General features: G+C 40.4%; 1 protein-coding gene across 1 annotated transcript; it reads right to left on the reverse strand.

The window, feature by feature from the left end:
- Positions 1-932: 932 nt before the first annotated feature.
- TSPAN4 (tetraspanin 4) lies at positions 933-204,049 on the reverse strand. The gene is given in 10 exon segments (XM_032690410.1): positions 933-942; positions 12,612-15,571; positions 17,847-17,930; positions 20,226-20,335; positions 20,338-20,356; positions 28,478-28,579; positions 65,468-65,542; positions 82,562-82,753; positions 203,099-203,674; positions 203,769-204,049. Coding segments are annotated over 8 exon segments (984 nt in total). The 5' UTR covers positions 203,432-203,674; positions 203,769-204,049; the 3' UTR covers positions 933-942; positions 12,612-15,502.
- Between the last annotated feature and the right edge of the window lie 39,277 nt (positions 204,050-243,326).

A 243,326-nucleotide genomic window follows, 5' to 3' on the forward strand; every position in this document is an offset into this window, starting at 1 on the left:
TCAGTGAGGAGGAATCAAAAGAAGTAGTAATGCCTTTCCCCTGTCCTGCAGAAAGTTTAAAACCATTATTTGGAAGGACAGAGTAGATGGTGGTTCTTCACAATGAAAAAGAGAACACTTCTGAGAACAGAGCTATGCTATAAAGTTGTATGGCTCAGCCAGTTTTTTTTGATAATGCTACATTTGTAATAAAGAAAGGTTTTAAGGTTATTTCCACAGGCAGCATTAAATGGCTTTCCTGGAAGTAAATGGTTGCATCTGAAAGAATTTACTTCTAATTTCAGAGCAACCCCAAAATAATGAAAGCTTTGCTTAGTGAGAAGCATTATACAGTGCAGGTGTCAGGCACTTAAATTTGGGCAGTTTCTTCATGGTGATGGGGAGATGTTTCTCAGACTGACTTCAGCTGCTAACAAAGCAGGAGGATAACGGCTTGACTCACTGCACGTGAAAATGTTTTTGAATTTCTGGTTGTATTGGAATGCTCTGGAAATGCAGTGCTTAAAATGAGTCCTTGGAGTTCTGTAACGGTATCTCTCTCTGCAATGCTTTTCTTTAACTGTAAAACTTTGCATTCTACCTGACAGTGAAACCTGTGATGCTCAGCTGAAAGGATTTCATGAGTAGCTCATCAAATGTGCATCACTCTGAGGAATAATGTTTGATTTAGTTTAAAAATTACCTATATCTTGATAAATGTCTCCTCCCTGGGAGGAATCCTTCTATTCCTCCTATGGGAATAGAATTTATGGCAAGGCAAACTTCTGTTACTAAGGAAAAGATTATAAAAGAATTTATTTAGAAAAAACATGAAACATTTTTATTTAATGAATCATGGATTTTTCTGCACATTATCAGAATAATTATTTCCTGTGCTTATATATCACATTATTTTTCTTCAAACTATTTTGCACCTCAAGTGTTTTGTCAATGAAAATGATTCTGTGTTTTGGTTTTGTTACTTTTGTGTAACGAAGCATTTGTAAGCATGTATAGTTAGTACTTCTAAAGACTGTTCTTATAAAATAGGTGTTCAAATATGGAATAAAACATGAATAAACAAAACCAGTTGGCACAAAAGGAACTGATAAATGGAAGAATATTTCATTACCAAATCTGCAACTGTTTCAAGGATTGGCCTGTATGTCTTATATGTCTTATAAAACAGTTTGAATATTATTTACTTGTTTTAAACTTCATCACTTTGCAGACCTTATCATTTCCCTGGTCCTATGAGCCAAGGAGGACAAAAATTCATAGAGTTCTGGGTAAATGTTGAATGCACATTTCTCTGGGCTCTTGTGAAGGGCTGTGCTCTAATCTTTAGAAATTTAGATTTAAGTTACTGACATTCTTATGGGTACAAAGCTTGGGGAGGGGGCATGGGACACAGAACAAGGAAAAGTGCCTTGCAGGAGCATATCACTGAATTCAGTTTTGCATATATAGGATTTAATACATGGGTTATGTGTGTGTGCAAATGATACCAAATGCTGTGATTGTTGTAATCCCCTTTTAATAAAGGGATTGACTTGTAGTACAAAATTGCTTACATAATTCTGCAGCTGCATTATCCATTCCAAGGGTTTTGAAGACGTATGTGTTTTCTAGCTATCAGTACCTCCTAACTGCAGTAACTGCAGAACTTGTTTTTATGAAATGTTATTCGTGGTCATCAAACAGGAATTGAAAGTACTTTGTCCCAGACTGATGGGCCTGTGGATGACATGGGTCAGGGACACATGAAGCTGAGTTTCAGCTAAACCTCTAGCCAAATGCATCCAAATGGTAACTCTGCATTTTGACATACGACACAATAATGGAAAATTTTTGTGAGTATATTGCTTTTGCAACGACTCTTTTGGGTCCATATATAAATACTGTAATGGAAATGACAGTGCCCATGTGCAACCCTTGTCAGAGTGGTGTCTGCTGGCACAGAGCAGGGCAGGGTCTCCACTGGCTGATGCTGAGGTCCCTGTCATAGTTATGCTGAAAGAGCCTCAGGCAGCTGCTTGGTGTTTTGGTTCATTGTGTTTTACCTCAGCACTAATTCCAGTATTCTAGTTTTGATTAATTTCTAGGTTTGCATGTCTATATACAGTCACTAAGCTCCTTATTTCTTTCATCTTTCTGTCAAGATCCAAGTTTTGCACCTGTGGTGTAATGCCTATCTGATCATTGTTTGATACCTGACTTGTCTAAAGTCTAGAAGGGGAAATTCAAGTTTATATTTCTGTTTGTGGAGGAGCTGATGTGCCTCTGATTCCTGACAGAGAGGTTTCAGTGTGCCAGTCCTCAGGGCAATGGTGATGCTGTGAAGAGAGGAGCAGATCTGGTTCCAGTAGAAAACCTAGGTTGAAGAGAAGGGCACAGAGAAAGACAAAATAATTCTGTAATCTAGGAAGGTCTGTCCATCTTCAGAAATGGGGGTTATGTTTCCCCTTTTCCAGTCAGTGGGAACAGTGTAACAAGCCACACGCCCTGTGATCTCACAGGGCTGCTTCAGCAGGACTATTTGCACTACAGATCTTTCGTCTAAGAGTCAAGTGGGTTTCAGCACCCTTATGGGTACTCCCTGGCCCCTTTCAAGAAGAGAAATCCCAAAATAGGACCCTCATTTGCTGCTGACAGTTTTCCCAGTCACCATCTGTCTTACTGTTGGGTCCAGTGGAAAGCCTTAATAGTATGAAAAGCTAAAAATCTTAACTGAAAGCTTTCCTGGTTTTTCCCAACCCACTCTGAGTTGTGCTAGATCTGAAACAATCCCCCTGAAATACAAGAGGAAAGTAATCCATCTGACTAGATTACCTCCTTCCCCGTTAGGTAGAAAATGATTTTTCAGAAAATCTTGTATTGGATACATATCCAGTTTATGCTCTTTAGTTACTCTAATTTTTAAGCAAAAGCTATCTTGGCTGAATGCTTTTTAAAATAATGTAATGGAAAGTCAGAGAGATCAAATACCAGACATGCTGCTGGTCCTGCTACCTTTACCCAACTCTTAATCTGTCTGTCTCTTTACCTGTAGTGTAGCATTATTAGAGTAGTGTGAACCTGCTGTGAACCTCCTTCTAATTGCTAAGCTGGAATTTCAAGGCAGGAGAGAGGTGAGCTTTTCTCCTTCAAAGGTAAGCCTGTGAAACCTGGGTCTAGACAACTGGAGTAGAACGTGACTGCAGGCATACATGGGCTGCTTTAAAATGAATGGATTTATTACACAATTCTCCTGCTAGTTTGGAGACATTTGCCTTTATCTAATGCCACTATACATGTGTGTGTATATATAGAGATAGATATATATATATAAATGGGAAAATGTTTATCTTCTGTGTGCTGTTTAGAAATTCTCAGTCAAACAGAAGTACTTAAGATTAAGACCTTAATATTTAATAAGCTCTCAATTGTTAGAGAGCAGTGAGCCTGCCAGTGTGAGATTGGGCTGGCAGCTCAGCGGATTAATGGAAACATAGAGCTCAATTTAAAAGCCCTGAATGATAATCTTTAAATATGCTTAGGCATTGTGGTTGTGCAGTTTCCCTGGGGAATCATCATATTCTCTGCTTCAAAAATTTCACTGAAGACTTAACTGAAACTACAGCTCAACTTTGCCTATTGGGAAATCTACTTTCATTCCCGAGGCTTAAATTCCTTCTGTGTGCATCTGTACACCCGGAGTGTGATTCCTTGTGGGTTTTCATTTATTATGTTTTTGCCACAGGAACAATTTTACACAGACTTGAAAAACAAAAATTGCAGAGTTGAGCAACTTTTCTACCTGAACAGAGATCTTGCTTAGGCTTTCAAACAAGCAAATGTTGCTATTTGAAAATACTGAAGTGAAAATTCTGTTGATGCTTGTGATATGTGATCTCAATAAGGTAGGCAGAGAAAATATGGGTTTTTTTAAAACTCCTGTATGTGAAATTCTGTGGTGCTTTGGGTTCATGTAACCCATTTCAATAGTACTTCATTCTCTGATAGAGATCTGAGAAGTCCCACTGCAATGATAGTGTAGACACAATGTGATGCATTCTGGGATGTCTTCAGACAAATTGAAAGGCTTGAGAATTATAGGAGATTGCTTTTTCTTATTTATATAAGAACTTGCCAGTCTGAAAGGTGCCTAGATTTGGAGTTACTTTAGTTGTGTATACATTTCTGGGGATTATCTCAATTTCAATTTAATTTGCCATTTCACTTCATGCTATAAAGCTCTCAGGGAATCTTTAATTTCAGTGAAAGCTCACTAAATTAAAATGAAAATGAAATAAGCTTGCATCATCAGCACTGAGAATGGCAGTGTTATCCTGAATTTCTATTAATACTTCACCAGAGCTACTTGTGCACATAAGGCACCAGGGTACTCAAGTTGTGTTCAGAAGTGATTGTGTAGCTGAACACCCTTGCCTTCCGTGTAATTGCACTGATGTCAAGAAAGTTTTTTCACTTGCAGGAAACTGTGCTCCATGTGGCCAGTGACAGATCAGATGTGGATGCTGAGTTCTTTTAAATCATAGAATCAGAATGGTTTGGATTGGAAAGGACCTTGAAGATTATCCAATTCCAACCCCACCAGCCCTGGGCCAAGGACACCTTCTACTAGACCAGGTAGCTCAAAGACCCATCCAACCTGGCCTTGAAGACTTCCAGGGTTGGGGCATCCATAACTTCTCTGGACAACATGTTCCAGTGCCTCACCATCCTCACAGTAAAGAATTTCTTTCTATACCTATTTCTTCTCTGGGCTGAACAAGTCCAACTCTCTCAGCCCGTCCTCATAGGAGAAGTGTTACAGCCTTCTGAGCATCTTTGTGGCCCTCCTATGGACCTGCTCCGGCAGGTCCACATCCTTCTTATGTCCCAGAAGTCCCAGAGCTGGAAGTAGTAAGGCAGGTGGGATCTCACTAGAGTGGAGTAGAGGGAGAGAATCACCTCCCTTGATTTGCTGCTTTTCTTTCTGGGCTGCAAGCACACATTGCCAGGTCCTGTTGAACTTCTCCTCAACCAAACTGAAGTCCTTATCCTCAGGGCTGCTCTCGGTCCTGTATTTGTATTTGCCCAGCCCATATTTGTGCTTGGGATCTCCCTGACTCAGGTGCAGGATGTTGCACTTCACCTTGTTGAACTTCATGAGGTTTGCATAGGCCCACCTCTCAAGCCTGTCCAGGTCCCTCAGGATGACATCCCTTCCCTCCAGCGTGTCGAGTGCACCACACAGCTTGGTGTCATTGGCAAACTTCCTGAGGGTGCACTTGATCCCACTGTCCAAGTCAGTGACACAGATGTTAAACAGTGCTGGTCCTAACAGTCCCCCTGGACCCCCAAGGAACACCACTCATCACTGATCTCCTCTTGGACTCTCTGCTGTTTGACCACAATTCTTTGAGAGTGACCATCCAGCCAATTCCTTATCCACTTCCATTAAACCAGTGTCTCTCCAGTTTAGAGACAAAGGTTGTTATGCAGGACAGTGTCAAATGCTTTGTACAAGTCCAGATAGATGATGTTGGTTACTCTTCCCTTATCTACCCCTGTAACCCCATCATAAAAGGCCACCAGATTTTTTAGGCATGGTTTGCCCTTAGTGAAGCCATGTCCCAAATCACCTCCTTATTTTCCGTGTGCCTTAGCATATTTTCCAGGAGGATCTGCTCCATGATTTTGCCAAGCACTGAGGTGAGACTGACTGGCCTGGAGTTCTCCAGGTCTTCCATTTTCTGTTTATAAAAATAGGGGTTATGTTTCCCCTTTTCCAGTCAGCAGGAGCTTCACTGCACTGCCATGACTTCTCAAATATGACAGACAGTGGCTCAGCCACTTCACCTGCCAGTTCCCTCAGGACCCACGAATATACCTCATCATGTCACGGACCTCAGCATTTTTCAGTAATGTTTAAATTACATATAAATTCAGTGCCCCTGCTCCCTGGACTGATCTCCTGCAAGGCTGGAAAAACTGAAGTTGAAGGATGTAAGAGAAATCAGTGTCTGTACCCCTTGTAAGTGTTCATCCTCTGCATATTCCAGTGTCCTTCAGTACCTTAGTGACCCTGCTGCACCTAGGAGGGGAATAGGTGGTGTTGCAATCTGAAGAGCACAGGAAAGCAGGCCATATGAAGGCAGGGTCAAGGAGAAAAAGCTAAACAAAATGGCACTGAACATTTCTCTTTGACCTTGTGTATGCTAGATGCGGTTGGTGACTTTCACCTTCTCCTGGTGACAGTGTCAGCTTCAGTAACTCTCCTAGAAAGTTGCCTATGTGAGTGCTGGGGGTGGTAAGATGAAAACTTTATAAAAGGGGTAGACTGAGTGGCCCCAGCAGCAGTACCAGTGGGGCATATTGTTTTTGTCATACAGATGTGAATCACAGCGTGCTACAGAGAAGGACTGCTTTAGTCCAGCAACTGAGAGAACCACTATCTACACAAGACTCAACCCCCCAAATCTACTAAACCACAAGGACTCAGCAGAATAGTTTGAAGAGAGACTTTGAACATGCTGCAGCCCTCATTCTGTTCTGGGAGGGCTTTTCTGAAAGAACAGTGTCTGTTCTGAATAAGCTGACCACAATATTTCATAGGATACTGCTGTATTTTTGTACCTTATAGTGGGGAAAAACAGTCTGCTCAGGTCTCCTGTCCATTTTCAACCTTCTCCCTTAATTTTCATTTAAGTTTTTTCATACCTGTCATTTTTATTTTACCTTTTCTTCCTCACCTTTCCTGGTGCAGACGTTTGGATAAACTGGAGTCCTGTGTGATCCATAGCAAAGATTGCTTGGAGTATTCTAGTTCTGAGAAGAACATACACAGATTTTTTCAATGTACATTAACTTGTGATTGCATCAGGAACAAGGGAGTGTGATTTGCAGCAAGCTTTTATTTGTGCCAGTTTTTCATGTGATAATTCTTCTTTTAAACCTGTGAGCACTTATTTCAAAGGACCTTTTGATAATGAAGATTGTTTTGTGTCAGGGTAACCAGCTGTGGTGCACAGATAGGAATAAGAAGGTGTTTAATAGGGAAGAACTTCAATGCACGGACTTCACAGGGAGATTTAAAACTTCAATTTTTATTAGCACCAAATACCAAGCAAGTTCCATGACAACAAGCTGTACTTCCAAGCTGGTGAGTTATTTTGTTTAGGGAAAGGGAGTTAGTAATTATATGACACATCAATTCAGTCTATGTACTCTCTTGTGGTTGCATATGCAAATCCATAATTCCTTCAGTTGTGCACAGGTCTGAGTTCACAATTTCTGTCTTTCCCCCAAAAGTAGGAGTGTTTTCAATCATGAGGTTTTGAGGCAACTCTGTTCTTGAGAGACCAAGTAGTATAACTTAGCTGCTCAGCAGGAGAATAGTCAAAGCACCTCTGGCTTCTAGGAGGAAATAGTACTGTTTCTGTAATACTTGTGTGTCCAGTTCCTGCAGCTGAGCTTACAGCGTGAAGAATTTACCCAAACAGCTTCCCTTGTACCTCCATGCAACCTCTCTATTCAACTAATGCCAACATGACTTTCAAATGAAATTAATACAGGTGCAAAGACAGTGGCCATTGGTGGGGAGAGAGGACGGTTGGTGTGGTGCTCTGAGGATTATAAAGAAGCTTTTGGTGACTTTGACTGTGACAAGAGCTCTGGCATAGGCTTATAGTGAGAGGTGGGGTTCCAAAAAAGCACTAGAATCAGCACCATGGAGAAGTGCTCTTTTCCTGGAGTACTTGTAAATGCTTCATTCTAATTGCGTTTGTAAACAGATTTAACTCCCTTGGGGGAAGGATGGTTCTGTTCCTTGAGAAATGAGAGTCTGAAAATGAGAGAACTGAGAACACCTCCCCCACACCCCCTTTTTTTTTCTTTCTTTTTTTTTCTTTTGTAGAATTTACCTTGGATAGTTGGGCTGCCACAGTACAAACTGTGGGGATGCATATGCTGCTCCACTCACTTCAACAGCGTATGGATGCAGGTGAACATTTCAAAAGAACAGCAAAGACATAATTTCGAACATGAGGTATTTTTTAACTCGATATTCTGGATGCTTATTATTCAAACTGAGATATCAGAATCTGTTAATTGCATCCGTGGATGATACAGTAACACTGAACAAGTTTCCAAAGTAAACTGGGTTAAAAGAAAGAAACAAAAAGGAAAAAAAGCATCCCTGCAGCATTAGTTTCTCTGGAGAATGCTAAGGAGCTAGTGACAGTTCTGCTTGATAACAGTGCTCATCTAGCCACTTGCAGGCTTGCATCAAGGAACTGAGGATATTAAAAGCAATTCAGATTCAGTCACTACTTAGTCTATAAGTAGGCTGCATGAATTACTTGGTTACAGTGCTTATTTTACTCTGTTGTGAAAGGATTATGGTCTCCTAAGTCAATATCAAACCCGAACTTCATAAAGCCATGTAAGATGTCTATCATTGGACACTAAAATTTATACAATACAAATAATTGAATCCTCTCCACATTTGAAAGACTGGGACCTTGACTGATCAGGTATTGTAGAAGTGGAAGGGCTGAAGCAGCAATGGCCTTAAGCTTTAGGGCCAAGGAAAGGTATTTGTGGAAGAGGGAGATGATGAGGTGCATCTGAACAGACTTTTAAGAAATCAGGTCCTGAAATCCCTTTATTTCTACAGTAATTTTTAGTTAATCTTTAGGATGAATGCTTTACACCTGAAACTCTTATGCTGTCCATATTGGACATAAGCACATTAGCAGTTGTTTTTTTATGCTGTAGTTTTCTATAGATTTTTGTTTTCTATAGATTTAATTATTTACAATTATGTTTTATTTTGTTGGCTGTGATTTGAACTATATTCTGTAATAGTAGAATTATATTCTATAAGAGGAATATAGGGGGAAGTCTATAGTGCATAATTATCCCATCCTTTCAAATTATTCTTTTAACCACAACTAGAGGAAGTCGCTGTTAAGCAATTCTAAAGTAACAAAATGTTCTGCATAAACTATTTCTGCATAAAAGATACCAGTGAGTTGTTTGAGAAACCCATTTAACTGATCAGCCATTTCTTCATTAAAAACCATGCAATACAAGATAACTTATAGGCCATCTATTTAGTTGTCTAACACACACTGGTGTAGATTTGGTAAATGCTTTCTAGCTGTTGGAGGGAAGAATATAAACTAGGCTGTTCTTGCAGGACAACAAACCCCAGGATTTCTAGTGCATATACAGTATTTCCATGGGGAAACAGTTTATTGTGGGGGTAGGAGGGAAGCAAGGCCTAGGGTAAAATGACCTATGCAGGCAACTGATGGGATTTCAGAAAAACAGTCTTTCAAATGGCATTTGCTAGGTGAGTTAGTAATGACCAATTCCTTATTTGTTTGGGCTTTAACATATGGCAGGTAAGAAACATAGGGCTCTGCATTTTGAACTTTTGATGTGTCAAGACAGAACTCTGGATGAGATTTCATAGGCTGTCCTTAAGTTTCTTTGAAAATTATCACCATGCAGAGAGAAACTACTTTGTATTACACAGCCAGTCTAATCAGCTAAGCCTGATATTCCCAGGTTATGTTAAGTGTACTTGAGGAAAAATAGCAGGATGTCAGGTGAAATACTAGTCTAGTTGTTGATTAAAGTAGAAACAGCCTTGTCTATGCCAACATGTATTTCAAAAGCAAAGACAACTAGGATAGCTACTGGGGGAAGGTACATTGGGCTTAGTTGTTTGAAACAATGGGATCTTGAAAATCAATAGCATACTCAATTACCTAGGGTTAAGCTTTAGTGGAAAGACAAATTAGGCTGTAAAGGTAATACAGCTGCTCTGTGCCCATACAGTTCTGTAAGCATCATTATGTTAGCTGAAGTATTCCTGAAGTATAGAACCAATGGTGAATAAATGAAATTAAAAGGCAACATTTTAAAATCTATATAAGAAGGGTTCTTTTAAATGTATGCAGCATGATGAAATTGTGAAATTCTCTGCTACAATGCAAGACTTAAGGGTAAAGTTTCATAAAGTCAGAAACGGATTAAAGATAGGTGTGGTTAATGAGACCATCAGTGGTACACTGAACAGGACAAAAAAAATTCAAGTACTGTAAACATGTCTACTGAACTGAGGGAGCTGTAAGAAACTTCCACCAAAGGTTTGGGTTATCCCATATGAAGTTTCCTGCAATAACTTCTAAAATGTCTGGGTCTCTACTTCTACAGTTACAATTTCAATAGCACACCGTTTTGTTGTTCAGAATGCACAGTTTGGAGGCAATTTCGCTTGCAAACCTGTTTGACCTGTAGGGTGCAATAAATTGTATTGAAAAAGGCAGTGTTAGACATGACTTCAGATAAGATACCTGGCTAACCAGACATTTTTCTAATCTGACACAGTACGAGTTCCTAGTTGTTCCATTTTAACACAGTCTAGCATTAATTTTCTAAGTTTTTCTATATAATTTCTGAATCCAAGCAACTACCTCAGAAAAAGAGAAGTCCAGTCCTTTTGTTTCAAAATTATCAGTAACAGACAAGTTGTAAACACAAAATAATTGATTTCAGCTCTGAGTATTTTGTTAACACTATAAATCTGATGTCCCAGTAGTTTCTGAATTGTTATCGACTACTGCATAATTTCAGGTTGCCCTTAAGAGGATAAAGAAAGGGATGTATCTTTACCTGGGAACGGGTAAATAGCTTAAATAATAATAATAAAAACAAATATGTAAGGAAGGATAGGACAAATCAAAGATGGGTAATGAGAAGTGACAAAGAATTAGTATGCTGTGGAGGGTTTTTTAATTGCATACAGTGTGTGTGCACTTGCACACATTTGCACAAACACATATCTATGGGTCCGTATATACTCACTGTATAGCTTGTAGTGCAGTTGATTATAAAGAATACAAAAGACATTCTGTTGTAAACTTTAAAGAATATTTAATAACTTTTAAAAAATAAAATGTATATTTTAAATTTTGTTCTTTATATGAATGCACAAAAATGTATCACTGTAATTGCAGCAACAAAATCCAAAGAACTGAGAAGACTTGCCCACTGTGTTAAGATACCAGTGACAAGTTAGGAAAATTCACAATGGAATCCAAACAAATTTCCCATGGCAGGTCCCGACTTGTTTTCTAGCTGTGAATTGTCTACCTCAGTATCTATGAAGATCATTCACACTTAGCAAATTCTTGCTGACTAAGCAAATAAAGAGTCTAGTTTTAAAATAATCACCACAATCAACACCTGATTTCTCTTGCTTACCTTTGGTGCCACATTCATAGCACAACAATGAAGCAAAGGGGTAAGTGAAAGGCTGCAACTTTGAGGGCACGTGGCTCTGGGCTGCCTCTTACCACACTCACAGGGTAGGACAGGAGGTTGTTGGCATGGACAAAGTGTAACCAGTTTGTGAGAAGAGAGGGGTGTTGAAGTGGATTTGCAAAGCAACCCTACTGCTGCTGAAAGACAAAATATTTTACAGATTCTGTGCAGTTCCTTCCTCTCGATATTATAATCTTACAATGCTACAGTTAAATGCTAATTATTCAATGAAAGAATAAACCTTTATGAGTTTTTATGATCTGAGAGAAAGAACCAAAGAAGTATTCACAGAACAGAAACGGGACTGAATTTCAGTGATTGTGCATTATATGATGTGGAGCTAAGTAATTCTGTTGTATAAGTAATAAGATTTGGCTGCTAGTGGCAGTACAGGAAAATAAACCATATTCTACTAAATATATATATATATTTGTATATATTTCATTACAATTGTGCTGATGAAAAGCCAAAAGTATATTGGACTGAATCTAAAAAGCTAAATCCTGATGCTGCTGAATTCAGTAGGTGCAGCCATATGTCCTATGCCTTCACATCTTGTTATTAAGCAGAAAGAGCAATGAAAATAAATTAGAAGTGCTCCTTTATTGCCTTTGGTTCTGTCTTTAATGTAACTGTATTGAATCCTCCTTTATGTTTAAAGATAAGAAGTCAAAATTATAGAAAAGTCTTTACTAAAAGTGACAAGATACTAATAGAAGCAATTGGAATGACTTCTGTGTTGCTCTGCATACATACAATATCAGCAGCCTTTTAAATGGATATGATATACTATAGGTTACTTATTTATAATCAACCAGTTTAACTCGAAGTTTTATGTGTAATATGGAACTTTTTTTTTTTTTAAAAAGATTGTTGCTGTTACATATCACAAAAATTTTCTGACTTCGTCAGCAGAGAAAGGATACAATGCTCTTCAAAAGAAAATATGGTAAGTCTGAGGCTTGTAATATGTAGTATGTTCAGAGGTTTGAAATTGGATTGTGCTGGTAATGCTGTAAGCACCGTAACATCTGTTTGGCCCGTGTGAAGAGAGTTAATAACATCAAATATAGAAAACAGTCCAGTCAGAATTATAAACCAGTTGCAATAGCATCTCAGTTGGTAGTGTAAGGACAGTATTTAAAAAAGAATTATTAGCAGCAATATGTGACCTGGGTTTTTTTTTTGTTTGGTTGGGGCTATTTTGTTCATTTGTTTTTCCCCTAACTATATGTTTTTGTTGCAGCAACTGGGATTTACAAAAAGAGTGTTACTTAAACTCCCTATAGATACTTATTTTCAAAAACCAAGGCAGAACCACAAAATGTGACTTGTCTTCAGTCTCTATTTCTCATATTTTCTTTCCACTGTAGGATTAGCTGAAGTCTAACAGTGTTCTCTAAGAGCTCAGCACGTATTACTGGGAGACTCACAGGACAAGGGTCTGTGATCTCTCTTTTGCCTACACCACCATCAAGCAAATTGATGAGGAGCTAGCTCTCTGTGGGAGTTCTGCTGCACAATGGTTTGCTCTTATCAACTGAACCATCATCAGCCTGCTGTCTCTGTGTTAATTTTTAATGGCAGGGATTACTACAAATAGACTTCTCTACCTTTTATCTATCTTTAAAAAAAATCAATGTTTTATTAATGTATTCACCACTCTGTTATGCTGCTTTTCAGTGGTGGAAACTCTGAGCTGTCAGCAGGGGCACCTCTGTGTACAAACTATAAACCACGGCAAGAACTAATGGTACATCTAACCTGGAATTATATCTGTGCAAGTAAGAAAGGAAAAGAGTGGAGAGAGGGAAGGAACGAAGAGCAGGACCGTTTGCAGGTGAGCCTGACGAGGAAGCAGAGAGCATTGACACTGTGGTGATTGTAACATCAAGAGTAAGCTGCTTGCTTGGAATACAGGGCACCTCTGTGTGGGCTGCTCACTCAGCTTGGAGCAAGGTATGTTAACATTTGTCAAGGCTTGTTAGCCTGACAGTAAAATCCATTAGTGGTGGTGAGGTTGCTGTGATAGAGAGTGATCGAGAAGCCACATAAAATGCACACAAGTAATACATTACTTTCAACTTAGCCTGCACAGCTGAACATCCCCTGGGGGTAAGATTTTGGAAGATACTTGCTCTTTTACACATCAGACTGTCCTAACCATTTCCTGGGAAACCATGGAGTATTTCAGTAGTTTTTGCCTGAGAGTAAGAAGGCTACAGGAAACCAGCAAAGAGACCAAAAAAACCCAAGAGCTAAGGAGTGAGGGCGAATCTGTCAATGGTGCAGGTTCAGAAAAGGATTAGTTATGTGTGTAAAGGATATTGTTCAATAGGCCGTGGGTTGGCAAGTCCAGCTTTATGCTGGAAATTGCCTTTAAATCAAAGCACGCAAAATGTCACTCGTAGCTGAGACCTGCTGTTGTAAGCAGGCTAACTTTTTGTGTGAGCTTGATGCATGCTTCCAGTCTGTCACAGTAAGGATGGCTGCATTGAGCTTTCTGGGAAAACGGCTTCATGGCTGTCTCTCTCATCTAACTGTCAGTGGCTGAGAGATCCTCCAAGGCTGGCTGCAGTTAGCAGGCCATCTGCATTGCTCTGTTTGCCTGTTCCCTGCTGTGTCCTTTCCCAGCTTCTCCCTGTCACATATGCATTATCTGGGGCTACTTGCTGGTGGGGAATTATTTGTTTGAACAATACAATACATCTGATTCTTAACCTCATTGCTAGAAGGTGTGCACAGGAGGGTACTACAGAAATTACTTTAGTTATCAATGAGTGGGGAAATCGGACAGTAAGTGGCTGTTCCCTGGCTAAAGAAAGTTATGGTTTTGATTCCTGCGTTTCCTGCGATACTGTGATATTTCAGAAAGTGTGGGGTATATTCTAGCCAACAGCTAGGCAAAGGAAGATGCATGTGAAAAGGAGTACTGAGGGGTGACTCCAGTTCTAAGAGAGACTGATGTGTCTTGGCTGTTGTCAGCGTGCAGCTGGGAGAAAAAAAAAGCTGAGCATAAAAGCATCTGAAGTCTTAATAACTCTCAGACAAATGGGCAATGCGCAAAAGATTTTTCCTCAGCAAGGCAAACTCTATCGTACCTGCAGATGATCATATCCCAAAGTAAATTAATGAAATGGTGACATTCAGGGAAGGAACAGCTGACAGCTTTGTACACATCTTCAAGTGCAGAAATGAGTGATATTTTTTGGCAGACTAACTTGAAACAGGAATGATAAAAAATAAAGCCATAGTAGACTGACAGAGAGAGCCCACTCACAAGTTGTTTACTGAAATGAAGATACAGCTGAAAGTAATTACTTGTTTCCCAGAGGTATAAGTGATAGTGCCTTGTACAAGAAATAATACTTGGTTATTTCAGTTGGAATGTAAAATAGGATAGAAGGTTTCCTCTTTCTGAGGTTAGATGCTGGGTATTTTCACTTCCTTCAGAAAAGTATGTGTTAATGAATGTAATATACGTAACATATGCAGTCAACCATCTATTGCCACTGGCAATTAGTAAGTGAGGCAACGTCCAATATTGTTTTCCATTAACAGCCAGATCTCACTGTACAGATTCTGATTAAAAGCCTGACTTTGCGGCGCATAAGATTAAAAATACTCCTTTAAAACAACATATTTCTGAAGATGATCCTTCCCGGCTACAAAATCATTTTGAGACACTTGGAGGCAGGGCTGCTTGATCTTGACATTTTAGCTGTGGGCAAACTGTAGTAAAATTACAATTGCATTCAGTGCTAGCTACTCTGTACCTTCTTGCTGAAGAATATGCATTTTCTACTTCCTCTCTTCCGGACTGTGAAATACGGGAAGGAAACCTGGCAGGTTTCTCAGAAGTTGCCTCAGTGCAATCTTTTCCTAACACTGGTTTGCAGATCAGCCTCTTGTAAGCAACCTCCTTTGTCTTGCCATAGGCCATGGAAAAGGAAACATTGCTCTTTGGAGGTTTTCCTCTGTTTAAAGACAAGGCTGCTTCTTACCTGTGCCAGTTCAAGTACTGACTTTTTCTTTTCTTCCTCCTTCAGTGAAGTGGGGTGATTCACAAAATCTTCATAAAGATAGCATTATACACAGTTTATAGTACAAAGAGGGGGAGAAAGGTCAGATGAATGAGCATGAAGGAGATTTCTCCTGTGTCCTTTGGAGGAGGAGCAGAAAGACTGGGAAATGGTATCTATGCACAGTAGGTATCTGCCTTGACTACCTGACAATACATGGTCATTGCAAAGGTGAGTCCGAGAATCTAAGAGAAAAAAAAACAAAACCCAATCATTTTCAGTAAGTAAAAAACCCTATTTATTGAAACAACAAGAAAAAGCATGGCACTAGTTTTGCTTAAACACAGGAAGACACGTCACATACTGCTTTTCCTGCCCATTCATTGTTCTGTTCCTAATGTTTGTCTGCCTTTTGTGCTTATCTGTGTTACTGTTTCACAGAATAAACAATGAGAGCAGGGGAGAGTTGGTTTCTCTACGAAGAGCAGCCAGGAAGAGGTATATTTGAAAAAAAAAAGTTTGGATATCTTTTGCTTGAAAATATTTTATAGTAGCAACCCACAGCTCTGGGGCTCTGTGAGTACCTCTGGAGCTGTTGCTTTGAAAGACATCAGGTTCATCCCTGACCCTAAGGATGCTGTGGTTTACTTTACTGCACTTTACCTTTCCAGGTCTATGTGTGGACAGGTCCCTGTGGGGAATCACTGGAGACTGAAAATGCATTAATCATGGCCATCAATGCCTCATCAACAATGTATGTGTCTTTCTACTCATCCTATTCAAGAGAAGCAGCAGGGAGGTGGTGGTTCTTCTCCAGGCAACTACTGACCTGCTGGTGCTGCCTCTGTAGATTACTTCATCAGAAAAGGGGACGGGGAAGAGAGTCTTATCTTCCTTCTAGTTGAAGTACTTATATGAATGTATTAAGTGCTTGTTATTTTCCCTTTGCAACACCACTGAAAGAACTGTCATTGAAATGAAGGTCTGCCGAGTAGAAATTTTTAGGGTATGGATTCTATTTTAAGCACTTAATATGACCACTTCAAATTTAGTGTTTACATCAGTAGTAGTTTCTGTTAATGAGTACTATGTATATGAATACACACACTATTCTATTTATGAAGAAAAAAATGGTTATAAAGTTGTTAATCTTCTTCAAATCTCAGTCTTCCACAGTGCAATAAGACTGTTAGGTTTTAGGGTGCTGTTTTACAGTAAGCACTTGCCTTTTGGAAGTATCCCCTGAACACTGCCTTCTGCTTCCTAGCAAAGGAATACCTCTGGGGACAGCTGCATAATAAAACTGTGGTGGCTGAACTTGTTTTGTAATTTGGAGGAGGCATGATGAAGAAGATTCTTCTGTCACATGGGCTATATGTCCTTCAAGTTGTGCCACCGTATGATTCTAACTATAAAATTCTTAACATGAAAAACAAAAGCTGTTGCACACTTAGGGCCAGAACAACATTGAAAAAGAAACAACAGGGGGAGCCCAAATCATTTTAGGTGACAGTGCATCAAAACTTTCATCATCAGTTAGATTCAATCACATAGCACAGCTGGAAGACAGACTGAAAATCTTTCGTGTTCTGAGGGGTTTTCTCTGCATTGCACAGCATTCCTAGGAATATGAATTTGCATTTTTAAATTGTCTGAAGTGTTTTCTTCCACGCAAACTAGTAATGTCTTTCTGTCAGAAAGATAGCATTGTCTTAGAACTTGATTATATTTAGGGTATTTATGAGAAGGACTCTGACATGGATTGGTGGGGTTATTTTAGTGTATCTTTTAAAGACCCCCTAAATGCTGCACAGATGCTCAAAAGCTGGGTGTTTTTTTGGTTTTGTTTTTTTTTAAGTATGGTAATATATTAACAACAGTCTTAAATTGTCTGTCTGCCATATGATCTGGTTGAGCATTTTTCCTAAGCATATCTGCTCACAACAGTGGAATAAAAACCAAAATTCTACTGAATTTGGGCCTGTGAGGCATCAGGCATTTGCATTAATAAGTTGCAGCCAATACATGACATATGAGAGAGTAAGATGCATGCCATTCTGCCTAATCTGACATTAGTGGGAATGTGAGTAGAATTCTGATCCCAGGCTCTCTCTTGCTGCTGCTAGTGGCATACCAGGCAAAATTAAAAAAAAAAACAAAACAAAACAAAAACAAAACAAAAACCCAAACAACCACAGGTTAATCTGCAGTTATGTGGTGTTAATTAGCTCAGCAATGCCATCCTTTCTGCTTATATCTTGAGGGTGAGAGAGAGGGGGAGCTGGAAACTGAGATTTTCACTGCATTTAGGAATGGGACTTTGGCCATGAATGGAGGACTGACATACAGCTGAATCTTGTAATTATTTTAAATAAATTAAAACACAAAGGACTTAAATCTTGCAGAATTTTACTCTACCATTGTGCAAAATTATTAAAACAAGCATGAGCAGAGTATATCTGGATCTATGATTACTTAGTTACAATTAGTTAGGATTTGAAAATTGATATTAAAGTGTACCTGCACCATAGCTGTGCACAATCCAAAGATTCCCACTGCTAATAAGTTTTCCTGGAGCCATATTTTCACAGTTTCATAGCAAGGCTAGAAAAAAAATCCACATAATATTGTATTAGCCATAAACATACAGCTCTATTCCCCTGGGAATATAGAGGCAGAGAAGAATCAGATCTAAGGTGCTATGTAGCCTGGATTATAATTTCAGCACTGGAGTAAGTACGGTGTATTTTTGGGTTGAAGCTTGAACATGGAGTACTAATTCTAGTGACAAAAAAATGTGCACTTTCAAAATGCTGCATGAGCACTGGCCCATATAACCTTTTAACAGTAGTTTTAACTACTGTGCTGGTTTTGGCTGGGGTAGACTTAATTTTCTTCACAGTGGTTATGGGGCTGTGTTTTGGATTTGTGCTGAACACAAGGTAGATAATATAGAGATATCTCTGTTATTGCTGAGCAGGGCTTACCCAGAGCCAAGGCCTTTTCTGTTTCTTGTACTCTCACACTGGCAAGGAAGTTGGGGCTACATGGGAGGTTTGGAGGGGACACAGCTGGGCCAGGTGACCCAAAGGGACCAAAGGATTTCATATCATGCCACATCTTGCTTAGCATATAAAGAGGGGGGAAAAGAGGACGAAGAGGAGGATGTTTGGAATGATGGCATTTGCCTTCCCAAGGCAAGGTTACGTGTGGATGGAGCCCTGCTCTCTTGGGGATGGCTGGACACCTGCCTGCCCATGGGAAGTGGTGAATGAATTCCTTGTTTTGCTTTGTTTGAACAGGTGGCTTTTGCTGTCCCCATTGAATTGTTCTTATCTCAACCCACTCTTTTCTCACTTTTACTCTTCTGATTCTCCCCTTGATCCCACTGCTGGAGGAGTGAGTGAGCAGCTGTGTGGTGCTTAGTACAAGGCTGGGGTTAAACCATGACAAATAAACAAGCAGTGGATTTGTGTCCTCTTTGCCCTCTAAAACCCAACCAGAAGCAGTTAGAACTTTAGAATGAGGCTTTCATTTTTCTCTATGTTTCAGGGAAACAAATACTTCTATAATACCTACATATATATGAAACCCAAAAGTCCCAGTGAGAGTGGCTCAGGAGCCACTCCTGCTGCACATGGACCAATTTCATAACATTTTCCATCATTTCAATTTGCAGTATGGGCACTCCTCCACTATTTTTTTCCTGCTTTAAATTCTGCAGTAGCTCTAACTCCATGTTGCTGATCTAGTTTTGGGTGGAATTGGCCCAAGTGAAACCTCTCTTTAAATAAACAGTGTCTGTAAGACAACCTTGTGCAAAAACAGTGCCCGCTGTCTTGTAAATGTTCAGGCCAAGAATCATTCAGCTTTCAGTTTGTGGCTTTCACATATGTATAAAGGAAAAACTATTAATGCCCACCAGAAGACACAGTGTTAACCTGCACTGATCTGCTTGGGACCACAAATAAAATAGAAGAAGAATATTTAAGCCCTTAAATTAAAAAACCGAATTGGGGCTACTTGAGAAGTATAAGGAAGCCTTGTTTGATGTGAACTCAGCCTCTGCCAATCGACGTGTATGAAATTTTGCTAGAAAGTGGCCAAGAGAGCTTTAGTCATTGTCTTCACAAACCATTAGAAGCAGCAAAACTTACTTATAATTCCACTTCATAAGATGGCCTTACTCCACACTCCTCCTGCATAATTGCAATACCTGTAATTAGCACAAAGAATTGCGGAGCTAATTTCAGAGAAGAAGTTAGGCTCTGATGATCTGTTCCAGAAAGATCTTGCTGAGGCCATTGTAGGGAAATTATCCCACGGAGTTTGAATTTGATTACAGGCAAGTGCAAAAACTCACTGAAAAAAATGCTGCCGGCAATTCAGCAGAACAGTTCCCACTTTCCTACTGTGCAGTGGAAGCCCCTGAGCTAGAGCTCCTGGTTGGAGCAGAGCACTCTATGCTCACAGTCCTCCGGCCTCAGGACTGCCTGGGCTATGATAAGCTATGGCTGCTGCTCCAGGGCCTGTGTGTATATGAGCCATTTGCTTTTATTGCTACCTGACTCCAGTAGGTGGGACATTAAAAAGGACATTCCTGTCATTTCCTAGCTAGTTGTAGCTAGACCATGCTGCGTATCAGTGTTGGAATGTACTTGTCTGCTATGTGAAATAACAGCTTAGAGCTTACTGAAAGGAAACCCTTCAGCTCCCAAAAATAATTAAATAGGAAGTTTCACTGGAGGTCAAAGGCCACAGCTCAACATGAGCCTTGTGGAACCACCTGATTAAAGATCAGCATACCTTATCATCTGTATAGCCCTGCAGATGACTACCTGCCCGCCCTTCACCTGGGCTGCAAGACAGCTGCTGAGATGGTGCTGGAGAGCTACTCACCGCTTTCCACCAGGTCCCTGGGGAATGAAGTCCACAATTCTCACTGAATTCTAAGCAGCAGGAGTCTGGCACCCGGGTTGTGTTGTACACTTCAAACCAGTCAGTGTAGTGGAGACTCCACAGCACCTGAACTGGAAAAAGATGAACCAAGGCGATATCGTAAGTACGACCTGTCACTGACTTCTGCTTGTTCTGACTTCTGCCTTCTGGAGCTGGACACTCAGTGCATCTTGATTATACCAGCAGGGGGCTTGAAGTTTTAAGAAATGCAGTACTTCCTCAGTGTTACCCAAATGGACCCTTTTCTCCACTCTTATAATATGTTTAAATATGGTCTTGTATACTGATGCTGATGCAAGAAGCAAAGGCACCCATCTGCAGCGGGAGGACACTGCAGGAGCCGAAATCAGACAACCTTAGCTGAGTACTGAGATTAAGGATATGTGACTGAGCAGAATTATAACAAGTTGTTTACAGCTTCTTGTCTGTAAAAAAGATACAGATACAGCACCCAAGAGATGAAGATAGTGGGATCTCTGTGGCACACTACTCCTAGAATCATGATTGAAGTTAACAAGGCAAATTTCTCGCTAAGCTCTTAATTACTAATCACCTTTGAAAGTCTTTGCCAGTCAGTAAAAGATGTATTTCCTCCTCGTCTCTCTATGGTGCAGTTTCTTAATGTCATCATCTGATGCTGCTAAATAGTGGTGCTTTAAGTGTCTGCATACGAGGACACAAAGATTACAATAGTGCTAAATCGGAAGGTTTGTCCTACTTTGGTAGTGGGAAGAAAGGTATAGGAAACATACATAATGGTACAGGGAATGACTGTAATCATCTTCCCTCTCTGGGAACTGGGATATTCCTGTGATACAAAATAAGCTAAGACTCATTACCATATAGATGTATACACCATCTGTTGCCTCTATGCTAACTCGAAGTATGAAATTGTTGGTATTTAGACACTTTAGCACTAATGAGTAAAAAAAGACATACTACTGGGCTGCAGAACCACTCTCTGCTATTGGCAATACCTCACACTTTTTCAGGGCTAAGCCTGAAAATGACTTGCTGAGATCTTATTCTTTAAATGTGATCCTATATAAGCCTGTACAGTATCTTTTGCATCCCTACAGAGACCACTCCTCTTGTTTGTGATAGACCCATAATCATGCAGACATCTGCACCACCAGGACCAAGGACCTAATTCAGATCCTGATGTTTACACTGGCCTGAGAGAGAGTTTTCCCTTGCTATGTAACAGTTGTGGAGTTCAGGCTGTAGGTAGAGTTGTAGTGTTCAGGTCTTGTTGCACACACAAAATCTGCCATTCAAGACCTATAGAGGGCAGAGGTGTCATGTGCTGCCTCATGCATCATATGATGCTTCAAGTACTCACAAAAAGTACTCCTTGACAGAGACGTTTCAGTGCTCATAGCAGGGTTTTTCTTCTGCCAAGAAAAAGTCAGAAAACTTTTCCTGGACTAACATCTATTCCCACAAGGTTCTGCTCCGAATTTTGATTTGGTCTGTGATAGGAATCAATCCTTAGCTGCAACTGTTTGATTTGTGAGTTTACAGGCTTCATTTTCTATAAACTGACGTGAAAGTAAAAAGTTTGTAGCTTTCTTTTTCCCCTCTATGTTCCTGCACAGAAAACAGGAGGTCCATGAGTAACAGGTCCCAAAAACCGAACAGGAGCAGCATGGAACACATGGTATGCATTTGAGGAAAGCTGGTTTATTTGGAAATCTAACAAGAAGAAGGTCTTGCAGGCTGTCATCATTAGAGTCAGGAGGCAGTTCTTTGACAGACAGTGAGAAGTGACAGCTTGTAAACAGCAAGCCTTAAAAATGTGGCTCATCTGTGATGCAGAGAGCGCAGTGGTAAGGGCTGAGACATTGAGTGATGTTCTGGCCAAACACAAGTGACACAAGTTTGCATAATCAGGACTAGACCCCTTCTCCCTGTAATATTGCATGGCTAAGGGTGTCAAAGTCTGACAGGCTAAGGAGATGGAGATGAAGCATGGGTTTTGTAGTTAAGTGCTCACTAACAGGTTGAGGAAGCTGATCCTATGGAGCCTGTGAAGCAGGAGGTGCCTAGGCCATCAGATAGGGTTGGGGCTCCAAGAGTAAAAATTCCTGGTAACCAGAAGGTGAAAATAGGAGGGGATGCAGTTGCAAAGACAAGCTGCAGCTGGACACAAATTGCCTGCCCGCACAGATTCTCCGTGTACTGTACAAGAGCAGAGCAGACACGGCAGACCCAGCAATAGGAGAAAGGGCTAACGGAAAGACTGAGGACATAGCAGAGGATCAACAGTCTTAGGACTGGAAAAAAATAGTCTGGAACTGTAACGGGAAGAAATATCTTTGGAAGACAAAGGAATTATAAGCATTAAGCAGTGGATGATCCACAGTCCTAAAGGAGAGGAGGTGACAATCACAGAAGAGAACTAACACCACAGAGACCAGAAAGCACCAGCAAGTGAGCCAGCACTGCTCAATGAAGGCCAAGTCCAGTGACTGGCACTTCTAGGAGGCAGAGGCACGGATCCACGGCAGTAGGTCAATGACACAAGAACAAGGAAACGAGCCACAGTGGGATTGAATGGACACCAGTACAGATTCAGCAAAGGGTCCAGCTAGAAGCCAAAAGACAGATAAGCTGAGAGCTCAGTAAATCAGAGACTCATTAAGGATGTCCAAGGAGAAAAGAGATAGTATGGGAGTGATTTTGGATGATTTGACAGGTGACCTGATTTATCCCAGGTTCACAAAGCTGAACAGTGAGTAGCCAACGTTGAGGGAGATGACGGACTATGAAAAGAAAGCGGATACTGAGGACAAAGAAGTAAAATATGGGACTTCTTAGCGTCGTTAGATTGAGAGCAATGTTCTCTTTTGAAAATTACAAGGTTTTCTGAGCAAGGACAGTTGGAGACGGTCCTACACTTGGAGGATGGAGAAAGCTCAGGTCACATGAAGGATAATTTCTGTCACCAGCAGTTCGTTGTAACCAGTTTTACCAGACTTTGTGTTCATCACAAAGGCTGATGTTCGGCCAGTGCCAGACTGATTGTCATGAAGCAATTGAAGACTTGATTCTTTCTACAACTACATTTATTTTTGATCACATTTACAGTCCTGTCTTGTTCCCTTTACTAGTTAAGTGATAAAAATTAGACAGGGTTGCCTAATTGAATTAGTTCTCTTCCTAGTTTCACCAGGGAGACAATACACTCATGTTTTTTAGAAACAATTAGAAACTACTTGTACTTATTTTGGGGTACCCAGACAATACACTTTAAAAGAGGTAATACATTAAAAATGTTAACTGTTGTCTCAAATAACATAACTTTAGGACACCTTGACTTGGATACCCCAGGTCACTCAATTCTAGGGCTCACAGCTGTGAAAGACCATGCAGTGTGAGAGGCAATTGTGCCGCTCCATGAACAAATGTAGATACTTATGGCATAAGCTGACAACGAGGTAGTAGTTCTGAGGATGTTCATACAGTGTTTGGCAGGGTTGCTCAAACAAGCCAAAGCTTGTCAAATGCCTTTGAGTATCTGAGCTCCACCTGCTGAACAGCGTTTCTAGGAATAATGACAATATGCTGCAGTTTGTTTTGGATGTTTCATGTGGGAGGCTCGCTCTCTCTTGAGATGTCAAACCAGATCTTTTCTCCCCCTTTGTTGTACAGACATAAATCACTCCCTTACTGATAATCTGTGGGGTTCTGAAGTGGCTCATAGGTTTCCAAAAGCTGAGGACATGCAGGAGATGCTCAACACAATGATGCAGTCGAAGGTCATGGTGCTGAGGTGCTTTTCCCAGCCAAGCAGCACCAAACAGCACTGAGTCTCCGTGTTGTACCTATGGGATGCAAAGCTGCTTGCAAATAGCTTATTTTTTATTTTAACAAGTAACTGCTGCTCTAGCATGGGGTAGCTTATTTTTTATTTTAACAACTGCTATTTTATTTAACTGCTGCTCTAGCATGGGGTATCTAGGGCTGGTAATTAATGTTAAACAGAAAGTTTCTATCTTAGTGCAACAGAAATGTTAAGGAGTTGGACACTTGTACATATTTTACAGGTAATCCAAATAGTGAAGGCTAAGTAGGACTTATCTTTGGCAAATTCCTGCAAAATCAGTCAGGCTGGGTTCACGAAAATAAACAGACATTCGATCCTTGTTGCAGACAGTTTGTTATCAATGCCTGGTTTTTCTGGTTTTGTGAATGTGACAAAGAGCTAGAGACAGGGCAGGGTGCCTTTTATATGCTTTTTCATCCATCACTTAAATAGTGGTGAATAACACAGTTTTGTTCTAAAAATCATGTTTAATGGGTGGTTTGGATTGCTTCAGCAGTAATTCTGAAGTATAGCTTGATCTAACAATCAATGGCTGGACAGAGGGAGATGGGTCAAATTTTCTTCTCAGTTACAGTGGTCTAAATAGACATGAAAGGACATTACACAGCAGCAAAAGTGAGCTGAATTTGGCTCACTTTAGTGAAGCTAATAGGTTTTCTGCATGCCTCTCAAATTACTGCCTGGTTAGTTAAAAGGAGAAGTGTTCAAATATTGATCACAAAGATGTTGGGGATGAAGCAACGTTTTAAAAATTAATGCCTGTTTCTCATTTCCTAATGATCTCCACCTGTAACTCTAACCAGGTGGTGGGTAAGGAGTGTAGTGCAGTTCAGGGTAACACCTAAACTGTTAGAATTTTAGTCATGTTTAAAAACTACTTTGTAAGCTTTTCTAGTCTTCAGTCACAACATGCAGAAGTCATCTGCTCGTGTTTCTGATCCTTTTAAAGTTTGAAGCGCTATTGAGAAAGGCTGTGAGTTTCGTTAGCTGGAGGTATTAAAAGAAATCAATAGAATGTTCTAATTTGAAACAGCTCCCTGACCTAGAGGCTTAATGTGACTGCAGAATGAGCCCACTGCTTTTCCTCTCACATGTTTTGCAGGTGTGCAGCTCAACCCAACTCCTTTATTGGCAATATGAACAGATCAGTCATGGGCCAAAACTGCAACTTCCTCTTTAAAGACAGACCAGACAGGCCCTGTTTTTCCTTGTTTCCATTTACTTAGGAATTGTATGCTTCTTTTAAAAAGAGGAAAACCATTTCTCAAGGCACAAAGCCTTCAGAGAATAAAGCCTTACTCAAAAGGTGCTCTGGCCTTTCATGCTTGACAAAAAAATAGAGTAATCACCTCTCACAAGTCACTGTGTGAGCACTGGGTATCCACACTCCCAGTCAAAACTCCCCTCTGTTTTGTGACTGGGCAGTCCCACAGAAATCAAAGGCCATCTAAATGTGGCTCTGTTCCTGGAAAACACTGTTTCCTCCTTCTTTAAGCAAAAGCTGCCATACACAGTCGTACCTAGTAAACTCAGGTGGGTGTGGTCTCTATCTGAGAAAACCACAGGAGAAATGAAGAGTTCCAATGCCAGAGCTCCAGTCCCTCATGTCTGGGCTACTACTTTAACCACTGCTCAAGCTCTGAAAAATACTTTTGCAAAGGAAGGAGTGCAAATGCAGAGGGGACAAGGGAGAAGGTCTCATTATGATTTCTGTTACTGTCATGTTTTTCCCACGGCATGCTTTTTTCCCGAGGCTGCTGTTTTCCATTCACGTACAGACACAGCCCATAGCTCAACCAATGCCTGATGTCTACTGGTCCCATGAGGAAAGTCAGTTCTGAGACACTGTCCTAATATGCACACATGGTTAGCTCTACTGTGGGGTTTTTTGAGAGCCTTAGGAGACAAAATGCAAACAGCAAGCCTGGGCTGGGACTTTCCTTTCAGAAAATCCCCTGTATTGCCCTAATCCTCCTATCAGTGATTACACCTTACTGATTAGGAAGGTAAGAGATAATGATTATTACACAAAAAAAATCCCCTTGCATTTAGATAGCACTATTCAACTGCAAAGTGTTTTACATAATTAACCATGCTGGAATTGTCTTTGCTGCACCACTGCAATAGTCTATTCCTAAATAGTTTTGAAAGATACATATGAAAACCAATTATGTAGAGCAGTAAAAATGGATCTATGGGAGCTCTTTGCTTTCCTCCTCAGTGCCCAGCACGGGGAGCACAGCACTCACACTGTGGTACTGTCAATGGTGCATGGTAATTTCCTAGGGCCCTGAGAGCGTGATGCCCCATGGCTGTACACACCTTGTGAGATAGCACTTTGTTATCTTATGAGCTCCTAGGAGTTAGATAACATCAAACCCAAGCTTGTCACTGAACATGACCATTTCTTTAAGCAAAAAAACCCTGTCTTCCTCTTTAAGAAATCTACTGTCCTGCTGTACAATGGCATCCTACCACCCGATATGTCTATCTTGAGTTTTTAGCTCTTGGATCAATTACAGAGCCCTTTTCTTTCAAAACCCTTTTCCCTTCCTGCTCTCTTTTAATGGATTGCAATCACATCACTACTTTATCTTTTGCTGGTTATATAAATGGTTAAAATTTCTCACCATACTTTCCAAAATTCTCATTATTCTTTTACCTCTTTTCTGAATTCAATCCAACTTGTGAACATCTTGAAAAAATGTGACTAGGTGAACTAGACATAGCATATACTGTTCAACCTATTTTACAGAAAGGGGAGCAGAAGTATGGTGTTTATATCCCATGAGTCCTCCAAATAATGCTTCTTCCCCCACCTTTGCTATATGCTTTTAACAATTCTTGGGGTGTCACTGAAACCTGATTAATATTTACTGCAAACATTTTAACATTAGTAATTTTTACTACATTTTTACTAAGCATAGTTAAGTTACTGTAGAAGAGTAAGACTTCTAATACTCTTTGATATAAGCAACGGTATTTAAAATTTTATCTATATTTCACATGGCTTACTCTTGGGCTAACACCACAAAATGCATTTCTCTTGTCAGTAATTGATGCCTTCTCATAATTGATGTACTGGAAAGAGGAAATAGTATTGAAGGAGGAAAATATTAACAATATTGCAAGGTGCTGAGGCCTTTAAAGGTAACTGAAAGAACCTATTGTGTGCAGTTGTTAGAATGCAGGACTGGAACTGGCTTGTTTGCTGGACCTGAGGTGCTTGTCTTTCACGCAGGTTGCAGGCAACCTACTGCACTCAACACAGACAGCTCCTGCAGACCCAAAGATGCACATGGAGTTTGGCCAACCAGTTCTTTTGTTCTGTAGTAACCCCAAATTTTAATTTCTCAGACCATTTCTTAGCAGCCTGTTGCTCCTGTTATCTTGTATCATACAGAAGAGTATTCCTGGGAGAAGTTACCGTCTTTGATCAATTCAAGGCATCAGAGGCAAGACTAAACCCTCCTGTCTGTACCACACTAACACCTCTTGGGGAGAAATTGAGAAAGCTATGAAAGATTTTTTTGAGTGAAACCAGGGCAGTGCAAGTGCTTCTGCCTAAAGCAGAAAAAAAACTTGGAGCCCTTTTCCTCATTCAAGAAGCAGAGAAAATGAAATCAGAAAGATCAACCCCAGGAGAACTGACTGAACTGAATATGCAACGAGAAGTACAGAGCTAATAAACCCAAACTGTCAGTGATGGTGTTCTCAGCAAGCCAGACAAGGACAAAGGAGGAAGCCAGCTACAGTGTTCACCAGTCCTTATGAAACAAACACTGGCAGAGGGCTGTCAGAGAATCAGGACAATCAGAACAGCAGTAGCAAGAAGCATTCCCAGCCCACCTGTGATGGAGGATGATTGAATTCTGCTGGGGAAAATGTACTGACTGTAGAATGAGGTTGTAAACACGGTGTTCTGTTTCCATCTTCACTACACTAGTGGAAACAACAATAGCAGTGAAAGGAGACAGGACAGAAATGAAAAGGGGCTGAGGTTGTTCTTTGCTATTATGCCATTGCTCTTAATCACAACATAAGCCACCCCTCTGACTTCAAAGAGAAGGTACTGTTTGTTTCCTGTCTGACCAGCTCCTTCACTCTCCACACAGCACAGAACTATATGATATTTAGGCATCAACATAAACTTTTAAAAGAAAGAAGCTATTCCTGGTCAAAGGAGAAATAAAAATTACTGTTTGTTACAAAAAGCAGAGAGTTTAGGTTGCTAATATGCTGACTGGGTGGGAGAAAGAGATTGGCTTGGGATTTGGAGGTTTAATTAGGTTCACACCCAGAACATGCTGTTAAAGAACTCAGAGGGTAAAGAAGAAGAGAAAAAAAGAGAACTCAGACTTACATCTGTTTGAATGATGCTCCATGCATTAGTGAGGCCAATATTTCCATCTGTCCCATACAAATGAAGTCCTTTCTTCAGATCCCGCTGAGCATACTTGTCAATCTAAAACCAACAACAAAAGGACACAAACCTTAGAATTTGCTGAGTACCACATTTCAGAATTAAAGTGCAGGGGGGTGTTGGACAACAGTCCTGTACTGAATAAGAAGGGAACCAACACTTCCTAACACCTTTCTCCAGTAGACCCAGGACTTATTAGAGGTACCTGCATTTTGTAAAGAACATGAGGAGTTCCTATTCTGAGTTTATGTTCATGTTTTCCATCACAGAGACCTTCCAACATTTTTCCCTTCTCACTTAACCACCAAAGTACTATAGGGAGACTGGACACAGTTTAATCACTCGTTTTTGCAAATGAGGCCTATATATGAAAATGTTCACCCACACACAGCACTTCCTTTTAGCTTAATGCCTTTAACTGTGACCAAGTACCCCTCAGCATCTTCCTTATGCTTCCTGGGAGAACAACACTGGCATTAACATTGTGCTGATGCTCTGACTTGCGTTTATTCCATCAGCCAGAGTACCCCACTTCTTACAGCAGGATGAACCTAATGATACTGAAGCAGCAGGTAATGAGCTATCTAAAATTCAGGACAGAGAGGATTTAAGAATTTAGTTACTAAACGGAACTGCTCTCTAATAAATGCGTTTTTCTTGATTTAATCAAAGTACGAAGTTCTGCTTTTGAGGGTTTTGTAATTGAAGATGGTGCTTTCTTGTTGAGAGTCCCTGCTGGTAAAGCAGGCTATTGTTGGATTCACTGGTCATCAACAGGTAGTATCCAAAATGATTGCAAGTGCTTCTCTCCTAGTCTAACCATACATACACATTTCTACAGAATCAAGCAAACATAAGCAAGGAATAAATAATTAATGGATATTCACGGTTTAACCTGATTTTTCTGTTGTAAATGAAAAACACTGACTAGTGCTGCTCAATACATTCTCCCTCCCCTGGGTGCCTGTCATGTTAGTGGTCTGTTAGACATCCAAGGTTTAGCAAGAAGGGTGAGCAGACCTGTCCCATTTCTTCTCCATCAATCTGCTATAAATCTGACCTGCAAAATACAGTGCCATCCTGAGATCATCCTGCTGCGACAGCAAAAAGAAAACTGTAATTAAAGTCACAACTTGTTTCATGGGGACAGTCTGTTTTAATACATACTCTCTCCCATATTGTAAAACAGACTGATGTGTTGTATTCTCTAGTCATTGCCCCTCTGACACTTGTCATTCCACTGGGGGGAGGAGAGTGGGGGGTGTCTAAAATGAAGTAACCACTGCTGATTTTGAGTTAACACAGGGAACAAAGGTATTCTTTAACACAGGGAACAAAGGTATTCTTCTGCCATACACTTGGACTTCCCTTCTGTTTTGTGCAGTCAGAATTGTCTTCAAAAGCACCTGGAAAAAAGGTGGATGCAAAGCATCTGCACAGAGTAAAAGAGGAATTTCACCCCACTACATCATAATTATTATCAGGTAAATTAAAATCACTCAAAAGTACGACTCCACAAAAAATTATGACCTCAAAAGTTCATCATGTTCATCTCTGCTGTATGTGCAAAAGATTTTGCTTGATCTCTCCATTTCTTTTGTTTCCTTCCCAAAAGTTTCCACCATCATGCTGAGCCACTAATAAAATAGCTTTGAGGCAGTACAAGAAAGATGTACAACTTAATCTCAGTGCCTTAACTATCACACAAGGACTTTCTTATTGGTGTCTCCCTTAAACAGTAGGTGCTGTGATCCCACTGTAATTATCATGTAAGCTGCTTTTGGCTTTACACAGAGATTATACATAGTCACTGGTACATTAATTAGAAGAGAAAACCAAAGCTGAGAGCTGTCATTAAATTTGAAATTAGTTGAGAAAATTACAGGCAACAATGATAAACTTACATCTATTGGGAATTCCTAGCATTCATTAAGAATTAGACTGAACTGGGTTTCAGCTCTTCATTTACCCCTCAGCTCCATGTGTCTCAACTGGATCTGCTGTGGTCTCCAGCAGGAGACATCAGTTAGGACTGAAGGGTGTGGTTGTTGATGCTAGTGTCAGAGAGGCTTTGAAATTTAGTTAATGTCCTATAGAGGTAGTGAAGTGAATTAATTGCTGAAAAACTAATTCTTATTCAGAAACAACAGAGGTGAAGAGGAACAGTATAGCTGAGGGCAGGTGGGGACAGAAACCCAGCTAGGAGATCTGTTGTCTTGAAAGAGAAAGGTCTATTTTGAATATTAATTAATCACACCTTGAGAATATCTGCCCTGTAGAATGAGAGCTGTGCACCAGCCTTAGGTTCATATCATAATAATAACTTACTTATTCCACATGTGCTTTAATGTGGTCTCTAGAGGTGTCCCCATCAAGCATTCCTGATCTTCCTTTCACCGGAAAAGCCTCACTAGCAAGCATTTTTGCTGAGGCAACATAAAAGCAAGTTCTCTCTTACTCATAAAATTAACCACTTTTCCCTGCACAAACAGTGCAAGATCTTCACACTGGGAACACAACTGGCAACAGATTTCCATATTTCACAAACTGAGTAAGCAGCAGAGCATTACTCAAGAAACAGGTACTATGTGACCAGTTCTCCTGCTGCTATTTCAAAAAGCCTCAATGTCAAGTCCTGTACATTGTACGATCCATCAGTATTTGCTATTTTAAAAAGAAAGTGCCTGCTTGAATCTTGTTTGGAAGAGGACATAAGCTTTTTAGAATCCACACCCCTGTGTATCTCATTTCCTTCTCTCTCTCACCTCTACGTAGGTTGCAACTTTGAAAGAGGCAAAGGCATATTTGAAACAGTATCTCCAGATTGTTTTACGTTTTTATTTCATGTCCACTGTCATGGGAAGGTATGTGGAAATATCACACAGCTTTACACATATACACATAGAGAGAACTTTATATTTATTTGATTGATTGTAAAGGTAGGATTTTTCATAGTTCTCCTTTACTAAAGTTTCTAACTTACCTTCTGATCAGGTATGCTGTGCATGCACCAGAGTGTGCTATTCTCTGAAGAGCAGCTGATTTAAAATTTCTTTTTCACAGAGCTACTCCTTAAAGCATTCCCACTCTTTTGTTGCTTACACTAGGGTCAGAAAGCTCTTCATCATCCCCTAGGAATAACCTTGTACAGAACAACTGAGGCTGTGGGTGGCCCTTTGGCTCCAGGAAAAAGGGGAAGCAGGCATTGGCCCTTGGTCTCCTGGCCCTTGTGTCTGCAGCTGAGGTACTGGCATGAAGCCCCCACTGTCTGTCTCCTCTGTTCCAGCCAGTTCTGTAGAGCCTTTTTTATTAATGTGTTACCTTGCATGAATTAATCAGTCCTGATGCACACGTAGCCTTGGACTTCCTAAGAGCTCAGACGATACCAAACCAGAGCCCTTCTCTCACTCACACTGTGAGGAGTGTAGTCTCTACGTGCAGTCCTATTAAAAGCACATTGACCTCTGCTTGAATAACCTCTCTACAAGGTTGTAAGATGGATATTTTTCCCCTAATTGAAGCACTGCTTGAAGCTCTAGACATATGATTCCAACTAGCTTTGGACTAGAGAGAGGTAAGTAAAACAATGCCTATTTGTGGAGCACAGCTGGCAAGTGCTCCTCCAGGTCATCCTGATTCCTTCCAATCTCAATTTTATTTTTTTCTCAAAATATTTTTAGGACAGCAAAAACTTTTCAATATGCCTTTATTCTAATTGTATGTTTGATTTTAAATGAAAACTCACAAAACACCCCTAGCTGCCTCTTCTGCCTTTAATTTGACTTTTCAGGAAATGATCTTTCTGAAAATGAAATGCTGTACCACAGTGATTTCATCACATCTCCTGACAAATAATCCCACCTAACATTCACCAATCTGCCAGCTTCTCTGTTTGTCTCTGTACTACCAGTCCTCAGCCAGGCAAAATGTCTATCTCAAAACAGAGACCTATAATTTAATATTCTGCAGTTTGAATCTGCTGTATTCTTCCAAAAACAGCCAGGCCCTTCACAAAGCACAACCTCTACTGAGGGAGTGCAATGAAGTGTAATAAAAATTCTCAGCAGGCAAACTGTTACTTTAAGTGAGGTACCTATTTTTAGACATGTGGAATACCAGAGATTTCCTAGACAAACAAGTTTCTGAAAGGTTTGGCAGCAAGAACCTTTTATCAATCTGTTAGTGAAGAAGAGAAAAATTCTCTTCCTCCTTGGATTCATTGGTCAACAGATCAGATGTGAAGCTTCAAGCTGACACCCCCACCCATGCAAATTCTTATGACTTCTGGGTTCAGACATATCAGAGCCTTGTTCATTGCTTATCAGCCCCACCAGATTTTAGACAATGTGTCCCAGTGTGAATCCACTACCACCATGCCTTCAAGAGAACCACTTCTTATAGAGCATATTACTAGCACTTTATCCAAGGTAAAATCCTGTTCCCACTGCAAAGAGCACCACTACTTTCTCATTGACTTCCATTAGGCCCTAAAAGTGCTCTCAAATCTCTCACTGTCCTGTTACAAAGACTTTCTAAAAACCATATAGTGCTCTAAGGTGGACAAGTCACGTGCAGAGAGTTTCAGGCAATGAAGGAAACCCAGTATTTGAACTAGAGGAAGAGAAAGCCACAAGAGATGTGGCAGAACTGGAAAGAACCTGCCTCAGAGGTCAGGAAAAGTGGCTGGAAGCAGCTGATGCAGTGATGGAGAATGGGCAGGGATCTGTCTGAGCCTCATCTAAACTACAGCTGTGACAAAACATCCCTTAAAAAATCTTATATAAAGCCCGTATATAAATCCAGGCCAAATTAAAAAGTGTTTCCTTCTTAATCTGTAGTCCCTTGAGACAGCTACTTAAAGTGTAGCAATTTACATGTAAGGCTTGTTTTACTGTCAGCTTTGTCCCCTTGTTGCTTCAGAAATCTGAAGCCTCCAAGCAGAACTGTGGTTGGCTGGCTGACAAGCCCAGCTGGAGAAGCCAGCATACTTCAAGAGGATCAAGAGCTGTCAGACTCCACCTTGCCCCCTTGAATAAGACAACTCAGGAATAATTGAGACTGAGATAAATACTGCGTAACAGCAGCAACAACAAAACCCTGCTTGGCACAGACATGCTGAAAGCACTACATAAACATTCTGCACTGAAAAACCCAGGCTCATCATTATTTCCATCTCTGTAATACAGGTGAATGGAGGACTGTAGGAGCTTCTCAGTTCCTGGGAGTAGTTTCACAGACCTCTCCTCTCACTCTCTGTCTAAATGGAAGGCTTTGGAGTTTATGTACTTACTGTTAAGGCATGAAACAGAAGACAAATACTGTTCCCTGCGAAGCCCAGTCCTGTTATTTTACTGCTGATAAGGAGGAGGAAGTGCTTTGGAGCCAAACGCCTTGGGCAAACAAGGAAATTGTGTCTGTGCAGAACACGGGTATTATCAATATTTACAGCTAATATGATGCAAGACTTCGATCAAACTGAAGCTCTACCAATACTGAAGAGACAAAGTCCTTCCACTGCCCCAGCACACTGAGAGGGAAGGTGGCTTTGCTGTAATCTTCTCTGGAATAAAGGTCAAAAGAAGACTTTGGGGAGACCCTTATTAACTTCTTTTCAACTTTTTGAAAGCGTGAGGTGTCACTTAGATTCTGGCATGGCCTTTAGGAAAAGGCCAGAGGATGCCAGCACAACCCCAGCTTTCTAACCTCCAGGCAACTGGAGACTTTTAATTTCAAGCCTCAGTGCTTTCCTACCATATCCTGAACAAAAATTCTACCCAAAAAGTCTCCTAAACTGGACAAAGCCTCTCAGCAGTGTTTCAATACAGATAAGCAAATATTCTTGACCTTTCTGGTGATTGCTTCCCCTGCCTCTCTGCCTCTCCACCAGAACAGGAGAGGCTCTAAGGAAATGACAAAATATCCAATAGTTTCCCACTGGGCAAAACTTTTAATTTAATGCCTTGATAATCATTCTCTACAAATAGCAGGGAGTGGGAAATCGAATGTAAACAGAAAGTGCCTAATCTATAAGGTCATTTGTTAGAGCCCTTGCCTGCTAAAAAGAGATGAGATTGATTGTACCAACAGGTAAGACTTGTTTTAAATGAGATGTCCTCAGACCTGTCTATAAGAAGCTGAGAGCCCTCCTCACCACTGAAATCTTCCTTATACCACCTGCCTATAAATAGAAATCTTGTAAGATTTTAGTAAGTAAAAGATATTCCATTATTTTTACTGATGTTTGGCAGTTAAGCAACAACATACCAATTTCTTGCCAGTGTCATCAGTGTTACACGACATCTCCAGGATGTTTTGCTCGGCTCTGTGGGATTCTCTCTTCCTCACTTTATCCCCAAATGTGAAACAACTTCACAACTTAACTTTTTTTTTTTAGTTGCTTCCTTAAACACAGAAAACCTCTTGCTTAGTGAATTCTCTTTTCCTAGTTTGACTGCAAAAGCCAGTGTCAGAAGTCAAACACTTTACAGATCTTCCACACTTCCATAATTTAATTGAAATACTTATTGCTCTAGCTTTGCTTGATACCAAGAGAGGTGCATTGGTACTGGCTATGTAACTTCAGAAGAAGAGTGAAGAACACAGTAGTGAAGATCAGAGGAAAAGGGCTGGCAGCAGGAAGAAGAACAAATGTTTCTGAGAGGTACAGCTGAGGTAAGACCTTTCGGCTGTGCCATAGGATTCCTACATAGTCTTGAAAAGTCGCTGTTTCTCTGGTATTTCAGCTCTCCATTTGTAAAACAGGAATAATCTGACTCTAGTCATGCCATGAAGTTAATAACATAATTTGGAGTAGGTATTTGAATACCAAACCTAACCTGGGAGATGAAACCCTGTACAGAATCTGAGACAAGGACTGGAGTTTCTGATCTGAGAGAGTCAGTAACCTTCTTGGCACTGAGAAGGTGAAACTGAGGATCATCAGGAAGCAAAAGGAAGGAGAAGTACATCTTGCATTGGCCTGGAGCAGGCAACTGGTGAAATTATAAGAGAAAGAACCTCCCACCATGTGCTCTGACAAGAACCAAGAAGTTGCAATAGCTTTTATAACAAAAAGCTAATAAGAAAGTCAAAGAACTTGAGTTTTTCAAACCAATGTTTCCTGGGTTCATGGTTTGTGCATACAATTAATTGCAGTTTCAGTCACTGTCTTCTGCCCACAGGCACCTGCTTGTGCTCAAATGCAGACATCAGCAAACAGCTGAGGCTGCAGGAAAGCAGCCACAGAAACATCCCTGTACTATTCATACTATTAAAATGCCAATGAATCCCACAGCAGCTTTAGTGCTTCTTTGTTTTAAGCAAGAGATCACAAATATGGCAAGTCACCAGGCTCTGCAACTCAAATTTTTTCATGCAAGAGCAAATTCAAATGTTTTCAACAAACTGTACCTGATTTTGTCCAAATGATTCCTTAAAAGACCAAGGGAGAGACAGGCATTTTATCATTGTTCCATATAAAATGAATGTTTAGCATTCTGTTACTGCTGGTGTAAGGGGAAAGTACATTATTCTGGAGCCGGAGAGGCCACTGCCATATAATCTGTTCTTATACACAGCAACAGCTGAATAACTTGTGCATCAAGCCCCCATGTTTGTTTAAATAAAGTACATCATAACTAGCTCAGAGATACAGCTCAAAATGTTAAGCTGCAGCTATGCTGTTTCTTGGCTTATCTAAGTAGAGCCAACTGCTTATTTAAGCTCTCTGTCTTGTATGGCACCTGAGCATGGGCACTTCCCAACAAGACAGTCCTAGACCACCCTAAAAAGCCCCAAATCTTGTTCATTTTTAGTGAACCTAGGAATAAAAATTTTAAGTATGAATTCTTGGCTGGCTTCTTCTTGTTTTAAAGGAATTTGAATGTGGCAAACATGGGGAAAGGGCTGGGTAAAACTAGGCAGGTAAATAAAATCAATTGCATACTCAAAAGTCTGACACTGCAAAGTAATTATCACATTATTAAGTCAATTCTTCTTAAGCATTATGCATTTTGAGTGACAAAAGCCTCACCAGCAGCATGCTGGAGGAATTTCAGGTGAGTGAACAATGAAGTGCATGTTTTTTGTGACATACCTAATTATACAGCATTCAGGATAAATTTAATGCTGCTTCCACAGAAGGAACTTTTTGTTTACATATAAATAGGCTCTTCTTCAGATTATTAAGATGGTTGGGAAAAAATGATACTAACACCTCAACAGCAGGGACACCAGCAAAGCCGGTGCCATCGTGATCTAACAGTGCCCACTTCTTTTCCAAAATGAAATTCCCTTTGTAGCAGATTTTCTTCATATACTTGCTCCAAAGATGACTGACACAAAAGAGCTTCTGTTCCTTTTCTCCAGTTACATATCCCACCAACTGTTGCTCTCAGCAATGCTCTTCTGTCTTCACACATCAGCCTTGTGTCCCACAGATCCCACAGCCTTTCCTCAAAGCCCTTGTCCCTTTCCTGTGCCACCCCTCCTACTCACTTGAATTGTCTTTTCCCAGACATAGTCCTGTAAGAGTCATTCCTTTCCTGCATGTCCCAGTAAATGGTAATTCTGCCTCAATCTCTAGAGGCTACAGGACCACACCTGTGCCAGGGTGTAAAGAATCTGCTGAGCTATGCTCATGTATTGAAATCCCATGTACATTGGATTCAGACCAGCAAGGGAAATGCTCCCTCTTTCAAAACCTATGCTTACATTGAGGATATTCCCAGGATATCTGTATTCAGCCTCCCTACCGTTTTTTTTGTTTTTTTAAATTTTAAAATAGATAATCACTTTCATTTGTCCTCAACAGCCATCAGTATAACCACAGATAAGTAAATCGAGAAGGATGCTAATTAACATGATACAGGCTGTTGAGCCTTTGTTTGTCAAGAGACATGAAAAGTGGGTTGCATTTGTGTTTCCAGTGCTAACAACCTGTTATCTCCAACTACACAGACCCAAAAAAAGAGTGCCAAAACCTCCCCAGCCACCTAGGGATGCGCATGTCAATAGAGCTTGAGATCCAATTAGCTGCCAACAAAGGCTTCAGGACTGCAGAGGCAAATCAAAGCAGGGAGACAATCCACTTCCCTTGTAGGAACTAATGACCACTGTGTGATTATATATTAGGTGGAACAGTAACACTGGATACAGACCCCTTCAGATGCTGTGAACTGGGAAAGGGAAAGACAGCAGTTTGTACTCAAAGAGGTGGACTTGGCCATATGCCCACTAAGCCATTTGCTGCAGCCATCCCATGGGATCAAACCTTCCTTCAATTATTTACAATACTCGTTCATTTGGCTTAAAGGTGAATGAGAGAGTGTGCAAATAAGAGAGAGCACTATTAAAATATCAGAGGAGGAGGGATAACCAAGGCAAACTATGCCCTATGCTCCCACTGTGGTAAGAGAAGATGAACGAGTCCCACACACCATGTAAGTGTGGGCTATCTGCAAATCCATTTATCCATGTAGCTTAAGTTAATTTCCTCTTAAATTTATGACTTTGGTAGGAAAATATAGGCTAAAATACAGATTTGTCCACTGCTGTAAGGTAAATACATCTGTGCAAAAGTCAAAACAATTACACCCTCTCTCTATCAGGCCTTTGGTGTCACCTGAGCCTTGCTGGGGCCATGAGAAAGGCTCGCAAGCAGCCATGGTTAACCACAGGCATCAGCACTGCCCCCTCTTGGTGTCAGAGCTGCTCTGCTAAACACAAGGATTAGCTCCACCAGCAACCAGTGACAACCTGGTAAGCTGTAAAGCCAGTCAGAGAGAGGACTGGCTAAATCATGTCCTCAGGGATACAAATTTTCCTGATTCCTTAGAACAAGGGGAACAAATTTTGTGCTGATAAGCCACCTTTCTCTGGGCTGGAAATAAAAGACCCATTAAAAACCAAACCAAACCCCCTGAAGGGTTAAAATTTGTTACTCTGCCTGAAGAAACTTGTCTGAAAAGAGTGATTCTGTGGAAACATTGAAAGAGCTTTGTCTTCCTAGATCCAGGGAATGTTAATCCTTAGGGGAAAGTGAGGCTTGCACACAGCCTGCTTTATTATTCTTAAGATAAGCTTTCTCTGAAATTAACTCATTTTAAATAAATAATGCTGTGAGAAGTACCATCATGCTTGGAGGGAACAGAGCAGCAGGCCTGAAAGTGGGAGAAGTGCAGAATGCACCCTCGAGAGAGAGAGGGCAGCGCAAATCCTAGATCCAGGGAAGAGACAGAGGGCTTTGGAGGAACACCCAGCTACTCTGCAGAAGCAGCAAGACCACTAGAAGAGCTGCCTGGCCAAACACCAGAGAAGGTGATGATCTCCTCACCTATCTTTTCTTCCTTGAAAATACATTATTTTCTTCCAATCACACAGACAGGTGTACTTGCAAGAATCAAAGGATATGCTAAATGCCAGCTCCCCAGCTAGTACAAATCTGCCTGACTCCACTAAAATCAATGGAGTTGCTCACATTTCTAGAAACTTCGCATTGTCACGTGGTGTCTCCAGTGGCTCAAACCCATGTTTCTATTAGGTGGTACACACAAGCTTGTAAACTATTCCCTCTCCGAAACAACATCTCTGACACCATGGGAGTTCTGACCTTCAGCAACTGGAATTACTGGTTTTAACCCTCAGGTAAGCTTTTCAGTGATGGTATTACAAAATTGGTAAACAAAATGTCTTGGAAAGCTAGTAAATAGCAACAGCAACAGAAGTGAATAACTGCTATTAAATGCCTCCCTTGTTTTAATGAAACAAACAATTGCAGCTCTTCCATGCACTTCATTGAAAACAGATTTTATCATGAATGGAATGATTTGGGACTCAGTCACTGCAAATGAATAAACTACATGGAGATTGCTTTCCGTAATAACAGAAAACAAGCAAATAAACAAGCTGCCAGTCACAATTATAGGGCATGAAGTGCAAGTTTCCAACATACTCTCTACTTCTAATATTGTCAGAACAAAGCCACATTTCTCACTGGAAGTCACATGGGTTGAATGGAGAAGGAAATGTCGTTGTTACCCCATATGTTAAACAGAGATAAGTGACAGTACCTTCACTGAGTGAGATGCTGGAGGACTGCAATATTTCCATACAGAACAAATATATGCTGGTTTTCCCCACAAAAAGTGGCATTTATCAAAGGAACAGCAGACACACTGTGAAAGGGCAGCAAAGGTGAATGAAAGGAGAAACTGAAAATCTCGAAGAAAGGTTCACCTCAAACTGCTGCTACCATATCCCGAGGTGTGGCACATGCACATACTGGCTGCCTAATCCAGCTGCAAACTGGGGAGAGGTTTGGCTCCCCTCCACCCTATTGGGGTGAGCAGGGGAGGACAGCACCAGAATCGCTGCTGTGTGGCAGACCCAGTGTTTCGAACCACCCAGGGCACATGCCAACTTCATTTCTATTGCACTGTCATATCAACATGACACACAGACTGTGTATCCAGATATTAGTGGAGTCAGAAGAAACTGAGTCAACTTAGTTCCTCAACTACCTTACCGGTCCTTAATGAAAGGAAGGGACACTGAGGACTGTCAACTGTAAGTCAACAAAAGCCATTATATACTTTTCATTTGAGCAGCCAAAGGACATATTTGAGATTATGATTTGAGCCACCCTCACACAACCCTATAAAAACCAACATACTAGTAAGCATTTGAGGATCTGACCTTGACAGGTGGGGCTGCGTGAAATTCATGAAGCTCTACAAGGACAAGTTGAAAGTTTCCTGCTCTTGGGCCAGGGCAATCCCAAGCACAAACCTAGGCTGGGTGGAGAATGGATTGAGAGTGACCCTGAGGAGAAGAACTTGGGGCTGTTGATGGAAGAAGATGGACACGACCAGTAAGCCCAGAAAGCACCATATCCTGGCCTGCATCAAGAGAGTGTGGCCAGCAGGTGAGGGAGGTGATTCTTCCCCTGTACTCTGCTCTGGTGAGACCTCACCTGGAGTGCTGCATCCAGCTCTGAGGCCCGAGCACATGAAAAACATTGACATGTTGGAGCAAGTCCAGAGAAGGGCCACGAAGATGACCAGGGAGATAGAGCATGAGAGGAAGCTGAAAGAGTTGGGGTTGTTCAGCTTGGAGAAGTCTCCAGGGAGACCTTTCAGCACCTTCCAGTACTAAAGGGGCATACAAGAAAGCTGGAGAGGGACTTTTTACAAAGGCCTGTAGAGACAGGACAAGGGAAATGGCTTCAAACTGAAAGAGGGCAGGTTTAGATTACATATTAGGATGAAAGTCTTTACTGTGAGGGTGGTGAGGCACTGGCACAGGTTGCCCAGAGAAGCTTGGCTGCATCATCCCTGGAAGAGTGCAAGGACAGGTTGGATGGAGCTTTGAGCAACCTCGTCTAGTGGAAGGTGACCCTACCCATGGCAGGGGGTTTGGAACTAGATGATCTTTAGGGTCCCTTATAACCTAAACCAATCTATGATTATTTGATCACATACCACATGTAGCTGGACTAGAGGTAAGAAGTGACTCCCCAGTGAAGGGATGTCTATGTCATGACAGAGATGAGTCCTACTCCAAATCCAAATGAGCCACCATGTAGGAAAAAGGAAGGAAATCTGCAAAATTGGTCTGTCTCAGCCCGCCTCCCTTACAAGAACTGAAGGTCACATCTAAAAGTATAGAGAGTTGTCTGCAATAATCAAGACTCAATCAAATAAATGCTGGCAATCACTTTTAATCAGTTTTAAGCACAAGCTGCATCTCAATCAGGACCCTTAAAAGGCTTAAATCCATTGGGTAATTTTACCTTGTCTTAATTGACTGCCAGTCACCCAGAGGTCACTGACACATTTGTAAAGGTCAGTTTGGACAATCTCCACACACCTCTAGTTTGCCTCTGAGATCAAACTACATTAATATTAGCTAGGCTCAAGTGTGTAGCTGGTGTCCAGAACTGCCTTTAGAAATGTGAAAATCTTATTATAGATAATTAAATAATACAATATATATAATTTTATAATTATATAATTTATATTATAAAGCTTATTGCCAATCAACTACAGCTCAACCCACCCCCCACAGTTAATACAGGCCTAGGGGGGGCTGTATCCCTTTACCAACTTACTGCGCTAATCCACTTTCTTTCTCTTCCACAAAATATTGTTTTAAAAGCTTCTGTCAGGAACAAAAACATTATTCTTTTTTTTTAATTTTGGTTGTAGCTTACACCTACTCTGCTGTCATATAATCGACTTCACCCAAAACACAAGCCTTCTAGAAGAGGTGCTGTGTTTCCAAATATGTTGTGTTTGAGCCAAGGACCTGAAACAAGTTTCTGCCATATGCAAGCGCCCCTTCTAGAAATGGCATTGAGGTCCTGGAAGTAATCCAGGCAGACTGAGCAACTGTCAATGATGACCTAGTTTGTTCAGAAACAGTCTCTGTCAGAAGGGTGGGTTATCCCTCAGAGAGGAACAAAAACCAAAGTGAAAGGTTAAATCTACCATATGTGACAATGGTCTCAAGAACACCTCTGAGGATGTTCCTCAGCTGCCTCTGGTTTGTTTTGAATTTATTGTTCATGCTTCTACCTTTCAAAATGAGCCCCTCTTTCCTAATTAAAACACTGACTTTTTGCCAAAGAGCAGCATTGATCCCAAGTCTCTTTTTAAAGCTGGAAACTGTCTGCTCTCTCTTATTCCCCTTGGATTCTCTGGTGTTCAATAATACTGGCTGTGATAGCTATACGACATTTTTCTCCATGGGACATTCATTTGGGTCTCTCCACCTATCTAAATTTACTGGTTCTGACGCCTCTAAAGAGCTCAAATGTGACTGAAATTTGGTGTCAGTGTCAAGGCTTATGGGGACATAAGAGAAAAAAGTCACTGTAGCTACACTGAATGTATTTTCAAAAGTAAAATTTACAAATAAGAAACGTTATTAAAAATAGGGGATTCATCAGTGGAGGTTTTAGTGGGCTCTTGACCCAAAGATATTTTGTATTTTTGTAATGCTAAGGAAGGAAGTATAAAAATCTCTGCTAATGGGATTTTGTAGATAACGCTCCTGTAACTTGCTGTGCATTAAATAATCTGCTGATGTCACCTGGTCTGCTTGGTTACAGAGCCTCACGGCTTATGCAGCCAAATACCAGAAAAGACATCTAAGAACAAAGATGTCAGGTCACACTACAAGACTGGAAACTATATTCTGGAAAGCAGAAAATCTGTGGAAGGACTGAGGAAATGGAGATGGACATGCTCTTGGGGGAACACTTCCAACTCACAGAGGAAACAGAGTCATGGGTTTATTCAACATAAATAAAGGTATAAAGGTTGAGTTGTACCACTCTACACCGCAGAACTGATATTCACGTTTTCAAAAATCTACTGAAAATTCGAAAAGATTTTTAAGAAGACCTACAAGAAAAAGCCACCAGGAGAAGCGTGTTTTACATGACTAACATTCTTGGAAAAGTTAAATGGAGTGACAAAGTTAAAAAGGAGCTTAATTGCAGTCTTCAGGTACCTACATGGAGAAGCAATTCTCAACAGTAGACAGCACTTTAATCTATCATGAAAAGGCATAATGAGAGTTAATGGTTAGAACTTTAAGCTAGACAAATATAAGATAGAAACAAGGCATAATTTAACCATGAAGAAAAAAAAATCCTTGGAACAAATTATTGAGGAATGAGACACAGTCAGTGATGTCAATGATGTCTTTAAATCAAGGTCCAAGAATTTTGCAAAATTATAACTCAGATGTAATTAGTTTGATGACAAGAATACTGACTGAAACACTACAAACCACAGATGACTGTAACCGTTTCATCTGGTCTTAACATTTACAAATCTTTCCAGAAGGCTGCAAGTTTTCCAGGGATAGGGACTTGGGTTATTCATACCAGATTATGTCACCTATGCCCTGCATTTTGAACTTTACTTCAAATCCATCCTAAGGAACAGTTGACATAAAACACATCAGTCTAGCTAACACATCCCATCCTGAGGACTCTGGCACTGCTCCTTTTAAACTGACCCTTGTGATTTGGGGGCACAGATGCTCCCAGTTAACAACCTGAGTTCTCTGAATGATCTCCCTGTCTGCCAAATCCACATCTCCTTGCCCATGTCAACACTCAAAAGTGCTGCTGACTGTGTGACCAAGCAGGGGTCCTCTGGGAACCATGTCATCCAAGTTACAGAGGCCAGCTGCTCCACAGCCACCATCCGCACGCAGGCTCATTTGCCCTGAAGCGCATTCATGGCATTCATCTCAGAGGCTGCCTTTATGTGGCCTCCCCTGGTTACAGTGTGAGAGCCTGCACGCCATCACCAGCCAGTACTGTGGCTGCACAGGAGAGGCCAAGCCAAAGGAGTCACAGGTGAGCAGCTCTAAGATGTGTTGCCTTAACTCCCCTGGGACAGGCAAGCACATTTTAGTCTTTCTGACACAAAGTCAGGACTCCCAGACAAACACCAAAAAGTGCCTTCGATTTAACTTTCAGCAATCAACGCCCCACGATTATTTTGTCAGTCCAAAGAGTTGAGTTCTTTGAATTTCATAGGAACACTCTGTCCCTTGTCTGTCCTTTGTCTCTTACCTGTCTTGCCAGACACTTCCCTGAGATATCACAGCACTGGCTTGTCAGGGTGCAGCATCACCAAGACCATCTCCAGTCCATACCCAAGTAATGCTCATAAAGTCAGGGCACCTGGTTTGAATCCCATGGATAAGGAATACATGGACAAGGCTGTGCTGAATACAGTGCAGCGGCAAAGGCCACTGACAGCCACAGCCACAGCACTGTTTGGTGCTTTAGTTTTGCAGTATCTTTCTTCTAGATAAGGACCTCATGTGCAGCCCTGCTATTCAGAATCCCATTAACTTTTTATTTTAAAAACTTCCACCATCTGAACTGTAACCACTTCAGAAAACATTGCCCTGTGATTACCTGCGGTGACACTACCTGCCATTTGTGACCCAAAGCACAGTAAAAGCACATGTTCACTCAGATGTGACTGTGACATGCTTTCATACTAATATGAAACCTTAATACAGATAGACCTGGATCAATAGCAATAAATCTCCTATGGGAATCAAAGATGCTTGGAGCTGGGATCACAATTTTCCTTACACGATTCTATTGGCCTGAAAACAACAGCAGAGGCCCCCAGGTGTTGCTGTAAGTGAGGACAAAATGTATACACACCAAAGTGCAAAGTGCAGGTTTTTTGTGCCACGTGAATTTTTTTTTAGGTACTGGAAGACTGGAAACCAAACTAACCCAGCAGTATGAAAGAAACTGCAGGCTGGGATTAGCCTGCACATGAGTCACTTAATCCCAAGGAGCAGCTTTGTACTTTCACCAGTATTACCAGCTTTTGGGATACTTAGAGAAGTCACATCGTACTTGCATGGGAGTCTGTAAGATACTCCAGATACTGAATCCAGCAGCCATAGTTGAAAATTAAAAAAAAGGTTTATTATAAAATGTTGAAGCCTCATGGTTTATGCTAAAAGTTTTAAAATATTAAAAAGCAAAAGGCAATCCCCCTTCACCCTAGATTAGTAAGATGATAGAGTGATATTTGTCATTCTGCCTCACTGCCAATGAAATCATCTTGCATGATTTCATCTGGTGAAGGTTGGCAGCTTCTCAGCTCTGCTAAAGCTCTGGCATAGCTCCACAGGATGATGATATGACCATTTAACAGATGTCATTGCTATTTAGACTATTTATACTAGTTCAGAATCTAACAAAATAACAAGTACTGGATATACATTGCCTTCACCTGCGCATAGAAATGCACTTAAATAATTACTAAAGACCATTTCCTTCTTATGATACACCTGTGGTTGTTTGGTGTTTTTAAATTGTTTTGTTTTTTTTCTCAATCAGATTCTATTTAAATCTCATTTTTCTACAAAGCATGGCCGCTTTTACAAGAGGTAGCAACCACATCCCCTCAGCTGTGTACCTCAGTGACCAGCAGAAGCTCTCAAGTGGTCATACAAGAACTGCTTGACTACACAACAATCTGACAACAGCTGGGGAAGTCTTTGCTATGCCAACTTTCACCTTCCTTGGGTTTGACTACTGGAAAATGCAATAATCAAAAAACTGTTAGAATCTATTTATGATAGGTTTTCCAAAACAGAAAAGAAAGTTACAGGATCAGATTTTTTTCCCTTCTACTAAACTTCTTTAATAAGCAAAGGTTTATTAAAAAGGCCCACAACAGCACAGAAAATCTTGAGACAGGGACTGGATTCCAATTGTTCTTGAAACTGCAAAGCCACATCCCCATGTGCTTTCACTGAGCACTAATGATTTCCTTGCTAACCTCACATTAGTGGTACAACTGGCCTTACAGCCAAATCCACACAGAAGTCTGCAAAAGAAACATTCAGTCAGAGCACAAGTGCTGTAAACTGGAGGCCTGAGCTACAAAGAACAGGATCCATCTTGCCAAAGGGAATGTCCCATCATGTAGACAAACAATTTGTTGATAGACAAATGTGCCAAAGACAATCTAATCTTGGAAAGAGAGTTGAAACCATGCAAATCAAAAGTAATGGATATTCAGGTTCTGCATAAAGCAGCTTTGCCGATGAAAAATGACACCCAGCATACATGGAGTAAATGAGAGGACTGAAACAAGTTTCAATTACTAAACCTGTTGTGCTCACCATTCTCTCCACAACATAAACAGGACAACAGAAATGCTTAGATTATTCAGCCAGGGCTGAATTTTCTCCCACCAAGACACTATATACAGATGCATGGGAAGAAAAAATAAAATAATTTAACAAATTAGGAAATAAAAGTGGAAAACTGTGAAAGCTTGGGTATTCAATGGATAACTGTTTCACCACAAATACGTGAGGGAGCAAAACCCTCCACAATTTCTGAAAACTACCACTGTAAATGTCAATAATGAAAAAGATGCAACAAAAGTTTGATTGTTTATCAGCTGCATTAGAGAGATTTTTAGTTTCAGTCTTAAGACTGTAGCTCCCATCACCAAATCAGAGACTGACTAGCTTCAGAAACATACTGACTACCACTGTGTTACCATGCTGCTCACAGAGAGCTACCAAATCTAAATAAAGCCTATAGACAAGATTATTCAAGCATTAGAAGTACTCTCCACCCAGCGTTCCTTTTTTGGGGAGGGCTTAAATACTTTTAACTACTCTTATCTCCTTGGATTGGAGGGAAAAGAAAGGATAGAATCAATAGGATAACTATGGTTCTTCTGGCTATTTTAGACAGATTTACAACCGTTTGCAAATTGCATTAAATATCCTAAATTTAGGACAGGAAACTTTTAATTTTCTTTCACAAATCTAATTAACTAAAGGAATATGCTCCAAACAAAAGCAATCCCCATGTGTATTTTTGAGAAAAGTGATTCTCTTTCTCATGAAACTGCAAACCAGCCCAGGCATCCTCTCCTACACAGGCAAAGTGGGGCCAAAAGGCCTTTTAAGTCTTCAAAAAGACACTTGGGAGTTATAAAATATAACCCCATTTAGAAATACAATAGCTGTGACCTTCAGGGTAGCATTTTCATCCACGGCAGACAAGCAGTCTGAGCAGTTGGTAATGAGGACACAAGATTGGGAAGTGGGATTAGAAACCATCACTCAAATCAATGTTAAAAACAGACCAGAAGCAGACTGGCACTAACAACGGCTTGTTGCAGCAAAGATTATTTTTTTCTGCAGGAGTATGTCAACCCACCTCGCTACACCCAGTAAGAGAAAGCTCTGGCAGCAGGAGACAAATTGCTATTTGCTTTAAAAGAAACATCATAATACCTCAGAACCACCTCTGTCCTTGTCCTGATACATAATTTATAGATGGGGGAAAAAATGCCACCCTTGAAATTACTTTGGCCCTGTAGTTTTTAACTGTCAGAGATTATTTCTTTGGATCTAATTCATGATTGCAGGCTTCATTAAGTTTTCGGAAGTAATTTTAAACTTAAATCACCATGGCAAATCCATCATTTATTGATAGAAACATTAGGACTCTAATGTAGTGGGACTTGTGATGAACAAGATAGAAAGGGATGAGGGTGAAAATTCCTTTTTGCCATAAAAGACCATTTTGTCAGGCAAAAAAATTCAGACAGGGAAAAAAATTAGTTTTTGTCTCCCCTGCCACACTGGGCAGTCTAAGAAGAGTTTCTTAAAATCATCTTCTAAAACTTGGATAAGGGGATACAAGCTGAACTCAAGAACAAACGTAAGTACTAAGTTTTCTGTTTTCTTCTTTACAGAGATACTATAAGGGTGGACTGCAGTAGAACTCTATCCTCTGAAAGGCATGGGAATAAACAAAAGCATGCCAAAGCAAGTAAAACACAACAGAGAAGCCCAGATATCTGTTATCAATTTAATCCTCACCAAGCCAAATCCCAGGATTTTGTCTGAGGACGTGTTGAAACAGTAGAAAGAATGATGATTGCATTTTGATTGATATTTACGGATTTAGTATACAGTTAGCCCAACTTACCAAGTAGATGTTTCCAAACAAACAGCATTCAAGTACACTTTTCAGAGGCCTGTTTTATATACAGAGGTCTGTATCTATCTGAACCTACCAAAAAAAATCTCCTTCATGCTTTGTGGCCATCTCTTTCAGTGCAACTTGCCACACAGACAGGAATATATTTCTTTTTATATTCCAGATAGCAGTTTTGTTCACTGCATTTCATCATACCATTGTTCCCCTGGTCCAGAAATTATGATTTCTGGCCACCCACTTTAAAGAGATGTGATAATAATTGCATTTCTTTATGAAGTGACATCAGTGCAACATCCCAAAGAAAACACAACTCCTAATGAAGTGCAAAGCACTACTGTCATGGAAAGCTGGCTGATGCACAAGCAGAAATCCCTGCATCTTCTTACCTGTGGCAGAGTGAGGCTGTGCCACAGCAAGGGTTAACAATGTTAAGTCTGTAAGTAAACGGCAAAGAAAGCTGCACTGCAATCAGATGTGAGCACACTGAAACCAGCAAGTTCATGGACTCTGCCCACAGAAGGAATACGAAAAAGAGGGATGAAAAAGAGCCAGAGCAACCTGCAGTGCTAGTACTATGCAACAGCATGAAAAATTAGAAGTATTTGGTACAACTCAAAAAGAGAGCATAATGGAGTTACTCTGTCTGGGAGATGCTCTCTGACTTCAGTGAGGTTATTTCACTCAAACAGAGATCATGAAATGACTGGCTGGTTGCTAAGCCAGATTTTACCCCTTCTAGAACAACTACCCTCATCACTTTGAGCTGTTTGAGTATTTCTGTGACTTTCTCATCAATTTTTTATATATAAAAAATGAATAAGAATGTATGGGAATATTAAATAAGCTGACTGTAATGCATTTAAATATACCTGCTACTTCTTTTTTTAGATCTAAATTAAATGCAAAGTAAGCACCTCTCAAATAGTTGTGGCTAAATTTACCACTGGGAGCTTAATGGGTGTGCTGATGAAACATTTACATGCATCTGCTTTGGCCATAAAGAGAGAAAATTTGCACATCCAATACATTCAGCTTTACATCCAGCTTCTATGATTGCCTGCTAAATATGTACAAATGGAAGATTAAATGGGAAAAAGTGGCAAGCTTCAAAGTCCGGACCTTTAAAAAAACCAAACATTTCAGACAGTGTTTTGGCCACCACATACAAAGTGAGATTTATAAAGTTCTGCCATTCACATTTCAATTCTGTTCCAATAAATGCCATTATAAAGTTTTCAGACTAGTAATAAAAAAGCTATTATTGTGTTTCCTCCACGTTAATCAATTCAATATGGGGATTTCAATGTTAATACTACTCTACATTACTGCCTTCATCATTTCTCATTCTTACAATATATAAAATAAACAAAGGGGTTTTGGATTCCTTATTGATTCATTTTTATCTCAAAGTGAAAGCTGTGCAAGATTTGTGGCTTCAGACTCATAGCTGGTGATAAGCTTCTCCTTCCTTCCTCTTTGCAAACTAAATATATAAAGAGACTTTAACAAAATTAATTGCAGCATTCAGTGTTCATGAATTTCTATGCTTTTGTAACTCATTTCCTTGTAGATAGCGAAGCAAAAGGGGATTCTCTTGCTGCCAAGGTTAAGGATTCATGAGCAAGCCTGCTCGGACTAATGGGGAATAAGTAAAGAATCTCCCTCATCACTCCTTTCACGGGGGGCGAGCTTTAGTTGCGTTAAATTACTTGGGCCATTGGACTGCATTCATTAGGATAGAGGGACAGAGAGAACAAATGCTGCTAGGAAAATCCTGAACAGCCATTTCTGCCACAATATGTGTATGTTTGGCAATAAACATTACTCCAAGCTTGGGGACTAATCATATTTATGCTCATCTCTAGCAAGTGTATAGCCCTCACTCAATTCCTCCAGTCTTTGATCCAGCATGGTGCAGGAAAGGCAAAGCAGTCTGTGCTCCCTGAGAAAAAGGCAGTAGCATAAAACCTTCACGTTCCCCAACCTAATCCTACTGCCCATAGTTGCTGACTGCACAGGTCAGAAAAGGGAACTCATCCCTGGTAAGGACTATAAACAAAGCCCCTGTGGGTGAGGTGAAGCCACAGAGCTCTGCAGGGTCAATCTGTGTGTTTCTTCTCTTGTTGCAAACCAGTAAAATTCACTTTCATGTGCCAAGTATACTTCTTGTAAGAAATAGCTTTATTTGCAGGAGAAGGCCTTTACAGACACCCTTCCCAAATCCTAAAGTCCTTCCTGTACGTTCTAAGATAGTACAGGCATGGGGAGGGATATTGGTACATCCAGAAAGCAAGGAACATTCCTGAGCTTTCCTGGATTTTTGAATTAGAGAGTGGAAGACAATTTAATTTCCTACTTCATAGAACAACAATTCATCTTTCATTCCCCACACACTTTTATAAAAATCTGCTGAGATAAAAGATTTGTTTAATTTATTCTTCCATTTCAGCTTGAAATTGAGGGCCAGTTAAGCTTCTAGTTCCTGATAAAACAAAGGAAGTGATCCAAACCTATATGCTTATTAATATGAATGCATCCTTACCCTCCATGCAAAACTCTATTCCTAAGGGAATATGAGAGACTCTGCACTGTGGTCACAGGACACAAAAAAGAGAATGTTAAGATTCATTCTTATCCAAAGAATTCTTCCCCTGTGAAGTGAGTTGCTGTGGTAGGCAGTGACTGAACCATGTCTCACCACTGTACTGCTGTTCAGGGTCACTCTACCTCAGAGATGATTTGCAGACATAAGAGGGATTTGGGGCTCTCCACATCCCTGCAGATCTCATCTTCATGAACTCTCAACATTCAAGCCCCTCTAAATTATCTCCAAGTGGGTCACATGGGAGAAACACCCAAATTACACTCATCTTAAAAACACATTTCAATTATGTAGGATGTACTTAGCTGGCCTCAAATATAATTTTCCTTTAGCATTAATTTTTGTCTTTATCAGATTCCAATGCCACCACTTAAAAGAGCACCTAGAAGTTGCTTAAGAACAAACTCTGTAACAAGTGTCAAATTCTTGCCTACTTAACTCCACTTAACTGTTCAATCAGAATAAAAGCTGTCAGCACGCAACCTAAAATTTCCACTGGGTAATTGTTTCAAGGACTGAAGGTGAAGTGATCAGCAAGTCAGAATTGACATGGGGACCTCTCAATGTCCTCTTCTCTTGGAAGGTTAGAGTAAGCAGGGTATTGCAAGCTTTCAGAGGTCAAAAACTTGATCCTCCTAATTCATGCTATTTAAATTGTGGATTCACGATGTTAAGCTGATCAAGGCAAACAGTCTTTGAGGAGAAAGAGGATAATTGTGTGACTGAAGAAACACGCTTCAAGTAGTGCATTTGCCCTCTTATCAGCTCTGTTCCTCAATCCCCAAATGTGCAACTTTACACAAAAAAATCTATATAGAACAGGACTCCTTAACTCTTATCTGATAAGATCATCTCCTCTAGAAAAGTTCATATGGAAAAATCTTGAGAAAGAGTAATATTGGAATCCTTGCATTTAATATGCTATTAAAAAAAAAATCAATGAGATAATTAACTCTACACATAAAAACTGTGGAATAGATAAGGACTTTCAGAGTGACCCTTACAGGCTATACCACTGCATGGCATCTTACTAAGGCCAGAAAAAACCCCACATACAGTCTGTGTAATAGTGATTGAAAATATGTTGCTCATTTGCATTGAAATTGTTTCATAAGGGCACATGGAAAAGGTTCATTTGTCTACCTCTAAATCTGGCTGTTTGCATCTACATGATAAACAAGACATAGCAGGGACCACACACAGGCAAATTCACACCCAGAGGTGCCATGAGCGTCTTTAAAGTGTCACTGCAGCCTCACAGGGAAGACTAAAGCTCTCCCAGGCACACAGCAAACAGGTCTATTCCAAATGGCCAATGAAACATTGCTCAAAACAAGCCTGGAATGGGTGGAAAAAGGCCTTTGGATCAGAAAAGTATCTACTATATTTCTAGATCAAGCAGGAAAGTATAGTTTAGCATCTTAGAGCCTGATCAAAATGCTCAAACAGCTACACAGTAATGCTGACAGTTTTGTGGTGTGCTAACGGGACAGAGTCCTCTCTTGTCTTGTATGGTATTGGCATTTTCTTGTCCAGAAATTCCAACCATGGCAAAACAACAGCCCACGTGCCTGACTGCCAAGGCACTATATGTTCAGGAGCAGATGAAATATGTACCTGGTGCACTCCCATTTCAGCCTTTTTGTCTCATTCTAGGTACTAATTTTAAGTATCTGATGCAACTAGTCATCACTTTTCACAAAGATTATGGATATCGAGTGCAGCTGAAATCTGTGTGTCTACCAACCAATTGACTTCTTTTTTTTTTTTGGCTTTACAGTTATTTGTTGAAAGCATATAATGCTTTCCAATGACAAAATGCTCCCACTGGTGCATACAATAGGTTTGCAGTGATTAAACAAAAGGAGAATATTGGAGTTAAAAGTGAACATGCAACTTAAAGCTTTTTCTCAGTGATATTTAATGAAATGAGTGCTTTTCCAATGAGGCTTTGACTGTAATTTACTTAAAGTTACTTTTTTAAAATACTTTGAATTCCTGGAATGTGCTTGACATCAAACTGCTAAGAGGGCAGCAGGGAGAGGCTTCATTCCACATTGCACTGCACTTCTTGAGGGTTTAACACGACCCTTTTCCACATGCTTGTTCATTAGATTTTGTGATTGGTTATGGTTATATTTTTGTATTCATACCATAAGGATCAGCTAGTGCTATTTATGATAAAATGGAGAATTTGGCTTTTTGTTTTCACCTAATTGGTAGGGCCATGCAGATTCCATAGGAGTCGGATTCTGGATTCCTCAGGCTCCTTGCTCCTGATTCAAGGGCAGCTCCTAGCCAGAAATGCACTCTTGAAGCAAAGAAGGACAGAGTGAGGGTGGTCAAATACTGCAACAGGTTGCCCAGAGAGATTGTGGGGTCTCCATCTGTGGAGATAGTTAAAACCCAACTGGACACAGCCCTGGGCAGTCTGCTCTAGCTATTGCTGTTTGAAGAGAGGGTTGGGCTACCATAACTCAAGAAATCCCTCCTAAACTAAACAATTCTGCAATTCTGTACCCTAGCAAGGGTGCTGCACAGTCATTAAGAACATGGATTGCAAAGCCAAGTTACCAAAGCAGAGATTAAGAAATGAATACCCATAGGCATCTAGATTTCATTAATTACATTTCTTTTGGAAATGTGTGATCTTTCTGCAGCCAAGATTCAACCAATTTCTGAGCAGGCAGCAGCACCCCACACATTCTGCATCACAAGATGAAGACATTATGCTCAAGAACAAAACTCTCTGATTATTGCAGCTGCCATGCAGTGAAATCTCCTATAGCACTGGAATACATAATTTCACACACTCAAGGGAGCATTATTTGGATCACTATGTTGGGAAGTGGGCAAGAGATTTAAAAATCCTAAAATTAAGGATAATAGCTTCATGGAAGACAATAGGCAGCTCCCACTGACTTCAGTAAGGTCAGGATTTTACCATACAGAAAGTGGTAACTTGTGTATTCATTCAGTGCTGACACCTGATAACTGTATCATGTAGCTAAACTCCTAAATGGCTTGAAATGGATATGGAAAAACTGTGATATCCAGCAGCAATTCCAGTGTCCTAGTCTTACTCATCAAATCACTTCTTAGTGATGCTCTTACGTGAAAATCCCTACATGAACAGAGTGGAAACAGGGAAAACTTACAGCAGTCAATCAGAGAAGCAATCCTCATTGCTCAGTGCTCTTCGGTGATAACAGTCAGAATGAAAGAGCTGCCTCTGCCATTTGTACATAAATCAGTGTCAAAGCCACACAAACCAGGTTCCATTGAGAACACCCAGCTATGGAAGCCACACCTGGCTGCTGAAGGGTCACCTGTGGTGGTGGCAGCAGCAAGGGCACTCTGCTGACATTTACTTAAATATCAGTCCCATTTCAACACACTTCAGGGTATGCAGCATATTCTCCTCTTGCTTTCTTCACAGTCCTCAAAAGATTTTTTTTTCCTCCAAGCTGCCTGACCTTGAAAAAATAATTTCTTCTCTTTGTTTGCATGGATTCAGCTGCTTTTGTCCCAACTACAATGCATTTCCTATTCATGGAGAAAAAGGTGGACCCGAAAGAAATCTGCAGGACATTTCCTTGTGTGTGCATGTTGTATAGAGAGTAATGTTGATTCTCTTCACAGCTTTTAAATATCCCTTCGACCATTTTGATTAATTCAAATCTTACCGCAATTCCTTTGGTCCTGAATTTTTAAAAGAAAAACTAAATGTCTTGTGTGATAAATCTAACAAACATCTGGTTTTGAATCAAAATCTTACATGCTTTGTGACTTTCTGCTTTTGTTATTCTATAGAGAAAGATTTGTAGTTGTTTTCTTAAATAGCTTCAATGATCTTTTGAATCTTTTCCATCTTGCTTCATTTACATAATTTACCAATTTTTAACATGTGATTCAGTTTGCACTTCAATATGCCCTTCAAGGTGACCTCTGAAAAGGTTTCCTAAATGCTGAGGTTAGGACTTTGTCAACAGAGGCAACATCAGCACTGCTGAAGATGATGACATGTACTGCTCTGCTTTCCTATGGTTCAAGTGGCAAGGTGCAGATGGCAAAAACGTCTGGCAGAGCAACATCATCTTTGACTTATGGCAGTAAAGTGCAAAAGGGAGCTAGCAGGAAAATCAAAACATATATTGTTGTATGATAATTCAATCATCTATCATAGAAAATCTCGTTAAGAAATTGTATGAAAGACAATTAATAGCGGGGGGGGGGGGGTGTTAATGGTGAAAGTGAACCTCTCCCAGAATTTGCTGTTCTCTGGGATGCCTTCCCTGCAACTTAAAGGCACAGAAGAGGGTACACAAAATAACTGCAATACAACAAAGTGAATTAAGATTGTGCCATGGTTAAAACAATTTTTGCACACAGTTCATTCACTGCTAATGCCAGGACACTGTACCAAAATTGTTTTATGTTGCCATCACCCAAATTACCAGAGGCACTGAACGTGTCAAGTAGGAAATGTGTGCATACAGAAATTGTAAAATAAAGCTCTCGCTCAGCTTCCTGTTAAGACATGTATCTTTACATAAAATTTACTCCCTTTCTTCCAGCTCAGTCATTTCCTACTGTTAAGTCAATCACTGATTTTTTGCACATAGATTCAGGGAGTCCAAGATTCCAAATAATTAAAATTATTAATCCATTTTAAAGATGATTAAGATATAAATTGTATCAGGTATATCAAAAAGCAGGTACCAGTGACCACTGATTGATAATCACCATTGACTGTGCTGGTTTTGTAAGTCGGGGGAATATATTTCAAAAGGTAAACTTCTGGTGTCTAGAACACTTGCTAAACCTCCTCCCTACACCTGAACTTCACAGCCAGAATTCAACCCACAAAATTATCAACTGAGAGGACAACACCGTCTTGCAGTGCAGCAATATTTCCAATGAGAAGCTTTGTTCATATCACAGAGTTTGGGTTATATATAAAGTACCTGAGCAGTGTTGTCAACACGCTCCATGCTAAGAGAACCCAGAGCTAGTAATGGTTTAGAGCTGCTGATCAACAGATTTGCCTGTCCTCGTTTCAACTAGTTTTGAGTATACAATTGCTGAGTTAAATAAAAGGAAGGAGCTGAAAAAACCTCAGCTGCAAATTATACCTAATAAAGTGGTCAACCCACCTCATCATTCTTTAACTGCAGCTGACAAATCCAAGACAAGGACTATATGCTATTGGCCTGCTTACAGTCTGATAATGCAAAAAGTCATCTTCCCTTCTCTTTTTTTAATATGTAAAAAGTGTTAAGCATTTAGTTTACTGTCATTTTCTAATGTTGCCTGAAATACATTGTGACACATCAAAAATGTTCACAGAATGAATAAAAAATGTGCTGTCTGTTTCAATACACCACCTCAGTCATTCCTCAGTATATGATGTTGCCTGTACTTTAATGTCTAAAGCCGCCTTAATTATTTATTATATTGCTTTTCTAAAGCATTTTTTTCTCTTTCTGCTATTTTTTCCTCTGTCAAATAAAACTGTATAATAGAGTGACTGGGGATCAATCACCAGCTAAAACCAATGTTGATCAGGTGTATGTAAACCAGTGCCCTTCCCTTTACTTCCATTGGCACTGAATACTGGCATGCATTCAATTCCAGATCCACCTAGATGCTGAAATGGCTTCTTATGTGATCATGGATGAGTCACGTAAACACTTGTCTTCTGGAACAGTAAGATCCCATTCTCTTCATTCACACATGAGAGCACTAAGTATTTCCCAGGATACACTGCACCTTCAGGATTTCACCTTCAACAGCACTTCCCAAGTCAGCAAAAGCAGAGCTGAACTACTTACGCCTGTAACATGCTTCAAGATGATGGACAAAAAAAAGCATGCAGATGTGCAAAGTATTTAATAACCACCACTATTGCATCCTAGTTTTCCTTTGGTGAGGCTGGTTGAAGACATGCACCACTTATATTTTGTTTACTTCAAAACCTGAAACTTGAGACATGGGCATGGGAAACAGATCATTGTAGAAGTGCTGCCACTACAAAAATATAATTTGACATGAGGCTGAGGTTGAGTTAACCTGTAATCAGAGATTGCAAACTAGCAAGAAGGAAGCTCAGATACATCTCTTTCTGCTGCAGACTAATTTATGTTACCAAATATTTACCAGGAAACCCCTAGATGAACTCAGTGATGTCAGGAAATAAAAGACAGATCTGGCTGGCCTTAAGCCAGGCATAATGGCAGCAACAGCTGTGTTCGGTTCATCTATACGGATCTGGGAATTAATATCCCAGTTAGCCAGGTTGGAGGTCAGAACTGGATTTCTCCTGAGACAAAAGCACTATTCCAAACCATGCATCAGGACACTATGAAAAATATGGTACTCGTTGCGATATGAGCAAAAATCCATACCACCTAGGATAAGACACCTACCTCTGTCTTCACTTCTGAATTCAGGCAAAGTAGGAAGATATGCGGCATAAAGAGCTGTCAGGCTGCTGCATTATCTAATCTTTACAAAGAGTATTTAGGTATGGAGCTTAATTTAGGAAAGTTTGATTTTCCTTTCCCTGCACCCATTCCCCTGCTAACATTTTATTCAAGGAATCAATTAGGCTTTGATCAACCATTGATCAAGAGTTCCCAGTGGGGAGCCCTAATGCATTTTATCTGCAGTTATTGTTCCTAAATAACACCTATTTCTGAGCATGCACTTAATTCTTTTCATCCATACTGTGCTATCCTTCAACAAGCCTGTTAATAACATTTTGAAAGTGCACTTTCAATGAAATCCTCCTTTGACAAATGAATTAGTGAAACTACCGGGATTTCCTTTGGCGTGTTTGCTTCTTTCAGTCACACAGGCAAATGGATTACATCCCCCTTACCTCCTCCTGACTAAAAAAAGGTTTAGAGTGATGTGTTAGAGTTCAAGATACTAAATGGAAAGCTGTTCAGAACAAATGGAAAAAGATAACCAATAATGCTTTATAGCAAACATTCATTATTTTTCAATAAATTCTCCACAGAACGAATGATGTGATACATCTTTACCCTTTCAATAATTTTTCACTGTCATTAGCATTTTCCTAGTAATATTTCTTCAAAAGACACAGAAGGTGCAGATCAACTTTGACAAGACTTGAGAATATGATTAAGTCAGTCACATGGGCTTAAGCACGCTCTTAAGTTATGTACTGAACAGGGAGAGATTTAAACCTATGCCTGAATGCTTTACTGAAAAGAAGCCAAAATTAATTGGTTATAATTAAATTCTTTTGATGAAATTTCTGCAACTCCCTATTGTGTGACACCAGTACTGAAATGCTAATAAACTAACTAAAATTAAGCTTATTACCAAGTAAAATAAACCATGTAGACACTTCTGTCTTTTCTTATATCACCATTTATGTAATATTTTGCATTAGAGAAATAGAATACTTGACCAAAGCAAACACATCAGCCTCAGGGAGCAATAACTGCAGTGCATCGCCATCCAGGAGGCAATCCATAGATTCCTCCACATGTGCCTGCAAGTTCTACTCTCGATGATCTTGAGAAATAGCTTTTAGCTACCTCAGCACTTAGGCAAAACCCCAACTCCAGAACACTGCCGAGAGATGGTACAAGCCAGGAACTGCTTGACAGTTGGACTCCATAATATTAAAGGTCTCTTAAAAACAGAAACAAATGGAACCTTAACTGGAAAATAAAGCATTAGCATACAGGCTGCTCAGAAACCATTTCATACATATATCAGGACTTGCATTCTCTGAAGCTTGTTACGTTAATACAGCACATGCCCACAGTAATACCAGAGAGAGTTAAAATTGGTCTTGTCCTCTTGAGAGCCTTCTCTGCACGCCAACAAGTGCAGACACTGCCCACGCAGACACTGTTCTGAAATTATCCCTGCCCTGAACAGCAGCAAGAACAGCCGTGTTCACTGGGGCAAAGCAGGATACACAGATCCAATAACCTCTACCACCACTCAGGAGTTTCAGCAGTGAGAAATTTTAAAACAAGGGGAGGGTGTAGGCAAGGTCAAATGGATGATGGAGAAACACTGGAAGAAAAGGCAGGCCATCTGACTGAAGAGTGGTGCAGTGACCAACTACTCTGCCAGTTTTGCACGATTTTCCACAGCCTGTTGTTTTCCAGTAACTTAAGACCATCTCTAAACTGCATACGATTTGGATGGTCTCGTCCCTTCACTTTAGCCTCCATTTCTCCATTTTCAAAAACATTAACATCTCCTGTGTGTGTGCTGTGGACAACCCTGCAGGCTATGCTGACTAGGAACATGAGGCATTTCGTTACCTGAGGAGATGCCTTGCTTTGCTGAAGCACTGTCAAAGGCAAACTTGGAAAACTTTTAAGCTCTCTTGACAGAAGCTCAATGCCGACAGTTTTCGGCAGTGGACTTGAACTAAACTTTCTATGTGAATAATTTCTTCAGTTTTTTGTGAATCCCTTCCTCATACCAGCGAGCAGCTCTGCAGAATTGGATCATTTCAGTGAGCAACTGCACATGAGTGCAGCAGGTGGAAGTGTTTTTGGACTTTTAAAGCCCAATGTGAAAGTGGTTGTGAGGACTGAGCTATACTTGAAATCATATTCACTACATTCCAATCTGCTGTCTCTGTATGGGATGAGGCAAAATATCAATCAGGAATTACAATAATTTTCAAAATTTTTTTGAGAAACAAAGCAAGAAATGCATCAATCTACAGACTATATATTTTTACAAGCTAGCAGTAAAAGCTATAGAGGAGCTCATTACAATTTACCGCAACATGGAAAACAAGAACGTTTTCACACATCTCATGAGAAACAGAAGTAGCCATTATTTTTCAATCCTCTGTGGGCCATTCTATGGGCCATTTTCAACACAGCTAAGAAGGCATGGAATTTAGGCTGTAATTTTCACAGGGATTCCAAGTGAGTTAATGGCTTAATCTTTATTGAAAATTCTCATCCTAACTTTGAGTTGCCAACAGCAGTAACTGCTGCCATAATCAAATACCATAGTCAGTGATCCTTCAGTGCTTTTGTTCCTTCCTGTCTTATGTTACTCAGTTTGACATTTAAAAAGAAAAAAATAACACAACCTCCCTCCCCCATTACTTAGTTATGTTTTTCCATTTGTGGGTATTAAATAGCTCTGCCAGTAAATCATATAAAATGCAGACATCTGAATAAACCTACTTCAAAAAAAAACAAATATAGACTTTTTTTTTCCCTGTGCCTCCAGGAGAATCATCACAGTAAAAATAAATAGAGATTCTAAAACTAGAAGGATTATACAAGTTATAACTGGTACAAGACTGTGTATTTTATTAACATAATTTATATTCTAGCAGGATCCAATCTGGTGTTGAGAAATACGAGTATCCAGCCTCTGACAGGATAGGGCTCTGCTGCTTTCTCTTTATCACAATGAAATTAAGGTTAACCCTATCAGTATTTTGTGTATCTCTTATAAATACATAGATAGCCTCATACAGAAATTATAAACTTATAAAAATGTCAAATGCTGCTCTGTATTAATGGAATCAAAATAAAACATACTAAGAGAATATTCCAGCTATAGATGTCTAGCCATTCACATAACCATGACTGTAACAATGTCACTGGTGTTTGGACTGTTTCAAATGGGGCATAAATGTAGCCTGAAAAAATACTGCCCTCGAGAGTAATAACAACCTGCCTTAGTTCTCATAAGCACACGAACTCCATTCAATACTCACATCCCTTGGACTGATACTTCTGACCTCAAAAAAATAAAAACTACACTTTGGGAACTTGCATATGAACAAACACCAATAGGAGCTTCCCAGTCTCTTGGGTGCTACTTTTTGCTGAAGACAACCCATTGTGGTGGGGGAAAAAAAGTTTCCCCCCTGGAGTTAAAAAATGGTAACTCCTGAGGGGGTGGTGTCACTTGATGTGGACCCAATGACTGCTCCTGAAAAATATAAAACATATCACAAGCAGACCGGAAAAGAAGGGTGATGTTGTAGTTGTTGGAGAAGAGTGGCCATGTTCTAAAGCCACGAGGAGAAGGGGCAGGAGCCCCTCTGGGGGGTCACAGCCCCCCAGCCCCTAGCTGATGGTTGCAGAAACTCAGAAACAGTGTTAAACTGGACTGAGGTCTGTAACTGAGAAGCTGGGAGTTTTCTCCACCGTGAGTGGGCAGAAGGAGCAGCGGCAGAAACAGCACTGACTAGAGAACAGTGGCAGAGAGCCAGAAGAGATAAGATGCAGCAGAGACGGCCTGCAGCCAAGCAGGAAGACACAGAGATCTCTGACGAAGACAGAGCAGGACTAAGCTCTACAGAGAGAGAGAGTTTGGGGTAAGAACTGAAACAAACTCCCCAAACCCCTCTGAGTCTCCTAGAGAGGAGGAGGAGATGGACTCCTATTTGAGAGGAGTCTTGGAGTGAAGCATGCACCAGAGAGAGAGGAGCTAAGAAGCTCAGACGTCCCAGTGCTGGACCAGGACAGCCAGATGGAATGTGGAGGGGGTGACCTTGTCCCCCCCCGCTGCTGCTGCCAAGCTGGCAGCAGCTGAGACAGAGCACAGGAGCTCTGGTAGAACTCCTGAGGCAAAGACTTTCAACTGAAAGCTGCCCGAGACATTCTGACTCAAGGGAGCTTGAATCCCCTGAGGAAGGGACCTTCATGGGGGTCTATTACAACCCATGACGTGACACGGTGAAATGACTTCTGTCCCTGCTACGCAGCCCATGGAAGAGAGAGTCAAAGAGCCAAGAGGGGTAGAGGAGACCCCCCTTGTGTGTAATGGAAGAGATCCAGCTACAATAACCCAGTTACAGCTGCTGCATGGAAAAAGAGAGGCTGCTGCCCTGAGAGTGGAAAGGATCTTTCCTTTTCCCTTCTGGACTTTTATTGGAGGGAGAAGAGATTGATCCATTGTAAATACTGATTTATCATAGGAGAGATAGTTAAGATTATGTATATGGTGTATTGTAATATTTATTTGTACAGTGATTGTAATATAATTCCCTTCCCCCCATATTGAGTCTTGTGTTGTGTCTGGAAAACCAATCTCACACTGGGGTGAGATGTGGGAGGGGGGTTTGGCCTCGGGAATTGGATTTTAGGGGTCTCAAACCAGGACACCCATGAACCTGTCACTCTGCTGCTTTGGAAGCAGTCAGGACAAAATAAAAGGCCTATATGTTTTCCTGACAACCTTCCCACAAGAATGCATTTCATCACAACCCACATTCACTTCTGCAGAAGTCAAGAGACTTGTATTTTCCAACCTGACTAGTCAGGATAGTTGAAGGAATAGTGAACAAGGTGTAAACTCAGGCCCTGCCAAAGAGATCCACAGTGCAGCTTCAAGAAGCAAGGCATTACAGCTTTTCCTTCCTACACTGTGGATTCCTGAGCTTTCTCCAAGTCCCTCTCTTTACAATATCAGACTGCATAGCTAGTTCAGAGAAAGAGTTGTAGACTTCAGGGTGCCATTTATCTCATGAGATCAAGATAAACATTTGTCCATCGAGGAAAGTCATTCTAGGCATGAGAGCAAGTTGGCTGCTTCAAAGCTCAGAGAAGCTGCTATCAAGTCACTAGAATGAGAGGCAGAGGTAATTTTTTTTTGTTTCTCCCAGGTTGATGAATGAGAACAGATGAGTCCCAGGAGCCTGTCCTGTTCACCTCTACAGCTGCACATCCTTCGACAGTAAAAGAACAAAAGTGCTGTGCCAAAAACCTATTCATGAATGGCTGTAAAGAACTTTTGTCATTATTTGTAATAACCAACACACTACTAAAGCAACAGTCCCAGCAGTGGATACAGACACTGTTTCACAGCTCAGGAGCCCATGCAGTGCCACATTCACACGGATGCACACCCACCCCGCAGCTGATATTGCCATGGGAGCACCAGCCTGTGGCTGTGCCCATTCTACAGCAGAAGGAACAAAAGGGACACCATTCACCAGACAAGTGCTACCGAGCCACCTGCAATACCCAGCCCTGCCATGGCACAGCTCAGCCTCTCCAATCCCTCAGCAGCAGCCAAAACATGAACAGCTCTAAATTTAGAATCAGCTTCCTGCAGAGTCTCAGGAAACTCTCTCAGCACCTGCCCCTACACCTAAATAGGGCCATAGCACTGCCTACTCCAAGGAAGAGAAGAGCATTGATTAAACTTTGTAGCAGCAAGGAACAAAGTATCCACTCTAAAGTTCCTCCACTTGATAAAGCAGGAGTAAATAAAAACTGCAAGGGAATCCATTATTCAATCTCTTCTCAACCAGAAACAGAAAATAACAATTGGCCCCCATTTTATCCTGGGAAGAATTTTACATGTACATACACTCTTGACTAACAGAAAGCGACAAGGTACTTGAAAACACTGACAACAAATACATATCTGTATCTATCTACATCTAAAATGACGGATACAGAGGCCCTCAAAGTCATAATCTGCAGAGTCCTTTTCTCCATTTGCACACAAAATTAACATTACTGTCTTCTGATGGGCAAGTGTAAGTGTAAATTGTTCCTTCACTGATTTTCCAAGGAACCACATTAACTGAATTACTGTGGTGGACTTGTTTGAGTTAGGTACTTCCCCATACACATGGCAATACCATTCCTCACATCAGGAAAGCCAGCATACAAATTCTAAACATGCTGTATGAAAATATTAGTTTTAGGCTGCTGCTGTTTTATTTATTCTGTAGGCAGGACTGTAAGTGTAACACAAGCTATTGATTTCTTCAGTAGAAGATTTAAATCATACAGGAACATTAACATCTTCAAATTTGATCATCTGCAATAAATACACAGACTACAGCAATTTGTTAACTCGGTAAAACTGCAGCTATATGGAGCCCATATTTTAGACTCTGTTTTGATCTTAAGGACAATTGCAGTGTACCTCCTGCATCAACCTACAGTACGTGACTCAGAGGAAAGTTAATTTCCTGATCTCTTTATTAAAAAACAAAAAAACCCACTGCAAACCACCAGGCTGAAGGAGGGAGGGAATCCCTCCTGATACTTTTTCACTGTTTTTTATCTCTGAAGAGTGAGGACGAACATTCCCTGTGACACACTTGTCAAGCTGACAGAACTGACTGCTTTATGAATAAAAATACTTCATTGCTTTTTTTTCTTTCCTCCATACCCACACATTTATTGAACTATCAGCCTCAACGCCGGCCAAAACCAGGGAACTCTACAAGATGATGATGTGGAGCACAACACATATTTATCTTATAAACCTAATCCTTAATATTTATATATATTTATTCTGTGTTCAGATCAGGTCTTTATTTTAGGTCTGTCATTATTTTACACACTACTAGAATTTCTCTTCTTAAGATCTTCTAAGCAGAAGATCTCTTTCCCAGACTAAATCTAGGTCGTCTCCATAATCCCTCTTCATGACTTCTCTCTTCCAACCTTTCTAGCACTTCTAATAGTTTCCGTAACCAAAACTCAATATTACATTCACAGTGAGGCAAGTCCATCAATTTATACAATGACATGATAATATTTTCTGACTGATTCCCTCTCTAAATATAACCAAGTGTTGTGTTTGGGTTTTGGAGGCTCACTGCATATCAAGTAGATGCCTTTATTCATGTATGACATGTAGATCTTTCTTCATGAGGTGACAAGTAATTAAGAATCCAATGATGCATACAAGTAATTTTATGTTGTCCCTTCTACTGTAATTACCTTGCAAGTTAATTCCACGTTCCAGCTACAGGATGTTGTCCAGCAACCTAGCTCTCTTCAGTCCTTCAGAAGTTCACCTGACAATCACTCACAGTGCTCATTAATAAATCTGGAACCTTTCTAGAAAGTAATGTTGACAGCTTATCCACTCCTAATTCAGGTTATTGCTAAACATATAACTAGGTCTACTGTTAACCTTTATTTTATTTTGATATTTTGTGAAGGGTTTTTGTTTGTCTGTTTTTTGTTTTTTTATTTTTTTTTTAAATTTGCTATATTGCCTTTCCATTCCAGAAGGCATTTATTGGTCATACACCTGATGGTTGTTAATTAATGGCAAAATTTTGCCACCTACTCAGTGATTTTCAAGCTCCCTTAGTATTTGACAATTTTGACTGAATAGGCAGGTTGCACAGAATTATGCCCTTGTTTTGGATTTATTAATGTAAAATATTTTAAAGAAAAATTATTTTAAGGATACAGATAATTCAGATAGCCAATACTGCCCTTACAACAGAAGGAACAGTCAAACATAAGTAAAATTTGAAACCACAGACAAAAGCTTTGTTTATTGAACTTTTATATATTTACCTTGGCTTTCCATTAGATTCTAAGTACACATGTGCTGTAAGAAACAATGTGGAAAGATAACGAATTTTGTGCATTTGGCTGTGCTAAGGACACCTCCTTTGTAACAACATCAATGTGGCTTTTCAATTGTACACATTTTTAAAAAATCCTATTCATTCTGATGGGTGCCTCTTCCTACATGCTCTTAGTGAGGCTCATTCACTTCTTTTACTTTTTGTGGGGATTTTGGTGTTTGTTTTGTTTTTTGTTAATGACAGATGCACTTGGCAGTCGCTGTGACCTTGAGTTGTACACATGAGCAAGCAAGACAGCCCAGTCCTGCAAGGCTGTTTATGCATTCTGAGAGAGCCCCTTCTGAGAGGAGTGTCTCAAGGAAGACAGAAGCATGATGTGCATACCAAGCCAAGTGCTTCATGATTTATTTATAGGGAAAAGGGGCATATAAATTTGCTGAAGGGGAAAGAAAAATGAAGAATTTGACTTACCTTGTCGGTGTAGACGAAGAACAGAATCACAACAGTGAGCTCCAACAGAAATATAATTAACAGCATGATAAAAAACTGTCAAGAGAAGAAGGGACAGGGGATAAAACAAAAGCAAAAGCCATCAACATCTATTTCAGCTCTTTCTGGATGCACAGTAAGTACATTCAGTAGATCATGCAGACTGGGGAGTGGGAGTCATATAGGCAGCAAGATACAAATCCGCTGCAACATACAGCAACTGAGAAAGCAGGTAAAATAGTAGTCAGGAAACATGATGGTATCTGTGCATACATATGGCTCATTTATACCACTGGTTTCAGTGGAACAGCCTAAAACCCCATAAAGAGCAAGCCAGTGCTGTGTTTGACAGCAACACTTGAGGACTCTTCCCACACTAGGTTTTCTTTTTTTTTTTTCCCCACTGGATATCGTCAGTGCTACCAGTGAGATATCCAATGATATCCAGTGATATCCAATGCTACCAGTGAAATCCACAGCTTCAACTTTCCATTGCAAGAGAAGGTAGCCTGGGCCATAACCCATGAAGTCATAGCTCCTTCCAATGGGAATCATGGGAGAAGCGAAAAGTATACCAAGTAGCCTTACAAGCAGTTTCAGGTAGCTACACAAATCACCCATGAGTTTCAGTTGAAAGGGGCTGATTTGTACTGAAGACATCAAAGCAAAGTCAGTCCACCACCTTTTCTTATTAGCCATGGAACTGTCTAAAACCCAGTAGTCAAAAGCTCAAAGGAGTGGATAAAAAACTTTTAACGTAGGGATTTCAGGTAGATTCTCTAAAGCCCTCAGCTTTGATCGACTTCAGTGAGAGAAACTGTTGGCAATGCCAAACACTTCTGAAAAACCATATCCTCTGCATTTTGTTTAGATGCTGGATGGGTCTGCAGCACAGGTCTGCAGCAGCATCAACACAGCAGTTGCACAGGACTTTAGAATGAATGCTATCAGAGCACTAAATGAATCTGAGTTTTGCAAAGATAGGTAAAGGAAAGAGTAATTTTGGAAATTTTTTAGACTCAGGCAAAGGTCCTGCTCCCTATAACACAAACTCCACACACTTAGCAGCTGTAAGAAGGCTGGAATTCTAATACTGAGCAACACTGACAATTAGAATCTCATCCCCAAGAGAAAAAAAACAGCTACTGTCTCTTTAGCTTCAACCAAAAGGCTGCAAACTTATGAAAGTTTAATAGCTACTAAGCCTTTATCAGAATTTCTGCACTGCCTGGTAAGTCAAAACCAAACCTTTGAACCTATGGATTTCTGTGACTGAATGGAGGGCAAAAGGTCAAGAAGGGGAAAATACTCTTCTCCTCTCGTAGAATTACTGTGTCTACAGAAATCATTGCATTTTGCCCTGTGAATCTTAAATTATTTATTTTCAAATCTTCATCACCAGGATTTTCACACCTGCCTGACCCTAATACTGGATCCAATTACTGCCCAGTTTTGAATCACAGAACCCATTTATGCTCATGATCCAAGCTGATTTCCATGTCATTACCAACCAACACTGACCTTCTGTATAGCTTTGCAAACCAATCTTGGTGCAGTTTGCTTACTTTTTACAATTTTAGCCTTCTGCATAGCATTAAATGAAACAGGACAAAGCACATCACCCTCTGCAAACATGCACAGACACTTTGCTCTATTCATTTGGCTGCAGACCACTTTTTTGCTCATCTGTAAAGTATTGCTTTTCCAAAATGTGCATGTGAACACCACTCTCTCCCTGTGAAATTCCCAGGCATAGCTAGGATTGCATTAGACAATTTCTAGAACAAAGGAAGGGCTGATACCAATTATTAACAGTGATCAGTGTTTCCTACCACAGGATCTCAATTTCATCAGCTTATCATTTTGCAAAACTGTAATTGTCTGTGTTTATATATTCTGCACTTGTTTCTGCCTAAAGGATAAAAGCTTTTGAAAGAATATAAAAAATAGAACTTCAATTACTTTAAAGAATGAAGCAGGGCAAAGTATGTTATTCTGCCCAGGTTAAATTTCTGGTGATTTAATTTGCAATCCTGTCATACTGCACTGTTTAGAGCAGAGACCCAAAACAGTGTGGTTCCATTTCAGGCACATGCCTTTTGTCTTACCCAACTATGAGTGCATTTTTGTGGGAAAGTTATTACCCTTCAAAAAACTGCATTTCACACATCCAGTAGAGATGAGAGGGCTCAGCAGCTAAAACCTGCAAAGTGTACAACCACATGCTCACGTATGACCACACAACCCACAAACCATCCCACAGAGACTCTTTTCTGCTCCTGTGGTGCCCATGCTCACCTGTGATGCCTTTCTGCCATCTCCCCAGAGCCAAAAGCCTCCAGTGCCGCTTCACAGGACATGACCTGAAACACTGGGTATGTCCAGGAACTGGAATAAAATTCAGGGACCTTTTTTCCTTTGCTCTCAAGAAAGCTTTTCCTCCCTCCTCTGCACTCAGCAGCATGGGGAAAGTACAGATGAAGCCAGGGAATGACTTTGCAGGAGAAAGGGGAGCTTAAGGAAGAACATTTTTAACAGCAGATGAAGAATGGTTTGTTTTAGGATATGATCCTGGCAACCAGTTTTAGAGAAACTGTACCTACAGGCAGCAGCCAATTGAGGCAGGAGACACCAGAGACAGTGGCAAGGCAGGGGCAGAGGACATCTGCACACATGGATGCCCAGGAGGGGCAAGGCCTTTGAGAGGATGATGGCATGGGGAGGACCCTATGCTGGAGCCAAGGGGAAAAAAAGCAAGAAACAAGGAGTGGCAGAAAAAGGAAAGCCCCCTGCACTGACTCTCATGACTGAGGACATGACATGTACAGCAAGTGAACTGGAGACTGGCAAGGGGATGTGTCATTATTTCTCAATACCAGGAACACCAATTAAAAGTTTATCCTAATTCACAATAAAGTAAGTGAAGTTTCACAACTCAAGAGTGTTTTCCCCTGCAACAATAACTCTGCTAAAACTGTCCCATCTTCAGACTGGAGCAGGCAGCTGCTGTTGCCAGCCATGCCGGTGTATTCACCAGCAAAAGGAGGGTGCACCTTCTGGCAAAACCATGATGGTGCTCCTGCCTTAGTTCATATGAGAGAAATAGGTATGACATTGTCATCATAGAAGGTGCTAAAATTGCAGAGTCGGGCACTCAAAATTTAGGAAATATGAGAATAAAACTCCTCTCAGTGATGGTTATGTATCATGTCTAAGTCTTTTCCTCAGAGGTTCCTCCAAGCTGGCAATTTGGTTTCGTGCACTGCAGATTTTGGAAGTCATACAGTGAACCAAAACTAATGTACACTGTTCAGAAAGTCAAAACCTAGATAAGTAGGATTATCCTTTATCTCCATAAAAAAAATTTTGGTTTTATATAAAACATCTAGTTTTATCTTTCTTACCATTTGCATTCATTGACAAAGGCCATGCAGTTATATCACAGATAACTAATATGTATTAGCAATCCCCCTGTGTGCAGACAGTAGAGACCTGCACTGTATCTTTTATTACAAAGGTAAATTATGTGAGGTCAACGTTAAGCTGTAGGGTTCAAATTTATCGTCTGGTAAAAGCCACAAGCACCTACATGTCAGCACATGTGTCTTCCCCCTCTAAAGAAGAACCACACCTGAACTCAAACCAACTCATTGCCAAGTAGAAATCAAGGCTTCAGACTGAGCTGGCTGCAAAGCACAGCCTGCACACTTCAGCACATTTTCTGACTCACCATACTAAAGTGCATGCATGGTCATATGCACAACCTGTTCCTCTATTCCCACAGCACCTTCCAACAACAGTTCATTTTCAGTTCAATCCTTAGCGTCATTCCAAAGGGAATGATGCACAATCTGGGGCCAGAACCAGCTTGGCACATACCATTCAAATTTAAAAGGAAGGAACATAAACCCACTGAAGGCTCACAGCACCCAAACCCCCACCACACTTGCTGGAAACTCTCACAGCTCCTTTTCAATTGAGTTCTCTCACTGTAGTGATAAACACAGAGGAGAATAAAAATTAGGTTTTTTCGGTTCACTGGGGCTGTAGGCTGTTGGTATAATAAAGATTTATGCATGGAGAAACAATTCCAAAGCAAAGCATTCATGTGAAACTCCATAAAAAAAGATTAATCTGACCTTGTACAGAGAAATGCTTTACCACACTACTTGTCAAACAGTGGGATGCAACCTATAGAGGTTCAGTGGAGGGGTACCTACTCCTCAGCTTTTCATAAATTACACCTGAAATAACCTCACAGAAGTTTTGATGAGAAGGGAGGTAAGGTGATGCCTTTCTGTCTACCACTGCTGACTCTGAACCCTTAAGAAAAGCACAGCCAGTTTCTCAGCAGCTACCTTTATATTTCTACCAAGCCTATGACTTTCTCACAGGTTCTCATTAAAGGAATAGGGAAAAGGCAGTATGCAAATGCTATCAAGCCTACCCCATAGATATGCACCCCCCCTCCTGATGTCAGAGAGAAAAATCTGCTAGAGAAGAAGAGGTCTCAGCTTTCAACTCCATCCCCATTGGAGCTGTACCAGGCTTTTGACCCCCTACTTCCACTTTCCTTCATCCAGCCTCATAACATCAGTGGAAGAATTAAGAACTGTACCCTAAGTACATCATTTAAAGTATGTTTCCATCACAGCTCACAAAGGCACAGAACCAGTTAACTTTATTTCCTTCCCAAAGAAACAAGATTCCCTGGTTTCTCAGATGTTACAGACACTTGCCTCTCTGCATGGTGACTGAGCACCACACCCTAATACACAGGATTGGGTCTTCTGCTTCCCCACTGCCTCTCCTTCCTCAATAGTTGTATCATGTTGCTCAGATTGCCCATCTCTACATGTCAGGAGCAGCTGATCATCTCACAGTCTCCCAATCACAAAAGTGACCCAGTACAATGAAAACCAATGTCTGATTATGTTTTTAGCCTCCTAACATTTTGCTATGAGACTAAATGTGGTATAACTGATGGCAGAATCAAGACTGTTATGTTTAGACTGATTGCTGAAGTAATGAGTTAGTTTGATGGGGGTCTGTCTCAGAAGAAGACAGCAAGATCTAAGTGTGCCAGACTCTCTTCTCAACTTAGCTAATGACAAGAGACAGAAGTTTCTTGCAAAGTATTATTCAAATTCTCTTCAACAAACAACATGAAAGTAGTAGGAAGATCCAAAAGCCAACAGTCTCTTTGGAATAGTGATACATTCCAAAATGATTCTAAAGTTCATGGCTTAGCAAATAAATTGTTTAGACTACACTGCATTCAAATTAGCATAACCTACCTAAGAGTTTGAACAAATAACTTCAACAGTCAGCATGTGCTGTTTTCCCTCTCACAGTGCCTACACTGCTAAACTGTCTGCAAGGTGGACAGTCAGCTTCTTTTCTGACAGAGACAGCATGAAGTACAACACATGAGCAGGTAGGTTGCATCTGTGAAAATGCTCCAGCAAGACAACTGCTCTTCACCTGCAGCAGCTCCCAGGATGCAGAGAAAAAAAATAGAAGATTTACAGGAAGTGTTTCCTCTGTAACATCAACTGCAAGTTTGATACAGTCAAGGATTTTGCCTTTAAGTGAGGCTGGGTTACCAAGTCCCCACCGATAAGCTTTAATTTCAGTATTACATTTCACTTCCTAATTAATATGCACCTCAGGTAGAAGAAATTACATGAATTTATTGGGCTAAGATAGTTGGTCTTCATAGCCTGGGAGGGTTTTTAATTTGTCTGCCTGGTCCTAATGTACACATATATAACTTTGATATTCAAGAATAGACCAACTCTGACTGCTAGAAGACAGAGTGCCCTATAATCACAGAAACATACAGGTTGTGTAATGACCTCTGAGAACTGCCAACCCCTTTCCAAACGGCACAGTCAACTAGATGAAGCTGTGCAGAGCTATGCCCAGTCATCTTATGAGCATCTCCAAGGATGAAGATGGACAGTCATCCACAGCCTCACTGGATACCTTTTTCCAATACTTGGCTATATTCACGATAACAAAAATATTCCGTATCTCTAATTGGAATTTCCTTTGTTTTAACATGTGTCTGTTACCTCTTGTATGATCTCTGTGAATCCTTTCAAAAGCTGTATTTTCTTTAGACTCTACTGTAAGGTAGTTGAAGACATGAATAAAATATCTTTCCTGCTTTAATTTCTTAAGAAGAACAAACCCTGCTCTCTCAGTCTGTCCTTGCACATCATGTGCCCCATAATCATCACAGTGGTCCTCCACTGGATTCCTTCCCCTCTGGTAAGCACACATCTCTTCTACTGGGGAGCTTCAAATCAGGCTAAGCACTTTGGACGTAGCCTTATCTTATTCTGGAAGAAGGTGTTATTGTTTTTCCATGTCAAGAAATGTAAAGGAATGTGGGGCTTGGTATGGTCCACAACTACCCAGTTATTACATTTATCTTTTTATTCTGATTTGAGACAAAGGCAGATAAATTAAAATGGAGGCTCTCCACACATTTTAAACATCTCTGCTTGATTTTTAGATTACGATTTGATATGAACAGAAATACTATCAAAGATAAGTTCGATATTACAAACTCACATCCTGCACAAATCCTTCGCTTCAGGGATAGTGTCCTATCTAAAGATAGGACTGAATAACACTGAAGGTGTAATTTTTTTTAATAAATTACATCAAACTTTTGCCTACTGTCATGGTAGGAAAATGAGTTCTATCCCAGCTGAAACTAGGAGACATAGAAATTCATAGAGTTCCATTAAAGTCAAAAGAACTTAATGGATTTTATAGCAGGCACACTTTACTGAGTTGCCTGAAAATGAAGAACTTTCCCTAAATTTGTTTTGTAATTTTTCTGTTATTTTATCATAGGTTATATTATTTATATTTAAATAATATTTACTGGACTGAGAGGAGATGCCTCATTACTATGGTTGGCATTGTCCAAATCTTCCACCTTCTCTGCAGAAGTGCAGCATTCCCATGTCCAACCAAATTACAACACATGTATCAACAAACTTAGATGCATAAACTCGAGCACCAAAAGGGGTAACACTATCAGAGATTCTGAATGCTATAAACTATTGCCAAATTTACTGCATATTCCACACGTTAGAAAAAATCAAGCCACCTAAGAAAACTCTGAATCAATGCAAGAATTCCCACTGAGATACTGCAAAAACTGGAGAACCACCCACTCTTTATAAGGGTCCTGTATTATTGCCAATATTGGATCTGGTTTTGTAAGCACAGCAATATGAAGATCATCCTGAAGCACTTTAAAAGGCTTCCCAGAACAGCTTTTTTCTAACATACTGGTACATGACTTCCACAGAATAAAAACTGATATGGTACAGTTTTTATCATCATTCAGGAAAAAACCCAAAAAAACCCCAAAGAAGCTTTCTTCCACTTTTGAAAGCAAAAGTGTTTCATGTATCACTAGTTCTTACGAGAAGTTTGATTTGACATAATTCCCCATAGGCATTTTGATCTGATATATTAATAGGAAGTGGGAACACTATGAAAGGTTCGCTTATTTTCCTTAAATTTTCTTTGATTTTCTTTTCCAGGGTATTGAGCAAGGAGAAGAGAACAGAAGAAAAAGTGCAATGGGAATTGTACTTGGAAGTGACTTCCTCTGCAGCCTGGAAGACTTGTACAGAAAGAGATAGAGTAGAGAATCAGAAATGACAGGACAGTGTCCAGACTGTAAAAATAACCGGAATGACAGTCAATAAAATCCCAGTGTATTAATCTACTACATGAACTTCAGAGCAAAAGGGAAAGGGCAGTTTGTTTCTATCAATTTCCCTCACAGTGGATTCAGATTCTACATCTCAGTGCCAAAGTTTTTGCTGACACTAGGTTTGAATGCTCCTTTCGTTAGTTCCATACGATTGTTTCTACTTACCACCCTCTGTAGCATAATGCATGCTACCTTCCTGCCCACAGCATTTAGATTCCTTGAATATTTGTAGAAATGTGCCCCAACTGAGCCTTCTCTCTGCCATGCTGTGCATATTTAGCTCTTTTATGCTTCCCTGGAAGTAAATCTCTTTAGCCTCACAATCATCTTTGTTTTCAGCATAAAAATGATAAGTTTCCTCATAAACTGTAAAAAGGCAGTAATATATATGAGCAAACTTATGAACAGAAACTCCATTATGAAAATGGCATGTATCTAAATTTGGTTCATCAACTATTATTCTCTAAAAGCCTCAACAGTTAATTCATTCTAATTGTGACAAAGTCTTGCATGCTTTATGCCTGCTGGATATATAGTACATCTTTGTTTATGTTTGGACTATATTTTTTATGAATGTGCAAGAACTCCTGCTGATCAATAAAGCTCAAAGAAATCTGCAGTAATTATTTCTGGGAATATATACAACATATGCCATCTTAACACATTAACAGTGTTTCATTTTAGTCTCATTACTGCTTTCAGTTGGAATCATTCAGTCTTTCTGCATTAGAGAGTGAGAGCTGAGAGACTTGATATTCCCATACTATGCTTCAAAGGCTTTTAACTGGCATTTTATGGTATTTTCAGTAATTTTTCATATTCTCCAGCAACTGACTCAAAATCAATGAGGTGTAATCAAATATTAGTCAGGTCTCACTCTAATATCACAACAGTAGGTGGGTTATAGGCCCACTTAACAGATCACAGATTCCTTAGCACAAATTGAGGACTCACTGGCCTCTTAAGGGTTGGTTCATCTCTTCTGCAAGCATAATGCAAAGGTGTGACATGACACGGTGTCAATCTTTACACTAGTTCAGAGAAAAACTCATCCTGCTCATGAAGTACGAGTGGCTGTAGAAGAAATAAAACATCGGACTAGTTCTTACACGTCCCTGAGCCACTCCACTAATGACAAAGCAGCTGTTTTGAGTCCACCTAACACAGGTAATGGATATAGTCAATACAAATAAAAGGCTCTGCCTTGGGTTTAATACAGTATTCTCCATCTATGGTGATGACATGCAACATTCCTTAGTGTCTAAACTTACACCTTTTACTCACACTTTAACATCACCTGTGTATTCAGTAAATGAAGCTTCTTCCCCGGGATATTTCTTGTCATCTGGAGAGCCAGCATGAAACAGGATTGAACAGCTCAGTGCCCCGAGAGGAGGAGGAGAGCAGCAGCGAGTGGTCCCCACACCTTCCGTGAGGAACGAGTGTGTTGACAGGGCTGGCTTCACACTCATGTTCACACTGAACATCTGGCTGACCTCAAGTGCTGGGCAAACTGACAGAAGTTCCCTCAAGATGATAAGGGCAAATGACACGACCATGCTGCTCAGCTGACTTATGATGAGCTGAAGGGGAAAAAAATTACTGTGAAATTCTGCAGTCCTCCCTTTACACCTACTTACAAACCCTGAGCTAAGCTTGCAGTGGGACCTCACCTGCCAATTACAAAAATAAAAGATTTATCTTATTTCTAGGAGTCTCAAAACAGTGCCTAGAAACTGTGATGTATGTGTCCATGAAGGAGATGGTGAGAAGATGGTCAAGGAGAGAATAAAAGACAAGGTAGAGTATTTTGTCTGTATTTAAATTCTATTGCTGGTTTTATGCCCTGTTTGCTGTTCTCAAATGTGGCACACAGAAGCTGCTGCATCACATGCACATGGGACGGTCTTTTAGTAGCTTAAAAAATGAACAAGTAGTCCGTTTGGCTTACCTAATTCTGCCTTTAAGGTGGTACTATTCTCCTACTGGAGATATGAAATGTTTATAGCACCAAATCAGCTCTGGCTACACCTCGTGTAGGCATCACTGATTTACACACACTAGCCTCCATTTCTTTACCTCCAGATTTGCATTTTTCTGAGGTGCAGGTAATTCTAATCCTTACAGGAAAAGAAGTCAATGTTGCTCTTCAATTTAGGATGCACTACTAAGGTGGTTAAAAATGACGAAAGAATGACTGGGAATATAAGCACACAAGCTGCTTTGGTAAGTCAATTGCTTTCTACCCGAGGAGAGAATTTTATTATCAGAAAAAAAATTATCAAATGTTATGCTCAAAAGTGACATGAATGTCTGCACAGGCAAGGAACACATAGGTTACCTGTCCTTTACTTTCAAATTGGGAGAAATTCTGTTGCCTTTCAGATCTTGCAGGTGGTCCTAGGTCTAGAGCAAAAGTCTGTCCAAAGCAGCAGAGGACAGTCTTATAGATCAGACAATAAACATATCTGTCCAAAACCTGCAAGCTCTGGCAGAAAACAGGCTTTCTTGAAAGCCAGATTCCTGGCAATTTGATGTGCAGTGACCCACCTCAAATCCTTACAGACAGTAGAAGGGCAAGATGAGGCTTAGTTTCTGGGTCCACTCTGGAAATGCCTCACAGACAGGCTTTTTTTCCAAGAAACCTCTGGCACATGAGAGTTGGTTGAACGCTGACGTAAAAGACGGAATGAGGGAGGCTTTTCAAGTGCTGGAGGAACTTAAGCCTGCACAGGTCAGAGAAGCTGATGTTGCAAATACACTGCTAACAACTACCAGTTAACAGATTAATCAACACGGAGTTAGGAACTCAGAAACACTGACAGTCATTTAGACAAACAGATTAAACCTTCAACTGATATAAATTAGTATAGCTCTAGTGACTCCTGCACATGGTGCTGCCACACTGTTGGACTGCCATAAAACAGGATCTTGGTACTACAAAAAGGAATGGGGACATTAGGAAAAGGTTCTTCACTGAGACAGTGGCTAGTCACCAAAACAGGCTCCTCAGGGAAGTTGGGCACCAAGTCTGTCAGAGCTCAAGGAGTATCTAGACTACACTCTTAGTTACATGGTTTAGTTTAGTTAGGCAGTCCTGTGGGGAGAAGGTAGTAGGACTACATGATTCTTACAGGTCCCTTCTAACTCAAGATATTGTATGATTCTACATCTCAAAGCACATCAGGCACTAGTGGCATTGCATCAGTCTGTATTAGAAAACTAACCCTATGAGGTAAGCCCTTCCTACACACTGAGCCTAGGGTTGAGTCTAAAAAGAGGAGGGAAAGAAAACAGCTTTATTTTTTTCTCTCCTCTGTTCCCAGATCCTTTGATTAACCGCTACCAGAGTTGAAGAAAAGAAGGTACGAAGGGGAGAACTCGAATAGGTTCCATCCCCTCCTGAGTTGCAGTACCAACCAAGCAAAAGGAGCTAAAAACTGAAAGGCAAGGAAGAGTCGATTCTTCCTAATAGAGACAACCACACTAGGGGAGATTGGTGCTCAGTACTTACAGTCCAAACAGGGCTTTCATATGCAACACAGCAGTACACAGAGAAGTGTTATACAAGATGTATAATGCCCTCAGGCTGTATATATGGCATCTGCCTGGACTTTGCACTGCTTGCTGCAGTGGCTGCAGCTACCATCTCCCTGATTTTGCTAGTTTGATTGCTACAACACCAGCTCATGTGCTAAACTGGAATGAGAATCTACTGTTTGATCTGTAGTATTTACTTACTGAGACGAAGTAATTCACGGGCTGTTTTTTTCCCATTTAGTTGCTTTGAAATAAATTCCCTGTCACCAATGAAGTTTAAATTATCAGCTCTCTGGGTTTTTTAGTCTCTTTTTCTTTCTACTCATTAAGTTTTTCTTCATTTTCCTTATTGCTATTTCACTTACAGATGAGCTGGCTGAAGTTCAGAAAACTCTCAACAGCACAGTACAAAACATCATGGGCACTCATTTTCCCCTTGGACTATTCCGTAAATGAGACTCTTTTGATGTCTGGATAGTCACACAGATATGTATATAGCATCAGCACATTCCACAGCTGGTCCTGACCTACTATCAAGGTTTAATTTTGTTCTTATTCATTCCAGCAACTGTGATGAACTACTCGCTATTAACAAGAGGTCCTCATTTAAATTAAACTGAACACACAGATCTGTTATTTTCCTTCTCCTTCTCATTAACCATTGTTTCAACTTTTCTACTATAAAAATCAGGGTTGTACACAAATCAGCAAGAAGAGGAAAGAGGGTGCATCTAAGACATTTTGTTATTTATCTAATCTGTGATGTGATGGAACATACCCAACACCGGTGCTTTATAAGAAGGCAGCTGGCTTTGGGTAATCAGAGAGGAATGAGCATTTTGTCTGTTTCAAGCCCTTTCCCCTTTCTAGTTTATTCTTGTGTAGGCAACGTGTGGCAAAGAATCCCCTCATCCTCTACCTTTTTTGACTGGATTATTGACCATGCTGCATCTGCATCCCAATCAGGAGCAGAAGAATGTGTTCTTTGTATCAAATCACTAGGGAAAAAAAAATGTGTCGCAAAATCTGAGGGTGAAATAAAGAACTGCCTAAGGATCTTATTTCCTTCTAGGACCTGGGTTATTATTTAAGTTTCAACTGTAAAAAACATCTATACATGTATGCTGTAACAACCAAATAAATATTAAACTCCTTCCTTCACAAAGGAAGGAGTTTTTTACCAGTATTACTGTGATTTTCTGGACCAAAAGTAAGTTTTTATTTGCAAAAAACATATGCACTAGACCATGTTCATTGACCCTTTCCGGCAGCTTCTCTAAATGTTCTGTTTCACATTTAACTGAAGGCAATGTTGCAATTAGGCTGATCAGCTCAGCTGGGACAGCCTTTGAGTGGAGCCCATGGAAAACAGCTAAGTCTGCCAATTAGGCACTTTCAACAAAATAAAAATTCAGAAATAATTTTGCTTTGGGATGTTTTTATTTATCATTTGGACACAGTCCATATGATAAAAGAAATCAAAATTTGTATTCCTATTATGGAAACATGGATTAAATACTTCTCAAAGGTCATTGAAGCACACAGGATGGTGAGAGGTTTTGCTGTAATCACGGAAAGATGATAAGGGCACTGAGATTTAGACAATTTGGGTTTGCTTTGCAGCTCTCCCACAATTTCCCAGTGCAACTTACCCAGGGCACTTAGTTTCACTTTGCTGCAGCTCCCCATCTGTCTAATGAGGATAATAATATTTTCCATTTGTCTTATCTAATTAGATGATAAACTCTACTGGCCAGGTATCTCTGCTTACTAGGAGTTTTATACAGAATGAGAATCCCCATGGGCTGCCTGCAGGGCATACTGTAATACAGATAATAAATTACATAATCCATCACGATTTAGTGTCTAGAGCTAAGACTTTTAACCTGGACTATCCATGGAATAATGAAAGACCTTTTTCAGTGCAAGCATACAAATACAGATCTCTGCTAAACATGTACAAAAGGCAGAGAATTCAGGCAATTTAGCTCCTCAAACATAGATCTTAAGTAATTAACCTAAAAGACAATGTTTATACAGACACTGAAGGATCAGGTAGGTCAACGCTTGAGCATGAAAGTACTTAATCAGGCATACATTTCTTTAGCACAGAGAAATGGTCTGTTCACATGGTCTGTATGCTGTGTGCATACAGCACCTGCCTGAAGTCAGTGCTATGATCGAGCCACCATAACTGATTGTGCTGGAGTGGTACAGCAAGGTGGTGCCCCAACTCCTGCAAGGACCCGTCCTCAGCAGGACAGCACGTGCATTGCAATGGGTAAAGAGCACACAAGCCAAACATTTTGTTAAAATTCACAAAGATGATGGGCATGGCTAACAGCTGTGATGGATGATACAACTACATCCCATTTGCAAAGGGAAAATGAACAAAGGCAGATTAGTAATTTTGTGTCAAGATAGCCTATAGAGATTTGCAGCACAGCTAGATGATCCCCCAATGCAGGACCAAACACCTATGAAAAAAATCAGTGCAAGTCCATAAACTTTCTCAAGTCAGACTCAGCTTATTACCTCTGTCACCAGCTGCAGACATTGACCCAACCCATCAGAACAATGATGCCATTTTCTAATTACAGCTGAGCTTGTAGCAAAGGGACCCCTGTCATACAATCTTGAGCAACAAGACTACCAGAAATGTCAAACAAATCTTTCTGAAGCAAGAAATATTCACCTGCTTCATTCACCAGTTTGCATCTACATTCAGATGTAAGATTACCTACACCAGGTTGTATACTTATCTCAGGAATGCCTGTTGCTTTGATTTCCCTAGGGAAATCTAATAATGCAAAACTCTATCTTCTTTCACATTGTAGCTAGAACAAATAAGAATCGGTGCTATTCTGTGTTCACAGAGATCTTAGAATGACAGCTACAAAACTCATCCCATCTATGTACTTGTGCAGAACTCATAGGATGGTTGAGGTTTCCTGTTTCCTTTTTTTATTTTCTTTACATTCGATTTTACATTTTCATACTATTTTATTCCTCTGCATGCACAGAAATAGGAATGGGCCTGTTTCTTAAAAGATTAATGAATCACTTTCCTGACCATACATTGGCACTGAGTAAAGAATATCTGCCAGCTCCTTAGTTCATGGACACCAAGTCAGTCCTTTCAAGTCAGTAATCCATGAAGCTTTAGACTATCTAAACTCTCTAATCAGAGAGTTAATGTGGATCATTCCTGACTATGGTACACAGCTATGCAAAAATCTCATTTACAAATTAAACTTTACATCTGCTTTCGACTTCCTTTCTCCACCTGTCCTCTGCTACTTAAAACACTTGGTCTGTCCTCCTTTCTTTCAAAAGTCATTGGCAAATGCCAGAGGTAAGCAACACTAACATTCATACCTAGCATCACAGCAGCCTAATACCAAAGAGCTTACACGTGTGCTGACAACCCAAAACAAATGTCATGTGGAGAACACAAAGACACAGGATCAGAGTCTCATCTGCTCTGCAACCTAGTGCATGAAATGAAAATAGATTGAAATGTCTCTTTGATATTGCTCATTTTTCATTCACTCAAGCAAACTCCTTAGGAAATCTCATCCTTTATCAACCATCAAACAATAGCACTACTCCTAAGGCAAGACCATACACAAACATCCTTTGTCTAACACATCTAACACCACACAAACTTCTGCTTCTCCAATGCAGGTGGGTTGAGCTACTAGTTCTTCCCGTCCTGCTCCCTCACAGTTCATTTTAGGATCCCAGTAGTGCTCCATGACTCCTGCAATATCTCCAATGTCTTCCTCCAAACCATTCACCCCAGTAACAGCAGCACATCCTCCCAACTAGTAACTACCACTTTCCTTTCCTTTCCTCTTTTTTCTGATTTTAGAATGCAGAATAAGAGGTGCCCCTGTTGTATAGAAATTTGTGTTTCCAGTCCTTGCAGGTCAGACTACCAGCAACCTATCGCTGGGATGAGGTGCACTATGGGAGATATGAGCAAGTGCAGATCCGAATTGTTCTTGATTAAACCAGGCATGACCATGTAAAATCAACAACCTAGCTTTTACTTCTTCCTTTCCTTTTAGTACTCCATCAATAACTCTTCAATGGTTTTAAGACCACCAGAAACCTGCTTCAACTGCCTGCAGACTCTGTCTATCTCCTGTCCCCTCTGTTCCCTAAGTCTGTTCAGTGCTTGTTTCTTTACTGGTTTAGAATCTCATGAAGTTCAACAAGGCTGAACAAGGCCAACAAACATTTCCATCTCCTTAAAAGAATGACCAGGTAGGACTGGCTGAGTACATTGACCCAGCTGCAGCAATGACAGCTGATGAAGGCAGGCTTTGCCCTTGCCAAAGGGAGACATGAGTGCCAAAGAACCACGTGAAATAAAAGGCTGAAACTCTTCCAGTACCAAGGACTGATTGCCAGATTCTGACCTGATCCTGACACACAAGAAGACACTGCTCACTGCTGGTCACACCTGAGCTAGGCCTTCAAAAAAGCACAAAGTAGGTGATAAATTTTGCACATACAAGCTATACTTTTAGACTCAGCACCCTGTGGGCTCCTGTTGCATTTGCATTGAAGTTGTGATCCATTACATGTGGCTGGTCAGATACTTCCTCCACAAAGTGGGTATTTATAAGACTGTTGAGAATGTCAAGGACTTTCAGCCTTCCCAGTTTAAATTTCCACTCATAGAACTGCCTTAATTTCGATTTATATTGTTCATTTTAGTTTCAAACCACATACCTGCCATAGAAATAGCCAGACTGACTAGTCCTGACTGGTTAAAAATCGGCAGAAACAACTGACTAGGAGAGAGGTCTCACAAGAGTCCTCTGTTGAAGGCTTGGAATCTCACAGTCACTTAGGAGATTTGAGGGGCTGTCTGCCTGAACTCATTCTGTAGTTCCCAGGGGAACAAAATGAATATATGAAGCACAGTAAGGAACATCCTTTTACAAAGGCATCACCAGATCACTAAACTGAATCCCAGCTTCACTTCACTGGGAGGTTTGGCAAAACCTCCAGTGGGAGGTCCTAGACTGGAGCAGTAAGATCACCTCACTTCGGGGTCCTAAGCTGAACAGGATGCAAAATATACAGTAATGCCAACTACAGCAGGTATTCACTACTCCTAAAGTTCAGCTTTGAGTGGCATCAAATTACACTTTGATAAAATACCCCAGGGATGTGGCTCAAGCCTCTGTGAAATCATGGACAGCTGGCACTTCATTAATCTTTGATTTCACAGCAGTATCCTTGTGCTGGTACTGTTGCTTCCTGACATCTCAACCATTTGAGAGTAAATGATTGGCAAAACCACCAATGTCAAATCTGAAGGTCTTGTTTTTCAATTTAAACGAAAATCAACCTCTTTACAGTGTTTCCTGCCTACACTGATCTTTCTGTCCAGGACTTCAGATCGTCCATCCCAACAGGGCAAACATTTGGAACAGATCTCTACCAAAGCTGAGTAAAAAATAATTCAAGGATATATTGCAAAAGATGTCCTCACAAAACTCTTATTTCCCTGAAAAGTTCAAGGAATCCTACATCACCTCTAACAATTCCCTTCTTGCAGGTCTCATCCTCCATGTTAAGATTAAAAGCCTGGTCAGGGATGATCGAGCAGCTCCTTAAAGTGATCGAAGCCTGATTCAAACATGACTCCCATCTCATCTGTGTCAAGTGAGCAACTTGTGTTGAAATCCCTGTCACTGTTACATGCACTGGAATAGTAAAAGCACCATAAGACAGCAAATACCACAGCAACATAGTGGTTTAATACTCACACTCAGCAGGAGGCACTTGTTTTCTTTGATGGCACCTATGCAGCCCACGAAGCCAATGATCATGACAAATGTCCCTGTGACGATCAGTAGGTTGGCAGCAGACAGGGACGGGAAAGAAGAGGAGAGAGTGGCAAAGTTCCCTTGGGTAACAGCCAGCCAGATGCCTACACCAAGGATTCCACAGCCCCCCAGCTGGGAAAACAAAGAGAAACAGAGAAACTCAGTTATTGTATCCAATCAACTCCAGATATTAATCCATGTCAATATGGCAGTGGTAGAATGGCTCTGCTGAGGTAACCCAGCAGTCACACCTAATAAGAAATGATTTCTCCCTACGGCATTTTCAGTAGGGCAAACAAAGGAGAAAGAAAAGAATTATAGGGATCTCATCAGTAAGATGTATCACTCAAGAAAAATACACATATTTCCTAAATTCAAGACATGACTTTAGATACCAGGTCTCTTCCTCTCTAGTGAAAAAGCAGACATTGAGTAAAGGAGAGGTTCCCAAAGGTTCAGTTCTCCTTTGGGAGAACTGAAAAAATTCAATGGGATTGAAAAAATCCATGTCCTATTTAGGTACCTTTGAGAGCTGCCCAGAATGGCTGAAGCCCTTTTGATACCCTGTTCTTCTCATCCTAATATACACTGTCTCTCATCCCTGACACATACCATAAACAAATCTTGCCAGAGCATTTGCCTGGCAGAACACCCCATTATTCTCCTTATTAGTTCCTGTCCAAGGTCTAGCCTCTCTTGGAAGTAAGAGAGCAGTTAAAGTGTAAGGGGACCAGAGAAGGAGGAAGAATCCTCCCATAACATTAAAACCCCCCAAATATGTTTACTCCTAATGTGACACTTCATTGGTAACTCAATCCTCAGAAGAGGACTTGGCTGGTTTAGGAAAAATTTGAGGAAGAGCAGTAATACAGGCTTCCTAGGCACAGGAACAAGGAAAAGGGAGGATGCCAGTGCAGGCAGCAGCCACCACAAAAGTATAAAATTTACAATTATTATATACACAAGGAACTTTTAAAAACTGCAAACATTTATAATCATGCTGCTTATAACTGAGAAAACCTGCAGAATTGTAACAATCTAAGTAAAGCTGAGCAATTAAACAGAATTAAATTGAAGGGGGTTTTGCATTATTATATAGTCACAATGCATCTCATTACTTAGGTTTCTTTCTTTCCTGCTCTGCCTTTAAAATAACCAATTTTTATTGAGTTCTATAATTGCACTTTATTAACCAAATCAATTAAAGGCTAGAAAGAAATTGTGTTCCTAAGAGTATTAAGCCAGACACAGGAGCATATCCATTAAATACCTGCATAAAGTGGATGAACATAAGGCAGCTCATGAACCAGGGAAGGAAAAAGATAGAGCTAATCCTGGGGCAGAGCTAAACCTCAGAAATGGAACACAGAAGAGAAACACATAAGCCGAAGTAATTTCTTACACTAATTACTAAGGTTGTCTCTGAATGCCACTGAATTCCCCCCCAGTAAAGGACAATAAAGGCAACTGTGTTTTAAGGAAACACTCCTCACCTCAGCAGCAAACCAGTCTATTTTGTTCAGAACTAAGGGACTAAACTATACCTCATTGCAATGCATCTCGGAAAACTCCTGGACACAGGGGCTCAAATCACCTCATTCAGTAGCCTTTTCATATTACAAGCATCCCATATCACCATATTCACCCTTTCTCAAGTACCCTCTACAAGAACCATGGAGGGATAGTCCATGCCATGATCATATATCCTGGAAATACCTTCCCTCTATGTCTACTTACAGACCATGGTCTTTAACATGGTCCAAAATGATTAAAAAATAACCAAGGGAGAGGAGGGGGAAGAATACTTAAAGAAGGCAACCCATAGAAAATCATTTAGGATAACTGAGGTAATATAAACAAAAGCTATCATCATGGCCCAAGGAAAAAGAATTGAATCAAATTAGGAATAAATTCCCTAAAATAGGAATAAAACTCTGAATGTCTATCGCACTACAGAACAGCATCAAAGGAGAGGTGACAGACACCAAAGCTAAAACCAAAATGGTCAGAATGTTGAAATACAGTCAGGAATAGGACTAAACTGGCCAGGGAATGGGACAGAAAGCACAACTGTGCTTCTGTGTCTTCAGCCTGACTGAGGTTCTGCCTCAAAAATCAGCCTTGGAGCTGCAGGCACAGTGAGGCCGCACCAACAGACCAATTAAGCCTAACGAAGGTGGATGCCCAGCAGCAGCAGAGGTATGACCTTGCAATATGTTTAGCTATTTTTTGTTCCTTTGTTCTGAAGCAATTCAACAGCACCAGTAAGAGGCAGCTTTTTTCATCAGCTTTCATGCTCCCAGTGTTGCTACACTGCTCTGAGTGATACCAACACCTACAACTATCGTCAGTATTAAAGGAGGATGGTGTAAAGGCAAGACCTGCTTGCCTGCTCCTCCATCACCCACTAAATTCTTTATGACACTCAATGCATAATACTTGAGACATCGTTGCCTGGACATTTGAATCCAGTCTCTTCTGACTCCAAAGTCATTCTTGCTTGCAGAAACTGGAAAATAACCAGTAGCACAAAACATCACAAAAGTAGGACACAGTTTATGCAAAATGCCACGACTGTGGCTGTACCCATTTAGATCAAGGATGAATATTTCAGGTCAGTTGGTCAGCAGAAGTATCTCACTACACTGCCCTTGATTCAGAGATACTCTCCATCTTCCTGTTTTTGAAGAGATAATGCACAGCTCTTCCTTAGGTTGATTAACCAAACTCTGAAATGCGCAAAGGGATCTCTCGAACATTAAAACATCTGGCTCAAGCCGGATTTCCTAATGTCAGCACACACTATTGAAGACTGCTTCACCCTAGTTCAGCCCTCTTCCTTTTCCCACATCAGAACACCTCCTTTATTTGGTCCCCGAATAAATTTCCTAAGTTGTCACACCAGGCCATGGGAAACAGGCTGCCCTTAATTTGAGTCTAAATGGCTCTTTAAAGCCCCCTTTTCTCCACAGAGCGAAGCACATCTGCAAGTCTCCCTTCACTGGCCGTTTTAACACTCAAGCACCTGGTTAAGGAAATGCTTAAGGGAACCAAGACCCACCAAGACAGCCACAGGAGCCTTTCCAACAATAGCCAAATGTTTTCTTTTCTGAAACATTCAAAAAGCTTGCTCCCTGCCTGCCCTGCCCCACTCCCCATTCTGAACTGAACAGCAGCGTAAGTTCCAGTCTAAAATCCAGGGATTAGGGGGATCACATTTCTTTATTCTGGATCAGAGCCAAGAGAAAACTGTTGTAGTTGGTTCTATGCTGCTTGTCTGGTTTTACTACTTCCTCTTGGTATTTAAGGCCCTTTTAGTTACAGATAATTTTACGCAGTTATTTATGATGTTCCCTTTCCTCCACTTTTTTTCTCCTTACCCCATCCCCACTCCTCAGTCCTTTATTTTGCATCAAACAGTCAGAAGCAGAGTGAAGAGACGATAAGTTTTGACAGTTTTCAGGGCTTGTCGAGACATGAAATTAAACAAAACCAAAACCATTAAAGAGGCTATTCTTGATAATTTGGGGATTTCCATGCAAACAGTGATGCTGTTGAGGTTAAAAGAGAAAACACTAAACCAAAAAGATTAGTGAGAAGTCTACAGTTTAAACCTGATCTATTGGTAGTCAAATGAGAGTCTGTATCAACTCCATTTAGTGAGTGCAGAGTCAACTTTTAAAAAATCCCCTTGAAAGTTGTCAGGCTGATAACAATATTTTTTTTCATTCTCTTGTGAAATGTTTAACACATTATTTGTCTAAATGTTCATGATAATCCACTCTCTTGCAAGCAGGGCAGCTCATGGCAAAACCTGAAATGAAATGATGCTTCTTCTAACATTTTTTTCCCGAATAAATGTCGCACATTATTTTGCAAAATCTTTTATTCTAAAGTCAAAACAGTCGGACACGAGAAGGAATACTGTCATAGCCCTGTGACTTACGAAATTTGAGTCAAGTGTCTGTTCCAGGACAGATGTCAGTATAAATCTCAAATAGGCTATTTAGTACGTCTGTGTCTGAGCTGCAAAACTGTGAGTAAACGGACACGAGCAGTGGGTTCTTCGCAGGCCCTGGACTTTGCAATTGGCTCTGGAAGGAGCAGATTATTCTGTTCAAGACAAATTGCTCATAGGCATTTATACAGCAGTCAAGCAGTAAAGCAGATGCCTTCCTCTAAAAGCATAGACTGAGTCTCTCTTCTTCCCCAAGAGATACACAGACGTGCACTTGCTCTCTTGGCAAAAAAAGCTGCCTATGGAATTAGATCCTCCACATTGTTCTAATGGGCTAGAAAATAAATTATTCAGGCTTCAGTGCATACATTTAGAATTGATCTTACAGTATGATAATCAAAGTAATCCCAAACAGCCCTGGATATATGCATGTTGGTGGAGAAAATTATTCTGAAGTTACAGCTACACACTTAAAATACTGCAGGAGAAATTGCCTCATTGTTCATGATAATGGTGCTGGTGTCTTTAAGTGGGTTTTTTATTGGTTTTATTACATGGAAAATGCACCTAATTGAGGCTTTTCATATTGTATATGATTAGGATCCACTCATCATACTTCCTCTTTTAGCTAAAAAAATTTCCTTGTGTATTAAGAAATATGCTGATAACAGAATCCAAGTGGATCCTGAAAAAACAGTTGTTTTGCAGTTAAATTAACTCCCCTGGAGGATTTTTCTCCCCTAGTCTCTACATATTTAAAATAAAAGGGCTTTCTTAATCCCGCTTGTATGAATATGCTTCCCCCTCTAAGTATGTAGTTAAAGCATACAGTGAAAAAATCAACATCTAAGCATCAAGAGCAGCGATGTGAATGTTATCCAGCAAACGTTCTTGTAATATTAGGCATATTTAAATTACTGCCCCTTTCTGCTAAACACATGGAGGAGGTGGAAATGGAATACATATATACACAGACAGGATCAAATGAATCAAGAATCTTACATGGAAAAAGCAGAAGCATGTGTGCAAATGCAGAGGCCGTGGTGCTCTATATAAACGTGTGCAAACAACCTGTTCATGTAGCTGTTGCCTATCTAGGAGGAAGGAGGAGTCACTTCTGGAAAACAACTTCAAACACACTGGCCACTTCTGGAAAACACCTTCAAGCAGGTAAGTTCATGGTCATCATACTACTGAAGACCTCGTAGACATCCATCTGCACCACACCACCAGGACCCACTGCCAGAATGCAGGATAACTGAATTTGCAGTTGGTGTCCACTTTGGCAGAGCTCATGTGACATAAAGTATCACCTCAGAGTAGCACAAGCTGCATTTCTTTCACTAGTCAGAAGTCTGAAATTTAACAAATATGGGATAATAGACAGAAATTTAACAAAGGATGGTACAAAATTTGATCCCTTTGTGCCTCTGATTTTAGACAGTTAAATGGAGTAGTAAATGTGGAACGAAGCACATTTCTACCCTTGAGAGTATCAAGGCTAAAACTAAAGAATATGTGTAAACCTCATCCAAAATGGCCGTGATCTGAGCTGTGTCCTTTTAGCAAGAATTTTAAAAGAACTAGGAAAAAAATGTTTGAAAAAAGATCAGTTAGTGGGGACCAGAATCCTGGGAAGAGACTGGAACAGTAGCAGTAAACAGTAGCAGTAAATAAACACCAACATGGAATGGGAAAGGTGACTAGAGGATCATTATTCATTTTTCTTAAGATTAAAAAAGATAGAGGTTATTTGGTCTGCAGGTTGAAAACCAATAAAGTAAGTACTTTTTCACAAGACATTTAATTAAATTCTGGAATTCCTTGCCACAGAATTTTGTGGACGTCAAAATATATGCAGGTTCAAAAAGGAATTACACAAATCAAATGAGGACAAGGTATCGTAGCATTTCTTAAAAACAATATTTCACTTGCAGCTTTTGCTTCACTAACTGGAGCAGGAGGTAAAAATGTCCTGTCTTGTCCCTACTTTTTTCTTATATTCTCTCTAAGCATTTCTGAGCAACCCTGACCAAAAACAGGGTACTCGTCTAGATGAAACCCTTTCAATGTCATGGCCATTTGTATGTTCTCCTTACTTCACCCTCTTCCCCTCCCTAGTTTAAATGTTCACTTAAAGTTTGAATTGATTTTTTTTTTCCACTTTCTTGCTTGACTTGACTTGGCTTCAGCCTATTTTCAGAGACAGGGCTTTAGATATAGACAACAATCAAAGAGTTAAATCCCTGTTTCTCCTTACCTACACATCACATTGGTGTTTTATCAATGAATACATAGCTTATTTCAACCAAAAATTAAAAAATTTGTTCAGTCATCAAATTTATCAAATTTAGAAACAAATTCAAATTCTCTTTATCTCCCTCAGATCCAATGGACCTATAAATGCTGTATTTCTTTTCTTGTCAGCATGCAGATCCTATTGAGCCTCTTCTCTCTCAGACTTAGCAAATCTGGAGTAAGACCTGCTAACCTCTACACACTCAGTCCACTCGATCTTTTTGCAGATTAGTTGCAGGGAAATCCTAGAATTTATTCCCAGGCATAACAGACTCTGGTGTTAGTAAAATCAATAGGTAAACTAGAAACAGCACGGTGCTTATGCCCACATTTTCAGTATGGCTTATGGAATTTGGGCAGCCATCAGCAAATTCTCAGCTGTCATCACTTCAGAGCACTTGAGCTGTCTCATAACTTGCATCAAAAAAGTCAATGAGAACAGGGCTTAGAGATCCTTTAGATCATTCAAAACATCTCTCTGATTTCCCATCCTAGGGAGTAAGCAGCCTTTTAAAACCTTGGCTGAATGCAAGCATGTTCCTTCCATCCCATGCTCCACCCCCACACCTTTAGCACCTTGATTGTCAGGCTGGCTGATTAAGCACAGCCCCCTGAAGAAGTTTTTTCAGAGGAGAATAAACAAGAGTAAAAAAGCCTCTAATCTACTGAGTCTTGGGATAGACCTCAAAAGTCTGTTGAGGCTTGGGATTTCAACAGTTAAGCACTTCATGAGGTTTGCACAGAAGGAGAGAAGGGGAGGGGAGGAACAGAAAAAGAAAGGGAGGGAAAAAAAACCTAAAAAAACTAAGCCTGTGGTCTGTAAAGCCCCTTGGTAAAAGGAAACAACCCAGAAAAGCCTCTCTTCATGTAATTCAGATGGGCTCTCTGTTGTGTTGCTTCTCAGACAGACATGTCCATTCTCTACTCCTAACGAGTGCTAGCTCCACCCAGTAGACAGATATTATTCCAACTAATTACACATCACAAACAGATGCTGCTCTACTCCCAGAATCAATGTTTTTTTTCTAGAACATCTCATTGCAGTATGTTCTTTCAAGCCAAAATCTGGTGTCATTTAATTCCGCTTTCGAACTCTTTCACTAATATCTCCATGACTTACAGGAAGATGTTTTAAAAGAGCACAAATGTGTAAGGCACAAAGCATTTGAAATGCCAAGCTCTTCAGCTCTGCATATAAGCAGCAAAAATTTAAAAGCTCTATGAAACTGCCCATATTATTTTCATTTTTCCTTGAAAATTACTTTTGAATACAAAAATCCCATCTTGCAATATGGACCATTATGTACATGAGCAGCAGAGAAACGCCTCCAAGAGTTGGAGGCTTACATTCCCAGCTGGTGTCAACCAGTATGACCGACTGGTCACCACCCTGACCAACAACTGCCAAGAATCCAGTCTGGATGTCACATTTTCTCCTCAATTAACATCCTGTCTCCCTCTCCTTCAGAAGCCAGTGTCTTGCCAGTGGTGCAACACAATGTGCAGCATTCAACATAATTTCAAAGTAGATATGATGTACCATCTTCCACGAGCCTTAACTTGATATCCTGCATGACAGGGAAACAACTGTCATATGAACACAGGTAGCTGAGTGCTGTAATCCTAACCTGTGTTCTGCCTGTCAGCATGACATCCTGGGATTCATACCCTCGCTGCCCTCTAACTCCACTGTAGTCCTGTCAAAGGTTAAAAGAAACACATGCCAATAGCTCATGTTGTTGTTTTTCTTCCTTTTACATCCGACAAACAGGCTTTGTTTTAGAGTATTCTACCCAGTGCATGAGCCTGACAAATGCCAAGTGATTTTACCAAGCCTAGAAAGACCTCTGAAGTCCCTCTGTGTGGGCAAAGAAACATCACAAGAAGGGCATTTATTTTCATAGTGTCAATAATGAAAACATGAAATGCTGCTTTTCCAGTTATCCTGGTGAGGATTGAGTCTCAGGAACTTAAGCCCTAAGAAATTCATTATTCTTTCTCAGTTGAGTTTAACCACTAAATTGCAGTCTCATACAACTAAAGTAAATTTGGAGACAATTGAAGACGTCAAAAGACAGAATATCATGCTGACACCCCGCTAACGGAGAAGTGAATAAAGAGTCATTCAGTTAATCCCTGCTGTTTTATGAGTAGTATTCTCCTACACACTTTCTCCTCCAAATTGTAGTTATCTATCAACTACAGTTACAGAAGAACAGAACTACAACATTTATGAGTTAATACACTCAATCTAAATAGCGATGGCTTCCTTTCATGGGCTCAAAATTCACTGAAACACTTAAATATGTGCTCAATCGCATCCTTATTCAGCAAAGCAATAAAAGCATGTGCTTAACTGCCACTGGCTTTAATTAGCCATGTCTGTACTACACTTAATTGACCCATGCTGCAAAGCTCTATCATTGAGGATGCAAAAACTTGCAGAAATAGAAAGGTGAGAATGATCTATTAGGGCAGCATTGCTGACAAAAGATTAAACACGATCAAAGAATATTAAAAAATGGTGATTGTCAGTGCCACAAGCATCTAATTTGGCAATTTGCCTAACCTCTAATTCAAATTAAGGATTATTAGGAACACATTGAGTTAATGACAACACACTGAAACAGAGCAAATGCATGAGTTAGAAAAGGAAAAGGGATGAATTCACTACAACTACTCTTTTCAGGTTCTAGCTTTAGCTCCTGCCGAACTGAAAGTGTTAAAGCTTTTTCATCTGCTCCTCAAATATAATTTCTAAATCCACCTGGGATTACTGTAATGAAATGGATACAGTTGTAATGAGGAATATACGCATGAGGTCTGGAATCAGAATCCATCAGATGAAGTTAAATCTTTTAACAGAGAAGCAGAGGTGGAAGAAAACTGGGTGTGACCAGGAGTCCCTGTTCTGTTTCATCCCTATAGCAATAAATAACTTTTAAAATTACTTTGTAGCATAAACTGAGAAAATACTAGATCTGGAGCTCTAGATGCAATTTTAGTCACCTGTTGTCACACATGTAGCACTAAATACTGAAAGCAATAGAAGTAAATAAAATTGTAAAGTTTGGTCTTTTATACAACATAAAATGTGATTTCTGTAAAGGACATTGCTGATGGATAATTTTACCTGAACCATTTGGTGAGATGCTGAGAGAAACTAAGGATAATGAGCCTCCAATAATGACTCCAGAGGCCACAGCTCAGTTCATTGGTTTACCACAGATTTCTTGCATTAGATAAAGTCCAGATTATTTGGTATCTTTAGAGCTTTTCTCTCCCCTAGAGGTACTGGATGAGTTTAGAGTAAATGGTAGTGAAATATTAGGATGATACCGGTCATATAAAAAACAAAGATAAACAAACAGGTTTCTTAGAAAAATACAAAGATGACAGAGATGGTCAATCTATTTCATACTACTCAAAAAGTTTTTAAAGCATGTTGCAACAGGTACGATCTGCAGAAAAATAAAATGAAAACCAACTTTATATTCCATATTTAATCCATACAAAGGTATGTAGATAGCACAAGGCTGGTTGCTATAGAAACATCCACAGTGAACACAGATACTACAGTTAAAATGCAAAATTAGTCATGTATCTAAAGAAAATTGCTGATACTGTCAAAAAAAATTATGACAGCTAAAGCTGATACCCTCTCTCACAAAAGCTTTCAAAAAATAAGAGTCTTGATTGTATAAACCAATACTTGTTCAGAATATCTATCAAATAATCTCCCGCAGTGCACAGTGGCAGAAGCTGAACTTAGTTCTGGAAGTTGAGTCAGATCACAAGAGTCTCTGGTTTCAGAATTTGAGGGCAGGTGGCCTTTACTAACATGTTTGGTTTTTTACGCCTCCAGGCTGATTTTAGGAGCCTCCTTTCTCAGGTCCCAAACTGTGCTGATGTGTTCCACTGTGATTATGCCTAATTTTCCTGATGAACATGTCTTGCAAGAGGAATTGTTCTTCTTTGCAAACTTACAGTCTACACAATAGAACATCGTCTTCAATTCCTCCAGCAGCAATGCAGCTACGCCACATTCTCTGCTGCCATTCAGCTTCCTGAAGTTTACTCAGTAGCCAGGGACAGTGTCAGCAAGAATATATACAGGGTCACCATCTAACACTGTTCACAAACCTACCAGCTTACAGCAGAGGGCTGGAGGTGAGAGTCAGTGGGAACACCAGCAACACAGCACCCCCTGCCTCGGTCCCACCACAGATACCTACTCTCTGCCCAGGTGCTGGAAACAACTGAGGACAGACAAATCTTCTGTATCACAGGATGTCCCTTCCCATTATTCTCCAAGTCCATCTCCAAAAACCACAGGACTCTCGGGCTGATTCCTGGAACACCCAACTTTCTTCTTGAGGAGCCCTCCTCAGGAACTGAGCCCATCAAGAGAAGGGATAGAAAGGTTTTGGGAAGCAGTAGAACTTTAACATAGGATCTCATTTCCTGAAGTTAAGCTTTTCACAGGGACGGGGAGAATGACCAAACTTGTACACCACAACTGGCTTTTAATGAGAAGTCTTTTTTTAAACAGTCCCATCAATTAGTGGCTCACGTGGTCATAGGAAGGGTTTCTGCCACATTCAGTATTGATCCCCTGATCAATAACAGACTTGTGAGCAACAATCACACCCTAAAGCCTCACATCACAAAGCTCATCTTATTTCACTGAACACCATCAGAAAGCTGAGCAAAACACATTCGGAATCTTTTATAGATTCTTTTTAATGGATTCTTAATAATATTTGTATAAGCAAACAAAGTATTTACTTCCATCGCAATTGCCTAACAATTCCATGTAAGCAGTCCCTTGTAACAAAACCAGCGTTACGTCTGGAATAGCATCTCTCACTTCAATAGTTCAAATGCCTTGTCAAGAAAACTATTCTAATTGGGTAGGAGTACAAGAGAAAGCAAAGATTATTCCCTTGTTTTATGTTAGCAATTTTTAATGATTGTTTATTTATATTAGACTTTGCTATGCAATAGCACATCTGAGGCTGTTTATACACAATTGTTCGTATCCCAAGCCACTTCCAAGCATGGGCAGTGTGCCATCAGTAATGAATGGTACCTCAAATAATCTCTTTTTCTGTTCTAGCTATCCCCAAAGGAAACATTACAGTCCTCTCTTATCACCAACCAAATATCTGCTATGGAAGCATTTCACATGCTTTGGAATAAACACATTTAGTTAAACAGATCTGTGATCAGCAGCTTCACTGCAATGTACAGACAGGAGAGCCCACAGAATCCCCTGCTTTCACATTTTATTTTGCTTTTTCTCTTTCGTGGATCTGTGGAAATGAGCCCAAAGATTATGATGTAAAAGTGAGTGCAAATATTCCCTCTGGGACCATCCAATCAACGAGCTTACACTAGGGGCTCCCTCAAAATAGTCTTCTGGTTATATAAGTACTGTTGACACTTCTGAACTTCATCTTTTTTCGTCAAATGCTAGTTGATACAACACAGAAAGACTGCAAATATTTCTTCTGATTTCAGTTCTATACCACCAACATTTAGGCATCTAGAGTGGGATTCAGGTCACCTAACTTTTGATGTCAATGCTATTACTGGTGCCTAGAAATCAATGTGGCTAATCATAGTGTGAGCCTGACTTTGGTCAGCTGAAGTGCTCCCTAGACACCACTAATGGCATTGACCAGAACTGCCCTGACTGCAGCGGTAGCCCGGATGCCTTGAGTTAGGGCAACTCGAACCCCAGCTCAAATCCATCTGCCCAGACTCTCCTTCATCTGTCATTGGAAGGAAACAGGCATCTTCAAAGTTCACTCCAGCCTGTTCTAGAATATGCATCCACGACAAATGACCCTTTGGGAAACCTACTGTATGCAGTGACTGAAGGGTAGCTGGAGCAAACAGCACAGACAACATAAAATCCCTCCTTCACCCTGATACCTAAAAGATAGAAAAGATGATTCTCTCTCCAAAGGTCAGGTTGTGAAGCTTCACAATACTCCCTGAGGTAATTTGGAAATTAACTCATCTATTCTTATTAATTAAAATTACATTTTCTTTTATTCCTTGTGATAAAATCATGCTATCCCATAGATATTAAATCCCCATGTGTGTGCAAATACATACAGAGAGCAAGAAGAATTAAATTATCTCAGATTAGCAAGTCCCTTCTAGTCAATACTCATGGAAAGCATTCAGATACATTCAGATACATTCTTGCAGTGCCCGTTACGTGTATTACTTAGTAGCTCTTAATAAAGAGGCATGACTGACACGAATTTATCTCTTTATTACTTTGCCCCTCAGGTTATAAATTCATGAAACGGTTGTAGTTTATTGCATTTTTATGTTTGTCAGTTTTATTTACACACTCTTTCTTGCCATTAGATGGGAAAAAGCTTTTGGTTTTCTGCAGATCCTCAATCATTCTGTGCTGGGGCCTGAAATGAGATGGAAACAAAAACTTCTGGCTCATCTAAAAATAAACGGTCATCTCAAACACTTTCTCAGCACATCCTTCCATCATAAAGTACTGCTACATAAATATGACTTCATAAATTATATATCTTAAGTCTTTGTGTGCTCACAGCAGTTTATCAATAAATGTTCTGCAATATCTGCTTAAAAAAAACTAGACATAAAATCATTGCCAATGATGATAAATGACTACAGCTTAATAACAGTCAAGCTGACAAAGCTGAAATGTCCACAGGGTGCACTGCAATTCAAATGCCACAGGTGAAAAAATAAAAAGCTTTCAAATATAAATGTTCCCGACTTCAGCAAAGAGAGGAAATCTAGAGAATGGCCTTGTGACACCAGGCTGTGTACTAACGCTAGGATGCCCCCCAAAACAAAACACTGGAATTTCATATAAATTTAGTAGGCAAGAAAATATATGAACTTCAGAGCAGAGATGGTTGCAATGTCTCTGTGCTTGCTGGGACAGGTCTGACTAGAGTATAGAATCAGAGAGAGACATGGGAGCGGGACAGAAAAGGAAGTCAAACATTGAGAAGCATAACTTCATCCAAACAAGAACAAGAAGACATTTTGGACAGTGAACCATATTCTTGGGTTAACTACAAATTTAGCTTCTCTGAATAGGAAAGTGAAAGGCAGCAATGGGACTTTCAGTATGAAATCTTTCTGTTAAGTTCAAGCTAAAACTTGTGGTTGTGAATCAAGGGGAAAAGTCTTATTATTTAATAACTCATCATGAGACCACTTGGACTCTGGAGCTGTACTATAGAGAACCTGCTTTTAATTAATAACCTGTAGTCATTTAAAATAAATGACTGATTTCAAATTGTAAACAAGCAGTTCTGTATAAAGAAAAACATCTCAAGATTATTTCAGCCATCTTCATTCCCATTCCATTAACCATTTACCAGGCAAAACATAATCCAAGGGGCAGAAAGCTCTCATCTTCAGCCAATGAAGTGAATCCCCAAGAGGCATTTACTTCAATTATTCTTGGTCTTTCTCACTCTCCCAAGGGTGAGCTTTACCTAGCAAGCAAGAGCAGGACAAGTTTGCCAGGACAAAAACAACAAGAAAAAAGAATCCAATTTTCAGTCCACCTCCTCTCTTTTCCATATCTCTCTAAAGGTGTGACTGGTCATTAAGAAAATGCTCTCTCAACAACAGGCAGGTATCAAAAGTACACAGCTGAAAAATGAGGAAAGGATAGCAGGATGAATGAGTATCCTCTAATGGAAGCAGAGAGATAAAGCCAAAAAACATGAAGGAAAATATTTTGAGTAAATAGCCTATAGTACTTAACTAGTTCCCTCTAGACTCTGATCTGGATGAATGTTCCCTCTCCATTCTTGACCTTCATCTTGAGATATGCTATCTCAGCGACTTTTGTTATCCTACAGGAGCTCTGCATACATCCATAATTTGAAAACTTTCTGTGTTCACTGTACTAAATCTCCTTTATGCTCAGTGACTGTGGTCTCTGATTCGCTTATGGAGGGGAAAGAAAGAATTGATGGGAGAAGGGAATATCAAAAGGATTGCGGTGCTTAAGCCAAAGGCTGGCATGACACAGCTAGAGAGTGACAATCCCAGAGGGAACGCTAGGGATTGGAAAAACTTTCCTAGAGGAAAGCTCTGAAGGAAAAGGCAGAATTCTCAGACCTAGTGTCTGCCTTCCCTTCACTGCAGCAGCACAGGGAGAGCTGATGAAAATATGTCATTGTACTCCTTTATTTTAAGGGGAAAAGTTACTATTGGCAAGCTGCTGTCTGGGTAATTGCTTTCGTTTTGGTCTGATGAATCTGAGATTTGTTGTCAGCCTTCCAGGGGCAGTGAAAAGCTCATCTATTTTCTCCATTTTATCTGGATAAAATGGCCATGGGATTTGCTCAGCTGGGCAGCATTAGTGTGAATGATTATGAGGAAGTGCTAAAGCGCCACCAAGACATGCATGGCACTACTAGAGCTGTTTATTAGTCCTCTCTAATGAAAACTAGTTCTTATAAAGAATAATTATCCTCAGTTGTAATCTTTAATAGCTATGGCTGGTGCAAGCAGCTAGGTTCTGAAATACTTAAATAAATACTCCTGTCAGGAGCTCCAAGGAGTCATGACCAAAGTATGCCACCGTTCTCAGTGAGCTCAATGCTGCATCAAAGTCAGCTCTCTTCAGGCTTTTTGTGTAAAATATCATCCTGCTCTGCCAAGCCCAAGGAAAGCACAGTCCATCTTACCCCAACAGCTTTGTAAGTACAATTAGGCACGTTCTATATGCTTACACAAACTCACCCATTAGAAGAGGCAGAGTAGAAGAGATTTTAAAGACAAGCAGAAACAGCTCGCCCTGCAGTGAGACCCTCTTCTTCAAAAGTGCCTTCCCAGCCACTGCTGCTATTGAAAGAAGTTCTCATTTGGGAGAGGCCTGAGTCTGTCACACTTGCTTTCACTCAATACAGAAGCTCAGCAGATGCTTCCAGGCAATATAACATTTTTCAGACTGAAGAGGAAAACCCTGGCTCAGGTAGGAATCCTACTGCTTTAATATAATGCTAAATAGATTCAAAGTCGAGTTCTTTCTCTTTAAACCTGAACTAACCAGGGTCAAGCATGAAGTGAGCCTGAAACAGCTATAAGCAGCTAGAGCAACCCCAAAACTCCAGTGATATCGGTGGCACAACAATATCACAATGGTACTTAATATATTGACACTCTTTGGGGCTTTTCCCTAAAAGCACTTCCGACAAGTAAAACTTTTGGCTTCCCACACTATTAAATTTAAAAAAACGAGCATATCCTTGCCTTAAAGCCAGTTAGAAATAGGAAAATAACTCTGACAAAGGGGATAAGAGGCTCACAGCGAAACTTTCATGTCTCCTACCCAAGAGCAGCTCCTGGAAAGCCAGGTTTATTACAGACACAATCTACTCACAATAAAACTTTGCTACAGGGCAAGAAAGCCAATGGCTGAGAAATAATTTCTCTCTGCAAAGCATCTGCTTGCTGACTTTATTGCTGTTGCCATCTTGAACTGCAAAATTAAATAGTGGTAACATTTGTATGAAAAGGAGAAATGCTCAGCATCACCAATGAGAAATGGTTCTCCTCTCTTTACATCACCCTCCAACTGCTTTCCTTTTTAAAACGGACCCTCAAAGGTTCTAGCAGGAAAAGAGAGTCCAACATTTCTCCAGCTGCCTCTCAATGTATCAACATATTCAACAGCTCTTCACAGAAGCTGAGGCAGAAGCATTTGGATGTAGGGTTTAAAGGGTGCCAAACCCTTTTGCCAGTCCAAGGTATCACCTTTTGCAAAGCAACAGCCATAGGGAAGTGGAAGGCTGTTCCAGCTCTGCAGCTGGAGTGCTGACCAAAGAGCGCTTGTTGCCTGTCCCCAGGTCTTAAGGTTATTATCCCTGAGCTGCCCTGGGACATTATAAGGATTGTTTCACTGCATCCTGTGCAATATCCAGCCCCTACCATTAAACTATACCTCCATAAAAGCTCACTTCAGTCTGTTTCTGATGGTAGTGGCTTACAGGAAGGCTCACACTTGGGGGCCTCAATGGCTTACCACCACCTGTCCCACAGCAAACAGATTGATGCAAGGGCAGCCAAAGCTCTTCTAGCATAAACTGGGAGAAAAATATCAGCCAAGCAGGAGATAGAGTCTGCAGCAATTCCAGCCTCAACAGGCCCATCTGAGACACTTCAACATGTTCAGCTCTGAGGACATGATTTTTATGTGATGCCAGATGGGTACAGAAAGAGGGAAGAACCACTTACCCATAATGCTCTGTACCAAGACATGCCATCCACCTTTCTGATGTCAGAGCATTTTTTACAAGTGTGCCATTCACAGCTAAATTCCACACAGGTGCTGCTCATGCCCTCCACCCCCATGGTGTCTTCTGTGGACCAACCAGACAAGGAGTTTGTGAAAGCGTTTTTGCATTCACAAACACTGTTCTCTGCTTAGATTTAGTGAAAAGCTGCCAATGTGGCAGGACTAATATAGATACAAAATGCAAGGTTTAGAGCTCACTAGATAGACTTTGGTCAATGAAATGTCTCTTGCCTGGGTCTGCAGCTGCTCTATAATGGGTATGTGATAGGATTTGAACATGCACTGGAAAGTTTATCCAATTCTAATCTGCTACTGATGATCTCTGCTGTCTGTGTAATAATGGGGTAAACATACAGCCAGGCAGAGCAGATGAGTGAAAAAGAAATAAACTAGTTTAAGCGTGTCTGGTCTGCAGAACACATCAGATAAAGCCACTTGTGATACAACAGGAGTTAAGGGAAAGGAAAAAGAAGCTAAAGAAAAAGGAACAAAACCAAAAACGAAAAAGCTGTGTGCCCTCAAACACACATGCACACGATATGTAACGTATAACTCTAACAGAGTATTCACTGTCCAAATCTCTGATGTAATTTATAATATTTCAATTGCCAAGAGGCATGAATCACATGACATAGCCAAACCCAGTGTCTACAAAACAGCACTGACTTCTAAGCAGCTATGCAAACATGCAGAACCTTTTTCTATATGGTTTATCTCTCCTTTCCACCCAATGCGTAGGGGATATAGCATGCAGTAATGTAGAAAAGCAAAATAGAGACCCCTTAACTGTCTTCAGCTAAAAGAACTATTGGCAATTCCACACAACTCACTAACTTTCCGAACATAAGCCAGAAACAAGTCAGCAGAGCATTTGCAGCAAGATCAATGGTTTGGAAAATTTGGTCAACTCATACAATCGCACTCTGTAAATGAGAAGAGCCTGAAACAGCAAGAGAATCTGTCCAGGGGGAGGAGCAGCAGAAACATGAAGTGCAATGAAGCTAAAATAATCGAATCCTTTTTGTTTGTTTGTTTTCACATTCCACTTTTTGAGTTTGTTTGTGAAGAATATCAATCCAAAACAGAGACCCAATTCATAATGCAGAGTGTAAAAGCAACAGCGTGGCTGGCTATTGATACAAGTTTTGTCTTTTGAAAGACTCCTGTGTGGATTAGCCCGAGCATTTGTACAAAAAGAAAGAATAAGGCAATTCTCTCTCCTTTCTCACAGTATCTTCCCCTGCCGTTCCAAAGCAGGTGTGAAAAACTGACACACATAAATAGCATATCTGAGCCAGCCAGGGAGAGCAAGTACAAATGAACCTTTTCGGGACTTTTCTCCAATTGTGCCTCTACCTGAATTTACTGAATTACAACGAGAGGAAGGGAGGAAAAGGTCACATTGCCACTTTCGGGTTTTTGTAGCAGAGGCCTTGGTTTTGACTTGCACGGCAACAGTGACACGTTTAAAGAAATTTTTACCGTAAAATTTTATTACTGAGTTTAAACATATGGTTTTTAAAGAGGGATGCTAAGAACATACCTTTTTGTACATGTGTGTGTCCCTCTTACCCAATGCCATACTTCTGCCCTCTTTACGAGCTATTCCCAAACTTCCTCTGATTTCAAGAGTTCTGGTTCAGGTTCCCACTTAACCTTAGCAAGTGCTTTATGGTCCTAACAACACTATGTAGTATTTTCAAAGCATCCTTTTTAAAAATAAAAGGGTAACACTGAAGACAAATTTCTTAGTTCTGAAGAAAACTGGTAGAAGGCCTTTCTTCCTTCCCCATGCCATCACAGACATTTTCAGCTGGTAGGGCTGTTTTTCAGATGTAGAAATATTTCCAGATAAGTGAACTGAGACAGGCTCCTCTGAAGTTTTTTATGATGAGTACTCCCACCATCACACAAATTCTTGTCATTTTTGAATACAGAACCTACTTGCACATAAATACGCTGTGTTCAAGCGCCTTATGACTATTTACCACCTGCTATAAAAAAGGACAAGCCCAGAAGGCCACTGTGCTTCCCCCCACAGCAGGGCAGAGTCTATTCAGCCTCAGTCTACCTTCTCTTTTTGTTGAGGGAGAGAGAAAAAAGGAAATAACTATGTGGTTTTATTCCTATCTCATTTTTTCACTATTGTTGATTCTACTTTGTATTGTGTTTCCCTTCCGGAAAAAGTACAATTCAGTAAAGAAGGGCACAAGGGTTCTTTACTTTATTGCCACAACAGTGGTATTTAAAAAATAATTAAAAACCCACAACAAAACTGTCAGCTTGCAGAACATTACATGAAAATACAACAGCAACAGACTTCACCAAAATTAGAGCTGAAGCGCAGCTTTTCTCTGCATGCATAAGTTTTGCCACCTCATGTTTCCAAAGACAGACACCAGTGTCACTGAGCTGTGAACTCCAAAGACTGTGGCTTTACATGAAGAAAGGTATAACAGCTGCGTGAGTCAGAGGTCCTTTCAGAGACTTGGAAAAGCTCTCTGCCATTCAGTAAATGCCAGGCTCTCAAAAAACTCTCTGATGGTAGATTATGGAAACAACTAAGCATGAAATAACTGTGATATTCTTCAACACTTAACATATAAATATAGGGAAAAAAATCCAACTGAAGTGGGACAACAAGTAAGAGAAAATATGTAGGACATCAAAAACACAAACCTGAAATTTATGTGTATGCATATAGGCAAAAAAAAAAAGATATACTAAACAGGCAAGATATTCCACAGTATGAATCATGCAGCTCCATGGACTTAATCAAATTTAGGTCTGGCACTGTTGTTTATGAGCTTTCCTCCACTACAGGTTTCTATTCCAGGATGATACCTTTTCCCTTGTCCGACTAGTCAGCAGTTCCCAGCTGCACAAATGAGCCTTCCTTGTCACCTCCTTGGCTGTTTCCCTACCCTCTGCAAATACAACTGTCACCTCTTGGCTGTTCTGCATCCTGTCTGGTTCTTTCATCCCACCTGCATCTTCCTTACAGCATTGCTCACCTCCCCCTTATCTGTTAGGAAAGGAAAAAAAAAAAAAAAAAAGGAGGGAGAGGAATGCAAAAAAACACCAAATCTTTGCATTATATTTAATGCCTTACCTAAAATCATATTCATCCCTCCTCATTCTGGACAACAGCAATTCTTAAAAATCTGATTACACCCTTCACCTGAATCATCTTCTCAAAGGATTTGTAATAATGGTCTACCAAAGATGGATGTTTACTTGTTGCTATACTTCTTAAAATCCCTTTGTCCCAGCATGTGACAGTCTTCACCAAGTAATCCTCTGTGTCATACATTTAGGGAACACTGTCTGTCAAAATTACAAAGGAACCCAATTGAAGCTGACAGCATATATTGTCCTAAAAATCTCCAACATTTGTTATCAATCAACTTGTAAAGCCAAAAGGTTGTCAAGCAAATCCAAAAGATGAAACTCCTGCTCTTCATAGCAATCACATATGATGTAAGGGACTGCTATCCCTGAAATACTCATTTCTGGGAATTCAGAGCAATCAGCCCACTGTAACTGTTCAATGCTATATTGTGATAAAGCACTTCTCTAGACTCTCTTGCCCAAAAGACCATCTGCAGATAGACACATAACTCAAGAGATCACAGCAGAGATGTTCTACCAACAGTCTGGTCATTCTTACACAACTTGCTGTTTTGGCATTTGATGGGTGAGGCTGCTCATGACGAAAATCTCCACATCCCTCTTTTCGTGCTCTTCAAGTTTCTCTACTTCTAATGGTTTCATCTGTCTGAATTTGTCTGGAAGAAAACTGTTCAGCAGGAAGATCAGAAGAGCAAAGAGGCAAATCAATCTAAGCTTGAAGGATCAACACATTCTCACCTTTCTATGTGCTGTGCCCTTCTTGATCCATGCTGTAACTCCAGCTTTTATAACAGAAAACAGATTACTTTACTTCTACAAAAATTCCTTTTCTATTAATTATTCATCTGCCTGAATCAGAAGTTACTCTGCTCATACAGTAAAAAATCATATGTGTTATAACACCATCTCCCTGCCAAACTAATGGCTCACTAATAAAGTGGGCATCTGCCATTTGATTATAAGATACTTGATTACTTGGGGTAAGCCCAGGAGGTCAAAAAATACTGGCTACGGGTACTTGTCTGTTCTGAAGTTTATGTTTCAGGTTCTTTAATAATTTCCACTACCTGACATAATTACAGTAGATGCAAAGGTTAACCCCATGCCTGCCTAATGACTTCAGTATCCCAAGATGTTAGATCTCCAGGAAATGACGATTCTGATTGTGCTATTTGAGTGCCAGGACTAAAGCAACTGCAGTGTGTGATGGGACAATGGAGCAATGAACATGTGTCATCAGACTGTTGGCACAATACAATAATAACTAGACAAGTAAAGGGATAGAGAATGCTGCAGGATTAGAAACAATTTCCCTTATCAGCTTTTTCTAGTAGTATTCACTCAGGGACTCACACAAATTAAAAACTGTGATTGTGTTTTCTGAGGTAAGCACACAGGTATCCTGCTGACATTTTCTACATGCAACCTATTGCCTTTTGGAAGGGTTCAGCCCTGGATCCTTTCTTCAAACAAGCAGCTAATAGCACTGGATCTCTCAGTACGGGTTTCAGAGCATAAACAGGAAACACAGATTTGCAAACAATAGGATTATAGCAGAGAAGGAAGCCCAAATGGATTTTGATGCTAAATGGAAGGATAGCAGGAAAGGAAAGTCTCAGACCCAGTGCTCCAATAATATTTCTACTACAGTCCACAAAGAGCCCTCCAAGTAATTTTGTGAAAATGAAATACCACTGCTGTCTTGTGGTTTTGCGGGGGTTTGTTGTTGTTTAAACCGAATGTTTATGAAATGTTTTTGAATTGTTATTGCTCTTTGTGGGATGTTTACATTTTCCTGCAGAGCAGTATGAGATATGCTTATTCATAGATGTACAGGGTACATATATTGCTATGCAGTAAAATACCACATTAATTACCAACCCCAGCTCCTCGTCTCTATGCTACAGACACTGGTGGTAACTTTAGCTGAGGGCCATGAAGCCTGATGTAGGGCAACCAATGAATATGTAAGCATACCACAGTACAGAAATACATCTCACTCCTCAATCTTTCTACAGGTAAGCAAAAGAAACATGAATTTTAATGTTTTGAACCTATTTCAAGCCTGCAACTCTTATGGAGGCAATGCTGCTTCTGCAATCATGGTCAGTACTGCATCAAAACCACTGCAGTAGAAGAATTCCTTTAACAGTACAAGAAAACTAAGGGAAGAAATGTATCTTCCACAGAAATCACTTCCTTATTAACCAGAAGGAATCCATGTGTAGCTCTGATGTTTCAAAGGCACCTGCTAAATAATTAGATGAAGATTTGTGTGAGGACAGGTTTCTTCAGGAGACCAGCCTCACCACTGTAAGAGCAGCCCCACGTTTACATCAAAGCACACCAATACAAGCGGGTATGGATGCAGAATATCACCAACATGACAGAACTACTCCAAATATCCAGTGACTACAACCTCCAGTATTTTTTTATTACCTTTGTAATCGCTAACTCCAAAAAAACTTCCCAAGAACAAATGAATTAAAATAAGCCACATGCACCACATGCAAGGTTTGTATTATTGCAGCCGTGTGGCGGAGGGAAAAGATAGAAAGATAAAGTAGAAATGGTAGAAATGAACACTCAGCTCTCTTGAATCCTACTCTGATATCTTGTCTACAAGGCTTTTCTGCTCTCAAAGAGCTGTAGCTACAGGCTTTCACAGCATGAAACAGGCTGTCTCCATCACACCCTGGGCTGGGTAAAGATCTGCACAATACAACTTTAAAGGAGTAAAATCAACCGCTAAAATCCTTTTGCCAATGAAGATTGTGTAAGCCCAAGATAACGTTATGTTGCAGGGTTTTGCCAGCTATTAACTAGTTGAAAGATGAATGGGAAGGAAGCTAGTTAAACTGACACATATGATGCTGAACATTGATTTTTTCACTAAATTGTTGTCCACACAAACCCCAGTATGGACATTCCTGAATTGGTTCAAAATTGACTTATAATGATTTAGGGTATGTTTACTCTCTATTGACTCAGGTTGTGGCCACAGCAGGGAAAAAAAAAAGTATTTGTGAACAGAACCAGCAACATGTCCTGTGAAACATCTTAAGAAGAACAAGGTTGTCTAATATATACTTCTTAAAAACATCAAGGTTTGAAGATTTGTCAAAGACAACGTAGAGCCATGGGAATGCTCATGTAATTGCAAAGAATTCAGAGATTTTATTTAACAGAAAATAAGCTATTTCATCTGGAAGTTACTTCTCCTCAGCTAAGGCAGGGAAGCCAAATACATGCAAGCTGTTTGCTTCTGTCCATTTTATTCTGCATTTACTGGATAATCAGTGTTCGTGCTGGCAGCTAACACAGATGAAGGACAAGGCTTTGTAAAATACCCTATTCTGACTATGCCAAGCGCTGACCCACCAGGATACACTAACACTGACTTAATGGTCTTTGAACAGCAGTCACTGCGCAATGCATGGAAGTCCAGTTGTATCATAACACAACACCAAAGACAACTTTACAACTCACTTCCAAAGTGAGGACAGTCACCAGAAAAGACCTTTTGGCTCACATCAGACTACACAGCAACCTCGGTGCCAGCACTAGACTCCAAACAAGAGTCCAGCTTGGGAATGGCACCTTGACTACTCACTAGTGGAAGGTGGTTCAAGACCCACAGGTCTAATGTCAAGTCCTATAGCAACATAAACCATTTTCATAATGGTTGTGGAGCATCAGAAGAGGGTTGCACATAAGGTGACTTAAGCAGAACCCCATCTTTACTAGAATCAGAGCTGGAATATCTGGATTTCTGGAGGGAAGTTTTAAAGGGAGGTGAACATAAGGAAGAAACTCTTTACTGTGTGGGTGACTGTGCCCTGGAAGAGATTGCTCAGAGAGAGTGTGGAGTCTCCCTTGCTGGAGATATTCAAGAAGCATCTGGATGTAATCCTGTGCAATGTGCTCTAGGATGTCCCTGCTTGAGCAGGGAGGTTGGACCAGATGATCCACTGTGGTTCCTTCCAACCTGACACATTCTGTGATTCTGTGATTGTAGATCAATGTGAGTTTATCAACTGATAGACATGCTCTATGCTGAAAATTATACTGAAAGGAAAAAAAAAAGGCACTTTCCTTTAAAAGGTGGTAAAACCATTACAAACCTAGGTCTTGACACAGGCCCAGTCATTCAAGTTTGCTCATTTCTTTTTGACTTTGAAGTATCCTCCATACAGATGTATTTGCCTTCACAATTGCAGATGCGAAATTAAAATCTTCTTCCCCTTCCCTGGACAACCATTCTTTTCTGCTACACACAGTTTATGGGAGCTCACTCTTTGGTATTTTTCTAATAACTTGTGTTGTGTCTGGCACTTTGGGGAGTGCCTGTGACAGAAAGCATTTTATTACTTCTCTGTTTGAGTTCACTGCAGAGAGCTCACCAGGCCCTATCACTGAAAGGACATATCTAGGTAGAAATTTAATCAAGCAGTGATTGAAAAATTAAAGGTGGTGGTGATTAATATGGATTTAAGACTTCTTTTGTTTGAATGGGTTTTAGCTAGAGAACATGGCAGTTGGGCTTTTTTTATTTTTTTTCCGCACTGAAATAGAGAGAAGGATGAGAAGGGGAACACAAAGGAAACCTCTTTAGGCAGACCATTTCCCTCCTTTTAGCATTCAAATAAAAGTCAAGGGAAGAGGTTACACACAATGCATATTATTATCCTTAGGTAAATAACCAAGTGTAATTTCAGCAATCACAAGCACACCTCTGTGTGTTAGCAAAGATCCAGCCACAGAAATTCAGTTTGGACCAGCACCAGAAGGGAAAATTTCTGCCCAAGGCACAAACAAATTTTGATATTGAATCATTTGCCTGGCTTATGAAGAAATAGATACCATTTAGTAAGCATGAGTATACTCTAAACATACATGCAGTAGGAGTGTTTTACATTTAAAACAGATGAACTAAGATCTTTGAAAGCTGTTAAAAACCTGCTAGACAGTCACACAAAATTAATCTGAAGCAACAGAAGCAGTGTCCATACCTCTGGTTAGAGAAGGAGGGATTTCTACAGATACAGATATATAGATATATAGATATATATATCTTGTGGAAATCTGCATATGCATTCTCATGCCTTGCACATTATGCACCATTTACAACATTAAAGGAAATGGAATATACTACCATGGTTTGAATCAGATTTCAGAACAAGTCTTTGCGTGGTAAAACATCTGCATCAGTCAACTTAGCTGAGGTTATAGAGACGCCAGAACTTTGATCAAACTGTTTTGTATCGCCCCTGTTTACAGTAGTAACTGTAAATCTATAGAGTCAATTCATATTGGCTCAAAGTTATTATGTTTGATCGTAAACAACTGTGTGTATGCACTTCAATTTAAAGTTTATAGCCGTTTAGATCATCTGAGAAATAGGGACAAGTCCGGATAAGAATGGCCATGCAAAATTTGCTTCTGCTTAAACACGAATATTTAAAAAAAAAATCTTAGCCAAACTGACATAAGTTGCATATGATACTGGCCTTAATTTCTTCCCCGCAACAAGTGACTGCTGCCTAAGCATCTTTGCAAAAACATCAGACATGCCTCATCTTCCATAAAGTGTTGAAAAAAATTAAAAACAAAACTCAAAAAGCATAGGCAAACAAAGAAGATTATTTGTGGAATATTAACCTTGTTATAATAAAAGCCTTTTCTGAAAAAGGATTACCAGAGCTTGCACTTCAAGTAATAGACTTATTTTTCCCAAAAGATATATTTTTCCTTTTTCTTTTTTCCATGCTTGGTCAGAGTAGGTGATTCACATTTTCCCCATATGTCTCTTGTCCCCATACACAAAAGAACATCTTCATAAGTTGCTTGAGAAGAACTCTAAAACCCATACTCAAAGCACTTAGATTAACTGGAAAAAAAAAATACCTACAAAATGGCTCTGCAGAGAAATATGTTTGCATGTGACTTCAGATGATTTTTGCTAACTAACACTTACATAATGGTATGGTTCCCAAAGGATTCATATAATTTAAGTATAGGGTGTCTGAAAGAAAGTGAGTGCTGGAAGGCGGATACCCGATAATCCAATCCCACATACCCCTGGGCACAAGCATAATTGTATTATAAAGTAGCTCTGCCAAAAGTGAAAACAATTAAAGCACAATACATTTTTTATTGCTTACAGTTAAGAAGGTGGTTTCATTTTTCGTTCATATCCACAAAATGTAAAATAAAACAACTCAATGAATGCTGCTTGGAAACACAGTAATGAGATACTGCCATGTCATGTGTGCACTGGAGGCATTATACAGTCAGAATCAAAGTTTTGACAATTCATTGGTAAGAGAACTCCAATTTGATCAGTGTTCTTTAACCATGTTGTTAAAACTGTTAAATCAACCCTTTTAACATTGAGGATAGCTGTGATTGAAATTCTGGAGGAACAAGATAAGGGTAAAGAGCTCTCTCTAAGAGTGCTGGGGTTTCTTGTCTCTTCCACACCCAAGTGTCCAAAGAGAGGCTGAAGTAAAACAAAATCTGTGTTCTCATGGTTAAGGTTAGTCAGAAAAACAACTCCAAAATGCAAGACTCAAACACAACTTCATCACATAAAGGATTCTGACACAGACTGAGAAGGCAGGGCGAAGGCAGAGTCACTGTCTAAAGAATTAAAAGTATAAAGAAAATCTACAGTAGAGCAGCAGAGAAGTAGTAATCACAGCAATGTTCAGGATTCCTATTGAGCTCTTTAGTTCAAGGAAGTCTCCCAGGCCAATATTTTTCAGAGTAGCCTCAGGTTCATACAGAATCGATGCTTTCCAGCTTCATAAATGCCAAACACTTTAGCTGATGTTCAGAGAGGCTCCACATGATCAGCATCTCTGAAAGCTTGGAAAATGTATGCCTCCTAATACAGGACACTTTTGAAAATGCTGGACTGTACTTCTCTGCATGTCAGTCTCTCCACATGCAAATTGAGCATGAAAGTATTCTCCCACCATGAAGGAGTAGCAAACAGCTTTCTCGATGTTTGTAAAGTTCCTTTGAAAGGGGAGAATACCCAACACTATAAAAAAGAAAAATCACCATCTCTGGTGTACAGATGCCTCATAGCCATCCAGCCCACTTTCAACATCTATAGGGACTGGCTCTTCCTAATAAATGGTTCAAAATCATGAATGGTCAAAAAAAGAAACCTAAAGAGAACAATGGAAGATGCAGATCTGGTTGAGAGAGAACCACAAACAATTACAAGGAAACCCAAGTTCCTAGAATTGCCACTTCAAAGATGTAGCTGCCTTACAAATATGCAGTGGCAACTTGCCAGGGAGAGTAGAAATCTCTTTTTGCTGCTGAATCACAAAGGTTTGGAGAACTTCTAGGGCACTTAATTTTCCGGCAAATCGCTTGAACCAGTTACCTACAGAGCACTACCTCTGCAGCTTCTGACATGCAGCAACTCCACAAGTCTGCTGTCACACATAGCAACAGACCTCACATGAAAGCACTGCAGAGTATTATCCCTTCATTTTTCTGCAGTCAACCTTTACCTTTAACGAGTTTTTTTAACCACTGCTTCCTCTTCTCTTGCCACCTTTGGTTCACAGGACAGCAAGCCCAGGCAGCATGGATTGCCTGATACGATGCTTTTGGTGTCTGTCTTACTGTCCCATTACAAGGCAGAGTTTACTGTGCACACGCTGGGTCTGTCAACCCGGCAGCAACTCCACCATTCTTCAGCACAGCCCTGCCAAGCAGCCTGCAGAGCTGATGTGTCCTCCCTGCCTTCTCTTGCCTTTCCTCCGTGCTTTGCTCAAAACAATTCTATTACTCCCTGCTGCCAAACAACCTTTCCCAGCCCCCAGGGGCTCAAAGGAGGAGCCATGTTGTTCACACCCAGCCCAGCAGCCCCCATTACTGCTCTAGTATGAAAAGTTACAGCTAGTGTACGGTGTAAATTGTTACTATCACTCCCTTTCTCTCATAAACCAGGTATTGCCAATATCAGACTGCTGTGCTTCATGTATCATTCATCAGTTCCTTAATGTGCAAAGCTCTCCGCTGCAGCTCTTTTCTCTGCATTAAAGTTATCTGTAGGGGAAAAAAGTCTCCATGCAACCTCTGTTTGAAATATTAAGAGTACACTTGAATTTCGAAGTGTCTGTTGGCTTCTTTAATTTACCATAAAAACAAAAGCATCAGTAGCGTCCCCATGACCGCAAGTTCCAGGACGGGACAGAGCCACAGCAGGTCACAGGGGTATTAAGCCAAGCTCTTCCGTAGGAAAGCTGTGGGTATACTGCCTGCCTCTTAATTCTGCTAAAAAAACAAAATCCTTCATAAAAACCCTAAGCCACACAGTCTTTGCTGTCAAGATACACAGGGCAAAGGAGAGAGCAAAGCTCTCCCGTCAGCATGCTCTGTGTTTTTCCAAAGGCTCCAATGAAACAATGTTATCATGCGGAGTTACTGCATGACAGTACTGCACACATAACCTTTTAACACACATAACCTTTTAACTATTTTTAGCCTTTCATATAGTCTCAGGTTGCTTTTGGACACTTGTTAACTGCTTTCTTCGGCTTGCCTGTTCCTCCCCAGCCAAACAGCACATGATCTTCATGTCTGCCCTCACAGAAGAGTTATGAAGCACTGAAACAGGCTGCTCAGGAGAGCAGCTGAGCCATCATCATTGGAGGGATTTATAAGACCTGTTGATGTGGTGCTTAGGGACATGGTTTAGTGGTGGATTTGGCAATGCTGGGTTATTGCTTGGACTCAATGATCTTAAGGGTCTTTTCCAACCCAAATGATTCTATGAAAGTCATATACACTTGCATGAGGTACAGCAATATTTGAGAGGCTGGCCCTACTGCACAGAGCTGTTCAGGCATGGGAATGGGCAGATGGGACAAGTTTGACCCTTTGGACCCACAGAATAACTGATTTCTTTTGCTGCCAACCATCCTGAACCTGAAATATGGAGATGCCACCCAGAAAGGTCTGCAGGAAAGAAAAAGTATATTGTTTTACAGGCAGATGGACTAATCCTGGGACTGGGTCTAGGATGAGCATATTGTCCCCATAACATATGTAAGAACCATCTACTGCCTAGAGGGGGGAAGATAACTTAATCCAGAATACGAATACTGCAATGCCACTGAGTGATTTTGTGGAGGTAGAGTTCATTTTAGGCAATTATCTCATAGGCTCCCTACAACTGCTCTCCTCAGTGATGATGGGCTGCAGTCCATAATAATCAAGACACTGAAAGTGATCTGGACACTGGAACAATTCCAGGAATAAATTCCCACCTCCCCAAAGGCTGGAACAATCTAGCAAAGAAGGGTATCACACAGCACATATGGCATGCCAGGAGGGGAGAGCTGGAGTCAATCTATTTCCATCACCTATAAAGGAAAAAAAAAAGAAAGGGGCAAGAAGAAGTAACAGCTTGTAAGAAATATGCAAAGCAACATTTCACATTATTTAGAATAATCTATTGGGCAGTGCAGGTATGATGCAAGCAGTGTCTTTGTGTCTCCTGTTTCCCCTAAAAAAACTATCAATTTTACACAGTAAGAAAAGTTACCAATTCCTTCAAGCATAGACTGAAATAGAGATATTAGCCTGATTCTTAGGAGGGGTTGTGCTTCTATTGCTAATGGATGCTAAGTTACACACATTGCTTCTCTATTCAAATCAGAATTCTTAAGGTCCAGCAGGGTCCCAGATCTCTACAGTTCTTTTAGCCTCTAGCAGGCTTTAAGGAAGTTACACCACCACGAACTATGCAGGCCTTTGGCTCTGCCTGAGCATATATGAGCAAGTGAAAATAAGAGGAGATGATACATTTGAACCTAGTAAATGTATGACAAAAGATGCATCAACTGGCTTTGCGGCAAATTGGCTAATTTCCTTTCCCACCATGTCTGAACATCGTAATGCCAAGAGAGCAGCAAGAGCACACAGAGATGATACCAGGCTTAGATGCAGGAGGAAATCAATATCCATGCTCTGCCCTGGCCAGCCATGGGGAGCCGCGAGAGGCGATGTGGCAGTCAGCGGGCGAGTGTCCGCAGGGCTCCGGAATCAGAGCTCACCTTGGACCGCAGCTCACTTTCACCAGCTGCTATGCAATCATGGGATCTTGCTCAGATCTGCTTTCCTGAACTATTCTGTGCCAGTCTTCAGAATTTAATCCTCACCATCACTCTCTTCTACTTATACATATAACTCCCATTTCTACAGCCCTCCCATCATGTGGGAAACAAGGCTTTGGATCTAAGTTTTATGTCAATTTAACCTGTTCTGAAAAGGGGCCTTAACAAGTGCTACAGCTTTGTTTCACTGATTTCCCTTTGCATTTCCAGGTTTACATAAAGGTGCCTCAGTGGAAACTGTAATCAAGATATTTTTAAGTCCTGACATATAAAATTCAGTTCTTCATAATTCACATGGCTTTTTCCCAAATCCCCCTGTTGCCATGTTTTCCTTTAAAAAGAAACCTGTCATGGAAAAGGAATACATTTAGCTGGATTGTGCCCAGTTCTGTGAGTTTGGTACTAAGTCCTAAGGGAGAATAGCTTGTTCATTTTTTTGCTGAGTGTAAGTTACATTAAATATGCTGGACCTGTGGAGGTTTCTGCTAAGATGCCTCTGTAAAACTGAAATTCAATTGTCTTTTGAATGGCTGGAAACATTCATGAAGTGTAAATCATTTCCCTTCCTCACTCACTCCACAAACTTCATATATTATATAAACATATGGATATTAAAATTATATGTAACTTTTAAAGTAAGTGGTATCTGCCTTTGAGACACTGGGCAGGTAAATTACAGACTCATAGACCAAGGAAAAGATCTGGGGACCATTAGATATATAGTGCAATGAAATCAAAAGCAGAATAAATTAAAACTGAGGTAATTTTAAAAGTTGGATACTGTCCAATTTCTCTAGAAGAAAGTCGAATGGAACAAGGACACTGGAACAGACTGTCCCAGTGGGAACTGAAAGCAGAAGAGGCTTGGACACAGAATCTGCATTTAGTTTATTATTTTGTTGGTACTTAGACTGTCAATCTAACTTGGCTTTCTGCTTCCTCATATTAAAACAGCACAACTTTACAACCTTAGTGCTTTGCCCTGTCTCTAGGGATCTCTTGCAAATATTTACACCCTCCTGAGATCTAAGAGAACACAGAAGCTTAGGGCATGCAGCTTTTTAAGGTGACAAAGGTAACAGAAAAGGACAATGCAATGCTTTGGTAATAATGATCTTGTCTTTTGTTAAACTCTTAACATTTCCAAGCAAATGCAGAAACTAATTGAATGGATTTAACATGTAATGTATTTGCAGTTGTATATACATCCATATGCAATCTTGTGCATACTCCATGCTGTGTGTAGGGTTCTGACTTCCATGAAGCAAATGAGATGGCATTTAAATCAGGGCACCCCGCCCAGCAGGCTGCACTCCTGTGATGCCCACTCCAGTCAATGGCTGAGCAGCAGCACTTCCAGCAGCACTGGAGCTGCTGGGACTTAACTGGTCCTTGAGTACTGAACTCCATTTTTAATTTCTCTGTCCTCACAGGATTTGCTTAACACTTAACCCTGTGCACTCCTGTTACTTTTGTTTATTTTTGTGTTTTGATTTGCAGTCAGGGAGATACTGAACATAAGGTCAAAGCTGTTACACATTTTTCAGTATAAGGAGCTTTATCCCTTTCCACCTTGCCCTTTAGTACTTCCACATTGCAGAAGGCAGGGATGGAGACAAGGATTAACTTTATTTAATGTGATATTTAATGTGTGAAAAGATCCAAACTCTTCTCTTTATAGACAGTTCTGCAAAACAGACCAAAGTACTTCTAAAAATAAAAAAAGTCAGGCTTTGTAAAAGCATAAAATAGTTAACATTTAAACTAAAGAAAAAAAATAACAAAAAAGAATACTACAGAGAGAAGAGAAATACAAATTAATTAAAAACTATACTCCCTTCACCTACAGTCTCCCTGCAAGTAAGTCCTTGTCCTCAAGCTTTATTCCTGCCATCAGTCACTTTGTAATAAGTCCATAAGGAATATGGTCCTTAAGAAGTTTTCTCTGTCCCCCTGAGCCGCTGCTATCAGCTCCATACAATGGCTTTCCTGTCTCCCACACTGAGTGTCTCTGAAAGTCCCTTCCCTTTCTCCTTCTCAGCAGGTATCCAAGGAAGGTGTGACTTCTCGCCATGCCATTTACAGAAACACAAGCAAAATTGTTGAGACTGAACAGGTCAGATACAAAGCCTGTCACAAAGCATGATCACCAGTCTGTTATCCTGAGAAATCAATGGAAAGTCTTGACTGCTTCTTTCAAACAACTATCAAAAGTCTACTGTGGAGCAGACAGCATTCAGAGAATGTTGTCATCTGATGTTTTCATTTTTAATGATGTGGTATAGCCTAGGACAACTCTATTCCCCAATGAGCACTGCTTGGGCCACACCACCATGACCTTCTCCTTTATTTTAACAGCTCTGCAATTTATGGCAGTGATAGATTGTGCTGCTGGCAACCAACATGGAAACTTAGCAGCCCAGTGTTAAGCCCTGCTACCAGATATCCTGCACCAGGGTTGCTGATGGACTTTGCTGACTAGCTATGTCCAGCACACAGAGGTCACAGATCACGATGGTCACAGCCAGCAGCCAGGTACAACTTCATGGGACTTAAAATGCCACCTCACGCTGAAATATTTCTCTTCTCACAAGGCCAAGGAGGAGAGGAACAAACTGCCTTTGCTGTGAGTCTCACCATGCAAGAAGCATTAAATGAGGCAATAAAAAAAGCTGAGAAGCCTTTTCTGTGAAAATTATGCCATTGCTGCAATGTTATTGGGTTTACGAGCTACACAGCACCTTTCATTCAAGAAAGCATTTAACCAGGGACAAGGGTCTGAACGGAAGTGGTAAGAAAAACAGGTGAGAATGCTTAAATCACGTCAGTATCTTAATTCTGAATTACCAGGGGAGGAAAAGGAGGACTGTCAAGCACAGTGCTAGGCTCAGTGATACAAGGGAAATCCTACTGTCTGACCAGGTGAGAAAATCTGTTTACTTTAGGTATGATATTTTCTCCGTGTTCAACTAGTATGTAATACTCTGGGTAGGTTAGCATATATAATCCAAAACCACTTTTCTCCTCATCTGCAGATTCAGTGAAGCTTGTAAAGGATTCCATAAAAGCAATTTTAAATATTCATGCAGTGTGTCCCAGTAAACCTACAAGGACAACTTTAAGCTTTCTAGGCAACTCCTCTTCAAAAATAGTACTCTTGCATGCAAACATTTGCCTGTGTGCTGCAATGACAGCATATGCCACTGCTTGCAACATTAAACATTATTCAAAGGAATAATCTTTATGCTATTAACACAACAACAAACACTGTGAATGCCTTATCCCCTCTCCTAGAGCCAAATGGAAAACAGACCTCTGTTATCCTCTTCCCTGAAGCATTTTGTCAAACAGTATCATTCTAACACCATCTCCCCTTTTGCACATCACATCCAAAGAATACCCTGTAAAGACATTTCCCTGACTCCTAACTAGACTTATTTTGTCAAGTCTTCATCTTCTACTGAGAGCTGGAGATGTCAACACTGTCCTGCATTTTATCTCTAGTGCCTTACTGTAGACGGAAAAGCATTTCCCTTGTGGACAGAATTACATATTCTCAGCCTGACAGTAACAGATATCACTGTGCTGCATTGAGTAAATTACATCAACTTGAACTAGACAAGCGATGTATCTTGAAATACGAAAAAAGGCAGTCACATCTTTAGGTTTTGTTCAAAAATCGTTTCCCCTTCATCACAGTGGGAACACACAGAAAGGAGACAGAAAATAACTGCAACAGGGCATTAGCTAGGAACTGTGATTTGGATCTCCTGCTTTGCATTGGACTGCTACTAGATAGTAGCCATACAAAAACTATTTCATCCCAAAGATTCACAGTCTTATATGTCTAGGTTTTTTAATTTTAATCTTATTTTGACATGTTTTTACAATTTCGTTGCTCATTTCCATGAAGTCTGGTCATTTTCTATGGCTGGATCTGAAGCCCATTGAAATCTGCCTCATGGTATTTGAAGACTTTGCTACTCAATGAGATGCAGCGGGGAGGAAACAGCCCATGCAATGTAATACATGGAAACATTTTATTGAACTGTCTGTCCACAAAATACAAACCAAAAAATCTAGCAGCCTGTTTCATATACTGTGAAACTGTATGAAACCTCTTCAACCATAAAGTCAATTCTTCTCAACATCTGTTGTTAATATCAGATAATTCTTGTTATTTATAAAGATTAGATAATAAACCCAGTAACTTATTAGAAAAAATAAGCATTTAGAAAAAGAAACATTTAAAATTGAGAGACTGCTACGAGCAAGAAGATTTCAGAAACGGCTGACTACCTTTTTGCTCCCTGATTCTGTTTTTCTGCTTTACCCTCCTCAGTCTTGTATAATGAGATTTAAAGGTGTATTTGGTATTAAATGCTCTTTGAGGTCTTATCTGTAGATGAAAATCTGCTCTTGAGAAAGATATTACCAATGTTTAATTCACTGTTGAAGAAAAGGATCCATACGTTTTGTAACTCTTCAAAAGTATGTGGATAATGCCTCTCATTTCCAACAGCTCAAGTTAAAACCAGTAACAGTGTACAGTTTTCTCTGCATCTACAAAAATATTTGTCTTGTACAAGAACAAAAAATAATGCCCTTCCTCTCCTTACTAGCCCTGTTCCACAAGAAGAACAGAGAAAAACTATAAAAATGAGTGTTTACACATTTAATCAAAATTAATAAGCAGGCTCCATATGATAAAGAACATTAATGTCAAGGGCCATTTTTTCTAAATATTCTGTTTCTAATAGAATCACACTTGATTTAATAAGCATTGTTTCAAAACAAGGGACTCCCAAGAGTCAGCCAAGCACAATCCTGAGTAAAGTATAAATGGTCTGGATAAATGAGATTAAAGTTTACTCTAAAAGCAAGAAAAAGAAATAAGACACCAGCACTGTCCAACTTGATTCAATCTTTCATCAAGTACAAAGAACTTCATCTCAGGCACAAGACATTTTTGAGTACTTCAAGATGTTTTTCAATTATTTAAGAAAATGTTACTTCAGGTTTTCAGTCTGATTATAATAGCAGTTGTTCCAATGGCCAAAAACTTCAGTTAATCTGTTTTGTTAATAGTCTCATTCCTTTTCAGTGTAACATATTGGGTCTAGTACTCATCCATACTACATCACTGAAATTCATGTGGCAAAAAAAGCAAGGGGAGTAATTAAAATTTATGTAAAATAATGGAGGAAGGAAAAACCCACATGCTTCACTTTTGTTATTCCTCCCCAAAAACCGAATTTGAAATTCGCCTGATTGCTTTGTTTTACACCCTCATCACTGATGACTCTGGGCCTCGTAGATCTGGCAATAATGCTAATGATTTTGCCATCTATGCCCACACCAAACTGGAGCTGAGAGGGGGCGTGCAGAGATGTAAAATAAAGCTGTTCTGGGATATTTTCAATAATACAGTATTGTGATAGCAAGGAAAAGTTCTGTGAAATGATGACCACTATCACTGACTTACCAAGGAAGTATTTTTTGAGAAAAATTGTAATACTCCCTTTTGAAAACTCCAGCCACTGCCAATCCAAGTCTCTAGGATCTGTGATGAGTTGTTTGTGCTTGTGGCTATGTGAAATGTTCCCAAACTATGGTACACAAACAGAAATCAAGATGACCATCTTTTTCTCTCGAGAAGACTGGATATTGCCTGAACAACCAACCATCTGCCTCTGTACATGGCCTGATATGGAGTCAAAAGCTATTTGCAGTCACTACTGCTGTCACTGCCACATGGTAGCCTGTAATATCTGCTTTTTGTATCTCAGCAGGCTCAGTATGCAAAAACCCCAGGCTATACTGTTAGTACAGTGAGATGCAATACAAGGATATAAAAGATTATGAAAGAATATATCAGCAGCAGCACCTGACCCTTGAAAGGCAGAAATAGATATGAGGAGAAGGTTGGTTATGTTGACTGGGATGACAGCAAAATGGAGACAGCTACTGCAATGCTGAAGTAGCTGCCCGGGCAAAAAGAAGCCTTGTGATACAGAAAAATGAGTGTACTGTGATGGGGCACAGACATGGTCTGAGTAGGCAAAATTCCAGAATTTACAGATAAACCAGCTGATTCCTGTGCCGCTCTGCAAGGACTCTTTGTTCCTTCTCCAGCATAAGGAGGAGAAATCCGTACCTGTATAAAACAGAATGTCAGTGTTCTCTGGAAGTTCACTTGCCCAGATCCTTACTCATTTACAATTAACCAGTTTAGCAGTAGCAAGCCAATGTCTATACTTTGCAGCAACAGGTTTACAAGACAACTGATCCCGAGTTGTCATTCAATGGTATTAAGCAGACCTAACCCAATCCAGTACCTTCTTTAAGAAAGTGGGGCTTTTATACTCTCTTAGTTTTGCCAACAAGGACATTGCACCAAGACCAATAGCAAAAACTGCCCTCTTTGCAACACAAACCAATTCTGGTCCTTGGCCCCAGAATTTGCAATTCCTTTCCCACAAACGCAATCAAACCCAAGAATATACAGTCTTGATATTTGGAAAAGCACTTTTTGTAGTAGTTCCATTGTGTAAATTTTGTATCTACAGGAAAAAAAAACCAACCAAAATGAAACAAAAATACCCCACACTCTGTCCCATCAGGACGGCTATGGAAAGATGTCCAAGAGCAGGTACTTACAATACAAGTGAATGTATAATGTCAGGTAATGACCTCTCCAGTTGTGTGTTATTTATATGTAAAGTTCTCACAGTAAAGCACGACATTAGTTCTGCTCTATTTCAGTGTTCAGTAGCTAATACAGAGGTGACAGCATCAGAACAAATACCTGAAAAGAACAGGATTGATGGAAGCCAAGTTCATATCAAGCCCCGGTGCTTTCAGAAAAGCCCTTGCCTCAGCCAAAACACAAGTGAACCAGGGCTAAATTACAACACTGTGTAGAAGTCCTTTGAAATTAAATAGTTCTGGCAGAAATATTTGCTTGGTCAGATGATTTCAGGCTTTGAAGAGATGTTGGTACATAAGAACATAACAGCCCGTTGATTTTAGGAAAAGGAGAGGTATTATAGGACAAAACAGAAAGAATAATACAAACCCTGTGGGCTGAAAGTTTTCAGAGAACACTCCCTTACAACTTAGTCATATTCATGTCCTTCGGAAACATACCATTCAACCTGGAAACCTCTCTAAGCAGTACTTATTACCACTGATAAAGGGGAATGTATTCACTATCCTTTAAATAAAAAAGGCCATTGGTTTTACCCTTCTTAATTGCTTTTCCTCTGTTGTCATTCCAGTGAGAAAGCACAACAGCTTTCCTACTGCAAAGCTGCTCACTACTGTCTGTATCTTTTCAAGGGAAGAGAGAACTGATACAAAAAACAGAAGTACACAGTAAATTTCACCTCAAGCTCCTACAGAGCTATTAGGCACACACTAGTATGAGATAACCCTAAATAGGAGTGCTTTATAAAAGGTGATGTAATAGACGCAGACTAAGTACAGGAATTGCTCATTATAAAATCCGCCTTTTTTCCCCTCCTATTAAAGAAATACTGCATTGTCTCAAAAGACAGCTCTTCCAAACTGAAACTGCCACCACAGAATGCTCCTTTTTAAAAGGATTTTTTCTCAGCAAGCTTTTCTGATGGGCGTCCTTGAAATTTTGCAGAGGCAAACAACTGCAGCACTAAAATGATCATTTGGCAGCTTGCTGATGTTTGCTGAATCTCTCTCTGAGCCAGCTCCTCCTTTGTTTTCTTCTCTCTCTTGCAGTGATCTCATATAGCATGGATATCTCAGAGACTGACGTGGAACTGCAGTTCCAAGTTGGTTTTTTTTCCCCTCAAGACAAAGACAGGTATTTGCTTGAGATAAACTGAAATACTCCATCCAGCTTAACTCCACTGCAGCTCAGGTGTGAAAGCAAGTGCACCTGCATATCAGAGGGTTAGGAATCTATCTTCTTCTCACACTAGAGCAAAGTCTAGGATCCAAATGCTCCAGAAATCTGAATGTGATGTTCTCCTCTTTTACTTAAATTGCACAAGCTCTGGTAGAGTAAAGTGAGAGGGCCAAATCACTTGTATTCCTTAAATGAAATAAGCACAAAAGCTTCTGCTTCATTTCCTCTACAGTAGCTAAGGTTAGGCCTTATACAAAGTTGATGTACCCTTACTGCTTAAAGGTATTTATCAGGAAATGATTTTGTCCTTTAAAAAATTATTATCTGCTTCTGCTATTTATTTGCTCACTGAATTTACACTGAGCTTTGAAAAAAAAAATCTCTTTGACTCTTTGCAATTCAACTGTAAGCAATAACTGACCAAGCCAAAACGTTGCTGAAAAATCTGTCTATCAAGTATCATAATTTGTGTCTTTTCTACCTGCCTAGTTTCACCCTCCTACTGGATAACAGAAAATACAATTTCACTTTTCAGAAACCAGCCAGACACATCTTCAGTGTTCAACCTCACCCTTACATGGCATACACTAGTCCTTACCATTTACTTTTGAGACCTTCAAGGTACACAGGTTGCAAAGAGAATGGGGAACCCACACCAGTGTCTGACTCTGGTTTTCACCAGCGGAGCTTTCAGGATCATCAGATCCATTACTTTGTTTTTCCACTGCTGAAGAGGCCTCACAGATCTAAAACAGAAATGCTGGTTCTGAGGCAGGTTCTGAATGCATGATAGTGTATGTGGCATAACACAGAAATTTTACTGGCCCTTGTTAAGGATGACATACATAACTTGGTGTGCATGTAAAACTTCACCCACTAAAACTTGTGGCCATAAACTTTTGCTAATAAAAACCTTCTATACTAAATCATCAAATATTTTCTCTTTCTCTAATTATATAGAAATACAGTAATATGATGAAAAGGTAGATCCAGACGTTAGGCCAGGATGAGATTCTTCTAACTGTGTTACATCACAAGATATAAATCTGTTCAAATCTGATCGGCAGTAATTTAGGAAGGCTTAAAATTTACCACGGCCAACAGATCTCTGATTATCAGGGAGGAGTTATTGCCTCCTGCGTAATTAGTTTGTTCTCACCGAGCTAGCCCATGGCTTACAGGCGTTTTGAAATGTTGTAAAACACCCTAGAGAAGGATGACTACTGCTGATGGAAAACCACTCTCCATTGCAGCATACAGGCCAGGAGAGCTCCATTAGCTCTCTGTGCAGGGACTAATGCCTTCAGAGCTGAAGAACCTGGTTTACATCCTGCTGCCTCTACTTGGTGTTTCATGTGCACAGCTGGCTAATGACCGTGTTGTATTATGTATAAAACCATTTACTGTGATATGCTCATGTTGTTAATATGCTGTAGAGTATTTTTGCTCTGCTTAAGGGGCAACTTTGGGAAACATTAATGTTGGCTGGTATGAAAACAAGGGTAATTCCAGTCCAGAAGGCAAGAAGAAATCCACAAAGTGGCCAAACATTTCCATCTGCTCAGTGAACAAAGAGACTTTTAAGCCTCAATTTATGCCTTCTGCTGTCAGCTGCCATCACAGTGAGTAAGGAATCCTCCTTGCATTCATAGAAGCCATGTTGATGAATGCTGCTAGCAGTGCTTCGGTGGTCTCCATGCTCCTTGTCCCTCAATCTGTGCATGAAGCTTTTAGGCTGTTTTGACTAGTTCTACTCCCCTTGTAGCCTTCCCCAGAGAAGATGCTGAATACAAGGAGCTCTTTGTTACACCAAAAGAAACCAGTGGTCTGATGGTATGAAGGTTTTGAGAGTTTGGTGCTGACACTTGCACTCTTTTCTCAAACCAGCAACTTATCACACACTTCTTGAAAGTGTAAAACAGAAAAAAACCTCTTTGCTTCAGCCTGTCCTGTACAGTTAATCTCTGGAATCTCCACATCCTAAGAGGCCCTTGTCTGCTCAGTATAAAAGCAATGATGTGCAGAAAGTAATGTAGGCCTGCTACCTTCTCACTACAACTTGTAATTACAAGCCAACTTTTCTCCCCCTTATTTTACTGGTTTTCTACTTTCACTGATGCATCTCTAGAGTGGCTTGAAGAGCACCACAAAGGCACCTTAGAGAAAGCCCCAAGTGACCTTACTCCTTAAGAGTAAAAAAAAATATGGTTGGTACCTAAGAGTGTGGATCTGCCAGCACACACATCCAATGAATGCAGAGTTTTGTTGCTCACAGTTAAATCTGAGCAGGAGTTCCAGGTCATTATCCTATTAGTATCAAGCAGCATAGAATTAACTGCACTTGGTAAAATTTCCCAGCTATTTCCTTGCCTTCCCCTCTTCCATCTTCTTTCTCAGCAGGATTGTTTTCCAGAATAACAGGAATGATGAAGGAGCTCTAGCTCCCTGGAGTGGCAAATCTGCTACATCACTAACAGTAGAAAGATACTCAGCCCACCTCACTTTTCTCTACATCAAGAGAGAATTCCAACAGTGTTTCTAAACTTTGCCTCTGCTGGTGCTGAGGGATACTGGAACTTGCACCCCAATACAGAAATGCACTAGGTGATGTTAGTCACCTAGTTAGTCACATCAAGGTTTAGTTTATGTGAAATGCTTAAGCCTCTTACATTGTAATGAACAATGTTTCCTAAGATGCCAGATACTCCCTACCAGCCTCGGCACCCCTTGCTATCCTGCATACTCAATGCTGTTTGCAGAATTCACAAGGTGACTGCAATAATCACAGAATCATAGAATTTTAAGGGTTGGAAGGGACGGACCTTAAAGATCATCTAGTCCAAACCCTCTTTGCTATGGGCACGGACACCTCCTGGTAGATCAGGTTGCTCAAGACCTTATCCAAGATGGCCTTGAACAGTTGGGGCATGCACAACTTCTCCAGGTAACCTGTTCTAGTCTCATCACTCTCATAGTAAAGAATTTTTTTCCTAATATCTAGCCTAAATTTCCCTTCTTTCAATTTGTACCCATTACTCCTTGTCCTATCACTGCAGTTCCTGACAAAGAGTCCCTCTCTGGCTTCCCTGTAGGCCCGCTTCAGATACTGGAAGGTTACTATGAGGTCTCCACACAACCTTCTCTTCTCCAGGCAGAACAGCCCCAGCTTTCCCAGCCCGAGCATTGCAAGTGCTGCCCATGATGGCCATTCAACAATTGCAGCTCATTCAGAGGGAAGCCAGCTGTGAATGTTTCTGCACAGACTCCAATATACCTTTAGGTCCCTGGATCTGCACTGCCTTCCAGATAACTACGCTCTGCTTGGATTAATTTGTTTAATAATTTTTCTGTTGGCTTGGGCTGCTGATAGATCCACTCCCTTCTTGAAAATTATAAAGACGATTCTCCTCTGCTATAGTTCTGCAGAAGCACGAATGGCTTTACAGGCTAGACTCCCAGATAATGCAGTGGGGGACACGGCACACTGCAGTCTGAATCACTGTTATACCGGTCTGCCACAAAGACGACTTTCTCAGGCAGCTACAATCAGAGAAAGAATGCCTGGCCTGTGTTAATCCTTATCAGGGGAAGACAGGCTTAAATGTGTTTGTTTATAACAGTGCTAAAGTTTGCTAAAATATTTTAATAAGTAGGTAAAAAGAAGAGGCTCTCAAAAAATCTAGTTTTCCTCTGATGCAGGAAGGCAGAGAGAATCTAAATTAAGATAGGTATTTTTTCATACATAGAAAATAACACAGTGTGAAGAGTTGTGACATTATTCTCTGAATAAGATCCATAGAAGCAGGCTACTTTATAATGTTACTCTGCCTCTGAGGGTAGGGGAAACTTATTATCATTTTTTGTGGTGGTGTGAGGACTTTTTCTATGGAGTTTTCTCACTCACTGATCCTAACCAATGCAAGAATCACTCTGAGGTTGCACTATAATCACGACACAAACAGCATTAATGGACAAAATAAGTTAACAAACAGCTAAAATCCAGAGGGTGGATACAGTATTTGTTTTTGATGTATGTTTTGTATCTCCCATTACACCTATACACACAGCATGCTTACATAAACTTTAAGGCTGCAACAATTCATCCCTAAGGAAATGAATATCAGTGCCACAGTTAAAATCCATTTCTCAGGAGAGTCTAAAGCCATTGTTCCTTGTTACATTTTATTTATGGAAGTATTCTGGTGATGCAGATTGATTTTCTTGCCTCCATATTTTACTATCTCACCTATCTGAAAGTAGACACTGCTAGTACATTGATTAATGAATTGAAAGTTTCCATACTTACACTGCTGTTTCAGTAAGCACTTCTCTTTATTCCCTACTGATGATCCTCAAAGGTCTCCTCAATAAATCACAAACAACATTGCTACACTGAGGTTGCACTCACTGGACTATTTTCTCTCTATTCCACCAGGGATTAAGAAATGCCAATTGTAAAGTCTACATGGGAGCTACAATCCAGGCTAGGTCCGACTTCTGCAGGACACCAGACTGAAGCAAAAGCTTGTCTAGAAACAAGATTGAGGATCTACCAAGGGCTAGAATAAGTAACTCAGAAATGACACAACTATTGATTCCAGTATTTTGAGCTTTTCCCTTCATGTTAAATTGTAACATAAAGACAATAACCATAATATTTATTAGGGCAGTTACCAGTCATTTCATTTTCTATGTACATATTGTGGATTCAGAATGGTTTTGACAGCAATGGCTGTTTCTGCTTGAGAGACACCATAAGTACCAGCATTATGACACTCTGTAATGCCCGATGCCGATTATTGCACAAGTGAGACAGCTTTTCTACCACACATGAAATATTTCATATTGCCACAGCTGGAAAACTTACTTTATGTTCTGCTATAAATATGAAGAAAATATCACTTGGAGAATCTTCTAAGGTAGGGATGCATAAGCTGAAGCAACCATTTTGAAAAATCCATCTGTAAATAGAGGTTGTAACTAACTTGGCTGGCACATGAACACCTGAACTTCCAGGAAGCTATTGCAAGAGCAGATAAGAACAGAACTAAAGGAAGGACAGACAGTGGATAAAATGCATCAATGTTATGGTAGACACTGTCCTATGAGTCCCTTGAAGACAGTATCATCTCATACGAGCTACATTATTTTATTGTACCTGACATGATACTGTGCTGAAGAGTTTTCTAAAGTAAAGAATATTTGTAATTTAGGATTCTCCGTAAGTAGAACTTCATGCAAACAACAAAGTAGGTCAGGTCATCAGATTCAGACTGAATGACATACTTAATGCACTGTTTGTCCCATTCTTTTCAAATTAAATATTTATTTAACTGAAGGATGATAGGGATTTGCTCTGCTTTGATGTTATTTGGAACATAGTGAATGCATACAGTGAAGACACAATGATGGGATGCCAGAGTAAATTACTATATCCTCAAACATTAAAACATGCCCTTAAAATTCCATTTTTCCAAGGCAACTAGATCTTACCCTCTCCCTCTGCACATGTTATTTACATAGGACAGCTAGTATTTATTTTCAGCAAAACACTCTGTGCTAACATCAATTTAGTTGCAGTATAATGTGTGCATACATATATATGTATTTGCAGTACAGCTACACTCTGGAAAAATTCAGTCATGCTGAGATCCACCGCAGCAGGCACACAAGCCAACTAATAAAAAGCCTGATCAGGTACCTACATTGTTTCTGTAATGTAAAAACAATCTCAGCACAACAGGTATATGTTCAAAGTTAACTCTTGAATCAGAGTCCTGAGTAGGTGATGAGCTAGTGTTATGGTGGGTTTTTTTCCAGTGCATCATTTCACTGAATTCAATATGGCTGTGGGCAACTACTTCAACACAGATGAATCGAAATGACTGAGGTTCATTTAATGTTTGACTCTGCTATACTGAGAACCAAGAATGTGAACCAGCAGATACCAAGTTAAATTTACAACAGTTTCAGCGGGGACTGGAAAAAAAAAGTTTGGGATAGGAAGTTCAGGTATGTCACAAGAATTCTGATCTGAATAAGTCTCTTCTCCTTTGACCCATGCCCTATTTACGTACTGTAGGCAGCTCTCCTTTTCCATCAGTTGACCCAGAAAATTAGAAAAACAGGTCACACATACAGAAATGCTGGAGGAACTAATAGTTTAGAAAAGAGATGACTCACGGGGAAGATGATCACAATCTATAAATATCTTCAAGGCAGTAACATAAATGTACAAATGAAAAATGGGAATTATTCTGCCTCAGAAGTTGGTAGGTAAGTTGGCAGTGTGAGTTAAGGAAAAGAATAACTGGTAAGTGAATAGCGTCTCCAGGGATGTTGGCCAGGAACCATTATCATAAATATTCAAGAACAAGTAAAATCGATACTAGTGGGAAAGATGCACTGAGAGACCTGCGAGACCCCTGGAGCCAGACTAGATGTTGCTAAGGCATAATTTCTGGTGCTATTTTTGCTATCCACGACATTAGGGTAAGCCCCAGACAGATAAAAGATTGCGTTCGCCAAAGTAAATGTGGCTGCTTAATTTACAATTATGTGTAAGCAGGTGTTTCATTGACTCAGCACCTGCCATCTACTTCCTAGCAGTGATAGCTTTTATGACATGCTAATGGAGAAGATACTACACACCACTGATACAAATTCATAGTTGCTAATTATACTATTAATAACGTTGAACCTATCTGCTGCTAATCTTATTGATATAAATAGTATTATTAATTCCATCAGGCGTCAGCAGTGATGTTGAATGACACTGTGTACAGCAATCTCCCTGAATGACTCATTAGGCTCACAGAGAAGGATGACCTTCTTACACAGCCGCACCTGGCCTGCCTGAGGCATTAATGGCTCAGATGTCTTCACTTCCCATCAAACAAATAGCTGGTAAAGTGCAGTGACGTATTTTTATTAAATTTAAAAAACAATCCAGAAAAACCTGGTTTGCCAGACAATAACAGGTTGCCTGTTGCACTTCAGGATTCTCTGCAGTGCATAAGCGCTGGGATGCACTGCCAAAAAACATGTTTCCATAGGAATTGTACTCATTTAGTGACTCTAGTTACTTGGTACTTCTTCTCAACCTCCACATTCACACTGGACTACATCTTATTTCTGTACACCCATGAACCCTAAACAGCTGCATCACACTTCCAGGCTTTTATTTGTTACACTAGCTAGTATCAGAAATTTTTCTTATTTTGCCTTAATATTCCTAAAACATTTGGCATTATTACAATCTTTTTTTTGGCAGATTTGAGACTAAAGCTAGCCATGAGTAAAGCCAAAGCAGCTAAAGCTCTACATTTAAGGAAGAAACTTGAGACCCTCAGAATGTGATTTTTCCAATGTACTTATCATTTTTATTGCACACCACACATGCAGAGCACAGATCCAAGCAGTCATGCTTGCAGCTGGGAATGCTCAGCATTTATGCAAATCTGGCCTAACATATATCCTACCAAGTACCCGCATAATTAGGAATGTGCAAACTGCAGCCCAGAGTGTTTTGGCATTGCACAGGCTTATCCACTGCCTGCCAGCAATCCCTGGCCTCATTCACTGCATAGTTTCCAGACAAGATAAGGGGTCTACCAAGATCAGACTCAATCCCTGCACAATCTTGCAACTTTCCAGTATTGATCCCTGTGGGTCCCTTCCGACTCTGTGGAACGAAACAGTATTGTGAGCACCTAATTAAAGACTATGTCACAGTGTGTGAGCACACAGAGGGTGAGTTAACACTGCAAAGACAATAAACCAGAATTCCTGTGTCCTTCACCTATCAACTTCTTATATGATTGCCACTTCTGAAAAAAGCAAAGTAAGCATATTTTCCTAGGTAATAACGTAAGAAACATCCTCACTAGACTTACGAAAGCACTATCCTGCAGTTTCCTACAATTCTTTAGAAATCCACAGACAATGAATGGCAGGGTAAACACAGGAGGATGTGGGGGTTTGGCAAAACCCATACAGTGCCTCCTGTTCCCTATTTAAAAATTCACAGATGAGTATGAACTAGCTCAGCTATCCAGTGCTTTACTCCAGACCTGTGACTGTTCTATCCTACTATCACATAATGAAGGGATCAAAAACTTCTTAGCACAGAAATTTTTTGCTCAGTGCTTGTATTAAATCTGGCAAACTACATCTCTGCTTCATCGCTGATTCCAACCATGTGTCCTCATTGCATAAATGATGCTTACAGTTTTGGGTAAGTCAATTTGAGCAGTGATTAGTTTTCCTATCTGCTAAACCTTTAAATATTTGATTTGCAGATGAATATGACTTTTCATCTCAACCACAGTCCCTGTTATTTCACCTATTTTTTGAAAAGGTACATATATATTCTGGAAGATAGCTTCTCTAAGTATCACACAAGTACAGGTTCTCTTTATGTTTACTGACTTACAATGTGTGTTGCTTTGTATTTCTATCCTTACTATACTTTAATCTCTACATTCATCATGGAACAAACAGAACAACCAGTTAAGCCTCACCTAAGACAGCTGCCAGGGAGCCCTGCTCTAGGCATAGAGGAAAGCAGAGAGCTCTTCAAGCCTCACTCCTAGTGAAGTTTTCTGGCTTTATTTCTACATGATTCCCTTCACTCCCAAGCTCAGCACAGACTGCCTTCTTGGGACAGTAATTTTGCTCAGACTGTAGAGAGCAACTGTTGAGTTGCTCCTAAACTAAATAAATGGTCACTATTCAACATGACCTCCAGGAAGATTGTGTATATGGGAACAGCAAATACAACTACATCTGCATTGTGAGAGACTTCTGCAAAAAGAATAACTAAGCAAACAACTTGGTGGTTTTAATAGGTAATTATGAGACAACAACCTGAGAGAGCAGCAAACATATAAAAAGGGCAACTTCGGCCCTAAAGAGGCACAGGGAAGCAACTCCTTGTTCTGTGTGTACAGCACTGTAAAGAACATTATTAGATTGGAGTGTGCAGTTCTGGCCTATACATAACAACGTGGCTGTGGGCATCATAAAGCAAGTACAAAGGAGGATAATAGAAGTGTCCCAGGAACTGACAAATTTCTCCTGACAATGTGAGGACTAAGAAACTTTTAATGTATTTAGGATATTGAAGAGTAAATCTAGAATTGATGTGAACAATGTTAATGTTTTCACAGAAAAGAGATCAGAGAGCCTTTCTAATCCTGCTGACAATAGCATAGCAAGATCCACTGACTGGAAGCTAAAGTGAGACAGATTTAAACAAGTATTAAAACTAGTTACCAGGAGAAGTGATGGACTTGCCTGGATCTGAAGACTTTAATAAACCAGTATTTTAGTGCTGTTTTTGGAAGAAATTTTATGGTCTAGACAGCTGGGATCCCGCTCTGCTCTGCACTGGTGCAGCATCATCTTGAATATTGTGTTTTGGGCACCACAATGTAAGAAGGAGATTAAGCTGTTAGGGAGAGTTCAAAGGAGGGCAACGAAGACGGTGAAGGGCCTTGAGGGGAAGCTGTATGAGGAGCAGCTGAGGTCACTTGGTCTGTTCAGCCTGGAGAAGAGGAGACTTAAGGGAGACCTCATCACAGTCTACAACTTTCTCATGAGGGGAAGAGGATGGGCAGGTACTGATCTCTTCTCTGCAGGGACTAGTGACAGGACCCAAGGGAATGCCCTGAAGTTGTGTCAGGGGAGGTTTAGGTTGGATATTAGAAGAAGGTTCTTTACCCTGAAGGTGGTTGGGCACTGGAACAGGCTCCCCAGGGAAGTGGTCACAGCACCAAGCCTGATAAGAGTTCAAGAAGCATTTGGATGATACTCTCAGGCACCTGGTTTGATTCTTGGGGATGGTTCTGTGCAGGGCTAAGGGTTGGACTCGATGATCCTTGTGGGTCCTCTCCAACTCAGCATATTCTGTGATTCTGTGAAGGAAGAGAAAGAAACTGGCCTAAATGTTTCAGGAGAAGCCTCCTGGTGTTGAGTATTCCAAAAATGGATCAAATTTACTCCTCCGTCCTCAACTTGTAAGTTGTATTGCAGAATGAGTAAAGTCAAACCTCACTACACAGCCTTGGATGGTCTGTGGTAGGAATCAGGAAAGATACTGGGGATGTTGGTGGATGAGAAGCTTGACATGACCCAGCAATGTGTGCTTGCAGCCCAGAAAGCCAGTTGCATCCTGGGCTGCATGAAGAGAAGCATGGCCAGCAGGTCAAGAGAGGTGATTCTCCCCCTCTAATACACTCTTTTAAGACCCTGCCTGCAGGATCACATACAGCTGTGGAGTACTCAGCCCAGGAAAGACGTGGACCTCTTGGAGAGGGTCCACAGGAGGACCATGAAGATGATCAGAGGGATGGAGTATCTCTCCTATGAGGACAGGCTGAGAGAGACGGGATTGTTCAGCCTGGGGAAGTAAAGGCTCTGGGGTGACCTTAGAACAGCCTTTCAGTTCCTAAAGGGAGCCTACAAGAAAGCCCCATCCCAGGAATTTTTAAGGCCAGCTTGAACAGGGGGGACCTTAGAGCAATCTGGTCTAGTGGAAGATGTCCCTGCCTGTGGTAGGGGACTTGGAACTAGATGATCTTTAAGGTCCCTTCCAACCCAAACCACTCTGTGATTCTATGATTATTCTCTGTCATTATTTCCCTTGTGACTGACTGGTAACATCTCCCCTAAGTAGTGCAGCAGCATCAGGAATGCTCTGACTTGCAGAGACCTCAAAGAGCTGCCTTTGCAAAGCTGACATTTCCACAGTGTGGTAGAGCAGGCTGCACTCATCGCTGTCACAGTACAGGGACTAAAATGAAAAGACATGAAAAGGCAGGCAGCTTTTCAGGAAATCCCAGCTCAAAAGATGCAAATCCTGCTTCGATAAAAAATTAATCTGGAAGATTAATTTCAAGGTGTGAATGATGGCAAAGATAAACTAGAATGCTAAAGAGCTTAAGTATTCAGGGTCACCTCCAGCCTCAAAAGGTATTGTATTTTTTAATTCTTAAAGTACAATGGTAGATATGAGAGGCAGAACCCAGACGACACAAATAAGGTTTGATTCCCATTTCTGTATTTGGAGGCTCTTCACTCAGGACAGATTCTCTCCTGCAAGCACAAGACCCCAAGTGTTTTTCTCTTTTCAAGTCTTTGGGCACTTCTAATGGATTCTTGCTGAGATGCTCAAAGGCTCTCTCTAGTCCCACTGCTCTATGAACATTTTAAAGTACCCCTTTTCATGTCTGCCCATGATCTGCTAAACTTTACTGCTTCATTCTCTTTATTGATATTCATGCAAGTTATATCTCCACCTGTTCATTCACAGTGGAGACTCCATCCAGATCTACCACACAGATAAGTAGAGGTTTGATGATGTAGTTCACTTAAGCTTGAGAACAAGGACACATTTACCAGGAAATAATTTCAATGAACTAAAGAACACTATATTCACTAAATACTGCCAAACAGATCACAAGGAAAAAAAACCAACAGAAGAAAAGGACATTTATAAAATTCCAGTGCTATGCGATAGCAGGAGCAAGTAGATAAACAGTTTTGCATGTCAAGTTGGAAAGTAGAAGCTGTGTTTTGCACAGACAGGTACAACACCAATAGGTCAGTTCATCCACAGCTCTGGTTTCAGAAGAGAATTTTATCTCCATTCTGCCAAATCGTTAAAATTAAGTTAGGGAGAAAATTTGTGTGAGACAATCCATAAGCTAAAGCCAAGCAAGACAAAATGAAGACACAAATGAAACTATTAAGATGGTTCCAGTCAGTGACTTGAGATAGAAACAATGACACAAGAAGCTATAAAGCCCTAAGAAAAAAATGGAGAATCAGAGACAGCAATTTAACACAAATGGTTAAGGATAAGCTTGACTGAGGGAGCAGTAGAGGAGAGCCCTTTCCCACCTTACTGATGAGTAGCTGCCAATTAACCTACCACCCATTAGGTCTCTGCATCTGCAATCAACAAACATGATGTTCTGCTAGCCTAGTAGTATTTTATCTTAGCTGACTACTACATGCAGTAGTCAATAAATTATCACTGTGTATCCTTAACTTGCATGTAACCTGCTTGCACAGTCTCTCTGCATACAGAGATGCCCAAACAGAAGTGACCCACTAGAGGGAGGGTTACAGAGTCTCTCAGTCTGCAGGAGCAATTTGCTAGCATATTAAAATAATAAGCATCGCAAGTAGACACTTCCATGGGGCTGCAAAGCAGAACCAGAGAACAACACTCCTTATTTTGTTCACGATTTAACAACACAGAAGCAGGCAACATGCTGATACAGACACATGAAAGCAAGTGCATTGGTTCATTCTACCATTTTGAACAGCATGCCAACAACATGCTGTTTCTGAGTATCTTTTCCTGAATATCCAATATGTATCTGAAAATGGTATTCCAAAAGCACAGTAAAAGAAGCTCAAGGAAAATAAACAGACCGAGTGACAGTGTTGCTGCTGCTACTGCCATTTCTGCTGCTTAATCTGACTGGTGATATGAAAAATCACACAGAGATGACAGCTGTTTCAGAGCCAAGACCGTCAGATCAGCTCTCTATTTTCCACAAAGCAGCAATACATCTAAATTCCTGTGCCCCAGAATGGGCACTTAAGACAACACTTTCCAAAACCTCCACTAGTAACTTATCTTAGGTACCTCTTTAGGTCATGACCCACACCAAAGTAATCTACATCCAGTAGGACCAGACTGCGAGTGAAATTGGCAGTGCTCATGGAGCCACTTCAAGATGCAGACTTCCTAATTGCCCAGTTGTTGTCTTTACAGTGCCTACACATTTTCACTTTCCCTGTGTCATAAGAACTTAAAAATTTTAGAACATAAAGCTTAAGCACCTGTTTATGCTATCAGAATATGGAAGAAGTACAAGCCAACGTACTCTGGCTTTTTGCCTTCATGTTGAAAAGAAGGGTGGAAATAACGTAATAGGTAGCTTTTAAATAATGGAGTTGATAAAGGGAATCAGAACAGACATTGTGAGCACATTTAAATTAAAACTCATACTGACATCCTGTGACACTACCAGAACTCTAACATAAGGTGAAATGGGGTTTAGGTGAAACTCTATTGCAACCGAAGAAATCACAGAATACAGTAATGTTACCTTTAGAACTGACTGAAGAGGGAGGGAAAAAATAAATGAAAATTATTTCCTTTATTTTTTCTCCTGTGTTGAAAATCTGTACTGATATTGCAAGTGCATCTTTTCTCATTTGAGTAGGCTAAGAGTGAAGGATCTTTAGCACTCACTTTCAGTAGATTTTATTCCCTTGTACATCACATTCTACCAGTGGTGATGCTCACTGGGTCTGAGTACGTCAGAGTCATTAGCAAAAGCAGAACAAAATGCTACACTTCTTAAAAACCAGTAAATAAGTTTGGATATGAACAAAAATGTCCCCATTAATTGGGCCTTCATGTCCATACCTGGGGACAGAACAGTGCTATACATCCCTGAATCCCTAGAGGTGCACTGCACCTCTTACATCAGAAAACAGAAATTATGAGTTTCTCTTGGTCTCAAGAACCCATTCCTGTATGACAACAGTTCTTGGTAACAGCTGGCAGAAAAAAAGATTATAATTTTCTAATATACTTATTACATGATGTAAACAATTATATTGCATGTGTGAATTACAACTAGACTCTTTTTAGACAGGATTCACCTCTGTCTCCTCCCCTATACCCTGCTGTTTACTGAGACTTTGCTCCTTTCTGCATCTTCTCTTTCCTTGACAAACAAGTCTCAAGTGCCCTGTCTCTCAACTTCAGATCTTAACAATTACCCGTCTCACTCACTTCAGGTATCTCCTTCCATCCACCTTACCTGTGCCACTTTATCACTTTTCTTCCCTTTTCAAGACCAAAGGCCAGCTTCCCCTGGTCTCCATTCCTGATGCTCTTACAGGTCCAACATAGTTACAACCCAAAGGGAACAATGACCAGGGAAATATGGAAAATCCCATCAGGCCAGGAAAAAGGTATGAGAAAGCAAGCAGAAGAAAAGGGCTGAGCTGTCCAAATGCTTTCAGATGGACAACCGGAAGAGCCAAAAGTGGGGACAGGGATAAGACATGAAAGGTTAGAGGTCAGATCAGGTCACTACAGCTCTTTCAAAGTAATGGAAACATTTCTTTCTTAATTTTTGGTTCTGCTTCCATGTGATAGTGTGCTATATACAGTATTAAAAGCTGAGTGGATTTTTATAGCTGCTATTAGAATTGAATTTTATTTCCGTACAAAAAGATTTAATAAATTAAATTTCAAAGGCAAAAATAATCACTTACTACCATGCACATTCCCTCATTTTCACTGTGAAAGAAATTCATCAACAAGGAAGTTTTCATCTGATAATCAATATCCATCAAATTCTGAACTTCAGCTTCAAGCCAAAGGATATTAATATTTGAATTAGTGACACACAGCAACACATCCCTGTTCTCCCTGGGTCCCAGGGCCTAAGCATTTGCATGAATCACTAATGCACTGAATTGTTGATTCAGATCAACAAAGCTTTCAAATGCACTGTCTTGTTGATAACCTCTATAAAACACACCCATAGCTCAGAAATGCTGATCCACACTAATGCACTTTCTTCCCAGTACTTAACTATACAGTCTAATAAAAATATTAATGCACTGGAAGTGCTGATGCAGCCCCATTAGAGCAAGATTTCCTCACCATAGAAGCATCCTGGTTTTCTTCCCTGTGAGCTATGCTTTCAGTAAATGTTAGGCTGGAGTATACCAAGGAGGAGAAAATATTATGCAGTTCTGTCCTCATCAGTCAAACAAGGTTATGGAGATTCAGAAATTATGATGTGCTTCTTGCCAAAGAGGCAGGGTAATAGAAATGGAGAACAAAGTAACCTGGAAGATGAAGTAGAGAAGGGACAAATGTTGAGGTAACTATGCTCTAGGATAGAATCAATTTTATTCTTCTTTGATGTGGCTGCGTACGTCAGGCCGTAGGTCCTAGAGACCCAGAATTAAGCAATTCCCCAAGTGAGTCAGGAAGGAAGGACCCTGGTGGTCTGGAAAAGATGCTGAACTACTACCACTGACTTCAACTGGTGTGACACACATTGGTCCACACATTCCTCTCTCTCAAAAAAGTTGCAGATCTGGGAACAGAAGCTTCTTATAATCTAGAGCACTATTTTTAACAACCAGTGAGGATTAGAGAGAGGCAGGCACAAGATGCTGTATGACAAACATGGCTCTTATAAGATAGCCTTTATATAGCTTCACAAATATTAGGAATTGAGTATTAGGAAAAGTATCTCAGAAAGGCATTATATGTCCTGTTGTGATGACATGATGTGGGGTAAGAATAGCTGGTTGTAAACCAGAGCAGCTTTTCTGAAGTCTGAGACTCTTCACTTGAAGAATTAATTACTTGAAATAGGCAATTCCACTGTTTCTATTTTCAAAGAAACTGTTTATTCATCACCTTGGAAGGTAATGTCAAAGCCAAATGCAACTGCCAGCGTTCAGTTCAGCTTAATAGTATACTTGTGATCACTGGGTGTATACATTTGTAAATAAAAGATATCTGATTAATAAAATAAACATGAGGGTTAGTCTAAGCAAGTAAATTGCTTTTAGAAAGTGTCTAATTAAAGTAAGTAAACTGGACACACTGAGGTAGTAATTTCTAAAGACTTCACATATTCTAACCAAGATACGTACTAAAAAACCACTAGATACTAGAGCACACCCATCCCACCAGCACTAGAGAACACTGGATCAAAAATGATCTCATAACTACCAACATGTTCTAATATCCCACTTGGACTCCTTATACTTAAAAATATTAGTACATTACTACCAATTTATTAATCTACTTCACCTTTTAATGCACAGAGGTTTTTGTTGCTATCACTATACACATTTGTATGTGTCTAGAAAATATCTGTACCTGCTGACCAAGGAAAAAACCCTCTCCTGAAAAAAAAGATAATTAGTCTTGCATGGAATTGATGCCTTACACTTATGAAAAACTCAGAAAGACAGAGGTGAGAAAAACATGTAGCAGAGTAAACACTAAGACACCACAGCAGGCTCATCTTACGGGCAACCTGTCCTTCTATGAATCCATCCTGTCTGTGGAACACAATTAAATTTGACTTCACTTGACAGCACTGCATTGAAGCTTCAGAGTAATGCACTTCAAAACGCATTTATGGAATAAATTAAGTATCCTTATAGGTGTTCATACAAATTCTTCCTCTATGTAGGTTTTCACTGAACAGATAAAGTTGGGGGCAGATCTGTAATTACTATAAACAAGTATATTTTACTCAGCTAAATTTAATGGATTTGCTATAGAAACTGATTTATTGACCTTACAATTTGTTTCATTAACTGGTTAAAGGCTAGAAGGATGACACCTATATTGTTATTTTACTTTTTTGTATTTTAAAAATACAACTATATAATCAGAGATGGGTAGAAGGAACTTTAATGCCATTTGTTACTCATGGCTAACAATGCCACACAGAGATACACAGGATTCTGTTGGAAAGACAGGAATGAAAATGGACTGTCATCCTAGAGTATACTTATCATTAATAATTTGTTCTTCTGAATGCTCCCACAAGCACAACTCCTCACTTACAGTCCAGTAGTTCCTTTTAAATCAAAGCCCTAGAGTATTTTACAAGAAAAAGTAAATTTTGTAGCTCACATATGAGAATCAGTACTGATATGACAAAACAAAACAAAACTAAAAATCCTAAGCTAAAAATAGGCATTGTCATTCTGAAAGCTGGAAGAACTATGAGATTCCAAGTAAATGGTAATGCTGAAGAATTCAAGCAGAAAAGACACAGAAGAGAATGTCTACAAAGAAACACAGTGCAGTGGGGAAAACAGAAAGCAGAACAAACACAGGTAAGGATGATGGAAACACAAAATTATTCCTGAATAGTTATAACTGTCCTTTACTTAGAGCTTCTTTATTTAATAACATCTGTTGATTTTACTGTGAATTGTATGCTCTGGTCAGGAAGCTACTTTTTGATTTCAGATTGACTGCTTATTTCCTCTGCAAGACCTCTGGTCTGTCAGGCAAACAATAAATGTCTTGGAGAATAAAGAACCCATTAAGGTCAAAATTACAGACTTCTGTAAAAGCCCAGTGTGCCATTTAGCTTTACATGTTTAGAAAGGGACACGGTAGCATGAATAACAACTTTAACTAAACAAAATTTGCTTTATGTCTGCCCTATCAAGTTGGCTTCTGACAATGTCAGCAGCAGCAGCAAGCTCAGAGGAACTGATGCTTAAGTTTTAAAAGGCTACCATGCATAGGAGAGGACTGTTCCTAGTAGCAAAGGAAAACCTATTCAAATTCCAGAGACTTTAACATACTAGAAGCATGCCTCTAGCTATGCTGTTTTGGAAAACTTCAGTCTTGACAGCTCAGGCATTTCCCAGAAGGAGGTTAGAGAAAAATACATTGTTTTGCTCATATTCAAAAACAAAAACAACAAATATTTACTTTAAGAAGCTCTAGATGTGCAGTGTGGAAGTGCAACTTGGCAAGCAAATAGCTGTCCAAGAATAACAACTCACAAGTCGCTGGAAAAACCGGAGCCAAGTCCTCCTTAGCAAAGATGCTGAAGCTTATTGCAGCTGACTTTGCTGGAAACTCCATTTGCCCTGAGCAGGCTGCAGCCTGGGCTGCAAGGGGCCAGCCAATGTTTTTCTACAAATGCAGATTCCTCACTCCCAGCATCAAAAGCAAATAAACAGTTTCTTTTTTCTCCTCAGACTCTGGCAGGGTGAAAAAAAAGATAAGGCATAAAGATATAAACAATGCCACAAGAAGGTGGTCAGCATGGAAAGCAAAAAACCATCCAAATTTGTGAAGATGAGAAAAGGAAACATTTATACATGCTAAAAAAAACTCTGGACCTCCAAAGCTTGGAATGGAATCTAAAATTTGAGTCACAGCATTTCAGAAACACCCTTACTGTTAGTAAATAGCTTTGCAGCATATTTAAAAATGTGTGTCTTGCTCCTATTTCCATTAAAAACCCTAAGCTACTAATATTTCAGTTACTCCATTAACCAAATTGGTAGAAAACTGATGAATGTGAAGCAGCTTCCTCATTAATACATGATAGAACTGCCACTATTATAGGATGTAAGTACTAAATCTTTACCGTAAGTCATTTAACACAAAAAAATGTCAAGTTACTCTAGTTCTGGTGTTTTCTAATTTTAAAGCACTTTGCAGTTTTATTATGATTCTTTTGGGAATTTTTTTTTTTGCACATAAACAGACATGGAGAATGCTAGTATTTATGTACAGTTTTCTGAAGATAATGAAAGCATTATGTTTGCCTTTATTCTGAGACAGGGAAATGACACCAAAAAAATCATGCCGTTCCAATTCAAAGGATGGGAAATGACTCAACTACAAAATGACCAACACTACAAAAACGTAGTGGTTTTCCTCAAGTATTTATAAAATGGGAAAACTGGCTACTTCTGACTTACCTCCAGCTCATCTGCTGCTGTCTGGCACCCAAATCCTCAAGCGTGCCAGCCACATGTACTCAAGCATTTACAGTTTTTACACCTAGAGCTAATGTGAGAGATGCAGCTGCTGAAAGCTTTAAGAGCAGGAGGTGCAAAACAATAACAATATCACATTCTGAAATTGCTGTTTATGCATTACTTTTAAGAAAAAATTAAATAATCAATTCACTAACTTTTAGAGAGACTTGAAGTGCAAATCCCCTCTACCATGTATTCACTCTTAAGGCACTTCTTTGCAGTTTTATGGCTACACATGTGTATATGAATGATTGCAAGTACACTGACAATTCAGCCCTTGAATCTATCTATGCAGCTACTGACTGATATTTTATAATGTAGTCATGGTTTACTTTGAAAAAGAGAGGCTGGATTAAATGTTGTTCCTACCCTGTGTGCTCAAAGAAGCATGCTTTAACACAGAGCTTCAAAACAGAGTACATAATATTCAAAGGAATATAAATTATTAAAGTGGTTCAGTTACAAACATGGTTTTGAAAACACTTACCCAGTGTGCTTAAGTTACACTCTTCTAGTTTCTGCACTGGTATACAAATACAGCTGACTTGATTTTCAAATGGAATCAACACCTAAAACATCACACCAAACCCTCTGGTCTTACAGCAGTTCATTTACTATGGATATACACCTACAGTTGACTAAGGGCCAAATTTCTGAGAAGAAACATTACCTGCTCTTTAAGGACAGGAAAGATTCTGCTTTTTGGTGCTACCCAATGGACCATATTAACCAGGAAAAAAAATTGGAAACTGAGGCAATTATGGTTTGATCCAAAGAGCTTGAGATTACAGCTGGAACCACAGAGACACCTGAGCCATAGGGAGGAAGGCAGTAAAGTAGCATGTCCACTGCCAATCCCATGAGGTAGTTGCTTGAAGATGTACAGACAAACATTACCTTTCCTGCAAATAGTCCTCCACCCTGAAATGTGGGTATCTACAAGCATGGAAAACACCTTGTGACTCTTTCTCCCCCTATGTATAATGTGAGTTTAAAGAGAAGACAAACAACAGTTCTTTGCCATAAACAGTTGCCATCAGACAGGACAACGATCTTTACTGTATCATTAAGAAGATCTTAATTTCTGCCCCTGCCTACACAGCAATTTTAGTAAAAGCAAAACTGTGCTGTGGTCAGTTTTATGCTATGACAGCAAACTTGTTCAAAGAAGGATCCTTAAAATTACTAATGAGGAAACCTGTAAGACAAGTCTAAACCAAACTCACTGGTCCTCTTCTGTTCTCTCCCTCCTTTCAAAGAACAGATTTATTAAGGCACGGCCCAGCAGTCTAGGTTAATTACTGGGAAAAGGGCAGGGCACAATATATCAATTGAACGACTTTCTACCTCATTAAAGGTGAAAATAAAAGGGATTTGAGCAACAGCAGCCTCTTGTGCTCCTACTGATGGGATTTGTGATTTGCTATTGATTGTCCAAGTGGAGGCACTTAATTCTCCTTACTTTACAGGAAGGACATTTTGTCATTAAAATGAGTGACACAAAAAAAATCCAACCCAAAAAGCCTCAGCCGTAGTTGAAGTTTCAAGGGATATGTAGATACCTAGCATTAAAACTCCTCCCTTACTGACTACTACTTTTACAGTGCTTTCCTTAGAAATTTTGCTTTTACCGATATAGAAAAATGAGGCAGAGCACAAGGCATATGTGACTTCCAAGTTGGAAGGTACTCTAGTCCTTCAAAGGCAACTAAACCAAATGAAGTTCTAAAACTGGTGTCCTAGTATCTTAATTCCTGACCTGCCTCAATTAAATGTGGAATAATGAATATGAAATATAACCCCATGAATTTAATTACTTCAGTTGGAGCTCATGTGCTGATATAAACAAATATGTAGGGGGAAACACGCACATTAGAAACAATCAGAGGTAGTCCTAAAGCCCATATAGGCAAGTGAGAATTTGAGGAAGAAAGGCAGAAAGATCTGGAAACTCTTAGTTCCCTGGCCAGAAGTACTGGGCCTTATAAATCTTCCTCTCTGGATCTGATGTACAATTCCTCTAGCAAAGTTTCCTCTGAAAAACAGAGATAGCTTAATTGTCTTCATGATCTCAGTTTCCATAAAATCAAGATACTTTCTTTTAGAGCAGTCTCCTTCAATTCAGGACCTGCACATTCCTTAACTGAGGAAAACAACAGAATGCAGTATGATACTGTCAGTCTTGTATTGCATATCAGCCCACCAACCAAACTGCAGGTCTGAACTGCTGGTCCAAACTTGAACCCTTGAAAACCTCTGACGAGCAAAACCTTGCTCTGCTTGAACACCCTGCAGTATTTTGCTTCTGCATTTATTTTTAGTTTCTTGTTAATTAATTTAAAATAATACTTTTGCTCTGTTTGTATTCAATTAAATAGATTATGAAGTTTCTGGCACAAAATAGCATGCTGAAATAGGAGCTTAGTAACAGATAAAATACTGCTCTTTCAGGCATTACTTTGTCACAGACCTAACAAATGAAGACAAATTCAAACAACACCTAAGCATTGTTTTTTTAATGGCTAAGACAATTACAGTATTAAAAGAAATCACAGTACGAAAGGCAACCACTGAGCAGAAATATGCCCAGCTCAACAGACCCTTCAGCTATCTTGGGCAGAAACAGGAAGCTTCCTTGAAGCCCCTGGCACTCTCAGAAATCCTGCACACATTTTTCTGGCTTGGCTTCCTTTGTCACTACAGAGCTAATTGTAAAAAAAGGTTAAATTATTTTTGTGCGATTTCAAATTCAGAGCAAAAGCTAGTACATGTCGTTAATCAAGTAAATTGCTAATGCCTCATTCTGCAAAGTAAATTACTTAAGTTAGATCTCTTTTTCTGTAGGTCTGGTTAAGGACACAGAAGACAAATGGGTTTTCAGCATTAAAAAATTGAAAGAATATATTCTTCATAATTCATGTGTGGCACTAGGAGGGTGGGTTGGATGCTTGGTTGCTTTTTAAAAGGTCATGCATAGAAGGGCATGCACCTAATCTGCTCCCCTATAAGCTGTCCTAATTCTGAAGTTCAGTTTAGAGTAAATGTAGTTTACAAAATGCACAACTATGAATCTCTACAAATAAAAATCACCAACTGAAATCCACAAAGAGACATTAATTGTTGAAACACCCTTCACAGGGTGTTGCATAGAAGAATTGGCAAAATGCCTTTGCAATCAGCTGAGATTTCCAAAGTAGATGAAGGGAACTAGGTGTTCAAATGTTTCTGATGTTCTGTAGGAGCTGCACACTTTTTGTTTTCATGAGATTAGTTGACAAGGCTGGATCTATAACAACCGCCTAAGAGAAAGCCACATTGTTTCACACGCAAGATAGCTAAGATACTAGGATAACCAAAGGGTGAAAATTTTCTCACTTATCCTTACACTAAACCATTTCTCTTGACCATGGACTTGTTTTACTCTTTCCCAGACATACATAACAGCAGACAATAGAAGATTTCAAATCTCCAAACATACTTTGATTTGCTATTCTAAATTGGCTGCTGGAGGCTCCTCACTTTGAGTGATCCAGGCTACTGATGGCCAGTCTTACTGTACTTTAAGCAGCATTTACACATTTTCAGATCTAATTTAAAATCAGAGAACCCCTTCAAGCTTCCCCCAGTATGAAATCCAGAGGGTACCAGTACACAGTAACTTACTCAAAGATTTAACACAGACCCCCCACTTTGTATACAGAGAATTCCTCTTCTTCCTCTGCAACTGGAAACACAAAACGTAAATCTGCATAATAAAACAGTTCAACAAAATAGATAACAATCCAGCTTGCACCCAAAGAGTTAATGGGATCTGAAGAGTTTACTGTACTTTCAAATTAAAAGCAGTTGGAGCAAAAAAGACGTCTTTCCCCTCATGTCAGAGGTCAGTAAAGAGAGATGTCTGTCAGAGCTACTGTCTCTCTCACCACAGGCTGGCTCTGCAGCAGACTTTCTCGTCCCCTAAGAGTAATGGAATAGTGCACTTTCTCCAAAACAGCTGAGATTTCTGCAGAATGAGCCCAGGGCACCAGCTGAGCAGTGTATGAGCTGTCTGTCACTACCCTGAACACTGGGAAGTCAACATGCTAATGGTACAAGTAAAACTCTAGGCATGATTTGCTTGTATCATTTAATCTTTATGTCAGCCTGCTCACTTCCTGCTCTCTATTCCTTTGCTCATCTGCTACCTCCTCTCCCATATGTAGGAAGTACACAACTAAAATAACAAGGTATAGGCTCCATGACCATTCCCACCTCTTTGCTTTCATACCTGTCCCATCTCTGCATCGTGAGTACTTTCTTGTCTCAGTAGAAAATTAACTCTATCAATAGCATCTGGCACAAGAGGATAAAGCAACTAATGGGAATTTTACTTGCTATCTACACCTGTATAGTACTGGAGATGCTTATTGCTCCTGTTCTTACAGATGGGTCTTACAGAGAGCAGAAGGAAGCACACACGAAATAGAAAGCAATTTCATAGGCTAAGATATTATAAATTGAGTCTTAAAACATATCATCTTGGAAGCCTCTTTGGGTAGAAACACACACTTATTCTACAAACCCATGTCTGCTAACATTTGTAGCCTGATATGATGCTATCTGCACATCTCCAGACACTAACACCACAAAAAATAAGTAATTACAGTAAATAGTGCAGAGGTTTTTGGAACAGCAAGGAAGGAATAAGCTGAGATAGATGTGCAGGAAGAGTGCTAGAAAGTTCTGCAGCAAAGACTGAGCCACCCGCTGACTGCATAAAAGAGAAGCCTCTTAAGAGGCAAATACAGTCAGAGAGGCAGTAAGTGCAATTTGAGTTGAAGTTTTTCTGCCTTCTAAAGACCTGTAAATACTCCTTTCATTACTAGCCTAACCACTACCTACATATACACGTAGGAATCCTTTAATTCACAAACATATGCAAGAGACAGTGCATACAATCTAAAGGGAACATATGTTCAGACTTTGAAATAGCCTGAGTAGTTCCTCTTCGTGACAGCAGTGACAGTCACATCCAGCTAACAGCTTCCCTACTGCTGAAGATATTGGCCCCCATCACTGTCAGAGACAAATCAAATCCAAGCAGATTACAGAGGAGCTGCTTAGCTTCTGTGAATGCACAGTGACCCAGCTCAGCTTACGCCCTAGGCTCTCTAAGCCAGGTAAAACCATCAGCAGTAAGACAAATACAAGGAATGACTGAAGAATACAGAAAAGAGGAGGGAGGACGGGATATCACATTCACAGGTTTTACATTGAGTTAATGCTGCCCTTAACTGGCTTACAAAGGCAGTCACACCTCAGCCTTGCTTCCCTCTCACAACAAAGCGCTTCAAGGTGCCCAGAAATATTTGTCAGGTACCAGACACAAGATGGATTTTATGAAGCTTTGAAGGGAGGTGGAGAGCGCAGGAGGAAATGAGGTGCTAATGCTGATCATAACAAAAACTGCTGGAGCCAGCCATAATGGGACAGTGGGAGCGTGTCTGAAGGGAAAATGAAGGTGTTAACGGATGCATCACGCTACATCAATGTCAGAGACTGCCTGGTGCCTCTGGGCAGCTCACACGCACAGCTCTTTGTGGTTATGGCAGCTATCTGCATCCTCTCAAAAATCATGCAGCAAAAGCTTTCATGAGACAATTCTGTGGCAAGGTTGTGGGAAGAACAGAAGACAGAGATGCACTTTGTAATAAAGATATTCTTTCACTTACCAACTTTGTTTCCCATTTTTGCTTAATATGAATACATTGGAGGGAATGAAGCTAATGGAAAGGCCAAGAGCTGTGGTTAACACAACACTTCCCAAGCCTCAAGTGACTTGGCTGCCTTCAGCAATACAGAACCAAGATGTATACTCTCCTCTCTCCTAATACTTGTTTTTAAGTGCCCCATCATCTGTATTTACACACAGGTTCATAGCCATTCCCCTTTGGACAGGAGAGTAAGGAGAGATTAAAGAGGCACAATAACACTCTTAAAACATTTCAAGTAAATAAAATGGCTTTATAAAAGCTTAGGCAGTGATTATTCTTTGCCAGCTAACTTCTGTCTAGAGTATCCTATCATTTTTATTATGCTGAACAGATTAAGGGGGCAAAACCTTACTTGTGTCTCGTCTGCCAGGCAACCTGGCTGATCTGCACCGGAACGAGCCTCTTGGTGCTTTTGAAGAACTCTGAACAACACCTTGTAAAAGCTGTGCTTCTGAGGGAACACCAGATCTCTGGTGCAGTGTTGCTTTGTCCCCTCCAGTGTGTGCCTATGATTCCTTACAAGACAATATACTATTACCAGGATCCTATTCTTTCTTTACTCAGATGGTACAGTGTACCTAGACAGTACCCACAATTTCTTGTAAGGGACTATATGTTCTATTCAAATTAGATTATTTTGTCTCATTACCAGGTTTTCATACTTGGTAAAATAGAGTAGATAAACGTACAGTGCTAGTCCTTTACACTGTGAGGAATACATTTTCCCAAGTGTGCATACATGGCATATCCAGTTACTTAACACACAGTCGTAGGGACACTGGTTCTTACGCACATGTTCACTTGCTGAGTTCATACACCACTTGTTCCTCACCTACTTACCATGAAATCCAAACACCTCACATTGGGACTAGATGCCAAGTAGAAAGGACATAACCTGATCAATGAGAAATGTTAAGTACAGCTGAAACATTAGTATTAGGAATAAGGGGCTTTAAGTCGCAGTGAAGCAACTAGCACCCTAAACTAAAAATCAGTTTCTAACAGCCCTTCCTCATTAAACACAGTACACCATCACACAGGGACTGGCACATCCAAAGCCCTTGAGATTCCAAAGAGAACTGAACTTCAGCAGCCTGGGAAGGAGCCGTGGTCGCTGAGCCCTTGGGTGAGGCACTACCAGCAGCAGGTGGTGTTGGACTTCTCCAATGGGTGAGCTCACAGAACACCTGCCAGATGCAATTTGAGATGTGTCTAGACTACAGATTTTGGTAAGTGTAAGCTAGGAAGTAGGCTATTAAGTATAAAGTATTTCATGAAGTATAAAACACTGCTTTGGTGTCTGTATTTCTAATATATGTTTCATCATTACGCCAACTGTTTATTCCATCCATAAACTGCCCTTAATTTAATAAACTGACCCTCAAAAATTTGCACAGGTAGATACACTAGCTTGCTGATTAATTAAATTAGTAGAAGTGATGGCATCTGGGATCTTAATGAGGTCTGGAAAATTATTACTTTTCTAATTCCAAGGTGAAGAAATAGTTAAATAAGGATTTTATTCAGAACTACACATTTCCATGCATTAAGATGACTTTATGTAACTGCCAGGTCCAGCCTTTGTAGTCACCAAGAGTTACAATTGTTTATTGTACCTGAATAAATTTGACACAAGAGCGGTCTCAGGCACTGCCATAAGGTTTATGTATGCTTGGGTGGTACAATCTGCATTTCTATCTTTTGAAATATTTAGGTTCATCAATAAAGCTAAAGGGCAGCGAATTAAAAATCAATACAAAGGTAGACTTCTTAAGGCAACACAGAGGGAGTTCATGGAATACAAAATTGCTAGAATTTGTTGAAGACAGGTGCAAATAGTGAATTTTAAGAAGGAAACTCACATAAAATAGGTAGTAAAAAAAAAAAATCACATTTTGGAGTATGATACAAAGGTCATGAAGTAACTCCTCTGCCTTTTCAACCTTAAGTAAATTACTGCACACTTGATTAGATAAATTACTGAAAGGAGCTGTGGGTCACCTTGATACAGCTCCATTGCTGCCACAGGCGGTGCACTGATACGCCACAGGAGGCAATGAGCTAATTCAATATGGCAAAGTGTGCATTAACAGACTATTGTTTCCTGTTATGATACTAACATACGGAAGCTTGCAAAGCATTCCTCATCCTTCCCAAAGCACAGAGAGGGAAGCAGTAGGTTTCTGTCTGCCTTGTGAGAGCAGTGACCTTGGACAACCTTCAGAAAAAGTAACTACGTACAAGTACAAGCCTATCTGTGACATAATGGTGATGGAAAGAAATTCCTCAGACTTACACTTTTAGAAGACAGAAAAAACTGAATGAGAAGGAAACCCTCTGCCAACACAATCAGTGACAACCACATTTCATTTCAAATTAAAGCTCTCTTTAATCTCATCTGAAAACTGGTGTCAGCACAACTCAAAACAGAGAATACTGGACTGCAGCTAGTTAAGGGAAACCTCATTCCAATTACTTACGCCACTCTGAAAAGCTGTTAGGATTATTTTATCCAACACCCTCTGTGCCTGTCGGCCAGTGCCTTGTTTAAAGAGAACTTGCAAGCAAAACAAAAGAAGTAAAAAAAAAAAAAAAAAGAAGCAAAGAAGTAAAAAAATTTAAAGACATCCTTAAATGCTTCCCATGATACATTCATAGGATTGGCTACACTAATACCTAATATAAGCTGCTTAACGAGGCTAATATGAACTAGATAATACCAGATACCTAATCAGATGGCAGCTGTTATCTCCAGCCTTTTCCCTAACAAATCTGACTCTGTGTACTTATTACTTTAAAACCTTGACCAGTTCAGGGATGGAATTTTAGCACTATCCTCACTCTCCTTGCACCCTGTTCATCAGTTTTTTCAGATTTCTTCCTCCTTGATTTGACAACTGTAAACCAAACCACTATTGAATCTTAGTGACCTGTAAATCTTGGAATGGCAAACTGACAGCACTTACAGAAACTCTATAGCAAAATTTCCTACTGCCTGACTGGTGTATTTGTACAGTCATCAGCAGAGGAAAGACCTCTGGTTTTGTTCATTCAGTCAGTGAACAAAACTTGTAGAAATAAAAATTTTAGGAATACTAGAGCTTGCTAATCAAATACACAACTTCTCAAACCCAGTATTTTCCACAAAAAACTGATCTGCTGAAAAATATTATTATTATCACCATCAAAGGAAATTTCAGGTAAAATACCTCATTACAGAGTTCCTTGTCCCAAAAGGTGTTTGTAGGGGTTTTTTTTAGAGTGAACTAACCCAAAATATTACCTTGAACTTGAATTGAGAAATTACTAAACTGTATGTTCATAATAGCATGTTGATTTTTGTAAATTGAGGTATGGGCCCACATTTTCTAACATAAACTGAATGGCTCAGAAGATTACATTTCCTATAACGCAATGCAGATCTTCCTCAGAGGGATCCGCATGATATATTATAGAAACTGCATAATTTTGAAAAATCCCTAGAGATGTAGTCCAGAAAAGCAGGCCAACCTAAAAGGGAGAATGGAAAACACATCATGCTTCTTAACTGCAACTCCCATCTTCTATGTAGCTTAAATGCTAGACAGGCTGAAAATGAAACACTGCAGAACCAAACAATAATAGAAATTAAGCATTTTCAATCTGAAAAGTGTTAAAAGATTTTAATTAAAGAAAAGTCAAATGGACTGTTTTGGAATTCCCACTATGTTAAAATGTCATATTTCACATTTTAGTACCAGCCTGGAACGAACTCAAATATTGAAATGCAGGCATTCCCACTGTGATGGAAACTTCAAATTTTGCCTAGCTATAATCACAGCTAATTCCCTTTTTTAATTTCAAAGGCAAAACTGAAGTTGTGTAAGGAGAGTAATTTGCCCTGTTCCTATGGTTATTTTTCTTTTAAAAAGTCTCAACTTTTCTGAAATGTGAATGCCTCCAGTGAAGTTTAGAGAACTGCTATTTAGATGATAATCAAATGTGTACGGACATATCAAGGCACGGAGCTCAGACAGAAGTCAGCAGGTTATCTACAGAAGTTCATGCCACATTAATGACTAATATCAACACTGATCTATGTAAACAAATACTACCACGTCCACGAAAAAATTACGATCAGATAGTTCCCCTGGACCGCAGAATATAACAGAGAGAAATGTCAGTGAAACTATGACACTTAATTCCTCCTCTTCTGAACCGTCCATGCACCATCACTCATTGAGGTGTGCTTTTCTGTGTTCATTAGGTAGAGCTTGCCCATCTTGCCCCACGTACGTATACTAATTTCTCCCAGGTACCGATGGTATAGACAAACCTACAACAATGGCACACTAGAGACAAGCTGGTGTATTCCTAACAAAACATTCAAGTGCTGATTTCAGGGAGGAAGAGAACACTAGATATTTCTCATGGACAAGCAGAGAGAGATGCTAGCTCCCCAAACCCACAACACATCTTTTCCATTCCCCACACAGTTAATAGCACAAGACTAGTACAGCATTAAATAGAAGTTCCTCAGAGTTACCCAGACTCCACCACATCCAGAAGCATGATGATGGTCCTAAACAGCACGTTAAACCCCCTTTCTTGACCTTGTTTAGTTGTCATAAGTAGTTAAAGGTGATAAGCTTGATGCTACATTGACTAAACTACAAAGTTGTAATTTTCATATCACAGAGAAAACTCTAAAACTTTCAGTTTTGCAGTGTTCAGTTCCGTGTTCTATAAAGCCTTCTATTCTCATGAAGTCATGGCTTACCTTGAAATTGCTACCCAGGGTAGCTTTGGAAGTGATGTGGCATTTTAATCCCTCCTCTGTAGGTACAGAAAAGGCATGCGAAAAGGATGAAAGATAAATGATGGCAGCATAGCCCACTCCAAAAATACCTTCACTGCATGGGCCGCTCTAGGCCCATTCAATTCTGCATGGTTATGCTACCTATACAACATACAGGCAAACCTGGCAAGCTGAACATAATTTGCCACTGTTTTGTATATTTGGCAGAATACAAGGGAAACTCAGGCCTTGCATCTGTTACCCATCCCCTCTTTCCAAGAACTGCTTCACTGACACCTATAATAACTGCCAGAGCAAAAAGCCAACAAGATTACCCCATCATGATGACCACAACCACTAACTCAGCTTTCTTCCTCCATCTATTAGGTGTATGAGCTTCAGTCATCTGTATTCCTGCATCCTTATCCCTGCCCACACTAGTGTCAGCATGATGAGTCAGCCACTATTGCACTATCTCATGTCAAACAGTCCTTTGTAATGCTAACCTATGTGTGGGAAAGCTCATCTTGATCCCAGCTGTTAAGCAGATCACACCCTGAAATATTTATTGTGCTAAGGTTTGCACTGTTACACACGTTTGCATCACTGGGGGACAGTGCCATTAACAGCCTGTCACACACTCATCGAGTTAGCGAAAATTTTTCTTCTGACTGAAGAAGTTTCCCTTTTGTGATTTTAATGGCTGTGTGGCAGGGCCCTCATTGCACATTTCTGCTGACAGGCCATGCTCAGGAAGCACCATAAGAAATAGTACTGCTCCCCTGTCTTCATTTCCTCATGTATTATGACCTAACTGTGCTACATTGACCACATTTACCTTTTGCGAGAAAACATCTAACATAAAATGGTATCACATGAGCCAAGATAGGACTGAAGCAGCAAACTGAAACTGGAGGTAGTCAATGAGCATGAGCCCACAGTGGCTCTTACTCTCCCTACCTTTTTGAAAAGCCTGGGAAAAAGGCATGAATCAGGCTGATAAACACAGGAACTACTCACTTTCAGGTTACCAGTTCAAACTAAATCCTGAGTCTAAAGCAGCAGAAAGTCTCTGTTATCCCCTGAAGGTTATTTGGTGGTTTATAAGAAACTTTCTAGAGATAAGTTATACTCTACGGAGCATTTACTTACTGTCAAATAAATGCCCATCCAAAAGCAGCACTAAAGCAAGGATAAAACACGTGGAGCCATCACACTGTCATGGTCCAGCTACACCAAAGCTACCTTACCAGCAGAACAAGGAAAAAAACAACCTCCTGCAGGGAACTTTTAAGGGCTGCTAAAATTTCCCTTTTTTTCTTTTCGCAAGTCAGACTTATAGCACCTCCCGTGTGACTACTTTCTCACAGAAATACTTCTATTTTACAACACCCTTTCTCCTGCATAGCTTTACCCTGATGTATTTATAGGCCCCACTCCTCCCCAGTACACAGTCACTGGACTTTTCTGACAAATGGGTGGAAAAATGCATCTCCTGGAAACAGCCATGGTGTTACTGTGCAGCAGGCAGCACAGCTAAACAACATGACAGCCACAAAGGGAGGCTTTCAGCAATGAGCACTTCTGATGCTGTAACACCAACTCTGACTACTGACAGGTACCTGAGGCAACACCTGAGTGCAACAGCTATCTCCCATATCTGAAGATCACTGAAAGCTCAGAGCTTCAGGGATACAAATGTACATATGCACCACAGACAGGAATTTCTGCCAAACTTCTGTGCAACACAAGCTGGTACTGGCCAGGAGACTCAGACAAGCCAGTGGAGCCGGACACTGTTCTCAGTGCCATGCCACCACATCCCAGTGGGGTGGGCAGAGCAGGTTGGGGACACTAGTAAATGCCATTGGCCATACCAAATGATATAGGCTGATCTGAGAAGCCTAAAGTCCACTCTGGAAATCCAGTCAGGACCTGCAGGAGATGGGCTGAAGACACAGCACCCCATCAGGCTACACTGAAGTGAGGGTTGGGGAACTGCTAACAACAGTGCCCATACAGGAAGAAAACCAGTTTCCAGATACAAAAAACAGTCAGTCAACTGTGTCCTGGGCTGGACACTGGGTCCCCCTGTGGGGCAGCCCCAGTCAAAATGGGGGCAGGTGGCTGGGCAGGGCCAGCAGGGCCTCCTGTGCCCATCAAGATGCCTTGTGCACAGGTGTAGCAGTTTTAGTCTCAAAAGGTATATCCAGCATGCAACAAGGAGTTATTTTAAAAGCTTCCCTCCATGCTTTGTATACACATTGAGAGGTGCAACAAGTGCAGCAGCGGGATCATAATTGAAGTTATTGGATTAGAGGCTCAGTAATTCTCCTTATTTCCTTCAGCCAGGTCAGAACAAACTTGTCTGCTTTTCTGAAAATTGTATTACATTTGCAGGGCACCAGACCTCAGCCACTGCGTGCTGTGGCACCCTGCAAGGAACCTACACTCCACCTCAGGCTCCAGCTGGGTGATCCCCGCAAGGGCTCTGCCAGTCTTCACTGGGCATCAGACTTGCCAAGTGTTACCTCTGCAGAACAATATAATTTTTATCTTGCCTTCATTTGAGGCAGATTCACTTCAAACATAATTTTTCTCCCCCAAACACTTAATGAGAAGAAGTCTGTAATAATGAATTGCTGGCAATGCAGGGTTTTTTCCATTTATACTTCTAATCAGGTTTCCAAACAGAGTGCTAGACCCCTGCTGGCAACAGTACACCCCCTCAAAATCCTTCCACAGCCTTTCCTTTCTTACCTTTCCTCCCCTCTTTCTACTCATCAGGATTACACACAATATTTATGAACATAATTACCCTGTCTCTTAAGAGAGTACCGTCTGTGAAAACCAGAGTACACTGATTCTATACTTCACGTCTCATAAACAAACCTGACTTAATTTACAATAGCTGCTTTCTCAGAAATACAAAACTTGCATTCCAGTTTATGATTCCTTGCTGGCTGTTTTAAACATTGGGGTGTTTTTTATACTCGTGTACATATTTTATAGCTACTGCTGCTTTGTACTGCAAAAAGAAAAAAAAGGTAGAGAACAGGTTTAATCTGCCCCAATTCAGTAGTAATAAGAGTTGAAAGAAATGTAAAGTAACAGCAGTGAATATACACTTGCTTGAAAAATTACTCTTGCTCCCATTATGCTTTGAAAGGCATATTAAAAAAAGTCTTAGAGGCTTCACTATTACTCATGCTCTAATGTGCTACACAAGAATAATTTCTAATATTGTCTATCTTGTAAAAAACTAGCTGTGGAGACATTAATAACATTTTGTGGTTAGAGAACTGGCCCGGGGACCCAGAAAATTAAAACCAGGGCTCAATACTTGACTGTAATGGATTTCCTGTGCTTTGCTGGATATAGAATTTCACCCATAATTCTAATTAGTTATCTTCTACCTAATTCCTTTTTCATCCTTAGTGAGCAGCCATACAGCTTATACATATGAATGCTAACCAAGCTCTCTCTTGGATTACACTCCTTGCCTACCTCCATGAAAGGCCTCACCTACAAAATCAAAATGCAGGGAAATGTGCTCACATTTCCCTGCATTTCTGCCAACTGCATGTTCCTTGCACTGGCTCGTTCAGGTCAAAAAGCATGGCCACAGCCTGTTGGCTTTCCTGAAACCTCCCACAGTGCACAGTCTCTGCCTGGCAACCTGTTTGGCACAAGTGTTCCTACAGCAGCTCACAGATCAACACTGCTTTCGTAAAGGGATTGGGATAAATGTTGAGTAACAGGGATCATTTCAAAAAGCAAGGATTTTCCCACATTAGCTACATTGAGGAGACATGGTAAAAACCCCCAACATTTACAAAACATCTATATGTAGAGCTGTATGTTGGGGGTGACCTCAATATGCATTTGTGTGCACACCTCGTGGCTTCCCACTGAAATAGGCATTTGCAGAAGAAGAGCAATGGGTACATAGCACAGAATCACCATGTGCGATCCAAACAGTAAATTTGCTCTACACCAACACAATAATCTATTGATTACTATTAAAACCAGATTTATTTGCTCTCTATTCAGCGCATTAACTGCCAAGAATCTCGGAGGGAGAACATTCTGGCGATGTATTATTACATTTCAGTATTTCATATTTCCTCCTATTTGAAATAATGCTACAGTGCAGCATTTTATCTCATTTAAACTAGTTAGCTTATGCCTGTGACATTTTTTTAATTATTTTGTTTTTCAGGAGAACATTCAAATAGCCATTCCTGCTATTCAGTCACGGCTCTGGGGTACTACATGCAAATCTTTCTTACAATAACAGTACCTAAACACAGAAAGGCAGGGGTATGAATGGATGTTTTATTCACATTCCCATTGTGTTAATGCATCCTAACAACAATAAGTTCAATTAAGCCTAGAAATACAGATGCATAGTCTCTCTTAGTTACAGGTGACATAGCTAGGAGAAAGCAGTGTAACAGCAAGAGAGTCATATACAATAAAGTCGCTCCAATGTAAAGAGATCTCCAGACAATATAGGGCTGGCATATCACCATCTGTATAAAATTACAAATTCTGCCCGTTCCTAGTAATTTCTAAGACAAGTACTAATAGCTTATCAGCATTAGTAATATCTGCAATCTGTTTAGTGTTTTCCTTACAATTCTAGTCCCTGGAACCCTGGATAACAGCAGAGTCTCTGCTACCAACAAAAATTACTCACAGTTGTGGTTTCAAAGAGTAGCTAGAAAATACAAGACTTAACAAAATAAGATGAGAACAAAAGCATTCAGATCTCTGTTTGAAGTCTACTAATTTTCTAGGTAGAGGCTAAACCAAACAAGTTGAGTCTTTGCCCATCACCGTAAGTTAAAGAAACTGCAACATAAGCTTGTGACCAGCCCTGGCAAAGTGTAAATTCCATTAAGCAGAGAAGTATGGAAGGACCCACAGTTCCACTTACTGTATCTTTTGAGTCTCAACATGTATTTTAAGTTTTAAGGTGCAGACTGGAACTTAAGAGAAATGTTAATCAAGTTTGTACGACTAGAAACACTACATTTTTTTCCTCCATATGAGAATACATTTTTTTTCAAAATACATAGTCTTTCTATTTCTAGAACTCTGAACAGATTGCACTGTGCAGAGGTTTTATTATCTTAGACTAAGAAAAGTGTAGAAAGTAAAGCAGCAGAGCAATTTTTTAAAAAACTGTATTTTTTTCCAACAATAACTGCAGTTATTTCAAAACCTAAGCAAGTTTAAATAGAATAACTATAATAAATAAGATTGACTATAAGAACTTCCACTTAAACCATTAATGCTTCACCTAAAATTTAAAGAAACAAAGATAAGAGCATAGTGATGTGCAACTCTTTTGTCACTTGCTTCCTTCCCTGGGACCATCTACACCTTGCACAGAAATGCTGAAATAGCAAGTAGAACAATTAGAAAAGTAATTATGTGCTTTAGCAGAGGCAGTAAACACTGGAATACGATTAGAAGATATGAAATTATCTGGAAGATGCAAAAATCAGGCACTGGATATAGTCCTGTTTCGTACATCATCTTCAAATACATTTCTGCATATTAAATTTGATGGAAGTGAAGAGTCCCATTGACTGCCCTGTTACTTCTTAAAGGTACACTTTACTACCAAGGCTTTGCTGAATGCAAGACTGAGTGCTCAGATGGAAGCACAGTACCCCAAATACCTGATCCTCTCACAGCAAACAGTGGAACACAAGCCATCTCTCTGAAGTTGCTGGGTACAAATCTCCTAATTTGTGAATTGAGTAGTAACAACATTCCCATTCAGTTTAGATAGACCAAACACCACTCAACTAACACTAAAAAAAGTAAAGGAGAAGTAGACTTAAAAAATACAAGCTGTTGGTGAATGAGGTAGGAGACAAACTGGAAATAATTTTTGAGGTTTCTCCCTAATTTTCCAAAGCAAAAATGGGAAGGATAAATCAGTCACGATTAAAAGGTCAAAATTAAAAGAGCAAGGTTAGCCTGCCCTTAAAATGATTTAGTATTTTCTTCTGGTAAGCATTTCTGAATAAATTACCCTTTTTAAGTCTTGATTCATGCTTCAGTGCTTTTTTTGAACATGTGCTTAAGTTCTGTTGATAGGGAAACTTATTTATTCACCTGCTAAAGTACTTTTCTAAATTGAGACCTAAATAAGCATCTATAAAAGCTTCATTCAAATCAATGGGGATCTTTTTATAGACCTTACTAAGAGCTCTATCAGCCACTAAGTCAAAGGAGACTGAACCAAGAAGTGGAAAAATCCAGGTTTCTCCTGGAAGAATAAGCTCCAAAACCTCTGTACCTAGTAATAACTTTCTTTCATCTTCTAATATTAAATGACAGCACTAATAATATGCAATATCAAGTTATTAAGCATCTAGTCCCGAGCCATCCAATTAGTCTGCTGTGATGTAATTAAAACAAAACCAACATTAACTCAAAAGTCAAATTCACTGCAGTTGAAATGAGCAAAGTCAAAGAATAAAAGTTCATTAGAACTAGATGAAATTCATATCCAGATTGGTGTAAACTCCGGGTAATTAGCTTGAAACAGCTTGGCATTATCCAAGGAGGATATGGATAATTGGGTTCAACATCCCTGAAGATCTGCTATGTTTCTAGAGACAATAAACCATTTGTGCTTTGAAGCTGCTTCCCGTTTTCTCAATCAGTCTCGTTTAACAAGGGCTATTGATCTGATAATTTACTTGTCAAAACTTATTAGTCAAGGCAGGACAAAAGCAACAAGGCATGTGGCTAATCCAAGAGATGAATTTGTCCTAATGACTTTCAAGGATCCCAACAACTGTGGTGGAGATCAAACACATCTAAGAAACAGTTTAGTCTAAGCCAGGGATCACATGATAGAAGAAAATAAGCAGGCCAAGAATTACTATATTATTTTATGCAAAGTGGCTACAGAAAGATGAAACCAGTGTATATAAACACACTTTTGTTTATATAATCACTTTGCTTCAGATCCAGGTGCAATGCAATCCTCTACTTAAAATACTTATGTATGCCTAAATTCAGTGTCAAGGAAGGGCTTCCTTGAATCTATTGTTTCCTGATTCCAACAAGCAATCTGTGTGGGACAAGTTATAGCTGAAGAAGGAACTGATCACGCAATCTGGCCATGGGGATTTGTTATCCTGCTACTGTGTCAAGAAAGATGATGTTGCAAAACTGACACAACATTATCCCCATTTGTCTCAACTTCTCTTAATTGAGAGAACAGTTTGTAATTTATTATGGAAGATTGGACATTTTCTTCTTGAAGGTTTAAGAAGATATAGCGCTTTCCAATCATCCTTCATATTATCAGTCATGTAGCTGACCTAAAGGGATAACAAGACAGCCCTGACAACTTTCCATTATGCCTAAAACGATCCTTGGGCAACCTCACCACCTCCCACAATCTGTTTTGATTTATAGTTGACTGAGGTTGAGTCAGTTCACTATATTTCTTATGTGTTGTAGATACAATAGGAAGAAAATCCAGCTCAGTTAAATACCTTTTATCTTACATATATCGAAATCAGGAATCAAACTCCTAAAACTGTGAAGCTGGATTTAAATGCAGGATGCATTTCTTTTGTTAAATGTTAGGACTCTGAATATTCTGGAACTTTGAGAGACTCAAAGTGTGACATTTGAGTGACATCTTTTCATCTGGGAAAATGAATTTTAAGATGTGCTCAGAAAAAAAATGAAAACTAATACTCTGTAATATTAACATGATTATAAAGGTTGGGATTTTATGGAAAACAGCAAATATTGCAAGTGCTACAAGAAAATTCCACGAGGAAAACACACTGTCATTTTGCTACATTAGTCTTCTAACATTAATAAGGGTAAAAAGAAAAGATTATCTCTTTGTATTCAGCACCTCAAATTCTGATGTCACAAGCAACACAGTCCGAGAAGTACAGCCAACCACCTTTTCCACAGCTACTTTCCAGAACAGAAATACAATTTCACAATCCTATATGAGCTGGAGAACACACTTGCTTTTATCAGCTATACCATCTCCTCCAGTGCTACTCTTGGCAGAAGAGACAGGAAGGGACTCCAGAACTGGAAATGACCTGGAGTGATTTTTTGCAGGGTTGCAGGATACTCAGATTTTAGCATGCAGAATTCAATCCTACCCCACGTTACAACTCCCTCAAGCAGCCTCTCTTCCACCAGCTTGCTCTGCAGCTGAAAGTCTGATGTTCGCAGAGAAGAGGTACCAGGGGAAACAAAAAATAGCAAACCAAATATGCAAGGCCTTTCACATCCTACTGATGAGCAGATATCATCAGCTATAGCAATAAAAATGTTTTCTTTCCTGCATGCACATGGGAGAAGGAAGCAAAATTTAATTCTAAATGCAAATCTCAGGAAAAAAGAAATCTTGAAGAAAAGTAAGGGCAGTAGGGAAATCCTAAAAACAAAATAAAGCATATGAGAAAGCATATATAGAAATCGGAGATGATAACTCAAGGATTGTTGGTTGTTTGTTTTTGTTATTGGCTTTAATGAAAGAGTCTTCATTTTTTTATTCACATGGCTCATTCTCCCCTTCCCATCCACCAGTAAGAAACCTGGCCCTTATAGGTTATTTTTCAGTATTGTTAAGGTTCATCATCAGTTTTTCCATCTCTCAGTTCTGGCTGGGGGTTTCTAGTCTCCATCTCACTGGGAACACTGGCTATGCTGGATAGGATCACACATACAATCAACACCGGATCCTTATCCATGATAATGCAGGCTTAACACAGTTCAGACAAAACACTGCATGCTAATAAAGTTGCTGTACGTGAGACCAAAAACCCAATAATTCCACAAGCTAAAGACACTGTTAATCAGGCTTAAGGGGTAATATAATTAAACAGGTTTGCATGCAGATCTATTTTTAAAAATATTTTTAAAATCTATTTAAAATCTATTTTAATAAAAAAGAAAGGTCATTTTATGTAAAGTGGAGACTTCTGGATTTGTCCAACATTCTCCAAAGGAAGGGGAAAGTGAGTTGTTGAAGTGGCTGAACAAGAGCAATAAAAAAAAAGAGTGACTGAGAATATTAGATCAGGCACCCTCTGTTCCTGTGGGCCACTGAGGCACTGAAAATGCACGATGCCTAGAAGGCCTCCCACGCTGTTGCCTAAGGTACTTCACAGATAATTTCTAGAAACACATGCTCAAAATCAGACTACCTTGGTGAAATTCCTCAAGGTGGGACATACGGGAGACCAGACCAGATGATCCACAGTTCATTTTTCATCAGTGGATATGAAGACAGCAGCAATTCCTTCAAAGGAACCCCAAACAGTATGACATCCATGAAAAAGCTAAGACATCAAATTCAAGTGATTTGCCCATAATAATGGGAAAGATTCTCATAGTGTGGAGAATATTCTGCTTCTGTTGATTCTGTTTCACAGGTATAAGCTGCAACAGCTTTCTCCCCTTCTCTTAACCACCTCTATGATTCTGTAGAATGCATGGGAAAAGAATATATTGAATGTGAAAATCATCCAAGCCCTTTTCTCAACTCTTCCATCCAATTAAACAGTGATGGAAGAAAAAGAGTATTTTTCAGCAAATGAATAAGTGAAGATATTGTGACATTTCCTACTGCCTTGTAGCCAGCTTGTTACTACTTGTTTATAACAGGGAATGATGAGAGCAGGAAAAGTCATTCTATTCTCATTAGATTTTTAGATGTCTCAGACCAAGCTTTTCCATTGCATAATTCTTTTGGTAGTCATGTATTTACAGAATAAAAACAGAAATTAATTTGTTTGAGAGTGGTCAATCACTGGAAGAGGTCCACAGAGAGACTGAGGAGTCTTCCATCCTTGAAGGTACTTAAACAAGTTCATGAACAACCTAATCTAGTAAGACCTGCTTTCAACTCATCTTCATAATCACCAGAGATCCTTCTGAACCCAATTGCAATTCTGTAATTGATTATCTTACATTGCTCTTCTGCAGTCCAAGGCAGCTGAGAGCACTTCTTCCTCAAGCAATCAGCTCCAGAGTGGCAATGCAACTACTTCAGAAGGGGAATGCAGCTGTCATTTGTGTTGATGAAGGCCCTGAGGTTGCCTCCATTCTTTAAGTTGGATTCTGCTGGAGTCATTCAATGCCTCACACAGAAGCTAGCTGGACACAGATCTGGTTTCCTGAATAGGAAAGACTGTGAAATGTGCTGGTACTGAACACACAAAAAAATTTTAAAAAATTGGGTGGACAACTAAAAAATAATAATACAAAAATGTCATAGGCATAAGATACAATGAAGTCCAACATGTGAAACAAAATAATTCATACACAGTGCCTGAATTACAACTCTAGACTTAAAGCTTCTTACATATATTTTGTCCGACAAAGCAAAAAATGCAGGATTCTGAACCTTCTAGGTGTGCAAAAAACCTTATGATAAATATTATAAACTGAAAGAGTAAATGCAGAAACCATAAAGAATACATGGCTAATTCTCTTAGCTTGTTTCACAGTCATTTTGAACCACACTATACAAAGAATGTGGAACAAGAGTTTATGTGAAGCAAAGTATCTGGTTTTAGTAGAAAATATTTATGCTTTTAGTAGAGTGACACCTCCAAGACATTTTTCAGTGCATGAAAGTTCACCAGGACTCAGGATAAATGCAAATGCTACTGTGATGTTTTTAGCTCAGCAGTAAGTACCTCTCTGGAATTTGTGGAGACCAAGAAGTACTCTCAGATTGGGACAGCACTAAAATGCATGTAATGGGCTAGGAGTTATTTTAAGTTACCAAATCTATAGAAGGTAGGTCACAGCATTCCAGAGTGGAAAATGACCTGCATTTATTTTTGCCTCTTCATGGAAAGGCAAGACCCAATGCCCTCTAGTCAAAGTCAGAAACAAAGACTCAATTTGGAACTAATTTTTATGTGTAGATGGCAAGGTACACACCTTGGATTTGTTTACTCTTCTCTAAGGCTTAACTACGGCCTTTATTTTGAACTTTGAAGTTAAACTGACTTTGCATAAGCTATTTAATTCACCCTAAGTGACTTCCCAGCCACTGCAGAATTGTTAAATACACTTTACCTACCAGTCATCCAGCTTTGTGTTACCATGCTGGCAGCCATCAAGACTTTTGCAGATGAAAAGAAGATTTTTTGCCCCAGTAACACATTCTTTCTAAAACTCATTCATTTGATGTTAAAGAATTTCTTTTCCTCTTCTCTAATTTTATCCCTCATGTTATCATACTTCTTTTTCTCCCCTATATTCTACCAGATTCTTAAACCATGCTGCTCAGAACTACCACAATTCTTTTTCTTACTCTCTCATTCCTCTCTGTCCTGTAATTTACATATACTATACGAGACCCCAGAGGTATCAGAGAGTTCAGAACCAGATTTGATAGATCTTATTTGAAAGGCAGGTAAAGGAGTTGTCACCTCTTTATTATGGGACATAATTTATTCAACAAAACCTGCCTGCACTCCTGCTTGTGCTTTCTATTGCCACACCATGCTGTAGACATGTACCATCTGATATATCCAGTTTACCACTTCTGAAATTACTTGTTTCCTTCCAACATCAGTGCAAATTATTTTATCAGACATACTCACTTGAATTCTGCCATGATGAATTTCATTTTCATTCCTACTCCTGTTTACCCTTCCAAGTTTCTTTAAAATATTTCCTTATCTTCCTTACTATTCAATGGGCCTCACAACTTCTTTCTTTCTTATCACTGCTTCCAAATACTTAATGGAACTAACAAATAATACTCTTCCAGATATCAAGTAATACAAATTATTTATTAAGAAAATAGGAAAACTTAATGGAAAAAAACAGACTTAAGTCATACCAAGCTTCTGCTTATTAGCACTTACCTGCATTTCTCTCAACAAGTTTTAATCCAACTAATAATAATGTAGCAATTGTTTTTGTCTGAAGTACTCTACCTACTTTTCCACAATAATGATATTTATCTGTTCTCCCCCCCTGTCATCCAACATGCAAATACAGAGCTAAAAATACGATTTGTGCCATCACAGCCTCACTGAAATCAACCACGCTGTGGCAGTTTAACCAAGCTGAGAATATTATCCTATTTATTTTCGTTAAAGATACACTTTTTCTTACAGTACATTGGTAGTCTAACCAACTGAATATTAGTCAATCTAACCAGAAAATCTGATCTTTGTTTCAGCTGAAATTGCCGGTCACAAGCACTGCTAAATACTTGAGCACAGCCATACTAAAGCAAAGCAAGGCATTCTGTTAAACTCTATCAGTGAATCCCACTCTCTTGGAAGTTTCAAGAAACACTAACAGTCCAGGAAACTTCAGAGACTGAATCACAGAAACCACAGTTTATCACGGCCAGTAAAAATTGCTATGGATCATCTAATAACTTCATACTTTAAAAAGTTCAGAAGAAACTCATCCCTCTGAAACAGAAATTAAATCTGGGGGGGGTGGGACAGGGGAGAGAAAAAATATTAAAAAATGTAAAGACCAGATTTAATTAAAAGCAAAAAGACAGCTGATGGCAAGAGGTGGAAGCAGGACACTGTCAAGGGACTCTGGTTCACTACAGTCTATTTTTAGCTGAGTGGTTTTTCATGAAGTCTCATCCAGAGGCAGCAACAACTGTGGCGTGTGTCATATAAACTGGGGGGAAATACCAAGAGATAAGCACATGCATTCACCCCGTTACCAACCAAATCAATGACCCACCTTGAACAGTTCAGTGCCCTGAGATCAAGTTGAGCATGACTCAGTGATGCTGCTCCCCTCCTCTAGACGTAGCTCTCTAGAGTAGGGGGCTGGCCAGGAGCTGGGGTTGACACAGACTGCAGAAGTGTCGGTCAGGAGGTCTCTAGCCCAAAGTTGTTTTACAAGGAGGACTACTGCAAACATTAGATCACCTCAGCCATGGTTTGGTTTATCTTAGTCCTGAAAATGTCCAAGAATGGAGAAAAATTATCTCCAGACCTTGGTACCAAACTGTAGTTTGGTACTATTACAAGTTATTACAGAGCTGCAGTACCAAACAAATGAAAAAGATCATGTTAAGTAGTCTGAAGCTTCCAAGCTGCCACTTCTGGCCACAGCATCCTTGAATTGCTGGGAAGGGTTTGGCTTGGTCATTCTTGTTCCTCCCTTCAAGTAGTTGTAGGTTGTTATTTAATGACCTGTTTCCTTACCCTCACTACTTTACACAAACCCATTCCTCTCAAACTCTGCCCATAATTCATGTGCTCATCCTCTACCCATCCAAGCAGGCTTTGGCTGGTCCCGCTTAAGTATCTTGACATCCTTCTTCTTTAAGAGAGACCCAGAACTAGACCCAATGTACCAGGCAAAGCCTCACCACTCTCAAATGACGAGGAATAATAATTTTCCTTCAATCTGCTAGCCACAGTCCTCCAAATGCAGCCCAGTATTTAGTTCATCTTATTCACATACAGAGTACAATGTTGGTCAACATTCAGCTTGACATCCCTCATAACTTGCAAGGCCCTCACAGCAGGATTACTACTCAGCCACTTGGTTCCCAACCTGTACAAATACCAGGGTTACTCTACAGCAAAAGCGGAACTTTGCACTTCTTGTTAAGAGGTCTCCCTTGGACTATCTTCAGGTTTCTCAAGATGCCTTGGATTAAAGCTCTTCTTTCTGGCATTCCATCAACAGAAGCACATAGTTTTCATCTCTAAGGCTTTGCAATAAGAACTGGTCACAGCTATAGCTTCTCCTTTTCTTTAAAAAACATTCCACAGTCCAAAGAAAATAATTGAGCTCCAGCAGTATAAATTCCACTCCCAAATATGAGGTGTGAAGTGCCTCAAGTATCCTTCTTAGGAGTAAATGTTTGAAAGTTATTTTCCAAAGGGAAAGCAGTATTGCTGCTATGTAAAAGGCAAAAAAATATTCCCAGATATCTAGTCAAAGAGTCAGCATCCAACTGAAATGACACATGCTATAAAGTAGGAAAAGCCACACACAGCAGGTAGCATGTAAAATGTGGTTTGGGATGCCTCTGAAGCATAAAAGAAACTTTTCCAAAAGATCTGCTGATAAGCTCTAGTTTTCCTTTCAAAAAAAGCAGAGACCTGCCTATTAGATTCTGTACCACTGTAGCTCTCCACAAGTACAGGGCGTCTTGCACTTTGCAGAAGCGAGTAGCACCTCCTTCTGAAACCACTCAAACCACATTCTGTGCAAATAATTTTAACACAAACTTGTGTTTTAGAAACTGAAAGAACACCACTGTATAATCTTTTGTATTTTAGGATACTCCATCATGTCTGAGGTAATCCACAAAAGGGTGTTGATTCCACTTTGGTTACCCATGATAGCCTGAGCTTGCCTGTCACCCCGAATTGGGCAATTTAAGTCGTACGGGTATGAAATGGTTAACCATTTAAAAGTATTGACTGATGATGAAAATTGGACCACAGTGGAATTATTCAATTAAATCAGAATGATTTCCAGACCCTGAAGAAATAGGGACGGTGCGAGTACAGTTCTTATTCAGCATCATCCCTCTTTAACGGATGTTTTATTTTAAATTGTAGCTATGGATAGAGAAGGGTTTTTAGCTCTTTATTCCCAATGAATAGCTAAATTAGACTTGGAATAGAGATTCTTATGACTAATGCAACCTGACCTGTGACTGTACCTGTAACAATGGCAAACATTATTCATTGTCAGGTTAAAGCTAACACAAGGTAGAGTTCATTACACACTTACTTTAACAAAAAAAAAAAAAAATCTGTAAAACACAACATCTTTCAGATCCACCTATGGATCCCTCCCAGTTCTCTTTCCCATCTTTGCAGTAGATATCAGGAGATGCTCATCTTTGGGTTCCTTCCCTCTCTGAATTCTTTTCAGAGGGAGGGTTATTCTCCATCTTCCCACAGTTAGCATACCACCTGCTGTGCAGCAGCTATTGTATGAAATGAACTACTGGGTCAGGTCACATTTCTAGCTGACAAGACTCTACTTTTAAAAAAAAAAAAAAGGTGATTTGCTTTGGTAACTCTGAGGACAGATCCAGCAAATGCACTGAAGAGCAGTGGCTCACAGGCAATGGGCTGTCACTTTTCCCTAAGCTCCTCTGTTTACCCACTGCCCCTTGACTCACTTCCAAAAAACCACTGAAGACAAATGAGATTTGCTGGAGATCCCTGAAAGTATATCATTTTAAGAACGAAGAGTAGGGAATGCAGTCCAGCCACAGGCTTGTAGGTAGCACAGAAAAAAGGAAGTCACTGCTGACTGATTCTGTCAAGGTTATCTGACTGACTGTGGTTTGCTTCCGTTCATCTGAGACTCGTAAAACCTGTGCAGACAGCTCCTGAGCAATGCACAACAAAATGCAAGTCGGCACTTCACTCTTGAAAGAGGGCAATATGTCTGTCTCTGTGCTACAGAAACAGTGTGATATAGTCCCTGCCCCCTCATGTCCTCACAAGATTCTTTTTGAAAAATTATGCAAAAGCAGTTACTCTCTGAAAGGAAATCAAGCAATTTATAGCTGATTTATCTCTGCCACAGACCACTTATCTGGAGTGTGTGTTTTCTCTTTCTTGAGAGATTGAACAGGATGAGGATATTGAATGGTTCTAAAAAAAAAAATTCAGGCTAAAGCCATCAGCCTTCAGAGCCAGCCAAAGTAGTCATCAACATCTACAGCAGCATGAAACTACCGGAGATCCCCAACCAGGTAGCATCCACACACACACACTTCCATTTGGCCTACCAACTTCCCCTGGATGAAACCACAGAAATGCTGCTTCAGTCGCTGGACAAATATTCCTACATTTGAGGGAAGGATGAATGGAAACAGAGGAACAACTCAAACTGTTGCTGCAGCAGCATATGAAGGCACTTCAAAGCTATACTCAAACCCCAGCTGGCTGAGCACAAGTTCTGTCAGTCCTACTGTCCCAACTATGGCAAGATAAGAGACTGGAAGGTGGTTTGTCTTTAGGAGATTTTTTTCATACCAAAGAAGCACCAGCTCACTTATGTAATATCCAGCTGACATCTCAGACAGCAGAGCTCTTCCAATACCCTGATGTGGCCACCCCATAGTCAATGTAGGGGAATGATTCCCTCCTCACTCTGAGAGTAGCATTTGCCTTTATCTACAGAACTGTGGCATTTGTACCAACTACAAAGGCCCTACAATTTGCTTTGAACCTTTTCTCTTCCTGACTGTGAAGCACAGAAAATGTGAAACTTGGCTATTCTAACACTAAGTGCTGCAATGCAAGTTCAAGGCCAAGGTCTGAGTCACCCTGACTCCCCTAGGGCCTCCCCCATCCCCTCTGCCCAGGAAGCTCAGCCCTGAGCCTTCTGTCACTGCTCAACTGTTGTAGAGCTGTGCTGGTCTCCAGCTCCAGCCGTGTCTGTGCCAGGCAACGGACCGTGTTTATCTGGACCCTGCTCTGCATATTAACTTCCCAATCTGACCTCAAACCTGCCTCACTCACCACTATGGGCTTGCCTGGTGTCACTGGATGTGGTCCTGATCCTGACTTGTGTTCTCAGCTTGACTTCAGACAAGTCTCATTGCCACAGGTGTGTCTAATGATCTGGACTCCCAGCTGACCTTGAGACTACCATCCCCAACCTGGCCCCACTTGCCTTGCTGGGGGGTAAAGCTGACATAAACCCTGACCAGTCAGACCCCTGCCCAGACCACCGTGTTATGGTACTCAGGTACTGGGGCAGAATGAGCCTTCATTGCAACCCAACACTCATGTCAGAGGTGACATATACTGAAATCATCTATTACCTGAACAAAACAAGCCCAGGTTGTGTGGTAAAAAAAGAACTGGATAAAATAGATGTTCACATGGCAGAAGGTAAGAAAGAAAACCTCTAGTATGCTTCAGATGTGATTTTTGCAGCAGAAGGAAATTCTCAAATGACTCTGCCCTGTGAAGTTTCTGTGCTGCATCTCTCATGGAGCTCTGGCTTGCAAGGGAGCTGGTAGGGAGGCAGTCACATACCACAGTCTGCTGCCAGAGAAAAGAAAACTACTCACGCCTTGGAGACAATGGAGCTTTCTTAGGTAACTCCTGTTGTATCTATAACTTCGCTGAACCTCAGAAAACGTTCCTTTTGTGAAGAGCAGTAGCTTAGCAGCTGACAGGGATTCCAACTGTGTAGATCTCTGTTACAGTAACTGCACTGGCTGGGACTCATTAGCTAGATGCACAAAAATATAACCAAAAATAGAGAGGATAACACCCTTCCCTCTTCTCAAAAAAAAGTGCTCTATCAGCACAGAGCTACAAACTGCACAGTTTGCATAACCATGGAAACTGGGAAGACACTAAACCAATGCAGGTCAACCTTACTTGGAAGGAACTAAGGTCAACTTAAAACCTGAATGCCGGAACTTGAGACTTCTGGAGTCAGGCAGAGCATACAGACGTAAGGACATTCATCCCATGACTATATGTATCAAAGGGAGTATCATTGCACTTTCATTTTCTTCTAAAAACATACCCTCTAGTAGTACTACTATGCACTTCATACTCCCTGGAGCAAATGATGACAGACTTAGAACTTGTCAGCCCTGGGAGAACCTGCTCTGATTATGCAAGTCTTCAAATGGGGGCTTTCCAAGTTGTGGTTGATTGACACGTTTAATGTGCTTCTCTCCACCAGAGACTATTACCTGATTTCATAAACTCCAGTGCCATCTGTCCTCCTGTCTGTGGAGTAAAGAGCTTGTTTTGATTGCAGTTGCTCACATGCCTGGCTTCATTTACTGGACAGACTTCCCTTCTCGGACCTGCTGCCTTCTGAGCAGAATGTCACTCTGGCAGATCACACTGCCAAATGTGACCACAAAAGGAGGGGTGCATTCAAAGTAGGTAGCATTTATCTCTGGATCACTCTAGGTATTTCTCTCCTCTCCCAATGGCAACAGATTCTTCATATGTGTACTAATACTGACATGTAAGTAGGCAAAATATGCAAAGATTGAAACATAAGCCTCAAATTATATGTATGAAATTATACTGGGAACTGCCTTCCACACATTGAGAGCACCCACGGTTCTGGATACAGCTTCTATCAGAACAGGTATCTGGCAGCCCAAGGAAACGCTCAAGTATTGAAGCTCGCACCGAAAAGTAAGAAGGGACTTTGAAAATACACTCCTGCACACAAACAGCAGAGAACAGCAGGAAAGAATTCAATCACTTTCAAGCAGAAAATAGGATATTCACTGCCCATCAGTTTCTTACTTGTGTATAATTACTGAGCATTACAATAACCTCACTGCATTGCTTATTATGCTAATCTTAATTAGCTTGCTGTTTCTTTGCACACCCTCACATCTGTCATTTTTGTTGGTTGTCTCTCCTCTGACACTTTGACTGCAAACTCTTTCGAGTTAAGGACTCATTTTCTGTTAAAGGTGTAGAACACCTGGTCTGAGGAGGTCTTGGTCTCTGACTGGGATTTTCAAATTAATTGATTAGTTGGCATCAAATATATCTCAGGTTATTTCTGTTTTGCTGTTGAATTAACTTTCACCTTGAATCAAGTGGTACTAAACTGAAAAGGACTCTCTACAATTCTCAGCAAAAATATACCAGGGAATAGCAGTGACAGAATCAAATCTGTAATATCATTTGCCTTTCCTTTAACTCTTCCTCTCCCCTTGCTTTTAAGTATTTATTTAGTGTTAGGAGTGAAAATCCGTCTCTGAAAATCTGATTTCTCAAAAATCCAACACTTCCTAACAATCAAAGAACCTGTGAGCAGCAGATGTATAGGCTGTCATGGTCACAGCAAAATAAACACCTCAAATCAGAGGCTCCTTTAGAAAACAGTGGCTTTTGTTTTGGTCTTTGTCCTTTAGTAAGTTTGCTCCCTGAATACAGCTTAAATGAATAAGGTAATTTCTCTGACATAGCACTGATTGCTACAAGGTGTCATCCAAATCCTGAGACCTGGAAACCTCCTCCCAGAAAAAGACTTCCAAATCCCTGCATCAGTACAGCCTGAGTCCCTAAAGACTAAATATCCATTAAATAACAAGTGTGTGTCTCAACTTGATGGACCTGTTTTTATAATGATCTGAAGCGGATTCACGTCCACAACTACACAGATGTAAGAGTATCAGGACAGTAGTGTCCATCTATTTCAGAAAGGTAGCAAAATTGCATGGGAGATTTCATCACTAGTTTCTATCTTAATACAGCAAAGCACTAAGCCACAGTCTAGACTAAACCTAAAAATTTCTGGTTTTAAGAAAAAAACCTTTCACCCACACCTTTTCCAAAAGAAAACCCTAGGAAAGAAAACATAAATGAGAACTCATTTGGCCTATATTGAGGCTGTTTGTGAGAACAAAAACCCATTCCTGACCAGCTATGGCCAACACTGCTTAAGAGGGAGTCTGGACGGTGCAAGAAGCATGGATCCTATCTGTATTATGTCCAAACATTGATGAACAAGCTGCCAACCAGCTTCCAAATTCAGAGTCTAGGGGCAACACAGTAGGTAAAATTAAAACAAACAGTTCCTCTCCACATCTACCACACAGCATTTTGCCCCGATTTGCACCGCTACAGTGTGTTGAGTTGGCTCAATCCACACTAGGATTCACAGCCCTGCCTTTTCCCCAGCTCCTGCAAAACTTTCAGAAGCAACTTGCCAGATCAGTACAGAGAAAAGCCATAAGCTTCTGCTACTAGAGACATATTGAATGCATGCTTATTATTAGTTTCAGGAAGTTCTGGATTCAAGTTTGCTGCCAACAAGACACAAGTGCCTCTCTGCTCACACAGAAGCAGAAGGGTCACTTCAAGGCTCAGACCCAGAAGCCAGCTGGACACTACAGCTTTGTCACATCTGTGCTAGGACCTCAAACAAAACACTTCATATTAAGGGAGTCTAAAATTCATGGGGCTTGGAATCCAGGCTGAAATTGAGATTTTACATTTCAGCTCCATCTTGAATCAGCAACGCAGCAGCTAAGCCTCATCATGCCTAAGCAGTTTGTGGTAGGAGTGAAAAAAAGAGCACAGCATAGAGTCTCCTGCTCTGCTTACTGTCAGTTTAACCATTGGACACAGATGTTCACTCTCCAGAAGCACGAGACTTCATAAGGCACAGAATCATAGAATCAGCCGGGTTGGAAGGGACCTCTGAGATCATGAAGTCCAACCCTTGATCTACTACCGCTGTGGTTACTAGACCATGGCACTAAGTGCCGTATCCAGTCTCATCTTAAAAACCTCCAGGGACGGAGAATCCACCACTTCCCTGGGCAGCCCATTCCAATGCCTGATTACCTTCTCTGTAAAGAATTTCTTCCTAATATCTAACCTAAACCTCCCCTGGCAGAGCTTAAGACCATGCCCTCTTGTCTTACTGATAGCTGCCTGGGAGAAGATACCAACCCTCACCTGGCTATAACCTCCTTTCAGTGAGTTGTAGAGAGTGATGAGGATGAGGTCTCAGCCAGTGTGACAGGACTAAGAAGATGACACAGAAGAAGAAGCACACTGTTCACCACAGATGCATATTTTATGCTCTGCTCTGGTAAGACATACCCTTAACCCTTACCTTCTGAAGTGGGCCAATGCTGAACGCAGTGAGCACCAATAAGCCCACCACTGGAGCAATCAGTTTATAAGAGAAGTGTCAGCAAAGAGCCTGCATTCATTCTGTTATTGCTCAGTTTACAACTCAGTGATGGGCTTTTTCTCCCCTGACAGTTCAGAAATATCATTTTGAGACTGGAAAAATCATGCTACATTTCTCCTATCTCTAACAGCAACACACGTAATAAAGACTCTGAATTGCATATTCAGGACCGTGCCTAGGAGTTAAGTATCAGATGGTCTAAGCAGAAAAGACTGCAGGGCATTCTTCCATAGTTTTATAAGGTCTGCAGGGAGAAGCAGCATAAAGATTTCTATTTGTCAAAATAATCAAATGTCTTGAAAATACACTAGGGAACCTTTCTGGAATCAGAATGGAGTTATTTTTACTTTGTTGCTTCCCTGGTCAAAACCATACTTTAAAATACATATTCTCTGGCTCTAAAAATCTTTGAGATATAGCAAGTAACTCATCAGAGATAACAGCACTGAAGGGAGTCTGTACCAGTATCTAAATATCTGGACAGAAAGTCAGTAAATACAAATATTAACACAACCCTGCAATAACAGGAAGCAGTGGCAGGTGGGAAAACTGGCCAAAGCCAGTTTGGACACAGCATATTTGCCTCTAAGGCTGCTTTTTTCAGCCAGGCTGCCCAGGCAGCAGATTGCTGTCACTGTCACCCACAGTGCAGCCCCGTGCCTTCAAATCCACTCTGATCCAGGTTGGAGACTAAAAGGTTGCCTCTGCCAGCATCACAGCAATTTCAAAGCTAAATTGTTATTACTAATGACCCTTACTGTAGTCTTTTATGGATAAAGAGATACTTTTTTCTTCTTTGCATATTTTTCTCCATGGGAATGAATGTAAGTGCCCTTCAAAGTTTGAGATCAAACACAGTGTTCACACAGGTAGAACATGGAGAAGTGTCTGTGCAGGTCTGTAAATACAACCCTGCTGACAACACTCAGTGCAGATTCACAACTCTTCCTACCACTTCAGGCTCTTTGGAGCAGAGGCCGTGAGTCAGATCAACCTGTCAAATGACCTATGGAAAGCACAGAAAAATTATGCAAGGAGAGGTGCCAGGCCAAGCACTCCTTAGAGCCTTTGGGATCAATGTCAGTGCTCAGATCTCTAATGTAAGCAGTTCAGCTGTGCTGAGGTTACCTTGCCTACATCCAACAGCAAATATGAAACAAGCACTTGCCTTTTCATCGCGCTCAAATCCCATATGAAAGCTGTCCTTGGAACATGCTCCCTGTTTGATACTTAGGCAAGTTATTTAACCTCAGAGGGCTCAGTGAGAGCCCAACTCCTTGAGCAAGACATCAGTCCAAGCGTCAGTCATGATGGTAGTGCCTCTGGGATAACAGATTTAACAAGAGGGGAAAAAAACCCCTTTGTAATGGGAGCCAAAGAGAGAAGTGAGAGTATGTGACAGGAACAGCCCTGAAGGCACCAAGGTCAGTTGCAAAAAGAGGGGGAAGAGGTGTTCCAGGCACCAGAGCTGCGGTTCCCGTGCAGACTGTGGTGAGGCAGCTGTGCCCCTGCAGCCTGTGAAGGTCCACAATAGAGTAGATATCCACCTACAGCCCATAGAGGACACCACACCAGGGCAGGTGCCCAAAGAAGGCTGGGACCCCATAGGAAGCCTGCACTGGAGCAGGCTTCTGGCCTGTGGACGTGAGGAGAGAGCAGCCCCCACCAGAGCAGGTTTGCTGGCAGGACTTGTGACCCCATGGGGGACCCACGCTGGAGCAGGGGAAGAGTGTGAGGAGTCCTCACCCTGAGGAGGAAGGAGTAGCAGAGACAACATTTGAGGAACTAACCACTGTCCCCATTCCCCATCCCCTTGTACCACTGAGGGGGAGGAGGCAGAGAAAATCGGGAGTAAAGTTAAGCCCAGGAAGAAGGGAAGGATGGGGGGAAGCGGATTTAAAGATTCGCTTTTATTTGTCATTACCCTACTCTGATTTGATTGGCAATAAATTAAACTAATTTCCCCAAGTCAAATCTCTTTTGCTTGTGACAGTAGCTGGCGAATGATCTCTCCCCGTCCTTATCTCAACCCACCAGCCTTCTGTTGTATTTTCTCTGCCCTGTCCAGCTGTGGAGGGGAGTGATAGAGCAGCTTGGTGGGTCCCTGGCATCCAATCATAGTCAGCCCACCAGAGGTGTGAAGATAAACCAAGTTTGTTCCTTGAATATTCTAAAGGAATTGCTATCCTATTTCAAAAGATACTTCTGTCATCAGAGAGCACATACATATCACAGCTGGCAATAGCTCCTTCACATATAAGTCTTCAATCAGATTGTATAAATATGTATACTGTGGAGCTGAAAAAACTCAGACAGGTACATAGGAAGCGTGACAGGATAACCACTCCTCTGCCTACATGCACTAAGCTATCAGGTAAATAACTCTTCAAGCTTGTGAGCTTTTTTCTTTCCGAATACATTCTATTTACTTCATCATCTGTAATGACTTCTCTCTGAAATCATTAAGCTCTATCACGTAGAACCATATTTAGATGGGATTACACTTGCACTCATAACAAGAAATAAAATGGCATCATTCACCTAACACTGTCACTTGGCATGAAGTATTCTCTTTTGCTCAAATAATAACTAAATTCCAATCCTTGTTCCTGCAGAAATAATACCTTAATCTAAAAGCTATGCCATATTCCTGGGGTCAGGCACAGAGCAAAGTGATATCCGTTACATTATTTACAATTAATGCTCTGAAAACTGGCATTTTATGTCCTGAAGTGCAAAGAGGGATTTGAAACCATCTATTTTTTTGTGCCTAAACGGAGATGTTCTCACACAGCCTCTTCCTCAGGAGGTGAGAGGTCAGTATTTTACTCAGAAATGGCTGCATCAAGTCAGAACAAGATTCTATCGAGAACAAAAGCAAATCTCTAGCCATATATCCTACACCAGAGGAAAAAGAAAAGGCAAGGACAGAGAACAATTCCCCAGAGTCCTACCTCAGGCTCCAGCTCTTGGGCACTTTCTGAGTCTGAAGCACCTTCTTATTTCATAGATTTTCATAGGTTTTATTGCCTATTTTCTCATTTCTGAACTCATGCTGCCCACAGTGTATTCTGTGACAACAACATCCACAGGCTTAGCCATATATTCTTCAAGAAACTGTTCCTTACTCACCTTTTTCCATGCAACTCCGAATTTTATACTTACAAAATCTGTCAAGTCCATCATCAAGTCACTCAGTCTGTAGATTGAAGAGATCTACTCTATTTAACTACCCCTCGTGCACAAGTCATTCCCTATCTCTGATCATCCCATCTTCCTTCTCTGCATGTTTTACAGTTGTTCCAGGCTTTTTTGAGAGGAGAGGACCAGAACGTTACATTACATTCAAGATACAAGTGTCTTATTTTTGAGACATCAATGCCCCTCACAGGAGGCTCACAGGTTAAGCACAACAGAAAAGAAACATCCAAAAATCACTTGTATTTTCAAAAGTCTTGGCCTTTAATTTAGCTGTATTTATAGAAAGACACTTTTTTTCTCACTGCTAGGCACTACTATCTTTTTAGATAGGGAAACTTTAAATTAGACCAGTAATTCACCCATTCTTATAACTTATCTCTGACAGGGGTGAATGCTTCAGAGAATGCGAAGTAAAATGTAGGGCACATAGTGATATAACACAATTTACATAGAAAACATCTTTCAAAACCCCTAAGTGTTTTAATTCTTAACACATTAATATTACTTTTATTATGTGCAGAAAACTCAGGAGTTGAAGACATTCAAGAAACCCAAGTATTCTCAATGCCAGAGAAATTTGGAAAAAGAGCCTATGGAAAAAGAAAAGGAACACAAGATCCCAAATTGCTTTTCTATCTTCATTAAGATAACAAGTACAAGTAGGTTAATTTCCAAGTATTTTCCTTTGTCATTGAAAAAGTGATCCTCTACGATTGCTACTCATCATCTGTTCTTACTTTATGGGAAATGGAAAACAGGAGCCTGTGATATTGCATTCATCATTCTGCCCTACATTTACCACACTTTCTTTGATTTAACTATGTTAAGTTCTTTACAAAATGTGTTTTGATGTCAGTAATCTTCATTATTCCTCAATAAAACTCTTTTTGAGCGGGATGGAAATGTCAGTTGAACAGGACCAGTGATTCAGTCCCAGCCTCTGTACAGCCAAGTGTCCAGAGACAGCTTTCAGGGAAGATAAATTTCAGGCTTGCTCTCATCACTGTTCTCAGCAGCTCAATTACAAATGATGTTAATAGACATGAAATTATAAGCGTCTTTCAGGAATTTCAGCAACTTCTATGCAGTAGTGAATTTCTGAGACTATCTTGCCTCTGAAGTAGATTTCTGACTTTGATAGTATTTTTTTTTGACCTTTCATTGCCCCAGAACATCCTTTTTTCTTATGTCTTGGAAGCTGATAGCAGAAAGTGCCTAATCACTGCATCTTTACTGGCAGGACTAAAGGTATGTGAATACAAACATTAAGCAAAATTCACAAGGAACAGAAATGCAGCAACAAAAATAAGAGTTATTTAAAATTAATAATAAGCAGAAGGACATTAGAAGACTTGCAATTTAAAAAGCAATGGCTTGTTAAGCTGGCTTTAATACCAGCTAAGTTCATTACTCATGAACAGTGACAGGAAAAATAAAGCTGGAGGAATTGCTAATGATGCCAGAAGTCTGTAATATGCATTTTGTAGTTCTTAATCTCTTAAAACTAAACACACACCAAAAAAAAAAAAAAAAAAAAAAGGCTAATCATCTGTTCCTAGTCCCCTGATTTCATACCAAATTGCCAGCAAACAAATCCATTTATGGGGAATTTTTTAGCTTCTTTTCTGCAGTAGTGTAATTAGATTCAAACGATAAGTCTCTGAAAGGAACATAATTTATTTTCTCAAAGCAGTTAGATGAGGCTTGTTCTCTTTATGTGAAAACAGTATTTGCTGTCCTACCTCCTTCTGCTGAAGTACTAGACATTGGTCCACACTGCCTTGGCACAACCTTCCTCTCGGTCAGTGCCTTCCAGGGTTGCAAATCAACATCACTTCCTACAAGTCAGTGCTGTTGAACCTGCTATTCCAAAAAGTAAAAAGGCATTTTTCCCCCATTTCTCTTAGGGATGTTTTGTCTGCAGACACATAGGTGAAACAGATCTCGGGTGACCTAATAAATCCATTTCCACAGAATTCTGGTTTCATTCAGCTGTGTCTTGGTTTTGGCTGGGATTGAGTTACTTTTCTTCCTAGTAGCTGGTACAGTGTTGTGTTTTAGATTTAGTATGAGAACAGTTGTGCATAACATGCTGATATTTTAGTTGTTGCTAAGTACTGCTCACTCTAAATCAAGGATTTTTCAGTTTCCCACGCTCTCCCAGTGAGGTGATGCTCAAGAAGCTGGGAGGGAGCACGGCCAGGACAGCTGATCCAAACTGGCCAAAGGGACGTTCCATACCACAGAATGTCAGGCTCAGTATAGAAACTGGGGAGACTTGGCCTGCAAATACCAATCACTGCTGAGGGATGAGCTGGGCATTGGTCAGTGAGTGGTAAGCAATTATACTGTGCATCATGTGTTTCTTGAGTTTTATCCTTCCCTTCATTATTATTTAAATTATTAGTAGTTAAATTATTATATTTTACTTAGTTTCAATTATTAAACTGTTCTTATCTCAAACCACAAGTTTTACCTTTTTCCAGTTCTCCTTTCCATCTCACTACAGGGATTGGGTAGGGGAAGGGAGAGAGTGAGCAGCTGTGTGGTACACAGTTGCTGGCTGGGGTTAAACCATGACAAGCTGTTTCCCAAATCATCTATGACAGTGCTTTACTCAGCCTGATTAATTTCAAGTGTTGGAAATGGTGAGCGAGAGCTGCAAGTAGAAAATTCTTCTTACGTTATCGCATAATAACTAGTTCATGCAGCCAAAGACGCTGCAAGAGGCAGCCCAAAGGACTGTAAAGTACATTCCCTCTTATGAATCTCAAGCAAATGCTTTCCCATATGCTTTTTTCTAAAGATCCAGTCAGTGATAACAGTTAAAACAACACACAGAGACTGCATATACATCCACTATGAGGCCAGAATATGAAATACTGAAAATGTATTTTTCCTCTGATAAAGACAAAATATTGACGAGAAGAGTCAATTTGCTATCAGAAATAGAAACTTTCAAGTCCATAGTTTTGTGTGGAGGATGGTTACTTGGAGCTTTGTTTATCCACTCTCACATCTAGAAAGACATACAGCATGCTTTTGGAGGATCAAAAAAATCTGCTTTACAATGTCAGCTAATTTATTGGATGAGCCTCGTTGAAAATAACAGGACTTAACTCTTGACAAGCAATTCTGTCTGCTTGCTCCATGCATGTCTTTGAAGCATGTCCACTTACTTCATGGATGCAAACAAGTCTTCATTCATTACATGCATTAATGCACAGCTAAATATAGTGCTCTCAAGAGAAACTGGATCTTCTTTCTCCCTTAAAAATTTCTGACAATTTCTTTGCTGAATTTTGATGACAAAGGCATTAGGAACACAATTCTGTAAGCAAAACTGTCACAGCAGACAAAAATGTCATCCCGCTGGAATCATCAAAATGTGTACCTCCATTAAATAATCCTACTCCTGTAATAATCCTACTCAAACAAATGCCTGGTATTAAAATGTAATCTGTCTCATTTAAAATGAGATCATAAGGTCTTAAAGAGGTGGTAAAGAACCCCAAATAACCACTCATATCCTTTTTCACTATTCAGAAGGAGACTGTACTGTCAAAACAGAAGACACTAAAAGGTGTAAGTGATTTCCAAAGTGCAGGAAAACAGAATCCAAAGATGATACATAATGGTGTATCCACTGAAGCACTGGAAAAAAGATCCTTGAAATCAGTGGTGCAACACTAGACCCCAAAATAAATTCCTTGAGACTCCAGTGCAAGAAACAGGATCCTTCCTTCCTGCAGGCAGAGAAGATGCTCTCTCATAGTTCTGGGGTCTACAGAAGCATGCAAACACGCAACCAGTTTTAATGAAATGCAAGATCAAAACCTTAATGTACTTGTTCCAGCAGTTCTAGAATATATGAAAATTCCATCTAATGAAGTAAAACAACTGCCTTTGAAGTATTCACTGTGCACTTGGGAAGGGCTATGTAAAGGAAGGAGGATATACTGGTTTACATTACCTTTACTTGCACAGTTTCAGCAGGAGAGAAAAGAAAAGCAGGATATCTCCTGCAAGTTTGTGTGCAGTTTGTAAATCTTACTGAAAGGAAGCGGCAATGACAAAACACACAGTTGGGACAGGCATGCATTTGCAAATGAGTGGGGGGGGGGAAAAAGAGAGAAAAGAACAAGATTACCTGTAAGTGCTTTTCCCTACCACTTCTTATTTAGTAGATGGGCAGACCTGGAGAAGGGCCTGCTGTAAAGCCAATTAAGTCAGCTTCTTTCCAATTGTTTTAACTGGCTTTTGATGAGGCTTAGCTTTTAGATCTTCCTATTCCTAATTATCAGGATCGTTACAGTGTTGCCTGAGGACCAATCAAAAATAAAACCCCACTGCTTTAAACATAATGCAAACAAACCCAAAGACATTCCTGACAAAGCTTTGGATATAATTAAAAAAGGAAAAAGATAGGAGGATAATCTGCAACAACCTGTACCATATCTGCTGGTTTGCCACCTGAAAGCCAGGCATGGCCAATGGAAGAAGAAATATATTTCTGCTCTAGTTGTCTTATGTTATTGGAGAGCTGCTCAGAGAAGTTCTGCAATGAACTGTGTGGGACATTAAGTAAAATACAGTCATTGTGATCTTCCCCATTCCCTGAAACTGCACAGCCAGGTAAAGGATAAAACTATGCAACACAGTCTTTAAAGAGCCTGTGTCATCTGACAGAGCAGTCCCGACTGCTCCCACTTACTGCAAGTTAATACAAAGTATATTCTTTGGTAAAATCACAGAGCAAAAGCGCTTTCAAAGGAGTTGAAAATATTTACATGTCAATCTCTCTAACCAACAAGAACAAAAATATCTAAGGTAGAGCTGGTGAAATTTTAGTGAATTCCTGATGTATCATGAGACCTTGTGTTGATTAAAATATGCATTAATATGCATTAAAGAAGCTCCAGGGCATTCTTATTTTCACCAGAATTATTGGCTCACAGCATGGTAACCACTTGCAAAGACCTCATAGAAAATTATGCAGTATCTTGGGAGGGGGAAAAAATAAAAAACAATAAAAAGGGAGTATGACATTACAGTGTGTCACTGTAGAACAATACCCCAGTCAGATCTAATCAGAGAACTGAAGAAAAAATGAACAGAGTACAAGAAAAGTTAGAGATTAGATTGATCCCCAAGTCAAGAAAAAAATCTAGGAGACAAGAACAAAATCAATTCACACTGCACAGAACAAAGAAATAGTTTGCTAGAGTCCACAAGAAAGCACACAAGATCTTATCTGTAGTGGATAATATGTACTGGCACTACTATTTATTTTTGTACAATAGAATAGGTTAGAAGGTGGAAGAAGAATGGAAAGTTGGAACTAAACCAAAGAAAACCCCACCCAACCCAAACCATAGAACAGAACACAATTGATTTTTATATAACACGCTCATTGTGAAGTGGTGTAAATCACCTTGCTGCAAGACAGTCAATCACAACCTAAGGGAACAATAAAGTTTTACAGCAGGGTAAGTAGAGAGGAAACTGCTTAGAGGAAGAGAGAAAAAATATACTGGGAAAAGAAAGTCCAGCCATGTCAAACATGATAGGATCAGTTTGGAGGAAAAAGGGCATTAGTGTATGAGCTAAAAAAGCAGTAGCCTTGAACGCATCTTTATGTGAAGATTGAAAGATTTTTTTCCTCTGCAACAATAACAAGTATTCAACCAGATGGAAATAATCCAACAGCACCAAAACATCAATAACAACAATTCTATCAGAGGGGAACACTGCTTTCTATCTCCCCTCCCTTCTACAGTAGCTGACCAGTATCTTAAGCAGTTATTTCAGTGAGCGTGCAGAGATTTATTTTTAAAGGTCAGAATGGATCATTACAACCACCCAGGAACACCTAGGAACACCAGGAACATGTAGCATTGTACTCTCCAAGGTTCACATCCATAGACACTGTGCCAAGAAAGCAACTCTTGAACTCATTCCAGAATCCTTATCCAAACTCACACCCTTACAAACATCTATATCCTAGCAGACTGATTCCAATTCATCTGTAACAATTTCTTAAATAAAATATTGAGTCACACGTGACAGGTGGTTACACATCCAAATCTACACTGCCTTATTTGTTTAGCCCTTACTCCTACTGACACATCCACAATCCCCTCTTCTCATCCCAAATACCACCCTTTCCTGAGTGCTTTCTTTCCTAGCCACATGAATGTAGCCTGTAAATCCTTTTCTTAGCAAGGACTTTCACTCCTCATCTGTATTCACTGCTGCCATCACCTGAAGAGGGCTCTGCTGTAGGCAGTTTCCTGCCATCAGGACTAAGTGATTACTTGCTAGATGGACAGGGGAAACTGGAGCATGTGAGCAATGTTATTTACCATAGAAACCAAGAGTTTTGCAATGAGAGGTGAAGCCGGAGAGAGAGGAGGACAAGGAGAAGGTTGTCAGGGTTGAAGGATGCCCTTGCCCGGGCAAAGCCCATGCTTCTGGAAGGGCAAGTGAAATGGATTATTTGCAATGGCTGGATTTCCAAAGAAATCATCTTTAAGCTCAGTCTTTAACCTGAGAGTGAACATCGCCTTCATGATTAGTGGGGAACAGCAAAGATAAAGAATTGTTGGATTAAGTATCTCTTCCCTTTTTGGATTAGGTCAGTGGTACCGTAGAGTGCACTACAGCTCAGAAAATTACTCTGGCAGAGGAAATGGAAAGCAGTATTGATTCCCTAGCATTCCTGCAGACACTTAAGGTCTGTAATGAAGTTTAATGAATGTAATGAAGCAGAGAACAGTGCCTTTTCTCTAGAGAGCTGAGCAGCTCCACACCTTTGAGGTACATGCAAAACTGCAGTACAAGCAATTTTCTTTCTCCCATCCCTGAATAGCTTCCAACTGGCAGAAAATACCAGGGTGTCTACTGCTGTTCACTGGTTAATTATGTACTTTGAAGGCATCCTACTCCTACATCCTAAACACCTGGAAGAGTCATTTGAGAGTCTGTCACCTTTACAGAAGATTTTCAGTCCTGGAAGTTAGATCAACTTCCCAGAACAGCAGTCTGTAGAGAACGGTGTCACAGAAAACTTAAGAGCTATGGTCAGATCACATTCCTATAGCCTACAACATTTTTGATCCTAACAGCATCCAGATGAGTAGCATAACAGCATAGCTTTAACAAAACATAGTGAAGGAAGGGCAACGGTTAAACAAACAACATTTGGAGATATCAGGGAAAACCTCCTTAGTAAGACGCTTCCCATCCCCCCAGGCTGCCTCTCCTCTTTTTTATACACTACTCTATCAAGGGGAATAAATTGGTTCAGATTACTTGCTAAAAATAGAATACATCAATAGAAGTCACTTCCAATCTTTTAAATCACTTCATACTACAGAAAATCTGCTATTAAAGGAAGAAGGTTTGAGCATGCAGGTCCATTTCCATCTCTTGGTCATGTGCAGTCTCACATATAAACACCGAACACAGAGGTGGTGTGCTCCTACAAGAAACCATTTTAAATAGTATCGTTTCCCTCACACTGTGCACAAGAGCCTTCACAACTAATTGGGAACAGGGTATCACTGCTTTCAAGACCATTACAGCTGTGCATATTGCTAGGAATTTAGCTCCTCACACTCTGTGTCCAGATCTGAGGATTTTCTGTCTATTTTTCAATGACAGAGATTTTTTATTGCTGATTCCTTATCATAAAAAAAGGAACAGAAGTCTTTGAAGCCAGAAGTATTACTTAACTCTGTAATAACTGTAGGATAATAAGCATCTTTGAAGAATAAAAAAGGGTTGGTAATTTGAAAATAATTATGCACCTAAAGATACACATAGACATGAAGACACCTACTTTGTGTTTTGGTTCCTCAACAAGTTTAAAAACCTGACTCCTTTGGGTATCCAGCAGAAAACTAGCCTCAATTTTTTCTTTTTTTAATCTCTTTTACAGCAGCAATCTGACATCCTGGTGCTATTATTCATTGAAACGCTCCTCTGTTCTCCCAGTTTCTCTTAACCTGAGAATCTATTATGTAAAAAGAGCAGTTGACAAAACACAGTTCTTACAGGTGCACAAATGTCAGGCTGAAATGCTGCTACAACCTTTTCCCTTTGCTGGCCCCTCCACCCTGCCAAAGAAAGAAAGGATAATAAGCGCAAGGCAATTGGGAAAAAGTGTATCTGCCTGGCAGTAGGAGTGCAATTTGTGAACACAATACCACAACAGTGACGATTTTCCTGAAGCTCTGTAACGGATGGAATCATGTAGCATGTCACTGAGCTTCCAAGCCATGCCTGTTTACTGTTATGAGTTTCTTGAAGATTTCTGTCCATCACTGAGTGTGTTCAGAGGCAAAGTTTTCACTAAGAATGTGTATTAAGCAAGCGGCTTAGGACTTTAAGGTTAACAAGACCAAGCACTTTGAGCAAGTAATCTCTGAATCGGTTTAAGAACTGCGATCTTAAACAGGGCAAATACGTTATTTTCAGAGGAAAGTACCATCAGTCTTGACTCAAGGGTGGCAGGGGGTGGGGGGAGAAGGGAAGCCACTACTGGTACCTTCTCTGTTTGTCAGACCAGGTTCTGATGCCTTTTCACATAGATGAGTAAATCACACTAGAAACTAAATCACAAAAATCAATAGGGCCACCAACTGAACACAGTAATATTTAATGCCAATGAGAAACATAGTATCTCTCCATAGAAATCCCATTGCTAAAAGCATGACCCTGCTCAATTCAGAACACATAACCTAGTACCTCTGAACTAAGATCTCAATCCCCAATAAAATTAGCTTGGTTTAAAGGGTTACTTCTTGTCAATTCATCTCCTGTGATATTGCCTGTGTACTTCCAGCAACAGTAACTTCAAGAGTGGAGCTAAGCAGGGTTACTTCAAATATATCATGGATTACAAGTGGAGACGTAGACTATCATCAGCACTCAGCTGAAATGATAATTGGATCATGCATCGAAGGCCTAAATTTTAACCAGAGACATATAAAACCCTCTATGATTTAAAGACTGATGTATAGCATCAAATTAACACTATTGTTGTTAAACCATAATGGCACCTAGGTACAAGACAAATTCCCAGTTTGGGGAGTTTTGTCTTTTAATAAGACCAGTATACAGTGACATGAAAAGGTGGGTATTTCCACACAGAAGAATTATGATTAGCAATGCTGGTTGTGGACTCTGCAATTTAAAGGATGTTTTGCAGTGAATAGTATGATACAGGTTGTCACCAGTTCCAACTCCCTGCTCAAAGCAGGACCAGCTTACATACAAAGTAGAAAACTGGATGCAAAAGAAAGACTGGCATAAAAAAAGCAAGAAACTAATGAAGAAGAAGTAGCAAGATGAAGGAGCGTGGGGAAGTACAGAATAGCACTTGATTGATCTGATTTTTCATCATAATACTATACAGACATCAGAGACCACAAGTGCTACTAAAAAGATACCAAATGTAGGCCGGGGAATAGATGGATGATTGTGAAGCAGCCAGATCAATGTCAGGACACACACACACCGAAAAAAAAAATTCAAAGTGGCAGAGAAGAGAGAGTTTTGAACTGGCCTTCATTTTATCCTATGGGTAAACAGGAGCATCTCTGGTAGTAATTCCTACCTATCAGGTAGTGCCTAGACCTGTCAATTATAGCCAACGTCAGACAAGCTCTCTTCCAGATGGGTGATAATGGAAAGGAATTTCAAGGGAAAGGAATCTCAGAAAGTCAACAAGGAGCTCTATATCACACCTTTTACACTGCCCTCCCATTTCTTTGCTCCTGCTTACTCTGAAATAGAATGTGCTTACATCTCTGGAATAAGTGTCCATTTGGCACCCCTTCTAAAAAGAAAAAGCAAGGTATGATAGCTTCCAATACCATAACGGTTCTGTCACACTTTCTCTGTAGGAGAAGTAAAAGCAAATATTTCATTAATAGAAGCTTTGTGATAATTTGCTGTAGCAGGTAAAAGCTCAGTATTACCTACAGCCGAAATGGAGTCCTGCCTGCACATACCCCATGGAACAAACAACACAGCAACACAAAACAAATGGAAAATTCTATATGCAATTGAAGGATAGAAGGATACTGAAGTGGTCAAGCTATATCACATACTGAAATACATCAAGGATCAAAATGATTCTTTTACTAAAAGACTATCACTTAAGTACCTTTGAAATGTTCTAAGCTCGTCTTATATTTTGGCCAGAGCCTTCACTTCTAATGACATATTTGTCTCCCGGCTGCTGAAGTGGACACTTTATAGTGTCTGTCTCATAATGATGCCTCTGCTCATGGTATTTGATGTTTCCTGATGTCCCTCCCAGCTACTCTAAAGTGGATTTAGTTTGCTGGCCTGAGTAGCAGCAGACATGATGCTGCTATTAAGTGAGATTTGGTGAATGTTTCTGCTAACACTGTTTTCACATAAAGCTCTGGGAGTAAGGTCAAGAAAAGTGAGTGCAACTTTTCTCTGAATTCAGGTTAGGCACCAGGCACTGGGGGTTATTCAATATACTTCACTTAAAACCAAGGGTTTGCCATCTGTTCTGCACTCTGATTACAAAATAAAAAGCAAATATAACTCACTATTGAATCACAGAAAGTAAGCTGTGGGAGATTTAAATTCATAGGGAAAGCTCTTTATTTAATGCAGAAAGCATCTGCAGAGTTTTTGTTATGTTATCTTGTACGCAGTAACCTAGGGAAAATGAGAGTACTTCTCCAGGACCCTGACAAACACATTTCTGGCAAACCTGGATGAGTCCCTGGGGTGGGGGGTGGGATGTTCAGTTTAGGAAAAATACATTGCAGAGCAACTTCTGCATCATTATATCTATCTATCTATCTAGAAGTAGAGGTGTTAGTATAATAAAATGGGTAATACAGTCATGATAACCCAAGGAGGAAACCAGAGCAAGAACGTAAGAAAAAATTTGCCTTTATTCGAGTGATTGATAAAGTTTGCTATAAACATAAAAATAACTTTTAAAAAAGGAAACAAAAACCTTCACGGATTAGTTTCTGGCCATGCAATTTATTGTTAATTCTTTTCTCCAACTATATACAATTATAAGACTACAGTTTTTCAGTTTGCTGAGTGACACAGAGTCTCACTATAATGGGAATACAGATATAAGGAACAGCTGAAGACAACAGCATGGTTTCTTAGAAGCTGAAATCACTTTTCTGAAAGAGCAGCAAGAAGAAGAGGAATCTGGGGCTTCCCTTTTATTCAGTCTGTTGTGTCTACAGTCAGCTCTGCCACCTGGGGTTGTCCATACTGCAAAATTTTGGAGAACCTTTGCAACACTCCACGCACTCTGACATGCAGCTTCATTATAGACTGACATATAATGAGGACTGGCAGTCACCACTGGAAAGCAGTCCTGTGCATCCTCCCCCACAAACAGGCAGCAAACAGCACTGTGGAAGCATCCTGATAAAATGGGCTGTTCCTGCTGGGCTGGTGGTCCTGCACCACCTGGAATTTCACAGACTTGCAGCATTTTGCTTAATCAGGAGTTCTCTGCCTTACCAGACGAATGTGCCTAATTGCTATTTAGTGAAGAGACACCTATAAGTGATATACTTAATGAAAGCAGAGATGTGGGAAAGGAAGAGGCAAACGTAAGGAAGAGCCATTGGATTTTGCAGAGTCAAAACGTAACCATTGCTTCGATACATTTTAATACCCAGCATCTTTCCCTAAAACTGAGCACATTTAGTGAAACCAAACCGGGTGACAGTAGGGAAAGTCTGACAATAAAAGCCTTCACAGACAAACGCCAGCATGGACTAGCTCTCTTACACATAAGGAACTACAATATATCAATCACAACCTCCATTATAAAACAGGGAGTGCAGGTCAAGCTAAAATGAAGGTGCTAATTAGACCCACTGTGGACAATCTTCCCCGACCTACCTCTCATGTGCATCCTGGATTTAGGTTCCATACACATGGGGTTTATGTCAATCATGTCTGATTAGTTTGAAGGTGAGGAATGAAGCAACTGATTACATCAACTGAAAGATACTTCTATCAGATAAGTCAGTCACTAGTTCCTGCATATACCAGGAAAACAGGTTCTATTAAGGGGCTGATAAAACTCCTCCTAACATAGGCAAATGTCCACTTTTTAAAGGCTGATTTGACAAGACATTTGAATGAGTAGAGCATCCTGTTTGCCAAAACATTCCCTACTGCACAATGTTAAAGACAAGACAATTTCTAGAATTGGAAGAAGGTTGGAACAATTGCCAGTAAAAGAGGGTTTGGACAAGCGTGCACTTCCTGAGCATGGCAGAGCAACAAAAATCAATGGGATGCCATTCAGGAAGCACAGATAAGGGCATAACCACTGGGAAGGTTACTCTACTGAAAGATCCCTGTTATCTACCAGGATAATACTATTTGAATGAACAGAGAAAACTGTATCTTCAAAACTACAGCTATAGGAGTATATGTCTTCTAGAAAAATTACTATCTTAACCTTTAGAGTGGGCAGAAATTGCCAACGAAACCCAGATCTTACTGGAGCCTGTAGGACTTCTCACACTGGTGTCAACAGAACTGAAACACCATTCTGGACTTTATATACATGGTCTCGACATCCCCAGATAAGACAACCATCAACGGTTTGGAATAATTGTCTATTTTAGGTTTTCTGCACCTTCTTCTGAGGTGTTTGGCACAGGCTTCAGATTAGAAAACACTTGTCTAATCAAGTACAGCAATGCTTGTGTGATGAAAAACAAATGCCACATAAATAAAAGGGAAAAAGCTGAAGATCCAGCTTATGTAGATTCAGAACAATAAAAGTCAGTTGTAATGAAACCATCCAAAGGAAATGTTTAAATTGACTCCTGCAGACAAAGAGAAAGGAAATGTTCAGTTGAACAACCACCTCTGCAAAGGCACTGTCAGCAGCAAACTTTCCTTAGGATCTTTTCCCTAAAGAAGATAAGGAGAAGCTGAAGTCAATAGGGAAAATGCTGGGTAAAACACACAGAATCAAGGCAATTCAGAGCAGTAAGCAGACTGCAGCAGCGTCACTAGTTCTCCTCAAAGGTGTGCTGAGAGGAAATCACTGTGCAGACAAGAGCTGTGATAAGTGCTGTTGATGAAAGGTTTGGGAATGATAAATAATAAGTGCTTTGTAAGACACAAAAATGAAAACTACACAAAAATGAAAGTTGCACTTTTCAGTTGTGAATGATACATGCAAATTCCCAATCAGGTTCTCAGCACTCCTGTCCTCCCTCACTGCCTCAACACCTAAGTCTATACATGCCTAAGATCTTCCTGCTACTCTCAAGTTTCTTCAGACAACGAGTGATGGCAAAAGGGTCTGGCTCCAACAGCCCTAGCTAGTAACATAATTTCCCAATAGTCAAAAGTTGCATCATATGTGCAACTAAAGGAGCATGGTTTGGTATCACAATCCATAGCACTTCCATCGAAGATGACATGGCTAAAGGAAGCATGAAGAATGCTCCACAGGTACTGGCATGTTTAACCCTTTGAAGATTAATGACTTTCACAACCAAGTGACCCATCGCTTCTAAAAATTATACAAATTACATAGGAGAGGGTACATCACTAGCCACTTTCACTTGAAGAAAAATAAAAAGCACCTTGATGTCTATTCACACAAAATGCTGCCAAAATATCAAAATTAAGGATTTGTTAGGGACTTGCTCCAAATACAGCAGCGCTGCTGCCTCTGTCCCTCTGACTCTGGTATGCTATTTAACAGGCATGTGCTCCTCTAAAACACTCAATTTGAAGTGGAGGCAGCAAGTGCTGAGGGTTTCACATTTATGCTATATTTTACATTGTTTCTGTAAAGCTGCCTTCACATTTTATGAATCTGATCAAGTAACTCATGAGTAAACATTTTTAATAGCTTATTCTGCTCTGCTTGATAGCAGAATTAAACTCTCCCAGTTGTATGATCTGTCTGTCAGGCTTACAGGTAGTAGATTAGAAGGAACAGTTAAAAACTTAGGATCAAAGGTAATTAAAAAAGACTGCCATGTATAAACAATATCCAGATCTCTGCACAAACTCTCTAGAGTGTCAAGGACAACTATAAAGTTGAAGCCAATTATACAATTTCCTCCTCAATTAATAATTACATTTTCAAAAGAAGCAAACAGCAAGTTTAAGGCTTCCTAGAGGAGAGCACCTACCAAATGGAGGCAAACAACCAGGGCAGAGGGGAAAACTTAAGAGACAGCTCATTAATAATATTTCCTTGGGGATAAAATCTTCTTGGGGATACATAGGTCCTCCGGTTCAATGGCCCCAGGTGCCTCTTCTCAAAACTCAGGCAAGTAGAGTCTACACAACTGAGGTAAGAAAAAAGAAAACCAGAAAAACCCTGTCAACACTATCTAAAGAACAAACCCACCGTGTACCTGCCAACAGAGACAAAAGAGCAAAAACTGAGGCCAGAAAAGGAAAATCCCAAAGCAGGGAGTTGTGGAGGGGTAAGAGGATGCCTGCCAGCCCAGCAGTATCTACAGAAGCAGTGCAACAGCGGTATGTCTCCACTGTAGGTTGCTTGTAAAATTGCAGATATATTCTTCTCAGATTATAAAAGTTACTCAAATTATTCAACACACAAGAAGTCCAAACCCTCTGCAACTCTTTCTAAGCAGATCTTTTTTTCTAGTTTTCAAAAAAACATATCCAATGCAGCAACAGGAGCAGAGGTAGGAGGCGAAAATCAAATGCAATCTGACAAAAGGTTATCACAATGTTACAAGAAAACTCAGTCTTGCTGTGCCATTCTCAGGGCTTTTCTCACTTGAAAAAAGGGACTTCATCAACAACTAGAAGCAGAGCATCTAAGACTACTGAAACTACTTCAGCCTTCTGCCTTTCCCATAAATCCTGGATTATATGACACCACACACAAGATGGTTAACACTTCTGCTCAGACTTGATATTTGCTAAGAGAATCGTGAGTCTGGAATGAGAGAGGTGAGGACCACTTTCTCGAATTCATGTCACAGCTGCCTTGTTCAAGGGCAAGGCTCCTCCTGTCTTGTGCAGGTAGAGGAAGAGACTTGGAATAAAACTTCAAAGAACTTAAAACATGTCCAGCTATAAGGGAAATTCAACAGGACATGGATATTTAAGTCATATTAGTCCCTTTGAACATGCCAGGCTCAAAACTGTCACCATAAGAAAATCTCCCTAGTATGGATGACTCAGTCATTCCCAATCACAGAAATTATACAGTAATTAATGACCAAGTAGTGGAAAAATCTTAAAGAAGTTAAACACACAGGCTCTTCAGAAGTTAAGAAACACGCAGGCTCTTCAAACATCCTCCTTTTTCCTTTTCCTCCTACCTACGTATATAACTGTACACTCAAAATGTCATAGACCCAAAACACAACTCTTTTGGAATCCCCTCACTTCCAGCTATAAGATCTGACAATTTTTTTCTCTTCTGGCACACCTATTAACCACATAATAGCCTGGAATGGTTGTTGTTAGATAAGCTAAACGGTAATGGTGGCTGTGCAGAGGCCAAGACTAAGCTCACCATATTGATTTTAAAACAACTATATAGAAACAAGGATTTTCTTTGATGATACTGCTCATGTGGTTTTCTGAGAACAAAAGTATTTATCTTCATGCCTCAGGTACTGTTTTTAATTGGATGGAAAGGGAAATTGTTTGTTTTGAATCTTTTGAGATTTCCCCAGTAATGTTAGTGATAATCTTCTGTTTTATCAAAAAGAGCTTCAAATAAGTAACAGTAGATAAATAGCCTGGTTTGTGAATTCCTTCCCTAACACATAACCTGCAAAAAAAGTCTACTGGCATTTTCTATTCCATGACCTACGGGTCTTGATAAGTAATTACTTTGTATTATATTCCTCTTACAACTCTCATCTCTTAACTTATACCATTTATCTCACAAAAATGTACATGATTTTCTCCTAATACCCCTAAATATTCATATAACTTGATGTATATTTTTTCCCCTAGAACAAAATACACCTGTGCAATATATACACCTACTGTTCTGGTGTAATCATTATAGCCTGCAAACCTGGCAGATCTTTTAAGTCTCAGAGCTGTCACTTGTTTTTCCAAATCCTAAGTGAAATAAGGTTTTGTTAGCCAAAACTGAACACCCACTCACAAAAGCTCAGTTATCTCACTCTCTCATGCACATGCACACACACATGTACGCAGTGATGAAACCATCCAGATAAAACAAAATTATTCTACATCCTGCACAAAATGAGAGTATGTCTGGGGTGAACATCCAGCTGTTGTTTCCTATAGCTCTTCATAGTTTTTTTTTAAGCATCTGCTTGTCCAGTTCAGGACAAAGTCAGCAGCAGCACTGAACTGTCACAATGAAGTATTTTTAAACTTTTTTGAAGACTCTGGAGATCTCGGAACATGTGCCTAAGACTTTGATAAACTCGTGAAATCTTTTTACTGTCCCTTTTATAAAGCTCAGCTTTATCTTATGATTCCTACTTTTTTGTATACTGGAAAATAGCCTCATTCCATGATACTTGCATATAACAGAACACACCACTACATCCCTACTAAACTGTGGCAAATGCCATTGGTAGCACTACTGCCAAGATGAGCAGGGCTGTACTTGACCCTGTAATTGCAATACCACAGACAGGCTCTGTTCCCTCTCCTTCTTGCCACTGCCTGGGCAGAGGTAGAGGTACAAGTATTGACTGGCACAAGGACATGGCACCAGCCTGAAAGCCAAAACACGTACACCACTTTAGCACATCCCTGCTCCCCGTGACAACTCCTGCAGTAGGAATCGGAAGGCACCCGTGCCTGTGGTTCAGGAGCCACAGGCTGGACAGCCCAGTGCAGCACAGTGACAGGCTTTTAAGCACCATCTGAGCCCTCCCACACTGTCTGCCCTGTCTTCTGCAGCAGAAGTCACATAAACTTTGAAGTAGAGTCCATGGGTAACTGAGGCTTAGAGGGTTGGAGCCAGCTAAAACATCACAGTTATAAGGAAACCAGCTGTTTCCCCACTGTTTAGAAAGGACGGACAAAGCATTTGGCAATAAGGGCAAGTGCCTAATTCAGGAACATAACAAAGCAGGTGTAGCTGCAGAGACAAAACCAAAAACCAAATTAAACCTATTGTGTGCAGCACTGGATCGTGGGCAACCTGTCACGCAATCAGAAAAAAGGGTTAAACTGGACTGATATTTGGGGAAATGGACCTGTTTGGTAACTCAGTGGAAGATTTGACACCTCCACTGAGCGACTGAAACAGTACATAATAGCTAATGATATCTGTTAGGAGAAAAAAATGGCTGTTTTACTGAATGTAATTGGGACTTAAGCCTGTAACTTGCTGTGCAACCTAACAGCTTCCATTATACCAGCAGACAGGAAAGCATGTGCCAACACTATGAAAATCCTACGGAGTCCCCAGCCCACAGACACCGTATGGTCACAGAGCCTTTCCACTTTTACAGACATGAAAAGATCCCCAAACCTCAACATGTGGCTGAAATAAAAAAATTAGCAGAGTTCTGCCAGTTATGACAAAAACAGATGGTACACAAAGAGGATTAACTCACAAGTGGTAAACAAAGGGAAGTAATCCACAATCAGGTATTGATGGGATCAAATGTGACTCTGAAGCACCAAGGTCTGGCTCAGATCTCACCAGCAGTATGGGGCATTTGTACAGCTGCTTGGCCACATGATGGAGGACACGTGCACTTGCTGCACCAAAGGGTACAGAGTATCACACCTCTTATTGCTTTCAATTTTCTTTCTTATGCTTAATAACTTTTCATTCTATGTATATGCCAGGGAGTTGTAATATTATCACCCACATGCACGTTTCCTGAACAAAAGTATGCCATGAACAAAACAATGTGAGGGTGTGCTTTTGATGTGCCAGTTTCATAATCCAAATGAACCTTGGGTCAAAGGCAAATCCCATAGGGACTGTAAAAAATGGCAACATATACAGAATTGTAAAAAACACATGAAATGAAAATCATCTTCTTTCAGAAAGAAAGAGAGTGACATGAGAAACTACAGCCAACTGAAGAAGAATGTCCCAGGGAACTTCATATTTCTTAGTTGGTCAGTTACATCTGGAGTCCATGGAAAACAGGGAACAAGTGCCAAGTACAGGGGACAACAAAGTACTACATACATACAGATATATACACTCCTCCAGCTAGTAGAGGTGAGATTTAAAATGAAGGGCCTTCTGTCATTTTCCTAATTTCACATCAGAATTATCAAGTTACTAAAATGGATTAGGTTTCAAAAGGGAGCGCTCCTAACACATGCACAAGGAAATCCACGCTACTATCACAGGTAAGTCGACATGTAACTGCAAGCAGCTTGTGCTAAAAATACTAAGCCAGGAATTGAATGGGTTGGATATTATTTTGGAGAGAGAAATTTCAACTGCAGTAACAAAGCATGAAGTGTTTCTAAGCTCCAGCCTCAAAATAATAGCTGTACTGCAACTTCTGGATAGAGCAAGTGCAACCTTAGAGGAAGGTACTAGTAGTTAAGAGATCAAAGGAAAACAAAACCTGTGTTTGATGAAGGACCAGTGCCTTAATCTTGAATAGCTCTTGGAATATTTGTTGAGAAATGAAGGTAGAAAGAAATTCAGTACATAGAAAATGCAAGAATTTCATCTAAGGCTTTACTAGAGCATTGAAACAACCCTTTAGTGTCAGCAGTGGAAAAAAATGGGACTGTCCAGTCTGTGTTTTTTCAGGATTACAATTTAACCAATACCATAAGTGGAGACACACGCTCTCCTTAGCTACAGGACATTTTTCTCAGTGACTGTTAGTCGATTTTTCTCCAAGAATTATCTACCTAAAACCTATTTACAAAGGGAAATTGGAGAGCGAGAAGGGATAAATGTTGTAAGTAACACACAGGAGCATATTCAAGAAGACAGACTGGTGAGAGTATGGTAAAAATGTTTCAGGTCCTGTGTGAATTTACCCAAGTATTATAAATGGAAGTTGTCATAAATTACACACAGGATTTCAGTGATGCTTATTTCAAATAAATAGATCTTAACCCACTATGCTGTTTCTTTGCCTCTGACTTGAACCTGAGACCTCCCTGTGGCACTGGAGCAATAATTCTACAAGCCATATGATCCCCCTGAAAGACGTATTGTTTTGCTGCCACGTTATCATGCCTTTGCAGAATGCAACAATACTAGCACGGAAAAGGGATGCGAGAGTTTAGCCTGAAGCATTACAGGCATGTCCCAGTTTGGCTACCAAAACCACTGTGATCATATTTACCTCTAATTTCAGCTTTCTGCAGTAAGGAACACCAGGAAGCCTGACTATGAAGAGAAGCAGTATACCTGTGCACTCCAGTTGTGACACCAAGCTCTAGCACACCAACCAAGAGACAAATGGAGATCCCTTAGCACATCTGCCACTGGGAGAGGAGGGCAAGGGCATCAAAGCAGTGTAAGACACAATCAGCATCTTCTCCATGGTACAGACTGAATCCCACCACTGACAAAAGACATGGAACCACGAAAACCTGTAAATGATACATATGGCTACAATGATCATGCACACTCAAACTGCTCCTGGTTTTCTATGCACTGAGAGACCAGTCAAAAAGTTCTTAAGGTTACCTCCTTTTTTGCACTAAATTTCTATTACTACACAGTTTGGGGCTTGCAAACATCAGAAAAATACTAATACACTTACAAAAGTGAAAAAGTCTCATGATTGGAGGTCATGAAGTGACTCACGAATAAACAAGAAAACAATGCCTGCTTTTTCATGTCCAAAGATGCTTCTTTGTATTCTTGGTAGTGGCTGCACATGTAAGTAGGATGCATTAGACCATTTCTGTGCTCTTTAATTTGCAGAGTCCTTCTAAAACAACGAATAGCATTAATATAGTAAGTACAAAGCAGATGGATGTGTTGAAAACTCTGGCCTTCAAGGATTGAAACTCATAACAGATTGCAAGTGGCAGTGGAACTCGATTCATATCAGGAGTTCCAATTGTTTTGTTCAAGAAAATGGTATTAAATATGTCACCCTCAGCTCCTTCCCGTGCTGCTACAAATGGATTAGTGAAAAGATTTATTCAGACATAAATAACCAATTTGTCCTACAACCTTGGATGAATGTCACTAGCAAAGCAGGAGTACAAATGTTCAATCGGCCAGTGTGAAGGTAGTTTGTTTACAAACATTTGCAAACTTGTCAGGAGCAATGTGGTGGATAGCACACAACTTAAGGTTAATTTGTAGGGGGATTTTAGAAAAAAAGTAAAGTAATAAAAGGACCACGAATAACCACATCTAAAGTTCTAGTTTCAACTGGGAGGAAACAGGATGTTAAAAAATCGTTATTGAAAGACAACCAAGAAGGGTTTAGGAATGCTTGAGTAGTTCAGAACAAACTGGAGCTCTGTTTTATGTTTTACAGAAGAGCTGTAAGTCCTTCTCACCCAGAATATACCTTCATAATAGCCACTGGTGAATACTGAGGGAGTAAAGACCATCAGCAATGTCAAAGAAACGCTCTATAGCAAGATGACCTAGAGAAAAATCCAGTGTTCAACAGAACCAAATGCACTCATGTATGGTGTTTCCCAAGTAGACTTACACCCTTCCCACTACTACAGGGACTCCCAGGTTGTCACAGGAACTGCAACAAGACTAGAAATCGCAAGTACCACTAATGAGAGACAACAGCATGGGAGGGGGAAAAAACCCTTAGAAGTTCTGAAGCCCACAACTGCCTCCTATGGAGGAAGCCATCGGTTGAGCCTTTCCGAGCATAGCAGCACCAAGAGGTACTTGGTCTTGGTGCTCGTAGAGTAGGGAATGAACGTATTTACTGAGAATGTAACTTCTTTGTGCTCTCCCTTCTAAATATTGTAAACACAACAAGGGCAAAACAACTGGCAACAGAACAAGGGAGGAGGAGGTACAAAGTAAGTTGGAGCTATTACCTAATTTTGCCACAGAAGCTGCTGGCTACTATCTTTCCTTGGAGATTAAGCTCTTACCCCTTTCCTTTCTGCTGCTAGAGAAAGCACCTTGCTCACAACTCAGAGGGTAGTGCCTCCTCATGCTGTTGCATAGGTTAAGCACACGGCCACTGAGCCACAACAAAATCTCGTTTCCTACAGGTAACATTCACTTTCCCTTTACCCAGCTCCATTCTGCCTTTTTGGGTCCCACGCTGTCCAACAGCTGCACAGAGAGAGTATCACCATTCTTACACCCTGTGAGCTAAAAACCCAATTGTCTGCATGTTAAACCAGCAAAGCCCCTACTGGGGGAACAGCTAACACTAGGAAAAGCACTTTTTGCCATTACAGCCTACACCAGTTCTCTGAACAAAACAAGCCTTCTTGACATGAACACAGTTTTGCTGGTGTAGCTGCAGGTTATGTGCTTTATAATCCCACCACAGGCCTGCCACACAGTCACTTATTAAGTCAATAAGATTTTTGTTTCTAAGTGTTAAGCCTTTTTAAAATAAGAGACTTCAATTGTTTAATTCCAAGTATTGTACTTTGTGCTGGCTGTTTCATCATTAAAGTTGGTCACTGTGGCAAAGGAAAGCCACTTAGGAAAAAAGAAAATGAACTTCACATGAAAAAATAAAGTGCAAACTGACAAATGCATGAAGGGCAGGTCATTAGTTGGGTTTCCCTCCCTCACAGCAGAGTTTTCCTTGTTCTCCAGGTCTCAAACTAAATCCTGTTACACACAGGGGTAAGACAACTGTCTGTCTAAATGGAGTAGGAGCAGACACTTCGTAGTTTTATCAGCAAAGCATGACTACAAAGGAAGGCCATGTAAGTCCGTTCCCACTGTAAGTTATATCCAGAGGCCTCTACACTATCAAAGTCACCATTGATAGAGCCAGGAATGATACACAGAAAAAACTAAAAGTACGTGCAATGGACATGGGCGATAAACAACATCAGCACTAGTAAATCACTATCATTTCACAGTCATCAGATGCAGCATTCACAGGCATCACAGCACATGATTTCTCAAGAAGGAGTTTACACAATGCAGCTGGAGGGGAAAATGAAGCGTTCATAAATCAGGATTTTCCTGTAAAGGATGAATTGGGGAGAAAACATGCTTGTGAGATGAGTAGATAATCAAGTACCACATAATGTGCAGAGCAGAAACAAAAGTAGACAAAGTAATAATATAATAAGCCAGTATGGATTAAACTGATCCAGATTTAGAGCCACCCCTAAACCATACAGCTCAGAAGGACTCCAGCAATAAGATGACATAGATCAATAGCTGCTGCTGCACTACTTTCAAAGTACCTGAGAACAAACAAAGTTGTTATGGCCAAGGAAATGAGCAATCTGGAAAAACAAGCAGGGGAAAAACCACAACCAACCAACCAATTAAAACAAAACAAATAACAACCAAAACAAACATCCCAAAGTCTTGAAAGCCTGTGCATAAAAACTTAAAACACCAAGTCATTCTGGTCCTTTGTCCTTGTGTATCAAGCCTTCTGTTTCATTCAAACTACTATTTCAAATGCATGGCATCTTTAGAACAAGCCTCAGTTGAAACATATTAAATTATAAGGCTCTGCATGCATTCACACTTGAATCAGATTGGGAGGGTTTTTTGGAGGGTGTTAGTTTTTCTGTTGAAGACAGATTTAAGACATGTTACAGTATGACAGTCTAATTACAGACTGCAATTTCAATTTCATTTACTTCCGTTGCATCTTGTGATGGTTTAACATTTCCTGGAGAAACAATTACAGGACAGTATTAAGAAATACAATTTACTGTCTCCAATCTGTATGAGTATACAGAATTCATTCCATTCAACTCCACATTTCATTCTTGACCTCGCACTGCTCACTTTGCACTACAAATACCACAGAGAAGCGTCTTTATATGTTTTATATAGAGATTGTATATTATTCCAACTTGTACAGATTTGCAACCTTAGCTAAAAGTTATGTTCTAAATAAATAAACCACGTTGCAGTATTAACAGCTACCATGTTTTAAACAGTAGCATCTGGAGACAAACTAAGACTGAGATTTTACTCTTCTAGATACTCTGTGGGTACAGAATTGCAACCACTCCCCTGACCAAAAGGTTATTCTTCTAAAATAAAGTCTCAAAGGGGGTGAAAAGGATGTAATACATGGGTAGAATAAAATGTGAGGTGACAGCATATATTGTAGCAGTAACTCTCACTTTGATCATGGCCCCAATGATGAGAAATCCCGTGTAAGAAAGAAGCACTGGTAAGCCTTCAAAATTCTTCGAGCCAAGAGACAGAGGAAGAGGAATAGATAGAAATTATCTCACCTGCCTGTTTCTTCCTCTGTGTAGTTCAAACTATTGACTGCAACAAATTTAGTATCTGTCACTGTCCAGAAAAGGGAATTATGCCTGCAGCCTTTTCACTCATTGCTTTAAAAAGGCCAGTTTGTCCACAACTGCAACATGCCCTATCCTGTGGGTCAGCTCGCTGATGGGTTTCCTCAGTTTTTTGTACTACCAGTAAGTCTGAGTTAGGTACAGTGGATATACTTGACAGTAAAACCTATAAGTGAGGTGCTTAGTCCTTGCCAATACTCATGGCCAAAATCACATCAATACGACAGTAAACATACATAACACTATGATACCACTCCTTGCCATCAGCAACAGAAGCATAATCTGGCATACAGTGAGCAACCTGAAGATGGCATCTATTATATGGTCAACTTTAGGGTAATTTTTTTCTTCTCTATGAAGAGCCCTCTGAAACTGGTTTCCTAAGGAAAAAAAAGAAGATTATGCAAAAGAACTGTATTGGCTGAGTATCCCATGAATAACTCGTGAGCACATTGATCACTGTCAGCCTGATTTGTCAGATATGCATTCTTTCAAAGTCATTAACTTCTTAAAAGTTTTCAGAAAGTATGCATTTAGATAGCAAATGCAGTCCTTAGCAATGCCTTCACTGGGAGATAAGACTCCAGCACGATCCCAAATCCCTATTAGACATCAGAATCCACACAGCAAAGAGACTGCATGAATGGTGCCGCTATGGGAAAAGCTCTAATTGGTGCCGTACAAATCAGACATCAGGTAACACAATCATCTCTCTCTCACGCTTGATATCAGCTCTCAATAGTTCTGATTCTCATGGAAATGCCATTTTTGAAGTCTGTAATTCCCATATCAAATGACTCTCCTTTCCTTAAAAGCAATGCTCCTTAAAAATACATCCTCAGAGAGCCCTCAGAAAGTCAGAAGCAGAGATAAGATGTCAATCAGACTGAGCAGTTTCTGGAAGGGCTAAGTAACAAAGGAGAATCAGAGACTCATAGGCAGTTAGAGAAAATGACATTCTAGCATGTCATTTCACGTTTTAATTACACAGAGACGAAGTCTGTTTTGCTGACAATTCAAGTTTTTGTTTGCCACATATTTTCCACCTCTTATACATTTGAAAGTACACAACCTGTCTTATTTCTAATCAAACTTTCTTCTCAGAGCACCATCCAACTGGTAGACACATGACTGTCTACCCTGCATAACAACCTGCAGCAGCTCCATGGATAAGTGGCAGCCCTTGACCATCAGAGCTGAACATGTACACATAATGATGATGAAATGGGGGGCCTGCTTTTAAAATGACTTACTGCTCTATTGGTAATTTTTTTTCCACAAATTTAAGATTGCAGCCAAGTATAACCACAAAATGATTGCTGTCCTCAGCCACTAACAATCTGCAGAGTTTCTGGTTGTTTCAGCCATCAATCTCATTCAGCTGACTGATGGAAGAAGTAAATGAAGGACAAGAAATCCACTTCAATAAAATCAGCTGCTTCTCTTACAAAATCCTCCAGCTTCCAGCTAATAGCTCTTCTCAAGCTAATAATGCCAGTTGGTTTCCCAAGGCACAAAGAAACGAAGAGACACCCCTCTGCTTCCACCCTCTGGCCAAATTTGGCCAGAATCACTCAAACGTAACCCATCGCCCCACGGTGCATTTTCAGATCAAGCTGTTCCTTTTTTCAGAAGTCCTGTCTGGTCTTCCACATATTATAACTTCTTGTACAGTTCTTGTAAGAACTTCTGTGGCACTAAGTTGAAGCACGAGGAAGTAAGAATATCCCAGTAATAAGGGACTTCTGATTTTCATTATTTCCCCTCCTTCTTTCCAATTACATACAAATAATAAAGACTGACTGCTGGCAGTATTACTTGTGCACCAGGCCAGCAGGACTCATTAGTATGGAGCTTCCCAAACTGTGGTCCATGAACCATCAACAGCAGCAAAGCCAGAGCAAGAGACCCATAGCTGGACCCTGGAATAAGATTCAATAGGTTCTTTGGTTTTCTCCACACAGATCCTAGTGCATTCACTAGTGCCACCTGCCACTTCCTTGGCTCTGTTTCCACACATTTTAGATTTGCACTTCGTGTCTCACAAGCCAAGATAAAGCATTCCCAGGAATTTAATACTGAACAAATAGCAAAAGAAAGCAAAGTGACTTGCCTCATCTCGTCATCCAGAAAGGTGGAAAGCAGAGCTCCAGCTGCTCATCCCAGCCACAGAGTGTCCAGCAGCTGGCAACTCCCAAGTTTTCAAGCTATCAGAGAATTCCCCTGTGTCTTTGGGTGCCTACCCAATGGAATCAGAGCCTTTATATAACTTTTTGAAGGCTTTGACTGCTTTGTAATGCATACAAATTTAGTATGTTTTAACAACAGAAAGGAGACACAGGCACAGAAGTGATTAATGGTAAGTTTGATAACAAATAAACTTCTTTGCCTCCTTTCTTTTTGTCGCTGTCTCCCCTATATAACTTCTAACAAAAGCATTCTGCAAACTCTGTGTTTTACTGAATTTCTCCATTGGTTAAAGCACTACCTGAAGAGTCAGACAAAGGTACTCAATTATTTGAGGGGCAAATTGCTACCAATCTAGCCAGTTTTCCCCAACATGGGATCTAAGGAAAGCACAAGCCACCGGCAACACGAGTCTTTGAGTCTTGGAGGTTTGGGAGTTAGAAGTCGAAGCAAGTGGGAATGCTGCATAAGCCAAGGGGATTAAGGGGATGACCTTTTTCTTTCTATAGCACTCTCTTAGCCTTTAGGATATATCCCACCTTTTCCTAACAACAACAACAAAAAAAGAAGGCAAGCAGAGCCTTGGATTAAAAGCACAGAAAGAAAACAGTTTGTTTTACTGACTGTAAAGAAACGCTGGATGTCCGGAGGACAGAGTGAGGAAAACAAATGCTCTTCCCTGGGTATTTCACAGTGAAATACAAATATTTCCTTATGAAATAAAAATAGTCTGCTCGGCAATCATCTGAGGTGATCTTCAGTCTCGAGGGTTCAGCAATTCAACAAATGAAAATCAAAGTCCATAAAAATGAATGAAATCAGACAAGGATGATGTATCAGGTGACAAAAGTTATTTTGGGAGCTTACAAACCAGTGCAGTGATACAGTGATGGCTCCTATACATCTGGCAATATTCCAGGAAATGGCCTCTGAATGGTAATTCCCATTAGAGTGGCAGTGCTGCTCTCTATTAATGTTTTGCCTGCGTTTCAATATCTTAATACCCCAGAGTAGTTGCAAATGCATCAGGAGCAATTTGCACAGGACTCTTCATAAAGAAATGAGCTATTCTAGGAGTATCCAATTTTTTCTCTACATGTAATAGCTGCTAGTCTGCTGTATCAATGGACTGATTCAGCACCAACATTGACAGGGCATTTCAGCCTCTGACACTTGTGAAGGAGCTTTGTTCTCCCTTTAACCATCAGAAAGGGGAGGAGAAATTTGCTCTGTTTTCACAGTTATATGACAGCTCTTAAAAATTTTACAGCACGAGCGCTGCACCTAATGCAACAAAGCCTGCCAGGAACATTTAAAATCAAGGTCTCAGAGATTTTGTTTCCTATAAATTCACCAGTATTCTAAGAAAAGGATCTTTTCCTCAGAAATGCAGTACCCATCTCACTGGAATTGCACAGGACTGTTTTTCTGTCATACTGTGGAAAAGATAGCTGAAAGCACTGGGAAATAGGCTGTAGGGATGCACAAGATGTACTAGAGTTAATGAACAGGAAGAAGGAAGAAGAAAATATGATTTCTGAAGGAAATCAAAGCATTTGCTCAAAACAATAAAAAGCAAGAACAACCTATAATAGGCATTTAATTCATTTAATGTAATGACTGCTCTCAATACATGAAAATAACTGCAGTTTTTATTTGGAGGTCAAAGCATGAAAAAAAAAGTCCTCTTCCTACTTAAACTCTTGTTTGTCACTAACCAGCCACCTAGAGAAGGGTGGAGGGAAAAGGTGGAGCCAGCAAAACTTCTGTGAGCATGTATGCAAAGAAAAATCCTGTTTTCTTGCAGAGATGCTTTTCCTTTAATTTCACAAAGTAAAACATGACAGATAATTGACAGCACGATGGAAAACAAAACAACAGCATCATCAACGTGTAATCACTCTAAGATTTTTGATCACTAGAAATGGAAATTTTTACTGCTTTTACTAAGGATAGGTCAGCTTAAGCCAGTGCTTTTAAAAATCATCCATTTTATAGTTACTTTCTACACTGTGAGAAGGTGAAGAGCTGCATCTATTATAACTACATGCTGTGCAAACTTCATTTGGACATGATCATCATCAATCACTCCTGCTGTGCAGGTAGCATGTGAAAGGGAAACAAAACAGAAATCGTGCTGCAGTATTTGACACCACCCACTCCCCTGCTCATAATGCTTTAGTTCATGAAGAGCCCTGTTGACACACAGTTATTCTCTTTTTGGGACCCCCGTCTTTTCTCTCCCTCCAAGCATAGCTTGGAATAGCTCTGATGGCTTCAGGGGGAAAACAAAAACCTTCCCTTCTCTCTCAAAGTATTAAAGCTTTCCTACTGAAAAGCATGCCAAAGATATACTACTATGTGCCACCTTGCCTTTGTAAATACACACACATTACTTGCAGCAGTACCTCTTCTTATCACATGTATATGCTTCAGTGGAAAATGAATATTGTAATAGGATTCAGAATGCCTGTATCCTTTGTGGCAGTGCCGTGCCCAGTCCTGAAAAGAGCTATTAATGCCAGCACCCAATTGCTTTTCTCTAGCAGACACTTCAACTAGCTGTCAGTGTTATAATCTTGACCAGGGACAGTCAGTAGAGGCACAAGGCTTAAAAGAACAAGGAAGATAATGTTCATCTTTTTCAGAAAGGTTCAGAGAAAGCTGCAATAAACATTAGAAAATTTTTAGGAAAGCAGAAGCAACCAGAGTCAGCCTTGAAAGACACACTGCAGTCTTACCAACACACTTTCTACCAGCTTACTTAGGATGAAAAGATAGCACCCTCATTGTGTTTCGTAGCTCTGGTTAGTACTCTGCCAATTCAGTGCACTCGAACTAGTTTATCACACCCCGACTCCCTGGTATGACTCAGGTCAGCAGAAGTTGCCTGCACTTTGTATTTTCTGATGCACTGCAGCATGCCTGGCTTTAAACAGCTGTACAGCAGTGCACACTAGAGAACAGCTCTTTGCATCTCACTCACAGCCCTCCATGTACTCCACCAATTCATTAGAGCACAGGCAATCAGTAATACAGACACGGTAACATACAATTGCAAACATATACCCTCTCCTTAAGTGCCAGGACAGAAGTGGTGTCACTTTATAATATGCCTTATTTGCCTCAGCATGTTAATAAACCACTCAGGAAGAACGAGCCATTTAAAGGCACCTCCTGATGATCTCGCAACAGACTCTCCCACATACGATTCCGGACACGAGACACAACTACAAAACACTTCCTGCCCCAGCAATCATGCTACTCCCTTTTTAACAGGACAAACAGCGTTTGTGACTTGAACCCCCCCAGTGAGCTTCTTTGGTCTCCAGCTACAGCCTACACTCCATGTCATGGGAGTGAAATGCCCAACCAGCGTGTTGTTGACAGCCACCTCATTTATTAAAAACGTGATACAGAGATGCACATCCATGTGTCCTGCTGACACACTCATGCCTCACAGAGATTTGTAAGCTCCTCCACGGAGTAGCAGCCTCAGAAGCAGTGAGGAGGGCTCTGGTCTCCCTCCACCCTTCAGAGCCATGTCTTCAACTGGGAATGGCAATGTCAGGACCCATCACCGACTGGGACAGAGAATGATTACCTGGAGATTCCTGACACAGGCTTTCATATTGTGGTGTACCGAGTGTGACATCTGCAATATAGCAATGGACATAAGCATGTGCTCAACTCTACAATCATGAATGGCCTCAGCAATTTCTGTAGGACTATGAATGACTTTTGAGGCAAGCACACATGAGAACGAAAGATCAGAGCACAAAAAACCAGTGTACAGCTCCCACTGGAAAAAAGTTGCATTCATGCAACTGGCCTCTAAAAGCACATTCTTCTGCCTTGTATCACAGTTTTCAAAAGCAGCTGAAGGCCAGGAAAAGAGAGGATGAAGAAAATCCTCAGAAGGCTGTCTACACAAATTAAAGAGGCCAGACATCACTTTGTTCAACTTCCAAGTTTAAACTTTTAAGTTTAAAAGAAGCAACAAGTTCAACTTCCATCTTAGTAAGCAGACACAAAGGTAACCGTCTTGCAGTTTCAAATGTGTACTCACCCAGAAGAGAAGGTTGAAAACAAACATTAGGTACTTGATACACTGCAGGCAGTTGTGAGCCATGCTGCACCTCTTCAGTTCTAGGAGAAAAATAAATGAGAGATCCAGGTAAAAGACAACGTACTTGTTTCCCTTGGGGGACGTGTACTTAGCCTTGGTGGCCTTTGGGCCTGGGTTGGTGTGGAATCCAAAAAAAGAGTTGCTGGCAGCCCCAAACTGGCCACCATACATGCTGCTGTAGCGACGAAAGGTGCCATTTGGGAAACTGTAATCCTTGCTGTCCAGGGAAGGGCTCCTGTGATAGGTCGACTCATCGGTGCTAGACCTGCGCATGGTGGCTTCAGCTGTCCCTTCCACTGCTGCTCTGACAGCTGCCGGGCGTCGATGGCACGGGTGAAAGGTCTGTGATCTTCTTTCCTCCTCCTTGCTACGAATCCCCTATTGCTTTGTGCCAGCTGTTCTTTTGTCTGCCATCCTGTCAAGGAGTTATGTCTGCTGTACGGCAGCAAAGTTGGTGAACTGAAGTCTGCTTAGCCAGGAGTTAGGGAGCAGCGTGCTTCCACATGAGAAAGACTTCTGCACAAGTAAACATTCCCGTCACTGTCACAATCGTCCCTCCCGGCCCACCCCGCTACCAGGGAAGAAAAAATCAGAGAGAGATATACTGTACCCAAAGCAAAGAATTTTAAAAAAAGGAAGTGTGACCTCGCTCGGCTCCCAAATGCCATATAAAACCCCGGCTCCGCATGCCACACACAAACAAGAAGAGTGCCGACGCACGAGACCCGCGGCAGGGGCAGGTATTATCCAAAAGGCAAGCAGCTCCCGTGGCCCTTTCCTCCTCGCCACATCGCTCTGCCCCGAGACGCCGAGCTCACTTTCAGCATCCCCGCATCCCCTTCCAGCGGCGGGAGCCTGTGGCACGCCAGCCCCGGAGCTCCATTCCCGGCGCGGCCGCCCCTCCTCCGAGCGCCGCGCCAATGGCGCTCCCGGCCCGCCCGCGGCCGCGCCCCTCCCGCCCCCGGCCCGGCCCCGGCCCCCGGGCACACCCTGGCCCACACCCCGCCGACCGACAACCTCCCCTCGGATGGGGATGCGGCGGGAACCCCCGCCCGGGGCAGGTCTCGGGGCCGCGGGTTCCCCCCCCGCTCCGAAACTCTGAGCACGGAGAGCGAACCTGGTGCAGGCGGGTCCTGAGGGGCTGCCCGGATACACCGACGGCGCTGCCGAAAGGAACGAGAATAAGTAACCGCTGTAAAGATTTCGCACGCATAAGCGCTGGGGATGCTTTGGGGAGAGCGGGGTCAGGACAGGCCGTGCTCCCCTTGCCGGAAGGCTTGTTTGTTCCACTGCAGATCCATCACCGGGATTTTCCTAATTCGCTCGGTCCCACAGAATCATCACTCAGCACAATGTATGGCCGGCTCATTTGTCCCCCTGTCAGGTAACGTACTGATCGGCATCATGCTCAGTACGCTGGGGAGCACTTCCCTAAAATCTGACAGCTCCCACCGGCAGTAAAGAGTTGAAAATCTGCCACACACAACTTTTTCAGAAAGGAAAAATCTTACTGAAACTGTGGGAATTACAGTATTAACACTCAGGAAAGTAAGACTCATTTACCATCTTTGTCCCAAATTCCCTGTGAAAGTAACTCACTTGCCTCTGTAGTGCCACTTCTGATCTGTGAAATGAGCTGGCTTGTCTCTGCCTTCCTCCTCTCCTCCTCTGTCTGCCCTTTGATTTTGACTGTAAGCTACTGGAGCCAAATGAAAAGATGGCTGGCTAATACTTTTTAAAAGGCTTGCCCCAGCAGAGAATTAATCAAGATGAAAACAGGTTTCTTGCATGAAGCATCTTGCAAGTCTCAGCACAAACTGAGAGACACAGGCACCAATTAATTAAAGAACATATCAGTAAAAGTAAAATGAGCTGGTTATGCACATAGCCTGAGCAGTTCACCCTTGCAAACCACTCTCTAATTCTGTTAATTTACAAACTGCAAACCTAGAGTCTAATTATTTCTCTTCATTTCCTCCACAAACTATAAATACACTGACCATACCTAGTGCAAGCTTTAGAGAGAAAGAACTTGAGCACAAAACATGAGGGTAGTAACTCCTGTGCCATCTATTTCAACAACTTTGATAACTTACAACTTTTCCACTTTTTAATTTCCCTACCCTTAAAATTAGAGAGACTTCATAGCCCTGATGGAAGTCAGTTTTCTACTCTTCCTCCCTCCCTTTCTTCCACAGTATAAACTCTGTCCCCATAAAGGAGTCCTCCTTTCCTAGTACATAAAGATGGTCCCATGGAAGCAGACCTGTTCTCACTCTGAGTTTCGAATATACCATTAATTTTTCCTGTGGTACCAGACAGTTCTGCCTCCAACCTTCCTCCTCGTCTCTATTGCAAATAGACCAGTTTGGCAACAGAAACCAAAGGTGATTCAAATATTTTCTACATTGCATGTGAGTATACAAAAATGCCTATGCAAAGAGCTTCATATTAAATGTTTTTTCTCAGCACACAAATTATGCTGAAACAGTGACAAGTCAGATAACTGTTATTTAACAACAGTGTCCATGGTATTGCATGTAAGGGAGGAGAATTTAGCATATTTACCATAAACTAGACATCTGAAGCCCTAAAGGCAGCTCATTTGCTATCTGGATAAGAAGAAACTCAGAAATCACTTGATATCACCACCTTCCCTTGAGGCAAGAAATCATCAATTCTTAAGAAATTAAGTCCTTAATATGGGTGGAATAATTTATAAAGCCAAGATCTGAGGTACAAGGGAGAGCTTCTAAATGTTGCTTTTAAATAAAAAGTAATAAACATCGACACACTGTGGATATATTTCAGACAACTACAGAAGAATGCATGAGGAAGGCAGAGGTCCTGCATGACCGATAAAATAAGGGTACTTTTACTCCAGCCTCCTTTCAGCATCATCACTTAGCACACCTCTTGGAAATGACAACTTTTTAAAGGCACTTTAGTGTAAAATTTAGTTCTCAAGTCATTGCTGTTGTTCTTTCTCATGCCAATACCAACAACTAATTAAAAACAGATTAACTGGGGATACAGACATTATACAGATCCAGAATCATTTTTTTATTACATCTTCCATGTCAGGAAACCCAGGCAGAATCACTAACCTAAATGGGAAATCCTTGAGATAGCAATGTTGTTCCAGCAGGCTAACCATAGCTTGGATGACATGCTTATGTGATGGAGTAAGATCCTGCATGGGAATTGGGGAAAAACAAAAAGAGAAGGGATGATGTACTCTACTCTTGCCCATCCCTGGTGTAAAGTGGATGAAAGGCACATGCTGGGACCCACAATGACATTTAAGCTGCTTAAAAATAAAGTTATATATGAACAAAGAAGAATACACTTTGGAAGCATTGCCATTATGGCCATTATGCCTATAAGGGTGACTCAAGGGGCAGGTGAATCGAAGCTTTCACAAAACTTTTTTTAATGACTGAGCCTAAAATCACAGCCACATCACTGGACTTAGTGACCTCTGTTCACCTCTGCTTAACATCTACGTTTTCTCTCCCTAACTACATCTGTATATTCCCATCCTGTGGCCAATTCATATTGATTCCTCCACACAAGAAAGCAGGCACTGTGCAATCTCACCGGCAGAGGTTCAATTTGTATTGATTGTGGTGGCACGCTACCATTTAGGTTATAACAACTCTATCCCTGCTGCTCTGAGTGGAGGTCTGGTAACCCTTCAACATCTCCAGCCAAAACCCTGCCCCTGAAAGAGGAGAGGCAGCACTCTGACTCTACTGACATCAGATGAACTCCAGGCAATAATGGTTTGGGCATCAGCAGCAAATCTGTTAACTGTGTTATCCCTCACACCCTTTCTCTGAGCAGCCTCACCTGAAGATAAACACCTACGTGTTCAGCCCACACTTCCCACCTCACCCTAAGCTTGCAGCCACTGCAGACCCCACTCCCTTAGCCAAATCTACTTCCAGTTTCCTAAGCTGTTCTTGTTGCTGTGCTCAGCGTCCCCGCTGCCAACCCCTACTCCATTGCCTCCACTCGTCATGGCAACATTCCTCCTTTAAAGGGGTCATGGGCACCTGGGCCAGTCAGGATGGAGTACATGCAGTGCACATGCAACAGGTACATGTGAGAGCACAGGCAGCAGTCCCAAGTCCCAGGTGGGCTGCAGCTGGGGAGTGCTGCTGGACCCTGACCCCAGGACAGGGGTATCACCACTGCCAAGGCTTGAGCAGGCTTTGTGTGTGGACTCTGAGCTCAAATGATGGTTAATACATCAAAACTGTCTACCAGGGATACCAAAAAAACCTGCTTGTCCCCACAATTTTGGTGAGAGCTGCTTTCTGGCCCACTTCGGCCCTCAGCTCATCTTTGGCTCCTCTTTTGGTGTACCATGTTTTTCCAGACCCAGCTTCTTTGCCTGTTCCATGTTCAGGGCTTTCCCTCCTCATGCCTCACTGTGTGTGACTCCTCTGGACCCAAAGGAACCATCAACTGAAACCAACCAGTATTTCAATATCATGTTGAATCAGGCCTTCCTTTTACCCATTTTGAATCCTCCTTTCTCTTCCTCCTCCATGATTTAACTCTCATAATCACAATACACCAGTGCCTTCAGGTCACACAAAATGCAGCCACTAACTCGCCTCTTCATTAATTTAGTCTCATAAGTCCTTTAACGGTTGCAAAGGCTTTCTCCCTACTAATGCCTCTTGTCACTGTCTTCAAAACTCTATATACCTGCTCCATCCTCCTAATGAAACAACCCACTTGGCATTAACATCAGTAGACTGTTTGTTAAGAAGTGATCTGCGAAATAAAATAAATTTTAAAGAATCCTACTAGAAACTAATACTGAAATAGTTGTATAAATACAGTACGTGACAACCGCTCCTGTTCTGCAACAGGGGGGCGTACAAAGCCATGCATGTGACAGGTGACAGTCATTCCCAGTAGTTTCAATGAACAAAATGTCTAAGATCAAAAATGACTAAAAGAGTGGTCCTTTTGTGGGTTATTAGCTTTGCTTCACACCACAACATTGAAATCAGCTAAGGGTGATCAATTGATAAATACACTCCAAGTGCTGAACTTCATAATTTCATGTACAGAGATCACCACACAAGAATGTTGTGTGTAATATGCCTGGAGAGCAATCCCTTCTTTCTTCCCCCAGTGTACTCTTTGCAGCTACTGTGTGGTTACATTTGATTCAGTGATGCGGGCTTTGTAAAAATTGTGCCTCTTCCAAAGACTAAGAGAAACATTACCTCTTCTGACTGGAGGGTGAACCAAAGTTCAGGGGGAAGCTGGCTGTTTCAGCTGGGAGGAAAAAGCCTTGTGATGGAGTCTTTGTTTGCTTTTGTATATTCATTTTGCATGAATATAAATGACTAAAAGCGCAAGGCAAAGGGAGTGAGAATATGATTTTTAACCTGACAGCCTCACACTGCCACAGGCCTTCAGTTTCTGCTCAGCCCTGGCCAGTACTGTTTAATGTCTTTATCAGACATTAAATTAATGTCTTTATCAGATCGAGTTCACCCTCACTGAGGCCACAGAAGACACTAAGCTGAGTGGTGCAGCTGACACACCTGAGGGATGGGATGCCATTCAGAGGAACCTGGATAAGCTCAAGAAGTGGGCACATGGGAATCTCACGGGGTTCAACAAGACCAAGTGCAAGGTCACGCACCTGGGTTGGGGCAACCTCCAGTATCAGTACAGGTTGGGGGATGAAGGGATTGAGAGCAACCCTTTGAAGATGGACTTGCAGGTACTGGCAGATGAAAAATGACATGAGCCTGCAGTGTCTCTCTGCAGCCCCGAAAGCCAACCACATCCTGGGCTGCATCTAAAGCAGCATGGCAAACAGGTCAAGGGACATGGTTCTGCTTCTGTATTCTGATGAGAGCCCATGTGGAATAGTGCATCCAGCTCTGGAGTCCTCAGTTCAAGACAAGGACCTCTTGGGAATGTGTCCAGAGGAGGGCAACAAAAGCGAACAGAGGGCTGGAACACTTTCCCTATCAGGAAAGGTTGAGAGAGCTGGGGTTGTTCAGCCTGGAGAAGAGAAAGCTCTGAGTAGATCTCATTGTGGCCTTTCAGAACCTGCATGAGCTTAAAAGAAAGATGGGGACAGCTTTTTTAATAGGGCCTGTAGTGACAGGAGTAGGGGTAATGGTTTTAAACTAAAAAAGGGTAGGTTCAGACTAGATATAAGGAAGAAATTTTTTACAATGAACTGATAAAATACTGGAAGAAGTTGCCCCAAAAGGTTGTAGATGCCCCATCCCTGGAAACATTCAAGTTCAATTCAAGCAGCAACCAAAGGATTTCATCCCTAAATCCTGCTGTCTCCTAAAAATTCTCATGGTGCAATAAGCCTGTGGTGTCATGTGCTACCAAAGGCTTTAAGAGAGGCTCAAGTGGGTCAAAAGTGGCTCAAGTGGGAGCCATACAACCAGTTCCTGAACCAAAAGCAAGACATGTTAAAGCAGCCCAAGAAATAGGTAAGTCAAGCAACATCAGTCCTACGCTGGGCAGCAGGTCCTCCAGCTCAAAGAGTATTACCATGCTCAGAATGTCTTGGGAACCTTTTATTTTAGAAAGAAATATGAATGTTTTTTAATAAGTGAAGCAGAAGAGAGCATGTTTCACTGAAACCTCAAACTTACTGCATACATAAGAAGATCCCACACCTTCCCTTTTATTTCCATGGTCCTTGCTCCATTAACAATTTCAGTATCTGTAAAAGGCTATAGTTGCTGGAAAGAGGTTGAGCCCTGGATTGGACAGGCAAGAGGTCAGACGTTCTAGAGGTTTCCTCAGCTAATACAAAGATCTTTTGATATTCACAGTTGTACTTCCAGCTCCTTAAAAGATTTACTGATGCCTCCAAGAAAACTTTGAAAACACATTCCAGTCAGAAGCAATTTCACTTACATAGCAGAACTCATTGGTTCATTTGGTTTTTGTTTGGTTGTTTTATTTTTTATTTTCGTTCTTCCTTTTCCTTTATAAATAAGGAAATTTGCATTAAAAAAATCTTCAATACTTAATAACTCATCTCCTTCTGCTCACATGTCACCTGAAGTCATGATCTTTGGTTTATGGCATAATTAGTTGCTATGGAAATAACGTAATCAGAGACACAGAGAAAATATTTTGGGTATGATTTGCAACACTCTTTACTTAAGCCTGTGAACAAGTTACTTTTGCAGAAACCTCACTGCTTTTTACGTGCTCTCATCTGCATAACTGCTGCCATCACCTCTGCCTGGGCACTCAGACATACCGGTATTGGTAGGTGCATGACTCACACTGAGGGCATTTTCTTCACCCACATTTGAGCATCTGTATGTTCAAACAGTGATGAGACTGTACATGCATGCAGGATAGCTGGTGCCAAGTCAGATTAAACAAATAAAATCTCTAAAAAAATTACCTGGTATCAGTCTCCAGAACCCTGTGCACCACAGACCTCCCTTGCCATTTGTGCTTTCTGGGCTTTTGTCATCCTATTCTTTGCTAATGATTTCTCTTGTCCAATAATGAAAATTTTAAGTAAGGAGATTCCCTGTTTCCCCAGTAAATTCTACATATTTCAGCCCTGGACAGAGAGGATTATTGCTGCAGATGAAAGACAAGCAGGGCCAGTCACTGAACTCCTGAAGAAGCAGAAGGCCCTGTTTTCCTACTAATGTCCTCAGTAATAAAGAACGTAAGAACAGAAATAAAGAACCCATCTGACATCCTGTACAAGAAGAGTTGTAGCTCAAATAAAATCTTTGTCAAGACCTATCTTTGCAGTGTCAGCAGGTCTTAGCAGCACAAATGCAATTTATGTGCTAGTTTTCTTAAAATCAGGTTACTTTCTCTAACCTGAGAGATCAGCTGACATTCAAAGAAATACCACTTCAAACACACACGTGGTACTCAGGATCTTTCTATAAAGTATAAAGTAATCAGACATGAAAATCCTTAAACTGCACAGTTCTGCGGGCTTGTGAAAGCAAAAGCAAACAAAACAAAACAATGACTTAAAAAAATTCAAAGATTCAATAATGTTCCCTAACCAGTGTTTGCCTTTTAACATCTTTATGGATTTTTCCCTTGGAGACTCAAAATGGATTCTTTTCTTGTCTTGCATCCTTAAAAACAGGACTCAGGTTTTGCATGCTCATGAGCATGAAGCAGAGTTCATATAACCATATTTCAGCTCCAGCTCCAAAGCAGTGAAGGCCCAGAAGCATTCACTGACCTCACAGGCATCCAAGCACTCAGCACATTTCAGAATCAGGTCACAGAGAGCCCATTTCAACTAAGTACTCAACTACAGTTTTCACTGCATTCAGATATTCACGTACCTAAACAGTAAGCACACACTTAAATGCTTTCACGAGTGGGATTGTACATAAGTATGAGAAATGCAGTGTTCAAAAGGCTTCACATCAAGCTGGGCTCTCCATACAGCTGCTGTAGCAGAAGGAGTTACTCCCTGAGCACACACCTTTGAGGCTACTGCTTTGCAGATCTACTTGCGTGCCTTCAGCCAAAAGAACACAGTTTGAAATGGGGAAAGGAGCTCTCCTACCATCAACTCAGTCAACAGATGTGAGCAAGCATGCCAAGACCCCAGGGCTGGCTCAAGAAATGATCTCTGCTGCTGCACTGCTGGGTCTGTCTTTCTGTTCATAGCCAAAAGTCCTCAATTTGCTCCTAGTTCCCTTAGGTTCCTTCCAAAATCCTAGTTAAAAGACAAATACAGGGAGCAATAGATGTACTTTCTTTCATCTTGAAAGGCAACTTCTTAGAGAAAGAAAAAGGTATTATTTTTTATTATATGGAAGGTTTGTGACACCAACTCAGTGCATTTCTTGGAATGCAAGATGTGTTGGAGAGAGCTTAAAATTAAAACTGAAGTATTAAAGAGCCTGCAGCAAATTAAGAGTATTTGAAAGCAAATAGTAAACAAAACCACTAGGTGATAATTAAATATTGATATTAAAATGCAATGGACCTGTACAAAGAAAATGCAAGTGGCCATATATCTTCTTATATATTAGGTTATCATCTGTTGTTTCTTTTCTTAATGTCATATGGAATCACAGCACTTACATCATCCCACATAATAAAAGTAAACAGCAATGGATCTCTTATCCTTGACATCTCTATAACTATTCAAGCAAAAAGAAAGGAGCTTCTGCTATCAAAAAGTTTATTAAAAAAAAAATTCTGGGTAGTACCACGAGCTTTGGCTTTTTGCTTTGCTATTCTGAGCATTCATAACAGTGAACAGTCAAAAATAACTTCAGGAATGCTACCAGCAGACATACTGTCAAACACATTTTTTGAACAGATAACACATACAGGTACACAATTTAAAACGATAACCTAGGATTTACACTCCTAAAAGGCATATTAGTGAGTACAATAGCTATAATGCTTGAAATAAAAGTGTTCTTTTGGAATAAAAAGTATCACCTGAACTGGAAACCACATATCTGTATTTACTTGTTCCCATCACCACAATCCAGCTTTTTATATTTCACTGTCAAAATCTGTAAATAGGCTCATGTCCCTAAGGAAGAGTACATCAACACAAAGAGAAGAGGCACCTGTATTTTAAGGTAGCAGGATACTGTTTTTGCAAAACATACCCAAACTCAGTTACCAAAACATAATACATGAGCTCTAATTCAGCAAATTCGAGATGTCTAAAAAAATGAGAAACTCCTCTCTACTTATTAAGGGACTTAATGTTATTTAATTTAAATCATGGAGGCTTTGTTTGGACAGAAATAAGGATGTAACTTAGAGCTTTAATGATAAAAAATGTAAGAGAATCAGTGCCTGAATTTAGATGCTCATTGAAAAGGTACTGCCAACATGTCTGTTTAATCCTTAAAGTCACTGCCCATTTTGCACACTGGCTAAGATTCTGGATTTAATCAAAACCAAATTTGTGCCTAAACTTCACTTGAGCATTTGTGCTCAGTGTTTCCTATTAGTTTGCACTAGGCTTTCAGACATTTCTACTCTGTAAGAAACACCTGGCACTGGACTTTCGCAAAATTTAATCCTGCTAAATCTAAGCCTCAGCCTACATTAAACTGCTAAAACTGCAAGCTCAACCTCTTCTGTATTCTGACCTCCAAGCAGGTTTTTTTGCTGTGTTATATTTATGAGGATGTTTATGAAGGCAGATTTATATACTAAAAAAATATTTCTGCATCGAATCACCAAGAAGCCATCTGAAAAATTATTAGGAGCATTTCCACAGAAAAATGGTATTTATTCCATGATGGTTTTCAGAAATGGCAGGGAATGTACAAAGAAAAACCCAGCCTCATAATTTCTGTATTCTGCATTTCTGTCTTCAGACAAGATTTCTTATTTGATGGGGAAGGAAGACCTTCTTAGAAATATATTTATTTTACACATTTTTCCAGGTACATAAAGACCATATTAAGTTTCTGCATTACTCTGGTATTGCTAATGGTATTTATCTCAAAAACTGCATGATTATAAGCCTAAAAAACTTTAATTAAAATGCTTTATAGCCTTTTGTAAATGTCATCCAAACCTATGCTGTAGGGCAAACTGTACTTTTAATTTCTATTTGTTATGTTTACACTGTACAAAGAGATTCATGCAGTTAAAGCTAGCCACTATTTCTTAGAAGGCTACATAAATTCCTTGGTCAAAGTCTGTCTGGATAGAGCACACAATCATTTTTGTTTGCTTCCATTTTGCTTGGAATTCCTAGGCAGTCAATCACTACCAAAAAAAAAAAAAAAATTCCTATAGGGGTCAAACACTATAAAGCTAAAACTATTCCTCTTAATCAAGCCAATAATCAATATGCTTGATGTATTTGCAAGAGTAAAGAACTGGAAATACCTAGAAGATAATTATACTCACTGCCTGGCTCAAACACCATACTGTGTTTGGAGCCTGATTCAAAACTGACTGAATTCATGGCAAGGTGTTTTTCCAATCTCAACGCCTCAAAAGTCTGACTACTTTTAGTCCAGACAAGTCTTGGAGCAAGCTTCTGCCCCCATTGATGCCTGGATATTGTGGTGAGCAGGATTCATCATATTTAGATGAGCTGGCATTCAACTTTTTAATGTGAGACAAAGGGGCAGAAGGATTGAATCCAGGATTCCCTTTAACACTGTGGAATGGAATTTCTTTATTGATCTGTTTAAGACAGGATAGGTATGACAAGTATGACAGGACAGATGTAACAGGACATTAAAGCTCCAAAAAATGGGAAGGAGAAGGGCTGACATTCTCACCAGAGCCTGTGATGACTCCCTGCTGGCCTGCCAGCTCTGTGGGGCAGACAAGTGGTCCCAAAGGCATTCTGGACACTTGTTCCTTCAGACAGGTCTCAGATGCGGTTCTACAGTGAAATGTGTAGCACCTTTTGCACCTAAAAAAATAATCACGGGCAGAATTTCAACAGAACACAGCCCTTACAGACAAATTTGTAAAAATGCAACCCAAAAGAAACCAAGAAACATCAGCTCCTCAATCACCAACTAAAACGAGAAAACCATGAGCCTTCACAATGTGGAACTCCCCTGCCTTCACCCAGCCACGGAGCCCATTGTCCGTTCCCTGTGAAACAAGGACTCAAAGCACTGCATCTGGCAGTCTGATGGCAGCTATTAGCCCTGTTACAAGTCCCGGCATAATCTCGGCCTGGCCTTAGCTGCTCCTCCAACAGAAAACTCTGCTAGAAAGGGAACCAAGCCAAGTTGGCTTTGGCAAGACAGAGATGCAAATCTGATTTTCCTTCATGGGGTAAGTTATAGATTCTGCAGACTTGTGCCTCTTGCAGCTCGAAGCTGACAGCTTCAGATGAGAGGAATTTATCATTATTATTTTAGCATGAGAGCAGTTCACTGATTGCAGCTTGACAACTCAAGTTAATTAGTTGATGAAGGGTCTGATACACGCTGGCTGGCTCCACATCTGTGGACGATGACACAATCAGCAGAATGAAACCCATACTTAAAAGGTCTTTGGTCTTTTTAATCCTAAACTACAAATCCACATAACAAAACCTGCAGATCAGAGGAATTACACAAGAGGTTCCCCTACCCCTGGCCCTTGGGACAATCTGGTCTCTGCTACTTATTGAAGCTCATAAACCAACAGACTTGACTTCAAAAGCATCCTCTTTTCTTCCTGGACTCCCAGTGGTTCTCAACAACAAGATAAGTGGTTTGAGCATAACCTGGCAGTGTTCCCTTATGGCTGCTTTCCCCAGCAGGGAAATACCAACTTGCAGGTTTTCCTCTGCTCCTGCCAAACACCAGGTGGGATTTACCCACCCTGTCAAAGCGATTATGTCAAGATCATCTGGCCCCACCTAGCAGATCAATGCACAGAGCCCACGTTGCTATTTTGCATCCAGGCTTTCAATATGTTTTGGTTCCCACTAAACTGACAGTTAAAATAGTACGTGAGGCCATAATGTCCCAAGCTCCTAAGAAGCATTGGAGAAGCACAAATGGCAGGGAAAGCTGGCTGGGAAGTGATCTACATGGGACTGGAGCCACTGAAAGCCACTAAGCAGTGAGGGACAGTTCTTCCCTGTTGGGAACAGGGACAGGCTGTTGCTGGTAGACCTGGAGCCTCACATCAGTGGGAGCTACTGCAGAAATCCAGACAGCCCTCTGCCAGACTCCACACGTAACTATACAGCAGAGCTGTAAACCTCTCTGTGGCCCTTGTTTTTAGCAACGAGAAAAGCATTTTTTCCGTCCGCCTTCCACATCCACATTTCACACGTTTCAGGGTGCAGCCTGCTTCCATCTCCCTTTTCACTTATCACCTAGAAAGATGAACCGCACTTGAAAGCAAAAAAGGCAATTCCAAGCATCACTGAACATGTCTGAAATGTGGTTAATCAGAAGTTGCTGGAGAGCAATCAAGAGAAAGGAGGCCGCTTCCTTTAGATGAAGACAATGAAATTCCAAGACAAACAGCTCTTGTTCCCGAAACAATGAGCAGAGTATATAACCCACAGCCATCTCACCTGGGCCTCCCAAGTCCTGAAAGGGGCAGCACAGAAATGCACACAGCTATGGGCACAGGAGCCAGTATTTAGTAAGAGATGTGCACAACAAACTGAAATGGATGGGTTGAGAACCCACTTACAAAGCTTTCCTAGTTTCATCCTGGCATGCTTTAATCTCATTTTAATCATCCACACAAGGATTCTCTTGATGGAGCCTGCATTCCTCCAAAAGAAACCCTTCAGTCCAGGATCCCTGCTTGTCTACACTTCTTGATGTACCATAAAAGCAGATGAAGATATTTTTTTGTGTGTGTGCTATAGGACTGTTTCTTCCCAGTTTGAGAGCAGCTCAAAGGAATTGGCTTCAACAGCTTCCCATGATTTAAGTTTCTTTTTGACCATGTTGAGTTCTGAAGGAAGAGAGGTTCCAGTGAGAGCCATGCTTTATTCTGCCTCCACTAGGATGCTACTGAAAATCTGAGGATGAATCAGGAAAGCACAGATGCTGCACACATAATTTAGAAGCAAAACATTGTGCTGCAATAATGTTTGAGCATTTAGGGGACCTCAAAAATGATTTTTTTGTTATTATGCTCTAAACAAACAAAACCAAACAAATAAACAAATCCCAAAACCCCCAAAACCTCCAACATTTTCCGTGTTCACATTAATTTCTGTAATACAGCTTTAAAAACAAAACAATCCCAAAATTCAATAGTGCACCCAGGATGTAAATGCCTCAAAATCTGAAGCACGATGTTGGCATTTTTCCCAGGAAAAAACTATATATACATGTGTGTATACATACAGACACTTTTTATTTTTTTGCAAGATCAATGAAGCTCTGGGGCTTATTGCTACCTCAGCCAGCCAGAGGCAGAGACAGGCTGGTCTGTGCAGTGCATGAACACTTAGGCATGAGAAAGAGTTTGATTACCTGAACAACTGTGTGTCTGTGCATCAGAAGTAGTGAACAGCAAGGCTCTCTCAAATCCATGATGCTGAAGCCTTATCCTTCCTACCGAAGACAGAGGTCTCAATTTGAGGGCTGCCTGCGCTTCCAGGGCAAAATTATTAGGCTATAGTAAGCAAGCTCCTCACAGCAGGCTGATGAGATTTAAAGAATCCCCTTGGTTATACCCAGTCAGTTGCAAACAAATCCCTGCACTAGCAGCAAGGCTAGCTAGGGTTTTTCTGTGGGAGCACGTTACAGAAGCTCCTAATCTTCAATCCTCTACCAAACCTACTGCAATGATGTCTGCAGCTCTGTTTGAATCAGCAAGAAGTGTGAGTAATTTCTTGTGGTAACAAAGCAGAAGAGATGCAGTTCCACACATACTCTTATGCATTCTTGAAGAGGCATCTGAATGCTGTCCAAAAATTAATTACATAGCATGACAAGCTCTGACAATTAGCTAAGTAGACTGCTTGATGGCTAGGATTTAAAATAAGGATCTTTCAAGGGGGAAACTCTGGAACAGACACTGCTACTGTCACAACATTCTGAGCTGTCATGAAAGCATAGCATCAACAAGACAACCCTAGGGGCTTCACAACTGTGACTGCCAAGGAAAGACAAGGTCCTGTGGGAAAAGGACCTATTTAACTGCACCTGTACCTCACATCTATCATCAGGATGTGAGGATGTGCCCCCGAAAGGGCAGGAACACAGGAGGATTTGGGTCTTCTCCAGAATACAGCTGGCCCCCACGAAGCAGCAAGAGAAGCCAGGACCACCACCTACTCTCACTGGAGCTGGAAGAGAGGCTCTCTGTCACACAACATCAGGCAGAGGTCACAGGCAGCCCTGCCAATACAGCCACACCCTGTACGGTGGTCAACAGGCCCAGCACCCTTGACCCCTGCTAGACCCAAAAGCACACTGCCTCCAAAATCCCTCACATGTCCACTCCAAGTAACCCTAAAGGCTCCTGCTCCTCTACCTCATCACTGAAGAGGAGTTTTGACAAAAGGCTTTTGCTGCCACACACCATTTGTGCAGATTCCTCTGATGGCTGCTTGTGGAAATCAGCGTTTCACTTGCATAGCTCTCACCCCCTTTGGGTAAGGAAACAATGGTCCCACTTCTCAATTTTCTCCATTCGTGTGCAAAGGGGAGGGGCAGAGAGGCAAGGATTTCAGGACAGTAAATACCCAGTGACCTGACAGCAAGCAAATCATCACTCTGGAGTGTTCATGGCAAGAGCTTTTGGCATTGCAGGAGAAGAAACAATTCATTACACAACAAATAAACTACAATTTTGTATTTACTAGGCAGATTTTCTGTGTACATGTAGTAGTGACTAAAAGTCTTACATTACCATTTACAGATTATCTATGAGATGACTCGGTTTTATCAGTATATCTTCTTTATGAAAAAAATAATCAGGGAATGTATTAAATAAATAGGGAAGATGAGTTTCACTGGAAGCTAGGTGCCTGTTTCCCTTCTATACATGTGACAATCTGTCTCTCACAACTCTGTTACAAACATATTTTAGTCACAAAAAATATTGTTTCAATAGTGCATTCTTCACAATTTGCTATCCTTCTGTGATACATTAATTGCAGATTCTTTTCCCTTAATGGATTACTCCCTGGGCCTTTAGAAGGTTTCAGGTTGGTTCTGTACGTATACTTATAATTAATATATATTAATAAGCATGCATCAGTGTATACACTTTCACAGAAAATTAGAATCTTAAGAACTTTACTGATACCCCTGGAAAATGGATAACTCAAGGTTTTTTATGTTTATATTAAAACGTTTTATTTTGGGGTTGGACTTTGTCACAGTTGAGCCACAACTTGCCAGCTCATCTTTTTTCTTTAGAATCAATATCTAGATATGTGCACTGAAGCACCGTTCACTTAAACTAAATCTGCTTTTAACACCATATGCTAATTAACCTTTGGGTTTTGATACGAATCCCTCAGCAGCTCACGCTCCTCAGTCATGATTCAGATGTGTAAGCAAGATTCTCAGCCACTGCAAAACAACTTAACTACAAGTAAATCAAAAGCACTGAGTGTTTACACCAATTGAGAACCCAGCCAACCGTCTTAAAATTGCAGAGGCTTCCACTCAGGTAAGCACCACCGCTGAAGTATTTCTCCCCCATGTATATGCTGCCTTTTTCGTTCCTGTTGATGCAGTGAAAATATCTGCAGCAGCATTTCTGAACTGCACCCTAGGATTTGCTTAGAATTCTCCCTTTCTTTGAACAGGGGCTCTGTTTTCCTGATTCAGTTGAGCTGTGTGTGCCAAGACTTGACTCACGTAGTTTATACTGCTGGGGCACAGGTGAGATGACCTTCCCTCAAGCTGTCACCAACCTCAGTGGAGAATCAGCTGCCAGCCCGGCCTCAGCATCTACGGAGGACCCTCACATGTCACAGTGTTAGACTCCCTCTTGCTCCTCCATCTGGGAGCACAGCCGTCTCCTTCCTCTCTCAAGGAAAGCAGCCAGTAAGGGCCAGAAGTCACTTCACACCGTTATTTGCTACCTGCCAATCCATATACCCAAGCCAGCTTTGTTTGAGAATCTGTCTTTTAGATTTAATTTTCTTTCCAGGCAAAGGCGTAGCAGGACACTGCTGCCAAATACATGTTTTGTTATAGCCTCCTATTGCTGCCGAATGCCATAATTTATTCTGTTTCAGGCTGTACATTGTAGTTCTGTTTTATGCTTTTCAAAGTGTTTTTGGAAGATGCATGGTCAGAATGAAGACTGCCCAGGACAGTGGCACAGGGCAATACTGCATGGAAATTTCCCTAAGGCAGATGAGAGAAGACGAGGAGGCAGAATGGCTCCCTGGGGTAGGGACCAAAGCAGGCATGGCAATGAGAAAGCTATTGGGATTTATCGGCTCAGCTAGTGTTTATTCCAAAATTCAAATGTTCTTTTCCTTCTCCCTGTGTGGGCTAATCCAGTGCACACTGAAGTCAGTGGGAGCTCTACCTATGAGTCTGAAGAGCACAGAGGCAAACTTTTGAGAAATTTTTTCATTTAGAGAATAACTTAAAGTCATCTCTCTGGAGATGCGAAAGAGCTAAATATCAGACACCTGCAACTACTTTACTGGTAGCTGCCCTTCTATATTGAGCCTGTAGAATTCAAAAAACTTGATGTGCCTCCCAATGTGCTGAACAAGAGGATTAGGTTTGACCTTTTGTGAAGAAGCAAGAGAAAGATGGGGGTCAGTCTACTTTGCAGATGAAACAATAAAAAGGACTAAGACTTTGTCCTCAAAAATTAAGTAAGCTTTCAGACTGAAGCCAGAAACAAAAGTTTCCATTCCACCTCTTACACAGTCCTCCAGTGCTGGGTACGTGATTCAGTCCTTGTGCTTCATTTTGCCCTCCAGTCCTTTTTTTTCATACTATCTCTTACCAAGTTATTGAGGTTTCTAGATATCAGTTCAATACAATAGCGATGGATGTGCTCTATGATAGTATCAAGAACAGCATAATGATGATAATAACAAGGAGGAGGTACCCAGCACAAACCTGAAATACGATTATGAGCATAGAAACACAAGCAAGAACTCATTAACACATAATGTATGCTAAGATGCTCTTTAAATTGTGTTAGTGGGTATCAAGAAGAAGCTTTTCTAACTTTAGTGTTAATTACCATTATAACAACTACTAGTCTTAACTAAAGCGTTTTTTGCTTTTACTTGCAGAGCAATTACATACAGTTAGTTATTCCAGTGTTACTTTACTTACTCTATTCTCAATCATTACACTGCCTGGATGAAAACTCACTTCAACCAGAACAAGTATTACAACCTCTGAGACAGATCTGAAAATAGAAGTGGAGGTCTCCCACATTTCTATTAATCTTGGCATTGTCCTGAAGTAGGTCACTAACAGATAGCACTCAGTATAAGTGAGAGAAAACAATACAAAAATGGGGGAATACAGAATGGACAGGTGGTGATAGTGAAAACGAGACATCCTGTCATCACACAGGGAGTATTTTAGCTTTGCTTAAAAAAACATCACATCTTACATACCTAAAGGAGCTGCTAGCCACACAGCTGTAGCCAAGAATTTAATTGGATTTGGGCAAGCAGTATAGAACAGCTTCGTATTTCCAAAACATACAGCTTTTCCAGAGTGGTAGCTACTGCATTCCCACCAAGCTGATGCAAAAGCACAGCATTGGACCCACCTGTCCAAGGTCTGAGTAAATTGCAGAGTCTACCCCAAGCCCTGCTTTCCCTTTCCTCTCTACAGCCTCTCTCTCAACATATTCAAGCATGTTTGCAAGAAGGGAACAAGTTGTTGTTCAGCCACAATGACAAGTCTCCACAAAGGAAGAGTTCACTTTTTATTGCTGATAGATATGTATGTTGAAAAGGTGCAAGCAAACACCTTTGAAACCTATCACTCAAATGCTAATAATCAAGTTTAGGGGCTTGGCAAGTTATTTGAGATAAAGTCAAAGAATTCCTCTATAATGTGTGCATGTGGAAGCACAATTCAGTGCAGGTAGTTCATGCTAACATTCGCTAAATTTCAAAAGGCCAAAGAAAAGCTCTGCCACAGGGATACAACAAAATATAAAAATGTGTCAGGTGGATTTTGGCAGATGTTATAGCAACTAAAGTATATATGAAATATATATCAATAAATGCACCATTCAGCTCTCCTGTTTTTACTCTGCTACTGACACTTACAGTATAAAACAGTATCTTTTTGGCTCGCAGAAAGATTCTGTGCCATCCACTTTTTCAAGATCTACATAGTAAATCATATCTGCAGCATAAATCATACTTTACAACAGATTATATTTAAAAGAAATAATCTCCAAATGTAGTAATCTCCAAATTAAGGCCATCCCTTACATTAAAATTCACATCTGTAATATTTTAGCATGCATGTTAACCAACAAAAGACCCACAAACAGGTCCACTTAATGTATCTTTACAAAGCTTTAAAAATACCTTTCCCCTATTTTTATTAACATTTTTCCAAAGAGAGAAAAAAGCTGAAAACCTTAGCAGCCTCACAGTGCTGGAGCCATTTATCATATTGCAAAGCTGAGAAATGCACTTCAGTTGGTTTTACCAGCACCCCCCACATAAGACTTGTCTTTTTAAAAAGTCCAGTAAAAGTCTCTACTAGAAAGATGCTGCCAGAGCCTGAATCAAAGGCTGATGGATAGGAATCACTTGATCAAAGCCTGAGAACAGAAAAGTATTTTTTATTAAATGCTCTTATGCTTTAATGCTTTTGCTCATTTACTCAAGGGCATGGGCTTTAGCAACAGCTCACTTTGTGTACTGCACCATGTCACACACTCAGTGCAAATAACAAAAGCCCTCATCAACAGAAATGCAACTGGGTTTTTGGTCATGAATACGAAGAGTCACTACTTGGTCTTTTTTTATTATGCCTGTACGTGCAATTTTCTTGGTACCAAAGATAAGAGTATTGGGCTAAAATGGTCACTGCTGAGAGGCTTATGCTGATGATATTAGAGTAGAGGAGGTGTAATTAATATCTAAATATGGTAATTCATATCAAGCAATGAGGTTCCACTTTAGATTGCTAATTTACAAATAAAAAACACCGGTGGAAAAAAACCCCATAGAATATGCTGTTTCTTCACTTCCTTTCTCCTGGCCTTTTATCCACCTCACACCCAAATACTCCCTTCTGATAGAAGCAAGAGCTTTCTGGCTTTCTGTCTCAATACTTCTTCTAACTTGGAAATTACTTCGAAATACATTTTTTATTAATGACATTCTGTATGCTAATTAAAACCAAACCAGAACAAACAGTAACCCCCAAAATTTTGCCTTCACCATAGGCCTGTACGAACACAGAAGGCACCAGCACCACGGGACATCAGTCTCACACAGAAATTGCACAGGGGCCCTAATCTGTCAGAAGATAAACGACCAGGAAAGCCAAGTTTCCAAATGCCCTCTGCTGGCACCTGTCAGTATGACTAACAATTCAACCCTGTTCCTAAACTAGAAAACTAATTCTGAAGGTTTATCATCTGAAGATACCATTAACAGGCTGCAGGAACTCAGCCATCCTCCTGCTGTAGGCTCCAGGAGCAGAGTGGCTTGGCCAAGTTCTTACCCCCACGATGCGCTGGGCTCACAACGCGCAGCACAGCTGCCACAGCATCACAGCCACCACCAGCCACAGCAACCAAGGCCACCCCTTCCCACAGGTACCCCAGCTCTCCGTGCACTACAGGCTTACAGCTGTAACACCATGAACAAAGTGATAGGCATTTTTTGAGTTATTTTGCCCCAAATAAGTGGATTTCCAAGCATGATGGCATGACCACCTTATTTCCAATATCCCCCTTAATCGTCCACTAAGAATTTGAAAAAGTCATTAGGAACTGGTAGAGAAGAAAGCCAGGTTACAGTTCCTTAATATTCTGGCTTTGAATTACTATTCCTTTACTATTAACTTTGAGTTAATTGAGGACATTTTGTCGGATGATATTTAAAGTTATGTTTCAATATCATGTTAACAACAAAGACATTGAATCAGAATAGACCAACAATTAATAATACAGATTGGAAATACATATCCTGGAAGAACCACTAACTTCGTGAAAGAGATGATTATGTGTTTGCATGGCAGAACTCACAGAAATAGCTGTTGAAGACATTGGCCTGACAAAGCAACCTATTTTCCATGAAGCACTCTAAGGGATGAAAGCATTTCAAGCATGTTTGTTAAGAAGTGCTGCTGGGAGAAGAAAAGGAACACTCCTGCCTCTCATGGTGTGCAAAGAAAGGGACCATGTAATAAAACACTAGCTAAAAATGTCTAATCTCACCCCATGAAGAAATAGTTATTGCACTAATGAACTGAAGATGATGGACCAGTCTGGTTTAGGTCTTGCAGTTGATTCATGGGGTAGGCAAATTCAGCCTAGTGTTTACTGTTACTTGTATAGAATAGATATAGTGACTACTGAGTTAGCTTTTTGATTTTGTGCTACTTTAGCCTGTATATATGACAGAATTAAATTTTGTCCTCTTTTGCCATATTTGCATTTGAGTGCTTTTTGGATGGGATAGGGAAATAATTCTGTTAGATGTAGAAACCTGCAGGGTGCCTTGCTTCCAGCAGGAAAATCAACTTGATCTTCACATGCTAGCCAAGCGGAACCCACAATCATTAGCATGACACTAGAAAGATATTTGGGGTTTGACATGGAAAATGTCAGGATGCAAGGGATGGTATGAGAGGAAGAGCTGTCACTCCAACACAAGAACAGCAGCATACCTTCGTTTTGACACTGACAAAGTACATTCAAGGAAATACACCAGTGGTAAAGCAGAATAATAGCATCCTCTAAGAAAGCCCACAAAATAGCATTTTCTACTCAGAGACAAAGATGCATTGCCGTCTTCCTCACAGCATGGTGATACCTGGGGTTTTCCAAGCTTTACATCTCTACAAGCAACACAGGGAATGGCTTCTAAAGCAGCACCATGGTATTCTCTTGCTGATGCTCTTCATGGAATTTCAAATCAAATAGACTCAATTTGCTAGAAAGAATATCTTACTCCCCAAAGCCAGTAAATTTACTGTGGAAGTCCCAAAACTCCAGCTGGGTTCTTTCTTTGTCGCTAGCAGATTTCAAGGGACTTGCACAGAAATAGCAGATTAGAATTTACGAAATAAACATAGAAATGAACCACAAGTTATATCAAAATGCAGCTGACTCCTCTAGTTCCATTTTTTCTGCAGTGGTAACAAAACAAGGAGAAAAAACACTCCGATAAAACCTGACACTAAGATTCAATGCTGTGTCTTCATGATATTTTTACATATTCTGAAAAATAGGCCATGGTAAGTTATTTCACACTGGACTCCAAATACTGAAAAGCATTAGTTAGATATGTCCTGATACTGTGCTTTGTAGAATGATTACTAGTGCCTGGAAAATAAAAACTCTAAAATAATTCATAAGAAAATAACAACTGTTCCGGATACTACAAGTATTTACTAAGCCTTGGGTTAAAAGGGCAGCTATACAAAAGATGGAGCCAGAGTCTCTCCCGAGCTGCACAGAGCTCCATGAGAGGGGAGGCAATGGCCACAGTTTGTAATTATGGAAATTCTCACTAGGTATCAGGGAGGGGAGAAAGGAACAATCACTGTGAGATTGTTCAACATTGGAAAAGGGTCTCTGAGATATGGGGAATCTCCGTCTTTGGAGATGAAGATAAAATTTAAGATTAGAAAGGTCCTGAGTGGCCGACCCAATATAACTTCAAAGCTGGCCCTTCTTGGCACAACGGATCAGACCAGATGACTTCTAGATGTCTTCCAACATGAATTTTTCCCCAATTCCATGATCTGCAGGAAAGTAAGGGCTGTGTTGACAGAACTCAAGCTGCATATTGAGAGCAAGGTAGGAGTTGAAACACCACAAGAATCACAGTGCTTTGGAAGAAGAGTATAAAATGACAACAGGATTCCTGAAATAAGGTAGATGGACCTATTGTGTCCCAGACTGCATTCCAAACATTAAATGAGGAGTATATTTTTACTGAGAGTAAGTCACCTGGCAGATAACAAGGGATGCTTTGGCAGACTTAAGCAGTAGGGGTAAAGTATATGGAGACATTTTACAAAAGTTCTTGGAAACCTGGTTACAAATTATAAATGGCTTGTCACAGAAGGCACATGGAGTTTAAGTACGGCCACATAGGCACAGGCCATTTACACGGTTATGTTAAAAAAATTAGTTATATATTAAAAAAGCCAAACACACAGAATGCAGGATGAGGGGCCTGTCCCAAAGGACTATTGATAAGATTACAAATGGATGTACTTTAGTTGACCTGAGATGTATATAAAGTACAAAATTGACGAAGTTAGAAGTATTGTGCACTGATAGCTCTGCAGAAGTATGACCTATAAATAGCAGAGAAGTAATACTACCATAGATCAGAGAGAGTCATAAGGGAGAAGAACATACAAATATCACAGGATTTTTCAGTCATTTTCACTCCCAAAACAGCTGCAAAAGACCAGACACAGTGACCACAAGAAATGGAAGAAAGGGAAGATTTCATCACAAATTTGCCTCTTCCACCTGCTGAGAATAAAGTGATACAAAACACAAGAAAGGCCATCAAGATGTGACTGACCAGGCACAAAATCACAATGACAGTTGCTTGCAAAGGACTGAAATCTTCTGAAGTAGTATCACAGTAGCACAATAGAAAGTGGTATTTTTTTTGACCTCAAGTCCTTGAAAAAGCACCATGGACATGGCAGCTCTAAAATACTTCAGGAAGGCATTTAAAGTCCCTGATGCTCATCTTTCAGGTAAAAACTATGGGTTCCATTCCCTCACTCCTGGCCTGTGGTAAAGAAAACAAAAAAATGTTTGTGTCCAGATCCTCTATATGCCCTTCACTGGTATAGCCCAACAAGCTTCAAAACAGATTATCGTTATTGCCATCTGACAGATAAAGGCACTGAAGCACAAAAAAGGAAAGATTACTCAGCAGAGCAGTGAGAAAAATAGCAAAGGAGTCAGTCCCTGTATCCCAGAAGCATTTCTTATTCATTAGGTCAACACATATTTTGTTGTTCGTCACTTTGTCATTAGTCTGGATCCAAGAAGGACACGGACTGAGGACAGTTCAACACCACCTTTACCTTTCTGGCTTGCTAAAGTTGCATTTGTATTTCATATTTCACCCAATGCATACTGATCATATCTCCCATGTGACTAGGCTCTGTCCTCTACACTGCTACTGAAAAGCTCCACAGTAGATAAATAATTCCTAATTTTTAGTATTTTTCATGCAACACAGGAACCGCTTCCACCACAGGATGCTCAATTCACATTAATCCATACACAGAACTTGAATATCCCTCTTGATTTGGCTTAGACTCCCAGAAATGGAAGGAGAAGGAAGGGAATTCACACAGCTATGTTTTTGGTGACTAGCCCGAATTACTAGCAGGAAATGCTTTCATGTGTAGAGAATAACAGAAAACAGCCCAAGTAAACACTACCACTGCGACAAGCAGGAGGCATTTTTACATACCTGTAATCTTATCTTTTAATTGCATTGAAAGCTGAGGGTTGCAGTGATTGCAATAAAGATCATCTTGTTAACAGTTCATGTACCCACTGCATCCTCCCTGATTAAACAATGTAAATCAAGGGAAATGTATGACTTCTGGAAATAGATGCTGAGCTACATATTGGTTTAAAGAGTCACATAGAATTCAAGCCCAAAAAGGCAAATGAACATGGTGCTATTTCTGACTTCTGTCTTTAAGTAAGGAAGCAAATTTTCCAGGAAAGGGCAAAATACTGTGCATCTCCTGCTTATGATAAGCGTTTGCTGGTGTTAATACTTGGTGCACAGCTAATTCCATCTAAAAAGCCAAGCAGAGTCCTAGGATCTGCACAAATGTATGTTCCGAAGTATAATGCATCTGACTACATTTTAGAGCCACTATTGATCTAAAAATCCATGTAACTCGCAGTGTGCTTTCCTCCAGTGTTACCCTCGCAACAGACATTTCTGTGTGTGGCATGAAGGGTTTGCAGCCATTTGCCCCCAGCCAGTGCTCCCACAGGGGACAAATCTTACTGGGAAGGTACTGCAGCCAGACAACATGCTCTCATTCCTTGGTAAGGACAAATAAAATGTTTTCAAACTCATCAGAAACAGTTTGCTTTCTCTTAAGTAATTTGCTATCTGGTCCTCTCTGCGCTATTGCTATTGAAAGGCACTACATTGATAGTCCAGACTTTGATTTAACAATGTCCCGAGGCAGTTGCCCCAGACCAGCAGCACTAAGAGACACCAGCTAACAAGAAATTATTGATCCTACCACCTAACTCAGCACCGCAGTGCCACTTGCACAAAGTCCTGCTATCCCTCTATGTGTAAACACATACAAGTACAGGTAACCATGGAAGGAAGCTCCTACTCAACAATCCATCTGTTAACTTGCCTACAACTTGGTTTATCAAAATTCCTGTCAATAGAGGAAGCTATATCCAGTTTGATATAGCCACTGGCATACCTGCTAAACCTGCCATACACAAAGCTTGATTATATTGGAGCAGCTCATGAAGTGAACACCTGATTTCCTATAACCATCTAGAAGCCACTAAATTAATTTCACATCCTTGAAGACACATCAAATCCAACAACTGATCTGCAGTGGCTTCAAAGCAGCTGAAGTAAAAGACTCTGTATTTCAATTTAAGCTGCCTAAGCCCATGCATTTCCATCTCTGGCCACACAGCCTTCACTTTGAACTGCACAAATAGATTAAGGTCATTGTCAAAACAACAGGACAATGTCACTCTGGACAAGCTGAACAGTGACAGCAAGTAAGCAGTGGCTGCATGGGAGAGCAGACAGCAGCTAGTTACTAAAGGAGAAAGAAAACCGTCTTTCACAAGGGTGAAAATGCCTGGGTTTTCAATGCTAAGAACCCCTGTGGTCTGGGATGTTTTAGGCAGACGTTAACCAAATGGCCAGCATTAAAACTACCTCGTGTCTGCTGCAGTGAAACAGAACAGCACACTGCACAGGCCAGCCAGCACAGCTCTGAGAGGTCACCATTATATTAAAACATGCCAAATAGAGCCAATGCCTTATAAAAGAAATCTGGCTGGGTTTATGCATTTGGTCTTGTGCCAAATTAGAAAATTATTGGCCAGAGCAGATTATAACCAGGAGAATTGCAACTGCTTATGATCCTTGTTCTGTGCTTGGGTTAGTGTCTCCTACATGATATTTTTGAGTGAAAATCCTGGCCCCTGTGCATCTGAGGATTCTTCTGCCACAGACACGTGGAAATCATAACTCAGCCACAAACTGGTACAGAAAAACACAACAGCAACAAAATAAACCCCACTATTAGGCTACTAAAGCATGAAGAAGTACAGAAGCAAGACCTGCTTTGACACAGATCAATTAGCAATTTCATGCCTTCTTTAAGCCTGGTATTTGTATATAAATAAAGTGTTCATGAACATGATGCCTTTCCAAAGTTCAGCAACAGCAAGACTTTGGAGTGCACAGAGAGATTTCCACCCAGGCTTGAGCATCAGAAAGATGAAGCCAGCAGCTGTGATGCTATAAACCTCTTTCCTTGTTGAACCCTGCTGCTGTCGATCATGCCTCATGCAGCCATCATAACCTCTCCACATTCCTTCCCATCCAGTTTTATCCCTTCATTTGCTGCTTTATACCTACAGCAGAGGGTGAGAGAAGAGTGACTTCTTCACAGTATCAAACCAATTAACTCATATATTAAATCAAAACACTGGAGAAAACATGGCTTTCAGAAGCTCTCTTAAGATGGCCAAAAAACAAAAATATGTGTTTTCTTCTGCACTTATTGCTTAGTAAACCCCAAATACATTAGTATTATGGTAAATTGACCTTGCATCAAATGATGAATCCAGTGATTTCACAGTTAGACACTTTGACTAAAGAGTACAAATGCTTTGGGTGGATATACCCACATATGTGTGCATCAACTGTTATATTTGCTACAGAACATAGACAAGAAGGTAATTCAAGAAGTAATGGAGACATCAGGTCTGATCTGTCACAGGAAAATTAAAGAATTTGGTGGATGGAATGCTTGCAAGTATGTGCAGGAATCCTCACATTGTAAAGTGAGTGAAGAGATCTTTGTAGCTATATTAGAGTGAAATCCACAGACACCTCAGTCCTCAGATACAATGAAGTCTTAATACCTGTGTAGGGCACAGTAATACACTTTCTTGCATATTATACAATATGGCAGGAATCTGGACTGAAGGTTAATTAGCCAAGATCCTTTGAACACAAGTTTTATTTGTGACTTGGTTCTCAACCAATTATGCCCTCTGGATTAGGACTCACACTCAAACAAAAAGTCATTAGCAATAGCTAACAAGGTGGTAAAAAAAGAGAAGATAAAAATCAAAACAGGAAAAATATATCCTGTTTTTCAACAGAGAAAACAGGCAATTTGACAAATGAACATTACTCTGAAGCAATGATGCATGTATTTCTTTTGGGGGAGGTCAGGGGTTGGGAGGGATGGGTCCAGACTGGCAGGACTACCTGAAGTGTCCAGGAAATTCAGTAAGCCACAGAGAATGAGAGCACAAACAAGTTTCCCAGTCTGCAGAGCTGGTGATGAGACTGTGGGGGAAAAAGGAACAAACATGCTGCTGTTGGAGAGAGATGAGAAGCAGCAGCTTGGTTTGCAGGTAAAGAGCACGGAGGGGGACCATACAAGTTGTGAACAGGCCTGTAAGGGACAGAGGGAGATTCTGATGGAAGATTTCAGTCCTCTCTGCAGAAAGACAAACACAAAAATACTTGTACCAAAGAACCATATTCAAAAGGCTGATACTAAATTAGCTTAGCACATGGCTCTGTTAATTCTGCCCAAGTATTTTCTGTTTGATGACAGACTGAATTGCTGCTCACTGAACCAGGGTTATCTCTCCCATGCATTAACTAGCCTGGCAATCAGAAAGGAACCTGGCAAACTTGACTGAGAACAAGGACAAAGTAATCTCTCTGAGACCTGCTGCCAAGCAACAGAGCTGCCTGCCTGCCAGCAGCAGCACTTACACCAGGGACATGGTACAGGAGCTGCTCTCTCTTCCCTGCAGGTAAGCATGTGTCACCTCAGGGCAGCCCATCTGCTAATTTCACCACTTGATGGACACGGAGCAGGATGCAGGAGGGGCACAGCAGGAGTCAAGGAAAAAGCCTTTTGGCTTTTCTCTGCCATCAGCACCCAGTGATGCACTCCCAAGTGCTGGTAACTTCAAGATACAAGGCACCAGGTGGTCTGATAACACGCTCTCCCTACCCTGCTACTCCAAGCAGCCATCCCATGTTGTAAATAAGACAGTACTAAGTTCCCAAGGAAACCACAGTTCCTTGGTACTGCTGACTGTGATTTTCCAGTTCATGCAAAGAGAGCAGACCAAGTTAGGTCAGACTCTGTAAGAGACCTGATGAAGCACAACCAATTACCAGAATTGCTCCCAGGACTCCTGAAGAGCTGACAGCACAAAGGCTTGGCCATTATGCTTCAGGATCACGACTAATCATGTCATAAGATTTCATTGCTGTCCACCACCTCCCAAAAGTGGTTTATTCAAATACTGCTGTGTTATCTTCTAGTGGTGTTTTCCTTTGGGGCTGCACTGTGAGTTCCAGGAAAACATCTGGAAAGAGTGTGGTAGAGTAAAAAGCCAGTTGCAAGCACATAATAAACCTGTGAAACAGGTGAAGTTTCACACAGCAGCTCATTGATACCTGCTCTGTGGGCTTTGATGTTAGAACAACTCACTAGAGCTTTTCAGAGTCCTCACACCCAATCTGCCACAGGCTAAGGCCCAAACTGTTCCTCAGTACTTAAAAAACTTGCTGCTTCCCAGACAGTTGACACCTTACTACCAAATAAATTTCTTTCCAGACTGGGTTATATATTCAAGGATATTGTGCTAAAGAGCAGAAAGTTTTCTTCCAACAGTCATAACATTTTTAGTTTCTTTCCCACTTGTATTTCCACAGCCTTTGGCTGCTGCTTCAGCTTGTGGAGAAAACGGAATCATGCACATGTTCCCCTCAAAATCAGGTGGTCTAGGGCAGCCCCCCAGCTCAAACTTGGTACCTCAAATACATATATAATCCTCTCCATGGTAGTTGTGTTACAGAGAGCTCCTCAACACTGGGTTTGCATGCAAAACCAACTTGCTTTATATATCCTCCCCTGTGGCATACCCCAGTGCCAAGTCTTTAAAAGGGAGTATTTTTTTATAGCCACCCACAGTAGCCTACCCCAGAAGCCTAAGTTGAGAGTTTTGCAAAAGATTGGTTTTAGCTTGGAAATTATACTGAATTTTAAATTGTAGTTTTAAGCAGTTGCAGAACATTTTATCAGCTGCTTTCTGCCCCTACCTTCATTCCCCATTTCTCCCTTCCCATTTCCACTTGTCTCAGTCCACTGGGGTGTTTTGGACTCTTTGCCGATAGCTCAGATAGAGGAGTCAAATCAAGTTTTAATCAAGCATTCAAATCACTGCTGGTGGGCTCATTTCGACAGCTTCCATAACCAAGCCCTCTTGTGACAAAAGCCACCGACGCATGAAACTCACATATGCTGTGCCAAAGCTGAAGTACTAATGCAACAATATCACCAGGGACTCTCCACACAAGACTACTAACTACACTGTGTAGATAAACTTAGAATTCATAGCGCTAATTCACCACAAGAGACACTAATTTGGGGAAGAAGAGGGGGGTGGTACAGAAAATTTCCCACAAGCCCAAGGTTGGTGCCTCTTTTCCATATGCATGAGCAAATCACTGGACTGATTCCTGGAATCACAGTCCTCTCCTTGAGCTATGGGAGTAGCTCTCCTTGGCATAGCTGTCCTGCAAAGTACTCTCCTTTCAGTTATTCTCTGGATCTTCAGCCAAGTGATGTCACCTCCTGCAGTTAGCCAAGGGGTACAAAAGCTAAAGGTGAACAAGAGGCAGCAACTGCACTCAACAACTTGGATGAATAAGCAGCTTGGTGCTGAGCCCTGACACCATAGTAATCCCAGAGAAAAATTCATTTTTCTGAAGGTCCAAATCTTTCTGCTAAGCATGAAGAAAGTTGTTCTCCTGTGACAAAAATCTGAAAAGCAGTTCTATGTAGAAACTGTCACACAAAAACTTATTTTCAGCTTCAGACAAAAGCCTGACTGCTTCTGTGTACTCATGCAACATAGATTCCTAGAACTACAGAAGGGTTTAATAACAGTCTACCTAGTCCAACCTTGACATTGGGGATGTCTTCCCCACTTTGGGAAAGTTGGTATTCGACAGCATTTCTAAGCACTTAATTTTCCAAAGTACTGAGCACTGACATAAATCACCCTCTCTCTTTGACATCCACACAAATTTCACTGCTAACCTCAATGCAAAGGGATTTTGAACAACAGTAGGTACCTTTAAAAATTCCACCTGGAGAGATTTGTTACAGAAATATGAAGACGCAAAAATGCAGTCTGAACTGAAATATGTAGGTACAAACACCAGAAAAAACTGGACAAAGGGTTAAAAAAAGGACCTGTATTGCTAATGAAGACCACACCAAGGTTGTAGAAGTGTCACACTCACACACTAAAGTTGTGGTAGTGCCACATCAACCACTCACATCTTCCTTATCCCATGAGGAAAACAGTTAATGGGTGATAACCTGGCCTAAGATTTACAGAAGATGATGTAAGCAAAGCTCTGCAGGAAAGCACCGCTCTGCAACCGCTGCTGAATCCTAAAGGGCACAAAAGATCTGTTGAAAAACACGCTTGTTACATCAGATTACATCAGGAGGAACACCAGAAACTTAATATCTGGCACCCTTTGGCCTCTACGTCACACACAACTGATCCTTGCCAGACACCCTAGACATACACCTCTTAGAGCTTGTAGACATGGGCATGTCTGTTAAAGCATGCAGATGAATGAAATCTATGAGAGAATCAGCATCAGCAGGCAAAATCAACTTACTTAAAGATTTTTTTTTTTTAAATAAATACTACTTTCCCCTTCTGTAAGATCTCCCACTGAATTTTTTTATGCTGATTTCCCTACATACCCACAATTTCTGTGATACTCAGCCCTTAACTGCAGTAGTAGATGAGCCCATTTAAGTTTCCTTCTGCTTGTTCACTCTGTATTTAGAGCACCTCACCAGTATCAGAGTTGCTCAGACCACATACTCTCTGTAGGTTATCTTGTGAGAGACTTCTCCATCAAAAGCTACTGTAACACTTTGTGTGAATCCCTGGTTTTTTACAGTTCAGATAGTAAGGACTGAACATTCAGTCAAAGGAGGTTAACAGGATAGACTATGTATAATAATTGACTAAAACTATTTATATTAACATCCTCATATTATCATCATGGTTGAAACTTTAATAAAAAGATTTTCTCCACTTGCAGGGAAAGGACAATGCTTCCAAAGCTAATGGTACTTTCAGGCATCTTAAAGTAAATTTTCCATTTTATAGGAGTATTGTGGTGCCAACATGCCTCTCTTGTTCTTCATTTATGATAAAACAGAAATTACAGTTGGACAGTTAATGAGCCACTTACATACGCCACACAAAAGAGAGATGCTGCAGTACCAAACTTTTTAGTATCTGAAGAAAATAGCTTTATAATTCATACATATTAAAAAAAAACAAACAAAAAAAACCCACAAACAAAAAAAAAACAACAACAAAAAAGCTACACTAAAAGTAAAACCAGACATTGAAATTTCTATCTGCTATAGGCTAGCTGTAAGATATAAAGCATCTCCCAGCCTCCACTAACATTGAGAAAAAGAATTGTATCCAGCTTGTGTTGGAATGATACATTTCCTCCTCCCACTTTCTTTTCTTGACAAGATTAGTTTCCCTAGGATGAAGGGGAAAGAGAAGCATGTGGCAGTGATGCATACAGTCCTGGTTCTGTAATAAGCAGAGACTGCAAACCCACCACGCTGAATCCTGCCAAACATACGCTCTCGTGAACTAGATTATGGGACTATCTGGTGGTTGAGTTGTTTATTTAAATTATAGCAGGGAACTGAATTTACATCTCCTAACCCTATTTTGCTTCCTTGCATTTCAAATTGCTTATGCTACATTATTTGGCCACTAGATTCCATTTAGAAGGAAAAGAAAGCTCCCCAAACTCTGTCAGTATTCACATGCAATTTAATGTAGGAAAAAAATGAAACTCGATGAGAATCTCAGCAATAATTTGTAACATATATAACACTTGAAAAGATTAACTTCTTTAAAGGTCAGATTCTACCAGTGGATGGATAAAACCTGTCCTACCTTGTGGATGAACTTATCATTAAGAATGCTGTTACTTGCCTTAATGAGATACCCCTAACATTTGATACTCAGTGAAAAGACAAGAAGACATTGATCCTTTTTGAGTTCAATCTAGTCATTAATAAAACTTGGGGGCAGAATGGTATAGATGTGCACAAACAAAGGCTACTCAACACAAGACCAACATCTGAAGCTCTAAGCAACCTTCATAAATAATGCTCCACTTTCAGCAAATGGTGATTAGTCACTTCTTGGTCCTCTGCAAAAAAAAAAAAAAAAAAAAAAAAAAAGGTGCTCTCTCACTTATGTCCTCTATGGAAAAAATTTCAAATTTGGACTCCTGGGTCCAAAACTCCACTTACAGGCCATTTCAGGAAACAAAACTTCCTCCTGATAAAACAACAAAGATTACTAACCACCTCATACTACTTAAAAGCACAAAAGCACAAAGAAATGAGGAAGTCAAGGTTTATTCGATAGGGAATTCTGTGCAAACGCAGTCAGAACTTGGTCACGAAAAGGAGAATACAACTTTTCTAAAATATTGAACAAATTAGAATTCAAATCTTTATTTCATAAATTCAAGTTATTGTGTTGATAGCCCTTTCACTTTAGGGCATGAAAAGAAAAATCAATAAACTGAACAATTTCCATAGATATTACCCACACTTACCAATTTCAAATAGGACCAGGAAAGGTTATACAAAGGACAAAGAAAACAATATTGCACTGGCATTACTGCAGAATTTAGAAAAAGTTAGGTTATGAACAGCAACTAAACTGGGTTATAGAATTTAAATCTGGTGCCCTGAGACTAAGTTGTTTCCAAATGCAGCTATGGACTTGCACAGAGAATATGGCAGAATTGCAAGGTGATACTGTTTACATATTTTCTGTGAAGCCCAATGTAATTATCCTGTGGTTTACTAATACCATCATACTGCAAGTCCTGAGGTCTTACTTGTATTACTGTATACATGCCTGAACTTTTTGCCCCATGAATGCTTTTGAGATTTCACCATTCCATGGTCGTTTTTGTCCTACTATTCAGTTTACATTTTCCTCTGCTTGGCATCCTCTAAACAACCTAGCACTGCTATTCTGCCACCACGTGTGATGACTCACGCTCAGCTTCTCAGATGTTTCACGGCTGTTTTTTTCTGTGTGTAAAAGTGTTGACGTGAGGGAAAAGGACCACAGCTGTCCTTCCCAAAACACAGATGCTTCTTAGGTGGGTGGCTACACAGAGAAAGGGAAGGATACAGCCTCCCAGCTCCAAAAGTTGCATCCACTTTAGCATTAGGATTGCCCTTAGCTTTGAGCATTGTATACTTCTAACCAAAGGGACTGTTTGTATATGTGCACACCTCCATTCATACATGCATGCTCATTCTTCATTTCCATGCCTGTTGAGCATATCTACCGCTAGCAACTTGTTGTCATTAATTCTATCACTGTCTGTTTTGTACAATTTTCTATTCCTGTAGATTAGCTCTCTGCTAATGTTTCTATCCTCTTTTGTCATAGAGCATCCTTTCTTAGTCATTTGTCATTTTAGCACTAGCACATGTCCTCCTGGAGTATGTTTACTACAGCTCCAGGCTCCCCCCTCCCACATCTGGCTCCTTCCTACCCAGCTACACATACATAAACTCACGATTTCCACTGGTCTCCAGACTAGGTCTGTCAACATGGGGCAAAAGTTCAAACAGGCAAAATCTCAGCAAATCTCGCTGCTTACTCGTTAGTAGGCATCAGCAGCTGCAGGTAGTAAAGCCAGAAACTTGGTGAGGTAGGCGGATAAAAGGTTCCCAGTACAATCTGTGAAGCAGCATGTGCTGCTTTTAAAGCTGCCTGCCAAGGGAAGAGTGCAAATGTCCAGCCTCTGCTCACGACATGACTAAATTGGTAACATTTCAACTGGAAAAAAATCCCTGTTCACTTCTCAACCCTGTTCTTCCTGAAAGTGTATTCCAAATCACCTACCAGATGGCCCCTTTTCATGCTGAACTTGTGCTCCCATCTCCTGCTATGACAAGGTGTCCCATATTTGCTCCCCATCACAAGCTGTGGAGAGGACACCCTTGTTTTCTTACACTTAATCTTCAACAAAGTGGAGCTGAAAAGTCCACCTTTCCAGCTTGTTTGTCAGCATAGCCTCTTCTTCCTCCCACAGAGAACACAGTTCTTTACACCACCTCCCACAGCAATAAAAAAGAAAGGCTTTAGCATTTCTCAGCAATCACATTAACTTTGATGAATTGTCTGGCAGTGGCACCTGCTGCTAAGGATACAGATGTACAAGATGAACTGAAAGGCATTTCTCCATGAACCAGATGATATTGCTGCAGATATGTCACTGTACAAATATGTATTTTTCCTCTCATTTGACCAATGATTTTAGCTTTGGCAAAGGCATCAATAAAATAGCTTTGAGGAACAAACAACTTCAAATAAACTTTGCAGAAATCCTAGTAGTAAAACAGAGAACATAAGGAAGAATTTCCTTGTGTTTCACTGAGAGAAGCCGTTCTTCATTTTGAGTGGAAATTCGCTGTATTTAAAACATCGTTAAATACAGCTCTGGGAATAAGGAAAACAAACAACCTGACATGTAATTCATAATAACAACTTGAGTATCATTACAACTGAGTTCTGCTCTGCGGCTACCAACATTTTCTAATGGAAACACATACACATTCATATTATCAGTTCATTATCAGGAAGGCAAGTTCTTCTGCAGGGAAATTCCACTTCAGCAAAGCAGATCAAAAGTTCAGATGGAACAAATTAGTGTGCACCAAGTACGACATCCTGCAGAAAAATCTCCCATTCTATTTAGGACTTTAGAAATAGCTACAGCAGAATAGCCACTAGAATATTCATTATAAGGTATATTCAATATATAATGCAAACCCTGAGAGCATATTTGTCACTTCTACAAGGACTATCAAAGGATTGTTATTGTTGTTGTTATTAACTGTCAGGGTGATTTTTTTCTTTTTATGATGGACACATGAGAACAACATAAAAGGTTAGTTATTCAGTTCCTCAGCTGACTTCTTTGGCTGTTCATAAAACACAAAACAACTGTAAAACTGCTATCAAAACAAATCAGTAATTTTTCAGCATCTGGCATTTTCTGTCGCAGACAGCACCATTCTGGTATAGATGGTTCAAAATGGATATAGGAGTTGCTGAGGGCAGGGATAAGGCAAAGAAACCAGGTCAGGTACAGGAAGGTGTGCTGTTCAGGTATGTTTAGTCAATTAGTCTATGATGAGATCCCATTACAGTTACTAAGTCAGAAGGCATTAATTTAAATTAACTTGCAGTCTGCTCTAAGTTCTGCAAAGGATAAAAGTTTCTCTGTGCAACATCATTTCTGGCTATAGTTACACCAACTAGGGCCTTCCTTTCCAAGACCTCTGCAGGATGTACACTAGGGCTGGACTTTATATGGCTCATAAAAACATTCGTGGTTATGTTAATTGAGATTTAAAATTTATTCCTAAAATATGAAAGAAACCAATCACTAAATGAAGGGCTTTTATTCTATTGGTCAATGTCCAGATTTGTTAGGTCAATGCTTTGGTAATTTTTTTGTCATGCCTACAAAGTACAATCCTTTTGAAAATAACACACTTTTTAATTCAGAAGACTTAGAAAATTATTTGGGATGCAACTGCAGTGAAATTTGCTTAAGAAATGTTCAAGTGATCCTTTCTTTTTTCAACTTTAATTTGAGGAATCTTTTTTCAGGGTCTCTAGCTTACGGGTATCTACATGAAATGCTTGGGATGCTTTTGCTTTTTCATTTGACATTAGAAAAACAGAACATAGGATTATGACAATACCTAGGCATTAACAATGTTTTGAGGATTTGGTAAGTATACCATTTTTCAACTTGAAGTAATGATTTCCAATGCTTACTCTAAGGCCAAGTACAACTGCCCAAAATGGAGCCATCTCTCAAAGGACTTTTGCCTCCTATAGCTTTGTTCTAGATTTGTAAAGGTATTTTTAGCCTCCTAATAAAAGCGTTAGGTACCACAGCACCTTTTCAAATCTCAACACTGATCTTTTGCACACTGATCAAGGCATTGTGCTCTAAAACTAGAAGACACTCTTCCATATTGGTGTATGCCTCATTGTGTACAAAATTGCTTGGATTTAGTTGGTCTAAGCACTTCTCATGAGGACATTATTCTGCCTGATTTCTATTTTGTTATCAATCTGCATACTGTCTGCCAGCAATACTCCCTCTAGCAATGTGCTCCAGCAGGTTGACCCGTCAGACCCTATTCTGTAACAAGCTGAACATGACCAGAGGTGCTTAGCACTTGTTATGGCCTTTCCTGGCCTTGTGCTCTTTTATCAGACAGTCTCCGCCATAGTACTCAATCCTCTTCGGTCAACACTTTGGACTGTTTGCCCCATGGGTAAAATTCATAGCTTATTCCTGTCAACATACAATATCTCAGCCTTGGCCATACTGATCAACGTCACTGGTCTACTCTGGCCTCCAATCGAGGTCTGGAGACACACCATCTATAACGCTGCTGATGCTTTTGAGAACGCACGCAGGATCACCCTTGAGGAGGAAAGGCAACGCAAAAAGAATCGTGCCTTGCAGAATATACCACCTAAGGTATGGTCATGGAGTCTCCCTCTCTGGAGACATTCAAAATCCATCTGGACGAGTTCCTGTGTAACCTGCTGTAGGTGACCCTGCCTTGGCAGAGAGGTTGGGCTGGATGTTCTCCCAACGTCCTTACCAACCCTAGCGATTCTGTGAAATTATTTTAGGATAATTCATAATATCATCCTGCTAAAGACAGGGCAATTTTGTGTGAGAAACGAGTTGACACATAGCATTTCTGTAGTTTTTATCTGACCTTGTTCATATACTTCTTGGCTATTTGCAGTTCCTTCTGTAAGCCATGACAAGCTTTGTACTCAGAAATGCCTCTCATGATGGGGCTTCCTAAGCTACTCTTAAAAGCAAAGACTTGACACTTCTCAGTACAGTTCTGGATGGAAATAATTTAGGAAGCAAATGCCATGAAATTCCAAGAGAAGACATGAGAATGCCCAATGAGTAGGAATGAATTTTTGCTGCCTCTTCCCATTCCATCTCAGCTGTTTCACTGCACTTCTCAGACTGAAGTGGGAGTGCTTGACAGAATACTTCTCAGATGGGAACAGAAGTTGTCCCGGTCAGGGCTCTTCTCAGATCCTGACAGGCAAAAGGTTATTTTAAATGTGCTGATTATCAGGCATGCAGATACCACCACAGGCTGTGTACTGCAGACTGGAGAAAGAGAAAACCCTTCTTCAATAAATTTTGGACCCAGCTCTCCCTTCAAACTCTGACAGACACCACTTGCAAGTGCCAAGAGTATAAGAACAGGGCACAAATATAGCAATAGCCTCCATAGTATCCAAGCCCAGCCTCCGGCAACATTTGTCTTGGGAAATTCTCAAGCTAGAACTGGTTTAAATGCTTTTGACAGATCTGCTGGTATAATATAGCCTAATTGCTTTTGGCACCCAACACATCTAACAGCAGTAAGTTCCTCAGGTTAACCAAACACAGTGGGGAAAAGTCCTTACCTGTTCTGCATTTACCACCTGACAGTCTGAGTGGTTGTCATACAGCTTTTGTACCATAAGAAACTGAGAACAGCCAATCATTCCTGACTCATGTCTCCATGTTGTTTATGACTGCCAAAAGGTTATGTGTCCACTCAACCCATTCCCTCTGCCCAGCTACTATTATCTATAACAGCATCAGCCACAGTTGCAGGAACAGGTTTCTCCGGGAGACACTGAGCACAATGTCTGCTGCAGAGGATTAAGGACATTAGTTTCCAACTCAAAGCATATAATCATGTAGGATTACAGAATCACAGAGTTGGGACAGACTTGAAAAGATCACACAGATGACAGCAGAACAGGTCATATCTATGTCACTCCAGAGAGACAATTACTTCATCTATTAACAAACCTGTATCTTCTATTCTGTGACTGAAGCCTATTACTTCTTACCCTAGGCCTACAAAGAAGAGTTCTTCCCTTCCTTTTTCCAGTAGCCATTTACACATTTGCAAAAGGTTGTTAAATATCCTTAGGCATCTCTTTTTTTACCAAAGAACTCCAATTCATGCAATCTTCCCCCTAGATTTTATTTTTACCTCGATCATTTCCCCTGCACTCAGATCAAATTGTCTGGTTGATCCACATCTTCCAGCTGTAGCTCCCAAAATCTGAATTATATCCCAGCTGAAACTATACTAAATGCCAAAGAGATGGATCATCTCACAGGTCTCACAGGTGATATGTTCTACTTTTGTATTGCAAGATGGCTTTGCCTTTTGAAGCAACACAGCATTCCTGACTTAAATTCACCTTGTGAACCACAATAACCCCAGATCTTCTCTTATAGGTCTATTTGGATTATGTAGCTTATTATTTCTGAAGTGAAATATATTGCATTTATCCATTTATTTCAGGTTGTATCTCCAATTTGTCAGCATCATTTTGGCTACCAAATGCATCTTCTCTATTTCCTGCCCTCTCAAAAAATCAGATCAGGATTGAATACTAATTGTAACAAAATACATGGGGATGCAAAAACTTTCAGATTCTAAAAGGGTATTTTTTATATTGAGCGATGAATCAGGGTCTGAACTACCTTCAAAATAGTTCCTTCTTAGTATCACAGGTGCACATCATCTCTAATGAGGTTTCACAGGATAATTAAACCCAGACAGCTTGGGCTAACATCCAAATCTTCAGTTATTCACCTTATCTGACAGCTCTAGCAAATAGTTTGAAGTGTTGTAATTCCTAACACAACGGGCGCATAATATCTGGGACCACGGACTGAATATTTGAGATACCTCTCATTGCTTGATCCACAGTAGGCAAAAACAGCGCTAAATAAAGTGCTGTAGTTAAAAAATACTTTCTTACGTTCTTGTTATTTTAGGCAGCTCTGCTATTGCTACAATTACACCAACAGTTTTGCCGTGTCACTTCTTTAAAATACCCATTCAACTATTTTCATGCAGAGCTGATGGCTCACCCAGGTCTTGCAACATATTTCTAACTCTTACTGAACCTCACAAAAGGGGAACATACAGTGAGGGGAGCATGCAGAACACGGGTAGGTAGCATTAAAGCACTTGTTCTTGTCCTCAGACATCACACAACTCTTAGAATGCATTTTTCACTATCCACAGTCCATATTCACCCTTTTCAGAATGGCTTTAGTGAGAAGAACACTAAACTCCTGTTTAAGAAATGGGATGGGCCTCCCAAGGGTGGTGTACTGGCAGTTAATCTGACAGCTCTGAAAGGGCAAAGATGGCCTAAGCACTTACTTTTGTAATAAATAAGATTTTATTTGCATAATACCTCTGTTGTAAAATCATTCTCATTATACAGACTGGGAACAGAAAAGCAAGAAAATTAGGTGACTCAATTCTGTCAGCAAGACTGAAATAGAATCTAGGTCCTGCACCCAAGCTCAGTGCTTTCCACACTAAGACATCTCAAGTAAAATAAAACAATATAGATTTAAAAATTCCTTATGTTCACTAATCATCCCATAGCTGTACCTAACACCTCATTAACTCAGCTTACAGCATGGAACTACTTTGACTTCTACAGTTTTATTCCTCATCTTAGAGCACTATGCTTCTCACTTTACAGAGTTGTTATTCCAAGTGTGATTTCCCAAATTCACTTCGGTTGTTACAGATCAGCCTCACAACGTGGGAGTCCATAAGAAAACAGTATCCTCTACTCTGAGTATCAGCAATGTTCAGGGAAGTAAGCTGTGCCAGCACACTAGAAGGGAAAAAAAAAATGAGTCGCAAATAGCTTTAGCTAAAGCAGGATCACCTGTATTCAGTGCTGTGCTAAGCTATCAAGCTCTTCCAGCAGAAGCCCATCCAGCAGTACCTGGGCAGAGCACATCTGCAGGAGCCCATGTGGCATGTAAAGTGCCAGCACAGCAAAAGGCAGGTACGTGCAGCTGTGCCAGGCCCACGGGGGTAGCACAGAGCAGATCAGCACGAGGAGATACACTGAGAGTGTCAGACAAGCGTGTGTGGATGCATCCCAGGGCCTAGAAAGAAAACAGATGAAGGTACTTGAACGCTGTGCCCAACTGCAAGGTTACCACGTGTGGATTTGCATAGCTTTGCCCTGGGCACTAATGGAACAGACAATCTGCACACACGGCTGGCATGGGTAC

This window comes from Chiroxiphia lanceolata, chromosome 6 (genome assembly GCF_009829145.1).
Source record: "Chiroxiphia lanceolata isolate bChiLan1 chromosome 6, bChiLan1.pri, whole genome shotgun sequence".
NCBI classification, from domain to species: domain Eukaryota; kingdom Metazoa; phylum Chordata; class Aves; order Passeriformes; family Pipridae; genus Chiroxiphia; species Chiroxiphia lanceolata.